This window comes from Homo sapiens, chromosome 15 (assembly GCF_000001405.40).
Source record: "Homo sapiens chromosome 15, GRCh38.p14 Primary Assembly".
NCBI lineage: Eukaryota > Metazoa > Chordata > Mammalia > Primates > Hominidae > Homo > Homo sapiens.
This window is the reverse complement of record NC_000015.10, coordinates 68,512,439-68,755,463: the sequence shown is the minus strand read 5'-3', so window position 1 is coordinate 68,755,463 and position 243,025 is coordinate 68,512,439. Positions and strand designations below refer to the sequence as shown.

The following is a 243,025-nucleotide window of genomic DNA, read 5'->3' as shown; positions in this document are numbered from 1 at the left end:
AATATAAATATTTTTCTTTTTTGAGATGGGATCTCACCATGTTGCCCAGGCTGGTCTTGAACTGGCTGAGCTCAAGCAATCTGCTGGCCTCGGTCTCCCAATGTGCTGGGATTACAGGTGTGAGCCACCCACGTGGCCGAAAACATCTATTCTTTTCAGCTGCTCTTCTCTCACAATGAAAGAGGGGCAAACATGGATCTTGGAAGAAGCCTGTATTCTGGTTTTGTGTCATCTCAAGAAGATACTTGTAGTTGGGGCGTCTCATTGGGCACTCCTCAGGGCTTGCCACCTCCCCAGCGGGTGGGACATCCTGCCCTGTCTTCTTTCTCCTTTCTCCTTTCTCCACAGCCCTGGCATACTGCTGCAAAGCTCCGCAACGCCTTTGCTCAGGAAGCTCCCCGTGCAGGTTCTCATCAAGGATGTCTGCCTCCCCTGCTACAAACAGGAACGAAAACACTACTTCCTGGATTGCGTCTTTACATAAATATGTAATTTCCCAGTAACATCACTTCCTGGAGTCCAGCTTCTCATCGGTCTCGGGAACCTACAGTTTCCCTACTCAGTTTTGTCCTTGTCACCAACAGGTTATTTGGAAGTCATCTTGTGGCTTTAGTCCCTGATTATTGCTTCCTCTGTTGTTTCACCTCTGATAGCCTCTTGATGGGGCCACGAGAATGAATCATTAAGACTACTGCAGCCGGGCGCGGTGGCTCACTCCTGTAATCCCAGCACTTTGGGAGGCTGAGGCGGGTGGATCATTTGAGGTCAGGAGTTTGAGACCAGCCTGGCCAACATGGTGAAACCCGTCTCTACTAAAAATACAAAAATTAGCCGGGCGTAGTGGTGGGCCCTTGTAATCCCAGCTACTCAGGAGGCTGAGGCAGGAGAATCTCTTGAACCTGGGAGGTGGAGGTTGCAGTGAGCCAAGATTGCACCACTGCACTCCAGCCTGGGCAACAGAGCAAGACTCCGTCTCAAAAAAAAAAAAAACAAAAAAAGAGGAAAAAACCCCAAAACTACCGCAAAGCAGCTTTTTACCCCAACAAAATGTTTTCAGCTTAGTCCTGTTGAAGGGCAATCAGCCTTCCATCCTGTTCTTTAGTGATATATCATCTCTCTCTTTCTCTCTCCTGCTTCCCCAAGCCTATATTTAGAAAATGCATAAAACACAGATTAGAGAATACCTGTGCATCTACCAGCCAGCTTAAGAAATAAAGCCTGACCAATACAATTGAAGCCTCTTTATAATTCACAATCACAATCACTCACACTTTCCTCCCAGATAACACTATTCTTATGGTTCATGCATTTTTTTCTTATTTAATTTTAATAGTGTATGTTATAGATAACTTTTATTTATTATTTTTATTTTCTTATATTTATTTATTTATTTTTTTATTTTTAATTTTTTTGAGATGGAGTCTCGCTCTGTTCCCCAGGCTGGAGTGCAGTGGCGCAATCTCTGCTCACTGCAAGCTCTGCCTCCCGGGTTCATGCCATTCTCCTGCCTCAGCTTCCCGAGTAGCTGGGACTACAGGCGCCCGCCACCACGCCTGGCTAATTTTTTGTATTTTTAGTAGAGATGGGATTTCACTGTGTTAGCCAAGATGGTCTCGATCTTATGACCTCGTGATCTGCCTGCCTCGGCCTCCCAAAGTGCTGGCATTACAGGTGTGAGCCACCATGCCCGGCCAGATAACTCATATATTATTTATAAAGAATAAGTAGCACAGTGAACTATAACCCAGGTCAACATTTAGAGCATTACCAAGAACTATTTCCCTTTGAGATCCCCTTCTGTTCCTTTCTCCTACCCCCCTCTAACTATCCTAAATATTTGAGTTTTTTCTTTGTTTTTAAAATACATAGTTCTTATATGTATGCTAAATGGTATGTTGTTTAATGTTGCTTGGTTTTGAGCTCTATAAAAATTCTATCCTGGAATTGTTTGAACCCGGGAGGCAGAGGTGGCAGTGAGCCGAGATGGCGCCACTGCACTCCAGTCTGGACGACAGAGAGAGACTCCGTCTCCAAAAAAAAAAAAAATTCTATCCTGCACTCTTTTACCCTTCAACATTATGATTCTTCCAAGAAGTTGCATGTAGCTGTACATTATTTATTTTCACTGCTGTATAATATGCTGTAATTTATCTATTCTCTGGTCGATGAACATTTAAGTTGCTTCCGTGTTTTTTAAAATTAGAAACATTGCTTCAATGAACAATCTTGTACATGCTTCCTGGTGCATATGTGCAAGAGTTTTGGCAGTTCATACAATGAGGAATGGGTCTACAATGGCAGTTCTCAAACTTTGACGCCTAGGCGCGGTGGCTCACGGCTGTAATCCCAGCACTTTGGGAGGCTGAGGCGGGTGGACCACTAGCCTGGGCGACAGAGTGAGGCTCCATCTCAAAAAAAAACAAACAAAAAAACCCCACAAAACTTTTCTGTCTATCAGAATCTCCTGGAAGGCCAATAGGGAATACAAAGAGCTCACTGAAGTGGCCCAGAACCTGGGCCTATTTCTGTTTTTAACCAATTTTCATAGGCGATTCTGAATCACACCAAAGTACAAGAACCACTGCCTAGAGTTTGGAAATGTTGGCCTTTACATGAAAACGACTAATTATTTTGTAAGTGATTGTACCAATTTATACTCCCACCAGCAGTGCATTAAAGTAACTGCTCAGTCACATTCTTTTTTTTTTTTTTTTCTTTTTTTCGAGATGCAGTTTTGCTCTTGTTGCCCAGGCTGGAGTGCAACGGCGCGATCTCAGCTCACTGCAACCTCTGCCCCAGGCTGGAGTGCAATGGCGCGATCTCGGCTCACTGCAACCTCTGCCTCTCGGGTTCAAGTGGTTCCCCTGCCTCAGCCTCCCAAGTAGCTGGGATTACAGGCGCCCACCACCACGTCTGGCTAATTTTTTGTATTTTTAGTAGAGACGGAGTTTCACCATGTTGACCATGGCTGGTCTCGAACTCCTGACCTCAGGCGATCCACCTCGGCCTCCCAAAGTGCTGGGATTACAGGCGTGAGCCAACGGGCCTGGCCAGTATTGATTCTTAATTTCTTTTTCTAATTATTTGCGGCATTTTAAAAAGTACTGGCTGGGTGTGGTGGCACACGCCTATAATCTCAGCACTTTGGGAGGCCCGAGGTGGGTGGATCACTTGAGCCCAGTGGTTCCAGACTAGCCTGGCCAACATGGTGAAACCCCATCTCTACTAAAAATACAAAAATTAGCTGGGCATGGTGGTGTGCACCTATAATCCCAGCTACTGGGGAGGCTGAGGCAGGAGAATTGCTTGAACCCGAAAGTCGGAGGTTGCAGTGAGCTGAGATCTTGGCATTGCACTCCAGCCTGGGCGACAGTGAGACTCTGTCTCAAAGAAAAAGAAAAAGATAAAGAAAAAGTGGGGAGGGGCTTCTCAAAGAAAAAGAAAAAGAAAAAGAGGGGAGGGGTGTCTCAAAGAAAAAGAAAAAGACAAAGAAAAAGAGGGGAGGAGAGGGGAGGGGAGGAGAGGAGAGGGGAGGGGAGGAGAGGAGAGGGGAGAGGAGGAGAGGGGAGGGGAGAGGAGGAGAGGGGAGAGGAGGAGAGGGGAGGGGAGGGGAGGAAGAACAAATGATATCTCTATATATTGACCTTGTATTCTGTAATTTTGCTAAACTCAGTAACTCTAGTAGCTTTTTAATACATTCACTTAGATTTTCTTCCTATGTTTACTATTATCTGCAAATAAGACAGCATTGCTTCTTTTTCTTTCCTTTTTCCTTTCTTTTTTTTTCTAACACAGAGAAGGGTAACCACAGCCATCAACAAATTGTTTCATACTTCAGAATTGCCTAAAGAGGCTGGGTGTGGTGGCTCACACCTATAATCCCAGCACTTTGGGAGGCTGAGGCAAGGGGATCCCTTGAGGCCAGGACTTTGAGACCAGCCTGGGCAACATAGTGAGGCGCTGTCTCTAGAAAAAAATTTAAAAATTAGCCAGGCGTGGTGGCATGAGCCTGTAGTCCCAGCTACTCAGAAGGTTGAGGTGGGAGGATTGCTTGTGCCCAGGAGTTTGAGTCTGTAGCGAGCTAAGATCCCACCACTGCACTCCAGCCAGGGTGACTGAATGAGACCCTGCCTCTAAAAAAAATAAAAACTCAAAACACAAAGAAATGACAAATATTTGAAGTGATGGATATCCAACCGCTGTAACTTGATTACTACATATTGTATACACCCCAAAATAAGTACAATTACCATGCATCGATTAAAAAAAAAACTCATTTCATGGTCTTAGTATAGAAAACTCCTAGAAATTCTTTTATTTTCTTTTTAAGACAGGGTCTCGCTCTGTTGCCCAGTCTAGAGTGCAGTGGTACAAACTTAGCTCACTGCAACCTCCTGGGTTTGAGTGATTCTCGGGCCTCAGCCCCCTGAGGAGCTGGGATTACAGGCACGTGGCACCACGCCCAGCTAATTTTTGTATTTTTAGTAGAGATGGGGTTTTGCCATGTTGGCCAGGCTGGTCTCGAACTCCTGGCTTCATGTGGTCTGCCTGCCTTGGCCTCCCAAGGTGCTGGGATTACAGGTGTGAACCACCATGCCCAACCCCTAAAATTTATTTAGGTGAAAAAGCACTTTCCTGTGACTGAGTGGTGGATTCAGCACATTCCACCATAACCATGAAGGGTAAACACAATCCAGATTGTATACGATTAGGAGAGTGCACAGCTTATCTTTTTTGTTCTTTTATTCATTCATTTCTTTTTTTAACTGTCCTTTTCCTGAAGAGCTTTCTGATCCCTAACAGCTTTGGGCACCAGCTTCCCATAGCAGTGTTTCTCACTAGAAGCAAACTTTGCTATATCAAAGTGGACCCATTGGAAGCATAGCTGCAACCATTGTCCACAATCTTATGGAAAAAATTCACAGTTTCTTTCTTTTTTTTTTTTTTTTGTTTGAGATGGAGTCTCGCTTTGTTGCCCAGGCTGAAGTGCAATGGTGCGATCTCAGCTCACTGTAGGCTCCGCGTCCTGGGTTCACGCCATTCTCCTGCCTCAGCCTCCCGAGTAGCTGAGACTACAGGCGCACACCACCACGCCCGGCTAATTTTTTGTATTTTTAGTAGAGACGGGGTTTCACTGTGTTAGCCAGGATGGTCTCAATCTCCTGACCTCGTGATCTGCCCGTCTCAGCCTCCCAAAGTCCTGGGATTACAGGCGTGAGCCACCGCGCCCGGCCAAAATTCACAATTTCTGGCACATACGCACTAACTCTGGTTAAAACATCCAGAGAGAGGACGTTCAGAGTGTCCATGTATTTGTGGAACTCCCCATCCCAGAACTTGGGCAGTTTGGAGAAAATGAAATTGTCAGTCACCTGACTCCAGAATGTGGAATCCAGCAACTCAGAAAGCAAATCCTTGGCCTCTTCCAACAATCCTTGCACACAGCTGTTGACTTCCTCTCCAGCAAGTCTGCACTACACAGCTTTCTCAGGCGGTTCTGTGGCAAGCTTCACTGTGTGCTGAATTCATTACAGCATCTGCTTTTTATCAGGATCTGTGGTCTCATTGAATTTTACTGAAAATGGCTTCAGGGCAGTGTGAACATTCCCTAGCAGCTGTGCCACCTGGGACTTCTTCTCCCTATACTCCTCAACAAGTAGTTCTTATCACCAATGTCCCTAATATTCATGCAATAAAGGACATCACATTTGAAGTCATCCTTCAACACTCTTCTCAAGATAATGAAAGAGATGTAGGACCTGGCGTGCCCTGTGTGACATGCACCTTAGATGGTCGGCCTGGACCATGTCACCTTTCTCCCACCTATAGGTACAAATGTGTCCTTGCTCCCAGTGAGGCTGTTGCAAAGGTGAAGCTTACATGGCTTGGCTGGGCTCAGTAGGAACGGACCACGGAGGCTGTACTCTCTGGCCTTTACCCTGCTCCCCAGAGGAAACAGCCATGGCTGGGAATCCCAGGCCCGTAGCCACGGCGACAGATACTTCCCCTTCTTCTTTTTCAATCTACTTACCTTTTATTTCTTTTTCTTGATTTATTACACAGGCTAGGACCTCCAGTACAATTCTGAATAGAAGTTGTGAGAATGGCTATCTTTACCCTTGTTCCCAATCTTAGAAGAAAGTATTCACCTTTCACCATTAGGTATGATGAGAGGTGTAATTACTTTTTAGGTGCCTTTTATCCGGGTGAGGAAGTTCCCTTCTACTCCTAGTGTGATAAGAGTTTTAAATGTGAATGAGGTTGAATTGTTAATATATATTTTTGGGGGGTTTTTTGCTTGCTTGTTTGAGACAGGGTCTTGCTCTGTCACTCGGGTTGGAGTACAGTGGTGCCTTCACAGCTCACTGCAGCCTTGATCTCTGGGGCTTATGCAATCCTCCCACCTCAGCCTCTTGAATAGGTGAGACTACAGTGCACACAACCACACCTGGCTGATTTATTTTTTCAGTAGAGATGAGGCCTCCCTTTATTGCCCAGGCTGGTCACAAACTCCTGAGCTCAGGCAATCCTCCTGCCTGAAGTGCTGGGATTACAGTTATGAGCCACCTGGCCTGGCTGAGTGTTGAGTTGTGTCACATAATATTTCTGGTTTTTTTGGTTTTTTTTTTTGAGACACAGTCTTGCTCTGTCGCCCAGGCTGGAATGCAGTGGCGTGATCTCGGCTAACTGCAACTTATACCTCCCAGGTTCAAGCAATTCTCCTGCCTCAGCCTCCCAAAATAGCTGGGATTACAGGCACCTGCCACCATGCCCAGCTAATTTTTTGTATTTTTAGTAGAGACGGGTTTCACCGTGTTGGCCAGGGTGGTCTTGAAGTCCTGACCTCGTGATTTGCCCACCTTGGCCTCTCAAAGTGGTGGGATTACAGGCGTGAGCCACGGCACCCGGCTTGTTTTTTTGTTGTTGTTGTTTGTTTGTTTTTAGACAGATCCTCATTCTGTCACCCGCCCAGGCTAGAGTACAGTGGCGCAATCTCGGTTCACTGCAGCTTCCGCCTCCCAGGTTCGTGTGATTCTCCTGCATCAGCCTCCTGAGTAGCTGGGATTACAGGCGTGCACCACCACAACCAGCTAATTTTTTTTTTTTTTTGGTACTTTTAGTAGAGATGGGGTTTCGCCATGTTGGCCAGGCTGGTCTCAAACTCCTGACCTCAAGTGATCCAACTGCCTCGGCCTTCCAAAGTGCTGGGATTACAGGCGTGAGCCACGACGCCCAGCCTTACATGATTTTTCTATATCTATTGAGATGCTTATATGGGTTTTATCATCTGTTTTATCAAATTACCCTTGAATTCCTGGAATAAAGCCCACTTGATCATGATGTATTATCCTTTTTATATATCACTGAATTCAATTTGTTAAAATTTTGTCTAGAATTTTTTTTCATCTATGTCCATGAAGTATATTAGTATGTAATTTTATTTTCTTGTAATGCCTTTGTTTAGTTTAAGTATCAGGGTATACTAGACTTAGAAAATGTCTTAAGAAGTGTTACTTTTTCCCCAACTTAAAGAAAGTTTACAGATTTTTTTTTCTTAAATGTTTTCTAGAATTCACCAGTGAAGCCAAATGTTCTGGTGTGCTCTTTGAGGAAAGATTTTAAATTAAAAATTTAATGTTTCAAGTAAATATGGGACTGTTTTTATTTCTTTTACAGTAAGACTTGTACTCTGTGTCTTTCAAGGAATTTGCCCATTTCATCTAAGTTTTAGAATATGTGGGCATAAGTTGTTTATAATAGTCCCTTATTATCCTTCTCACAGCTGAAGTATCTGTGGTAATGTCCCCTTTTTAATTTCCCTTTCATTGTTAATTTGAGTCTTTTTTTCTTGGTCAGTTGAGCTAGTTTATCAATTTTATTCATCTTTTCAAAGGTCCAATTTTAAGGCCAGGGGTGGTGGCTCATGCCTGTAATCCCAGCACTTTGGGAGGCCAAGCCGGGCGGATCACCTGAGGTCAGGAGTTTGAGACCAGCCTGGCCAACATGGGGGAACCCCATTTCTACTAAAAATACAAAAATTAGCTGGGTGTGGTGGCACATGCCTGTAACCCCAGTTACTCAGGAGACTGAGGCAGGAGAATCGCTTGAACCTAGGAGGTAGAGGTTGCAGTGAGCCGAGATCACGCCACTGCACTCCAGCCTGGGCGACAGAGCAAGACTCTGTCTCAAAAAAAAAAAAAAAAAAAAAAAAAAAAAAAAAAAATCCAGTTTTAGCTGGGCACAATGGCTCATGCCTGTAATCCTAGCACTTTGGGAGGCTGAGGTGGCAGGGTCACTTCCAGGCCAGGAGTTCAAGACCAGCCTGGGCAACATAAGTGAGACCCTGTTTCTATAACAACAAAAAACACTTAGCCAGGTGGGTGGCACATGCTTGTATTCCCAGCTACTGAGGGGATAGAGGGGCTGAGGTGGGAGAATCACTTGAACCAGGGAGTTTGAGGCTGCAGTGAGCCATGATCACGCCACTGCACTCCAGTCTGGGCAGCAAAGCAAAAAAAAAAAAAAAAAAACAAACAAGACCCTGTCTCAAAAAAAAAAAAAAAGTTGGGCTCAGTGGCTCACGCCTGTAATCCCAACACTTTGGGAGGCCGAGGCAGGTGGATCACGAGGTCAGGAGATCGAGACCATCCTGGCTAACACAGTGAAACTCCGTCTCTACTAAAAATACAAAAAAAAAAAAAAAATGTTGTTCCAGGCGTGGTGGCAGGCGCCTGTAGTCTCAGCTACTAGGGAGGCTGAGGCAGGAGAATGGCGTCAACCCAGAAGGCAGAGCTTGCAGGGAGCCGAGATCGCGCCACTGCACTCCAGTCTGGGCAACAGAGGGAGACTCCCTCTCAAAAAAAACAAAAAAACAAAAAAACATCAAAATCAAGTTTTGTACCAAATTGATTAATATTCTCCATTCTTTTTTTTTTTTTGGATACAGGGTCTGTCATTACCCAGGCTGAAAGTGCAGTAGCACCAGTCTCTCCTGGGCTCAAGCCATCCTCCCACCTCAGCCTCCCAGGTAGCTGGGATTACAGGTATGCACCACCATGACTGGCTAATTTTTGTATTCTTTGTAGAGGCAGGGGATTCGCCATGTTGCCCAGGCTGGTCTCAAACTCCTGGGCTCAAGCAATCTGCCTACCTTGGCCTCTCAAAGCGCTAGGATTACAGGCAAGAGCCACTGCACCTGCCCTCTTTGTCCATTTTCTATTTCATTAATTCTACTCTTTATGATTTCCTTCCCATTTACTTTGGGTGTATTTTGCTCTTTTTTTCTAGCTTCTTAATATAGAGGCTTAGAACGCTGCTTTTAGGCACTTCTTATCCACTGTAACCAATTAAAGCTATACATTAATCTAATTTATTAGCACCGTTTTAGATGTGTCTTATAAACTTTTGCTTATTGTGTTTTTATTTTCATTCAGTAATAAATATTTTCTATTTTTCGGTTTTTCAGTGCAATTTCTTTCTTTCTTTCTTTTCTTTCTTTCTTTCTTTCTCTCTCTTTCTTTCTTTCTTTTTTTTTTTTTTTTTGATGGAGTCTCAGTCTGTCATCCAGCCTGGAGTACAGTGACGCCATGTTGGCTCACTGCAACCTCCACCTCCCGGATTCAAGTGATTCTCCTGCCTCAGTCTCCTGAGTAGCTGGGATTACAGGCATGTACCACCACACCGGCTAATTATTGTGTTTTTAGTAGAGTCGGGGTTTCCCTATGTTGATCAGGCTGGCCTCGAACTCCTGACCTCAGGTGATCCACCTATCTCGGCCTCCCAAAGTGCTGGGATTACAGGTGTGAGCCACCGCGCCCAGCCATCAGTGCAATTTCTTTTTTAACTCTTGGGTTACATGGAAGTATACTGTTTAATTTCTCAATATTTAGGGATTATCTAGATATTTTTCTTTTTCCTCTTTAATAAATAAATAAATAAATTAATTAATTAATTATTTTTCCAAGACAGAGTTTTGCTCTGTCGCCCAGGGTGAGTGCAGTGGCATGATCTCGGCTCACTGCAACCTCTGCCTCCTGGGTTCACGTAATTCTCCTACCTCAGCCTCCCGAGTAGCTGGGATTATGGGCATGCACCACCACACCCAGATAATTTTTGTATTCTTAGTAGAGATGGGGTTTCACCATGTTGGCCAGGCTGGTCTCAAACTCTTGACCTTGTGATCCGCCCGGCTTGGCCTCCCAAAGTGCTGGGATTACAGGCATGAGCCACCACACCTGGCCCTCCTCTTTATTTCTGTCATGCTCAGAGAATATATTTTGTACAATTTCATTCCTTATAAGTTTATCGAGATTGTATATGGCTTAGAATATGGTCTACATTTGTGAATGTTCTATGTACCCTTGAACAAGATATGTATTCTGCCAGTGCTGGGTATAGTGTTTTATAACTATATATTAGGTTAAGTTATTTAATAGTATTGTTTAAATCTTTTATATACTTATTGGTTTTCTATCTCCTTGTTCTGTCAATTAATAAGAGGTAAGTGTTGAAATCTACAGCTGAAATTGTAGATTTGTCTATTTTGTCTTTCAGTCTGTCAGTTCTTTTTTCATGTACTTTGAAGCTCTATTACTTGGTGTATGCATGTTTAGTAATGTCTTCTTGATGAAATGGCCCATTTCTCATCATAAAATATCACTATTTCTGCTTATAATCCTTTCTCCTAAAGTTCACTGTGCACAAATCGATACATCCATTTCAGCTTTTTTCATGATTAGTGTTTGCTTCATATATATTTTTTCTATTCTTTTACTCTTAACCTACCTATGCAGTATATTTAGAGCTTATTCAGGTAGATTTTTATACAATCTGACATTTCTGCCTTTTAATTGGAGAGTTTGGGCCACTTTTATTTAATGTAACTATAAATATGGTTGTATTTAAATACACCATTTTGCTATTTGTTTTCTATTTGTCCCTACTATTCTTTGTCCCTTTTTCCTTTTTTTTGACTTCCTTTTTAATTCATAAAATACTTTAATGATTTCATTTTATCCCTACTTTTGGCTTATTAGCTCTATCTATATTTTACTTTTGAATGATTGCTCTAGAGTTTACCATATACATCTTTAAATTATCACAGTCTAACTCCAAATAATGGTATCAAACTTCACATAGGCCAGGTGTAGTGGCTCACACCTGTAATTCCACACTTTGGGAGGCCGAGGCAGGCGGATCACTTGAGGTCAGGATTTTGAGACTAGCCTGGTCAACATGGCGAAACCCAATCTCTACTAAAAATACAAAAACTAGCTGGGCGTGGTGGTGCACACCTGTAATCCCAGCTCCTTGGGAGGCTGAGACACGAGAATCACTTGAACCCAGGAGGTGGAAGTTGCAGTGAGCCGAGATTGTGCCACTGCGTTCCAGCCTGGGCGACAGAGTGAGACTCTGTCTCAGAAAAAAAAAAAAAAAAGAAATAAACAAACAAAAAGAAAACTTCACGTAGTTAACAAGAACCATGAAGGTTCTGAGGTAATACTGTACTTGCAAGCATACAAATTAGCCTGCCACAATTTGATGCTAGTAGAAGACTCAAGATTTTTTTGTCTGCCTCTATTGATGGTATAAAAAGTAAAGAAAAAAAAAAGAAAGACTCTGAACTTGTGCATCCTGGGTCAAAGACAAAGAACCTTATAACTCATACCACAGTAGTCAGTGGATGCTATGCATACAGTGAATTTGCATTCCAGCCAATGAACCCTGGGCTTAGGAAACCCCAATCTTTTATAAGGGCCTGCAAACATATCTGCTCAACCTTTGCCCTTGAGGGACAAATGCAAGTGGCTTTATTATTTTCCTCGGAATGTTGTTCTTCCTAGTGTTTTTACATTTCTCAACCAATTCCTCTGCTTTGAATGTTGTGTGTATGTGCAAACGCATAATCTCAGCGGACAAAACTGAAGTGTAATACCTCTGGTGGGCTAAGGTCACATTTCTCAGGCTCCTTGTGAAGAATTTAGGACACAGCTGATAGATGCCAGCCACACCAAACTGGCCTCTGTGGTAGGCCTGAGACCATTTGCTTCATTTTTCTCAGTTCAGCTGTTTGTTGCTGTAAGGCCTTGGCCACACTGTGAATATTCCCTAGACCTTGATTTTCCTGGAAGTCAGCTGGGCATAATAAATAATGCCTGTATTTTCTCAGCATCTTTTTATCACTTGAAATTTTTAAGAAGTTTTTGTACTTATTGAAGGGCTCTTTTAGACTTATTTAGACAGATTTTCTTTTATCCTATGTCTCTCTTGTGTGCACATAAAAAACAAATATAGGCAAAATAAATTGGTTATGACACTCCTAAGACTTCTCCACAATTAGATTCTGGCTCTTCTGCATCACCATGGCTCAGCATCATTGATGTCTGTGTTTTTTGATACAAGATTGTACTCAGTGTTAGCAAGAGGTTGAAGAGGCAGCATTTCATTTGTTTTTTTTTTTTTTTTAAGACTGAATCTCGCTCTGTTGCCCAGGCTGGAGCACAGTGGCGAGATTTGGCTTCCTGCAACCTCTGCCTCCCAGGTTCAAGCGATTCTCCCCCCTCAGCCTCCCGAGTAGCTGGGATTATAGGCGTGTGCCACTACACCTGGCTAATTTTTTTTTTTTGTATTTTTAGTGGAGATGGGGGTTTCACCATGTTGGCCAGGCTGGTCTTGAACTCCTGACCTCAAGTGATCTGCTCACTTCAACCTCCCAAAGTGCTGGGATTGCAGACTTGAGCCACTGTGCCCGGCCAGCATTTCTTAATAGGATGCTTCATTTTTGCTTTTGGAATTTTCTTCCTAACCAGTAACACTGATTTTGCAAGTGCAAGCAATAGAAGTATCTCAGGACTGCTGCATGGTTGAATGATTCGAAGATGTTAAAGTGGGAAAAATCAGGGCTTTTGAATTGGAAAATATAGTATGGAATGTATTTTTCCTCATGTGGTGTGATGATCAATAAATAACCTGCCTTCTGTTTCTTCACAGCCCTTTGTGATATAGGTCCTTTTTATCATCTCTTTATTTTTTGGGTTTGAAACTAAATCTCAGAAAGCTAAAGAAACCTGTGCAAGCTGCTGGAGGAAGGGTTAGTACCCAGCTGTGTCTGACTCAAAGCCATCCCCTTTCTATTTCCCTTCCTATGCCTCCATTCTGACTTTTTTTTTTTTTTTTTTTGTGCTGGAGTTTCGCTCTTGTTGCCCAGGCTGGAGTGCAATGTGCAATGGCGCAATCTCGGGCAGCTCTATGGGTCAATAAACTCTGTTGACAGGGGAACTTGGGGGTCCTGCTGTCTGACACCAGGAATTAAAGTGGAGAGTAAAAATTCTGGAGAATTTAATTTTGAAAATATTCTTTTTCTTTTTCTTTTCTTTTCTTTTTTTTTTTTTTGAGACAGAGTCTCGCTCTGTCGCCCAGGCTGGAGTGCAGTGGCATGATCTCGACTCACTGCAACCTGTACCTCCCAGGTTCAACCTGTACCTAGGGAAGCTAGGCTGGGTTTTCTGTTTAGGGGTCTCATAAGGCTGAAACCAAAGTGTCAGCAGGACTAGGCTTTTATCTGGAGGTTCTAGGGGAGAATCTACTTCCAAGCTCACTCGGGTTGGTAGAACTCAGTTTCTTGTGGTTGTAGGACTGAGGATCCTGTTTCCTCCCTGGTGGTCAGCTGGGGGTATCTTTACTCCTAGAGGCTGCCTTCATTCTTTCTCACATTTTTCATGTCCCCACCCATCCCAGCAATAGTGAGTTGAGTACCCCTCATGCTCTGAATCTCTGGTTTCCTCCTCCTCCACCTCCTTTTTCTTCTTCTTCTTTTTTTTTTTTTTTTTTGTTGAGATGGAGTCTCACTCTGTTACCCAGGCTGGAGTGCAGTGGCACTATATTAGCTCACTGCAATCTCTGCCTCCTGGGTTCAGGCGATTCTCCTGCCTCAACTCAGCCTCCTGAGTAGCTGAAACTACAGGCATGTGCCACTACGCCTGGCTAATTTTTGTATTTTTGGTAGAGACGGGGTTTTGCCATGTTGGGCAGGCTGGTCTCGAACTCCTGGCCTCAAGTGATCCACCTACCTTGGCCTCCCAAAGTGCTGGGATTGTAGGTGTAAGCCACCTCACCCACCCACTGACTTGAGTCTCTGATTCCAGCTACACAAAGTTCTCTGCTTTTAAGGGCTCATGTGATCTGATTGACCCCAGATTGACCCCACCTGAGCAAAGCAGGACATGGCTCTATTTTAAGGTTCAAAACCTCAATTATATCCACAAAGACCCTTTTTGCCGTGTAACAGATAAATTCACAGGTTTCAGGGATAAGTGCATGGGCATTGTTGGGGGCCTGCCACACCCCCCCCCCCAGCTAGTTTGTAATCTCCATGAGGAGTTGGGGTGCCAGCACAGCCCTGGCACTGTGGGTGCCTAATAAACTCTGTTGCCAGGGGAACGTGAGGGTCCTGCTGTCTGACACCAGGAATTAAAGTGGAGAGTAAAAATTCTGGAGAATTTCATTTTGAAAATTTTCTTTTTCTTTTCTTTTTTTTTTTTTTGAGACAGAGTCTCGCTCTGTCGCCCAGGCTGGAGTGCAGTGGCATGATCTCGACTCACTGCAACCTGTACCTCCCAGGTTCAAGCGATTCTCCTGCCTCAGCCTCCCAAGTAGCTGAGATTACAGGTGACCACCACCACACCTGGCTAATTTTTGTATTTTTAGTAGAGGTGGGGTTTTACCATGTTGGCCAAGCTGGTCTCAAACTCCTGACCTCAGGTGATCTGCCCACATTGGACTCCCAAAGTGCTGGGATTATAAGCGTGAACCACTGTGCCCGGCCCTGAAAATATTCTTTACTCAGAAATTGATAGAGGAAAGTATGTTACCCCCTTGTGGGAGGTAAATGCCTTCAAGTCTTCGGCTCTTGCAGGTGGTAGTCCTCAGAGCGTGGTTCTCTTGGGTGTGAGGAAGGCTTTGGGTGCTGTGTGCTGGTGTTGGGGAAGAGGGGCAAGATGGCACATCAGCCTGGGCAGAATGAGTGTGCTCAGGTCCAGGAAGCTGGGTTGACAGATGCAGGCTTTTCTCAGGTGGGCTTTCAGCCAGTGCTTTGGGAAATCTTAGAGACAGAGGCTATGTGGCTGAAAATAAATCCACACACATCTGGTCAGGTCTACTTTGTGCGGGGGTCTACTACATTCAGGACCTCACCAAACCTCAGAGAAACCCCTCTAGGTGGGCTATAGCGGCTTCATTTTACAGACGAGGAAACTCAGGCTCAGAAGTTGAATGATATGTTCAAAGTTACACACTGAGGCACAGAGGCAGGACCGGAGCTTGTTCTTCGGTCTCGTAGTTCAATGCTCTTTCTGTTTTTGTAGTTGCCTCCTGGGTTGGAGGTAGGAAGACGTGGTTTGTCCCTAATGTATTAGGTGACAGTGGAAGCTCCTCTACTTGTTATTCAAGTCCTAGCCTACCTCTTTCCTCAGTCTATATTAATCTCTTGTTTCTTCTGAATTCCTACGACATTCATTTATTCATTCATTCTGAACTCAGTACATACTTACTGAGTGCCTATGACCTACTAGGCACTGTGCCAGATGCTGGATACAATGGAGAACAGGACAGACATGGTCCATCTCTCAATGGCTTACAGAGCTGCCTTCACTGTTGGGGAATACAGATGATTATATCAGTAACAATGGTGAAGTGTGATGAATGTTGGGATGGGGAAATCGAGGATGCTATGGGATTACTGAGGTGTAGGTTCTGACCTATTCTAGTGATGTAAAGGATGTTTCTTGGGAGGTGGCACTGAACCTGAGACCTGAAAGATAAGATGAAATTTGCCAGACCAAGAGAGTAGGCAGGTGATCCATGCAGAAGGAATGTGCTATACGAAGACCAGGAGGCAAGACAGTCCCTGGACACAGCTCAGGAAATCAGAAAAGCAAACGAAAACAAAAAGTAGGTCTGTCTGGGATGTTTTTTGACATCAACCAATTCCCCGACACCAGCTGGGTACCTAGCAATTCAATTCAATTCTGACACTAACTACCCAGAGTTAGTGTGGACCCCACAGCTTAAGGGCTCAGTTGCATAAGACTGCCCCCACTTCAGACGCCAGTCCCAAATCTCAGACCACCTGTACTTCTGACCAACTGGCTGTAAATCAGGGCTTCCCATGAACCCCTCCTCAGGTTTGTTAATTTGCTAGAATGGCTTGCAGAACTCAGAAAGGCACTTTACTTATAGTTTTAAGTAAGTGTTTGTTATAAAGGATATCCTAAAGCATACAAATGAACAGCCAGATGAGAAGGTACATAGGCCAGGTCTGCAAGGGTCCTGAGTGCGGGAGCTTCTGGCCCTGGGTAGTTGGGGTGCATTCACCAACTCAGAAGCTCTCAGAAACTTTCTGTTCAAAAGTTATATAGAGGCCGGGCGAGGCGGTTCACACCTGTAATCCTAGCACTTTGGGAGGCCGAGGCAGGCAGATCACTTGAGGTCAGTAGTTCAAGACCAGCCTGGCCAACATGGCAAAACCTTGTGTCTACTAAAAATATAAAAATTAGCCAGGCATGATGGCGGACGCCCATAATCCCAGCTACTTGGGAGGCTGAGGCATCAGAAACTCTTGAGCCCAGGAGGTGGATGTTGCAGTGAGCTGAGATCGTGCCACTGTACTCCAGCCTGGGTGACACAGCGAGACTTCATCTCAAAAAAATAAAAAGGTGTATAGGGCAGTGGCTCATGCTTGTAATCCCAGCACTTTATGAGGCCAAGGTGGGAGGTTCACTTGAGGCAAGGAGTTCAAGACCAACCTGGGCATCACAGTGAGACCCTGTCTCTATAAAAAAATAAAAGTAGGCTGGGCGCAGTGGCTCATGCCTGTAATCCCAGCACTTTGGGAGGCTGAATTGGGTGGATTACCTAAGGTAGGGAGTTTGAGACCAGCCTGACCAACATGGAGAAAAATACAAAAAATTAGCCGGGCATGGTGGCGGATGCCTGTAATCCCAGCTACTTGGGAGGTGGAGGCAGGAGAATCACTTGAATCCCAGAGGTGGAGGTTGTGGTGAGCTAAGATCATGCCATTGCACTCCAGCCTGGGCAACAAGAGTGAAACTCCATCACAAAAATAAATAAATAAATAAATAAATACATAAATACATAAATAAAAGTAAAAATATTAGCCGAGTGTGGTGGCATATAACTGTAGTTCCAGGTACTCAGGAGGCTGAGGTGGGAGGATCTCTTGAGTCCCAGAGTTCAATGAGGCTAAGAGTGAGCTATGATCATGCCACTGCACTACAGCCTGGGTGACAGAGTGAGACCCTGTCTCTAAAAAAAATTAAGGCTGGGTGTGGTGGCTCACACCTGTAATCTCAGCACTTTGGGAGGCCCAGGTGTGCAGTTCACTTAAAGTTAGGCATTCAAGACTAGCCTGGCTAGCATAGTGAAACCCTGTCTCTAGTAAAAATTCAAAAATTAGCCGGGTGTGGTGGTGTGTGCCTGTAATCCCAGCTATTACAGAAGCTGATGTGGGAGAATTGCTTGAACCCAGGAGGCGGAGGTTGCAGTGAACCAAGATCACACCACTGCACTCCAGCCTGGGCAACAGAGTGAGACTCTGTCTCAAAAAAAATAGATAAATAAAATAAAAATAGTAACAAAAGTTTTATATAGCTCTATCTCCAGTCCCCCCTCCCCAACTTTGAGGTCAATGGGTGGGGCTGAAAGTTTCCACCCTCTTTTTTTTTTCTTGTATGTTATTCCAATGAAAAGTTTCCATCCTCTTTTACAGGGTCATACTCTGTTGCCAGGCTGGACGATCACAGCTCACTGCAGCCTTGACCTCCTGGGCTCAAGCGATCTTCTTATCTCTCAGCCTCCCAAATAGCTAGGACTACAGGTGTGCACCAGCACGCCCGATTAATTTTTGTATTCTTTTTTTTTTGAGACGAGTCTCCCCCCGTCACCCAGGCTGGAGTGCAGTGGCATGATCTCGGCACACTGCAAGCTCCACTTTCCGGGTTCATGCCATTCTCCTGCCTCAGCCTCCTGAGTAGCTGGGACTACAGGCGCCCGCCACCTTGCCTGGCTAATTTTTTGTATTTTTAGTAGAGACGGGGTTTTACCATGTTAGCCAGGATGGTCTCGAACTCCTGACCTCGTGATCTGCCTGCCTCGGCCTCCCAAAGTGCTGGGATTACAGGTGTGAGCCACCACACGCAGCCTAATTTTTGTATTCTTCTGCAGAGATGGGTTTTTGCCATGTTGCACAGACTTGTCTCAAACCCCTGGGCTCAAGTGATCTGTCCACCTCAGCCTCCCAAAGTGTTAGGATTACAGGTGTGAGCCACTGCACCTAGCCAAGTTTCCATCCTCTTATTACTTGGTCTTTCTGGTGCCAGTCCCATCCTGAGATGCTACCGTAACTCACCTCATTAGCATAAACTCAAGTATGATGGAAAGGGGCTCCTAATAAATTACAAAAGATATTCCTATCTTTCAGGAAATTCCCAGCATTTTAGGAGCTCTGTGCCGAGAACCAGAAACAAAGGCCAAGTATTTATTTTATTATTACCACAGTCTATAAGGAGCAGAGAGTTTCAGGCAGCAAATGGCAAGAGATGAGGTCTCAGAGATTAGAGGACCACGCCAAAAAAGAAAGAAGTTAAAAAATTTCCAAAAAAAAAAAAAATTTCTACTTTCCATTAGGGTAATGGGGAACCACCAAGGATTTAAGTAGGGGAGTGACTGTGATTTGATTTGCATATCATAATGATCACTTTTGTGTCTTTGTGATGAAAGGGGCTGGGTGCAGTGGCTCATGTCTGTAATCCCAACATTTTGGGAGGCCGAGACAGATGGATCATTTGAGGTCAGGAGTTTGAGACTAGCCTGGCCAACATGGTGAAACCCTGTCTCTACTAAAAATACAAAAATTAGCCAGGCGTGGTGGTAGGCGTCTGTAATCTCAGCTAGTTGGGAGGCTGAGGCAGGAGAATTGCTTGAACTGGGGAGACAGAGGTTGCAGTGAGCCAGGATGGCGCCACTGCACTCTAGCCTGGGTGACAAAGCGAGGTCTCAAAAAAAAAAAAAAAAAAAAGAACTAATTAAAGGGACAAAGCTGGAGCCTGAGAGGCTGGCCAGGAAGCTGTTGTGGTAATCTGGGTGGAGACAATGATGGCCTTGGAGATGGTCATGAAGATGGAAAGAAGTGGGTGGGGCTGTGAGAAGGTAGAACTGGTCTACCTTTGATTTTGGATGCCTTGTGATCTCTATCACTCTTCCAGCAATGACTTGTGCTCTACCTTAAGACATTTGTTTTTATATTTATTTCTACTTCTTTAATGCTGTTGTCTTTTCATGGATTTCTACCTTGTCTCTCCAGCATTCCTTGAGATCAGAGGTTGAATCTCATGCCCAATCCACATTTAGTTGTTTGATTCTTTGGGCCTTAGCTTCCTCATTGCTAACTTGGGGAATCCACACCTTTCCTGCTTTGTAGGGTTATTTTGAAGATCCAGTATCTGATGAGATAAGGTGGTGAAGAAGCTTTAAATAGCATGCAGTTGCAATTGATTATTATCATAAAGAAATTACCTGTTTGCATTAGGTAAGCACTACCCAGAGTGTAGTCTGGTCAGAATGCAGTCAGAAAAGAGAAGTAAGAAGCTGAGGTACCCTCTCTTGTCTGGTTGATTATTAAGTTATGACTGAAGTTCAACCAATAATAGCCAAATAATATTGACTTTAGCCAGAGAGAAGCCTGGAGAAAATGTTTACCCTCATAATAGACAAAAATTGGAAGCCAATGGTTTCAGGTATCTACTGATGTAATTCTAACACCTCAACTCTACATGAAATTGGTTTGAACCCCATCCCACAATCTAGGGGAAACCCCATGCCTTCTGCAAGATTTCTGTGAATTCCCTGGGCTTAGGTTCCTCAGTGTCATCTCTGGCTCTAAATTTCCTTCTTTGCTGTCTTGCGGCCAAACCTCTATCCCAGAATTGCCCCAAAAGTTGAACATAGCCCTTTCTTTCTTGATGCCTGCCTACCCTGCTTCCATGGGGCAGCTTGTGTCATAGACATTTATTGGAGATTTGGGGAATGGATGACATTGGAGAGAAGAGTTGGATTGCAAAATGGCAGTCCAGAAAATTTAAAATATAAACTTATATCTTTCTAAGAGCTTCCCCAGTTTCCCACCTACTAGGGCTTTAGTCTCTAACCACATTGCTTAGCTTTCTTTTTTCCTCCCTCCTTTGTTCTTCCTTATCCTCAAATTCCTGTTCATTTCTTAGGCAGAGCTATTTGGCTATCTTTGTTTTTTCCTCCCAACTCATGTCTTCAGGGCCTCACCTTTTACCCCCAAGGGGCCTATCAAGGTATTTCCCCAAACAAAGACACTTCCTTCCCTAAAAGGAACTCTGGTACCAGCTGATAAAATAATAACTTTTCTTTGCTACTGCAATGACAAGGTTGCCAAACTGTGCCTATTCTTTGGGAGCTCCAACATTAACTGGGCCTTCTGGCCAATGGGAAAGGTAACCAGTTGGCAGTCCTTGTGACTTAGGATGCACCCAAGATCTCATTGAATTTAATGCTTGCAAGTTTGGGAGGAAGGCTGCGAAGTTCTGATTAACCCATTTTATGATGGAAAAAAGTGGGGTTTAGAATTAGTTTAGCAACAACTGGATGAATGAGCTTCTGAGCAAGAACTTGAACCCAAATCTCAGCTCATTCCATTTTCTCTTTCTTGGTAGTCTTTATGAAAATGGAAAATGTCCCTTGTTTGTTAGTCAAGTCAGCTGTTTTGACAATGAACTTGGTGCCCTGGTGCAGAAGGTCAAAAGTGACATGAGCTATGTGGCAGATAGGTTGTACTAAGTGCTGGGGGAAAAGATAAGCTGTCAGTAGATGCTCTTCTGTGTTGAGACAGAACTATTATCTCTGCAAGATAATCATCTTGAGGCTGTTAGGCAGGGCTCTTGCTAAGGAGGAATCCAGCAGGACTGCTTTGGGAGCCACTTCTTAGGGCCCCTCTGCCATGCCTTTCCCTCATGCTTTTCCCTCTCCCCTCCCCTACACCCTTTCCTCCTTTAAGGCCCAGTTCCCATGGCCGACTGTCCTCTGGGAAGCCATCCCTGGCAGCCACACATGGGTTAAATCCTCTCTCCTGGAAATCCTGTAGGCAATTACTCTCTGCTTTGCACCATTATCAAGTTCTAGACCAGTGGCTTTCAAAGTTTGTTGATTGCAACCCATAGTGAGAAACATATTTTATTTTGAATCTCTGTATATATAACACACCACTTTCCTTCCCTTTCTCTTACACACACACACACACACACACACACAAAGAGAGAGAGAAATATTGTGTGTGCACTATTAAAAAATGTTTCAAATTTCACCCGGTCATTCTGATGCTTTAAAACCTTCTGAGGTTTTCCATTGCATAAAAAGTACATTCCAAGTAAATAGCCTGAGTATAAGGCCCTTTGCTGACTGTCCTCTCGCCAGCCTTCTTGTTGGCTTCGGAAACTCAAAGCCCTTTGGGATTCTCCCCACATGCCAGCTGCCTCCTTTCTCTCACTTTGCACATGCTCTTCCTCTGACTGCAGTGCCGTTCTCCCTCTTCTCGGTTAGAAAACTGCTTTCACTTTAGGAACTCAGATGACCTGCCACCACGAGTTCTGTCCTCTGTCTTCTGCATCTTGATTGCTCTGATCTAGTACTCAACACTGAATTGTAATTACTGATTTGCATGTCTGCATCTTTCCCTAAACCAAGCCCCCAAGTCCAGTGATTTGTATATCTCAGTTGGTTTTATATCACTGGCACCTACTGTAGTGTCATTGTCCAGCAGATGTTCATTGAAAATTAGCAAAAGGACACTGTTCTCCAGTTCCATATTATCATTAATTAAAATCCTTCCATTCCATATGGCCTTAATACCTCTGGCCATTTATATATACATGGTGGTGCAGGGAGTGGGAGAGGGTAGATTTTGGAAGTAGTCACAGTTGATCCTATAGTTCCTGGTGTACCTCCTCCCACTCAGCCAGTAGTTTTCATTGCTAGAGGGAGGATCAGGATTCTGATAGCTGGAATACACAAATAAATAATAGTCAGTGCCCAGCTTTTGAGTTTTTAAACAGATTTGCAAAAATTCATGGCTGAGACAGTAAAGTCTTAAAAGCCAAGGGTTTTATTTTTATCTAATTTTTTTTGAGACAGGTTCTTGGTCCTGCTGTGTCGCTTAGTCTGGAATGCAGTGGCACAATCACGGTCCACTGCAGTCTCCACCTCCTGGGCTCAAGGGATCCTCCAGCCTCAGCCTTCTGAGTAGTTGGGACAACAGGCATGCACCAGCACACTTGGCTAATTTTTTATGTTTTTGTAGATATGGGAGTCTTGCTATGTTGCCCAGCCTAGTTTCGATCTCCTGGGCTTAAGCAATCCTCCTGCCTCGGATTCCCAGTGTTGGGATTACAGTTGTGAGCCACCGTGCCTGGCCAGGGCTTTTGATTTGAAGAGAAGAAAGGGCTCAATGCCAGAGAAAGCAGGTCATAAGGTTTATGCCACAAGCGGTAGATTGGGAAGAAAACGGGTGAAGAGACAGTGTACCTCGCCCTATGCAAGTTTAGGGATTGGGGCCACCTTGAGTGGAGTGGGAGGAGATCAGTGGGTGGGACCAGACCAGGAGGGATCAGGTAGGTAGGGCAGAGTCAGCAACAAGAGGATCAGGGAAAGGCTGAGCATCTGCTGCCACAGTGGACTGTGCTGGGATCCCTGTGAGGCATGCCTCGCATTGTGGGGCTGTGTGGTGGTGGCTGGGCCTTCTGGTCAGGACTCCACCTGTCAAGTGTACAATGGAAGTGACACCTGGCCAGCCCTGTCTGCTCACCCCATCCAACTGCCCTCCAAAGGGGCAGAGGTGATGTGGGAGGAAAAGCCCTAGCACCCATACCTGGTGAACTGAACAGAATAAGCTTGAGATTTCATCCCAAGGGACACAGTCGTGGCAAATCCTAAACCTTTACATACATTTAAAATGTCTTTAAAATTAAAGAATACCTTCTTCTCTTATCCTGTTACCCTGAAGATAATCACTGCTAATTATCTCAGTCCTTCCAGACATTTCTCTCTGCATTGAATATGAATTTTAATTATAAACCAGACTGGAACCTCTCTGAGACCAAGAACTACATCTTATTCTAGCACCTAGGACAATACCCGATGCAGAAAAGGCATTTGATAAATATTTGATAAAATAATTTTGAATGAAAACTGTCTCAAAATTCCAGTAGGCAAAGAAAAATAAGCTGTTTTCATTATTTCATTATTATAAATGACTTTCAGAGAGCTATGTGAATTTCAGGCCGGTGGGGGATAAGTTAGAATGGGAGACGGCTGGTGGGTGGGGGATTTAGAATCACTTGAATCACACTGCTAAGAAGTTCTAGGGCCTGCCAGGTCTTTCAGTGATTAAAAAAGCCCAACAAGCTTTCTCTTTTCTTTCTTCCTCTCTCCTTCCTTTCTTCCAATAGAGATGAGGTCTCACTATGTTGACCGGGCTGGTCTGGAACTCCTGGCCTCAAGCAATCCTCCCACCTTGGCTTCCCAAAGTGCTGGGATTACTGGGATCATAGGCATGAGCCACCTCGCCCCGGCATCCAACATGCTTTCTAAGACCAGCCCTTCCTCTCTCAGGTAGCCAAAGGAACATTCGTTAAGAAAGGTGTGGCCAGCACTGCTGTTGTTGGTTTACAAGGGGATTAGAGAACACGATCCCTATCTTTGGGGAGTGCCCCATTAGACAGCAGGGGGTGGGTCATCCCTGTCCCAGCTCTGGTTCCATTTCTGAGTTCTCCTAACCTGCCTCTTCCTCCCTCTTCCCTGTTGCCTCCCTATCCCCTCCTCCCACCCACCCCTGGGATCAAGGTCAGTTCCTTATCTCAGCAAGCTCTCTTAATTCTGCCATAACTACTGCCCCAGGCTGGGCCACTCCTATCTCCTACCTGGACAACCCACCAGCCCCCACCGTTTCCCGGCTTGTGTTGCCCTCCAATCCCTTCCCTTGAAGTAGCCAGAGGGAGGTGTCCACTCCTGATTCAAGCCCTTCCTTAGCTCCTCATGGCCTGGGGTGGAGTCCAGCCTTCCAGGGCAAAAATTCAGGGCTTCCCGGGTCTGGCCTTGGCCTCTTCCTCTGTGTCCTGGGCTGCTCCCGTGCTTGGGAAGCAGAGACCCTGGACGACTGGTCCTGTTTGTCTCATCAGGAGCTTCCTGGAGGCTGCGTGGGCTGCAGCAGCGAGCCCCAGGCTGGGCTGGGCCGGACTTGGCCGAGTGCAGATGTCTGGCCTGGACACCTGGTCCCTCCACCCCTAGTTTTTTGCCCCCCTTCACTTTCCAGCTCTTCCTTCTACCACCCCCTCAGCCCAAGCCTCATTAAACGCAGACTCTCCAGGCAGAAAGGGCCCCATCCCTGTCACTATTCCTGTAGGGAAACTGCTCAAGATCACAGAGCAGGTCAGAGGCTGCCTGGGTGGGGTGAGAACAACCAGACCAAGCCTCTTTCCTGTGCTTCAAGGAAGACTAGGCAGGGTCTCCACAGCCCCGTAGGGAGGAAGGTGAGGTGCGTGCCCTCCTCTGGCTGTGCCTTGGAAACAGTTGGTCCCTGGGCTGCCCTCCTTCAAGCCTCCCTTCTCCACCTGGGGTGCTTTGATTCCTGGCTGTTGTGTGCGCCTGCTTTGCCATGAGGCCTCAGTGCCTATGGTTGGATCATTAATTCTGGAGTGAGTGGGAGGTGCAAAAGGGACCCAGTTTAGAAAAAATGGGCTTGATAGGAAGGCCAGAATCTGCCACCTGCTGGCTGGATTCAAGTTTCTACAAACTCCTGGTCTTTGAATCTTGCTGTCATCACTGTGACCTTGCTCAGTGTCCCTACCTCCCTCCTCTCATTCGAGGCCCACCGTCTTTCATTGTTCCCGTGTCCCCTTCGCTGGATCCATTCTCCCGATTCATACCAGCATCCCAATCCCAGGGGGATTTGCACATGGAGATGGTTCTGGCAAGGGCAATGCTTAACCCAAAGAAACTATGTGCTAATGGGGGGATTCTGGGCAGTGTGACAAGCCAGATGCAAGGGAGGGGCTCTGGGACAGGAGCTTGCTAGAACTACTCTCACCCGATCTCTAGACACTCACCTTTCTCTGAGTAAGGCTGACCCATTTGTGCTTGTTACTGAATTAAAATTCCAAGGAAAGACAGGCTGCAGGTTGTTCCCAAATAGGAAACACACATACACAGAGAATGAGGAGCCTCTGCCAACATTCCAGGCAGGCCTCTTCCCCTCCCTGCACCATAGCCCTACAGTCCCTGTGCAGGCTGACCAGGGGGAGGAGAAGGATCTGGTAATGTTTCCTGTGGCCGAGGTAAGTGCCTCTGCTCCAGGCAGCCCCCATCACGGCAGCCCTTCCAAGCAGGAAGGCTGGGGGGGCGGGGGCCGGGAGGTGGGGGTGTTTTCAACATGAAGTCATTTCCCACAGTGAAGAAGCAGCCACGTTCTGCACGGTCCACTGGCAGTCTGGGATGTTTGCCCAGCACCAGGAGAGAGTCTAAAAATGCCCAAGCCCATCTTGGGATCTCAGGAGGCTGGCTGGAAGACAACCCAGGAGTCGTCCAATCCCAGAACAAACTGCCCACTCCACACTGAACCCAGCCTAGGATAAAGCTCATCCCAGCCTCCAAGGGCTCCAGGTCCTGCTGGATGATATGATGCCTATACATAGACCACTGGCTGGAGCCCCTCAAGAGCAGGGCTTGTTCTTTCTCATGTCATGGTTCCCAGCACCTGGTCCTAAATAGATGCAGCTACTTGGTATGTGTTAAACTGAGTTGAAAATTCGATTAGGTGTCAGGGGTAGGATAAAGAGTTGTAGGCACGTGCAGGAGGATACTCTTGCTGATGGTAAAGGCATTAGGGACATCTCCGTAGAAGAGAAGGGTCTGAAGTTTAGCTTAAGGTATCCTTACTTGGAGAAAAGAAGGGAGCAGACACCTGGTAGGGAGCATGGCAGTGGGGACAGGTTCAAAGAGCCATGAATGGCACTCTCCTACATCATTATGATAATTAAAGCAATGTGTTGGGCTAGGCAGTGTAATTCGCAGTGTGTAATGGGCAGAGGGGCCAGCGTAACAGACTAGTCATGGAATATATAACATATGAAGAAATTAAGGATACACAGCCAGCCAATGGGGAATTGATGAGTTATTCAACAAATGCAGTTGGGAAAATGGGCTAGTGGGGAGACAGAAAGCAAGTTCGAGCCCGACCTTAGACAGTGTACCATAATAAGTAATGATAAACAGCCGCCCCGTTGGGCTCAGAATTGGAGATTAGGTGGGACAGAAGTACATATGAGACAGATAACCTTATCCATTCACCTGTTCCCTGAGACTCAGCAAAAGTGATTTTCTGCACCCAAGTCCTGTAGGAAGTCATTCTTTGCTTCCTTTTTCCCAATAAATTTCTTCTTTTTTTTAATCACTCGTGCTAGACAATGGGTGGTCTTGGGGATTTGTCCCATCCTCTCAACTGCTAGTGTAACGAAACCTAGGATGACACACCAGGAAGGGACCCTAGAAATTGTCCCATCCCCTCATTTTATAGATGGAGAAAATGGGGCCCAGGGAGAAAAAAAGCCTTACTCAATGTTGCACAACTAGTCGAGGGTAGGGCCAGGCCTGGACCACGCCTTCCCGGTGTCCTGCCCGCTGTTCCTCTGCAGCCCTTTATCCTTTCCTCCTCACCCCTTTTCTAAGGCCCACACTGCTTTCTTCTGGCTCTTCTGAGTTTCCTGTGGTGTACACACTGCCGGGTGCCTGTTCACTTTGCAGCCTGACAACTCTTATTTAAGACAACCTTGGACTACTGAGAGACTGAGGATATCTAGCATCCCTGGTCTCAGAATGGGCCCCGGCCACGCTCCCAGAACAGACTCTGCCCAGCTCTGAGTCTGGCTGGGGACTGGGAACACAGACCTTCTCTGGCTCTGGCTCATAAGACCCAGTCCCTGTGTATTTCCCCCACTACACTGGCTGAGTGACCTTGAACATGTCACCACTCTGGGCCTGACTGCTTTTCTTGAAAACAGGAATAATCGGACCTACCAATTAGAGCTGCTATGAAGATCAAATGAGTCAAGTGTGTGGAATCCTGCCTGATAAACTTCAAGGCACCGTTCCAATGTAGAGCGTTGGTCTCACCCAGACCCCAACACGGGGCAGCATCTATTGAATAGCGGTAGAACAGTGGTTCTTAACCGGGAGGTGATTCTGACACCCCAGGGGACATTGGGCAATATCTGGGGACATTTTTGGTTGTCCCAATTGGATGAGGGTTGCTATGGCATCTGATTGGTGGAGCCAGGGATACTGCTAAATATCTTACAATGTACAGGGCAGCCCCCACAGCAAAGAATTATTCGCCCCAAATGTCAATAGTGCTGAGATAAATGAAGGTGTGAAATTATATCTGTAGGTACAGACGTGGGTTGTCATTCCAGAAAGGCAAAGGAGCTGTGGGTGGGGAGCTGACCATCAAGGTACCATGGTGACCAAGAACAGGAACCACTGGGGTTAAATGAGATGGCTATGCCCAGGTTTGATAAGTTGAAAACATTTTATTTCAATTCTATCCTTGGGAGGCAGCATAAATAATCACAGAAGACCACAAAGGTCAATGGGGAAGGAAAAAAAAAAGCTCCAGAAATGTGGGAGGAGGAGATGAGTGCTGACACTGTCTAGCTGTGGGGTACGGGGTGAGGAGGCCCTACTGTAGCTGGCTGGGAGGATGGAGGTTCATAAAGGAAAGGCCCAGCTCACCTGGAGGGGCTTGGGTAGCCCTGGCCTCTGTGGATGGGATTTTCCGTAGGGCGGCCATGGGAAAAGCAGGTATGGAGTATAATGCATCTAGTAGATCCTAGCTAATGAAAGAAAAGAGTGGACACCCATTTCTTGATTTCCAGATCTCACCCCAAACTGTGACTCTTCTGAGAACAGTGTTTATAAACTCTTTGTGCGTAGTGGGAAATGAAAGGAGGAAAAAAGAAGGAATAAAAGAAAATGTGTACAAGATCAAATGAAATGTGGCATCTCAGAGTTGCGTGACCTTGGGCCACTTCTCTCGGTTTCCTCATCTGCAGAAGGGAGTAGACGTGAGGCTCCATGAGATCCTATGTGTCAAAGGACTGCAGAAACTTTAAAGTGCTATACGGATGCGAGTGGCTGTGGTCATTCTACGTGCATAAGGCTGAAAGTGGCTGAGATAGCGGTGCTGAGACACACGCAGAGCATCCCTAGAAGCCATCAGACCCTGGTCTGCCTTCCCCAGGGCCAAGCTCCACCCTTCTCAGCCTCAGCTTCCAGGAGGACGAGGCCTCATCTCAGATGGAGTCCCCTGGGGAGGGTGGTGGTGACAGCTGAGGGTGGGGACCTGAAGGATCTAGGGGCACAGAGCGTGAGGGGCCTCAACTGGGCAGTGTGGCACATCGGCACTACTGGTGCTGGGTAGACGGTAGCAGTGGCTTCCAGTTCTCATTCTCCATAGAGACTTGGGCACTGGTGAAGCCCACAAAGGGATTGGCATCTTGATGCAGCGGGAAAGGCCCTGGCCTTGGGGTCTGAACACCCAGGGTCTTGGTCGTGGGCCCATTGTTGACCTGCTGGGTGACTTTATAAGTCATTTCCCCATTGCAACCCTCAGTTCTGTCATTTGTCAAAGGGGGACACTAATCCCTACCCTGCCTGGCTCACAAATTGAATGGGAAAAGGGTGTGCAAGAGCTTTGTAGAGAATCATGGGGAAGGCAAGGGGTCATTATGGCCTTGGAGAGCAATCCTCTGAATTCCCTGAAGACAAGAGGGTGGGAAGGGAAGAGACAGAAAGGAGCCGGGCCGCTCGCTGTCCTCGTCGGGTGAGGCAGGCTTCCGGGGCTGCTGAGGGAAGAGGGGGTGGGACGAAAGAGGGATCACTGCAGCCTGCAGTCCAGCACTTACACTGTGGTACCTTCAGTGATGCTGAGAGCTCCAGGCGGGAGTGCTGAGATGTCCTGGCAGCCCCCTTCACAGGGGAAAAGTCCAAGTTCTAAGTCTAGCTGGGATCCCGCTTCCCCTCTTGCTTCCTGGTCCACTGAGATGGAGCCCCTGCCAACCCCAGGGAGTCTGTAGTCTTCACCCAGCTGAGGGGAAGCCTGGCTCCTGGGGTGGCAGGGAAAGGGGCTGCCGGCAGGGGGTCTCCAGAAGCTGGGGACTTTTATTAGCATGAGGTCAGGAGGTTAGAGGTTGGCTTCCAGTTCTCGAGGTGGTAGGCGGGGGTCCTCAGGCTGGCCCCCACTCCTGTCCTGGCTCTGTCTCTGGGGTCACTGGTAAGGGAGAAGTTAAGGGATGAGTAGAAACGACGGAGAGATCGGCTTAGAAAACAGCCCAGCTGGGGAGCTAACAGTTCTTGGGGCTGTTGCGCAAGTTTTTCAGTTCCAGCTGGAGCTGCCGAATGCGGATGTCCTTCTGGGCCAGCTCCTCTTTCAACCGTCGAATCTCATCCTGCTGCCGGAAGAACATTCGAAGGAGCTGGGGTGGAGGAAGAGAGGGGGCCAAGGAGGGCCCAGGAGAGAGCAGGTGAGACAAGGATTTCCCAGGTGAGTCTCCAGCTGCCTGCCGCCCGTGCCCTCACATTCCCCCAGGCCTCCCACTGCTTGATACATTTATTCTCCCCAGGTGCATTTATTGCACCTCTCCCATCTCTAGCTCAGCCCATGGCTCTTACTTTCCCTTGTGAGGTAGGAAACAAAACCTGCGTCATTAATTGATTCAGGATCACTGAAAAAGGAGTGACCAAACAGTCCAGTTTTCCAAATATCCCAAGCTTGTCCCTTTTTGGGTCCTAACTTAATGCTTTTCTTTACCATTGTATTAATAGATGTATTATTACATCTATAATAATACATAATAATAGATGTATAATAATACATAATAGATGTATTATTACATGTATTACATATATTATTACATTATTATTGCTAATTTATGTATTTATTTATTTTTGAGACAAAGTCTCGCTTTGTCGCCCAGGCTGTAGTGCGGTGGCATGATTTCGGCTCACTGCAACCTCTGTCTCCTGGGTTCAAACAATTCTCCTGCCTCAGCCTCCCGAGTAGCTGGGATTACAGGCATGTGCCACCATGCCTGGATAATTTTTGTATTTTTAGTAGAGACTGGGTTTCACCATGTTGGCCAGGCTGGTCTCGAACTCCTGACCTCAAGAGATCCACCCACCTCAGCCTCCCAAAGTGCTGGGATTACAGGTGTAAGCTACCATGCCCGGCTTGTGCTGATAATTTAGAACTTTCTAAAATGCTTTGTATCCTTCTCTTCTTAAGGAGGCTCAGGATACAGAATGGAATCTAGCTTTTTCCCTACTGATGAGGAACTATGACAAGAATACCAAAGTTTGCACTGGTCAGGGATTCATGTACAGCTATCCTGGCAGATCTTCACCCCAATGACTCTCTAGCTTAACCCGCCTCCATTTCTCCTGTAAAGCATATTGACAGATGTCCACAAAACGCCGAGCCCTGGAAGGCAGCAGGCTCCTTGAGGCTCCTGCACACCTGAGTTGAATGTTACCCACAGTCAATTGTGTTTGGTCTCAAACTTTCTGGTGTGAATTACATTTGTTATTGTAATTGCATAATTTAATGAAATATAATATAAATTGATGAAATGAGCACAAAAAGAGAGTTGTTGTTTCTATAAAAACTTAATTAAATGCTTTAGAAAATCTTGATAAAGATGATGCTAAAAAAACTGTGGCCGAATTGGGTGTGGAAGATCTAGCCCTAAAAGACTGGAGAATATTCTATATCTTGGCTGATGGTGGCTGCATGACTGTGTGTGTTTGTCAAAACTCTTAAACCGACACACTACAGAGGATGAATTTTACCATAGGCAAATTATACCTCAATGTCTCAAAAAAAGATGAGAGAAAACATTGTAAAAACTAGGACTTTGCTTTCAGATGAACTTTAAATTATTTTTCTACCTAAAAGAAATGGAAACTGGAAATGGGAGTTAAGGTGTGATTTGTGTGAAAGACATGGCAGATTCCAACCAGGGAGGGCCTCCTTGAAGAAAAGGTCCTGGTCCTGCATCAAAATATGCTAAATGAATGTATATGTTTTATTTTTATTATTTATTTATTTGTTTGTTTTTGAGACAGAGTCTTGCTCTGTCACCCAGACTGGAGTGCAGTGGCGCGATCTTGGCTCACTGCAACCTCCGCTTCCCGGGTTCAAGGTATTCTTCTGCTTCAGCCTCTGGAGTAGCTGGGATTACAGGTGTGTGCCATCACGCCCGGCTAATTTTTGTATTTTTAGTAGAGACGGGGTTTCACCATGTTGGCCAGGCTGGTCTTGAACTCCTGGCCTCAAGTGATCCACCCTCAGCCTCCCAAGGTGCTGGGATTGCAGGTGTGAGCCACCACCCCGGCCTACTTTTATTTTTTAGGGATAGAGTCTTGCCATGTTGCCCAGGCTGGACTCAAACTCCTGGGCTCAAGCGATCTTCCCACCTGAGCCTCCTGAGTAGCTGGGACTAGAGGGGTGCCACTACACCTCGCATGTTTTATGTTTAAAACAAAAATAAATGGTTTAAAGAAGGTATCGGCCGGGCACGGTGGCTCACGCCTGTAATCCAGTACTTTAGGAGGCCAAGGTGGGTGGATCACGAGGTCAGGAGTTCAAGATCAGTCTGGCCAAGATGGTGAAACCCCATCTCTACTAAAAATATAAAAATTAGCCAGGTGTGGTGGCAGGTGCCTGTAATCCCAGCTACTCGGGAGGCTGAAGCAAAGAATTGCTTGAACCCGGGAGGTGGAGGTTGCAGTGAGCCGAGATCATGCCACTGCACTCCAGCCTGGGAGACAAAGTGAGACTCCATCTCAAAACAAAACAAAACAAAACAACAACAACAAAGAAACCAAATGTATCTATTGGCTGGGCGCCGTGGCTCACACCTGTAAGCCCAACACTTTGGGAGGCTGAGGCAGGTGGATCACCTGAGGTCAGGAGTTCAAGACCAGCCTGGCCAACATGGTGAAACCCTGTCTCTACTAAAAATGCAAAAATTAACCAGGCATGGTGGTGGGTACCTGTAGTCCCAGCTACTTGGGAGGCTAAGGCAGGAGAATTGCTTGAACCCGGGAGGTGGAGGTTGCAGTGAGTCAAGATTGTGCCATTGTACCCCAGCCTGGGTGACAGAGCAAGACTCTGTCTAAAAAAAAAAAAAAAAAAAAAAAAGAATGTATGTATCATTTTTATGATTCTCTCCTTTTGTTTTTGTTTTTTTGAGACGGAGTTTCACTCTTGTTGCCCAGGCTGGAGTGCAATGGTGCAATATCCGCTCACTGCAACCTCTGCCTCCTGGGTTCAAGTGATTCTCCTGCCTCAGCCTCCCGAGTAGCTGGGATTACAGGCGTGCGCCACCACACCTGGCTAATTTTGTATTTTTAGTAGAGACAGGGTTTCACCATGTTGGTCAGGCTGGTCTTGAACTCTTAACCTCAGGCAATCCTCCCGCCTCAGCCTCCCAAAGTGCTGGGATTATAGGCGTGAGCCACCGTGCCCAGCCATGATTGCCTCCTTTAACTAACTTAAAAAAATATAACTTAAAAAAATATTTTTTGTTAACTAACAAACCACCAGTCCCAGTTACATCTGTTGAGAGGGATGACGTGCTATTTGCCTTTGCACTAAATGACTCTACACACTCTTGCGTCTTCCAAGTTCTCAAAATTTCTTTGCATTGTTTTTTGGTCCACTTTTGTCAAAAAAACCGCTTTAGTGAGGTGTAATTCACACACCATAAAAGTCACTCATTTTAAGCTTACAATTCAGCGATTTTTAGTAAAGTTCCTGAGTTGTACAATCGTAGGACTTTTCCCTCGCATCAAGCTGTCAGTTGTTTCCTCACACTTAGATCAATGCGTCCACCTTTGACAGCCCCACTTTCTAACTGGCTGCTTCCGAACTGCTACGATGATTAAAACTGTGGATAAAGGCAGAGTCAGCAGGCTTTGAGAAAGCTTCTTCCCAGCGAGGAAGATGCACAACTTTGGTGTAGATTGTGGCATCTGTTTTGTCTGCTCTGAGACCCTTTAAGCTTTTCCTCCAGGTTCTCAATTCTGATTCCATAGGCAAGTCTACAGCGAAATATTGCTTGATTTAACTACTATTCAACCCTGCCTTCTCCAGACCCAGTGCCAGAACTGAGCTCAGGCCCTTGTTATTGCCCTCCTGGGCTATCACAATGACCCCTGTGTCTCTATCTTCAAAGAGTAGAGTTCTTTTAAAAACAAGAAAATAGCTGGGCGCAGTGTCTCATGACTGTAATCCCAGCACATTGGGAGGCGAAAGTGGGAGGACTGTTTGAGCCCAGGAGTTTAAGACCAGCCTGTGCAATATAGTAAGACCCTGTCTCTACAAAAATGTTTAAAAACAAATTAGTTGGGTATGGTGGTACACGCCGCTAGTTCCAGCTACTCAGAAGTCTAAGGTGGGATTATTGCTTGAGCCTCGGAGATTGAGGTTATAGTGAGCTATGATCGTGCCACAGCACTGCAGTCTGGGAGACAGGGCAGGACTCTGTCTCTAAAACATAAATAAATAAATACAAGAAAACACTTAAAAATTTTTTAAATGAAAAATGTTATATATCTATATTAATAGAAAGTATAGCACCATGAACCCCCAAGTACCCATCACTCAGCTTTAGTCTCTGCCTCCTGGGTTCAAGTGATTCTCCTGCCTCAGCCACTTGAGCAGCTGGGATTACAGGCGCGCACCACCACGCCTGGCTAATTTTTGTATTTTTAGTAGAGACAGGGTTTCACCATGTTGACCAGGCTGGTCTCAAACTCCTGACCTCAGGTGATCCACCCGCCTTGGCCTCTCAACGTGCTGGGATTACAGGCATGAGCTACGGCGCCCAGCCCGTATGACCATTCTTACTTCGCCTCTACTGCCACCCACCTACACTGCACCACTTTCCTCAGGGGTTATTTTAAAGCAAATCCCATTTATCACATCATTTCATCTAGCCCTGAATATCCCTCTACAATGGCATACAAGCATATTTTATGGCAATTATCAAGTTACCTGCCAATCTCCCCCTTAAGACTGTGAGGTCCCAGAGGTCAAGAAGGGTCTTATTTTTATTAATAATAGTGATTAGTGGGCCAGGTGTGGTGGCTCACATCTGTAATCCCAGCACTTTGGGAGGCCGAGGCAGGTGGATCACCTAAGGTCAGGAGTTCAAGACCAGCCTGGCAAACATGGTGAAACCCTGTCTCTACCAAAAATACAAAAATTAGCTGGGTGTGGTGGTGCACACCTGTAATCCCAGCTACTTGGGAGGCTAGGGCAGGACAATCGCTTGAACCTGCATAGGTTGCAGTGAGCTGAGATTGTGCCACTGAGCTCCAGGCTGGGCAACAGAGTGAGACTCTGTCTCAAAACAAAAAATAGTGATAGCATAAGTTGGTGGTATAGACTGTCTAGTTTAAGATGGCTCCCATTTTATCCCCTCTCCTCAAGCATGGGCTGGCCCTAATAGCTTGCTTCAAATGAACAGAATAGGGCAGAAGTGGTGGGATACCATTTCCAAGATTAGGTGACAGAAAGACTGTAGCTTCCATCTTGGGTGCCCTCTCTTGCTCTTCTGCTCACATACCCTGTTGTGAGCTGCCTTATGGAGGAGTCCACGTGGCAGGGACCTGAGGGAAGCTCTGGCCAACAGCCCAAGGAGAAACTGAGGCCCTCACTCCAATAGCCCCTGAGGACATGAGTCCTAGCAGCAACCACATGAGTGAACTTGGAAGTTGAGCCTTCAGATGTGATTCCAGCCCCAGTGGACAGTGTAACTGTACCCTCATGAGAGACCTTCAGCCACGGGCATGCAAAGAAACTGTGAGCTAATAAGCATTTGTGGGTTTAGGCCATTAAGTTCTAGGGTAATTTGTTACACAGCAGTAGGTAGCTAATACAGGTGACCTTTTTCTCTGAGCACTTAATATGAGCCAGGAAGAGTGCTAGACACTTATGAATTATCTCTTTAATGCTCACAGCTTTCCATATCCCTATTTTACCACAAGGAAATGGACTTATAAAGGTCAGTAGACTTGCTCAGTCACAGCCAGGAAATGGCAGAGCCAGGATTCAAATGCAGGTGGGGTCATGCAGCCATCTCCATTTCAGTTGTATCAGGCCTTATGTCTGGCACACAGTAGGCATCCTGTGAATCCCAGCTGAGCTAAACCATGTTGGCATCAGGGAATGGGGGTGTGGGCTGGAACGAAATACCGCTGGGGGACATGGACAAGGCCCAGCCGAGCTGCCCCAAAAGAGCTTGCTCCCATTCCAAGTGGTACAGAGAGCACCTTCATAAACACCCAGTCTCTTCCACAAAGACTGGAAGTGTCAGACTCCAGCACTGCTGCAACGCCAGCGAGGGAGGCAGGGCTGTGATACACGAGGCCGGGCTTGCCCCTGTTAGTCAGGAATTTATAACTCCTGGAACTCCAAATGACAGCAACGTTCTGAAATGAGTTCATGAGGAGATGCATAACTGTGGGTTAGTGAATTTGAGGCGTGGGGGTGGTGTGGGGAACCGATATCTCCAGACATCCCAGCTTCTATTTATTGGGGTCAGAAGCATCAGAAGCCAATATCAGGCTACTTATGGCATTTGTCACAGAAAGAAAAATGTCTCAGAATGGAACTGGCTTAAAGGCCTGAAGCCCATAATTGAAATGTAAAGGTCTTGCTCTTCCAGGGCCTGTGGAGGTAATAACTTACATTCCTTACCTCATTCTCTGTCCTGGGTGGGACATTTTCTAATAAATCTATTCCGTTGACCACAACACTCTTCTTTTCTTTGATGGGAGCCTTAAATACCATTTTTGAGGACTTCTTATAGCCTTCTTTCAAAGACATCAGCACGGGATCTAAAGAAGGCAAGGGAAACGCTCTCACTGACGATCCCATGGACTGTCAGGTGATGGTCCAGCAGGCTGGGTGGGAGGGAAGTTCAAACAGGGGGACAGACAAGGAGAACTGGGGTGAGCTGCGCTGAAGGCAAAGGCTGCAGCCGCCTGTGCTCTGTGGAGCCCCCCGCTGTGGTACCTCGGTTGATGCCTCCCAGCCATTCATCCGGGGTCAGTGCTGGCTCCGTGCCTGGTGTCATTGGGTAAATGTCTTCCTGGTAGGAATCTGACTACAGTGGGAGGAGCAGAAGAGAGGACACATGGGGGGCTGCTGGGAAAGCCCCTACTCTTCAGTCAGACTCTTCTTACTGATCTCCAGTCACTCTACCTGCTCTCCTGCCTCTATGCCTTTGCACTGTGTCTCCCTCCTGGAACTACCTGACTGCACTCATGAGCAAACCCAACTGTCCCCATCTGAGAATGCCCCTCACCCCAAATTAGGTTTGAAGACCCCAGTTCACAGCACATCTCTCACCTGGGTTTCTCCAGGGTCATGGTCAGTGGTGAGCAGGCTAAGAGGCGATGCAGGCCCCCCTCCTGGAGCCCAGCCCAGCCCCACTTACCCTCCGGGGCACGATCATGGAGATGGGCTCGATCAGGCCCTTGAGAGTCACCAGCTTGTAGAAGCGGAACACCTCGCAGGCTGACACATCCAGCCCGTGCTTGGGCATGACCCCTGTAACAGGCACACATGTGGCTCCATGGGGTCCCAGAAACTGCGTCTCAGTGACATCACCCCATGATGTTCTGGGCCAGGGGAAAGGCTGAGGAATGTACTTAGGTTTGGAGGCAACGGCCCATGCAGAGGGCAGGGGGTAGACCGGGGCGCCTTCAATCAGTCTCTGTCTCTGGGTGGTCACTTCTCAAGCTCCTTGGGCCAGACCTGCCTCACCACAGTGCGTGCTTTAGAATTGGACCCTTTAGAATTGGAAGAAACTGCAGAAACATTTGAATCTAGCCCACTCCTTTTCTAGATGAGGGTCCAGAGAGGGTCAGAGGGCAAGGGGTTACCCAAGGTCACAGAGCACAGCAGGGGCAGGGCCACAGAGCCCATTACCCTCTGAAATGAACAGTCATCCCTAAGCCTCCTGTGTCTCCAGTCCTGAGAGAGAAAGGAGGGAGAGGCCATTCCCCATACACCCTAGAGGTCTGGACGCAGCCTAAGATTGCTGTTCTGTTCTATGTCTCCTAGAACCAACAATGTGTGCCCATGTTTCCTGTGTGGGTTCACTTACCACATGTCCCTAACAGCTGCCTCTGCTGAACGTCTATCATGGGGATGAGGGGCAGTGTGGTGGTGCTAGGAGCACAGCTCTATCTAGGGGTGGACCAACGGGGTTTGAGTCCTCACTCTGCCCCCTTTCCATCTAGGAGTCCTTTGGCAAGTTACAACTCTCTGAGCTTCCAGTTCCTTGGCTGGTTCGAGGAGGACAACAATGGCCCTACCTGAGGTGATCAGCAGAATATGTTCCAAGATACTCATTAACTGCCTGGCACCGTGACGAGCACAGACCACATTCATTTCTTTCCCTGTATTGTGAATATGAGTTAAGGCTCTGCCTCTCCTCCTCTGGGCTGGAAGCCTGCTCTTCCACATAAAGGAATTCCAGGAGCTGGAGGTAAGGGGTGAAATGGTTTCCCAAATGGGATTAAGAGCCAGCAGATTCGGTCTGAGTTCTTCTTCTGCTACTTAGCAGATAAGACCTGCCTCAGGTGAGTTGCTTAACTTTTCTGAGTCTACAAGAAGTGCCTACATCACAGCAAATGCTCAATAGTGGTCACAGGTGAGGAGGATGAGGATGAGGATGAAGTGAGTCATTCTGAGCCCTTCCTGCTTCTTTCCTCTCCACCCCTCCATATCCGATACCTTAGCAAGTCCTGCTGACATTACTTTCTAAACATCTGGATTCACACTGTTCTCCCCGTCTTCCTTCTCCCCACCTATTATTCTCTCTTGCCTAAAAGTCTGCAACTTCTTCCTAACTGGTTTCCCTGTCTTCCTCCTGCCCCTCCCAAATCCATTCTCTCTACTGAAGCCAGAGAAATCTTTTTTTTTTTTTTTGACAGAGTCTGGCTCTGTTGCCCAGGTTGGAGTGCAGTGGTGTGATCTTAGCTCACCGCAACCTCTGCCTCCCGGGTTCAAGCGATTCTCCTGCCTTAGCCTCCCAAGTAGCTGGGATTACAGGGGTGTATCACCACACCCAGGTACTTTTTGTATTTTTGGTGACAGGGTTTAGAGACAGGGTTTCACCATATTGGCCAGACTGGTCTCGAACTCCTGACCTCAGGTGATCCACCTGCCTCGGCCTCCCAAACTGCTAGGATTACAGGCTTGAGCCACCACACCTGGCTGCCAGAGCAATCTTAACTAACATTTCGGATCCCATCATGTTGTCTCATGTCCCACTCAAGAAAAAGAACCCTCCCCATAATGATTTCCTTATCAAATGCAAACTCCTTTCCCAGGCTAATGCATCCCATGGATTTAGCCCCTGCCCCCCTCTCCGATGGTCTCCTAACATCCTCCCCCCATCTCCTGCTACATCACAGAGTCTACACCACGCTCAGCCACACTGACCTCCCTTCTGCTCCTAGAACATGCCAGGCTCATTCTGGCCACAGAGGCTTTGCACTAACCATTCCCCCTGCTGGGACTGCTCTTTCTCCTTCCCATCTTTCAGAGCTCAACTTAAAATACCATCATCACAGAGAGGCCTTCCCTGACCACCGGGGTGAAGTAGCCCCCAGTCACTTTCTGTTCTAGCACACCATTTGACTCTCTGCCTAGAACTCATTCCCATCCAATATTTTTCTTATTTGTTTATTGCCTGTCTCCTGCTCAGTGGAATGTGATCTCCATGAGAGTAAGGCCATGTTCTGTTTTATTTGCCACTGGACTTCGCGCAGGGTCTGGTACACAGCTGGAGGTCAATAACTGTTTGTTGAACAACTATGTGAAGGAGCAGGAGGAGTCAAGTGCTCTGCCAGGTGCCTTGCACATGTGGTCTCTAAGCCTTACATTAGCCATTCAAGGAAGGTTTGATTATCCACATTTTACAGATGAGGAAACTGAGACTTAGAGGGATTAAGTGCACAGCTGAGCCAGAATGTAAACCCAGGTCTGACTCCAAAGTCCAGGCTGATTTTTATACTATTTGATGCAGGAGTGACAGTGAAGGAGGTGGGGATGACAGAGTTGGGGAAGAGTAAAGTTGATGGAATGGTGATTAGGACTTCGGACATCTTTTGGTTTCCATTTTGCTGTTGGTCACTGGAGTGGGCTCTCAGGCCCTTTCAGCCCCGATGTTCCTGAAGCTGGCCCTCAGGCCCTGTCCATAATACCAGACCCACAGGGAAAGCAAGCTAGACTCAAGCTCCAAAGAGGATCACCCGCAGAGGTGGGAACGGGAGGTCCCTGAAAATAGGTGTTTCATTGGGTGATTTGGACCCGAAATATAGAATTGCTGAATCATATGCATTACCAGGTTAGTTGAAAGGAAGGAAAATTGGTTGTAAGACTTTTAGTGGTGGGAGAATGTGGGGTCTCACTCACTACACCCTGTCAATCCCAGAGCCCTCTCTGGGTTTCTGCCTGAGAGCCTAGGGAGCTTGGGGCTGCAGTCACGGGAACACCTGGAACTTCTTCCTGCCCTATCAGGCAGACAGAGCTGCTGCTGGGATCTGGGAGTCACGGCTTCCTAGAGGCTCAGGAAGGGACTTGTGCCTAGACCCCACTCTGACCTCTAGTTACGGGACCACTTCCCACCATCATCATAGCCACTGTGGGCTTCAGGCTCCCCATCTGCGATCAGGAGTGCAGACGCAGAGCACATGCTGGCAAGCTGCCGCTGATGGTGGATGTGAGCACAGTGGGGTGACAGCGCCGGTCCAGTGGGCAGTGACAGCTGCAGCAGGGCCAGCTCTTGCAGGTTCTGTTCCAACTTGCCCATGTGCTATGGCCTTCTGAGTCTGATTTTCCACTTAAGGGAGGGGGTGACCCATGGGCCAGATGTCCTCCCGTGCCATGAGCACACCAGCTGTGGCAGCCTCGGGGCCACTTACCTAGGCCTTTCTGCGGGGCTGGGGAGCGGAACTCCATGAGGTAACTCAGGTAGGGCTTCTCAGTGCTGATCTCGTAGTACCGGATGTTTCCATCACCCTGGGGTCAGGAGAGATGGAGTTGAGGAAGGTGGCAGGTAGGGAGGGCAGAGCAGGGCCTGGTCCCAGGAGCCAGCTGAAGACAGCTCTCCCCTGTGCCTCATGGGCAGTTAAAAAAACCAAGGAAACCTGGCTTCTAGGCTCCTAGTGGGTGCACCACAGGGGACTCACTGCGGGTGGAGAGGTGGAGGTGGATGGGCTGATGTGAGTGTGTGTGTGTAGACAGCCTTTCTGACAAACAAGGCTGTATTCACCAAGGATCTCCTGGCGGGTATCTCAAATTCCATCATTCATCACTGACTACACTGCAGGCTCTGATCTTTATTCCAATGTAAAAGCCCGCTCCAGCTCACCTTTGAAGGAATTCTTGGTAGCAGACACTTGAGTAAGAATGGGTGTCAGACTTGAGGGCAGGTGTGGATGGGAAAGGTGAGGCCCAGGAACTTGGAAGGTTAGGCTGGCTACTCTCCAGGGGGTGGGGCAGGTGCAGGGGTGCATTGAGGGTAGGGCTCTCCCACAGGCTGCCCCGGGCCCTCCCCCACCTCCTACTACCTTTCCAGCCAGGTAGAGCATGTGGGTGTCAGCATCATAGAAGGGGAACAGGAGGCCAGAGAGCCCATCAATTTCCTCTTCGATCAGGGGCATGGAGAGGTCCTCCTGAGGGAGAAGAGCTGGTCTCAGCCTCTCTGCAGGCAGGATGGCATACCCCTCCCCAAATCCCAGGAAGGCCTCTTAGGATGGCAACTACTTTATGTTAAGACCTCCCCTAGATGTTAAAAAGCCCGTCCTATGGGTGGTGGCAAGACTGACTTTCTTGTCACGAAAAGCAGCCAGGGGCAGTGGAAAGGGTCTTACAAACAGGAGGCAAGGGACTTGTTCTCATTGTCCCCAAACCTGCTACTTGCTATGTGTCCCCAGGTAAGTCTCTCAATCTCTCTGGAGCTCAGCCCCCACTCTGGAAAAAGAGGGTGAACATCTTGCAGGTGTGGCCGACATTGTTCCTTGAAGCCTCTGTACCCAAGCTCGGCCTCTGGGGGTCTCTGTCTGATTTCTCCACTGGGAATGCTATGAGAAGCTGGTGTGCGGGCCCAGGCTCCTGACTTTCTGAGGAAGTGACCTCCGAGGCAACGATGCTTCCTTTAGCCCAAACCCAGCAGGCCTCCCCGTGGCTGACCTGGTCCCAGAGGGCAATCTGTCTTGTGTTCCACCTGGAGACCCCTGTCGTGAGGAGCCGCTTCATGTTCCCCAGGAACACCACCCGGTTCACTCTGTGGTTTTTGCAGTTGGCCTCCTAGTAGGAACAGAGGGAGGTGGTGAGCCAGGGTCCCCAACATGTGGGTTCTGCAGTGGCATGAATGGTGGTCCCGAAAAGATACACCCATGTCCTCAGCCCTGGCCCCTGCAATTATTTCCTTATTTGGAAAAGGGTCCTTGCAGATGTGGTTAAGCTAAGGATTTGGAGATGAGATTACCCTGGATTATCCAGGTGGATCCTGGATGCCATCATGAGTGTCCTTGTGGGAGAGAGGTAAGATTACAGAGACACACAGGGGAGAAGGTGTGTGACCCTGGAGGCAGAGACTGGAGTGATGTGGCCACCAGCCACGGGAGCCGGCAACCCCCAGAAGAGGCAAGGAATGGGTTTTCTCCTAGAGCATCTGTAGGGAGTACAGTCCTGCTGACACCTTGATGTGGGACATCTGGCCTCTGGAATGGTGAGAGAATACATTTCTGTTGTTTTCAGCCACCTAGTTTGTGGGCATTTGTTACAGCAGCCATAGGACACTGTTCTAAGCACTGTGCAGCAATGGCTCCACAGATGCCTTCTCTGCCATTTCCCAGAGAATGTGGGGAACAGGGAGCGAGAGGGGAGCCAACGTCCACCAAGTCCAGTTGGGGGCTACACCACTTCAGGAGCTCTCACCAGGGGCATTGCTTTTCATCCCCATAACAATATCTATCGGAAGAAATCATTATCCCCATTTTGAGGGTGAGGAAACTGAGGCTCAGGAGGACAAGAGACTCATGCCCATCACTGCTTCACAGCTTGCCTCATCAGGGAGTGCCTCCTTAACTGAGCTGTCTTGGGCCTCCTTTCCTGCCCACTGGCTCGTGACACTTGATTTCCTCCTAACACACAACAGTCCTCGGCATCAGGTAAGTTGGCAGCAAGTCAGAAAAGAGGCCAATGGGGCAGTGCACATATTCAGGCTGGCGTCACACACTCTGAACTCTAGTTCTAGCTCCACCAAAAAAGTGTAGCCCAAGAGAAGACCTTCACCTTCCCTGGGCTCATGGCCCCATTTGGGAATTGGAGGTGGGGGTTCTCTGTTCATAAACATTCTTTCTGCTTGGCATGGGCTCTGGGTTTGAATCCTAGCTCCTCCTGGAACTGTGAGATTCGAGTCTCCCAACTTCGCTAAGGTTAAGTGTTCTCACGTATCACATGAGAGGAGTAACAGCACCCAGCTGAGAGGGTTGTCCTGAGGATTAAATGAGATGATGTGCAGAGCCCCGGGCACAGTGCAGGCCACACAGTGAGCTCTTAGCAGATGTCAGTTAACACTAATCATGCTAAGCAACTCTCATTATTCTTATTTGTAGTGGTACAGGTTGAGTAGCCCTTATCTGAAGTGCTTGGGCCCAGAAGTGTTTCAGATTTTGGATTGTTTCCGATGTCAGAATATTCACATTATACCTACTAGTTGAGCTTCCCACATCCCCAAATCCAAAATCTGAAATGTTCCAATGAGCATTTCCTTTGGGTGTTATGTCAGTGCTCAAAAAGTTTTGGATTTGGAGTCTTTTGGATTTTGGATTTTTGGATTTGGGATGCTCAACCTATAGTACTAGAAAACTTTCTGGTCTTGTAATATTGGACTATTCCAAGGTAAACACACCCAGATCAAGCATTAATCCCTTCTTGTGTAGAAGGCAAACCTCAGATATCATCCATATTTTCCATTCCATCTCTCCCCATGACCAGCACACAGCAGGTGCTCAAAAAATGGTAATTTCTTACTTCCAAATGGCACTTAACCCCTTCCTCAAACCCAAGACCCAGGAGATTCAAAGACCAAAAGTGGAGCTAAGTTCACCATCAGCCTTGGCACCCTAGCCATTTCCCTCAGGCTCATCCTATCAAGTGGCTGGGCAGTGAGTCCAGTGTCTCCTCCTCCTGTGCCTGTGGTGGACCTGGGTAACACCTGGGGATGTATGCACTGAAGGGTGTCACCAGTTCAGCCCCCAGAGCAAGCCAGAAGAATCCTGTCTGGAGGTAGGGGGTGCAGTGGGGACAGGAAAGGGTATGAGGTCCCTCCCCACCCAGAACAAGGCAGGGTTCCTATGAGCTGAGAAGGGCCCAGGAGAGAGAAAGGTTGTTCAACAGAGGTGCAGTGAGATGCACTGGAGAAGGGGGCTGGCACAGCCTTTTTCTTCCAGGCCTGCTGAAAGCTGAGCCCCAGCCCTCAATACCTTCCCCTTCAATCTCAAAAAATGTAGGGTTCCACCTGCAGAACACGGCCAGAGCGGGGCTCAATCACACGCAGCTTCTTGTCCTTGCACGTGGTGGTGAGCAGGCTGCCGTCCGTGTTGAAGGACATGCAGAGGATCACATCCGTGTGGCAGTCAATCATCTTCACCGGCTCACCCACATCCAGGTTCCAGATGAGGACCTGCGAGGGCAGATGCATGGGAGGCAGGGTCAGTGGCTGCTAGGGTCCTGGGGTGTTTGTCCCCAGTGCACACTTGACTGCCCTGGGAGAAGCGCCCCATGCAGGGCCTGGGGTGTGCTGGGGTGCAGGAGGGGGTCATTGAGTTCTATATGGAAAGGCTGATACATCCCTGGCACACAAATCCATCAATATCCTTGGTCAGATCCCAGCACCAGCCTGGGCTCAGTTTATGGAAGAGCAAGAAGGATACATGTTCCTTGTCAGGTCCCATGTGGTCAGCCCACCTTTTTTTGAGGATATGCCTGGGGCTCGGGGCTGAGGCTCCACTTTTTGCCCTCCAGCAGCTTTGGTTACCCCTTTTGCCACCTCTTGGTTAAGAAGTGGCCAGGCAAAGGGTGTGGGCATGGAAGGGGCATTCTCCTCCAATCAACCACCAGAGAAGGCAGAAAAGATGCCTCCGGCCTCTGTGGACCCCAGGAATGACAGGGTGCACAGGAGTTGCTCAGTTGCGTGTAGCGAATGAATGAATGAATGAATAAGCAAATGAACAGATGAGGCCATATTGGTTGCTTAGGAAGCAACAGTGCTTCCTACGGGTACCCAAAAGGCCCCTTTCTCTTCCCCAATCCCTCTCCACCCAGCTGCCTGCCCACTGCATACCTTGTAGTCGTAGCCAGCGCTGAACAGGATGTTGTTGGTGGTGGGGTGCCACTCGACCAGCCCCACACGCCGGCTGTGCCCGTGCAGCTCCAGGAGCGCCTCCGTCATGTTCCGCTTCAGCCCGCCCTCGGGGATCTCCCAGATCCGCACCTGCAGAGGGAGATGAGGGTCCAGGCTGGGTGGACACGGCCAAGAAGTCCCTTGATGAGAGGTGCCCCTTTCCTCGGACACCAGGCTTTCTGAGATCTGCCTGATGAGCCACCTCCTGGCTTGAGGCGATGGGCAAAGCTCGACTGAGGCCTGCTGGGAGGTCTCAGGGTGTGGCTGGAGAGGAAGGAGACCATCTCTCTGCCTGTGGGAGGTTTTCTCTGGGAAGTCTCTGCAGACCTAAGAACTGTTATTACTGGCATGTTGCTACTGCTGTGGCCTAGCCCGGATAAGAAGAACATGCATGAGCCCCTTTTAGCAAATGTTGTGTTAAAAAGCCTATCCTTGCTTCACATGCCACATCCTTCTAGGAGACTCTGCCTTCCTGCTACTCTGCTCAGCCCCACTTTGGCTGTTTGGACTGCAGGGCCTTATCCCCCACTGTGTCCCCCACCCAGGATGGACCCCTGGGCAGGGGGAACTGCATCTGGGAGGCTGAGGGGCCCCAGGTCTCTCCTGAGAGATGGTGGACTTGAAGGCAGAGACTGATCAGATGTTGGGGCCTGAGCTGAAAGGATGGGCAGAGCCTGGATAGAGCTGCTATTTTCAGTCTTGTGGATACTGATAAAGAAGCAGAAAAAGATGATCTGCAGAGAGGAGGATGGGACATGCAGAGAGAAGCAGAGAGGAGACCACGTGGCCCCAGACAGGGAGAGACTGAGCTGTTTCTCTGCAGTCTTGGAATCACCCCCTTAATTATTTACATCAGCCCTGGTGGGCTTCTGTCACTCAAAGCAAACCTCCTCTGCATAGCTTCAACTATTTAATCAATAAGGTAGGTGGTAGGTGGGGGGAACATCCCTGCCCTGTTTCACCTACTGGTAGAATGAAAAGACACAATGGTATAACAGTTTATAAACTGCAAAGTGCTCTAAAGGCCTAAGGAATTATAATTGTTATTATTATCATTAATATTATTCATTACAGTCTAACTGGTTGGAAAGAGCACATGTGACTATAATTTAGGACACTTTAAAAAAACAAAAAAAGAAAAAGAATCTTTCAGCATGAGCAACACAGCGAGACCGTGCCTCTACCAAAGAAACAAAAATTAGCCGGGTGTAGTGGCGCACGCTTATAGTCCCAGCTACTCGGGAGGCTGAGATGGGAGGATCGCTTGAGGCCAGGCGCGGAGGTTACAGTGTGCTGAGATCCACTGCACTCCTGCCTGGGCAACACAGCAAGACTCTGTCTAAAAAAAAAAAAAAAAAAAAACACGAAAAAAAAATCTTTTCGAAAATCTGAACTCCACCCTTGCTAGTAAGGAGAAAAACAGGAAAAACAGCTTTGAGATACCATTTATAATCTGCTAAAATAGCCAACCAAAAAAAAATAAAAAGAGCCAGTGTTGGCAAGGTAATACTAGAAGTTATAGATTGAATGGATGTTGGTAGTATTATAAATCAGAGTAACTCTTTTGGAAGCAATTTGGCAATCTTTAGTAGGAGCCATAAAGACGTTTATATTATACTCTTTGACCCAGTAACTTCACTCTTAAAATACAATATAAGCAAAAAATCTCCATGCATGAAGATGTTCACTGCAACATCATTTATATGGAAAATGTAGAAGCAGTGTAAGTGATCAACATTAAAGGAACAATGTAATACATTATATCAATATGTAATACTAGTCAATTGATTATAATTCCAAAGGCTATGAATAAATGCAGAAAGCATGTTAAAGAAAGTCAAGTCCAGGTGAGGTGGCTCATGCCTGCAATCCTAGCATTTTGGGAAGCCAAGGCAGGAGGATCACGTGAGCCCAGGAGCTCAAGACCAGACTGGGTAACATAGTGAGACTCCGCCTCTACAAAAAATTGAAAAAATTAGCCAGATGTTGTGGCATGCACCTGTAGTCCCAACTATTCAGGAGGCTGAGGTGGGAGGATCCCTTAAGCCCAGGAGTTCAAGGCTGCAGTGAGCTATGAATGTACCACTGCACTCTATCCTGGGCAACAGAGCGAGACTCTGTCTCAGAAAATAAAAAAAAAAGGAAGAAAGCCAAAGGCAGGGCCAGGCACGGTGGCTCACGCCTGTAATCCCAGCACTTTGGGAGGCCGAGGTGGGCGGATCACGAGGTCAGGAGATCGAGACCATCCTGGCTAACACGGAGAAACCCATCTCTACTAAAAAAATACAAAAAAATTAGCCAGGCGTAGTGGCAGGCACCTGTAGTCCCAGCCACTTGGGCTGCTGAGGCAGGAGAATGGTGTGAGCCTGGGAGGCGGAGCTTGCAGTGAGCCGAGATCACGTCACTGCACTCCAGCCTGGGTGACAGAGCAAGACTCCATCTCAAAAAAAAAAAAAAAAAAAAAGAAGAAAAAAAGAAAGCCAAAGGCAGACCAGAAGTCCTGGGAGCAAGGCTAGGAACTGGGGTGCCCCTCAGGGAATTCCTTGGACAAATTTTCCTTCTTGGTGCCTCCTCCTCATACTATAAGAATAAGCATTTCCCTCATGTGTGTTCCCCCCACAGAGCCAGCTCCTGTGGCTGTTGACTGGGAGGTTTCAAGGTAAGAAAGGCAAGTTCTGTCAAGGGTTTGGGGTCACCCTTGGGTGCACCATTCTCAGTTTCAGTAAATCCATTTCAAAAGCCCACTTGCGAAAAACTTTATAATTTGGGGAGAGTTTGAAATATTTTCCCATCCCCATTGTCATCCCCTTTGGTGGCTCCAACCCTCTAGTAAAGTCCAAGACTCCCATACAGTCCTGTGAGATGGTGGGAGGGGGGGAATTGGGGGAGGGAGTGATGTATAGGGGGCCCAGAATACCCCAATGCTCTTTCCTCAACAACCCCTGCACCAGGGCGTTCAGGGATGAAGACTGGTCTGGAAGTGACTGAGAGGGTGCAGGGGGAACAAGCTGGCGAGTACATAACTCAGTAGTCACCACATTCCTTCTGTCCCCAAATGTACTGTAGAAAGGTGACCCTGAAGCTGGGAGACTAATGCTTGGGCTAGACACCCACCTATCGCAGACACAGACATATAGACACACACACTTCTTTCTTTTTACCCAGAAGGGATACTATTACACATGTTCTTTTTCAACTTGCTTTTCTCACATAACAGATCCTGGGCATCTTTCCACACCACTCCATGAATATCTACCTTATCTTTTTAAGTGGCCAGAGAGGCATCTGTTGTATGACCGTTCCATGATGAATATAATCGACCTCTATTAATTGACATCTAAGTTCTGTTCACTTTTTTCCATGATTACAATTTATTCTATGACAAACATGCTCGTAATCCAAGTTTGTGCAGCGGTGTGGATATTCTTGTAGGAAAATGGCTAGAAGTGTTTCATATTTTTTATAGTTACTGTAAAATTGTCCCCAAAAACTGTCCTAGTTTTTAACCCACAGAGTCTGAGACTGCTTCATTATGCCTCTAAAACTATACCTTTAAAAAACTGGATTTTTACCCATCTGATAGGTCAAAAATGCCACCTGTTGTTTGGATTTGTGTTCCTTCCATTCTTAGAAATACCGAGGACAGGCGTGGTAGCTCACGTCTGTAATCCTAGCACTTTAAGAAGCCTAGGCGGCAGCTGGGCGTGGTGGCGCGCGCTTGTAATCCCAGCTACTCAGGAGGCTGAGGCAGGACTATCGCTGGAACCTGGGAGGTGGAGCTTGCAGTGAGCCGAGATTGTGCCACTGCACTCCAGCCTGGGCGACAGAGTGAGTCTCTGTCTCAAAAAAAAGAAGCCTAGGTGGGAGGATTGCTTGAGCCCAGGAGTTCAAGACCAACCTGGGCAACACAGTGAGACCCCCATCTTTACAAAAAAGGAAAAAATTAGCTGGATGTGGTGGCATGCTCCTGTAGTCCCAGGTACTGGGAAGGCTAAGGCAGGGGAAGATCGCTTGAGCCCAGGAAGACGAGGCTGCAGTGAGCTATGATCACACCACTACACTTTAGTGTGGGTGACAGAGTGAGACCCTGTCTCTAAAAAAAAAGAAAAAAAAATACCAGGCATCTTTTCTCATGTCTACCGGCTACCCTTGTCTGCACTTGAGTAGGAAGCTCTAAAGCTTTCAGACTCAAAGGGAAGAGATATTTGGGGGCAGAGGATTCTGTCTAGGGATGTCTCATACTGTATCTTGGTGCATAAGCATTGACTGAGGTAGAATAGTTGCCCCTGGCCATCAAGAAAGATCTTTGAAGCCAAAAGTTGAGCCTCATTAACTCCACTAACACCTCCCGAGGGCCTCCTATGAGCCAGTGGGGTGTGGTGTTGAACTTGCCCATGCCTGCTCTTGAGTAGCACTAAGCGGTGCATGCAGACGGAGAGCCTGTGGGGGCACAGAGCTGTTGGAAAGCTTGAACCCAGCTGTTAGGGGGACGAGGGTGGGAGGGCCTGGGAGGAGCAGTGTTGGAAGAGAGGGTGTTGAACTAAGTTTAAAAAGACAAGTTGGGATGTTGGAAGCGGTGAGGAGGCAGAAAAATGCCCAGTGTGTGTGGGGTCGGGCGCCAGCAGGTAGGGAACCTGCACGGGGGTCAGCCTGGCTCGTGTGGAGCAGGCTGGCTGGTGGAGAGGAGGCCAGAGGTCATGTGTGTCATATCTCGTCACTGAGGCTTGAAGAAGCCCTGCTTGGGCCCAGAGTCTCAGAAGAAAACTCTTTCCCAGGACACCCTAATTCCTGAGCAACCCAGTAACTGAGGCATCTCTGGGTTACACCTATGCCAGGGTAAGGTAGAGTCACATGGGGGGCTGTGGAGTGAGCCCCAGCCCAGGTTCCAGTCTCACGTACTAGCTGAGTGACTGTGAACAAGCCAGTTAACCTGTCTTGAGGCTCAGGCTCCTCATCCAGAAAATAGAGACTGTACCTGTTAGAGGTGTGTGGGTTCAAGTAAACTGGGTGCAGAGCTCTTGGAAGTGTGAAGCCTTCTAGATACATGAGCTGACATGCTGAGGTGACAGCTCTGCCTAGGAGCCTAGGGGCTAAGCCCAGGGATGGGGGGTCAGGGTAACTGGTGTCTATGCCCAGGCACCAGCCCCTTAACTGGATTCAAGTCTCATGGAATGAAGGGCTACAGATGGAAACCAAGAGAGCTGTTTTCACCAAGAACTGTTGGATGTAGGGTCTCAGGCAGGGCTTGAGGGACTCAGATGAATAAATATCCCACAGAGAGGGAGAGAGGTGCCTTGCTTTATCCCCATTTGATACCAGCCACTTCCCTCCCTGGGTCCTGGTTTTCTCATCTGCACATTTACTTTCTTTTTTTTTTTTTTTTTTGAGATAGAGTTTCACCTTTTGCCCAGGCTAGGGTGAAGTGATGTGATCTCAGCTTACTGAAACCTCCATCCCCTGGGTTCAAGGGATTTTCTTGCCTCAGCCTCCCGAGTAACTGGGATTATAGGCGCCCACCACCACGCCCAGCTAATTTTTGTATTTTTAGTAGAGATAAGGTTTCGCCATGTTGGCCAGGCTGGTCTCGAACTCCTGACCTCAAGTGAGATCCACTGTACCTGGCCTTCATCTGCACATTTAGATAGTATTAGTTAATCTTCCAAACTTTTCTGCTTTGACATTGAATACATTACTGGGAGAAGGAGACGGGCTCTGCTTGACCCATGGCTATAGCAAACAGTTGGCACCACATGCTACAGAGCTCAGAGGAGGAGCTGGAGTTCACAGTGGGCCTGAGTAGCTGGGAAAGGAATTCCAATCCCTTAGTATTCGAGGGATTTGTTGAAAACAGAGTGGATAAGGCATGGGAGGAGCCCTGTGGATCTGCTCAGAGGTTGCTCTGGGAGGTTACTTCAATTCAACAGGAAACTCAGTAGCGTTTGCCAAACCGGATTTCTGGAAGGAAAGGGTGGGGAGAAGTGGCAAAACTACTCTCTCCAGCAAGCCTGCCTTGCTGGGGACTGTCCCCTTTACAGGTCCCTGGGTCAGAGCCTTGTTTAATTCAGTGATGTTCAACCCAACAGAACATACCCAGCTCCCCTCTGTGTGCCAAACAGATTAGATACGGGGGAACGGCTCTTAGTCTCAAGTAGCTGTCAGTCTTGTTGGGGAGGCAGCAGACACTGCAGACAAGGCAAAGGCAAGGCAGCTGATAAGGACAGTTAATAAAGCTACAAAACCAACTGTCCCTGCACGTGGGAGAGGGAGCAGCTGGCCAACAAGCAAGAAGCTTTGTGGTCTGACAGCTCTGTTAGAATGCAGGCTCTGACCTTATTGGCTGTGAGATTTTCCCCAAGTTTCTTAGCCTCTCCGAACATCTGTCTTCATACCTGTAAGGATAATTATACCCATACAGCAGAGCTGCTATAAATACTAAGTAAAGATAAAATGTATACACTACCAAGCAGATGACCAAAGAATAACACTTAAGGATGCTTACCTAATATTAATTAGGGATCATACCCAAGTTTTATAGTGGTCAAACTTTAGATGTAATTGGGTTATAGTTTTCTTTTTTTTTTTCAGACACGGTCTTGCTCTCTCACCCAGGCTGGAGTGCAGTGGTGCAATCTTGGCTCACTGCAGCCTCCACCTCCCAGGATCAAGCCATCCTCCCACCTCAGCCTCCCAAGTAGCTGAAACTACAGATGCGCACCACCATGACCAGCTAATATTTGTATTTGTGTGTGTGTGTGTGTGTGTGTGTGTGTGTGTGTGTGTGTATGTGTGTGTAGAGAAAGGGTTTTTGCCATATTGCCCAGGTTGGTCTCGAACTCCTGAGCTCAAGTGATCTGCCCACCTCTGCCTTGCAAAGTGCTGGGATTACAGGCATGAGCCACCGAGCCTGGCCAAGTTATATTTTTCATGTGCACTTTGTTGCCCGCTGTGTAGTCAATACATATGATATGAAGTTTGTTTCCATTTTATGGAATGCAGCATAAACTTCATCTTTAAAACGCGTACATGATTATGGAGGTGTCTGGTTAGATCTCTGCTTTCTGACATGTTGAGGGTCATGACTGCTAGTGACTTAGGGCTAGGGCTGTTAGCTCCTCTGATGACACTGTTCCTAAGGGGCAGAATTCTCCATTTAAGGGACCTGCTGCTTATTACACAGCTACAGCAAGCAGACAGTACCCACTGTCTGTATATATGGTATAGAAGTTCACAGGAGGAGTTGGAGTTCACCATGGGCCTAAGCAGCTAGGAGAAGATCTGATATCTAACCCCTTAGTAGCTACTTCAAAAAACAAACAAATCTGTTTTGGGGTAGCGTGGGGAAGAACAGGACAGTATAAGATATGGTTTCTGGGCTGGGCGAGGTGGCTCACACCTGTAATCCCAGCACTTTGGGAGGCCCAGGCGGGCAGTTCACTTGAGGTCAGGAGATCAAGACCAGCCTGGCCAACATGGTGAAACCCTGTCTTTACTAAAAATACAAAAATTAACTGGGCGTGGTAGCGCGTGCCTGTAATCCCAGCTACTCGGGAAGCTGAGGCAGGAGAATCATTTGAACCAGGGAGTCGGAGGTTGCAGTGAGCTGAGATCGCGCCACTGCATGACAGCCTGGTGACAGAGCAAGACTCCGTCTCAAAAAAAAAAAAAAAAAAAGAAAAAAAGAAAGATATGGTTTCTGGGCTGGGCACAATGGCTCACTCCTGTAATCCCAGCACTTTGGGATGCGAGGCGGGTGGATCACTTGAGTCCAGGAGTTCGAGACCAGCCTGGCCAACATGGTGAAACCCCGTCTCTACTAAAAATACAAAAATTAGCTGGGAGTGGTGGCATGGGCCTGTAGTCCCAGCTACTTGGGAGGCTGAGGCATGAGAATCGCTTGAACTCAGGAAGCAGAGGTTGCAGTGAGCCAAGATTGTGTCACAGCACTCCAGCCTGGGTGCCAAAGTGAGACTCTGTCTCAAAAAAAAAAAAAAAAAAAAAAAGAAAAAGAAAAAGAAAAAGATATGGTTTCTGCCCTTGAGAAGCCTCCAATTTAGCTGTATACAGTACACAATCATTGGCTCCAAGATTTCCATCTAACCAATCCACAGAGATGGTGCCTGGGTCCAAGAGCACAGTAACTGTGATGTCTCCTGCAGTGAAGAGAAAAGCTGAAGGTGTTTGCTTAGGGGCCAGGAGGCTCCTGGAGCTCTCTCCTCCCCGTTTCTTGTCAATCATTCTGTTCATTCTAAAAATTGAGTTTATCATCATTCATCTAAACAAGAGGTAGAATCTCAACATCTACCTTGATTCTGACATCTTCTGAGCACTGGACTCACTGTTTGCCAATATGGGAAACGAATCCCACCAAACCCAGGGAGGTAGGAGGGGCGAACTGAGGACCCAGAAGGAAGCATTGTTGAGCATCTACTGCTGTGAGTCCTGGGAGGGGGTTGCTAGAGGATGCATGAAGTGGTCGTTGTGGCGCTGGATGCATGAAAGAATAAGTGCTACCTATTATTATTATGACTACTAAAGACTGTCCTTGCACAGATAAGGAAATGAGGCCCACAGAGGTGAGAAAACTTGCCCAGGTGTCACAGCTAGGAAAGGAGGAGCTGGGATTCAAACTCAGAATTGGAATCAGGCAGACTACCCTCCTCCTCTCTTCCACACTCCTGCCCGTGCCCGTACCTGATTTTTCCTTCTTCCCTGGGCTGGACCCAACCCCCTGAGGAGGACATGATCTGTCCTTCCGCTTATCATGTTGGCCAGGCTGGTCTCAAGCTGCTGACCTCAGGTGATCCACCCACCTCAGCCTCCCAAAGTGTTGGGATTACAGGCGTGAGCTACCGTGCCCGGCCTGGGCAAGTTATTTAAACTCTTGGGCCCTCACTTAAGGAAAAGAAAGTAACAGTTAATGTCTATGGAGTTCTTAGGGGACACAAAACACTTTTATATTCATCTAGTTCTCAGAGCCCGAGATGATTCCTATTTTACAATAGGGCAACTGGTACTCAGAGGTAAAGAAACTAGTCCTAGGCCGGGTGCAGTGGCTCACGCCTGTAATCCCAGCACTTCGGGAGGCCGAGGCGGGCAGATCACGAGGTCAGGAGATTGAGATCGTCCTGGCTAACACGATGAAACCCCGTCTCTACTAAAAATACAAAAATTAGCCGGGCATGGTGGCGCGCACCTGTAGTCCCAGCTACACGGGAGGCTGAGGCAGGAGAATGGCGTGAACCCGGGAGGCGGAGCTTGCAGTGAGTCGAGATCGCGCCACTGCACTCCAGCCTGGGCGACAGAGCGAAACTCCGTCTCAAAAAAAAAAAAAAAAAAAAAAAAATTAGCCGGGCGTGGTTGCAGGCGCCTGTAGTCCCAGCTTCTCAGGAGGCTGAGGCAGGAGAATGGCCTGAACCCGGGAGGTGAAGCTTGCAGTGAGCGGAGATCGCGCCACTGCACTCCAGACTGGGCGACAGAGCGAGCCTCCGTCTCTCAAAAAAAAGAAAAAAAAGAAAAAAAAGAAACTAGTCCTAGATCGCAGAGCCTGGAAGTGGCAGAGCCAGGATTTGAACCTAGGCCTAAGGGACTCCTGAGCCTGGCTGCTTAGCCAGGGAGCCATACTGCTGCTTTCTCTGTGGCTGCTAAATCATTAGTGAAGACCCACTCGGCGCACTGGCCCCTCAGGGCTACCTTCCTTCTACAAAAGTGCATCACTCCCTTCCAGCTCCAAGAGGTATTGGTTCCGGAGCTCGGGAGGTGGGGGTGTGCAGGAGGCAGGGTGGTGGGTGGCTTCCAGCAGGGCTGACATCCTGTCCATCCCGCCCCCAGCTCCTCAGGGAGGGGCATCATCTACAGGGTGAGGAGAGCAGACACAGGATGGAAGAGCTTGAATAAAAGGCAAAGGAAAGATGTGGAGCTCGGCCCACCAGCAAGAGGCGCCTGCCTCTTCTCCCTCCTCCCTCTCTCCTGGGATCGCTCTCTCCCTCTCCTTAAGATGACAGAAACCTCTCTCTCTCTCCGCGGCTGCTGGCCCCAGGAGAAGGGCTGGGAGCACGAGGCTTGGAAACCGATAGCGCCCTTCCCTGCCGCCTGCCAGCCGCCCTCCCTAGCTGCGGCAGAAGCTATAAAAAGCATAGCCTTCAACAATAGGTGACATCACCCAGCAGCGGAAAGAACTGGATTCTGCCAGATGCCAGGGAGAGTTATGGCCCCCAGCCCTCCCTCGGGCCCAAAGCCCCTGGGGAAGGGCCTGGGTATGTTCTGCTGGATCCCTGGCGGGATGGAGGATAGACTCCAGAGGACCTCCTCCTGCTCAGGGAGGGGAAACGGATCCTGGGGGACGGGGATTGATTTCACTGGAGGTTGCAGGGCTGGGGGATATGGGGAAGGAGCTGGGGAAATCAGGGCTCGTGAAATCCCACCAGTGTCCTCTGAATGTTTTGAGACAAGTAGAGGGAAGTGGAGGGCTGGGGGTGAAACAGGCAGGCACTACCAGGGGAACTGGTCCAGACCTGCTGTGAAGAGCTTCCCTCTGGGCCCCTGTGGCCTGGCGCCGTCCCCAGCCCTGTATGTAGCACAGTGCCTGGCACACACAGCAGCTTTGCCGACTGACCTCCCAAGCCTGGGTCTGGATGTCGTGTCTGGTGAGCAGCAAGTTGACCATTCCAGCTGGAATGGGTGGAGGGAGGGCCTCGGTGGCCGATGCCTCAGGTGCTTTGAAGGAGGCAGGGAGGCCGTGGGAAGGGCCCTGGCAGCAGTGCTGACCTCCTGTCCACCCCCTGGAAGCTGCAAACTCCATTTCCTTTACGCCCCACCCCCTCCCAGGCTGCAGCGGGGGATGCCTCTCCTGTGCTTTCCCCCAGCACCCAGGTTGGACCCTGAGGAGAGCAGACGCTGTGATGTAAATGTTGAGCGTGATGAATCTGAACTGTCAGCCCAGCCCACCATGGCCCTGAGCCTCAGTTTCCTCCCTTGTAGAACCAGGGCCACTGGTGAGGGGCTGAGAGTGCAGACTGGGAGTCAGGGGACCTTCCTAGGACAAAGGCTCCCTGTGTGACCTTGGGCAAGGCACCTCCCTTAGGGTCCCAGAGCACGTCCTCCAGGAGAGGTTGGGATCCAGCCTCAGGAACCTGTTGGTTCCACTGCCAAGATCCCTAGCTCCAAGGCGGGGAGGGGTGGACACCCGGGTAAGATGCGGTTCAGGGCTGTACTTCTGGGGCAGCTGGCCTGGCAGCTGGAGCGAGAGCTTAGTTCCTCTCTGATCCAGACTTAATCTCCTTGTCTCTGGATCAGCAGCCCAGGCCAGCCCCTCCCTTCCTGTGCCCCAAGCCCGTGTCCCTTCCCTTCACTCCTCCAGCCACACCCCTCCGCTCTTCCCTTCTCTCCACTGATCTACCTGTATCCAGCTAGTTCAGGCCCCATGTCCTCCATAAATCTGTCTGTGACCCCCTCCATCCACACAGGTCCCCTTGGTTCCCTGGAGCGTGTAGTGTCTCCCATGCACCACACTCGGTGGGGTCCACTGATGCTCAGATGGCTTGAGAAGCACAAGTCTCGCTGCAAAGTTGGGCTGCTCACCCTGAACCCTAAGCCTTCTCTCCTTGGGTCCAACTGCCCTTCGCAGCTGCCCTTCCTGCCCGCTCCTCTCACTGACCACCACCCCAGGGCTCCAGTCACACCAGATGACTCTCCCTTTTCTAAGCGCACTGTATATGCATTCTCTCCAGGCCAAGCACACCGGATATACTGGGTCTCTTCCTGGGACTCCTTCTCTAACCCTTTTTCTGTCTGTCAATGTCCTGCTTCTCCAAAGTCCAGCTAACTACCTCTTCTCCTCTCTGCACCTTGGTCAAAACTAATCTCTCTCTCTCTTCTCTGTGTGCATAGCCCTTTGCTTGACCTTGGTGGATGCAATGACCTCATTCTGCACCACGTTTTGGTGGGTGGGGTGGGCCCTGCCCCTCTGCGCCTCTACTAGGGGTGTTTCCAGAGCAAGAGTGAGATGAGCAGGCATAGATGAAGGGACAGGCATACTACTGGGCATAGGCTAACCTTCATCCTCATCACAACAGCCAAAGGGAGGTATCTTACTGTTTCAGAGACGAGCAAAACCGAGGCTCAGAGAGGCCAAGTAACACTCCATTGGCCACCCAGATGGTAAATGGTGAAGCTGAGATTCCAGCCCAGGTCTACCAGATCCCTCTTTGGACCCCAGCAGCCAGGGTGGTGCAAGGCATACCGTGGTCTGTCAGTCAGTGTGTGCAAAACTGAACAGAGTCTCTTGGCTCATGTGGCCGGGGATGCAGCCTTATGTTTTTCTTGGACACAAACCATGGATGTCTTGTTTACAAGCTGGGGTCCTGGAGCATGAGGCACATATCAGGTTAAATAAGACGCCGAGCTAGGACTGGTCAGATCCTTCTCACCATGAGCCAGGCAGGAGAAATTGAGACCTGAGGAGGAACCTGGGTGGCCAGTGATTCCAGGAGCCCTGGTCTAATTTGTCCCCCCTACATCAAGACAGGCACTGCTCATCTGTTATCCTAGCTGGGTCCCTGGGTAAGACATGAGCCACTGGGAGACAGCATTGGCTGTCTGTGATGAGGAAGCTTGGCAGAGCATGGGCTTTGCAGCGAGCAGGCCAGGTAAAATCCCTGCTCCTCTACTTCCTGGCTTGTGACCTACCTACCAACCCTCAGTTTGGGGGTGGCAGTGCCTGTCTCATGGAGTGGCTCTAAGAGCTAAATGTATGTGAAAGGCCCATCCCAGAGTGGGTAGAGGAGCAGCCCTGAGTTCCAGGGGCTACTACCTGCTGGCTGGTGACACCAGCTGGGGTCAGCCCTTCCCGCCACTCTCCCAGCACCTCAGCAGGCAGGGACGGAGCCAGCTGTGGTCACCGCATTCCTTCTTGGGCTCCCTGAACCCAGGAGAGAAGGATGGGCAGCACCTCCACCTGCCCTCTCTCCCACTGACCCCAGGCCTCTTGTGCTGGCCACTGGGCTCTCCAGCCTCCACCAGCTCCTGTGCCTCTTTCCCAGCCCAGGAAGCAACCGGTGAACTCTCTGTGTCCCCCAGCTCCAGCACCTGTGCCCTTCCTTCTGCAGCCCTGGCCTGCCTATGTCCTGACCCCTGACCACTGTCCCTAATTTGGTTCTGGGCTGCTGAAGCCTGATGGACCATCTTCACTATAGGCTCTTGCTCTCTCTGCTCCCAAGGGCACTGCCTTCACTGCTGCCACTCTCAGGAGCCCTCTGTGATGGACTATGGGCTGGTCAAGTGCACTCCACCCTTCCAGTCACCTCCTCACCACTCTCCCATGTACTAGGTACTGTGCCAGCTGACCTCACCCCCAGCGTGTGAACTGATGGAGGCTATTTACTGTGAATCTTTCTTTCTTTGGATAACTGATTAGATGGACTATATTAATTTACTTGTTCATGTGTTTATCTTTCATTCATCCATCTACCCACCTGTCATACAGTCATCTATTTACTTATCCATTCTTTCATTCATTCATCTATCCATCATCAATTTTACTCATTCGTCTCTCTATCCATCAATGTAGTCATACACCCAACAATCCATCCATCCATCCATCCATCCATCCAACAATCCATCCATCCATCCATCCAACAATCCATCCATCCATCTATCCATCCAACAATCCATCCATCCAACAATCCATCCATCCATCCATCCACAATCCATCCATCCATCCATGCATCCATCGATCCCATCCAACACCTACTAAGCATTTATTAGGTACCAGGCCCTGTGCTGGATGCATGGGGTGCAGAACCAAATAGGCTGTGGTCTCTGCTCCCAGGAGCTCACAGTCCAGTCTGGGAAGACAGGGAGACATGAGCTCTGAAGTTCCTTCCCATTCCAACATTCCTGAAAATCTGACCGGTACCCAGGCTCTGCCAGTGAGCACCAGGTAGATGCTTGTGGCCTGACTAAAAGGCTGGGATTTTCCTTTGCCTGGGAACACCAGGGGCTTAGGCTGATCCTCCTTCATCTGGGAACACCAGGCCCTCCTCACCAGCTCAGCTGAGGCTCTGAAATCTCCTCTTTCTTCCAAGCTGGTGTACTGATGCTGCTCAGGGACAGTGTGGAACACATTATGGGACCCTCCCTCTGGAAGGCCACTGCCAGCGCCCTCTGACCCTACCTCCACTGGTGAAAGTTGGTAGAGTCTGAGGAAGGAGTGGCCAGAACACAGTTTCAAATTTCACTTTCCCTGGATTCTTTTTTTTTTTTTTTTTGAGGCAGAGTCTTGCTCTGTCACCCAGCCTGGAGTGCATGGACTGCAGTGGCACGATCTCAGCTCACTGCAACCTCCGCCTTCCAGGTTCAAGTGATTCTCCTGCCTCAGCCTTCCGAATAGCTGGGATTACAGGGGTGCGCCACCACGCCTGGCTAATTTTTATCTTTTTAGTAGAGATGGGGTTTCACCATGTTGGCCAAGCTGGTCTCGAACTCCTGACCTCAAATGATCCACCTGCCTCAGCCTCCCGAAGTGCTGGGATTACAGGCATGTGCCACCATGCTCGAACTCTTTTTTTTTTTTTTTGAGACAGTGGCTCATTCTGTCACCCAAGCTGGAGTGCAGTGGCACAATCACAGCTCACTGCAGCCTTGACCTTCCAGGCTCAAGTGATCCTCCCACCTCACCCTCCCTAGTAGCTGGGACTACAGGTGTGCACCACCACACCCACCTAGTTTTTTTTTTTTTTAATTCAATTTTTTGTAGAGACGGGGGTCTCACTGTGTTGCCCAGGCTGTCTCAAACTCCTGGCCTCAAGTGATCCTCCTGCCTTGGCCTCCCAAAGCACTGGGATTACAGGCGTGAACCCACTGTGCCCAAGCCACTTACCCTGGATTCTTTATCCCCCTCTCTAAATTGTCTCTTTCCCCCTTTCCCTCCTATCTCTATTTCTCCTATCTGTTCTCTCCCTGTTCTCTCTGTCTCCTCCCTGATCTCTCTTACTTATCTCCCTTCTCCTGTTTCTTCTCTCTTCTCATTGAATGGTGGGACACATGGAGTTCAAATTTTGGGTCACCTGTGTGGGTCCTTGGAAAAATCAGGACACTTCTCTCAGCTAAGTCTCCTTTCCTAGAAACCACGACTCAGAGAGGACAAACCAGATGGTACATTTACCCTGCCCAGCCTGCAAAGAACAGGCGCTCTTTTCCTCATGCCCATCCAGTTCCTTCCTTTTCTCCCTCCCTCCTTGTTCATATTCTTTCCCTTGCCCTTCTTTAGACAGCATAGACAAATGCTGAATCACACGCTTAATTTTTAAATTCTAATTCTCACCTACAAAAGCAACACCTCCAAGCTCAATCACACTGAAAACACAGATCTCTGGAATCCAGCAGGGATTTGCTGCCTTGGTTCTTTCCTAGCTCCCATCCCCCCCACATCGTGGGGCTTGCTGGAAAGATGACAAAGAGGAGGGAAGAAGGGCAAAGGGTGGAGGAGGGGAGGGTAGGAAGAGAGGCCTCCAAAGGAAGCAGGGAGGGGCCTGAGCCCACCCTCCTCCGGGAGCACCCCTCTGCTCACCGACGTGTCCTCCGAGCACGAGGCAATGATGTTGTCGATGAAGGGGTTCCATTTGATATCCAGCACATTGCCCTGGTGGCCGCAGACCTTGGGGTAGTTGGGTTCAATCCTGCCTGTCTGCAGAGGAGAAAGAGAGAGAGAGAGAAGGAGATTAGTTTGATGGCCCTGGGGTGGCCTTGAATGGAGCACCTTTTTTCTGGGCCTCTCAACTGGACTGGAAGGTCCTTGAGGAATCACCTGTGTTTTATTTTTGTTTTTGGGCCCTGCTGGGCCAAGTCAGTCTGGGCCACACTGCTCTGCAGCTGTGTCCTCCCCAAGACTGAATGGTTCAGGGAGGCCACACAGCCATGGTGGGACAGGCTGCTGCTCGTTCATATACACCTCTGCAAATAAGGAAAAGGTGCCCCTGCATCAAGTAAAAGTGTTTAAAGTTAAGCTGTTACTACCCACTGGAGTGACCAGCCTGATGGGCAGCAGCCCTGGTGGCACACACACAGGCCCACGATCTGCCTTGTTCACGCACGCTCAGATGCTGGGTGTACCTACTCTCCCTGGGGCCCACACTCCCTGCTTCCCCCAGGGCACAGTCAGCTTTGGATCAGGAGGAGGCTCTTTCCTGCTGCTCTGGGAGTCAGCAGAGAGGTCTGAATCTCTGGGTCCACCTATATACTCTTACACGAGCCATTCTCTCTACGATATGAATGAGCGTCCTTCTGCAGTGTACATCTTGAACACCGGTACACAGTGCCCTGTGGTTGAAAGCATAGTCTTCGGAGTCCCACAGGCCTGTGTTTGAATTACAGCTCTGCTGATTTTTAGCAGTGAAAGTTGTGGCCTTAGGAAAGTTAATGAACTTCTCTGAGCCTCGGTTTCCCCTCTCTAAAATGAGAATAGCAATGTCTACTTTTTAGCATTGTTGTGAAGATTATGTGAGCTAATATGCTTAGCAAAGCACTTAGTGAAGAGAATATCAGTAAATGCTCAATATATGACAGCACTTATTATTGTACAGCTTAGATGACACCTCCTGCAGAAAGTCTTCCCTGATCCCTTAGTGGGTGAAGATCTCTTCCTCTGTGCTCTCACAGCATTCTGTGCTTCCCTCCATTATAACACAACCAAGCCGGGTGCGGTGGCTCACACCTGTAATCCCAGCACTTTGGGAGGCCAAGGCGGGCAGATCACCTGACGTCAGGAGTTTGAGACCAGCCTGGCCAACGTGGAGAAACCCCATCTCTACTAAAAATACAAAAATTAAGCAGGCATGGTGACACACGCCTGTAATCCCAGCTACTCGGGAGGCTGAGACAGGAGAATCGCTTGAACCCAGGAGGCGGAGGTTGCGGTGAGCCAAGATTGTGCCGCTGCACTCCAGACTGGGTGACAGAGCAAGACTCTGTCTCAAAACAAACAAACAAACAAACAAACAAATCACAACCAGATCTGATTTGCAGTTTGTTTCTGTTTGTCTGTGAGCAACTGAGGACAGAGTCTGTGTCATCCTTGTCTCTGAATCTCCAGCCCCTTACAGGTCTGGTACCCAGTAGGTGCTCAGTCCATGACTTCCTGGGAGGGGGTGAGTCCACAAACGGATGGAACAAGGGGCGTGGATGGGTGTGGAAGAGCTGTTCCATGTTTAGCGGCTACAAAGGTGGCAGAGAAGGGAGGGGGAATAGGCAGAAGCTATGCTTCCATCTCTCAGGTCTTTTTCCTGCTACTTTTTTGGGGAGTTTGGAGGAAAGGAGGCAAGGAAGTTTCTCCAGTTACGGCCCATCTGCTAACAGTGGGTAGGTGGTCAGAAAAGAGGGAAGTCTAGGAGGTTATACCGCTGTCTCCTTCAGATTCCTCATCAGAATAATAAGGAGGAGGAGAACCAATTTCTGCCAAGCCCTTGCTACTGCACATGCCTGGCACTTCCCAGTGAGATGAAGAAGAGTTATTTCAGAGTATGTGTCCTGCTGTGACCTCTTCCCCACCACTTCCTGCCTGCATCTCTGTCGGCTCATTTCCAGATCGTTTGATCTTTTGCAACAGAGCCATGGCAGGATGGGTAGAGGAAAAAACAGGACTGGAGAAAATGGTAGTGGTATGGAAGATGCAGAATGAGGCAGAGAAAGAGAGGGGGAAAAAAGCCTCAGAGGCTGGACCCAGGAGAATTTCACTGATGTTGTATGTTGTGGGAAAATTAGAGGATAGAGAAAAAGGATTTGGAGAGCGTTGATATCAGTTACAAATGGGCTTCCTTTCAATATTCTATGAAAGATGCAGTTAGGTTTGGAATATATTTTAAATTACTTTTGGGCTGTTAGAATATAATTTTTTAGGCCAGGCACGGTGGATCATGCCTGTAATCCCAGTACTTTGAGAGGCTGAGACGGGTGGATCACCTGAGGTCAGGAGTCTGAGACCAGTCTAGACAACATGGAGAAAACCCGTCTCTACTAAAAATACAAAAATTAGCCAGGCATGGTGGTGGGCACCTGTAATCCCAGCTACTTGGGAGGCTGAGCCATGAGAATCACTTGAACCTAGGAGGCGAGGGTTGCAGGGAGCTGATATCACACCACTGCACTCCAGTCTGGGCGACAGAGTGAGACTCTGTCTTCAAAAAAACAAAAAAAAAAGGAAAGTTTTTAAATTTTAATGTTAATTTTTTTTATTTATTTGCTTTTGAGACAGAGTCTCACTCTGTCGCCCAGGCTGGAGTGTAGTGGTGTGATCTTGGCTCACTGCAACCTCCGCCTCCCGGGTTCAAGCGATTCTCCTGTCTCAGCCTCCTGAGTAGCTGGGACTACACGTGTCAGCCATCATGCCCAGCTAATTTTTATATTTTTAGTAGAGATGGGGTTTCCCTGTGTTGGCTGGGCTGGTTTTGAACTCCTGACCTCAGGTGATCCGCCTGCTTTGGCCTTCCAAAGCCGTGTGCCATTGCGCCCAGCTGAATATGATTTTTAAAAAATGAGACTCTAAGCAGAGGCGGGTCACATGTGACTCAGATTTATTAGGGTTACGCACGTTATCTTTAACTCTGGAAACAACCCTGTTAATTAGGTATGAGGAAATTAAGGCCCAGAGAGGTTAAGCTACTTGCCCAAGGTCAAGCAGCTGAAAGCAAAGCCGGGATTTCCACACAGGTGTGATTCTCAAAAGCGAGTGTTCTTGAACCCTACTGGTCATTGTTAGCCAGCTCCCCTCCTGCAGCTCAGACTTTTCATGGGCAGACAGGCCCTGCATCATCTGCTTCCACAGCTCACTTACTCTCTGACAGAGTCATTCCTTCCATCTGATCGCAAAAGCTGCATTGGAGTGTTCCCTGAGCAGAGCTGTGTGCATTAAGTGTTTGGCACCCAGCCCAGCCCAGGCAAATCTGAAAGGCACCGAACCAGTCAATAGGTGGCCATCAGATAACAGGAGCTTCTAGCCAGCAGCCCACGGGCGATACACTGGAGGGGCAGGTTAGGCAACATCACCGGAACCTATTCAGAACAGAGAGGAGCCTATTTAGAAGAAGGAGTGGCCAGAGCCCTGCACTCGGGAAGGAGACAAGTCTTTCTAGAGACTGATGAGCTCCATTGCTTAAAAAAAAAGCTTGAAAACCACTTTTCTTTTCTTTTTTTTTTTTTTTTTTTTTTGAGACGGAGTCTCGCTCTGTCGCCCAGGCTGGAGTGCAGTGGCGGGATCTCGGCTCACTGCAAGCTCCGCCTCCCGGGTTCACGCCATTCTCCTGCCTCAGCCTCCCAAGTAGCTGGGACTACAGGCGCCCGCCACTACGCCCGGCTAATTTTTTGTATTTTTAGTAGAGACGAGGTTTCACCGTTTTAGCCGGGATGGTCTCGATCTCCTGACCTCGTGATCCGCCCGCCTCGGCCTCCCAAAGTGCTGGGATTACAGGCGTGAGCCACCGCGCCCGGCCTTTTTTTTTTTTTTTTGAGACGGAGTCTCGCTGTCTCCCAGGCTGGAGTGCAGTGGCGCGATCTCGGCTCACTGCAAGCTCTGCCCCCCGGGGTTCACGCCATTCTCCTGCCTCAGCCTCCCGAGTAGCTGAGACCACAGGCGCCCGCCACCTTGCCCGGCTAATTTTTTGTATTTTTAGTAGAGACGGGGTTTCACCGTGTTAGCCAGGATGGTCTCGATCTCCTGACCTCGTGATCCACCCGCCTTGGCCTCCCAAAGTGCTGGGATTACAGGCGTGAGCCACCGCACCTGGCCGAAAACCAGTTTTCTATAGAGACATCAAACAAATTTAAAAATGCAATTATTAACTCCAAGAAAACATGTTGTCTGAGAAAGCTAATGTAGGCTAGGCACAGTGGCTCACACCTGTAATCCCACTTGGCACTTTGGGAGGCCAAGGCAGGTGGATCGTTTAAGCCCAGGAGTTCGAGACCAGCCTGGGAAACATGGCAAAATTCCACCTTTACAAAAAATATACCAAAAAAATTAGCTAGCCATAGTGGCACACACCTAGAGTCCCAGCTACTTGGGAGGCTGAGGTGGGAGGATTGCTTGAGCCCAGGAGGCCTAGGCTGCAATAAATCATGATCATGCCACTCTCTTCCAGCCTGGATGACCAAGTGAGACCCTGTCTCAAAAAAAAAAAAAAAAAAAAAGAAAGCTAACGTGATCACATTGCTTAATGCTTTATGTACAATATTTACATGATTGTAATAATGTAAAACCTGAATATTTATATCTTAAGCAAGAATTGTGCTATGCTGTACTGGGAAGACAGAGGCGAGGAAAGTGTGTATGTGTGCGTAGTAAGAAGGGAGACAGAGCTGGAAAAAAGCTAGAGCCTCATTTTCCATAATAGGGAGCCAGTAGGCCATGTCTAATATTTGAAAATCAAGATGCAGTGGTAAAGGCATGTAATTAAGAAATATGGGGGTAAGTGCAAAAAGAAACAGCTAAAACCAGAGTAGGAAATGCAGGGGTGTCACAAGACGGGACAGGGATTGTGGCTCTAGGCAGTGGTGGGCTGTAGATGCTTAACAACTGGGTCTCCAGAGAAAAAAAGGCCCTGATTCATAGCGTTTGCCAATTTTGGTGGTGTAAATATTCCCACGATCACTGATTTCAGGCTAATGCCACCAAATACAGAGATAGAAGAGGCTCTCAGCACACTATTATAGAATATTTCCACTATGCAAATGTAATAGTCACAGATAACCTCAAGAACACAGATAATAGTGAAATAATTGGGAAGTAATACATTTTTAATATTTAGTACTTCTGCTTTTACTATAACTTAATTGCAAGTTTACTCAATGTAATTTATAATAATGGCTCTGTTTAACAACCAGCTTGCAAAACTCCTAAATTCCTAAAAATTTTACCAGTAGGCTCTCACGAGCCAACACAAGCCAACCCCAGCACATCACTTTGCAGTGCTACAGGCTGTAGAGTATTATTAGACCTTCTGACCTCTGCACATTTATTACTTTAACAAACATAAAAATTAAAGAACAAACAAAATGCCTCTGCCAAATGTTCTAAAGGAAGCTGATTGTAAATTTTTAAAAAATGTCAGCAATCTTCTCCCCAAGTCCCACATATGCCTCTGTTGTACAAGTTACTGTTTCTGTACAGGGGGTGTGACCGGAGACCAAACTTGGTCCTGTCTGTCACTGAAGCCTGGCTCCTAACTGCTACACAATACTGTTTTCTCATGCTTCATACTAATACACTAATACACTAACACCAACACTAACACATGGCTATTGATAATATAATAGCATATTAATATAAACACATTTATATTGATTTACAAATATAATCAAATTTAATCCTCATAACAAGCCCATTTTACAACTAAGAAAACAGAGATTTAGTGAGCTTCTATGGAGTCAAGATTTTTCAATGTTCCATGACTGTACAATGACTGTTCAGATGGTCGGCTCACAGAATTGTCCCAGGGGTAGGGTTCTCGGAGGTCCAGGGCTCTAACCTGCCATCTGGTTAGAGAACCTCAGAGAACTTCAGTCTCAACAGAGCTGGGGCAGAGACCTTGCTGCCTGGGGTGGAGGGTGGAGGAAGAGACCTATTCTTTGGAGTCTATAACCCTTAGGGAGATCTTCACCCTGTTCTTGTGGGCATTATCCTGGAGGGCTCACAGAACAAGTCCAGCCCTTCTTGGTGCTGGGACAGAACTTCAATGTCAAATGTTGAATCGCAGCTGTTGTGTACCCTGAGTCTTCCCAAGGAAGAGCTCGGGGCTGGGGATCAGGTTGTATCTCAAATACACCCTGTGTGCCAATGCCAACAGACAGAGTTATTGGCAGATAGGGTGTCTTTGAGATACAACCTGATCCCCAGCCCCAGGAGGAGGGCATGGACGCCCTGCTCCAGGATGAGTGGGAGTGTGAAGTAGGGCACCTTCTCCGGAGATCCATTTGACAGAACCTCTCCAACACTTTTAAAAGGTTCATGACCTTTGACCAATAATTCTGCTTCAGGAACTTACCCCAGGGAAATCAACAGAGAAGCACACTGAAACAGTCACTGCCATGTTATTTATCATAGGGACAGCAATGGGGACATTGTCAAAATAAATTACAGTACACCCATATAATGGAATATTCTGAGGTCATTTAAGATCATATATTCAAAGAATATTTAGTGGCATGAGCATTGCTAAAGATCTACGCTTAGTAAAACAGAATCAAGTTCTATACAGTTTGAGTATTCCATATCCAAAGTGCTTGGGACCAGAAGTATTTCAGATTTTGATTTTTTTTTCAGATTTTGAAATATTTGCATTTTACTTACTGGTTGAGCATCCCAGATCTGAAAATCCAAAATCTAAAGTGCTTCAAAGAGCATTCACTTTGAGCATCATGTTGGTGATCAAGAAGTTTCAGATTTTGGAGCATTTTGGATTTTGGGTTTTTGGATTTAGAATGCTCAACCTGCATATAAAAGGATCCCTATCTAAAAAAACCAATCTACAAGAAAATACATCAGAATGCTAATAGTGACAACATCTGAATAGTTGGATATTACTAGCAGCTTCCAATTCTAACAAACATATAAAATTGTTATTAAAAAAACAGATATTATTACAAAAAACACACCTCCCATAGCCTTGATTGAAAAATATTCCTCTCTGGTTTCAAGCAAACAGTTCTTGAAGAAATAATATGCAGACTGGTGCCTACCAGATTTGCAAGTTTCAAAAGCTTTTGTGCAACATCAATGTATTTGTTCATACAGGTTTCTCTACACCCTTGTTACCAATGGATGGTCTGGAGGGTGCTATGGCTTGAACATGTTCCCCAGAGTTCATGTGTTGGAAACTTAGTCTCCAATGCTACAGTGTTGGGAAGTGGTTATAAGAGGTGATTAGGTCATGAGGGCTGTGCCCTCATGCATGGATTAATGTCTTTATCTTGGGAGTGGGTTAGTTGTCTTGTGAGTGGGTTTGTTATAAAAGTGAGTTTGGTCTTCTCTTGCTCTATCTCTCTTGCCCTCCACCTTCTGCCATGGGATGTCATAGCAGGAAGGCCGTTGCCAGATGCCTGCATCGTGCTCTTTGACTTCCCAGCTTCCAGAACCGTAAACCAAATAAATTTCTGTTTATTGTAAATGTGCCCAGCAACATAAAACAGAATAAGACCAGGGAAAATACATCTTTGAAATTAAATAAAATTATATAGTTAATTGAAAGTGCATTTCAGTGTGTGTGTGTGGCATGCACTCAGGCAGCCATGGCCGGGCCCTCCCTTGGAAAGGCTGGCGGCATGGTGAGTCCACGGGTGTGGCTCACCCAGCAGGCTGTCCAGGGGAGCAGTGGGTACTCTCAACCCCTGTCCAGGATTTATCTGAACCCAGTGAACTGACTGGGGATGAGACAGTTTCAAACCAACCTGCATTGCAGCTTCAGCTTCCTAGATTCTCCCATCACTGCAGAGCTGAATTTTGTACATGGAAGCAAAATGTTTTCTTACCTAGAGAATCAGCTTAGCGAGGCAGAAAGAACAGACTGAGCAGGAGGTAGGATTTCCACACCCGGTTCCGGCACTCACTGGCCCAGTGACCTTGAACATAACCCCTGGCCTCTCTGGGCTTCCCAGATTCCCAGACCCTGGTCTGATACCCTTGCTGCTTTTTCATGGCTCCCCTTTTTACTTTATGAAGCAAGACACACCTGCAACCACAGAGTGCCATGCTTCCAGTGTACCAGCACAGAACACAGGAATCCATATTGAGTCCACATGAGAAAGATGTGAGATGGCAATGCCAGAACAACTGTGAAGAAGACAATAGTGATAACCAAAGACTATTTGATGAGTGAGTGCAAAGTGCTAGGCCTTGTGTTAAGCAATTTTTTCATTTTTTTATTTTCTTTTTTTTTTTTTGAGACGGAGTTTCGCTCTTGTTGCGCAGGCTGGGGTGCAATGGTGCGATCTTGGCTCACGGTGACCTCCGCCGCCTGGGTTCAAGCGATTCTTCTGCCTCAGCCTCCCAAGTAGCTGGGATTATAGGCATGTGCCACTATGCCCAGCTAATTTTTGTATTTTTAGTAGAGACGGGGTTTCACCATGTCGATCAGGCTGGTCTTGAACTCCTGACCTCAGGTGATCCACCCGCCTCAACCTCCCAAAGTGCTGGGATTACAGGCGTGAGCCACTGTACCTGGCCGTGTTAAGCAATTTATATACATTTAAAAATTTAATCCTTGTAACAACCCTATAAGGTTTTATTAAATCCTTATAGTCCTCTGGTAACAGTTCATTTTATGGATGAGACACTGAGCTCTGGGAGGCGACTTGCCCAAGGTGACTTGTCTGGGAAGTGAGGAGCTATCATCTGCACTTGGCTGTCTGCCTCTAAGGCATCTCTGCTATGCTGGCTTCTGTTTCAGGATGTAGATGAGACACCAAGTAAATCAGGGAGGAAAGTCATTAGAAATCAGTGTATGAAGCCGGGCGTGGTGGCTCACTCCTGTAATCCCAGCACTTTGGGAGGCCGAGGCAGGCAGATCACCTGAGGTCAGGAGTTCGAGACCAGCCTGGCCAACGTGACAGAACCCCCTCTCTACCAAAACTACAAAATTAGCCAGGCGTGGTGGCACATGCCTATAATCCCAGCTACTCGGGAGGCTGAGGCAGGAGAATCACTTGACTCGGGAGGTGAAGGTTGCAATGAGCCAAGGTTGCGCCATTGCACTCCAGCCTGGGCAATAGGAGTAAAACTCCGTCTCAAAAAAAAAAAAAAAAGAAAAAAAAAAAAAAAAACAGAAGTAGGAGCTCAACATTTCTAGTGCGGTTCCCACAAGGGGTCGGCGGCAGCTCAGTTGCGAAGCCCCTTAGATTTGTTCTTGGAGACCCTCCCTTCCTACTCTTTTTCTCACCCTGTCTCTCTCCTCCGCCTAGAGCTTGCCAAACTTGGCTACATTTTAGAATCACCTGGGAGTTTAAGTAATCCCAATGCCCAGTGAGCAATATCAACTTATCAGTTAAATTATCAATAAAATAAAGTGTTTAATCAATCAAACAATTAAATATCAATTTAATCCCAATATCTGAGAGGCAGGAGCCAGGCATTGGTATTTTTAATGGGTTTCCCGGATTGATTTCAATGAGCAGCAAAGACTGGGAACCACTACCCTAGAGGCTCCATAGCCTGCTGGGGCCTGGGCCTCCTGCCTCCTGGAGCACCTGAAATACTTGTGCATTCTAAGAGTCAGCAGCTGAAGGTTGGTCTTGTCTCATGTTGGGGAGGGTGAGCAATTCAAAACATTATCAGCTGGGCACGGTGGCTCACGCCTGTAATCCCAGCACTTTGGGAGGCCAAGGTGGGCAGATCACCTGACCTCAGGAGTGTGAGACCAGCCTGGGCAACATGGCAAAATCCCATCTTTACTAAAAAATACAAAAATTAGCTGGATGTGGTGACACGTGCCTGTAATCCCAGCTACTTGGGAGGCTGAGGCATGAGAATGGCTTGAACCCAGGAGGAGGAGGTTGAAGTGAGCGGAGATTGCACCCCTGCACTCCAGCCTGGGCAACAAAGTAAGACTGTCTCCCGAAACAAAATTAAGAACATTATCATGCACATTTAATACAGGCTTATTTGTAGAAACCACAGGTAAAGCAAATAGGAAGACAGAAGTCACATTAGGTGATGAGCATGTAAAGGAGTACCGAGGGCAGTGGATCATGCTGAACCCAGCAGATGGGTGATTTACTGCTGGAATCCCAAGCCTCAGTATGAAAGATGTTTTTTCATGGGCCACCCCTATCATCACTTTCCCTCACTGTGTGCTGCCCCATGCATTCCAGACCATCTGATTAGGTTGCTTATAGTCTTCCTGGCTCTCTCTTCTATGACTGGAAGTTGATATTAAAAGAGAGAGAGTCATTATAAAACAGGTATTGTAGTCCTTCTCCCCCAGAGTCCTGGGCAGAGATCGGGCTCCCTGTGTCCCAGGCTCCCGGGCCTGAAGGAGGCTTTGCCCCCAACTCACATTTGCACAACCCTCAACACTTGCACAGACATTATCTTAATTAGTGTTACCCAGATAAACTAAATAAGGACACTTGCCCCTGGTCACACCACTTGGCAGTGACAGAACCAGAATGAGTTTATGCAGGCTCAGAGCCCTGCATATGCAGGGGCGGGAGGGGGTCTCATGTTCCTAAACATGGATGTCCTTCATCCAAAGTGCTGCCTGCTCCACTGCAGGGTGTTCCCTATTTTCCAGTGACTGTCCGCAACATACACATGTATATGCTTGCATGTGCAAGTGAACACACACACACATATGTACGTGCCATACAAGCTCCTCTCCTGTGGTCCTTTCTGCCCTGGCCTCTGGCTGTGTTCTTTCTCTCCCTCCATCCCAATCAAGACTTACTTGTCTCATGTCCCCTATTTCAGGACCCTGCTTGCTTTGGCCAATTAATCAAGTAAACAAAAGCCTTCCAAAGAGGACTGGGGGACATTGGGTTAGTCCATTTCTCCTTGCGGGTCATCTATGTACATATTGACAGGAGCCTTTTAGAGAAAGCTGCTTGGCCCAAAAGTGTAATCTCCTGGGGTTTTTAGACTCTCAGGCAGACTTCTAGGACATCTATTTTGAGTCAAAGGCTTTATTCACTCTAGAGCTGGCAGGATTTCTGAAGTGGGCCCACTGGTTTATCTCCTTCCCTGTAATGTCTGCTCTTTTCAGTTCTCTCTCCAATCCACCTTACACACTGTTGCCTAATTTTCCTAGGATGCAGCTCTGATGAAATAACTCCCCAGCTCCAAAATCTTCAATGGGTCCCTACTATCTAGACCTTATAAGCCAAACTCCTTATCCAGGCATCAGAGCTGTTGTCATCCCAGCACAGTCCTGCCTTGACACTCTCCCTCAGTCTACTGCCCATGCCATGCCCATGGTTATACACCTCCACCTCCAATGCTCCTTCCTCACTGAGGGACCTTTGGTTCCTGGTTCATCCCTGCCACCAGGCTGTGAGCACCATGATGACAGTGGTCTTGACCAAGGCCACACTCTCTTGCCGAGAGGTAGAACATGCTCTGCAGGGAGGGAGGTGAGGCAGGTGTGTCCTGAGATGGTGACATCCCTGCTTCCCAGCATTCGAGGCCTTAAATGTGATGGGTAGGGATACTGCAGAGGGAAGGTGAGGCTCCCAATATCCAGTCCCACCATGATGTCTCAATATCCTACAGTGGGGGGAGGGGTGGTGCACCAAAACTGTAACTGTTGGAAATGCGAGCAGTGGCAAAAAAAAGTTACATGACAGCATCTATGCAAATTGTGGAAAAAGCACATTTCTGGTTTAGGCAGAAAATCAAAAGAAAAGGACAGTGCTTGCACCATCTCGAGGCTGTCATCACTAGCATTGGCTTTCTCCTCCCCCGCCACAGAGCCATGCTCTCCAAGCAGGTGGGAGTGCTGGGGACGCGGGGTCTGGACCAACAAGAGAGTCAGCTCTGGGGTCTTCAGTATCTTCCCATGGCTGGACCCCAAACAGGCCTTCGTCCTTCAGGCTCCCCACCAGAGGCCTTCCTGAACATCAGGAACCCCTCCCTAGAGGAATCTATCCCAACTGGGGGTGGCCTAGAGAGAGATATAGGCATGGAGGACCCTGGGCGGGTGGAGCTCCGTCAAGGTCAGGAGCAGGTTCCTAAGTCTGCCCTTCGCTTTTTGGCCCAGAGGCCTGGGTTTCTGCCATACCAGGGGCCCTCTCAATAGAGGACCCACCAGAACTTCTCCTGTGTGCATGGGCCGCTGCCAAAATTATAAAAACCCCTCCTTCTGTTCGCCATTTGGCCCAAGGAACGAGGAGGGAAAAGAGGACTCTCCCACCAGGTGCCCTTCCTGTAACACCCCAATTCCACACACCTCTCCTGTAGTGTGAAAGGAAACTCATTTTGAGTTGTGATTTTTGCCCAGCCCACCTGGGATTTGGGGAGCATTACTAAAGCACTGCTACAGCAGCAGGGCAGCACTCTGGGATTCAGGGGACCTGGGTTTTCATCTCAGCTCTGCTGCACACTGGCTGAGTGGCCTGAATCTCTGTCTCTCTAGGTCTCAGTCTCTCCCTCCGAAAAGTGAGGCATTTTTGGGGGGCAGGGATAATAAACATGGTATCCTTGCCCCTCCTGGGGTTTCTCTATCTATAACAGGCATTACCAATCGCTCACTGAGTCCTGCCTGAGCCCAGCAGTCCTCAGCACAGCATCTAGGGAGTCCCTACCAGTCGATCAGAGAATGTCAATCTGCGGCCATGTGATCTCTTAGAGCCCTGACAGCTGTAAACATCCTGAGCCCCTTGCTAAGCCTCTGAGACTCCCTGTACCTCTCTGTAGTCAGAGAGGATTCCCAGAGGCCTCTGATGGGTTAATCCCCACAAACGCCTTTACATCTGCTCCTTCCTCTCCAGGTGCACCCTGCCCATAGCCTTCCTGAGGCACTCCAGTCTTCTAATTGGTCTCCACGGTGCTGGTCTCTTCTCGAACTCCAGAGCAAGATTGGCTTTCTATAATTATTACTTTCCTTGTGCAACTCTTCCAGAATCTTCCATGGCATACATAACTATCTGCAGGATTTTTTGGCAGTTGGGCATCCAAGCCCCCTTCCTGATTTGGAGGACTCTCCCTCTGTGGGCTGTCCTGGTGGGATGCAGTGCCCTACCATGAAAGCTGAAGCAGGGGTTCCTCCTACCCAGGGTCCTCTGCTATCCAGGGACGGGGCATGGGACTGGGTTTGGCCAATCAGACTCCTACCCAGGGTGGGCTGGGACTGGGCCCTCCGGAGCTGTCTTGGTGCTGATCTGGTTCCAAGTCTGGCTCTCCACTGTCCCAGCTCTAGCCCTTTAAATCTATGAAGCCCCTAAACCCTTTCTGCATAAGAGGACTGGGGTTGGGGGTGATTTCTGTTGCTAGCAACAGATAACTACATCTGTGTTATCTCTGCTCCTCAACAATGTCTCCGCTTTTCAGAGACAGAAACTGAGACCTAGAGACAGAGATTTGGGCCACTCAGCCAGTGTGCAGCAGGAATCCTGACTTAGTCAGCTCCCCTTTCTCTGTCTTATCAGATCTGACTTACCTGCCTGGCCCTCGAGGGGCACGCACACCCTGTTCCCACCCCCAACTGCCCTCTAACCTTATTCTTTGGTTTGCTCAACCCTACAGGGGTCACACTTCTCAAGTGTGACAGACCCAATTTTAAATGTGATGTCTCAGGTCCTATGAAAATGGTGATTATCTCCCCCAATCCCAATATTTGGATGACCACCTTTTCCCAGACTTCTTCTCTGACAGAAACACAGAACTTCTCTGCCAGATCATGGGTGTCCTAACCCTTGGTTTGGGAAAATATGGCCCCCAAATCAGGGGGCTCCTCACTGGCCCCCTCCCTGCATTCCTTGTGACACGGTCTTTAGAAAGGCCTGCTCCTCTGGGCTTCTGCACCCCTCAAGAGACGCCCCAACTCCTGCTCCCACTGAGACGATTTAGTGCACTTCACATCTTGTGGTCTTCCTTTTCCCTCAGCTTTTCTTTCCAAAAAAAAATTTTTTTTTGAGATGGAGGGAGATCTTGCTCTCTCGCCCAGGCTAGAGTGCAATGGCACGATCTCAGCTCACTGCAACCTCCTCCTTCTGGGTTCAAGCGATTCTCCTGCCTCAGGTTCGCGAGTAGCTGGGATTACAGGCACCTGCCATCATGCCCGGCTAATTTTTGTATTTTTGTAGAGACAGGGTTTCACCATGTTGGCCAGGCTGGTCTAGAACTCTTGACCTCAGGCGATCTGCCTACCTCAGCCTCCCAAAGTGCTGGTATTACAGGCGTGAGCCACCGCGCCCGGCCCCTTTTCCCTAAGCTTTTCTAAGCCCTTCTTCCCACAGCATTTGTGATCATGCTGGCTGTCATTTACTGAGGGCTTCCCATGGGTCAGACCTGAAGCCAAGTGTTATTTCAATTTTTTAGCACAATAACCTTACGAAGTACAGGTCATTGTGTCCATTTTGCAGATGAGGAAACTGAAGCTTAGTGAGATTAACTAACACAGCGGCAAAGCCAGGATGCAACCCTTAGTCTTTCTGACCTTCAAATTAGAATGTAAGCTCCATGCAGGGTGGTGCTCTGTCTTGTCCTCTGCTATAACCCCAGTGTCTGGAATCGTGCTGGACACAAATGGTAAGCTCTCACCAAATTGTGTTGAATTAATGATGCCATAGACGGTGGACCTAATCAGGATCCCCTGTACAGTTGCATGGACTGTACACTGCACAACTCAAGGGGGTACCATTTGCATGGTGCAGAGCCTTCTGTTGTGCTCTGGGCCTAACCATGACACTGTCCTGCTTCTCCATTTAGCATTGTCTTGCGTTGTTTGCTTTATTTCACGGGTGTTTGTTGCCCTCCCAAGAGATTATCCACACTTTCATCTTAAATGAGATAATCATGGAGGGTTTCCAGCAGAGTGTGAGACATGAATGAAACCTCAGTGGTACAGACATGCTTCTTACACCCTCTGGTCTCAAACACAATGCCAGTCTATATTCAGGATCAAATGACTCCCCCAGCCACATGCTGCCAGCTGCAAAGATACTGTTGTCATTGAAGTGGGAGTGAGTCACATGGCACCATCCACATGCTCCCAGGCTGGGCCACTCTGCCTTGCCTCTTAGGGATAGCCACCGAGAGAACCGCCATCCACCAAGAGCGTGCACACTCTGCGGGGGCCCAGTGCCCACCATCTTCCCTGCCCAGACACCATAGAGACTCAGCCCTGGGCCATCACTGTCCCCATGGAAGTCATGGAATCTGTGGGCAGGGCAGGGGACCTCTGGCTCAGAACTTCAGCCTTGCTCCATCAGGGATATGTAAGGGGCCAGAGAAGGAGATGCACCACCTCCGAGGTAATGACCCTGGGAATCTATGGCCTTGAAAATGTCCTTTACATTGTAAGTGAACAGCCCCATGCTGAGATGACCAGTCCCTCCCCATCCCAAGCTTTCTCTCTGCTGCATCTGTGGAGGTTGGTTGATCCTCAGGGGCTGGGGTAGTGGGAGAAGGAACATATTGCACTCCGAACCCCTAGAAGTCAGGGTCTACTTTGGCTCAGCTCACGCTAATGACTGACTGAGCAAGTTCCTTCCTCCCAGGGCTTCAGTTTCCACATGAGCCAATAAATACAAACTCACTGGGCACGGGGCCTGGCACCACAGAAGCACTCGATAAATGGTAGTTATTATTATCATCTGCAAAATGCAGGTTAGCTTCCTCCCTCTGCCTCTGTGCTCTGCACAGCCCCTCGGACCAGACCCTCCTTTGTACTGTGCTTAATGGCTGTCATGGCTGTCACCCTCACCAAGGGTGAGCTTTCCATGGGTGGGGTATGTGTCTAACCCATCTTTGTACAGGCCTAGCATGGCCAGCTGCCCCGGTGCATGTGCTCAGAAAGTGTCTGCACAGTGGACCTGAACCATCAGGGCCCTTCCAGCTCTGCCAGTCTGGGGTTATATGTTGAATCTCCACCCAGCTCACCAAACACAGACAAGAACCCTCCCTGGGCCTGGAGCTGGCCACCTAGAGATGAATAAGATGGGATGATTCCCTTGGATGTCACTTCCACCACATTCTGTCTGTTTTAGTCACTACTGTATCCCAACACCCAGCACGGTGCCAGGCCCATAGTAGAGTCTCAATAAATATCTACTGAACTCATCCACGAGTGAGAAGCAGGTGATATTTCTGGGAAGGCCCTCACTCTGCCTGACCAGCTCGGAGGGCCAGGTCAGGGACTGGGTCCTACTGTCAAGCCAAGTTGGGCTGCTGGAGGGGCAGGGAGGGGAACACACCCTGAGTACAGCGGTCCCCTGGCCTCTAGCCAGATCCACTATCTGTCCAGTAACCTGGGGCTACATTTTCTACTCTAGTTCTTCCCTATCTGAGCACTGGAGGACCGGCAATGAAGGCTGGAGTTTGGGTGTGTGGTGCCTGAGTTTGGGGCTCCCAGGGGACATGGTGTGGGCAGCTCTTCTGAGCCTGGTGCTGGCTATGCCACCTGCTGATCCCTGGACACGCTCAGCTGCCTTCTTTTGTTTTCTTTTTTCTTTTTTGAAGTGGAGTCTCGCTCTTTTGCCCAGGCTGGAGTACAGTGGCACAATCTCAGCTCACTGCAACCTCTGTCTCCTGGGTTCAAATGATTCTCCTGCCTCAGTCCACTGAGTAGCTGGGATAACAGGCACCCACCACCTCACCTGGCTAATTTTTGTATTTTTAGTAGAGATGGGGTTTCACCATGTTGGCCAGGCTGGTCTTGAACTCCTGACCTCAGGTGATCTGCCCAAGTCGGCCTCCCAAAGTGTTGGGATTACAGGTGTGAACCACCGCCTGCTGTCTTTTCTCTGTTATTGCCCGACAGGCCTGGGGCACCCTTCTGGGGGCTCAGTGTGAGGGAGGGGAGAAAGGGCTCACACTGACACAGAAATTGGGGAATTCCTCCTCCTCCTCCCCCTGCTCTTACTATGGAGTGCTAGGCTGTTCTGCCTGACTCCTTCTCTGACAACAGGACCTGGGTCTGCTGTCCTCCCAGACTCAGTGGGAAAGGTCCTAACCCCGCCAGTGTTGTAGGAACAGCCAGCAGCCAGTGGCACGGGTGCTGTACAAGTCATCTGGGGGGAAAGTCAAGTGCATGTTAGGCCTTTGTCAGGAAGCAACAGACCTTGCAGGGGAAAGGAGAGCTCCTGTTAATTATGGAGGGGCAAGGCAGCCTCCTGGGCCAGGGGGCTGGGCCCCACCAGGCCTCCGAGAGGCAGGAGATTTTCATGAAATAACAGGAAACCCTCAATCCAGCCAACGTTCATGTTTTTCCATGGCTGCAGAGAGCCTGTGGCTGGCTGAACCAGGGGATCAGGACCTGTTCTTGACACAGTAGAGGGGACTTGGCCACCCAGCTATGGTGAAGGAGAGGGTGAAGGCAGGAACAGACATATCAGGAGAGGGGAGGCAGGAGACACACAGAATGGGGCTGGGCAGTGGGTGAGGAACCCTCCAACCTGGTAGGGTTGTTTTATCTGCAGAATGGACAGGGGCTGGCACAGGGTGGACAATTTCCCAACACGAAGTCACCAAGGCCTATGACAAAGACAGCTATTTTCTTCCTGCCCATGGAGGTTTTGAAGGTCCGCTCCCAAGTAACCTTTGCCTCTCCAAGCAAATCCCTGAAAACCCCTGGAGCACAGCCTCAGCATCCCCCCGCCACCATCTGGCCTTTCCCAGAAAAGCTGCCTCCCAGCTGCCCAAGGAAATGCTTTCTCTGTGGCAGAGAGGGGCCCTTGTCCTTAGCCATTGCATGACAGGGAGAGGGTCTCAGCTCCACCCTCTGCTGTGTGGCCTTCAGCTAGCCCTATCCCTGTCTGGGCCTCATCTGTATCATCTGTACAATGGGGCTTTGTGCGGGGTGACCTTTGAGGTTCTGGAATTTTCTTACTTGCAGTCTCTGCTCAGGCCCAGTGGGAATGACCAGCAGTGCACCCTGCAAATATAGTGATGGGGCTTGGGGTTCAATTGGGAGCTTTGCAGGAAGGGCAGAGGAGCAAGCTTTGGAGAGGAAGAGGGAGCACTGACAGATGGCTTGGAGGAGAGGGAGGGTGTGCCTCCGGGGCTCCAGGCCTGGCGGGGAGCACAGTCCCGAAAGTGCTGCAAAAACAGGTCTTGGACTGGGCACCGTGGCTCATGCCTGTAATCCCAGCATTTTGGGAGGCTGAAATGGGAGGATCACTTGAACACAGGAGTTCAAGACCAGCCTGGGCAGCACAGTGAAACCTGTCTCTACAAAAAAAAGAAAAAAAATTAGCCAGGCATGGTGGTGCACACCTCTGGTCCCAGCTACTTGGGGAGGCTGATGTGGGAGGGTCCATTGATCCAGGAAGTAGAGACTGCAGTGAGTCGTGATGGTGCCACTGTACTCCACCCTGGGTGACAGAGCATGACTCTGTCTTAAAAAAAAAAATAATCCAGAAGAAACAAAAAACACAGATCTTGGGCCACCTCTAGACCTCCTGAGTCAGGTCAAGGCCTCTGGGAACAAGCATTTTAAACACTCTCCTCAGGTGGCTGCGGTGTGCGCATGCTAGCACAGAGGTGACAGCAGGACTTGGGAAACACGGCTGAGACCTGCACTCCAGCTTGAGAGTCTCATGGACTCTAGTTCAAGTCCTGCCTCTGCAGCTTTCTGAGAATAGCAGCCCCATGTCACAGGGGAACAGGGACAGTGTATGGAGGTGTCTGGCATTTGACGGGTTTAGGCAGCGGTGGTTATCCTTGCAGACCCCTTACCCTCTGGCACCTCAGTCCTGACAGCTGAGGAAGGTGACCTGAAGCTAGATTGGCCCCCGGAAATTAAAGGCTAAGGTGGGCCAGGAGGCAGAAGTCCTGCTTCAATTCAGAATCCTCTGGAGGGTTTGTGCAGCTCATCATGACTCCTATGTCCCTCACCCACAGATGCGGACGCTAGCAGTCATGTTAGCACCACAAGTGTGGGCCACTGCCAGCACACACACGCTAAACTGATTGGATCATAATGGGCATCTAATTCAAGCTGAGCCAATCAGATATCCTTATCTGCCCACACTGTGCCCTTGCACACACAAACACACAGCTGATTGGGCCAGGATGAGCGTCTAACTCAAGCTGAGCCTATCAGATTCCCTGACCACTGTATTTAAATTCAGCCACCCCTCCACCTGCCCACACCCCTGTCCCCTTCCCTAATCAATTTCTCCTCCTAGCATTATTCTATTCTATTCTATATTCTATTCCATTTCTGTTCTATTATTATACTATATTATACCCTATAATCCACTTTATTATCTGTCTCCTCCGCTAGCGTGTAGGCCCCATGAAGGCTGGGGTTTTTGTCTGTTTTGTTCACTGCTGGGTCCCCAGTGCTTCCCACAGTGCCGGGTACAGAGAAGGTGCTCAGTAAAAATTTGTTAAGTGAATAAATTCTCTCTTCCAGGAGGTGGAATTGCAGCTAACATTTACAGAGAACCTACAATGTGTTAATGTTTTCTAAGCACTTTAAATATGTACTAACTTGTTATGATCTCCATGACCTTGGTTTTACAAAAATAGATCTATAAACATCTTATTTGAGTCTCACTACCTCTGTGGAGGAGTTATCATTTCCCTAACTTCAGAGATGAGACAACAGAGGCTCAGAAGGGTTCATGGTCTTGCTCAAGATCACGCAGCAACTAAGTGGCAAAGCTCAAACTAGAATTTACAACTTCACCTCCTACCTCCTCAAGTCCCCATTTCTTTCCAGACACAGGATACCCCTCCTCTGCCTAGAAGATGCTATTCCTGCCCTCAGAGGCTTTACTTTCCCTGGGAAGGTGAGCTAGAGGAAGAGACAGCTCCAAAGGCCCAAGCAGAGGCTGAACTGACCGAGGAAAGGGAATTGACACAGCTTGTTTCCTGTCCTCAAAGTTACTGTGAAATCCTCATGAATGACTGACAGCAAAATGGGAGGCAGCTGCCGCAAGGGGAATTCCAGAGCATGCTGAAGCGGGGTACAAACATTCCAATTCATGCTGGACTAGAAGTATTTTCGCCATCATGGCTGCCTTCTTCAGATTACCTTCTGCTCTATTTCCCAATTTCAGTGTGGCTCACGGAGCTGAGAACAATACTGTAGTTCCAGCCTGTGGTCTGACCAGTACAAAAGGAAGGGGGAAGAGTTCCTCTTTCTTCTTGCCTAAGTCTTTTTGCCTTATAAAAGAATCTCTGACTCTCTAGCTGACTGATACCTGAAGTTCTACTATTAGGGATTCATTCCTTTCGTGCTCCACCTTGCTGCTCTCAAAATAAAATAAAAATACCCCTAAAGAGAGTGTAGTGGGAGATAATATTGGTCACTGTGGACTCATTCTGAATAAGCTTTGAGAATATTCCTGAAGGCAGGTCTGAGGGAAAAGAGCATGAGGGCACTGGTGGAAAGGCTGGAGGGAGAAAGAGGGAATAAGGTAGTTGGGATCAGGGCAAACTCTTACTCCAACCCTGCCTGGTGAGGTCATGGAGCACTGCTGAGTTTGATGTTCTTCGCGTGTGCTCCACGGAGAAGCCACTGCCCACGAGCCTTTCTCTGGCGGTCAGGGCCCCTACTCTTCCACCCCACCGCCAGTGCAAGTCCAGTTTGGGGAGGGCACTTGCTTGAGGTCACCCAGTGAGTAAGAGGGTGATGGCTGTGCCAGGCCACACCCAGGTTTGCAGACACCCAGGCCAGTGCCCCATCCCACCTGTCAGTTCTGGAGACCTTGCTCACAGGAAGGGGCAGCAGGGTCACCTGAAGACCCAGGGCACACAATCACCTGGGGCATTCGCTGGCTTCAGTCCCGAGTTACAGACACTGGCGGGCATTCTGATGGCCTCGTCTGTCTTCCGGGCACATGTGTGCAGAGAATATATACTACCCACCGTCCCGAAGCCCCCAGCAGGGAGCTCTCAGACCCCAAAGGGTTGCTTCTTCTCTGGAAAGCCTCGCCTAGCCAGAGGGCAGCATCGTGGCCAAGCAGGAAAGCTGTGCTACCAGCATTCCACCAGCAGAGGGCGGTGGCTGCGCTACTCTCAGCCACATCCAAGCTCTTAGACTCTGTGGGAGGGAACTGAGCCGACCAGGACCCGAGACACACACGCAGCCTCTCTCCCGCTCCCAGTCAACCCCAGCTCACAACTGTGCCCATCACTTAGAAAATTCTTCATAATGAGATGAAAATCCGCCTCCTTCTAACTTTTGCCATAAGCTCCTACTGCTGCTTCTGGGTCCACCGAAAAAGTCAACCCTTCTTTTATTTGTCAGCTCTTGGGAGCTGGAGTCCCTTTCCTAGTTAGTCACCCACGGTGCTGTGGGTCTTAGCGGGACACTGTCCTTTTTTTTTTTTTTTTTTTTTTTAGACGGAGTCTCGCTCTGTTGCCCAGGCTGGAGTGCAGTGGCGCCATCTCGGCTCACTGCAAACTCTGTCTCCCCCGTTCAGGTGATTCTCCTGCCTCAGCCTCCTGAGTAGCTGGGATTACAGGCGCATGCCACCACGCCTGGCTAATTTTTGTATTTTTAGTAGAAACGGGGTTTCACTATGTTGGCCAGCTGGTCTCGAACTCCTGACCTTAAGTGATTCGCCTGCCTTGGCCTCCTAAAGTGCTGGGATTACAGGCATGTGCCACGGAGCCCGGCCAAGACACTTTCCTTTTTTAAGAAAATTTTATTTTATTGAGACAGTGTCTCACTCTGTGTGCCCAGGCCAGAGTACAGTGGCATGATCATAGTTTACTGCAGCCTCGACTGTCCAGTCTCAAGCAATTCTCCTACCTCAGCCTCCCAAGTAGCCGGACTCAGGCATGCTTGGCTAATTTTTTATTTTTTTCATTTGAGAGACAGGGTTGCCCAGGCTGGTTTGGAACTCCTGGGCTCAAGCAATCCTCCCACCTCAGCCTTCCAAAATGCTGGTATCATAGACGTGAGCCATTGTGCCCGACCTCCTCTTTCTTTCTCATCTTTAAGAGATTGATGGATCCCAATCAATTCTGAGGCTCCTTCCAACTCTGACATTCCAAATGACACCCCTTTCAGTTACTGCTGAAGGGCAGAAGAGGGCAGACTCTGCACTTCCACCACCCACCTACCGGCTTAGGTTTCCAGCACTCACAGTGGCCCCCATTCACCACCCCTGTAAGCTACAACTTGTTTGTAGACCCTTTCCCTGGGGGTGTGGGTTCTCCTGCCTGCTATGTCCTCACATCCACCTGCACCTGATCTCATCTTCAACCCATACCCCACACCCTGGTACCCCCCATTAGGCGCATCTGATCCAAACTGTGATGTGAGGGGCTGCTCTAAGGTCGCCGAGCTCACATTATGTGGCTCTCACATCCCACCTGCAGTCCCTGGCCACTTGGTGGGGGTGGGGAGGGGCAGGCTCATGGGGTGGCAGGTCCCTGCCTCATAACCTAAGGGGCCTGGTTTGCTGCCTGATGTATCTCCTCCCTCTCCACCTCTCCCTAGGCCACTCCATCCCAGAACAGGATTCTTCCTGGTTCTAGAGGCACCATTTCTTCACTTCCAAAGCTGAGCCACTGTATCACTTGCAGTCTCTTTTGAGAGTCAGATGAATTCACTGTCCTCAGACATTTCTGTTTTAACTTCAAAAATGATGTGTATTATACTTGGCTCACGTCTGTAATCCCAGCACTTTGGAAGGCCGAGATAAGAGAATTGCTAGAGTCCAGGAGTTCAAGATCAGCCTGGGCAACATAGTGAGACCCCATCTGTACACACACAAAAATTAGCCAGGCATGGTGGTGCACATCTATGTCCCGGCTGTTATACAAACATTCTATGTACTTGGCTCATGCCTGTAATCCCAGCACTTTGGGAGGCTGAGGTGGGAGGATCACTTGATTCCAGGAGACTGAGGCTGCAGTGAGCTATGATTGTACCACTGCACCCCAGCCTGGGCGACAGAGTGAGATTCTGTCTCAAAAAATTTTTAAAAACCAGAAAATTATGCATACTCAAAGAAGATGACTTGAAAAACACCAAAAAAGTACACACACACACACACACACACACACCTCCCGATTACCAAGTTGCTCAGGGATAGTTGCTGTTACTTTAGATATAAATCTTCCCCATGCTGCACTCAGCGAACAAGTGGAGTGGGATCTTTTCACCCCGGTTCACTATTCCTGTGGGCCCCATCATGCTCTCAAGGGCTTCCAAAAAAGCTGGGCACAGTCAGAACTTTGGGAGCTTATGGATAGCCCCTGACTGCCCCTTAGAACACACCTTTCCCTGTTAAGCACTTTAACCCTGGGATGGTCTCCTGTAATCTCACCTCCTAGTATACATGCCTTGTGTAGTCCCCTCCCATATTGCACCAGGGTTGGTCTGTGTTACTAATAGAATGTGGCCAGGGTTACACAAGATTCCAGTTTCTGCCTGGGCTCTCTTGCTCTCACCTGGATCACCACTCAGAGGAGGCCAGCTGCCATGAGTGAGAACACTTAGCCTATGGAGAGACCAGGTGTGAGGGACTGAGGTCTCTGGCCAACAGCCTGCAAGGAAGTGAGGCCTCCTGCCAATAGCTGCAAGAATGAGCTTGGAAGTGTATATTCCCCAGTCGAGCCTTCAGATGACTGCAGCCCTGGCCGACAGCTTTAACGCAACCAAATGAGACCCTGAACCAGAACTACCCAGCCACATTTTGGGGTAATTTGTTATGCAACAACAGAACATTAACACAGCTATATTTTCTATTTGTTGTGAGGGAGGCAGAACAGGCATTATCATCTCAGATTTTGATATGGGAAACTGAGGCAGGTAAGCCATGTGGGTGAGGCTTTGGCTCATATGTGGGTCTACAGCCAACAGGGATGTTGAGCCAATTTTCCTGGGTCTCAAACTGTGGGCACAGTCCCTGACATTCCAGAAGATTCCTCTTCACTTTTTAAGAAAGTAGGAAAAAAAAACAACAACAGAAAAATTGGGAAATACAGAGGAAGAATAATTCCTATTATGTCGTGGTGAGTATCAGCTCCATTTTATGCCCAGCTGGAGAGAGTGGTTGTGGTTCCTTTTCCTGTGCCATTGAACATTCTTGAACAGCATGATTTTCACGGCTGCGTTGTATTCCTCAGTGTGGCTGTACTACAATACCTTATGCAATTCCCTACTTTTGGATCCATAAGTGCTTTATAATTTCCAATACTCTAAAAAGGCTGAGGCAAACATAGTAGCTGAATTCTTCCACACATGAATTTTTAAAAAGATAAATTATTGTAAGTGAAAATGCTAGGTAATAGATCTGCACTTTAAAAAAATGCTTTTGTTATGAATTTTAAGATGCCTTTCACAATGGTTGTACTAATTTACACTCCTGTCAGCAACTCAAGAGAATGGCCATTTCCCTATAACCCTGACAGCACCCAATATTATAATATTTTTATCTGCTTATTTTCAGATGAAAAATATCTCATTGTTTTCCTTTGCAAGTCTTTGATGCTTTGTAAGGTTGCTTATATCTTCATTTGCTTAGCAGATATTTGCATTTATTTGCTTGTGAATCTTCTGATTCTATGAGGTCCTCAATTATTTCCTAATGGTGTATTGGTGTTTATCTTTTTCTTAATAATTTATAAGAGCTCTTTGTATATCAGAGATATTAATTCTGTGTATTAGTTCCTTATCACATTCATTGCCCCTTTTCACTTCTGATCCATCTACGGAAACTAATGATTCTAAATATTTTTGCTGGCTGGGCGCGATGGCTCATGCCTGTAATCCCAGCACTTTGAGAGGCTGAGGCAGGAGGATCACTTGAGCCCAGGATTTCAAGAGATCAGCCTAGACAACACAGTGAAACCCTGTCTCTACCAAAAAAAATTAAAAAATTAACCAGGCTTAGTGGTGCACACCTGAAGTCCCAGCTACTTGGGAGGCTGAGGTGGTAGGATAGCTTAAACCCAGCGGGTGGAGGTTGCAGTGAGCTAATATCACGCCACTGCACTCCAGCCTGGGCAACAAAGCCAGATCCTGTCTCAAAACAAAACAAACCACTAAGTACTTCTGCTTTGCCATCTTGATTCTGATCCAGACCTCTACTAGTTGGTTATCTATACATAATTTTTCAAAAATTTTTAAATTTTTCTTTATTTTTCCCCCCCTTTTTTTTTTCTGAGACAGAGTCTTGCTCTGTCACCCAGGCTAGAGTGCAGTGGCATGATCTTGGCTCACTGCAACCTCTGTCTCCTAGGTTCAAGCAATTCTCTTGCCTCAGCCTCCTGAGTAGCTGGGATTACAGGCATGCGCCATCATGCCTGGCTAATTTTTGTATTTTTAGTAGAGATAGGGTTTCACCATGTTGGCCAGGCTGGTCTCGAAGTCCTGACCTCAAGTGATCCACCCACCTTGGCCTCCTGAAGTGCTGGGATTATAGGCATGAGCCACCACACCCAGCCTTATTTATTTTTTCTTATTTGGTTTATTTCTCCAAGAAAAATATATTTATTTTATTAACAGGAAACTGTCAGGGGTTTCTTTGTTGAGCCCAAAACCCACCATTGGATTGATATTTTTAGAAAGTTGAATTTTTTTTTCCTGAAACTCACAGCTAACTCAGAGCCAGCATTGCCCATTGAGCTCAACGAAAGTGAGGCCAAAAGTCAAGGTCAGTCCCGGGAATAGATTGCTCTTCTTGGCTGTCCTAGCCCTGGCCCACTCATGCATTCACGCAAAGCATACTGCAATTTCAGTCAGAGAACACATCCCACCCACCAGGCTGGAAAACTGACCACACTCTTCACAGCCACTTCCCACCTTGGCCCTGGCCAGCAAGATTCCCTGTTCCCTTTAGGGAATCTGCCCAACTGCAGAGGTGCCAAGATGCCCGTGTGGATTTCACACACCCAGTTGTGTCCTGAGAGATAAAGGCTCCAAGTCGCCTTCACCTCAGCACAGTGAACAGGCCATGGTCTGGGCGTGAACAGGGCTCCCTGCTTCTCAAGGCCGAGTCCTGTCTCCGGCTTGCTTGCTTGCTTGCTTGCTTCCTTTCTTTCTTTTCTTTTCTTTCTTTCTTTTCTTTTTCTTTCTTCTTTCCTTTCTTTCTCTTTCCTTCCTTCCCTCCTTCCTTCCTTCCTTCCTTCTTTCTCTCTCTCTCTCTCTCTTTCTCTCTTTCTTTCTGATGGAGGAGTGCAGTGGTGTGGTCTTGGCTCACCGCAACCTCTGCCTCCCAGGTTCAAGCAATTCTGCTGCTTCAGCCTCCCGAGTAGTTGGGATTACAGGCACATGCCACCACGCCCAGCTAATTTTGTATTTTTAGTAGAGATGGGGTTTCTGCACGTTGGTCAGGCTAGTCTCGAACTCCTGACCTCAGGTGATCTACCCACCTCGGCCTCCCAAAGTGCTGGGATTACAGGCGTGAGCCACCATGCTCGGCCTGTCTTTGGCTTTCTATGGGGTGTGTTGTTACCATATTTCTTTGTTTAGCTCAAGTGAGAGCTAACCTTGAGCTTGAAACCCTCCAATGGCTTCCCACATCACCTAGAAGAAAATCCAAACTGGCGTGGTCTCCAAGGTTCTGGGTAGCCCAGCCCCTGACTACCATTGGCTTCCCACCCTGGGGCTCCCCGCCCTGGGCCTCAGCACATGCTATTCTCTCTTTCTAGGGCACTACTCTTCCGCATGCTCTTTACTTGACCGGCTCCATCCCATTCAAGTTTGCAGAGAGGTCCTTCGGACTGTCTTACCTAACATATCCATCACAAGTCTCTACGGCATCACTGTGTTGGATTTCTTCACAGCACCCATCACTGTCTGATGTAATCTTAACGACTGTTTGCGCCCTTGTTCATTGTTTGTCTCCTGACTGGCTCACACAACTCCTGAGAACAGGGACCTTGTCTGTGTTGTCTGCATGATCCAGAAGGTTCTTGGATCCCCTGTAGCGCCCCCCTCCCCAGCCCTGGGCCATGCCTGCAGGTTGCAAGTGTGAACACGTTGTGGGGCAGATGACCTAGGCCCTCTCGCTGACCGAGGCTCACTGTGTGTCAGGCATGGTGCTAAACTCTTAGCCAGCATCACTCTATTTTATTCCAGTTCCAGCACTTCCCAGCTGTGCGACTTTGTATAAGCTATACCTGTTTCCTCATCTGCAAGGTTGCTGAGTATTCAGTGGCACCAGGCGTCTCAAGAGCTTAGAACAGTCCCTGGCCCGTTGTACGTGTTCAACAGGTGTGGGTGATTACTGTCATCATGACAACCCTGCCAGGTGGGATTTATTATCTCTCGTTTACAAATAAGAAATCCAAGGCTTTCGGGAGTAATAACTCATCTAGCAAATGGCTGGGTCAGGACTACAGGTCCCGAAGCCCATGGTCTTCACTGCCCCATATTCTATTTCCAGAGATGGAAGTAACTGGTCTGAAGTCTCTTTCCTTTCCAGCAACTCCCTCCACTAAAACATAGAACTAGCTCTTTCAGCATTCCTCCACATCCCCCCGCCCATCTTCAGTGCACTCTCCCATCTCACAGATGGGGAAACTGAGGCTGAGAAGGGGGAGGTAGTGAATAGAGAGGCCCAGTGCAAACCTGGCTTATCCACAGGGCCTCACCCGTCCCACTCCTCACGCAGGGTTTTAAATCCAAAGCTTTGCCATCAGGCAGATGTGGGGCTTTGGCCAAGACTCATCTGCACCCTGGGCCTCAAAAGATTTCTCTGTCCGAAAAGATCCCTGTCCAGTATTTGGGCTGAACTCTGGCTGTTGGGAATGGAAAAACGAATGGGTGTGTTTCCCAGCCTCAAGGAGCCCATCGCCTAGAAGCAGGAACAGGTGTGAAAACAGACCACGATACCCCTGCCTCAAACATGGCAAGGACATGGCAGGAAGCGGAGAGTCTGTTGGCAAAGCAGAGGAAGAAGCAGGATGGCTCCAGGTGGCTTCCTGGAGGCGGTGCCCTGAGCTGTGCAGAGAGGAGCATGAAGAAGGGCAGGCAGGTAGAAGAGACCGGGGCTGGCTCAAGGTCTGGTGAGGGCAGGTGAGTCAGGAAGGGGCAGAGTGGGCCAAGCCATGGAGCCAGGGTGGGGCAGGACTTCATCCAGAAAGGGAGGCCTTAGGGGTTTTTAGAGTAGGGGTGGGGGAGCATGAGAGTGAAGGGAGATCAGGAGCGGGGAGCCTGGGGAGAGGGAAGCCTAGGGCCTGTTTGTCGAGGGTCTTCTTTGCTCCTCACCTGTGCTGCAGCTGAGCCACAGATCCTCTCACTGCCCAGGAAGGAGCCCAGAGCCAAATCTCACCCAAGGGCATGCGGCAGGTTTCTGGCAATGCCTAGATTTGGCTGGTCTACGGCCATACCACCCTGAACACGCTGATCTCGCTGAACCCAAATCTGCCTGACTACAAAACCGTGTATTTTTATCATTTTTGGGGACTCAGTGCAGTGATTGCAATAGTGTAGATAAGAAAGGACAACATCAAGGCCCTGTCCAGCACATGGGCTTAGAGAGGCACAAAACTCCCTTGGCCCCTTCCCTGCCCATCCCCCAACACAACACCCCAACCCCCAGTGCCCACAGCCGCCCTGCTTTCTCCACCCTCGCTCTCCAGGAAGAGCTCATTCAGGGGAGGAGGGAAGCACCTGCTCAGGCCACTTCTCTTTCTTTGTCTGGGGCTCTGCCAGGAGGAGCCAGCAGGGAAGGAGTAGTAGACAGAAAGAAAGAGAAAGGAAATTCCCGCCAGCTGTCAGGAAAGAATGGTGTCCTGGAAGGCCACTCACCCACTCCCTGGGTCCTGTGGAGTTCAGAACACTGGGGACTGGGGGAGGCCTTCATCCTTTGCCTCCTCTCATCTGAGAATCACCCTACCCACCTTATGTCCTAAATCTGGGCTCTTCCCTACTTCTGACACCTCGTGACACCTTGGAAAGGGAACTAGCTGCCTGGGGCCTCACTTTCAGTATTTGCATATCTGAGCATCATCTGTTGACTTGCCATGTGCCAGGTTTTATGTCCGCTACCCAGAATGTTCCCAAAGAATTATCTGTTCGAGCCTCTTCTCTACCTCAAACAAATAGGACACTCAGCTTTGAGAAGTACAGCAAGCTGTTAATACCATTAATCTAGGTGGTGTTCACTGCTAAATGATTTAAACTTTGCAGTATGTTTGAAAGTTTAATAATAAAATGCTGGGGGGAAAATATTTCTCAACCCAAAATATGTAAAAGGTAAATACCTGATGCATTGCCATCAAAGTTAGGAACAAGAGGTTGCTATGATTTAACATTTTCCTGTAGGACCTGCCAATGCAATTAAAAAAAGAAAGATATACCAGAGGTATAAAAGCTATAAATGAAGAGGAGAATTATCACTACTTGCAAATGATAAAATAGTATCCCTAGAAACCTCAAGAGAAACCACTGAAAATTAGTATAAGCTATTTGTGAATTTAGTAACATGGCAAAATATTAACATACAGAAACTTATGGCTTTCTAGTATACAATCATCAATTAGCAAATATAATTTTAAAAGGATATATAATACAATAAAAAAGGTAAATACGTGTAACAAGAAATGAATAAGAGCTATGTGAAGAAGCTTTTAATACACCACAAAAGGACACAAAGGACTACAAAAAGTAAACTATGATCATGGATATTTAGACTCAACATCATAAGGTTGACATTCTCTTTAATTTATCAATTTAACATAATCCCAATAAAATATCAATATTTTCTATCTATATAAGCAGATCCTAAAATTATATATTAAAATATATAAGCTAGAAGAGCCAACTACGTTTGAGAAAAGACCACAATGAGTGGTGACTATCCCTGTTGATATTAAAACATATTATGAAGTCTTAGTAACACAGCATTGTGGTACTGGTACATGAATAACAAGACTATTAAGTAGAAAATAATGGACAGTCTGTAAAATAAACCCAAATACATTCAGAAATGTAGAATGCAGCAAAGCCTGAATCTCAAATCAGTAGGGGAAAGAAAGGATTACTCATTACCTGGAATTATTTCAACTGGATAGATACCTGGGGGAAAAAAAGTTAATCTATACCTCATTCTTTACACCAAGATAAGTTCAAAATGCACCAAAGATTTAAATATAAGAATGAAATTCTAAAAGTAGTGAAAGGCCTAGTAAAAAGGTTACTTCTTTATAATCTCAGAGAAAGCCTTTCTAACTATGGCCCAAGATCCAGAAGCCATAAAAGACTGGTAAACTTAAATACTTGAAATGTAAACAAATAAATCTGCACTGCAAAAAGTACCATTTGAAACGTATACTTGCAACTCATATTCCAAAAGGCTCATTTCCCTAACATATAAAGGACTTCTTCCATCAATAAGAAATTAATCAAAGACCCTATAAAAAATAGGTGAAGAATATGGACAGACAATTCACACAAAAAGGAAATGCAAATAGATTGTAAGCATACGACGATATTTTCAACCTCATTTTTAATAAAAATGTTAATTGAAACTACTCTGACAAAGTTTCCCACTCATCAGCTTGGCAAAAAATTAAAACATATGATAACACTCAGGTTTTTTTGTTTTTTGGTTTTTGGTTTTTTTTTGAGACAGAGTCTCGCTCTGTCCCTCAGGCTGGAGTACAGTGGCACAATCTTGGCTCACTGCAAGATCTGCCTCCCGGGTTCACGCCATTCTCCTGCCTCAGCCTCCCAAGTAGCTGGAACTACAGGTGCCTGCCACCATGGCCGGCTAATTTTTTGTATTTTTAGTGGAGATGGAGTTTCACTGTGTTAGCCAGGATGGGCTCGATCTCCTGACCTCGTGATCCGCCTGTCTTGGCCTCCCAAAGTGCTGGGATTACAAGCGTGAGCCACCATGCCCCGCCAATAACTCTCAGTTTTTAAGAGGTTAAATGAACAGGCACACTTACACTTTGCTGGTTCAAATATAAATTATTGCAATCTCAACGGAAAGCAATTTTGTCAACATTTCAGAAGCACACACCTTTCCCCCAACTCTGAAACTTTTAACCAAGATATACTTGTATCCAAAAAAAAAATTACAGAGATCTTAGCTGTAAGGCTCATTGAATTTTTGCACGTGTACATTCATAAACCCACCACCATGATCAAAATGTAGAATACTTCTGTCATCCAGTTTTCCAAAGTGGCTGTAACACTGTACACTCCCAGCAGTGTAGTATGAGAGTTCCAGCTGCTCCTCATCCTCATCAACACTTGATATTATCAGCTTTCTAAATTTTGGCCTTTCTGGTGGATGTACAGTAGTAACTCATGGTTTTAATTTTCATCTTCCTGGTGAGTAATGATGAACAAAGCATATAAACAATTCACACAAAAATAAATGCAAGTAGGTCTTAACACATAAAGAGATTTCAACTTCTGTCTTAATAAGAATGCTAATTGAAACTACTCTGGGAAAGTAGTACCTTTTCACAGGCCTATTGGCTATTTGGATATCCATTTTCATGCAATGCTTATTCAAGTCTTGTCCACTTTTTTTTCTCATTTTTAAATCCAGTCACATATTATGAATACTAATCCCTTGTCAGATATATGCAATGCAAATATTGCTCCTCTGTCTGTGGCTTGCCTTTTCACTTTGTTAATGAATCTTTCGATGAGCAAAAGTTTTTAATTTTGATTAAGTTCAATTTATTGATTGTTTTATAGCTATTGCTTTCTGTGTCCTGTTAAGAAAACTTCCTACTACAATGTCAGGAGGAAATTCTTCTGCGTGTGTGTGCGCGTGTATGTGTGTGTGTTTCCTGGAAGAAAGCACGTACCTCTTCAACTATCCATTTAAATTCTAGGGATTTATTCTACAGACGTACCTGCATGCACATGAAATAAAGCGTGTCCACAGTTATGCTCTGCAGCACTGTCTATGATAGTGAAACTTAAGAAACAATGGAAATACTTATCAATAGGCAAAATGTGGCTGGACAAATGATGACCATCCAAACAATGGAATACTGTGTAGCTATAAAAATGAGCAAGGAAACTCTTTCTATATTTGATGTGAAAAGATCTCCAAGATATATAATTACATGTAAAAAAGCAAGATGTAGAGAGAACAATGTAGGTAGTTGGTGATCTTCGTGTAAAAAAGATTGACCTCTGAACAACACGGGTTTGAATTGTTTGGGTCCATTTATCCACAGATTTTTTTTCAATAAATTGGAAATTTCTTTGAGTTTAGCGACAATTTGAAAAAGCTCACGATAAACCAGGTAGCCTAGAAATATTTTAAAAAATTTAAGAAAAAGTCCTGTGTTAGCCTGTTTAGGAAAAAAAAAATTAAGAAAAAGGTATGTCATAAATGCATAGAATATCTGTAGATACTAGTCTGTCTTATCATTTACTGGCATAAAATATATACAAATCTATTATAAGAAGCTGAAATTTATCAAAACATACACACACTTTCAGATCATACATGGTGTCATTTGCAGTTGAGAAAAATGTAAACAAATGTTAATGACACAGTATTAAGTCATAACTGCACCAAATTGTGGCATCTACTGTACTACTGTAATAATTTTGTAGCCTGCTCTTGTTGCTATTGCAGGAAGCTCAAGTGTTGCAAGTATCTGCTTAAAATGCATGTGAGGCTAATCATCTCCATGTATATGATTCAATTCATCTCTCCAATAAATTGCATATGGCAATACAAAGTGATCTCTTGAGGTTCTTGATGTATTTTTCATCGTGTTTAGTGCAATAGTGTAAACCTTGAATGACAACTGCAGACCTCATTTCAAGATAAATGAATCCAGCTTAAGGACTATTGTAAAAAAATAAAAGGAAATTCATGAAGTTATTCCTGAGTTATGCCAGCAGGCATGAAAACCCTGCACTTTTCAAAATACCTTATCTCATTGTGAAAATACAGCTTTTATGTGGGTGCAGGATTACTATAAGAAAGGTATAACCTATAGATTCTAATATGATTCCGGAAAAGGTGAAATCATTATATGAAAACAAAGCAAAAGGAAGTTGAACGATCTAAAGTCAGATAATTTAACATCAGCAAAGGGTGGTTTGATCATTTTGAAAGAAAATTGGCTCATAAAATGTCGTGATAACAGGAAAAGCAGCTTCTGCCAACCAGGAAGCAGCAGATGAGTTCCTAGAAGCCATTAAGAAAATCACTGAAGAGAAAGGACATCTGCCTAAACAGATTTTTATTAATTAATTAATTTATTTATTTATTTATTTATTGAGACAGGGTCTTACTCTGTCACCCAGGCTGGAGTGCAATGGCATGATCTCAGCTCACTGAAACCTCCACCACTTGGGTTCAAGTGATTCTCCTGCTTCAGCCTCCTGAGTACCTGGGATTACAGGTGCACGCCATCACACCTGGCTAATTTTTGTATTTTTAGTAGAGATGGGGTTTTGCCATGCTGGCTAGGCTGGTCTTGAACTCCTGACTTCAAGAGATCCACTTGCCTCGGCCTCCCAAAGTGCTAGGATTACAGGCGTGAGCTACCACGCCAGGCCCTGAACAGGTTTTTAATGCAGACGAAAGTGCCCTGTTCTGGAAAAATATGCCATTAAGAACACTTGTTAGTGAGGAAAAGAAACAAGCATCAGGATTTAAGGCAGAAAGGGGTAGGCTAACTCTACTGTTTTGTGCAAATGTAGTCAGGTTTATGATCAGGACTACCCTTATCTGTAAAGCTGCTAACTCCCAAGTCTTGAAGGGAAAAGATTAACACCAGCTGGTAGTCTTTGTACAAGAAGGCCTGGATAACCAGAACACTTTTTCTGGATTGGTTGAATGTTTTGTCCCTGAAAAACTGCCTTTTAAAGTTCTTTTGATATTGGACAATATCTCTGGCCACCCAGAACCCCATGAGTTCAACTTGCTCCTAAACACAATGTTTCTAATTCAGCCTCTAGATCAGGAAATCATAAGAACTCCTAAGACTTATTACACATGGTACTGACCAGATGCGGTGGCTCACGCCTATAATCCCAGCACTTTGGGAGGCCGAGGTGGGTGGATCACTTGAGGACAGGAGTTCGAGACCAGCCTGGCCAACATGGTGAAACCCCGTCTCTACTAAAAATACAAAAATTAGCTGGGCATGGTGGCGGGCACCTGTAATCCCAGCCACTGGGGAGGTTGAGGCAGGAGAATCGCTTGAACCCAGGAGATGGAGGTTGCAGTGAGCTGACATCACTCCAGTGCACTCCAGCCTGGGCGACAGCAAAAGTCTGTCTCAAAAAACAGAAAAAAAAAAAAGACTCATTACACATTACACATGGTACTGTATGGAAAAGATTGTCAACACTAAGAAAGAGAACCTCTATAGAGAGAACAACATGAAAATCTGGAAGGATTACATAGTTGAAGATACCATCATTGTTACAGAAAAAGCTGTGAAAGCCATCAAGCCTGAGGCAATAAATTCCCACTGGAGAAAACGGTGTCCAGATGTTGTGCATGACCTCACCGGATTTACCACAGAGCCATTCAAGGAAATAATGAAAGAGATTGTGGATATGTAAAAAAGGTGTGTAGGAGTGAAGGGTTCAAAATATGAATCTTGGCTGGGTGCAGTGGCTCATACCTGTAATCCCAACACTTTGGGAAGCCAAGATGGGTGGATTGCTTGAGCCTAGGAGTTCAAGACCAGCCTGGACAACATGGTGAAACCCCATCTCTACAAAAAATAAAAAAATTAGCCAGGTGTGGTGGTGCACACCTGAAGTCCCAGCTACTTGGGAGGCTGAGGTGAGAGCATCACTTGAGCCCAGGACGTTGAGGCTACAGTGAGCCATGATCATGCCACTGCACTCCAGCCACGGCAACAGAGCAAGAGCCTGCCAAAAAAAAGATATGAATCTTGAAGAAGCTTAAGAGCTAACAGACATCACACTAGAGGAATGAACAGAAGACAACTTGATGGAGATGAGTGCTTCTGAAGCAATGCCAGACAATGAGGAAGAAGACATAGAAGAAGCAGCACCAGCAAACAAATTGACATTAGACAATCTGGCAGAAGGGTCCAATTATTCAAGACTGCTCTTGACTTCTTTCATGACATGAACCCTCCCATGATACAGGCACATGGTCAAAGGAGAATTGGTACCATATAGAAACATTTTTAGAGAAATGAAAAAGCCAGACAGAAATTACGATATATTTCTGTAAAGTTACACTGAGGGTGCCTGCCTGCCTCTCTTGTCTTCCCTTCCACCTCCACCACCACTTCCACCTCTGACAGCAATGCCAACCCCTCTTCTTCCTCCTCCCCTTCAGCCTACTCAGCATGAAGATGAGGATAGACTTTTTTTGTTTTTTGAAACACAGTCTCGCTCTGTCACCCAGGCCTTGGCTCACTGCAACCTCCACCTCCCGGGTTCGAGTGATTCTCCTGCCTCAGCCTTCTGAGTAGCTGGGACTACAGGCGTGCACCACCACACCTGGCTAATTTTTGTATTTTTAGTAGAGACGGGGTTTCGCCATGTTGGCCAGGCTGGTCTTGAACACTTGACCTCAGGTGATCTGTCCGCCTCGGCCTCCCAAAGTGCTGGGATTACAGGAATGAGCCACCATGTCTGGCCGAGGATAGACTTTTATAATGATTCACTTCCACTTAATGAATAGTAAATATATTTTCTCTTCCTTATGGTTTTCTTTTTAAAAATTTAATCAAAAAAATTTTTTTAGAGAGGGGCTCTTACTGTGTTGCCTGGGCTGGTCTCGAACTCTTGGCCTCAAGTGATCTTCCTGCCTGGGCCTCCCAATGTGCTGGGATTACAGGCATGAGCCACTGTGTCCAGTCAGTTTCCTTAATAACATTTTCTCTAGCTGACTTATTGTGAGAATTTAGTATATACACATATAACATGTAAGATATGTGTTAATTGACTGTTTATGTTATTGGTAAGGCTTCTGGTCAGCAGAGTTAAGTTTTGGGGGAGTTGAAAGTTATATGTGGATTTTCAATGGTGCAGGGGTCAGCGCCCTTATCCCTCACACTCTTCCAGGTTTAAGTATGTACATATAAATAATTTTGGGAAAGACACTCCAGTAACTGCTAACAGCAATTCCCTCCTACTGGAGGAACTGAGTAACTGGAAGCTAGGATTGAAAGGCAGACCGTCCACTGCAGGTCCTTTGCTTCTGAAGTTTAAACTGTCCAACTGCATGAAGGTTTTGCCTAAATATAAGTACTTATTTATAAATAGATAAGTTATTCTAAGTGGGTAGAGTTGTATGCATGTGGATATTGGTGGGCGAGGGCAATCCAGAGGGAGAAACAGCCGGGGCAAAGGCGTGTAGGAGAGAAAGCTGGCTGCAAAGCCGCCTGTGCCTGGGGACAGCGACAGCACTTCACAAACACTGCACAGGGGCTCATCAGGCCTCCATGTTGCATTCTGATCAGCGGGAGCAGTTCACAGTCCCAGGTATAAGCTCTCTTTGGACAGGCCCATGGCACTGAGTCAGCACTGAGCTGGGGTACTTTATCTACTCTGTTTCATTTACACCTTGTTCCAATCCCAAAGAGTAGGTCTTAGGAATGATGTCTACTGGACAAAGAAGAATGAAGCTCAGGGAGGTTAAGTAACTTGCCCAAGGTCACAGAGCCATTAAGCAGCTCGGGTGGACCTAGGGCTGTGTATCACTTCCTTTCCAGAATTCTATAGATCAGGGTGGGAAAAAGTGGGGAGTGGGTGCAAAGAGTTAAGCACCCAAGAGTGAGCAACCAGACTCTTCCCTGCATTTTCTTGGCCAGCCCCTCCCGCTTCTACCCAGGTTGTTATCTGGCCTAGGCCCCAACCACAACCCCCACTGGCCCCTCACTGGCCGAAGGCAGGAAGGAGGCACAGATGGCAGGCGGGGACGAGGCCCCCAGCCAGGCTCACCCAGCTGTCGCTTTGGAGAGCACCATGCATCTCGCCCTCCTCCTCCATTGAACAATTGGGAGCTGGCCAGCCTGGCCCCAGCTGTTCCCTCTCCCTGGTCCAGGGCTCCTACCGACCCAAGCTTCTGGGGTTTTTGTCTCCAGGGGAGGAGAAGCACAGAGTTTCAGAATGTCAGAGCTGGCGAGACCTTGGAGGACAACGGGCCCAACATCTCATTTTACAGATGGGGAAACTGAGGCCTAGAAAGGCAAAGGAACTCACCCAAGGTTACAAAGAACCAGGCAGAGAAGCTAGGTTTCCTAACTGCCAGTGAAGCTTAGGAGTTTGGGGAGCCCCACAGGAGTGAAGGGTGCTCAGGTCTATTGCATTGCTCCCTCCCCACCAACTTTCAGCCACAGCAGTTCTGCCTGTCCTGATTTTATACAATAATATTTCCCTCTGATTTTATTTCCAAGGTCTTTAATCTGAGTGGGGCCACAGACCCTGTTAGGAGGTTTGTGAGTCTGGGTAGGAGACAACTTACATCTATATTTTCACTAGCCTCTAACTGAAACCTCACATTTCTTTCGTGTATAAATGTAGGCAGCAAACCCCAACAGGATTACTTGAACCTATAATGTGTTCATCAACAGGTATCACAGATATTTTCAGATAACTTCTGCTACTATTAACTCAAAATATGTATGCACATCATGACTTTGAAATTAGAGTCGTTACTGTGTCCTACACTCAATCATGGGGCGTAATGCATTGATAGAAAAGCACTTATTACAGCACAATTCTGGTATACATTTTGATAACTGTATTTCCTTTTTTTTTTTTTTTTTTTGAGACAGGATCTCATTTTGTCACCTAAGCTAGAGTGCAGTGGCATGAGCACAGCTCACTGCAGCCTCAACCTCCCCGGGTTCAAGTGATGCTCCAACCTCAGCCTCCCGAGTATCTGGGACTACTAGCATATGCCACCACACCTGGCTAATTTTTTTGTATTTCGTAGAGATGGTGTCTTGCTATGTTGCCCAGGTTGGTCCCAAGCTCCTGCACTCAAGCAATCCTTCCACCTTGGCCTCCCAAAGTGCTGGGATTACAGGTGTGAGCCACTGTACCTGGCCTGTGTTTCAAAATAATTGGCTTCTTGCGTAATCCTATTTTGTATACTTAAAAACTTTATTCTGTGAAGGGGTCTATGGGTTTTTCTAGACTGCCAAAAGGATCTATCCCTGACTCCCCCAAAAGTTCATCTGTTTTATTTGAATAAAATTATTCAGTGTTAAAAACTAAAGTTTGCAAACTTTTGTACTCCATCTGTGACCTCATAACATTAAGGCAGAATTCTCATGAGATAAATGAGCAAACTGGGGATCGGGGGGACTGGACCCTAGGTGGGGAGGGTGCATCAGAGCCCAGCAAGCCAGGATCACACCAGCAGACTTGCACTGAAAGGTTTGCCCTGAGCCAGGCACCTTCCAGGCTTTATGTAACACCTCACTGAATCCTCAGAACAGCCTCGGGGTTAGGACTAGCATGTCTCTCATTCTACAGCGAAGGAAACTGAGGCACAGATCAGTTAGGTAACTTGCCCAAAGAACATAGCTGGCAAATGGTAGAGTCAGGGTTGAAAGCCAGGCCAGCTGATGCAGACCCTGCACCCCTAATCACTGGGCACACTGCCTCCCTGTCTAGGTAGATGGAAGCCTCTCACGGGAAGTCTCTAAGGTGTTGCTGTTGTCTGGGTGCTTCTCTTGGTGGGGGAAGGAGGAGTGGGAAATGGGATGGTTCTGAAGCATTTGCTGCCAGGATCAATCATCTGACACATGGGGCACTAACTAGCTGTGCAACCTTGACCAAGTGTCTTGCCCTTTCTGGGCCTCAGTGTCTCCATCTATAAATTGCAGAGTTTTAAGCACTACCCCTCCATACCTTCCACCTCTCATGCTCACCTGACGACCCACTTGGAAACTCAGGCACAGGTTGCTTAGCAACTGAAATCAAGGTCTTGGCTGAGTGGAATGGAAAGGGGGGAGACAAGAAGTGCTATGTGATGCTGATGTCACAGATCTGTCTCTTGACACGTGAGGCTGTGAATGCTGGGACCAACCCTTCTTCCTCCCACATCCCTCCATCAAGTCAAGAGCCTTGGGATGGGAGCGGGTTGGTTGGGTCGGGGGGCGGGGGGGACGGTGCGAGGGGGAGGGGGAGGGGTGGGCAGCAGTCAGGGACATGAGGAAGGCCATCTGGAAGTGCAAACTGCCCTAAGGACTAAATCAGGCCTGAAGTTTCTCAGGCAGGGCAAACAGGCAGCCATTGTTCTGGAAGCTGCCAGGAGAAAGGCCAGTGGTAGGAGCCTTGGCCAAGGCCTCTGGGCCCCAACTGCCCCCAGGGAGATGCTCTGTTTCAAGCCAGGCAACCTTAGTTCCACTCCCCACACCCCTCCTGCACCCTAAATCATTTTTGTTCCTTGAAGTGCTGAGAGTCACTGACACATGAGGGTGCTTCCAAAGCTACAGGCTCAGATGAGACACAACAGCAAGTCTCTACCTGGCCTCCTGTTGAGGGGCTTGGGGATGGCCGCCCTTTGTGGACAGATCTCCTGCAGACTGGAATTCCACTATTACCAACACATTCCTTTGGGTCTCAAGAGTTTGGTCTCCTTAAATCTCACCCTAACCTTAACCAAATGCAAATTCCCTTAGTAAAGGAAAGCCATTGTTATCATCGACACCTTAGGAGATGTGAGTGTGGACTCTGAGAAGTGGCTGAGGGCAAGGATTCTGGGGAAGGGGGCCAGAGGGTGTCCAGGCATGTCATGCAACCTTGGATAAGACACTTCTCCTTTTTGGGATCAGGACTTGTCGTGGGCACAACAAGGCGCTTGGAATCTATGATCCCTGGGGTCCCCTCTGACTCTGGCATTGTGTCAATGTAAGACTGGGATTGGGGCACTGGGGAGGAGGGCCGGCGAGAGGCATGGACTGTGAGGACTGTGTGGCTTCAGCCTGGCTCAGAGCACAGAGCTCATGCTCATTCAATGGGGCTGTGCCTCCATCTGAGCCAGCTAGACTCCAAGGAGCCTCCGTCTCAATTCCAGCACCGTTTTCTCCCACCAACCTGGATCTTTTAATAATAGAAGAAATATAGCTCAGATTTGTTGAGCACTTGCTGTACGCCAGGCACTGTGGTAAAACCTTTACATGCCTTCCCTCATTAAACCCTGGCAGGCAGTCCAACTCCAGATAAACAGGCAGGCTGGCTTGAGAGGGGCACCACCAGGCTCCATGGCAGCCCTGGACCCTCCCTAGAATCCCCCATCTCCAGGCACCCAGCCTGGCATGGCCACCTCAGTCATGCCTCCCTGGAGACCCTGCACCACCATCCCTGTACCCCTTTAGGCACAAATGACTTGCCTATGGGTACCTTCCCCTCGAGGTAGCTCACTGCTAGGCATACTCAGGGACTGTGCCAGACAACAGTAGCAGGAAGGCCAAAGACAAGGCTCACACTTGCTGGCCACAGGCTCCAAATCCCACCAAAGCTAACAGGCTATTGCTAGGATGGGGTGGCCTGGAGATGGGTAACAGTCCTTGGCATCACCATGGCTCCCGTTTACTAGCACGTACTATGGGCCAGGCTACGTGCTAAGTGCTTTTTACAGCACCTTATTTAATCATCACAGCACCCTGAGAAACATGCACTATTATTATTTCACAAACAGGGAAACTGAGAAACAGATGTTAGATGCCTAGGGTTTCACAGCTAAGGGGTGGAGCTACAACTTCCAAAGGTATGGGAGGCTCCAGGCCCTAGAAGGAAAATGGGTAGCAGATCAAGCAGACTGCCAGATGCTTCAGAGGCCAGGGCAATGCCTCTGGGCAGAGTTAGGGCCCATGGCTTGACTTCACAGAGTCCTAGTGAACCAGCTACTATAATTTCCAGCCTCCCTGGCTCTGCAAGGAATGAGAGGAATGGAGCCAGGAAGACAGCTCAGCTGTAGACCCAGGCCCAAGGGAGAGGGATGGATTCTTTGACCTCCCATGATGCCCACTAGCCAGGCTGCATCTCTGGCCCCCTGGACTCCAAATCCAGAGAACACCCATCCCATAACCTTGTAATAAAATAAGAGAGCGACACTTCCATTTCTGCAGAAGGGCTCGCCTTCACTTTCCTCAAAAATCAGCAGCCATTCTTCCAAAAAAGGAAAAACACAAAGCAAGCTGTCAATCTCGAGCCTCAGACAAATGAAATAAAGTTGCGACTTTTCTCTTTGAGAGCACAATTCTCCTCCCTTTTCCAAAGTCACTTACTGTACATTCAGGCTGTCATGGGCTTTGAGATGCAAATTGCACCAAGCGGAAGGCAGCTTGAAGAACAAAGAACGATTGAGGAAAGATCTGAAAAATGGATTTGGAAAAGGCTCTCTGAATTCCCTTGGAGGGGCGGAGACCTCACTGCAGAGCAGTGATGAAGATTCAGGCATTTTTTTTTTTTTCCTGGGGGAGAGAAGGTTTGAGGAGCTCAGTGCTGATTGTGGGGGAGTGATGGGGTGTTACAGAAATCTGGAATGGGAACGAAGGCTTTGGGTAAGCAAACAAAATATTATTTTATTACAGTCCTCAGTACTGAGCTGGGCACCTTTCCTCCTGACCCTTCTTTTAATATTAGGCCTCAGACATGCTGTGAGCTATGGAGCTAAATGATCCACCAACTTCTAGATTCAGCTCCAGAGTTAAGACCAGCTGGGCCATGCAATATCGTTCTAAGGGCTTTCAGGGGAGGATGCAGCCCCTTTCAGTGTGGGCAGCCCCTGTATGGTGCTGCATTCTCCCTAGGATCTGGTGGGGATGGGCTGCCAGGATCAGCAAAGAAGAGACCCCATCTCAGAGTAGATGGGCACCTGCCTCTGTGATTTGGCCATAGGTCAGCCCAATGGCCCCTTGGCTGAGGATCTACTGTGAGCCACCCCTGTGCAAACCAGACAAGTTTCCCACCGTTGGGGGCTCTCGGTCCAAGAGAGGTAGCCAATTGGACTACAAACTCTAGGTGGTCAAGACTTGGTCTTGTTTACTGCTTCCTTTTCGGTCCAGGAACTCTGACTGAAACCTAGCAGGCATTCAATACCCATCTGTTAGATGAATGGGTGGGTCGGTGGGCCAATTTTGCCTCCTGACTGCTGGAGTGATGCTATCTTGTCTGGACCGCTGCTCCAGGACCCCACCCCTGCCTCTCCTTGCCAACTAGAATTGTTGCTTCATTCCTTCAGAGAGTAAGCTTCCCCAAGATCTGCTGCACTTGTATGGAGTTTGGAAACATCTACTCTCTCGGCTTCCAAAAGAGATGGACACATGGGGTGTCAGCTCATCAGAGAGGTGTAATAAAGTGTTGGTTGAATTAATGTTCAAGGAAATCCTCTAAGACATCCAAATGGCAGTAATAGTAATACAAGGCACATTTATAGAAATGCTTCCCTCTAAACCTCTGTAAGGTGGGCAGGCACATGACTGGGAGAGCCCTGGGCTAAATTCTGACTCTGCTACTTGTGGGCCGTGCAGTCTTAAAGGAGTTACTTGACTTTTCTGAGCCTCTGTTTCTTTATCTGTAAAACGAGGAGAATGAGTATACTTTCATCATAGAACTTGAGGTGAGATTCAAACAGAGCAGGTATGTTAGATCCTCAAAAGCTCCTCAGGCCACACTACTGTGGTGGGGAAGGAGAATGCACCATCCCAGCCCCAGAGACCCGGTGTACAGCTGGGACTGAGAATGGCTGGGTTATAGGGAGAACCCAGACTCTTGATATCTAGGCCGGGTTTCTTCTCTTTCTGCCAGGTGCCAGTTGGGGTAGCAGGTAGCTCTGTTTCTAGCCCTGTTCTTCCTGTGGCCTGGATCTGGAGGTGGCAGGCAGTCCGGGTGAAGTGCAGCAGGAAAGGGGTGGTGCCCCTGGGGAGGCCCCAGTGGTTAATCAGGCTGCTGGGCACAGTGCCTGCTCTCTGGAATATTCATAAGGCCCCTCCAGCTGTGCCAGGCAATCAGGGTGCTGATTGCTCCCCCATCTGCAGCTTAACATTCCACTCCAGAGAGCTGGCAGCTGAATGTTAACTAGGGGAAAAAACAGGCACTGGCCTTCACAACGGCAGCCCGAATAAGAGACCTGGGGAAGACAGAGCCACTCCTTCGAGATCTGCCAGCCAGAACTTATCTGTTTACCAGCATCATGGGTGGTGGAAAGAATCATGGATTCAGAAATAAGTGAGCTGGCTTGGGGTCCATACTGTATGCCCGGCTGTGCCGTCTCAGCTTCCCCAAGTGTGAGGTGGGGATGGCTGTACCCACCTGCTGAGAGGATCAATGAACATAGAGTTTGCTGGAACTTGAGAGTGCTGTACAAAGGCAAAGCATCTTCGCGGTTGTTGTTTGTAGTTGTTGTAGACACGGCTTCCTACTCTGCAGAAGAATTTTTAATCATAAATATGGAAATCTCAAGCAAGCTGGCTTTGAAGGAAATGGAGCAAGGAGAGAAAAGCTCTGTGGAAGGTTCTGAGCCTCCCTCAGGAGGTGTGGCCTCGGGGCAGGGATTTGGGGATCCTGGGCAGGTGCTGTTCTCTTCTGGTCCAAATCTCTTAGAAAAGCAAGCAAGGAATGAGAGGATATGCTGGATAGTGGAGGGAAAAAACTTAGAGAAGAACTGAGACAATTCTCTGCGGCCTGCTGTTTGCTCAAGACAAAAATCTGGAGCCATTCAGCGTAGGGACAAGACTGTCCCACCATGAATTAATAGCTTATAACTAACGCTCCAAGTGATGATTTGCAGTCACCAAGAAATGGTCCAAATCTTTTCTGTGTTTGTATTGAATACAGGAAACTGTTTTCAGGGAAATTTCTATCAAACTGAGGGGGTGAAAACTGGAGCTAAAATAATCTGACCCTTTTCCTTCCTAGAAAATCGGCTAGTGTGGAACAACATCTCCACCGCTGCCAGATCAACGAAGGGTTCCGCATTGGGCCTGACTGCCTCCCTCTCCCCGCACCCCCTGCACCAACCTAGAGGCTGTCCCACGCCTGCAGGCCCAGCCCTGACCACAGGGGGCGGTAGAGGGACGGCCATGGCTTGGGCGGCAGGGGAAGCCGGCGCTGGCTCCAATACCTAAGTCATCCCGCTTTGGAGGCGGGACCCTGCGTCCCATAGTCCCCAGACTCGGGGTCCTGCCTCAAACTACTTACTTGAGCCTCGCAGATCAAGGAGCTGCCTCACCCTCCCACGGAGTCAGTAACCCACCCCACCCCTCGCCATTCCTTCACTATGGGTCCTGCAGTTCTGTTTGAACTTTCTACCGCGAGCCCATATTCAGGTGTTACTCTGGGAGGAAACATTTGCAACATACATAAGGGAGGGCTGATGTTCAAGGCAGATGAAGACATTCATCTGACCAGAGGGCAGCAGGCAAACCTAGCGGATGGGGCCCCTCGTCTTTACCCAGTGCACACCCTGCACTGAGCCCCTCTCTGGCCTGTAGGGCCTCTGAAACTTCAGGGGCTCCCTCTTCACATCAGCGAATTGCCTCTATTTTTTCGAAAGTACAAAACGTTAAGTACTGATTGTAAGAAATTTAGATCATATAGCTAAGGGAAAAGAAAATTAAAGAGCACTCATGGTCCCAATACTTGGGAGGTAACAACTTTTGACATTTGATGTATATTTTTGCAGTCGCTTCCAGATAGGTAAACAGATAGTTTTTGTTTTTGAGACGGAGTCTCACTCTGTCGCCAAGCTGGAGTGCAGTTGCGCGATTTCGGCTCACTACAACTTCCGGCTCCCAGGTTTAAGCGATTCTCCGGCCTCAGCCTCCCAAGTAGCTGGGATTACAGGCACGCACCATCACGCCCAGCCAAGTTTTGTATTTTTAGTGGAGACGGGGGTTTCACCATGTTGGCCAGGAATGTCTCCATTTTTTTTTTTTTTTTTTTTTTTTTTTTTTTTTTTTTTTTTTTTTTTTTTAGACAGAGTTTCGCTCTTGTTGCCCAGGCTGGAGAGCAGTGGCGCGATCTCAGCTCACCGCAACCTCCGCCTCCAATTCTCCTGCCTCAGCTTCCTGAGTAGCTGGGATTACAGGCACCTGCCATCATGCCCCGCTAATTTTGTATTTTTAGTAGAGACGGGGTTTCTCCATGTTGGTCAGGCTGGTCTTGAACTCCTGACCTCGGGTGATCAGCCCGCCTCGGCCTCCCAAAGTGCTGGGATTACAGGGGGTAGATATTTTTAATGTGATTAATCGCATATTGCATTTCTTCACGTAACAGTGTATCATATAAATAGTTTTCTCTTGTTAAATATTACTTTGCATCGCTGGTCCTCAGTGTATGGTCTGGGGACCTCTGGAGATCCCCGAGACCATTTAATGCAGTCCATTGGGTCAAAAGTATTTTCCCAATAATAAGACATTGTCTGCCACTTCACTCTCATTCTCTCTCTTGAGTGTATAGTGGGGTTTTCCAAAGGCTGCATAATGTGTGATATGCAAAGCCAGCCAGCTGTCTTCTAATAAGCCAGACATATATTAAAGAGATTTGCAAAAGTGTAAAATGATGCCATTCTTCTCATTAACTTTTTTGTCTTAAAAAAAGTTATTTTTAATAAAAATATGTTTTTCAGGAGAACATGAAATAGACTTATCATTATGCAAGTTAATAAATACATAGTTTAAAATTCCTTCATTTTTATTTTGAATATGCTAACTATTGACAGATATAACCCATATAAACAAAAGTTCTTTGGGATCCTCAATAATCAAGAGTGGAAAGTGATCCTGAGACTGAACGCTGGAGAACGAGACTGCTCTACAGCATCATTTTAATGACTGCATAGTGTCCCTTTGTGTGGCTCTTCCCTAATTTGTTTACCCCATTTCCTTAATGATGGACCTGCAGGTTGTTTCCAACCTTTCACTATCATAAAATTGCTACACAATCACTCAGTACTCATGTAAAGTGAAAACTTCTTGAAATGAGAGAAAACAACAGAAATCAATTGGTAGTGTGAGTGGTCACAATAAGTCCATGATTAATCAAGTTAAATAAAATATATTACAGCACGTGAACAAATAAAGTTGAAAAAAGATATATATCAAATACACCTGATATGTATATATATAGCATATTTCTATATATAGACATACTCTGTAAAGAACACGTTCTTTTCTGCTGTCCATGAAGTGTTTACAAAGTGTGATCATATTCCAGACCAGTGCTACTGACAGTGTAAAACATTTTGTTACCATTACAGAAATTGAGAGGAAGCGTTTAGAAACGTTTAAGCAATTTGACAGAGAAACTTTATTTTTATTGAATATAATTTAAAAATTGAGGCTTGTAAAAATAATCGAGTACTAAAAAATGCTGCACACGTATTTTTTAAATACACTTGAGAATATTTCTGTAGGATGAATTCCTAGAGTGGAATTGCTAGGTCAGTAGACATGCATCTTTAAATATTAGTAGAAATTGCCAACTTGCCTCATTTACGTCTTACGAAGAGTGTATTTGAGCACCTGCTCTCTCACACCTTTGGCAATACTGATGATTATTACTCTTTTAAATCTTTTCCAATTAGTAGGTTAAAATATATATTTTGCCTTCTGTGAATTGCTTATTCATATCTTTTGCCTTTCTTCCTTTCTCTCTCTCTTTCTCTCTCTTTCTTTTTTTTGAGACGGAGTCTCGCTCTGTGGCCCAGGCTGGAGTGCACTGGCGCAATCTTGGCTCACTGCAAGCTCCACCTCCTGGGTTCACACCATTCTCCCACCTCAGCCTCCCAAGTAGCTGGGACTACAGGCGCCCGCCACCAGACCTGGCTAATTTTGTTTTTGTATTTTTAGTAGAGATAGGGTTTCACCATGTTAGCCAGGATGGTCTTGATCTCCTGACCTTGTGATCCACCCGCCTCTGCCTCCCAAAGTGCTGGGATTACAGGCGTGAGCCACTGCACCCGGCCTTTTGTTTCTTTCTTTCGTTTTTTTTTTTTTTTTAGCTGGAATCTTGTTCTGTCACCCAGGCTGGAGTGCAGTAGCGCAATCTCGCCCACTGCAACCTCTGCCTCCCGGGTTCAAGCAATTCTCCTGTCTCAGCCTCCCAAGTAGCTGGGACTACAGGCACATGCCATCATGCCCAGCTAATTTTTGTATTTTTAGTAGAGGCGGGGTTTCACCATATTGGTCAGGCTGGTTTCAAACTCCTAAACTCAGGTGATCCACCCACCTCGGCCTCCCAAAGTGCTGGGATTATAGGCGTGAGCCACCATGCCCAGACTCTTTTTTTTTTTTTTTTTTTGAGAGACAGGATCTTTCTCCGTTGCCCAGGGTGGAGTGCAGGGGAGTGATCATAGCTCACTGCAGCCTCCAATTCCTGGGTTCAAGCAATGCTCCCACCTCAGCCTCCCAAGTAGCTGGGACTTCAGGGCAAGCCATCATGCTCGGCTAATTTTTTTCTTTTTTTTTTTTTTAATTTGTAGAAACAGGGTCTCAGGGCCTCACTATGTTGCCCAGACTGGTCTCAAACTCCTGGGGTTAAGTGATCTTCCTGCCTTGGCCTCCCAAAGTGTTGGGATTACAGGCGTGAGCCACGGCACCTGGCCCCAGTCCCTTCTTTCTTTCTTTCTTTTTTTTTTTTTGAGATGGAGTTTCGATCTTGTTGCCCAGGCTGGAGTGCAATGGCACAATTTCAGCTCACCACAACCCCCGCCTCCCAGGTTCAAGCGATTCCCCTGCCTCAGCCTCCAGAGCAGCCGGAATTACAGGCATGTGCCACCACGCCTGGCTAATTTTGTATTTTTAGTAGAGACGGAGTTTCTCCATGTTGGTCAGGCTAGCCTCAAACTCTCGACCTCAGGTGATCTGCCTGCCTTGGCCTCCCAAAGTGCTAGGATTACAGACGTGAGCCACCGTGTCCGGTCGGGTTCTTTTTCTTGTTAATTTTTCTGGAACTCTTTATATATTCTTCACAGGAATACTTTGTCTATTATATATTGCAAATATTGTAGTCAAGTATGTGGCTTGAGTTTTCATTTTGTTTAGGTGCCTCATTGTAATACAGAAACTGTCTTTTAAAAATTTATTCTAACCTATTCATTTCCTTTATGATTTGGGGGATTCCTGGCTTTCTTAGGAAGCCTTTCTTCATTGCATGATTTTAAACATGCACTCCATTTTCCTCTAATACACATGTAGCTTTTCTTATTTTAAATGTTTAGATCTTTAATGCATCTGGAATTAATTTTTGTCATGATGTGAGGTATTGCTTGTTGACCCTTGTGAGCCTAAAGTGGAGCATGGCAGGGTGCCGGCGATAGGTTTGAGCCTCAGTAAGAACCAGCCCACATGTTCCTGGGGACCTGCAGGCCTGGATGGATGGAGCTGAGTGCGTCCCTGAGGCAACAGTGATCGGAGGCCATCTGATTCAGGAGGGAAGGGAAGCTGCATTTGAGGATCCTTCCGAATGTGTTAGAGCTGCTGTGAGCCTTTGCCAAGTTGACCAGCATAGTGGATAACTTCCCCAAAAAAGTAACCAAACATCCTTAACATGTTGTGTGGTTCACTAGGAGCTTCACATCTATTATCTCACTTAAGGCCAACATGACAGATGTAGGCAGAGGAGGATTTCTGATCCTGCTTTTACCATTACAGGAAAATAAGGGTCAGAGAGGTGAAGTGACATGCACACGGTCCCAAGTCTGGCAAGGGCAGAACCCAGACCTCCCGCCATCAAGTGCATGCTCCTTGGACCTCTCTGTGCATCAGGCTCTGTCCTCAGTGTCCCTGCAGCTGCCCCTCTGATGGAGAGGAAGATCTGGTCTAAGCCTTTTCCAAATCTGTGCTCCCCCACTGTGGGTAGGAGAGACTGGAAAAATCCATCCTCCACCACCAGCTGACAGTGAATTTTGAGAACCAAGGCTTCCTTCCACATGCACCTCTTCCTCCCCCTGAGCGATTTGGCGGAGGGTGGGAGTGGGGATGAGTCAGGCTGGGAAGGGGGAACTCAGCCATAAACAAGTGGGACTGACAGCAAGCACTTTCCCTGAAGCGCGTGACCTCCCACGGGCCTCTGGGGACTCCGCCTGAGTGGCTATGGCTTAAAAATTTCATGATCTAGGTTTTTCAGATTTAATCTGTTATATTCACGTAAGCAGCTGCAGAAAGGGGAAAATCTTTAGATAGGAGGTGGGGGATGGGGAAGAAGGTAAATTATTTCCAGTCTCTCAGTAGAGAGCAATTAAAAAAAAAATGAGTGGGCCAGGTGCAGTGGCTCATGCCTGTAATCCCAGCACTTTGGGAGGCCAAGGTGGGCAGATCACCTGAGGTCAGGATTTCGAGACCAGCCTGACCAACATGGTGAAACCCCATCTCTACTGAAAATACAAAAATTAGCTGGGCGTGGTGGCACGTGCCTGCAATCCCAGCTTCTCGGGAGGCTGAGGCAGGAGAATCGCTTGAACCTGGGAGGCAGAGGTTGCAGTGAGCCGAGATCGCGCCATTGAACTTCAGCCTGGACGACAGAGCAAGACTCCATCTCAAAAAAAAAAAATTGTATAATTTTTGCAGATGCTCAATGTATAATACCTATGGCTAGGTCTTCATCCCTTCCGGCTCCAAACCAAGAGGACACTCAGGACACAGAGTGGTAGAGCTAGACTTGGTCTTGGAGATCAGAGTGTTCCACTCCCTCAGGGAATGGAACCTTGTGTACACCAAGGGAGTGGCTTGTCCAAGTGCATACCTTTAGGCAAGCTCTGGAAAGAGATCTCAGGTCTCCTGGATCCAGGTCCTGCACTTGTTCTGTTGAATCTCAGGAAAACCCTAAAGAAGGCATAGCCACTAGATGCTTGATGAGGAAGTAAAAGGTGGGAACTCAGAGAGAAGTAGGGTCAACAGGCCTAAGAGAGACCAAGGAGGGCTCCTCTCTGCCCTGGAGCTGCAGCTGGAGTGAAGGTAGGGGCCACCTACCTGCTCCAGGGGGATGACGAGGAAGGAGCCGCCCCCTGCGCTCTCGGTGACGATGGCCAGGAAGCGGGTGTTGACGGCACAGAAGTGGTTGTCGTGCACATTCTTGGTGATGGGGATCCCATCGAAGCAGTGCTCCCGGTTGGCCACCTTCCCGTAGACATTCCGGAACTTGGAGCTACGGTATTGCGGACGCCAGGACATCTGTGAGGGGCCAGGAGAGACAAGGGTCAGGCTGGGCCCTGTGCCATGAAGGGCCTCGGCTGGGCTCTTGGGGGAGGGAAGCTGCGGCTCAGAGGTGCAGCAGGTGAGCAGGCCCTGGGTCCCCTGTCAGGAAGAGATGGAAAGGAAGAAGCATCCAAGAATTCAGGGCACACTCATATGCCCAGCCCGTTCTAGTGGGTTTCATCTTTTAATAAAGTCTTACAAAAACAAAGATTGGCATAGGAGCTTTTGGTACACATGCCCACCCCACTTTCTAGAAAGGTTGTAGGGTCCTTTTACTACCCAGGAACCTATCATGTGATAGAGCGAAGCAAGAACACATACAGACTCCCTCCTGAGTATCTGGAACTGTGCTCGGTTCAGCATGGGAGATGCGGACAGCAGAGGCCAGTGTTTACCAAGATTGAGGACAGGGCCCACAGCAGGAGTGGGGTGGGGAGATGTCTCTCCACGTGCAAGAAGGCAACCCCCCATCCACTGTCATCCCCTCGGATTCTCTAGTGTTTCTAATCCACAGGTACACCCTCAGAAATCTCTGAGTCCTGGATATTATCATCATATCATCAGGCACAGAGAGGTTAAGTGACTTGTCCAAGGCTACACAGCTAAGTAGGGCCATGAACATAGGTCTCCTGACTGGAAATCCAAGACTCCTCCTATGCCAGATTACCCTTTGGAGCAAGGTTTCTCAGCATGTGGCCCACAGATCACCTGTATCAAAGTCATCTGGGGTTGGGGAAGTCTCTGATCTTCCTATGTCATTTATAAGAAATGCTGATTACTGGGTCCCAATCTAGACCTACTGAATCCAATATTTTGAGGATGGAACCCAGGAATCAGTACTTTTCCATCACAACTGGAGAGTCTCATGTGATGACAAAGCACATGATTAAAGCAATCTGGATTGCTGAGTCACTACATGAGGCGTTGCTGTCTTGGAACACTTACAGAATCCATAGCGGACTTTGCATGAGTGACAAACTTTTGTTATAAGCCGCTAAGATTTTGGAGTTAATTTGTTATTACAGCATATCCTAGCCTGTTGTAACTGATATACTTTGTAGTTGGTTTTTTTTGTTGTTGGTTTTTCTTTTTGTTTGTTTGTTTTTGAGATGGGGCTGTCACCCAGGCTGGAGTGCAATGGTGCGATCTCGGCTCACTGGAACCTCCGTCTCCCAGGTTCAAGTGATTCTCCCACCTCAGCCTCCTGAGTAGCTGGGATTACAGGGGCCCACCACCACGCCCAGCTAATTTTTGCATTTTTAGTAGAGACAGATTTCACCATGTTGGCCAGGCTGGTCTTGAACTCCTGACCTCAGGTGATCCATCTGACTCGGCCTCCCAAAGCGCTGGGATTACAGGTGTGAGCCACGGTGCCGCCTGGCCTGCATTTGATTTAAATCAAGCCATGAGCTAATTCACAAACTCCTCTTTATTGAAGGAAGAAGTTCAGAATCCAGAAGGAGAATCCCAGGGAAGATTCCTCACCTTCAAGCAAATTCTCTTCCACCAGCTCTCTGGGCCCCAACCCCTGCCTCTCCACTGCCTCTTCTCCACTTCCCAAGGTTGCCCTCCATCCCACAGGGCCAGTCTCCCTGCTCTCCGCTCCTCCCTACTTCCCTGCCTTTGCCCATGCTGTGTCCCTGTCCCACTTGCTGTCTCTCTCTGCTGAGTTCTGCTCCAGACTGTCTGGATAAAGTCATGCTGGAGAGGCAGGAGCACTGGATGGGAGGCTGGTGGGTCACTGCCCTTTCCCCTCCCCAGGCTGACTGTGTGACCTCAGGCAAGGCCTTCCCCTCTCCTCCCCAGGCTGTGTGACCTCAGACCAGCCTCTCCCCTCCCCTCCCCAAGCTGACTATGTGACTGCAGGCAAGGCTCTCCCTTCCCCAAGCACTGGCTCCTCATCAGGACACCAACTATTCCCAAAGTGGGGTCCCAGGTGGTCCTTTACATGGTTACAGAGATGAAGTTAATTTTAGCCAGTCATGTGTTTATTTTAAATTGCTTTAGAAAAAATATAACTTGCATGCCAAATCCATGATTTCACAGATACTACTGCTAATGTGGCTAAGTTTTAAAAAGTGAATCAATTCAAAGAAAAATACAGTATGAAAAATACAGTATGGGTGGTTGGTGGACCTGGCAAAAGTTTAATCTGAAGTGAGAACACCAGGTATTTCTCTGTCTTTTCCATGCAGAACATTCTCGATGCCACAGTTTCCACAGACGAGAAAGGAGGTGTTGAGCTTGGTCACTCCAACCTCCTGTTCCTTGCTGTGCAATTCTAGCCTGGAATGTCTTCTCTGTGCAGCCAACCCTCAGCCTTTAAGGCCTGACTCACTCTGATCTACATAGTCCACAGTGACCTTCTCAGAATCCGCAGACAGCCGGCGCCTCTCCCTGGGCTCCTAGTCTAGAGCTTGTCCTAGCCTCTTCCATCCTGGGGGTGGGGCACTGCTCTGTGATGGCAGGAAGTGATACCAGGGTCTTCTGAAAGACTGAAGACTAGTTTGCACTTTTCCCAGGCAGCCTAGGTGAGTCGTGGAGGCCATGGGGAGACCTGCTGGGTAACTGGCCTCGTGGCAGGCCCAGCCTATCCATGAAGGGAGCCCAGCCTAGTGGGGAGACAGATGACACCAGAACCTGAGGCTCAGGGAGCCAAAGGGATGGCAAGTTCTGTCTCCAACCCCAGCACAGCCCGTGGCTGGGCACCGGGGATGGTCTGCACAAGGCCTGTTTCTAGACTGAGTGCCCAGTTCTCTGCTCTTCCCAGTGCAGACGTCACCGCAGGCTCTCCCTGGGGTACAAGGGGAAGGGTCACAAGAACCGGACTGGAAGCCACGCACACCTAGATTCAAATCCCAACCCTGCTGTGTGACTTGGGCAAATCACTTAACCTCTCTGTGCCACTTCCATCTACTCCCATATTAAAGAGGATAGCAGGCATGGTGGCAGGCACCTGTAATCCCAGCTGGTCGGGAGGCTGAAGCAGGAGAATTGCTTGAACCCAGACGGCAGAGGTTGCAGTGAGCCGAGATCGCGCCACTGCACTCCAGCTTGGGCAACAGAATGAGACTCTGTCTCAAAAAAAAAAAAAAAAAAAGAGGCTAGGCCGGGTTAGGTGAGTCACTCTTGTAATCCCAGCACCTCGGGAGGCTGAGGCGGACAGATCGCTTGAACCCAGGCATTGGAGACACTAGCCTGAGCAACATGGCAGAACCCTGTCTCTATACCAAAAACACACAAAGTTAGCCAGGCATAGTGGTACACACCTATAGTCTCAGCTACTTGGGAGGCTGAGGTGGGAGGATGGCTTGAGCCTGGGAGGTGGAGGTTGCAGTGGGCTGAGTCGCACCACTGCACTACCACCTGGGCGACAGTGCCGAACTCTGTCTCAAAAAAATAAATAAAAAATAAAGGTGGCTAATCATCCCCATCACCTCCAAGGGCTTGGGAGGAGCCAGTGCCAAGCTGCCTGTCATATGCCCAGCACAGGACATGCTGACCTGATAGGCTCTCCTGAGCCCACCCGGCAAAGTCCACACTTACCCCAGGTTCCCCAGGTGGAGCGCTCAGCGGCCCGCAGTTTCTGTGCCTGTTTTCCCATCTGACTTCACCTCTTCCTCGTCCACCCTCCCCCTTCTCCTTTTCCCTGCTCCTTCTGCTTCCTCCCACTCTCTGCCCTTCTTTCCTCTCTCCCCCAAATCCCCAGCTCCCCAGTCCTCAGGGTGTAGACACAGGAAGGAGGCATCTGTGGTGAAGGCTCTGGTGGGCACACTTGTGGTCTCTTGAGTGACTCCTTATCCATCTCCTGTTGCCCCCACAGCCCAGCTAGCACTTCTGAGCTGGATGCTGCATCCTGGGGGACCACAGCGCTCAGGCTCGGGGTGAGCAGGCATGTTCTCCCACTCAGCGTGTTCCCCGGGGATGGGCCTGGGCAGGCCCTAGAATGAGGCAGGCCTGCTTCCTGGAAAGAATGGAGAGTGTCTGTCTCTCAGCAAGCCTGGGCTGGCCTCTCCACAGTGGCTGGTAGGCTGGGACTGGATCTCCATGGAGATTCTCTCTGCTGGGCCTTTGAAAGGGCCAGGGGAAGGGAGGTCAGGGGCTGCTGTTGATCGATGGCTCCACAACCCTGGGCGTGGAGCTCCACTCCACGTGAACCTATGCTAAGTCTTCACACAGAACCCTGAGCTGGGAGTCTGCAGTCCTGGCTCCGCTCCCCATTCAGACTCCTACTGACCTTGGGAAAGACACTTTGCTGCTCCAAGCACCAGTTGCTCCTCCTCCTCTACCCCAGCCCTTCTCTTTCTTTCTACTTCTGTGGAATTACAGGAAAAGAACTTGCAAAAATCATGACTCCTGCCTCCTCATTACTTCAGCATGCATTTCCTACAAAGGACGGCAATTTCCTTAGCACATCACCATCATCGCATCTGAGAAAACTGACCATTCCTCAGTACCATGTAATGCCCAGCCCGTGTTTAAATTTCCCCCCAATGCCTTTTACAGCTATTTTAGTTTCTGACCTAGGATTCAGTGAAACCTAGGTTCATGTGTTGCATTTGGTTGTGATCTCTCTTTTGCCTTCTTTAACCTACAATACTCCTATCACCTTTTTTTTTTTTTTAAATAGCATTGCCTTTTGGAAGATACCAGGTCAGTTGTCAGTCATCTTATAAAACATTCCAATGATTTGTCTCATGATGCTTCAGGGCAATGCCAAAGTTGTTCCTGTATCCCTTGTAAACTTTAAGAGTTAGGTCTAAGGCCTTGATTTGATTCAGGTTACTATGTCTCCATTATCAGTTACTTGGCTTTGGTAAAGCATGCGAAAGGAGAGGAGAGGGCAGGGGGAATGTGTGAGCACACACCTGGTCTGGCTGTTGGCAGTGAGGAGGCCACCTGGCCAGTGCCAAGGGTTTGTTCTGGAAGGTGATGGACAGAGGCTGGAAGGCCAGGCCAGGCACGAGTACACACTGTGGGCCAAAGCTGGGTGTCTGCAGAAGGACCTGCATTACTAAGGAGCTGACCTCACTGTGAGGTCAGATGCATGGGTGCGCAGGCAGGGAACAGAAAAGACTCCTCCCTACTCTGCCAGAGAGAGGAGGCCTTGCCGAGGCTGTAACCGGGGGAGGTGCCCAGACCTCAAAGGGAAATCGGTGGGGGCGGCCAAGAGGTGACCTGAAAATCTGGCCCTTTGCCTTTACCCTTAAAGCCCTGCCCAGATCCTGGTAGATTCCCCCTGACTGATTCTAGTGAGAGCAGAACACACTCTCTTTGAATCTTTTAGGACCAATGAGCACAAGGCGCAAGACTGGGACATATTGGTTTTGAGATTGGTTTTCAAGATTGGTTTTGAACTCTGTAAAAGAAAGGACTTTCTTAATGGTTAGAGCTGCCTAACTTGGAAAAAGAAGCTACCTTGATAGGTAGTCAGCTTCCCATCCCTGGGGGGGTTCAAGATTTAGGTGGATGACCTCCGATTAAGGACGATGTGGAACAGTGAATGGAATTAGATTGCCTTCCAGCCCTGAGATAATAGAGTTCCTCTACTTTATTAAAGACATCATGTTGGAACAGAGAGGAGTTTTGGGGTCTACCACCTTGGTTCTGCCACCCTGGCTGGGGGCCTTCCTCTTTTATATTCCCCTACCCCAGTTGGGTTGCTGTGACCCTGAATGACAACAGCTCTTACATGGCAATAGCCACCTCCTTTTAGGGTGTCCCACAGAGCTGATTAATGCTTTTGGCACTTATTTCAAGCTTTAGATATGCATGTTTTCTTTCTCCAGTTAGTGGTTTGTAAGTTACCAGATCATCCAACTCCTTCTGGCCCCTGCACAGCCCCACCCCACTCCATGCCGGGTTCAGGGCTCCCTTATAGCTGAGCCTCATAGTGACTCTGGCTGAATCATCTCTCAGTATGGTAGGGGGGCAAGAGCCAAGGTCAAGCACAAGGAGGTGCCTCCTTCAGGAACCTCACCCCAAGGCTGTGACTTCAGCCTGCTGAGGTTTTGCATTTTATTTTCAGGCTGATGTGCTGCCCTGCCCACAGGATGAGGGTCTGGTCCTTACCCTCCCTCATGAGCCCTTCCTCTACCATGTTCTTTCTTCTGGTCACGCAGCCCTGTCTCCATTAGACTCCTCATCACCAGAATACCAACACCTCTGAACCCAGTACTGCTGTCAGGCTGAGGCCTAGTGAGTCCCTTGCTGTTGACAGCACAGAATCAGCAAGGGGCCAGTGCCTGCAGAACCACCCTGAAAAGCCCACCCGCAGTCATGATCCTCTCCAGACACCACCTCTGTCAGCCCCGCTGCTGTCCAGCGGGCAGAACTAGGCAGGTGCTACAATCCCATTTACAACATAGAGTGTCTGTGTGGCTCATGGAGGAGTTAAAAGAGACTTGTCCAAAGTCACAAGCTATCAAAATGGTGTAGCCAAGACTTCAGCCAAGAACTTCTGACTCTTAGTCTACTGCTCTTTCCAATACAACACATATCTTCTCCTCCTTCAGCCTCTCCACCTCAACTCTTACCCCTCCCCAGTAGCTCCATAAATACAGGGCCCTACACAAAAGTGTAAAGAAACTGTAGCAGGAAGAGTTTTAGGAGTCAGAAAGAATCCAGTGGTTTCTATCTTGGCTCTGCTACTTGTTAGTTGTACGACTTTGGACTACCTACTCAACCTGTCTGAATATCAGTTTCCTTAACTGTAAAATGAGAATAATGTCATCCAGCTCACTGGATACAATGAAGTGACCAAACACAAATTGCTTGGCAAAGTGTCTGGCCCAGGATGGGTGCTTGCTCAACACTAGCTCTACCCTCTCTCCTTCTCCTGTGAGGGAGTCTCTGACTTCAAATAATCAAATGTTTACTTGAGGAGGTCAGGCTTTGCCAGGAGGAGGAGGACAGGGCGGGCTGGGCTGGGCTGAGGGTCAGGAGGAGGGAGGGAGAGGTTCTGGATTCCAGATGTGCACAGCTGCTGGGCCTGCTCCCTGGCAGCCTCTCCCTGGGCCCAGGGCCATCCTGGTCTCCCTCCCAGATGGGGAGGGCCCGGAAGGAAAAAGTATTCATTTTGCAGCTGAATGGCCCTTATAGCCTCTCAAGAAATGTAGGATGGCTTTTTCTCCCCTCTGAGATAATCACTATGTACACTCCACATGGAAGCAAATTGTATCCTGTCCTCGGATCTCAAAAATGATTTATTGTGGCCAGCGGGTGCATTTTCTAGATGATGACATGAGCAAAATTTAGCTTTTAAGTGGAACACGAAAATGTAAGAGAGCAGTTTTTTTAGTTTCTGACTCAGGTGAGGGGGCAATGTGGCTACATTCACATCAAAGGGCTGGGAGGAAGCCCCCTGGGAAACAGCTGTGTAATGTGGGGGGAGCCCAGGAGAACTCTCAGATCTGCCCTGGTAGCTCCCATGGGGCAGCCCATCAGGATATGTGGCAGAGCCTCTCCTGGGTCATGTGCTGTCAGAGAAAGACTGGCACTTTCCATCTAGTTTGGTCTCTAGCTATGTGACCTGGGACAAGCCGCCTTCCTTCTCCAGGCTCAGTGTCCTCTTCTGTGATATGTGGGTATCAACTGACCTGGGTCCTGGAATCTGTATGAGGATGGAACATGAGAACACAAGAGAAAATAGTATGGCACTGTCATGAAGGAAAGACACCGTTATCAACTGCTCCATCTCATCCAAAGCATTCTGGGTCGTGAGCGAGAGCTGATCATCTGTTCCCCCTCCACCCGGGAAAGGTGGACACACAGGAGGAACACAGCACATGTTTCCATACTGGAGGAGCAGAGGGAACCAGCCTACAGTCCCGAGGGGCTCGCCAGCCTGGGCAGTAATTCCCAGTGGACTCCAGGCTTCAGTGTCCTCCTTTGTAAAATGAGAAAGCCAAACAGACAATGGGAGGTGCATGGACTGTGCCATTTCTCTCAGCATAGCGTCTCTCAGACCCCTGCCCTGACCATTTCCAAACTTGGTTATGCATCAGAATCATGTGAGGAGTGTGTCGTGAAGGCATGTATCTGTGGAACCAACATTTGGGAGTATCTGCTCTTGCCTGTGCACCTTAGAGTAGGCTAAAACTGCACTGTCCTGTATGGTAGCTACTAGCCACATGCAGCTGCTTAAATTCAGATTAATTAAAATTAAATTGAAAACTCCTCCTCAGTTAGACTAACCACATATCAAGTGCTCAATAGGCACATGTGGCTAGTGGCTACCATATGGCACAGCAGAGATTACAGAGCATTTCCATCACTGCAGTGTGTTGCATTGGACAGCACTGGGAGAAAAGACATCAATTAGCTCCTAAAAGTCATCAGTTAGCTACTAAAAGTCCTAAATCCTGGAAGAAAAGAATCAATCCAAACCTCCACACCTGGAAGTTCCTGGGTGGGGTGTACAGGGACTTAGGAAGGCCATGATCTGGAGTCACTCCACTGTCTTTCTCTGCATCTCTGACAAACATGGAATTCTTGGGTTCCAGGACAGTTCTCCTACCAACTCACAGGGCCCCTTGGGCAAGCCCCTCATTTTTCTCACCCAGGAAATTGGAATTCCTCCTCGCCACCCAGCTCTGTCCTGCCTCCCTCATGCTATCAGGGAGTGGATCTAAGCCAAGTGGGAACAGGCAGGGCTGGGATGGCGCCTTCTCAACAGTCTCTAGAGGGGAGGATACGCAGCATGCATCCACCACCCAATGCAAGCCCAGCCAGAGACACGGTCTATTCTATACCAGGCCTCTGCCCTGAATCCCTGCAGCCTTTCCTGCTCTGGTGAACAAGGCCGGACATGTAAGGAGAAGGCTGTAGCCACCTCTGCCTCATTCTCTTCAAGACAGCTTCCTACCTCCCCTAGGATGGTCACTGGGAAGTCTTCTGAGGCCCCCAGATTCCATGCTGTGCTCCCCTTGCTCCTGGCTCATCACACTAACAGCAGCCAACGTGTGTTTAGTGCTTACGATGAGCTAAGCATTCTACATTCATTATATCCTGCATCCTTAAAATAACCCTGAGAAATAGGTACAATTATTATTCCCATTTCCAGATGCGTCTGGGTTTGTCCAGGTCACTGAAGTGGAGGAGCTGGGATCTGATTCAGAGCTGTCACCGAGGTCTCTCCTTTACTTGTCTGCTCCTCAATTATCCTGGCTGCTGTTGAGGGCAGGGACTGCACCTCATTCCTCCTTATTTTTCCAGGCTTACCACTGGGCTTAACATCATCTTGATAAATATACGAGTGAGGGAAGGAATAGGAGGGCAGAGACAAGGAAGAGCAACCCAACTCTTTGCCTCAAGGCCTACAAGAGTCCCGTTGGAGCTCCAGATCACAAACCTTGTCCATCCCCCTATTTGCAGGACCAGATCCCACAATATTCACTCTGCACAGAGAGCCAGGAAAATGAAATGTCTGCCTCCTCTGGGCCCAACTTTTCCTCCATGTGGTCCTGACACAAAAAGGCTTTCAAGGAACCGTATCCTGTCAGAGCAGAAAGGGACTCACAGGTCCACTAAATCCAGCCTCTCATTTCATAGACCCAGAGAGGAGGAGTGACTTGTCTCTGGATGACCGGTCCACACTGCAAGCTTCCTGCCCTGGGGGTGGTAGAATCTGGTGCTGCCACCCCTCCCCTGCAGGCAGATCCCATGGGAGTCTGTCTGGGCAGGCGGTGGCAGAATAGCACCCACTCAGGGAAGCATCCATGCTCCACTGGGCTTCTGAGTTCTGTGTTTCTCTGGCCAGGCAGAGAGGGGCGGTGGAGCTCAAAACACAGGCCCAACAGATGGTTTCTATTTGCAGCCACTGAGGCTGGTCTGTGCCAGACTCCTGACCTATTTTGAGGAACTGAGGGCCCTGCTGGCTCAGAGATGGCCTCCAACTTGCACCCCCTTAGCCCAAAGTCTGGCAGGGGATCAAATGGGTGGTTCAAGACCAGTGGGGAGAGGAGTGAAGGTGGAAAACCTTTGAAAATGAGGCCAGGGTGGATGGTCTGCAAGCTCGAGCTCTGGGGAACAGATCCTTGGAGTGCGAGCCCCAGGTCATCTGCCTCAGAATCACCTGAAGTGTTTGTGGAAATGCAGGCTCCCGGGCCCCACTTCCAGCCTGCAGAATCACACACTGTGGGAATGAGCTAGGAAATGTGCATTTTAACCAAGCCCACCAGGTGCTTCCTGTTTGGGATCTTTGCTGTTCAATGGACTGCCTGTGGACCAATAGCACTGGCATTACCTGGGAGCTGGTTAGAAATGGAGAATCCCAGGCCCCACCCTTGACTCAAATGAGAATCTATGGTTGAACACGGTGGTGGTCCAGGTGGTTCACATAGATGATTCAGTTGGGTATCACTCTCCAGCTCAGTGCTTCTCAAACTTGCAGGTGCATCACAATTACCCGGTGGGCTTGTGAAAACATAGATTGCTGAGGCCCACAGTTTCTGATTCAGGAAGTCGAGGGTGGGGCCCGAGAATCTGCATCCCTAACACGTTGCCAGGTGATGCTGAAGCTATTGGTCCCGGAACCAGACTTTGGTCCCTGAGTGGCATTGCAAGGAGCACTGGGCCCTCTGAAACTTCAGCTCTGTGACTTTGCATCTGTCCCTTTACCTCCCAGTTCCTCCATCAGAAAAATGGATATAATTCATATTTTTCCTAGGATAGTTATGAGGATCCAGTGAAATAATACTGTGTGTGAACATGCTTTGCTAACTGTGACTGCTCAACAAAGATTATTTTATCAGTCAATCTGCACCTTCAAAAGTGCTTTGGGTTTGCCCCTGACAACCACCCTGCCGGCCAGCGAGTGAGTAAAAGAGCTGGGCCTAATGCATCCCTCGAGGGCTTTCTTCTGCATTTCTAGACTGTCATGCACAAGATCATGCAAACACCAAGTGCTCAATAAGGGCTGGTGGAGTTAAACCCAGGACTTCTGGTTTTCAGCCCTATTCTCTGTCCACAGCAGGTCCTACTCCTCACCCCCTCCTTCATGGCCTCCGGCTTCTTGGTAGGTGAGGCTGAGCAACTTTTTTAAAAGGCTGTTTCATAGTCCAGGCCAAAGGCTGAGCCGGGGAGATGCCAGGCATAGCTGCCACTGCCGAGGCTCCCTGCCTGTGACATGCCCTGACCGACTCTCAGGATAACCGGGATCCCGTGTTCAGAGTGCCTGGCCTGGCCCCTGGCCCACAGACCAAGACGTTGCTCCCTGTCACCTGGCAATGCAGAAAAAGATGGACTGATAAACTGTCCCCAGGGGAATGTGGTAACTGGTGATGGGCCTTCCCCTTCCCAAGAGATAATCTATCTACATTACAGCCAGGGGATGGCATGGAAGAGAAGGACGATCTGCCGGCTCCGTTGTAGTATCTCTGTTAGAGTAAAAGGAAGCCCATCTCTCAGTGCCCCAAATGTGAGAAAGGAGAAGTTGAAGTTCTTTATATTGCTGCTAATCATTTTGGGTATAAAAAAGGATAGTAAATCAACTTGCCCATAAAGAAATAGATACCAGGCCTCATGCACAGAGCTTACTTGGAGATAAATTCTTTGCACTGTCCACCCTGTGCTGTCCCCAAGGAGTGAGTGTGTGTGTGTGTGTGTGTGTGTGTGTGTGTATGTTGGAGTAACCATTTCCTCTTGGACTTTGGAAACAATTCAAGGGGCCTCACCAGCTGAGGGTCTAGAAACTAGAGCAGAAACTTTTTTTTTAAATTAAACTTAATGGTACTGAGGAAATCAATGGGTTTTTGTTTGAAAACATCCGTGATAACTGTCTCATGATGTTCTCCACCTCTCACTCCCTGCCTTGTAAAAAGAATCCAGTAGTTAATTTAGGACCCAGCAAGGAAAGAGGAGTCTTGCTGGGATCTGTGGCCAACAGTTCCCCTACAATGCCCTCTGTTCCCCCAGTTCACAAGGGAGGCCGCCTCATTCTAGGTGGTCATGTAGCATTCTGCATGACTGTCCAGCACACAGCTCTGCTCCATAGAAGTGACCCACACTCAATGGTGACAGCTAAACCAACCAGCTCCTCCCCTTGAAGGGTTTAAATGTGGGCTACATTGCACCACTAGTTGGTGGCAGAGGCAGAAGCCATAAGCGGAGGGAAGAGAGATGGAGAAGAGGTCAGAGAGGAATGTAAAGGGGATCACTGTAATTTTAAAAATAATGTTAGTGCACTGTTCTGCATTTACTAGGTGTAACCTTCCTGCTCTCCCCTAACTCACATCCATTTATTGGCCGGGTGTGGTGGCTCACGCCTGTAATCCCAGCACTTAGGGGGACCAAGGCGGGCAGATCACTTGAGGTCAGGAGTTTGAGACCAGCCTGACCAACGTGGCAAAACCCCATCTCTACTAAAAATACAAAAAATTAGCCAAGCGTGCTAGCGCGCACCTATAGTCCCAGCTACTCAGGAGGCTGAGGTACGAGAATCACTTAAACCAGGGAGGTGGAGGATGCAGTGAGCCAAGATAGCACCACTGCACTCCAGCCTGGATGACAGAGCAAGACTCTGTCTCCAAAAAAACACAAAAATTAAAAAATAAACAAATGACATCCATTATCCAGGGAGAGTTCGGACTGTTAAAGCAGGACTCAAAAAAATTCACATTCCAACATCCAAGATAGGATTCTGCAGCCACAAAATATCTTAAGAGCCAGAATTGTTGAGAGAGGACGTTTCTCAACTTCTGTCTCTCCGTGTTAGCAAATGAAGAGTCCTGTCTGGCTGACTCCATCACAACTCTACTGGACCGAGCTGAATGCGTTTTATCACTGCTACCTACCAGGTGGGGCTCCTGGATGACACCAGACAAGCTTCAGAGGAAACAAACTTGTATCTTCTTTGCACATCCAAGTTGTCAGGGCTGCCAGCTAAGACCATGAAGGCTGTACCCTGCACAGATGGGCCGTGTGGATGAATAGCGCCCAAGGAGTTATGCCACATGGGGGCCACGGGTGCAGGAGGCACTCACATCACCATCCCAGAGACCCCGCTGCAGCAGTCAAGATAACGGGAATCTGACTACCTTCTAGCTCCGAAATTCCAGGCATCTGAGAGGCCTGGGAGCCTGGGAGGCCTGGCTGCTAGTCACCCTCTAGCCCTGCCTCCCTCATTACTAAAGGTCAACAGAATCTGTTGCTAGCAACCAAGAGAGAGCCCACTCCAGCGATGCTGAGGGATGGCATGTGGCCCTCCCTGGTGGCCATCTGGGGCCATTCCAGCAGCCTATTTACACTGACTGCGAGGAGCACCTCCTCCTGGCAGCTCAGGAGGGGCTGTCTTTGTGCAGGTGTCAGCACCTTCTCTGGTGTAGCTACTGATGTCAAGAGGTAAACGAATTGGCCCCACGGGGTCTCTGACCATCCCATCCCCAGGGACCTACCCTCCCCTGAACACCTGCAGCATTTCCTGGCTGCCACCCTGCCCCCTGGCACCTGGTGTGTACTTCAGGGTTGGTTGGTTCTCTTTACACGTGTTGAGATTAACTTCTCCCGGAGGCTGTAAGCTGGGCCCTGGTGTCAGCTCTGAGAGCTGGAATGCACAGGAAGTCTAAAGGTTGCCGACTTCCTGGCTGAGATTCTGGAAGAAGAGAGGACACTGTTCCAAAGTGGGCCAAACAGAGGATGGCTTCACAGACAGACACAGGTTTAAATCCTAGCGCCACCACTTACTAGGTATCTACTGGACAAGTTCATTAACTTTTTGGAGCTTGTGTTCTCATCTGTAAAATGTTACAAAATGTATAACAAGCCCTAGACAAGTTCATAAACTTTTTGGAGCTCGAGTTCTCATCTATAAAAATGGGGGCAACACTGCCTCCTTCTCAGGACAGTCTCCACCCTCTTGGTCTTCCTCACAATGCCCTATACATGGAGACCATCCATAACCCACTGACGGGCAAGTGGCTGGCCTTTGGGGGACATGGGGAGTCAAGCACCACTGCAGAACCCGGCCATCCAGGTGTTCCCTGGGAGCACTGGGACAAGCTCCTGGAGAAGGGAGGCAGGCAGATCTGCTGACTGGACTCGTACCTGCCATTCCCAGCACCCCCTACCCCCAACCGCCCTGCACCACCACGGGAACACCCCTCACCCTTGGGAGAGGGTCCAAGACCCAGTTCTGGCAAGTGAGACCTAGGAGGAAGTCCACTAGGGGGCTTCTGAGAAGGATTTTTGTCTCAGTAAGAGGAGAGAGACATAAGAAAAGTTCTTTCTTGGCATACTGGCACACACACGGCTTCCCGCCTTTGCTTCCATTTGAGGATGTAAATCCTGGCGCTCTGGCACCCATTTTGTGGCCAAGAGGTAACAAGCCTACAACCAAAAGGCCAAAATGATGAGAAGACAGACCACAAGGACAGAAGAGGCCTGGGTCCTTGATGGCACTGTGGAGCCACCGACCAAACCTAGGACCTCCTTCCTCCGCAACTCTTGTTTGAAAAACCATGAAAATCCTAGAGCTTGAGTCAGTCTTGGTTGGCTTTCTTTGTTACTCGCAGCCTAAAGCATTCCAACTGATGGAAATAAAGAAGAAAAGGAACAGGGTAGTAGATCTCTGAGTCTTTGAACACTGCCTGTGACCTGTCCCCATGAGGTCTTTCTGCCCCCACAGCAAAGAACTTTGCTATTTTAAGGAGGCCCAGAGACCACAGAGCCCCACCCAAGCCTAGCAGGCCTGCCCCTGCCAGGAACAAAAAAAAAACATTTCATTTCGAGGTTTTCTCTCATCCCTCAGCACCGTTCCTTGGGGTGTGCTGATGCGGCTGCCCGTGCCTGCCATGCAGTTGCCGGAAAAGTTGCACAGCTCAGGGGATGATAACAATGACCACTTGGGTCGAGGGAGCGATAGTCAAGTTCATGCTGCCCGTTGCACACGACCACCCCACACAGCATCCCCTGGGTCCAGCAACACTGCTGAGCCTTGAAAGGAGATTTTTTCCCTCTTTTTCTTTCTTTATTCAACTGAATGCTGTCATTGCTACAGAAGCCACGAGGAAGAGGGGTGGAGAGGAAAACGAGGTAATGGATGCAGAACATCTGGCACGGTGCCTGGTGGGCACTGAGCAAACACCAGCACCCTCCCTTTTCCCTTCCAACATAATGGCAATGCTGGGTGACAGAACATGGCATCAGGCAACTCCTCCAGGGCAGGGTGCCTCTGGCAGGGGCATTACCTATCCTTTTGGATTCCTGGTTTTTAAAGGACTCTTTCTACTGGGGTGCTTTTCCTTCAAGGTGTCCACTTAGACATAGTGCGTGTGTATGCACACAACACACACACACAGACACACACACACACACACATGCTGGTTAAGAGCCCAAGCTCCTGACTCCACAGCGAGTTGGGTCCCAGTCATGAGGTCAGGGTTCTCAATTAGCTTCTGCCTCAGCCTCGTCCAAGTCCTCCTGATCTGACCCCTACTGAGGCTGCTCGTGTCACTGACCCTCCTGCTGGTCCCCTGACCATTTCATAAGGACATTCAGAAGGCCTGGGAGCTGCTCAGTGCATAGCCTTTCCCTGCACATCGTTTCATCCCCAGCACCTGGGCTCTTTGTTTGGGCCCTCCTGGTTTCTGTGAAAGTCAAAGCTTTGGTTGCCTGAGTACCAAACCACTGGCATAGTCTGGCCTCTGTAAATCTGCCTCTGGGGATAAAGTCTCTCTCCTCACCTCTTCCACTGCGTCAGGACCACTCCAGTCCACAGGGCACGTTTGTGAGAATAGAGAAAGGCGCCTCTTCCTCCAACAGAATCAGCTCCAGGCTCAGTGAGTGGAATGTGGACTGGATTTCAGCCCCCACTTACACCCTGCCAGGTGCCTTTGTGCAGGGCACAACTCTGACAACCACACACAGCAGACCTGCAATGGAGCCTTTCCAATTATTCTCCTGAACTTCTGATCTAAATGCTTTTCTCAGACATTGACTCATTCAGAACTACTGCAGAATTTCCAATGTGGAGCAGCCCCACTGAGGGGGCAACAACTTTGCAAAACTGCAAGATACATTCGGCACTCCCCAGCATGATCCCATGGCTCCCCCAGCAGACCTTGCTGGTCTCACCTTCCTGGCTCTCCTCTGCTAACTCCAAATAAAGTTACAGCATCTCTGCTGTCCAATTACAATTCATTTCTCCCTGCCCCATCTGGAGGCAAATGGCACATGTGTCCCAGGAGACCCAGTGGTCCCTCCCTCCCACATTCTCATCCTGCCCTTTCCCCAGCTTGCCTTATCTTCCACATCACATGGGAAACTGAGGGCATCCCTCTCAGCAGAAAGCCTCTTGTACCCAGCAATGCTTAGCCTCAGGGAATGAATGGAGAGGCTGGGTGAGTCCATGTAGACTCCGGAGGAGGCAGGATAAGCCCTGGGAAAAGGCCTTTCTCTATTGCTCTGTCATGAGCAAGTGGATCTACCTTTTGGGGCCCCATTTGTCCATCAACTGTGGTGATAATAATGGTGCCTCCTCATGGAGCTGATGTGGGGATTAAAAGAAAATACATGTACAGTAACTGTAACATTACTTTGCTCATACCATGGGCTTAATACATGTAGCTATTGTAAAGTCCCTTGACTCACCTGTTTCTATTCCCTTGTTACAAAATGGATAAAGAGATATGTTACATATTTTAATGTATTTCACACTTAGTGTTGTACTTGCTACGTGTCAGGTACTATTCAAAGCACTTCGCAAATACTGCCTTCCTTAGTCTTCATCGCAACCCAGTGAGGCAGGCGCTATTATCTTCCCCATATCACAGGGGATGAAACTAAGGCACAGGCATTCAGTAACTTGCTCAAGGTCACCCAGGCAAGAAGGGACAGAGAAAGGATTCAAACCCAGGCCTTCCACTCCATAGGGTGTGTGCTTAACTGGGCTATGGGGTTTCTCTGTGACCACTGTGAGAATTAAATGAGGTCATGCCTGCAAAGTGCTTGGCACGTAGAAGGCACTGGAGATCTGGTCATTATGGTAATGTACCATTATTGTTGAATATTTATCATTGTTATTACTAATATATGCAAAGCCCCACCCAAATTATGCTGGCCCTTCCCCTTTTCTTCTTCTCTCCAGCACTGATGTTGCTGGTTTGGGTGGTGGTGGGGTTGGAGGAGGTCTCTTTATGGAAGGCTGTGTTTCCAGTTTGGGGGCAGGGAGGGAAGATTTCGGGTACAGAAGTAAGAGTGAGTAAACTCCCTCAGCACAGAGCCTCATCGAACTTCTACACCAGAAGCTCAGTTAAGTTATGTTAGCTATGATACAGGGAGGCGTGGAGATGAGGATACACCAGGGTGTGCGGGGCAGGAAGGGGGCTGTACCCATAAGCCTGAGGGTCTATGGCAGGGGTAAGCAGACAGAGGGAGATGAGGCTACCCCTGCAAGATTCAGCTCAGCAAATAACTGAGTCACCTAATACAATCATAGAGGGTCAGGGCAGAAGCCATTTCCTGCTTACATCTCCCCGTCCCATCCTGCAGATGAAGACCACATTTGTCACAGTGCCTCTCACCCAACCATGATGCAGAGTCTCCTCTCCCACGAGCTCCTTATGCTATAGCCGGGCTCTCCTTATTGTCCCAGGCACGTGGTTACCTCCACCTCCCCAACCCCAAGAGAGTCCAAAGAGATGCCCGCCCTCTTCTCTCTGCATCCTGGAATTTTACTCATCTCTCTCCCAACACACACCTTCCCTGACCACCCCCCACCAACACACTCTTTCTTCCTGGGGACCCACCTGCACTTGAAGGTCCATAAACCACTCTCAGGCACTGAGGGCAAGTTGCCCTGCCCTGGTGCATTGCTTTTCCTGTGTTCGGGTCTAACTCCAAACTCCTTGATGGTTGGGATGATGTCTTAGTCATTTCTGAATCCCTCATACGAGACCAGCACAAAATCATACAATAATGAATACACAGACATAAAGTAAAACAAATAAACAAGTAAAAATGAAATTTTATAAGTAATACGTTTAGAAGCAGCTTATAGGAATTAACTAATTTAGTCCTCATTATCCTCATGAATCTGACATTATTGTGCCCATTTTGCAGGCGTAGAAACAGAGGCAGAAAAAAGGTAAGTACCTTGCTAAGGATCCCCACTTGGCAGTGGTGGGACTGGGAGCTGAACCCAGGAGTCTTGCTACACATCCTGTGCTCAGAGCTACCCTTTGCACTCTCATTGGCCATTGATGAGTGACTCAGTGATGACACCTGGCCTCTGCCTACTCTTCAAACTCATGACTTCTCCAGGGAAACTGACACAGAGAGGTGCCTGGGGGCTGGGGCCCCAGCCTCTGACCAGACCTCCTGGCCTCTCTGGAGCAGCGGTTCTCAGCCCTTGCTGCTTAACTTCACCTGTGGAGACGTTTTTTCATAAGTACTGACACCTGGGTCTCTCCCCAGCCAACGAAATGGACTTGATGATGGGGCCTGAGCCTCTGTATTCTTGAGCTCCCCACAGTGAGAATGAAAAGCCACTGCTCTAGAAGCAGTGATTCCCGGGAAGACTCTGAGTCTCTTGCTTCCTCCTCCCCTCACTCAAAGGCTGGGAGTCCCGCATCTGTGTCAGCCAAGCCCCTGGCTTCTCCCTTCTGTCCACATCACTTGTCCTCAAAGGGCCCAGGGGAGAACACCTGTCTGAATCTCTAGCACTCAGGACCACATAAGCCACAGGTCGTGAGACAGGACTCAATCTAGCCAGCAGCTAGCAGCCAGCACAGTGATTAAGCATGTTCTAAATTAGTTGCCAACATTTTTTAAAAGTCAGGATCTTTAAGAAAAACCTAGACTTCTTTGATTTTTCAAAAATCAAAAATCAGAAACTACTATGCACCCACATTCCCACTGTAGCCCCTTCAGGAGGGGAGGGGGATGCTCCAATTACACTCAAGCCCCCTCCTGCGTTATGGTTCTCATCTGAGCCCTGTAAGCACTGGAACTGTGTGCCCTCACAGCAGCACGCAGTAGGAACATTTTTAAAAAATTGCTGAAGAGTGAGTCTTTTTGACTTTTGAAGCAGCCCGTGCAGAAAGATTTACATATGAATCAAACAAATTGCATTTCTTGCTAGACAGCATTTCTGGATGAAAGCTAGAAACAATTAAATTACCCCAGGAAGAAAAGCTGTGGCACATCCACAGGATGGAACACAAACTCAGCAATAAAAGGAGCAAACTACTGATACCCACAACACCACGGATGACTCTCAAATACAGTAAAGCTGGGCTGGGTGTGGTGGCTCATGCCTGTAATCCCAGCATTTTGGGAGGCCAAGGGGGGCAGATTGCTTGAGCTCAGGAGTTTGAGACCAGCCTGGGCAACATGGTGAAACCCCGTCTCTACAAAAAATACAAAAGTTAGCTGGGTGTGGTGGTGTGCACCTGTAGTCCTAGCTACTTGGGGTGCTGAGGTGGGAGGATTGCTTGAGCCCAGGAGTTGGAAGCTGCAGTGAGCCGTGTTCATACCACTGCACTCTAGCCTGGGAGACAAAGCAAGACCCTGTCTCAAAAAAACCCAAAACAAGAAACAACAAACAAGAAAAAAACCTGTAACGGAGTGCACAAGCAGGCTCAAAGGCTGCATACCCAATGATTCCATTGATATAATATTCTGGAAAAAAACAACTTCTACAGATGGAACACGGATGAATGCTGGCAAGGCCTGGGGGTGGGAGGAGGGCCTGACCACAAAGGGACAGGAGGGAATTTCAGGAGGCAGTGGAGATGTTCTGTATCATGATAGTGATGGTGGTTACACGATTGTTTGCATTTGTGAAATGCATAGAAGTGGACACTAAAAAAGATGTTTTTTTAATGCATGTAAATTATACCTCGAAGAACCCGAGTTAAAAAAAAAAATTAGCTGAAGACACGTTTGTCTCCATTCTAGATAGAGAAAGTTGCATAAAATAAACTGTGGAAAAGCTTCAAGTTTAGAGATTCCTAAACCCTGCGTGGCACCTGAGAAGACGGGGTCCTTCCAGCATACAGCGGCATGCTCGGACCGCCCATTGCAAGGAGGCTCAGGAACAGCCGAGTGTGGTGCAGAGGAAGGGACCCTGGGCATACAGTCACTTGTCCTGCAGTGTCCTTGACTCTGGGCAGGAGTGGTCTTCGACCACTAGCACTGGAGTTAAAAACAGAGACATGGCTGGGTGCAGTGGCTCATGCCTGTAATCTCAGCACTTTGGGAGGCCAAGGTGGGTGTATCATGAGGTCAGGAGTTCGAGACCAGCCTGGCCAACATGGCAAAACCCTATCTTTACTGAAAATACAAAAATTTGCTGGGCGTGGTGGTAGGCACCCGTAATCCCAGCTACTCAGGAGGCTGAGGCAAGAGAATCAGGAGATGGAGGTTGCAGTGAGCCGAGATCATGCCATTGCACTCCAGCCTGGGTGACAGAGCGAGACTCTATCTCAAAGAAAATAAAAAGAAAAGAAAAGAAAAAAAAAAACAGAGATGCCCAGCCCCACCCCAGATCTAGTGAATTATAATCTCTGGGCATGGACCCCAGGAACTCTTGGGTCTGATGTTTAAAAAGCCCCCAAGGTGATTTGAATGCACAACTAATACATCATATATTAGTTTTAGGCCCAAGGGACGGTAGTTCCTAATATCAGTTCCAGGCTGGAGGAAACACTGTGAACAGTACCTTTCACAGACTCATGTGGTGCTGATCACGATTGTTATTTGTGTTGGTAGTCGTGCTCACTGTTGATTCTAATATCATTTTTGTTGTTGTCATTGGTTTTAGAGACATGGTCTCACTGCTGCCCAGGCTGGAGTACAGTGGTGATCATAGCTTACTGCAGCCTCAAACTCCCTGGGCACAAGGGATCCTCCTGCCTCAGCCTCCCGAGCAGCTGGGACTGCAGTCTCACACCACTGCAAGTCTTGTGCCATGGCTGATTCTAATAGCCGACATTGGTAGAGTGGTGCCTCTAGTTTACAGAGCACCCTGACATGGATTACCTGACTTAAGCTGGGCAGCTGGCTTTATTTTTTATCCTCATTTATGGGATGAGGAGACAGAATTACAGGTTAGGTCACCTGCTCAAGACAGCAGGACCCGCCACCCCAGTCCTTTAAGTCTGTCTCAAGTCTCTTTCCATCACCCAGTCTCTAGGGCTGAAAATCCTCCTTCTTGTTGGAGGTTGAGCTGAGGAGGGCTGGGCAGAGAGCAGGAGGAATTAGAAAGGGCATCTTCCCAACACAGCAGTCAAGGAGTCTGTGCGACCCACGCTCAGCTGCAGAGAGAAGCTGCTGTAATCCGTGGTGTCGACAATGGAGGGGCTGGGGCTGCTCAAACACACCCGCCTCCAACCTCATGCTTTGCAAGTGGCACAAACGGGGATTACCCAGCAGCCGTGATCCAGCATGCGGTAATCCTCACCCAGCCCTGCCTGCCCTCCCACCCGCTGCTGCTGCTCCTGGGAGCAACAGGCTCCTGGATGCTGGGATGGAGACGCCCAACAGGATTTCTGGAGCAAAGGAACCTGAAGCTGCCCTTGGCTTCTCCCACCAGGAGTCAACCGCACTGCCCTGAGATGACTCCTGGTCCTCCAGCCTCTGTTTACATGCAGGGCGGGAGAGGCTGACCTCACTCACTTCTGGCTCTTTGGGATGGGATGGGGTGGGGTGGGGGTGAGGAGGTGGTGTAAACACAGCTGTGGGTGGGCCAGACTGGCTGTCACTCACGTCAGGCTTCCACATGCATGGACACTGCCAGGGCTCCCACATGACCTTCCAATGGTGGTGCAAAGCACCCAGGGTCTGCATCCAGCAGCTTCAGTCAAGGCCCCTGCTCTATTGCTCTGGCGAGTCTCAATGACTTGATTCAAGAGGCAGCATGGGCCCGGGCTTAAAAGAGCCGGGCCGGTTCCTCGCTGTGTGACCCTAAGCAAACAATATCACTTCTCTGCTTCCTCATCTTTTTTTAATTTAAATTTTATTTTCTTTTAATTGAGACAGAGTCTCACTTTGTTGTCCAGGCTGGAGTGCAGTAGCGTGATCTCGGCTCACTGCAACCTCTGCCTCCCAGGTTCAAGTGATTCTCCTGCCTCAGTCTCCAGAGTAGCTGAGATTACAGGTGCCCACCACCACACCCAGCTATGCTTCTCATCTTTAAAAGAGGGGTGATATTAATGGGGTTTACCTCCTAGGGCTGACATGAAGATTAGATTCCCTAAAGTATACAAAGCACCAGACACGTGCTAAGTATCTATAAATATCAGCCATCACCATCACCACCACCAGCCTGTTTCCCAGTCTGTTCAATGAGAATCATTCTAATCTCTTCTGCCTGCCTCACAGGGGTGTTGTGAGTTAAGGTCAACAAAACTGTAAACTCTGAGAGGACAGAGCCTGTGTCTGCCTTGGTCCTCTGCTGCATCCCCAGGATTCAGAATAGTATCTGGTAGTAAGGGTGCTCAGCAAATATCTATGAATGAATGAATGGGGTGTGGGGGTGAATCTTGTGACTCTGAAGGTGCTCCATAGGGCTGAGCTGCTTCTGTTTCTAATGAGTAGTCGGTGAGGTCCAACGATAGGATTTGCTGTGTTGGGAGGTGGTGAGTTCCCCATTGCTGAAGGCAATTAAAGAAACTGGAGGTCACTTAGCACAGATGTCAAGGATGGGACTCATATAGCAGGTTCAGGTCGAACTGAATGACACTGGAGAATCCTTTCCAACTCAGAGTGAATTATAGGCTAGCTCACCCCATACCAAATCCCCATGGCCTTCAACAGCATCAGGCATGTCTTCCCCAGTCAGCTCACGCTCAAGGGAATGTACAACCAACCCTCACATCCTCACACTGCAGTCACACAGTCCACCCAGCTGGGCAGTCTCAAAACATGCCCATGCCCCCACACACTCCATTTTCACATGCAGTCACTCACCCAGCAGCATTGCCACAATTGTCGTGAATGTACCGAGCACCCACTACAAACCTGGCTATGGGTTAAGTCCTTCTCCAACTTCGTCTCATTTAATTCTCACTCCTAAGCAAAAGAGATTATCCCCATTTTAAAGATGGAAAACCAAGACTCAGAAGGTCAAATAGTGGCTCACATTTATAATCCCAGCACTTTGGATCGGGAGATCACTTAGGGGTGGGAGGATCACTTGAGCCCAGGAGTTTGATACCAGCCTGGGCAACATAGTGAGAACCTATCTCTACAAATAATAAGAAAATCAGAAAAATTAGCCAGGCATGGTGGCATGTGCCTATAGTCCCAGCTCCTTGGGAGGCTGAGGTGGGAGGATCACTTGAACCTGGGAGGTCAAAGCTGTAGTGACCCATGATTGCACCACTGTCCTCCAGCCTAGGAGACCCTGTCTCAAAAAAAAAAAAAAAAAGAAGTGAAACTTGCCCAATGTCACGTGACTGTCAAGGAGCTGAACTGAGCTTTGAACCCAGGTCTGTATTATCCCAAAGCTTGTCCTCTTAAGTCACATTGCTTCCCTAACACAAACCAACAACCAAACCAAAGCAAGGCCAATCTCTTCTCACAAGGCTCTGGTAACCAACCCATCTGGAAAGGCAGAGTTATGAAGACAGAGCCACAGTTCATTCCCATCCCAGGTGCACATGTGCTGGTCTCCAGTTCAGGCCAGTGTGGAACCCTGGGCAGGTCCCCTTTCAGGAATGCCTCCTCCTCATCTCCTCCTGCCAAACCCTATTCAATAGTACGAGTACAGTTCAAATGTCTCCAGCGCTGCGAAGCCTCTCTGGTCCCTGAGAAAGAACTCAGCACTCCCTGCATCGTGCTTGCTCCAGGTCTCCATGCTGGCACGCACTGCGTTGTTCTCCAGCTAACTGTTTATGTGTCTGCTTCCCCTAGCAGACTGAGTCCCATGGGGCTGGAGGCAGTGTGTGATTTGTCTGTGCCTCCATTCCAGCCATGAGCACAGGTCCTGGCACCTCCAAGATGCTCAATTGCTCATTAGACGCTGTGGCTACATTGCTTATGGCCTTGAGGGTCCCTACACCTGCACTGGCAGGGTTTATGGTGGTCACACAGTTGAGAATATTCACTGCCGATCTCATCCGTCCACTCCAAGCTGAGTAACACACCCGTTAATCAGCAGGCGAGGAGAACATCTGTGGCTCCTTCAGAAAGTAATAGCTTCCCGGAAGCGGAGCAGCATATAATAGGCCCTGTACCGCTCGCTGTGCTCCCAAGTGGAGCTCGGCCAGCAGACTGCCTTGCATTTACCCCAGCAGACTTTCTACCCTTTGTTGGGGGATTTCATCAGAGAAACTGGCTCCCCGCCCAACCCTGCCTGACACGCACAGTGGGAAGGCCTAGAAACCTTCTAGCCCTGGTCCTGCCTCAGCTGGCTGAGTGAGTGGCTGAGTGACGGCAGGCACACTCCCTCTCTGGGCCTCAGTTTATTTATCTGCAAAACAAAGAAATAATTACCCTACTATAGCTGCTTGATAAGACTCAGATTAAAAAAAGGAATGAGAGAATAAAACAGAGAAGGCACTTTGGAAATATAAAACTGATTCAAAAGCAAGATGCGGGACCAGGTGTTCCCTAAACGCAGACTTTTGAATGAGGTTGGAAGGGGAAGACCCTCTTTACTCCTGTGGCTTAAAATAACTTATCAGACTCATGGACAAGTGTTCTGTCCTTTCTGGGCCTCAGTTTAGTCATTTGTCAAACAAGAGGTTGAATGGAATCAGTGTTTTCCAAACTTCATAATTTGTGTATCACTGCCAACATGTTCTTGCCATTTCTACAAATCACCCGAACCATGTTTATTTAAAAATTTTCTTTAAATTGGCTCTTTCTAACATTTAAATATCTGTACAAACATCATTCTAAGCAATTTAAGCCATGACATCACAGTTTGATGTCCTAGCTACCTTTTTTCCTAAAACACATTAAATAAATATACGACAATTAGGCCGGGCATGGTGGCTCACACCTGTAATCCCAGCACTTTGGGAGGCCAAGGCGGGTGGATCATCTGAGGTCAAGAGTTCGAGACCAGCCTGGCCAACATGGTGAAACCCCGTCTCTACTAAAAATATAAAAATTAGCCAGGTGTTGTGGCGTGCGCCTGTAATCCCAGCTACTCAGGAGGCTGAGGCAGGAGAGTTGCTTGAACCCGGGAAGCAAAGGCTGCAGTGAGTCAAGACTGTGCCACTGTACTCCAGCCTGGGAGACAGAGTGAGACTCTGTCTCAAAATAAAAAATAAAAAAAACATGACTCCACTTTCATCTTCTATAAAATGAGAGTGACGATGCCAGCATTGTCCACCCAAAAAGGAGAGAACACAGCAAGGAAAGACCTAGAGTTTATCTGGTCCTACTATTCACACTGAGTTTGCTGAGAATGAACACGTGCACACACACACACGCATGCACGCACTCATATATATGTACATGTACATATATGTATGGGTACACATATGTATGTGTACATATATATATACACACACACACACATTTACACCCAGCATTTACAATTACACCCAACCATGTTTATTCAGGCCCTGCTGGGACTATCTTGTGTACTACTGGTAGTCTATGTCCATTTTTGAGAAGCAGAGGGAGAGAGAGCCATTTGGAACATTTCCAGCTCCAACAGTCCAAGGTTTACATCCATGTGATGCACGCACCTGGCACCAGCACCACGACAGAAGCCCCAGGGGATGATAAGACAGTCCAGCCCTCTAAGACCTTTCAATCTTGCACACACAAAAAATGCTCTCCAATTGCTTCAGTGTGTTTTATTTGTATTTTATTTACATCCTTCTCTAAGGCATCATACTAAAATGCATACATTGCAGCAGGATGAAAATCTAAGTGATAAAATTCAGGCTAAAGGAAAGTGAGGGTAGGTGATCTAAGGCAAGGCAAAATGAATATATAAAAGGCTAATAGCTCTTGAATGCTCCCTGGAAGAGTAACACAGATTGGGGCTCTGGGCTTCCTAGCAGTCAAAGTAAAAAGGAAAACATGATTCATTCTCCTTTCATTCCTATCAGTATGTGATATATGAGCAATATCCTCAACTGCATCCCAAAGATAAATATGATGTAATTGTATCTGGGGCTGCTGACCTGACTAGGGAGATGCTGTTACCATCTTCTGACAAGTATCCTTGCCTCTCCTTGAGCCCATCTTCTATGCTGATGCCACTGTGATCCTCTCCTAGATAAATTTTTGATCACGTCACTTCCCTTTCTCAAAATCGCAAAATGTTTTCCTCTTCCCTACAGAATGAAATTTTAAATTTTCAGGCTTGTATTCGAACATCCCCTTGAACTAGCTCAAAGTATTTTTAGGGGCACATGTCTAGGAACCTCATATTTAGATCACAATGTAACTGCCTGAATTCAAATCCTGGCTCTACCACTTAGTAGCCATGTGACCTTGGGCAAGTTACATAACTTCTCTGAGTCCCATTTTCCTCTTTTGCAACATGAAGAGATAAAAAGTCCCTGCCTTGTGCTCGCCTCGGCAGCAAATATGCTAAAAAGTCCCTGTCCTATAGGATTATTGAGAACCAAGTGTGATAACCCAGGAAGAGCACTGCTCATGTGCCAGGCACATCAGTGCTATCTCCTCAGCTGCGCACTCACGCCTCCCAGCCTTTGATCACACTGTTGCTTCCATCTGGCTGCCTTTCCCCTTTTCCTGTTTACTCAAATCTTTTCACACATCTGGACTCAGCTCAAGTGCCACTTGAACTGGGAGCCTTCTGTGATTTTCCCAAATTAATTCATTTTTTTGCTCCTTTTCCATAGCACATGATTTACATGTAATACAACATGTGTAATATATGCAACGCTCAACCCATGTTTCTCACACTGGAGGGTCACCTCCTACTAGTAGGTTATGAAATCAAAGTGGTAGGCTGCTACCAGTATTTAAAAAAAATGAAGCAGAGTAGAAAAGACTAGAAAATAGAGTGCATATCATGACCTTTGGTTTTGTTTTGTATATATAACATGTATTTGTGTGTGTGTGTGTGTATGCATGTGTGTGTATTGGGTCACAACAAAATGATTTTTCTCACTAGCAACTATAGCAAAAAAGTCTGAAAGCCACAGCACTAACTGGGTTCCTGGAGGGCAGGTACTGACTCTGTTCAACTCTGTCCCCAGCACTTAGTAGGAAGCTTGGGACATAGTAGATGCTCAATAAATATTTACTGAAGTGAATTGAAAAATCTAGTAATCCAGAATGGCATGTTACTAGGGCATTCCAGTAGCCTAAGATTCAAATGCAAACCCCCACATTCAGCCACAATCTCTAAGGGCCCCATTCAGGCACAGGGCTCACCCACTGGGACGACAACCACCCACTGGGGATTTCAAGTTGAGGTTGTTAGAAGTGAGTGGAAGAGCATAGTATGGCTTAGTCCCTGCTTACCCAGGACTCCCTCTTAAGACTCCACTTTCATCTTCTATAAAATGAGAGTGATGATGCCAGCATTGCCCACCCAAAAGGGAGAGAACACAGCAAGGAAAGACCTAGAGTTTATCTGGTCCTACTATTCACACTGAGTTTGCTGAGAATGAACATGTGCATACACACACACACCCAACCACACATATATAGTCACAGACACACACATACACACACGCACACTACCCTTCATTTTATAGGTGGGAATGTGGAGGTCCAGTATGGGCAAGTGACCTGCTCAAGGTCACACAGCTGGTGAGTAGCACAACTGGGACTAGAACCAAGTCCTTTGGTTCCCAGACTACCAGTGAAGGGAGGACAAAGGATACATTAAACAGAAAAGTGCTTGAAAAACACAGAAGAGTGAAAAGTGGTGTGAGCCTAGCTCCAAGATCTGCAGAGACAAGAGGCCACAGGCCACAGTGGCTGATGCACCTGTCTCCTCCTCATTGCCTCTGGCTTCCCACCCATCCCCAGCCCCCACTCCCCACAGCCACCAGTGTCAGGATATGACTCATCCCATTCCCTGGAGCCCACGAAAGCCAATGTTGTTGGAAAGCACGGGCTTGAAGGCTGACAGACCTGGCTCTGTCTCAGTCCCAACAACACCTGGACCATTTTTTTGACCCCTCAGAGCCCTGCTTCCTCATCTGGTAACCAGGGTTACTACTCTCCATATACCTGGTTCTTGGGAAAATTCAATGAGACAAGGCAAGTTAAATACCTAGTGTTTGTAAACTTTAGTTCCTTCCTTTCCCTTCTTCCTTTGAAACCCTTTGTTTTATCCTCAGGCATGTCTTCCAAATAAAACAAAACTCCAATTCTGCAAGGCTTCTCAGATCCATGCAGTTGGAATTAATCTGGCTGTGTGTGTTTGGTTCCAGAACCAAATCCAGTTTGGCACACTGTGCCATCCTCTGCACACACCTGTCTGTCTCCCCCATGAGACCACGTGCACCCAAGAGGCAAGACCCAGCTCTCGGGGCCCTTGATAACGCTAGCCCTCGCCCATGGGAGATCTCGCAGATGACATGGGATTGCCTGCTTGCGCTGGGGCCCACGCGCTGACACAGCCGTACTCACCGCTTGTCAGAATCATTCGACCGCGGCCTGGAAGACTTGCACAATGGCCCACGGCACCCAGCAGGCGGTTTGAATCTGGATCCAGGGCAGCTGCCTGCTTTTAAGGGAGTGGAGCATGGCAGTAAAGCCAGCAGGCCGGGCAGCAAGAGACCTTGGTGGGGGCTGGGTGACCTTGAGCAAGACCTTCCCCTTCTGTTGGAGTCATAGTAAAGTTCCAAAATCTATAAATAAGACTAAAAATAATGCTAAATACTTTTCTGAGAAGAAACTAGGATGACCAGAGAGCTTTTTAAAGCTATACATTTCCTGCCCAAGATTCTTAACCCTTTTTCCCCCGAATAAGTGCATCTGAGGTGATGGGGAAGAGGCAGGGGTATTATTATGAGAAGGCTCCAGTGATAATTCTGATTAGCCATATCCCCGACAGCAACCCAATTATGCCCATCATTATACTGTTTACTACAAAAGCACAGGCCGTAGAGTCAGTCCTTGGGCAATTACTTAACCAGTCTGAGCTGGGTTCTTCCATCACAGAACAGAGAAAAGGCTTCATGTTGGACAGGGTTGCTGGGAGGAGGGAGCGAGCCGCTGCATGTAAACCACCCAGCAGGTCTGGCGCACAGTAGGTGTTCTATAAACGGCAGCCTCCTCCACCCTGCTCATCTGGGCAAAGTTTATGTCTCTATCAAGCAGTAAGCATCTAGGAAGGAAGGCTATGATCTTCTTTCTTGTCTCAGTCCTTTCAGGCTTCTGTAGCAAAATACCATAAACTGAGTGGCTTATGAACAACATAAATTTATTTCTCATGGCTCTGGAGGTTGGGAAGTCCAAGACCAGGGCACTGACGGATTTGGTGTCTGGTGATGGCCCACTTTCTGATTCACTGATGGGCCTTCTAGCTGCATCCTCACATGGTGGAAGACACAAGGGCCTCTCAGGGGTCTCTTTTATAAGTGAACTAATCCCATTCATGAGGCCTTAATCTTCATGATTTATCATAAAGGTGACTGGTTAATGACCAATCACCCCAAGGGCTCCACCTCTTAATAACTTTAGGGGTTAAGATTTCAACATGGATTTTGGAAGAACACAAACATTTTTCAACCATAGCACTTCTGCTTCTCATCTAAGCCTAAGCCACAGCCAATGGCTCAGGAATGGAAACATCACAAATATTTGAAAACCCTTTTGCATCTCACAAACATCCACTGTGTGATTGCCCTACACCAGGCCCCCCGGGTTACACAGAGAGGAGCAAGACCTGGCAGCACCCCTCAAGAGTCCTGGTCCAGGGAAAATGACTGATTCTCTGTCCACTTTGATTAGAAAGGATGACATTAGTCCTGTCTCATGGGTGCCCTAGGGAATTACTAACTAACTGGGGTCACGGTTAGTCAGAGAGACCCAGTTAATGACCAAGCAGTGCATCCTGAGCCGGCCTAGGAGCCCTGGGAGGTGGAGGATCATTTCTCTGGCTGTCCTGAACCTGAACTAAGCCATTACTCCTGCTTCAGCCAGGAAAGCCTGCTGTGGCACCCACAATGCCCTCACCTCTCTCCTCTCAGAGGCAGCATTGAGAAGCCCAGCTCCTGTACACAGCATCCCCACCATCCCACCCTCTCACATCCCAGTGCCTGGTAAACAGGACTCTGTGGGGAGCAAGCCCCCACCCCACCCGACTTCCACACACAGGAGCTTTGTCCCAGCTGCTGCTGCATAATACATGGGCGCAGGCCCGGACCAGCCTCGGGACCATCTTGGACAACAGGCCCGTCACTAAGAGGCTGTGAGGGGCACAGTCAGGACACAAAGCGCTCCAGTCAGAGCTGAGAGGAGCGGATAAAGGGCCCGCTGCAGCCCTGGAACCAGCCCCTCCCCCAGCACACAAGGCAGGAACGGAAAGGAAGCCGCTTCCCCAGAGGGCTCCCGGGAGTCCTGAAATCCTCCCAGGCACTTTCCAGCACAGCCTCCAGACACATCCTTGACCGTGAGGGCTCCGGGGCTTTCCTCTCATGACCCTCTAAAGTCATTCAGGAGCTCTCCTTGTCTTAGTCCCCATGTCTTTTCTTTAAAATAGTTTCTCCAGCAAGTTACTGACTTGGCAGGGTCTGGTATGCTCCTTTGTGTCTTAATGGTGGTTTCTAATCTTGGCTGGCCCGGAGGCTCCTCATCTACCCAAACTCATGCATTAGAGGGAAAACAATAAAGAAGAATAAGAGAGGGACATTATGAATCACCTCCCAGGTACTTCGTAAAAGAAGCGATGCACAATTTTATGTGATAATACGGCACCTTCCTTTTGCAATATATTTAAATAGAACAAATCCACTTGCAACTATCTCTATAGAAGCAGAATTGGGGACTTACATGTAACTCATTTAACAATAAAGATCTGGATGATTTGTTTCTGAACCACCCTGATAACACATTAAGATGTGTTCACAGGTTCTCCCTGGCACAGAGACATATATTCTAGGGACCACTCCCAGAGATTCTGATTCGGGAGGTCTGTGTGAGAACCCAAGAATCCGCATTTTAACAAGCACCCAAGAGATTCCAATGCAGGTGGTCCACTGATGACACCTTTAAGGCACGGTGATGATTGAAAAATTATGGGCTTCAAATATACAGATAGGTACCACACACTGGTGGCTAACTGAACAACCCACAACAAACTAAATCTATAATAAGGAAGCTAAACTCACAGCAATTTATAATTGAAAAGCAAAAATAGCAGCAGTTGGACACTGGAGCTAAGTCAAGATGACAATGAGAACAAAGTGTTCTTACTAAGACTTTCAGGAGTTTCAGCCATCTATACAGGTATACACAGTAGGAGCTTTGCCAAGGACTGCAAAGATGCCAGACCTCTTAGTAGAATATTGATTTCAAGGCCCTGAAAAACTCTTAGCGATGTGCTAATTTAGGTTTACAAATGCAATGGTTTGATAACCCCTGTTTAATTCAGGAGGATATCTGTAAGCAGCTTCTGGTTGTATATTAAAATAAAAGTCCATGGCATTGTGCGTCATTGGTTCTTAACAAGCCAAGGAAGTGCTTGCAATTCCAAATCTGTTCTCAATCCTTCAGGGAGAACCTTGCCAGCCACCAGGGGACTGAAGACTGGTCCTTCAAGCTTTGCCACATAGAGAGAAAGAAGGGAAGTTCTGAGAGGGTTGAAATGGGGAAGAAGTCAGGTTCAATCTATTTTGATGAACCCTAATTTGATAAGCCATTTTAATATGCCGCTTCTACCATCACACGGATTTTTGAAGCCCTGAAGCTCTGGGTTTGAAGATTTGTTTTTTGCAGAAATTGCTCATTTCCCGTTCTTCTATTCTGGATTCTGTTCTTCTATTCTCTCTCATAGTAATAGTCTCAGTTTTTATCAGGAAAAAAACTACATTTCCCAGGTGCCTTTGCAACCTAGTATGTGGTCATGCGATAAAGTGTTGGCCAACTGGGTGTAAGCTGGATGTAAGACTAAAGGCTGCTTCCATTACATGCCTCTTCTGGACCTCTCCAGAAAGACAGAAAGCAGCAGGTTTCTCTGAAGGGCCATCAGGAGTTTTGGTGAAGTGAGAGAGGGGAGTCCCATGTCATCCTGAACCTGGCTGTACTGATTCCCTGTGCAGTCCCATAGGAGTGAATGGCTCTGATGTCCTGGACCTGGGAAAGGAACTCCAGAAAGTTGTTCCAGGCCCTAAGGAAAAATGAGCCACAAGGAGCAAGGGAGCTGGGGTCAGTTACAAACCAGATACTGTCACCTTTCTCTCCCCAACTGCTGGGAACTCCCAAGCTACAGATTTGCAGAGCTGGTGGAATCCTAAAGATCTTCCTGCCCCATTCCCTCATTTGCAGAGGAGGAGACTGCGGCGTGAGGATCATGAGTTTCTTCATGTGAAGTCACGAGCTCATGGTCAGTTAGAGAGCAAGTTATCATCAGCAGACCAAGGTGTGAACTCAGATTGCCTGGCCCCATCCAGTTCAGTGCTCTTTCTAGACTTTGTGCTCCAACTGCTGAACAGCCATCTCCCTGGAACTCAAGGGTATGAAAAATCTTACCAAACAACCTCCTGTCAACCCAACAGCTCTCAGTTTTCCTGCTCTACCCCAGACCTCAGAGCACTCACTTCCACATCACCCATTCCAGTATTCCAGGACTCCTCTGCAGTGTTGGACATTTCTCATTCTCCTTTTCTCTGTCTCTCCTTTCTCTGCCCCTTCTCACGCACACCTCCTCTCACACATAAATGCAGTCATTCACTACTGATTTGTCCTTACGATCATCATTTCAAAGCCTATACACAAAGAATGCCACAGAAAATAAGAGCTTAATAAGTATAGTGCCCATCTTTATCCTTCCATATTCACATATTTACTTTTAGACCCTTTCAATGTGTACATGCATCTGCATCCAGAGCTTCTAAGATCCTCATTTGTTTTGTCTCATTTTATCTATTCCTGGGAATCTACTCCGATAAACAATGAGCAGTGTGGACACATTTCTCGTTCAGGGATGCTTCTTGAAAGTAGAAAGTTGAGGCCGGGTGCAGTGGCTCCTGCCTATAGCCTCTGCACTTTGGGCAGTGGAGGTGGGTGGATGGCTTGAGCCCAGGAGTTTGAGACCAGTCTGGGCAACATAGCAAGACCCAGTCTCTATGAAAAATACAAAAATTAGCCAGCATGGTGGTGCACACCTCTAGTCCCAGCTACTTGGGAGGCTGAGGTGGGAGGATCACTTGAGCCTGGGAGGTTGAGGCTGCAGTGAGCTGAGATCATGCCACTGCACACCAGCCTGGGTGACAGAGTAAGATCTTGTCTCAAAAAAAAAAAAAAGAAAAAAAGTGGAAAATTGGAAAAACCTAAATGTCTAACATAAGAGGCTAATAAAATATGTTTATGTTCATAAAATAAACTATTATATAGGCATAAAAATCATACTTTGAAGCACATTCCATATCTTAATAAATCTAATTCAATCAATTGTAGAACTGACCATTATTTTACATCCATCTAGGAAAAAGATGTAGTAATTAACTATGACATGCTTTCAGTTGAAGATATATCCAAACAGAGATAAAAAAAATTTGAAATATTACAATCAGTAAAATATGGTATAAATAATACAATGGGGAAACGCTCCTGATGCCATGTTGTAATATCAAAGGCAAAAGGTAGGAAATTGTCATATACAGTCATAGGGGAAAAAAAACAAACAAACAAGTGAAAGGAAAACACCCAATGCAAAGGGTGGTACCTTGGGAGGGTAGGGCAAAGTATGATTTCAAAATTTCATCTTTACACTTTTCTGATTTTTCAAATTTTCCAGAATGAACATGTATCATTTTTACAATCTGAAATAGACACTGTTATTTTTTAAAAATAAATACAAATGGATACAATGGAACAAGAGAATCATGGAGCGTGTTACTCCAGACTCTGCATTCTTCTTTTCCATCATCTCCAACATGCGTGTACATATAGAGAACTGGTTCCCACGAGTCATGCTCAGTGGCTCAGTGGTGGGGCGCATTTTCTCATGTTGATGAACTGAGGTTGGATTAGCTTAGCTGTTGTTCAGTACGTGAAATGTTTCCCAATTGTTTTGCTAACACAAACAAAGCTTTGTACAGAGTACTTCTTTCATTTTCCCCCTGGGATTCTTTCCTTGGCTGCGTCGAGGGTGTGGAATGGAAGGTGCTACCTGCCATCAGTTCTGGGTGTTAGTTCACATCTTTGTGAGTGGGAGTCAAGGGACAGTGAAGTGTCTAAGGTTCATTTCCACGCTGATGCTCTGTTTCTCTATGTGAATATTCTGGACTGGCCTGATGCCCTATTGGCCTCCCAAACCTGCCTCACAGAAACAGAAATTATTTGACTGGGCCTCAGAGTACCCTACTCTGCAAGGTGAGAAGCCATTTTAATAAGTGAAATCAACACATCAATGCCTTGGGAGTAACATATACTCAGGTATAGAAGCAGACATAGGATCTAGTCTGGGACTAGGTTTCTACAAATTTAAACGCGCAGGATGCTGGAGGAGGGGCTTTGTGATGGAAGGATGGGAGAACAGGAGGGGAGAGAGGATGTATGAGGGAGGGGATGTGAGCGAAAGAGCAAGGGGTCTGTTGTTCCTGGAACAAGGGGGTCTGGAGATCAGGGAGGAAGACAAGCCTGGGGCCAGGCAGCAAGGGGTCTTAGATGTTAAATTGGGGGGTATACAGGAAAAGGATGCATGCAGGGCCCAAGCCAGCCCCCAGCCCTTCACTAGGCCTTGAGGCAAGTGCAGCACTTCAGGGCAGGGAGTGGTTCAACCATTTGCTTTGTAAACGAGGCGAGGCGCTAGAGAACCTGTCTCGTCCTATGAAGTCCTAGCTCCTCTTCTGGGCGCATCCATTGACATTTAGTGAGGGCTGCTGACACTGGAACCAGAGGGCTGCAGGGTCCCTGAGGATAAGGCCCATTTCCCCGAGATCTCTGCATCGTTCAATGCCTACTACCTAAGAGGAGCTCAGCGATATTCACCTAGTTAATTCTGAATAACACATGGAATTGTCACCGCATCCATTTTCTCTCTATGCCTGAGTTTCTGGCCAGGTTTTATCAAGAGAAGGAGGGTGGGTAGAGGGGAGAGGCTGGTTGCACAATTACAGGGTCCCCTGGGGATGGGCTAGCTGGCCAATGTGGATGATTCATGCGGATTCCAGGTCAAGCTAGTGTACTGAACCAGACCGCTTCGTGCTCCCCTACCCCAGCCCACCCTGCCTGCCATCACAGTCAGTGACGCGGCTCACAGGCTGCTGTACAGCCCTCCAGTCCCAGGGCATGGGCTGACCCCAGCTCACCCCTGGAGAGCCAGAGCAACGGCCTTCCATCAGTAGCTTTCATGCCTTTGGTTAAGTCACAGGATGTCCTGGAAGAAGAATGGCAGTGAGGGAGCAGTGGGGAGGGGACAGCGGGCTCAGGCCTGGCAGTGGAAGGAGCTGGGAGACCAGCAGCAAAGAGGAGATGAAAACCCCATTTACTCCCCCAACTCCAAAAGAGATGTGGATTCGGGAGGGAAGGCCCCTGCCCTGGAGCTCAGACATTTCCCTTCCTTTTCCTCTCCACCCAAGTCTGGGACAGAGGCTCAATTCCTCACACCTAGATGCTTGATGTGGACCACAAACTGATGCCCTGCCCCAAAGCCTGCACAGCCACAGCCCTCTTCTTAAATACAGGCCCTGCTGGGAGAAATAAGATGGTCACTAACAGCCTGGTGTGACTCAGTTCACCAGATCCTCTTCTCCTTTGCTAGATAACGCTCAGACAGGGAACAATGAATGGGGCAGGACAAATTCTCTTGACAGCAAATGTGTCCCTTTCAGGTGACCATCCCCCCAACCACCACCACCACAATGCCCCATGCTCATGTTGCTCTTGTCACCTGCAATCCTTTTCCCTCTCCCTGCGTATCTGCCTAACCCAAATCCCAACCATCCCTGGAGGCCCAGTTCCAATGCTGCTCCTTCCTTCCTGGAACCCAGTGCACCGTGCAGGCACCCGGGGGCCCTGGCCTCAGCATTTCTCCAGTCATGTGGCTTCTAATTCCAAGTTGATTTCCTCTCTGCTGCACCTTGAGGATAGGGTCTGAGTTTGAGTGTTCATTCTCTTTCTGTCTCCTCTCTCTCTCTCTTCCTAGTACCCAGTGGGAGTTTTGGTAAGCACTTGTTGAACGGATGGATGGAGGCTGAAATAGCAAACACAGTGGAAGGGAATGATGATGCTGAGGATGAGAGTGCGGAATTTCAACTCCCCTCCTGGAGCCCCATAACTCTTCAAAGCCAGCTGTGGGAAGCCTGAGAAAGGGCATTCGGGAGTCTGGGCAGGGGAGGGGTGGAGAACAAAGCCATGAGGCTCCAACCATTCAGGATGCAGGAATGCTTGTTCATGGGGAGTTCCCTCCCTAGGAGAGGAGGAACTGGGAAGCAGAGGGGAGTATGTTCCCTGACCCACAGGTCTCTCATCATTCTCCAACAGATCCCTTCACTGCACAGAGCCAAGTCCTTGAAAAACAGAATGTCCCCCAACACACACACACGCACGCGTGCACACTCACACAGAGCAATACCAGGAAGTGGATGGGGGCTCCCTGAGGGAGAGGGCTGGGCTCCCAGCCAGTCAGTGGGTCAGCTTGGGCTGCCTGGCCTGGCCAGGGGAGTTGTCCTTCAGGCCGAAGTCCTCCAGGGGACCACAGTGTGGGGGAGGGAGAACTTGCCTTGCTGGCTTTTCTCCCAGGAGGCCTGGAAACTGTAACCACCAATGTTCGGGTCTGGGCTGGCCATGCGCAGCCAGCCACAGGAGGCCAAGCCCTGATCATGCCACCCTGGGCCCCTGCCTAGCTCTTCACAAAGGATGCCTGTGGGCCTGCAGTGGCCGTGCTCAGGCCCCCCATGTCTGGTTTGGGTTGCCTAAGTGCAAGGGAAGGAAACCTTGCCCCAGAGGTAGGTAGCAGGAAAGGTGGGATATGTTCTTTCACGTTGGTGGCATTTCACCAGTGTCAAAGGACATACGCCTCTGCAAAGCTGTGGTCTGGCAGCTGCAGCTGAGCCCATGTAGACCCCCTCACTCCCATTCACTCCCAAGGCCCTGTTTCATGAGGTGCTATGCCCAAGGGCATGTGATTTTGACAAGAAGATGATAAAGGCCCTGGGGTCTTGTCACATGGCATCTGTTCCTGGAGTCCTGGTCTGACCTCTCTTAGAAAGGAGTGAAAAATGAGAGCTAAGAGGGCATCTTTTTTTTTTTTTTTTTTGAGATAGGGTCTCACTCTGTCACCCAGGCTGGAGTGTAGTAACACAATCTTAGCTCACTGCAACCTCAAATTTCTGGGCTCAAGCAATCCTCTCACCTCAGCGTCCCAAGTAGCTGGGACCACAAGCACGCATCACTGCACCTGGCTGATTTTTAAATTTTTTGTAGAGATGGGTTCTCGCTATGTCACCCAGGCTGGTCTCAAACTCCTGGCTTCAAGAGATCCTGCCACCTCGGTCTCCTGAAGTGTTGGGATCACAGGCATGAGCCACCGTGCCTGGCCCAAAGAAGCTCTTTACAAAAAAGACTTTGAGGCAGGTTCCATGTCCTCTCCAGTGGAATCTGGGTGTGGAAGTGACCCTATGTGACTTCTGAGGCTAGGTCATAAGGGATCTTACATTCTTCCTTGTTTGTTGGAACACTTGCTCCTGGAGCCCCAAGTCATCATGTAAAATATCTGACTACTCTGAGGCGGCCATGCCATGAGGAAGCTCAAGCCATGTGGAGACACCATGTGTAGATGCTCCAGTCAACAGTCCCAGCCCAGTCCAGCCTTCAAGTCATCCCAGTCCAGGCACCAAACATGAGTGTGAAGGCACTTCCAGATGATTCTCAGATGTCACCCTAGTCATTTAGGTCTTCCTAGCAGAGACCCCAGACATGGTGGAACAGAGACAAACTATCCCCTCTGTGCCTGGCCCACAAAATCCTTGAGGCCCCTTGCTAACCCCTCCACCTACTTCAAAAGCCCAATATCTATCTCGAGCTTGGTGAGCCAGGGAGAAAACCAGGGGAGACTCAAGATGTTTGGAGAAGGCTCCTTCTTGTAGTGCCCTCCAGCTTTGGGTGTGAAGGCTCTGATCAGCTGGCTTGCCCCTTTCCTGGTTCCGAGTCAATCCACAGTCAATGGAGGATATATTGAGCACCTACGAAGTGCCTGCCCTGTGAAACAGCTCCAGGGGTCCCGTAATGTCTTCCATGTCCACCCCTCCATGCTCAAGAAACTCATCCTCTATCTGGGGCCATCAGAAGCTGACCAAAGATATCAGAGGAAACATAACTCCGTGTTCAGTTATGCTCTGGATTTTTCTGTGCCTGTCCCAGTTTCAAATACTCTGCCCCCACTCTACCCATGAGCTAGCAAAATATCCTCATCCTTTCAATGTTTCTGTATCCAAACTGTATTTTCTACACAGCCTCTTCCACTCAGAAGCAGCTCAAAAATTCTCTCAGGCCATGTGCCAGAATTTGGGGTATGGAAAATGTTTACTTTAAGGAAAGCGCCTGACCAACAACTGTACCATTCAGTGTAGCAGGACGGTACTTACATGTGCTATAAGTCATGCTGCCCACATGTAAGGCCCTATGCTGGGGAACACAGGGACCATGAGTGCAGTCCTAGATTCACTGGAATTATCCAGGGAGCTTGGAATAAATGCTGATGCCCAACCACAGCCCAGAGGCCATGATTCACTGGCCTGGAGGGATCTCCAGGTGATTCTAATATGCTTGCTTGGCTAAGCCCCACCACCCTAACTCCCTTTGCCTGAGGTCATTCATGCTTAGGGCTTTAAACACTATCTACAGGCTGATGGCTCCAAAATTCCCACTCCTGGTCTAGGCCTCTTTTTTGACCATTGGACCCTCCTTTTGGATTCTTGCAGTCACCTTTGACCTAACATGGTAGAGCTAAACTACTGGTCTTCTCCCCACCCCAATCTGCTTCTCTGCCACCATGACTTTCAGTAAACGAGGCTTCACCCACCCAGCTGCTCACCCTCAAAACCCAAGAGCCGGCCGGGCGCTGTGGCTCACTGCTATAATCCCAGCACTTTGGGAGGTCAAGGTGGGCGAATCACAAGTTCAGGAGTTTGAGACCTGCCTGACCAACATGGTGAAACCCCCGTCTCTACTAAAAATACAAAAATTAGCTGAGTGTGGTGGCGGGTGCCTGTAATCACAGATACTCAGGAGGCCAAGGCAGGAGAATTGCTTGAACCCGGGAGGTGGAGGTTGCAGTGAGCTGAGATATTGCGCCACTGCACTCCCGCCTGGGCGACACAGCGAGACTCCATCTCAAAAAAAAAAAAAAAAAAAAAAAAAAAAACCCAAGAGCCCTCTGTGACTCCTCCCAGCCCACTTCTAGGTCCTGTCCATTCTCCCTTCACTTTCCAGTCTTGAAGCATCTGTACTTTCCAAATAATTTTTACACAGTTACAATCATGATATGCATAAAACTTTATGTCCCACCTTTTTCACTTAGCACGAATATTTTCCCACACTGCCATATCATTTTGGTATTATAATTTTTAACGGCTGCAGAATATTCCATTGAATCAATGCTTCCTAATTTATTCAGCCAGTCTCATACCATTAGGCCTTTATTTTGTTCCCAATGTTTCATTGTTATAAATAATGCCGTGATGAGCATCTTGATGCATAGAGTTTTTCCCCGCCTTTGGATTATTTCCTTTGGACAGGTTCCCAGAAGCGGGATTACTAGGTCACAGGATATGGACATTTTTATGGCTTGTGGTGTCTGTTGCCAAATTGCTCTCCAAATGGGTGATCCCACTTTACTTTATGTGTCTTTGATAATGGCTTATACAACTTTGGACGACACTGCCATAGGACCCAGGACAGTGCTAAGCAGCTGGGAGATTGAAGTTTTTCTTTTCAAAACTTCTTTTTTTTTTTTTTTCCTTGAGACGGAGTCTCGCTCTGTTGCCCAGACTGGAGTGTAGTGGCATGATCTCAGCTCACCACAACCTCTGCCTCCCAGGTTCAAGCGATTCTCCTGCCTCAGTCTCCTGAGTAGCTGGGATTACAGGTGTGTGCCACCATGCCTGGCTAATTTTTGTGTTTTTAGTAGACACAGGGTTTCACTATGTTGGCCAGATTGGTCTTGAACTCCTGACCTCGTGATCAGCCCGCCTTGGCCTCCCAAAGTGCTGGAATTACAGGCGTGAGCCACCATGCCCAGCCTCAAAACTTCTTAACAGCTTGCTTAATTTTCTCCTAATTATTAAAGTAAAAAATGCACAATCTAGAAAGGCAAACAGAAAAGTATAACCATGTAAACAAACGCACCCATAATCCCATCTTTCCATAGGTTCTCAGAAGGTGTGATTTCTGATTGTTGGAATGCTGGGATGAGGAATTGGGGCTGAATTTACACAGAAGGGAGGTTTTTTTTTTTAAATCACAACTTATACATAGAGAGGACTCCAGCCTTTCCAGAGTGGTCCTCTGGGGAGGACACACACATATTCTAGCCATGCTGCTGAGATAAAGTCGCCTTTTAAAAAAAAAACCACACCTTTTTAATTTCCTGGTATGAAATTCTGCTTAGGACTGGCAAGGCATTCTTAGGGCTATCCTCAGTGATGGCAATCTTTGCCCTTGTTAATAGGGTTCCTCTCCTCAGCCATAATCCCAAATCATTCAGGAACACACTTGTTCTGCTCGTGGTAGGAAAGGCGGTTTGGGGGTGGGGGCTGACCATGAAGAATGGAACCAATTTCCTGATGGTAGAAGCTGCTACTGAGAGCTGCTCTCAGGAAGGTCCCAAAAACTCTGAGCAATGCTGGAGCCCTGGAGTATGCGTCAAGGGAAGGGGGTGCCCAGAGTGACAATACTGACAAGCGAACGTGATAAGAACGACGAGGGGCGGCTCATGCCTGTGGAGTGCTGACTGTGTGCCGGGCTCTGTGCCAAATGCTTTCTGTGTATGAAATACACTCAGTGCTCACAACGCTTCTATGGGGTAAGAATTTGGACCCCAGCAGTCTTGACTCCACAGCCTGGGCTCTTATGCTGAACCTCCTGGTGCACATGTTCTAGTATGAGCCTCTGAAGGAGACCAGCTGCCCTTCTGAATTCTACAACATGGCACTCTTCCCCATGTTCTGCCCCTTGAGCTCCAAACTCAGATCCAGCATCCCCTATGTATTAGCCTGCTCAGGCTGCCATAACAGAATGCCACAGGCTGGGGGCTTAAACAACAGATATTTATTTCGTACAGTTCTGGAGGCTGTAAGTCCAACATCAAGGTCCAGCAGGGTTGGTTTCTGGTGAGGCCTCTCTTCCTGGTTTGCAGACGGCCGTCTTCTTGCTGTGTCCTCTGTGCAGATGCGGAGAGAGTGAGCTCTCTGGTGTCTATTTTCTTATAAGGACACCAGTCCTACTGGGCCAGGGCTCTGCCTTTATGACCTCATTTACCCTGAATTATCTCTTTAAAGGCCCTGTCTCCAAACACACTGGGGGTTAGGGCTTCAACATATGAATTAGGGGGATACAATTCAGCCCACAGCACCATGTCACCCTAACTCTGCCCTAAACACATGGACTCCTTGACATCTGCTGATGACCTCGCACTGTTGCTGCAGTTTGTCCTCCACGAAGGCTCCTCTGTCTCAGGCCTCACACTAGTATGATTAGCAAGTGTGTTTTTTTAAGATAATAATTATTTGGAGGTTACAGGCCAACTTTCGCTCATCTGTGCATACCCTCCCATCCATCCACTCGTTCATTCATTCAATTCATTTATTTGTTTGACAACACAGTCATCCAGCAACTAGTTTAGTAAGCACCTACTGCGACCACGTACTGTGTTAGCCCTGGGACTTCCATGGCGTGTAAGACACAGTGGACAATTCTGCATCCTAATTCCAGCCAACCTACCCACTTCTCTCTCCATCTGTCTTACTCTCTCACCCCAGGCAACCAATGTCTCTCACCTCCTATCCTAACAGACCGTTGACAGACCCATCCTTGAGCAGGGGGCTCTTTGACACCTTCCTGCTCAGGGGAAACAGATGGTGTTAAGCCAGTGTGGAAGCTGTTTCTAGGCAAGGGATTGCAAAGCTGTGTGTCCACCCCCTGCCCCAAGAAAACAAAATTATATATATCCCAACCAGGGAAACACGTGTGCTTGCAAGATTCGTACAGGCAGTCCCTCTTTTCCCAGGAAACAGGCTTGCTTCCACGAGACATTTTTATTAGAAAACAGAGAGGAATTGCTTCTTAGTGTTCTCAGGAAGAAAGTGGGTGTTGCACATTGCACAGAACCTCCTTCACTGATGTAGAGAACTATGAAACTGGCAGTCACACCTCACATCTATCATCCCTACCTCAAGGGGGGGCAATAAACGGAAGGGAAACCCCAGAGCAGGCAGAGCTATGGGGGCTCCCACCAGCCAGGCTGATCAGAGCCCTGGGAACCGTGGAGGTTACAGCTGGATCCTGTTTAACATAGTACACGATAGGGAGAGGCGGTTAAAGACACAGCAAGAGCGCTTTTTGCTCATCTCTCTCTTAGTGACCTAAAATTTCCATATCAAAGTGAATTACAACATGTAGGTAAAACGTGTGTGTGTGTGTGTGTGTGTGTGTGTGTGTGTGTGTGTGTGATCAGCCCCTAATTTGGGCAGGACCAAATATCTCAATCATGGCAAAACCCTTCCTGTCTCCCAATTCTTCCCTTCCACAGCACCAAGAGTGTTTAAAAAAAATTATTTCTACTAATCAAAAAAATACATGTCAGAGTGGTCTTTTAAAACATAAACCTAGTGTCATTCCCCGGAATAAAGCCAGTCAGCAGTTCCCCCCACTCCCACTTCAGGACCAAGTCCGTGGTCCTTGCGAATGGGATTATGATGGCTGCTGTGATTTGAATGTGTCTCCACCAGAACTCAGACGGTGCCAATGTGATAGTATTCGAGGCAGATCCTTTCAGAGGTGATTAGGCCATGAGGGCTCCTCCCTGGTGAATGGGATTAAGGCATTTATTTAAAAAAAAAAAAAAAAAAGCCTTCCCATCGTGTTTGGCCTTCTGCCTTCTGCCTTCCGCCATGCTGGGACACAGTGATCCTCCCCCTCTGGAGGATGCAGCTCTTGCCAAACAAAAGAACTTGCTGATGACTTGATCTTGGACTTCCCAGGCTCCACGGCTATGAGAAATCAATTTCTGTTCTTTATAAATGGCTCAGGTGTTTTATTACAGCAGCACAGAGGGACTAAGACAATAGCCCTCCCAGGCCTGGGCCCTGCCCCAGCACCACTAAGCCCCAGCTGCACTCAACTTCTTTCTGCTCCTCAAAGCCCTCATTTCTTCTCCGGCCTTCGCACACACAGCCATTCCCTTGACCTCAGCCACGCTTCCTAGCTGTTCTCTTGGCCAAATCCTCCTCTTCCTTCACATCTCTGCTTCCAGGCCACCCCTGGGGCAGGCCTTCTGATGCCCCGACACTGTGTGGCTGCTGCTCCTCCAGGCCCCCACAGGCACCCTCATCCTAGCCCTCCTCGCACTGCACGCTCATGGCCGCAATCCCCACCTCACACCACTCTTGACTGTAAGCTCCGTGCAGGCTGAGGCCTCTGCCACACTTACCGTTTTATCCTCGGTGCCTACCGAAAGGCACAGCACCTGACAACGCTCAGAGGATGCTGGCTGAATGAGGCCCAGGGACGGGTGGAACCCTCAACCTCCCAGTGCTGCCAACCCCATCCTGTCCCCGCCTGCCGCCCTGGAGCCCAGCGGCAGTATCTCAACCATCTCTACATCCCAGGGCCTGGCACAGAGCTTGGCACTCAAGCCAAGAAATGTTCAAGAAACGTTTGCTGCACTAAGGGGAGAGGGTGTGGAGGAGCGAGGAGAGAATGCGGCTTTCTGGACAGCTTTTCCAATGGCTACCTCTACCTGTCAACCATTCACACACCCACAAAACCTGCATGCCACCCCATCCCCATCGAGGGAGGCACACACACCACAGGAGTGCCCCTGCCTTAAAGGCTGGCTAGGAGGTGTCCTCTCCCTTTTAATTAAAAGTCAGACAGGCAGCCTCCTCCCTACTCATTCCTCTCTCTCCGGTCATTTCTAGAAACCGAGAATCAGCAGGACAGCCGGGAAGGTGGTGTTGTGGTTGTGGGGAAATTGCTGGGTTTGCATCTCTCCCTCCTCACCTTCCTCCCACGCTTCTTGTCTCCCCGTGGGGGACCAGACTGAGGGGCTCAAGGGCCAGGAAGCTGGAGGCTGGGCCAGGGCTGTCCCATTTACTGTTTTCATTTCCTCAAATGTCCTTTTCTTCTCCACATCTTCCCCAAAGGCCTGGTTTTAGGGCATTCCCTCTTCCTTAGATAGGGAAGGCAAAGTGTCTGCCCACTGGTCGGCACCCATGGTCATAGTGGGCACAAGGGTATCTGAAGGCCCCAAAAGCCACATCCACAGAAAAGACCCCCCAGCCTGGGTCCGGGGGTGGGACGGAGTTCAGAGAGAGGCTGTTAACAAAGACCGCTTTGTCTTTCCGACTAAGTCCTACAGGTACCCAGGTCTAGGACCCCAGAGAGGAGGGCAGCGGTGGTTATCCATGCTGGAGGAGCTTGTCTGCTGGTGGGAAGGGAGCATAGTGTGTACTCAGGGAAGTCCACTCCTTGGCAGATTGTGCTGAAAAATGTCCCTGGCTCACAAACCAAGCACAGTGGCAGAATGGGGCTGGGAAAGATGCAAACATTGAGGAAGGCTTCCTGGAGGAGGTGACACTGGAGCCAGGCCTCCACGGAGGAGTGCAATTTTCACATTTTAGAAAGATTTGCAAAACAACAGCACTTAGGCTATTGGAATTTGATGTGCTGTGTGTGTGGTTTTTAGATGGAGGCTTGTTTGTTTGTTGAAGAAATCTTCAGCCAACAATAAGGCTGTGGGATCATCCATCTGCAAGTATCTTTTATCCCTGAAGCACTGAGACAGACTGGAGGCTACACACAGAAACTGTCTCTACTCCCTCTGCCAGCCCCAGGTCCCCTCTGGAGGGGGCCTACCCCAAGCAGCAGGGACAGCAGCAGCAGTCCACACCAAGGGGTGGGAGGGGCATGCCTCCTAGCCAGTCTCCAAGGACGCAGTTCATTATGATGCATCCTCGTTGCCATGGAGACCCCAGGCCCACAGAGCCTGGCTAATAGTCCCTGAATTCACTCAGGCCTCGAGCACAATTAGACAAGATTAATTTTTGAGTCACAGCATAATGAGACCCGGATGTCCGGAAAGCATGTGGCAGCCTCCCAGGGGAGGGGAGAGCCTGGGGAGGGCACACTACTGTCATGAGGTCACCAGGGCACTGCCTCTCTTGGGTGGAAGGTCTGAGGGGCAGTGGAGAGTGCATTCCCTCCTTTAGAATTCCTCAAGGGCAACCCAGATCTGTCTGGGCAGCGTGGGGGTGGGGCAATTGAAGAAAGGAAGAATAAGCTCCCTATATCCGTCTCAGGCCCTTGTGGGGACAGAGTTGGGTGGCTTTATTCTGCTCCCTCTGATGAATTTGCCAACGAATGCATCTTATATGGCTGAAGCTATGACGCATGCACAGAATAGATTCTTATATCCATGCAAAAAATATAAATACATCATTCAAAAACCTGTAATTGAACATCTATAGGGCCAGGCACAGCAGGAGCACCCAATGGGATCTGTGGCGCGACACGCTCCCTCCCACTCAGGGCATGGGGCTTGCCCTCTGGCAGGAGAGACAAGACATGTTCAGATATAACTATCTCATCAGAGCAGTGGCATGAGAAGGATAGAGTTTGGAGCAAGGAGAGATCAGAGAAGGCTCTGTGGAGGAGGTCGCACTTTGGGCTTTGAAAGCAGGAATCAGACTTTTCAAGTAGAGAGGGAGCAGAAAAGCAGAGGTTGAGTTTGGGGGCAGCAAGCCGACCAGTGTCTGGTTTGGGCAGGGGCCAAGGAGGTAAATGGTGGCCAGAGAGTGAAGGCTTTGAATGCCCAGCCAAGTGGTTTGGGCAGGGCCGAGCCAAAGGATGGGGCGACAGGCTCTAGGAATACAGGCTGGTGGATCCCCTAACCCCTAGCCTCACTCTCCTAGTCCAGACCAGCTCCAGACCCAGCTTGGGCCTGTTCCCAGGACAGACTCACAGCATGGCTGCCCCAGCTCCCATCCCCACCAGCTTCCCGCAAGCAGAGTCACTCTTCCAGGCCTCAGGAGAGTCTGGACAGAACAGAAACTTTCTTTTGGCAGCGTTTCTGTACAAACCCCCAGATTTCTAAACAAAGTCCAGTTAGCAGATCAGCTCCTTGGTGCCCAGCAAAGAGATGGGAAGGCACAGAGGAGAGCTAGGTTTGCGGTAGAATTAAAACTCCAAAGTGAGGAGCTGGGGAGAGTACGCTGCTGCAGAGGGGCGTTCAAGGCCAAGCGGGCTCCAGGGCAGGAATGGAGTCTGGAGACAGGCATGCTGGTGCTCACCAGGGACTGGCTTCTCTAGTCTAGGGTGTGAACTCCTTCTGGCTTCTCTCAGGTTGAGTCCTTTTTTAGAAAGCAGGCCTACTCTCTAGAGAAAATTGGACTGCTGCCCTTGGATCATTTTTTCCCCAGAAGGTTACTATTAGTAAAAATCACTGACCACGCAAAATAGAGAAGCAGAGACAGCAGAACTTCCCATTTATCTCCACCCCCTACCAAAGCACACGCTTACGTGCACACACACAGCAGTTCTAGGAGGGTTTAGCAATGCTAAAATCCTAAAACCCACATGGCCTGGGCCAGGAACCAGCTCAGTTCCCTGAGAGCCGGGACACCCCAATTCCAGCCAGACTGCCCGCCCTCTTCTCCAGGGGCTGCCTACAGAGCCCAGGGCACTGAGCTTCAGCCTCTGGGATCCGATTCTCTGAAACAGTGAAAATGCTCTCAGAGCCAAGTCTATGGAACAAGGTGGATGATCCAGGTGGTGGAGGGGGTCTGGATCTGAAGAAAAGGTGGAGAAATCAGCGCCACCTCTTTCTCCTGGGTTCTCCATCACTCTTGACTGTGTGGCCATGGTTCTCCACTGACTTCTAACTCATACCCACCCCCACAGACTCATCAACTTCCAAAACGTCACCCTGCATCCTGCCCTCCTCTCAGTCCTCACTGGATCCCCCTGGTCAGCTCAGGCCTCTCGCCTGGACCACCACAGTGGCCCCCTAATGGGTCAGATGCCTCCACACCAGCCAAGAGCAATGGGTCTAACTGTGCAGGCCACTGGGAGAGGGACAAGGATGGGAACCGCAGGCTGGACTTTTGCCCGAGGTTCCTCTCTGCCCTTGTTCACCACAGTAACCCTGGTGAAGCCTCTGAGCTCCATAGCAATGGAGGATTTTGTTCGTTTGGTCTTTTTTATTTTTTATTTATTTATTTTTTTTTTTTTGATGGGGGGGAAACAGAAATTAGGGAGAAGTGATTGGCTAAATGCAATGCTTTTGAGAGGCCAAACAGCCAGGCAGTTAACAGCATGGGCCCTGGGGCACAATGGGGATGCAATAGAACCCTGGTTCCATTTCCGTTGTGTGACCTGGGGCATGCTGCTTAACCCCTTGGAGCCTCAGTTTCACAGAATGGGCATAACAGTAGAAGCCATCTCCCTGTGCTTCCTAGGTATTGAAAGGGTGATATGAGGTGCGTGTAAAACAATTAGGACTGCCCCTGGAACATGGTAAGCGCTGAATAAGCATTAGTGATTCTGTCCTACTCGTTAGTATTTTGTTGCTGGTGAATTAAAATCCCACAGCATCTCCCCTCCCTGTCACCCCAAAACCAGGCCAGCCTGGAAAAGATGTGCCAGCAGCCAGGCGAGCAAAGCCACCTCTCTCTGTCATTTCTCCTTGACCCGAGAAGGCTGTGCCTCTTAATTGCTCTTTGGTTTTACGCAATTTGAAATGAGCAGGCCACCAATTCCCTGCAGGAAAAAAAAAAAAAGATATATATGCTTCTGCTCAAAATACTAATGAGGTTGGACTCGAGGTGAGGCTGGCAGGGGAGGGCGGTCCCTGAGGACTTCTGCGGAGCCCTGCTGGCCCTGCAGGAGGACAAGACCCAGTTTGGAGCACCCTCCAGAAGGCAGGCAGGAGGAGAGCCACAGGATGGGCTCCATGGGCCCCAGGTCAGGAGGCCAGAGTGGCTGGGGTGGCCTGTGGGAAGGGGCGTGGGGAGTGCTCTGCGTGATGCGCGGCCATTTCTCCCCGTGGGTTTGTGGATCTGGATCTTCTCCCAGGAGCTCCGGGAAGACTCTGCCTGCTGTGTTGTACCCCTCTCCTCCCACACCATCCCCAAGGCCTGAAGATGCATCTTCCCTGTGCCTGCTGCCTCTGCCCTGGCTCCATCCTCATCACCTCAACATGGCTGCTGGGCTCCAGGCCTCCAGCCTTATCCTTCACCTATCTGTCCTCCCAGTCAGTCGAGAAGTATTAGTGAGCAGCTAGCACAGGCCAGCCTTATGGGAGCCAGAACCCACCTTCCCCTTCAATCTCCTTTCCCACCAGACCAGGCCTGCTCACTGTGCTTTCCGTGGCAGGCAGGCTCCTGCTGGAGCCTCAAAATTGCTTCTCTCTCAGCCAGAAAGATCCCCCTAGATCCCATGGGGCTCTATCCCCCCTTCATTCCACAGGGGATCCCCTTCTCACAACCCCCACCCCCTACCCCCCATGCCCCTGTATTTTCTTTAACAGCATTTCTACCACTGATGTCAGGATTGTGTTCTGTCCTGTCTCCCCATCCTCCTGGGCCTGTCCCTGAGGGCAGGGACTGTTCCTGTTTTATTCACCCATGTGGACTGTCCCATCACCTAGGGTCACGGGCACAGTGCATGCTTAATGAAGATTTATTGTTGTGGAATCTAATGACTTCGTCGCATCTCTTTACTACTAAAAGGCTCTTCATGGATGGACTGATACACATGGGCCCAGGAACAGCACTCCTGCACAACTCCCACCTCCCCGCAAGCCACCCCTGAGCCCTCATCACCTTCCCAGCCCCCGACCCTCCACACTCAAACCTCACTGGGCACCCTCGTGGCTCGGGAGCACCCCACGGCGTCGCTGCCCTGGCCTCTGCTCACGCTGCTCCTTCCCTCACCTAGGTTCAGAGCCACACTCCAACACCTCCTCCTCCCAGACGCCCGCTCCGTCTCACCAGGGTCCCTCGGCCTTTAGGACTCGCATTCAATGCTGAGCCAATGGCTTCATCCGTATTTGTTTGCCCGTCTGCCTCCCAGGCAGAATTCAACTTCCTTAAAGGCTGGGGAAATTGGTCCCCTCTGTGTGTCCACTGAGCCAGTACAGAGCCTGGCATGGAGCAGGTGCTTAATTGATGGTATTTTGTATTAAGATTTGGATTGGTCTAGTGATAATAACTGTTATTAACTTTACCACTCATGAAGTCCACCATGGGAAACAGGAAGACCAAGCCAGTCACAGAGCTGAGAACAGAACCCACCCCTGGGAGAAGCCCCTGAAGCCCTGCCCAAGGGGCTGAACTGAGGGAAGGGGATCCCAGTCCCCTAAAGGAGGACAGCGGATATCTGAGCCCTGCTGCATGGCTCAGGGCCTGGAGCCACAGGCTTCTATATCTGACGATAAGGCGTATCCCACTGTCATGGGGAAGTGCTGCCTTGCTTCTCTGGTGTCTGCAACTCCCAGGGATGTAAACTGGACATCCATGTCCCCCTTCCTGGGAGGAAATCCTGCCAGTGTTCTCAGGGACACAGGACAGCAGGGCTTAGCTGGAGGAGGAAAGAGGGAGGGGGCCCCTTTGTCCCAACCTGAGGCAGGGTAGGGTCCAGCTCAAGAGAGTACTCTCTCTGGCCTGACCCCACAAGTCACAGCTGAGGCTGCCACTTGGCTGGCCACTCAGCCAGTTCTCTGGCCTCGAATGCTGCAGAGTTGGGACTTTGCATGGTACAATGCTTCCTAAATCCACTTCACTGCACAACTCAACTGACTCTTAAAATACTATCAAGGGGCAGACAGAACTGGACTGATAGCTAGAACTGCACGGACAGCTAGAACTGGACTGATAGTTCACTCTTTTCAGAATTGGAAAAAAACAATCCAGAGAGGTTAACAACTTGCCTAAGGTCACACAGCATGATAGAGGCAAAGCCCAGAGTAGAACCAAGGCTGAGATTTCAATTGTTATTATTTGGATTCGCCAGGAAAGTATGTGCTGAAAAGCTTTCCTGGGACTGGAGGCAAGAGGTTGAAAGGGCTTTCTGTCCTCTCCAGGAATCCCACCCCACTTCCTTCTGCAAGCACACAGGCTCTGTCTCACTTCAAACCCAAAGAAATTCCACCTCTGCTCATTGGCTCGCAGACATGGGAAGTGGCTCTTTCCCCACGGCTTCTGCCCTGGAGGATGAGTTCAATAAACAGAGCCCCTTTCTCATATTCCTGCATAAATATTTCAGGAGACAGAAACAAACAGAACTGCTTTAGATCTGCTGCTGGTTATTCAGAAATCGGGGCTCCTCTATTCCAAGCAGGGACCACCCTGCCCAAGGAATTAGTGTTCACCAGGCCATGGGAGATACAAGATAGCACCTTCCTGCCAGGGCTGCTCACCTGGGCTGGGGAACCTGGTGAGAGCTGGAGAGCACAGCTCAGCTTGTACCAAAAGCGCCTCCACCTACCCATCCACCCACAGCTTGCTGTTCCTAGAAATGGGAGGAAATGGTCTGTTCCATGTCTGCTATTCTTGGGGATGCTTCAGTCACTGCTGCCCCTGGACCATACTGCAGGGGACACCAGGTTCCTGCACAGACAGGCACCACCTATGGGGAAGAGGGTGCAGAGCCTTCCATGCCAGGTGGACCAGAGTTCTGGCTGCAAACCTCAGCGATTTAGAGGGCCAATCCCCTTTATGTCTCCCCCAAACACCCCTTTTGTTTATTCGTTCAGACATTTATGGAGCACATTATTCTTGGATCCAGAACACTCAACAGCTCCCCATTGCTGACGGGATTCTGACTTCAGACTATCATTTCCTGTGCCACCCAACCACATCTCTCTCTGCTCAAGTCATACTCCAGTTAGCCTAGTTCCTCCCTTTCCCCCAAATGAGCCCTTCCCCTTCTTAAATGCATTTGTCCTTTTGCCTTTTCTCCTCTTCTCTTCTCTTCTCTCGCCCTTCTCAGGTCAGGATGGCTCATGTGCCACCTCCTCCATGAAGCCTTCCTTGACCTTCCCACCCCACAATGGGACCTTTGCATGGTGCAATGCGTCCTACACCCACTTCGCCACCTCAGAGCAAACTCACTTCACAGCTCATCCACTTCTGGAAATACTATCAAGGGGCAGACAAACTGGACTGATAGCTCTTTTCAGAGTTGCAAAAAAAAAAACAAACCCAGAGAGGGTCTTCTTCCCCTCCTCTCTGAGCTCCCTTGTAGCTTTCTAACACTGTTGCCCAGGAATTGCTCTTGTGACACTCTCATGTGTGAAGTCTTATTGTTCCAGCTCAGTCACAAGTGTCTAGAGAACGAGGCTCCAGATTGTGTTTCAGCAAATGTCTAGGAGTAGGGCTACATCCAGACCTGGCTGCTAGAGAATGGAAGCTCAGCTTTTAAGAAATGTGACTGCCTGGATCCCACCTCTCAGAGATTCTGATTCTATTGTTCTGGGGGAAGGAGGACAGGGAGGACCAACTATTTCATTTGCAGGTCCCCTTTTTCAAAAGTTTTTAAGAATTTCAAGACAGTGACAACAGAACATTAAACCAAATGTTGAACAGGTCATACACCCATGGCTACGGTTTGAATATCTCTGCCAAAACTCATGTTGAAATTTAATTGCCAATGTAACAGTATTAAGAGATGGGGCCTTTAAGAGGGGATTAAGTCATGAGAGCTCTGCCCTCACAAATTAATTAATGTGATTATCCTGGGAGTGGGCTCCTGATGAAAGAATGAGTTTGGCCCAATTTCCTCTCTCTGTCTCACACACTCACTATGACGTGATGCCTCTGCCATGGGATGACCCTCACCAGATGCTGGTGCAATGCTCTTGGACTTCTTAGTCTCTAGAACCATGAGCCAAATAAACTTCTGTTCTTTATAAACTACCCAGTCTGCGGTATTCTGTTACAGAAGCAGAAAATGGACTAAAACATACATGAAGCTGGAAACAGGCATTTAAACCTCACCAGGTGATTTGCAGCCGGGGTTGAGAACCACCTCCATGGTCAATATCCCCATGAGCCCTGAAGGTTCTGTGCTTCTGAGCTCCCATGACAGTACACAGACCAGAATACTGTACATTCCGTACATACTGTACAGTACACAGACCAGCCTCTCCATCTCTGTATGCCTGGGCTGGCTGGAGCACAAACAAATATTTATAGAGTGAATGAATATATGAATAGATGCAGAGAGGTGGGACTTGAACCAGAAAGCTGGGAAGAATCTTTTTTCATTTATTTATTTTTAATTGAGATGTAAAATATATATAACATGCCTACAGTGCACAAATCTTAAGTGTTTGCCTTGACAGATTTTTATACATGTATGCATTCATGTAACCGCCATCACTCCAGAAGTTTCTCTCATACCCTATCTCAGTTAATACTCTACCCCTATCCCCACCCCAGGTAACCACTAAAAACTGGATATAGAATTCCATCAGATGAGGGCTCTCCCAATGAAATAGACAGAACAAGCACAGGTGGGGTATATCCAAGAGACATGAAAGACGCTGACTCAGAAAATTCCCTTATGTGTGCTAAGGGCTGGAATTTACACCACATGTATGACAATGAACACAAAGGTTGAGACCTCCTCCAAGCAAGCAAGCTGGCAGGACTCAAACTCTGGTCCTTAACCTCCAAGTCTCATGAACTTGTCACAACTCTTGGCAGTCTGGAGTGGATGTGTGGTTGGAGGACACGGCGCAGAAGGAGACACACTGGCTGCAGAGTCTGGGGACACCGGGGAAGGGAAGAGGGTAAAACAGGGCCCAAGGCTGGGCAGCATCAGGGCATAAACTCGCATCCAGAAGCTCACTTCTGCACCCAGCCTCAAACCAGGTGAGGCAGTCCCCAACCAGAGGAGGAAGTGACCAACCCAAGATCACACAGCCAGGGAGGGTCAGGGCTAGGGTTTAGGCAGGAGCTCCTGAAATCCCATTCCAGTGCTCTTCTCGCCATGCTATAACCACGTTTTCCTAGAAGGAAACTTCTGGTCCTCTGCCCCCTCCTATGTTCTCAACCCTTAGATCGAACCATCTGGCAGCCCAGGCAGATGGGAAAGGCCCATACCATGGAGTGGTCCAGGCCAGGACTCCCATCTTAGGGTATGGGGTGGGGCATATGTGACACCCAGCTCCCAGGCACAGGGAGAGACCTTCAGGAGGTCTGGGCTAGGGGCTCAGAAACCCCTTCCCCGCCTCATTGCACATAGGCTTTGAGAATGTCCACTCACCTCTCTGCCTCTAGGGCAATGTGGGTAGGGACAGACCACCTAAAGTGTGAATGGGATCACATCACTCCTTTGCTTAAAGCCCCTCTAGGACTCCCAGCAACACCACACAATGAAGCTCAAGCTTCTTGGCTTGGCATCCAAAGCTCCCCATGGCCCCTGCCTGCCTGTCCAGCCACATACAGCCCCTCCATTTCCAGCCCAGCAGCACCCAACTGGTTCTCTCCTAGAATAAGCCAAACATGTTTCCCCTTCCATTCCTTTGTTCACGCTGCCCGCTCAACCTGGAATGCCTTTCCTGCCTCTTCATCTGCCTCTGCCTACTCATGCTGGAAGACTGAGGGAAGATCTCTCCTTCCAGAGAGCTTCCTTGGCCTGCCCAGCCACGTCTCTCATAGTTTCACAGTTCTGTGCACATGTCCCTGTCACTGCTGTTCCACGCCTCCACCCATCAGCCTCCCTTCCCCAACATCCCTGCAGCCATGTGTCCTTCTGAGTCCTGCAGCCTGTGTCCCCCCACAGACCAGGATCCCCCTGGAGACAGAGACTGCTTTGGTTCATCCCTGCACCCTCAATGCCGCTTAGGGCCTGGCACACAGGGCTCAGCAAATTTTTTTTAAATAAATCTCAGTCCTCGTTTTATTTGCACAAGGGTAGGGATGGGGAAGGCGGCCGGCCCTGCATAGGAGAACAGGGCAGCCAGGGTGGAGAGGAACACAGAATAAGCTTGGCTGTCCTCTCCTCTCCACACTCACTTCCCTGGCAAAACTGGCTCACTTACAGTAACCAGCTCTCCCTCCTGCCTCATTTGCCTCTCAGGAACCCCTCCTGCACCTACTCTAGTGTTTTCCTTCCAGCAGGCTCGGTCCAGTCAATGACAACCACTTAGGGCATTATTACCCCCTCAGGGGGACTTGTATTTTTAAGAACACCTAAAAGACCCAAAGGAAGGGAATTCTATAGTGGGTTCTAAGCGAAGTGGTAGGGGAGGACCTTCTAAACCAGCGGCCCCGCAGCACCCTCAGCCATCCACTGCCAGGCCAGCTGGCCTGCAGCTCCTGCTTGTGCATGGGGCGGTGCAGCCAGCGGGTTATGGCCCAGTTTGCCCCTTCCTGCTGTGTGAAGCAGGGCAGGCCATCCTCTCGGAGGCTGTCTCCCCCTCTGAAAAGTGGGGGTAACAGCAGAGTTATGGGGGTACCTGAGAGAACAGAAGTGCAGGGCTGGGCATGGGGGGGCAGCCTCCGAAGAGCTTTGTTGTTCCATTGTTCCCAGGGCTCTTCAAAAAGCAAAGGCCCACTGAGTTTGTGGCTCCCAGGCTGCTCCTACACTCTGGTCCTGGGAGAGGGGGGCGGTGGTGCAGAGGGGCAGCTTTGTTTGTGGCTCCTGAGTACCCTCTCCCCTTCCCTCCACCCACTCTCCCTCCCTCTGAGCCAGAGTTCCAGGGAAATCTTGGCCAGGAGACTTCTCAAGCTGGTGATATGGTCTGGCCTGAGGAAAGCTCTTAGCAACCCAGGCTCCCAACTCAGCGGCCCTTCTCATGGTTTCAGAGAAACAAAGGAGGGAAAGATTGCTGGCAGCCCAGTGTGCCAGGACGGCCAGCTTCCAGGAGGGAGAGCCGGGGGTCACGGGCCACTGTGGAGGCCAGGGGGGCAGCCAGGCATGTAGGGCATGCACTGCCAGGCCTGGGCAGCCGCAGCCTGATGGTTGAGCAGAAAGGGCTCCGAAGTTGCTCCCTCTGCCTCTGCCACTGCCAAACCAGGCCTCTGGTCAGGGCGCTCCTAGTTGGTCACTTGGGGAGCCAAGTCTCTCCAACCAGGTGCCTCCTCCCATCTAGGTTAAGTTCTCAAAGTCTCCTTTCTGGAACTTTCTCCCATTCCCCACTTTTGAATCAGTCCTTGGCCTGCCAACATCGGGCAACTACTAGAAGCCTAGAAAAAAACCCACAGAATTGGAAAACCCAACCTGAGCAGTAACTTGGGGGAGCCCCAGTTCCCACTCAGCCACATCTTTCCTATACCCCCTTGGGAAAACTTTCTAGGGCTTTAGTTTTCTCCTCTGCAAAATGGGCGTTTCTACTGTACATCTTTAAAGTCCCTTCCGGCTGTAGCAGTCCACAGATCTCTAACAGTAGAGATTTTGTCCAAGCAGCAACAGGGAATGTTTTAGGTTTGCTCCAAATCCTGCCAAATCTTATATGTCTATACCTGGTATTCGAAAAATCCACAACACACTCTAACTGGCATGCATAGCCCTTTGATGAATGCTGTGAAAGCTACTAAAAAGAATCAGACCTAATCTCTAGCTTCAGCAAGCTCACAAGTTAGGGAGCCAAAGATCATGCTCATAAGATAATCAGCAAACAAGGCACATTAGGCCTTTACCTGCTGGCTGGTATACCAGGGATCACATGCTACAGGAACTCCAAGGATTGAGAAATTAATGTGGATCCGAACCCTGAAAAGGTCAGTTTAACAGAACAGCTCAAGCCCTGAAACAGCCTCAATCCATAATAACTTGAGTTTGTTCCCAGATCTTTTAATGAGTAAGGCAGGAAGGCAGACTCAGGGTCTCTAGAAGAAAGATTTGTGATGATAAAGTTATCAGTTGGCCACTCAGGTATGCAGAAATCCCCTTTCCCAGAATTCCAAATTTCTCGGAATCCCAAATTTCCCCATGCATTTTTGCAAGCTGGTCTTTCACCTGGAGGTCAGCAGGGCAGGCATAACCAGCAATTTTTCAGGAGTTAAATAAAAATCCTCAGGAATTAAATCCCTTTGTCCCCTTCCACCAACACCTTTCTTTCCATCAGCCGTTCCACGTCCTGGATTCTACCAGATTCCAGATTATAAAACTGTTAGTTCTGAAATCAAACTCAAGGTGTTTAAATGATTTGCTGCAAATGCCTCAAGCTAGTAGAGGCTATTCCTTTCCATAAACCTAAAGGAAAAGCAGGTCTGAGCGCTGGGGGCATCGGGAGGTATCTGGAGCAAAGATCAAGGTCATTTGACAGTGGGAACCTGGTCTTTCTGCCCAGGGACCCAGGTAGGACTGTGCTCTGGGACCCACCTTCCCTCGCCTTCCACAGGGAGCTCTGATCTACAGAGAGCCGGGATAATACAGATCAAGGTTTGGATGCTTTATTTGGCTCACTTTTCAAATGAAAGCAGGACACCACATTTTTATAGCCAGATTATTTGTCCCAAGCATATTAAAACAGCCAAAATAGACAGAACAGGAAGAGAGAAAAGCAACTTTTCATCTGCACCAAACTAGCCTGACAGAGTAAAAACAGATAGAGGCTGTTTGGAAGAGATGAACTTTTCTCTTCCACCCACAGAGTATGAATCAATTCTGAAATAAGGACTACAGCAGGGGAGAAGTGGGCTAGCTATTGGAAGGAACTGCCTAAATCTGAGGGCCTTGAAATACTGGTGAGGAAGAGGAAAGGAGTGGGCACAGATTAGACATCACAATAAACCATTTCCTGCCATGACATCTACAAAGCACCTTATTTACATCTTTCCATGTTACTTAAATATTAGAGCACCCTACAGAGATAGACTACTAACTTCATTTTCACAGACGCTCAGAGACATCCAGGGACTAGCCCAAGGTCACACAGTAAGGAGCAGAGGCAAGAGCGAGGCCTGGGTCTTCTGCCTCCAGGTCCCATGCTCTGGACCACATATTTCCGGGTCATTCCCACCAGCCTGACAAAGTGGCAAGACAGAAGGCCTGCGAGGCAGGCTGAGTCCCTGACTGGCTGTGGGAACACTGTAAAAGTTACCTCCCTTCCTTCCCTGGACCTCCATTTCTGCAACCATAGAAAGGGGGATAATAATAGCACAGACTTCATAGGCTGTCATGAAGCTTAAATGAATTAATACATATAAAACATATTGTATATGCTTGGCATAAACTAAGTGCTCCGGAAGGGTTAGCCGCTTCTATTATTATTGTTATTGTTATTGTCTGTTGGTCCCTTGAAAGCAGGGGCCTAGCACCTGGTGAAAGGCTGAGAACTGACTACTATTAAATTGGTATTTCTTAAACGAATCTAAATTAAAATTAGGAATCATTGTGATATTCCTAAAAAGTGTAGAGTGCCGTACAGGCAGAGTGCTGGCCCAGATGACCTCAGACATCTCCGGAGTTAAATACTGATCATGGAGGCTTCCCAGCAATTAGCATGAGCACCTACCCAGGGTGAGCCTCCACACACCACCGCTCTGGGCAGCCAGAGCCTCCAGGGGTGTTGACACTTATCTCATACAGGGGACAGTAAGTTTAAGCCTGTGGCATGAACACCATGTAAAACATCCACCTTCTCTGAGCTCGGACAGAGCAGACACCAAACTGCAGACACTTAGGGGGTTTTTTTTGTTTGTTTGTTTTAGAGATGGGGTCTCACTACGTTGCCCAGGATGATCTCCTGCCTCAGCCTCCTGAGTAGCTGGGACTATTGGTGTGGACTTTTAACACTTTAGAAAAAAATTGTGTGTGTGTGTGTGTGTGTGTGTGTGTGTGTGTGTGTGTGTGTGTATACATATCTCCCTATAGTTTGACTTTAAAGACCAAGGCCCAATATAGATAATAAGAAAGATTTAAAGAACAAAAATGGTCATAATTGAGCCCACTAAAAATATAAGGTGGAAAATTTCCTGCCAGAGCAAAGTTTCCTTTTGGAAAAATAAATGACTTCTCCCTCCTGCCTGAGAGCCAGGAGGGCCTCTGGCCACTTTACACAGCCCAAGGAGGCTCCGTGAGGCATCGGGGTAGGCAACTGAACTTGGCACTTCCACACCCCCTTGCCTGGGTCAGTTTTAGAAGCAGCCAGGGTCAGGCCACCCTCCCTATCACCAAGCAGCAGGCAGCGGGAAGGAAAGAGGCCAGAATCCGGAGGTCCGGGTCTGGACCAGCCTCATCCTGCCTCACTGGGCCACCTTTTACAGGTGACTTAGCTTCTCTGTGCCTGTGTCCTTATCTGTAAAGCAGGGATGATAACAGTAACCTATGCCATGATGTCACTCTGAGGATTAAATGAGTGGATACTTGTACCATGCTCTCATCAATGTCCAGCATGCAGGAAGTGATCAAGGTCCGTGGCTTTTGACTCCTGACGTTTGCCCATTCATCCCCGGCCTGTTGCTCCCTCCTCAGCTCCCCTCCTTTCACCTGCTACCTCCTACTCATCCTTCATGACTCAACTTAAAGTCACTTCCTCATCCCTCTGACTAGGTCAGGCCCCCTGCTATTCCCAGAGTTCCCTGTACTGCTCATTTCATAAGCCCCAGGACACTCATTAATTTTCTGTCTTCCTGAGAATAACAGCTAACACTACATGTCAGGCATATGGTAAGTGCTTCACATGGATCGGCTCACTTTATCTTAATAACAATCCTTAATAGTAAAGGATTGTTACTATTATCAATCCCAATGAATGGATGAGGAAACAGATGTTCAGAGAGGTGAGGCAACTTGCCCAAGAATACACAGCAAGTAAATGACAGACTGCCATGTGTTTGACTTCAAAGCCAGCATTCCTAGCCAGTGGAACCCCAAATCATCAGGGGCTAACTCGAGAAAAGGCTGCTTCGTAAGGGCTGCAGGCCTGGACCAGGGACCTGCGTTCTCTGAACCAAGCTAGCCTCATGGAAATGGAGAAGGCGGCTCTGCCTCTGTCATACTTTGTTCTGCCCTCGGCTGAATGCCCTACCCAAGCAGCCCAATCTGATGTCAAACACCATGTATAGGACACCCTCCTCCCCCAGCACCCTTCCCCGAATCATTTACATGACTCCTAGCTCCAGTAAAGACCACAGGCAAATCTAAGCAGGACACAACCATGGGCATCACCCTCAAGGCAACCAGCATTTGTCCTGCACATCCTCAGTGGCAGGGCCACAAACACAACAGACAATAGCCCACTGTGTTGTAGGTGGGGGGTTGGTGGGGAGTGGAAGCAGAGTACGATCATGCCCCAGGACCAAAGGCCTGGAAGTGAGATGAAAGTGTTCTCTGGAGTCAGACAGCCCAGGTACAAATCCCTGCTCCCCACCCATTCATTCAACCTGTGACCTTGAGCCGTTCACCTACTCTCACTAAGCCTCACTCTCCTCCTCTAGAAAATGGGATGGATAATAGAATCTACCCCATGGTTGTACAGAGTAAATGCGATCATGCGTGCCCAACGCCTGCTTAATAACTGTTATTATCATGATGATGGTGATTAATCTTCATGGGTTGTGGACCATTATGTGATCGGATTGAAAAGGTTCTGGCTCAAAGCCAGAAGATCTGGGCGTGCATCCCGCCTCTGACCCACATTAGCTCTGGGACCAGGGTGTGGTCATCTCTCCACTCAGACACTCTGTTTATCCGTCCCTAAATAGAGGGGACCGTCCCCACCATGACAGAGCTGATGGGATTCAGGGAAGTAACCCATGTATGTATTCTGTACGAAAGACAGCCTGAGCAAACCTGGGAGCCTCCCATTGCTACATTAATTAATTGGAAGGAGGTTGCCAGCCAGAAACCAATTACAAAGTCCCTCCAGGGGCCTCTGCGGGGGCAAAAAGGAGGGATGAGGAAGGGCGGTGGTGGCTTCTCCCCCACTCCCCACCCCCACCCCACTTGTGCCTCCTTAGCAGCTGGTCCCGCACTCCAGGCCCACAAAGGAGAGGCTCATTCTAAACAGCTACTTTTCATGTGGAAGCCACTGGATTTGCATCTGTCCTTCCCTGGCAAGGCCTGCCCCATGCCAGCTGCCCCAAGCTCCCCAGGCTGCAGGGTGCTCCAGGACCCTGGGCCTGAGCCTGCAGGGCCTACAGGGGAAGGAATGGGAACCCAATGGGGCTGATCAGGAAAAGAGGGAAGGAGACAGGGCTGGGCGCAGAGAGAATCTGCACACGTTCTCATCTCCTGGACACCAGATAAGCTCTGTGGCCAGGCATATCCAAATCAGAGTCAGGGCTGCCCGGGTGCCAGGAGCCGAGACTCCACCAGCCCTGGCCCTGGCGGAGGCTGTGTCTGCTTCAGCTAGCTGGCCTGGGAGAGAAGTGGAAAAACTCACTCCATCCCTGAGCTGCCAGGACATTGGCCCAGCCAGCGCCCACACTCCCAACCAGCCAAACTCAAGTGTGTGCCAACCTCACAGGGCTGGCCACTGTGGGGTGATTCTGGGAGCCCTGGAGAGCCTCAAACCCTTCCCAGCTTCCTCTAAGAACTGCCATAGGTGTCAAGGTGGCAGTGCCTCGGGGGAGGGGAACACAGGGCCTCTGGGCACAGTCCAGAAGAAAGCACCTGACAGCGCTTTTCTGGAGAGTGAGCTTCATTGCCTAGAGGGAGAGACAGTAAGGAAGGAAAGAGCCTGCATTCATTAGGCACTTACAGTATGCAGGCAAGGCAAGAGGTCTCCTGGCTCATGCCCACTGGACCTCGAGACTCTGAACTCAAGGCTTTGGCCTTTCCATGTCCTTCTCCTCTAAGGTCCTGGATCCCAGGGACTGTGGCTAATGCCACTGTTTTCCTAATGCCTCACACAGGGCCTGGCCCAGAGTAGGTGCTCAGAGGGTGCTGGCTAAATGAACGAATGACTGCTAGCCGCACACCTCCCAGCATGAGAATGCTGGATATCTGGAAGAAGGCCGGGAAGGGAGAGGAGGCATAATGGGTGTGTGGGCAGAGCAGGCAGAGCCCTTGCCCACCCGCAAGTGGGCTCCCACCCGGGAGCTGGGTCTGTGCTGGTACCCCCGCTTCCTCTTCACCAAGGCTTCCTGAGGTGCTGGCTCTCTTACTTCCTCTCCCAGGGAGACCCAGACAGGAACGAGGTGCTGGGATGTAGAATGTCTGGAGGTTCAGGTATCTCCTGGGTACCTAGATTCTGCGTCAGGGAACTGGAGGCAGAGGGGCCTCATAATCCCCCTCGCCATCTGACTGTAGGTATAGCAAGGCTCCTATGGACTTTGCTCCCCTGCCCCACATCCTGTCCCTCCTCCCACTCCCGCAATGCTTCTTCCATCTAGGGCAGATGGTGTCCCACAGAGGGAAATCCAGGCACCAGCAGGACAGGAAGGGGCGATGCAGTGGGGTAAGTGGAGTGGGGCCAAAACATTTGTGCCTGCTCAGAATGCCCCAGGACCCCTTGCCAGGGCAGCCGGGTGGAAAGAGCACTGACCATGAGTCAGGACCGAGGTGCCAGCCCCTCCAGCCTCAAACTTACTGAATGACTTTGGGCAAGTTACAACTTCTGCTCCCAGCGTCTCAGTTCCCTCATTTCTCAAGGGAAAGGGTTGGGTGATTTGCCCGCTCCAAAATTTTATTCTCCTATGGGTGACTCTGTAGGGGCCCTAGAGACACATGATCTTTGGAAAATGCAGGCCTGCTATTACCTGGGCAGGATAACATCATCCTCAGTCCTTTCACATTCAGCAGGAGCCACTGGCTCTTATCAGCAGGCTGTGCCCTGCTGGAGCTGAGGCAGGAGAGGGAAGGCTGCCTGCAGAAAGAGGGGCCAGGGCACAGTTGATCGTGCTGCCCACGGACCTACAATCTATCTGCTTAGCAGGGAGGAGCATGTTGGCATGAAAGGTCTTCTCTTTTCCCACACTCCCTCTCCTAAGGCCTTCTAAGGTGCAGCAGGCAATTGTGCTGCTCAGGGTACTTTGCTCCTGGACCGCTGACCCCCCTGAGCCAGGCTCAGGAAGGTAAAAAGCATTCAGCTCACTAGCGTCTAACTTAACACAGCACACCTCAAAATAGGGGAGCCTGGTCACTATAAGCCACCTCCTCCCTTACCTGGAAGACCCACCTCTGGGTCACATCACAGCCAGCAGCCAGGAAATCACCCTAAAGGGCCTCTGAGCAGTACAAAGCGGGTTGCAAGGGCCTAGACTTTAGCTCACAGGTTTTCTTATAGCCCATTAACTTGTACTTTACACACGACTCTATTAATGTACCTTGTCCTCTGCTTTTCCAGTTGATAGCAATGTAGAAACAGATATTTAGAACTGGAGAAGCACTGCTAGTCTGGTACATGACTGAGATGGAACAGAACAAGAAAATTATACAAAGCAGTCAGAAGAACCTGAAGAATAAAATCAGCTGGAGCTACTCGTCTCAGGGAAAGCAGCCTTGGCTCCCTCGCCCCGAGCTGCCCTAGGAAGCACGTTGGACTGAGAGGAGGCAGCACCTTGACCTCCTGTGCATGCTCAGGGCCCTGCATCAGAGCCTTCCTTCCCTCCACTCTTTCTTCCCTTTTTCTGGCTTTCTTCTCTTTCTCATCCTATAAAGAAAGTAAGGTAACTTACTAAATTACATACAATCAAATAAAGTTTAAAACATAGCCAGGAGAAATGCCACAGGGCTAGAAGTTCTCCGGGGCTCTGTGTTCCTAAGGCTAGTTAGGGCAGGAGTCCTTCAGAAACCACAGGGTTTGCCGGCAGCTTTAGCAGCTGTGCCTCATGGTTAAGGGGGCAAGGGGATGTATGAAAGAGAGGCGGAAAATGGAAAACAGGCTCACCTCCTCTACAGAAGTGCTACTGAGGATCTAGCAACTTGCCATCTGCTTTCCTCTTCTCCACTTGCCAGGCCTCTCTGAGCTCAGAGCTCCTGCAGTCCATACCTAACCCTGGCCCAGAGGACTCTGCCCTGAGGGGACCTGATACAAGGACTAAGGCATTCGTCCAAGGGGCAGGAAGTTGGGACCCAGCCATGACCCTCTGCCTGGAGAAGCAGCAGCAGAGAAGGCTAGAGCCCTAGACACTGCCCTGGGAGCTCACTCTCGAACCCATTTCCTCCCCTACCTACCGCTCCCAGTGTGTCAGCAGCGATCCTACCTCTCACACCCTCTTTAGGGTTCTCCTTCATATCTGTCTTGTAAACAGACCACCCCTCAGAGAACAAAGAGTCTCCCAATCTCCATCAGAGGTGACTTTCTTGCCAGAACTGAAGCTGCACCAAGGCTCAGCAGAAGAGGCCCTAGAGATCATTGGAACCAAGTCTTACATTTGACAAATAGAAAAACAGAGGCCCAAGGATGGAAGTGACTGGTCCAAGGTCACACAGCCTGTTGGTGGCTAATTTAGGACTAGGGGCCAGGCCTTCAGACTTCCAGAGCATGGTGGCTTTCCCTATGGTACTGGAAGAGCTACTACCAGCGGGCTTGTAGACAGCAAAGCAGTCCCCAGTGCCTTTCCTGCATCCCTCTTGCTCTCTGTTCCCCACAAGAACACGCTGGTCTGTGAAGGGCCAGCAAGGGGAGAGAAGATAGGGTTAAGGTGGGGATTTTATTTAATCCCCTGAGCTTGCTTAAGCCAAAGCCACATTGGTTAGAGCAGGAGGTGAGCGACATGGAGGGTTTGTTGGGGGCTGGGTATGGGGGTGGAGGAGTGTTGAATAGTTACTGGATACCAAGAAGCTAGGCCTGCCAGTGGGCTTAACAGGTAAGCACCCACTTTCATGGACTCCCTGTCCCATCCCTGCTTCAAGGTTCAGGTCTCCAAGCAGTGCTCCTCTACCATGGAAGTCCCCCAGTAGCCAGGATGCCCAACGATGCAGAGCAGTGCAAAGATCACTGGCCATAGATTGAGACAGACTTGAGGGCAAACCCCAGCTCTGCCACATACATGCTGTGTGACCTCAGGCAAGTCATTTCACCTCTCTGAGCCTCAGTTCCTTCCACTGTTAAAGAGAACTGAACACACCTTCCTTGCAGGCCTCCAGGGAAGGAAGGCTGCATGAGCTCGCGCACAAAAAGAGACACAGGGGAGGCGCTGAGTTAATCCTCAGCGCTATTATTAAAACCTCACACCCTTTCTCTCTCTAGCCGGGCCCATCCATTACTCCTCTGTCCCAGCCTGCTTGCATCTTTGACATTAATAACCTTAATATCCCTCCCAGCTGAATAGCATTTGCATCATTTCAAAACCCTAAGCATCTTACCCCAGGTGGGCCACAACAGCCCTGCCAGAAGTAGCCAGAGCTGAGGAAGCCCCTGCACCCTCAAGTTCATCTTCTCACAATGCTCCCAAGTCCCAGAACCAGGGCCAATGGCAAAGTTTGGAGTTGGGCCCAAGAATCCGCACAAACATTCAGTCTTGGGGCAGACCTCAGGAGGGCAAGGGTAGGCCCTGGCTTACCAGAAGGAGCCAAAACCACCCCACCTCCATCACTTGCACCCCAACCCTCCATCTGGCCCCACTGCTCTGACCCTCCATCTGACCCCACTCTGGGCTGCCGGTCCCACTTTGGCCTCCAGCTCCCCAATTCTGGGACCCAGCTGGGCAGCTGGAAAGGGTGGAGTCTGGCCCTTGAATGGACGGCCAAGCCCGAGGCCACCGCCAGACTGTGAGCTCAGTACCCAGACAGATCTCTCTGAAGAGTGTGGGTTCACACCCTTGATGTTATTGGTTCTTTAACAGCCTGTCACAACCCAGGACCCATATTATCACCCTCACAGCACACAAGAAGAAACTGAGGCCCAAAGTGGACCCCTCCCCGACCAAGGTCATCCAGGGGATCTGGGATAGAGCTGGGATTGAACTCAGGTCTCCCTGGTCCCTTGACCCTGGCACTTTCCACTGCCCCATCATCTTTCCTCTTAACTCTTTCCTCCCTACAACTAGGAAGCCCCTGAAGTCTCTCCAATAAACGTGGGCCCCTATGACAAGGCCCAACAATCATCCTCCAATATGGGGGCTGCCAAGATGCCCACCTTTGCTTCCCCTGTCACATTCCCTCCCCACATCTTCAAGCCAACCACCTGGACCTGCCCTGTCTCTGGTAGCGGCTCCCGGGACTGGGCAGCGCCTTCTGCACAGAGTGGCTTTGGAGTGGAGCCAGCGCTCCCGGCATGGGCGGCAGAGGCTGGCAGGTGGGGTGGGGTTTCCCCTCCGCTGGCCTCCTCGGGGCGGCAGGCCCATCCCCACACCCACTGCTCAGCACCAGCCCCTGCCAGCGACGCTTCCCGCCGCGCACTCCCTGGAGGGACACCGCTAGCCGCCCAGCCCAGCTCTCCAGGGGTTAAAAATGCAGCATCCCAAACAAGGGTTAAAAATGCAGTCCCGGGGTTGGGCCGGGCGCGGAGGGATGTTGGCCAAACCGCCGGGGCTGCCAGAGCGGCATCCTCCCCCTGGCCTCCGCAGTCCTTGGGGGCCGGAGTGACTCGAGCGGATCCGGCAGCAAGAGAGGCGCGCGCCGCACCTTCCCGGCACCGGCGCCCCCTCCCCACACCCACACCCCCGCGCCCCCCGCAGCCTAGCCCGGGGGATGCAGGCGCCGGCGGGTCCCGGGCGCGGCGGGCGAGCGGCGCTTACCTTTGTGACAGTCATGCAGAAACTCCGCGGCGGAGCGGGGGCGCGGGCGCGGCGTGCGGGGGCGGCGGCGGCGGCCCGGGGCGGCGGCGGAAGGGGGTCCGGCAGCTCCCGGCTCGCTCCCCGCGCCCCGCCGGCGGCTCGGCCGAGCCTGGGGGCTGCGCTCCGGGCGGGCAGCGCGCAGGGACCGCTCGTCGGCGCTCGCCCGCCGCTCGTCGCTGATGTCAGCCCCGAATGTGCATTTATAATAGATGAGCCTCCTTCGCCGCAGGAAGGCGAGGCAGGAAGAAAGGGAGAGAGGGAGAGGGCCCGGGCTGGGGGGCGGGGGGAGGAAGAGGGGCCGGGAACTCGCTACAAAGGAGGAGGCGGAGGGAGGAGGAGGAGGAAGCGCAGCCCGCCAGCGGCCGTGCCCCGAGCCTCCCGCTCGATCGCCGGCCGCCGGGCACCGCTGCTCCCGGAGTCCGGACGGGCGCCCGGGTCCGCGGCCTTAACCCCTTCGGGCCTGCGGACGCCACGCGGCTGGGCGAGGCTGGCTCCCGGCACCTGCCGGCTGGGAGAACGGGCGGCGCCCCGGGCTCTCGGGTGTCCCGCTGGCCCGGGGACGCTGGTGAAGTCACAGGCTGGACGGCCGAGGCGCTGCGCGGGCAAAGAAGGCGGTCGGGTTCGCCCCCTGGAGGCTCGCAAAGTCGGCCCGTGGGCCGTGAGTGTGGCGCGGCGGGCTGGGAGGGGCGTGGCAGCCGCAAGCCCGGGAGCCCTGCCCGCACCCCCACCTCGCGCTGGCCCGGGGCACAGGGTGGCCAGACGGATTTGTGTAAGCACTCTTTCGAATCTAATTCCCGCCGCGATGACTTGCCCGAAGGCCGCCTTAGTGAGTTTTGCAGAGGAGGAAACTGACGATCAGAGTGGGACGGACGTGGGAAGTGACTTAGACCACAGCACAGGACCTGCCTGCCCGAGCCGTTCCTCCCGCTCTTTCCACTCGGCCGCTAGCTCCCTAAGGAACCTCTTGTTATAGAAGCTGCCCTGCCCTAGGACTGTCTACACTACCACTGAGTGCCGCTCTACTGGTGGAGTGATAACACAGGTGCGTCCTGTGTGTTGATCCAATCCTGACTCGGGGCACAGTGTGTCCTGGAGCTGCTGCGGAGATTTGAGGGACAGTCACCTGAAGGTGACCTCGCAAGTCTTGAGAAAGGAGTCTCCCTCCCAAGCACCTGAGCAGAACCGGTTTCCGCAGATACAGAACCGCGGAGAGGGTGGAGGGGAGGAGTTAGCAGAGGTGGAAGCAGAGGGGTTCTCCAAGCAGGACAGCCTGGCAAGCCCGGAAGTGCTGGCTTCCTGCTCCACGGTAATTACCGGTGCAATTCACCTGGACAGCGAAGGCAACGTCATATATGAGCACCTGCTCTGTGGAAAGTGCTGGGGGAACAGAGAGGAGATGGGATGCCTGCCTTCCGGGAGACCAGTGTCTAGATTGGAGCAATAATAATAGAGTAACCAGCCTCCAGGAAGTGCTTTGTGGGTCATTGTGCAATTTTTTTTTTTTTTTTTTTTTTGAGACCGGAGTAGTCTCACTCTGTCGCCCAGGCTGGAGTGCAGTGGCGCGATCTCGGCTCACTGCAACCTCCGCCTCCTGGATTCAAGCGATTCTTCTGCCTCAGCCCCCCGAGGATCTGGGACTACAGGAACGCGCTACCACGCCCGGCTAATTTTTTATTTTTATTAGAGACGGGGTTTCACCGTATTGGCCAGGCTGGTCTCGAACTCCTGACCTCGTGATCCACCCGCCTCGGCCTCCCAAAGTGCTGGGATTACAGACATGAGCAACCGCCCCCGGCCCTGCCATTTTTAACCACATTTTCTTGGGAGTCCTAAATGCAACAGTGTGAGGAAAGAATTACCGTCCCCATTTTGCTGATGAGTAAACGGATTTAGAGAAGGGAAGGGAATTGCCCAAGAGCACACAGTGACAGAGCGAGGACTTGAATGAAAGTCTTCTTAAATCAAGCTCAGCATTGTGCTTTGAATCCGTGAACTGCAGGGTCCATTCCTACTTGCTGCCTTATTTGAGTTTCACAGGTGTCTTAGGACATAGGTAGGCAGCTATTCGTTCCCCAGGGGAGTTCCAGGGACTTACTAAATCTCTTGGGTAGCAGATGTGCTGCAGACCTCAGGCGTCTCCTCTGTGCAAAACCCTTCCTAAGGCATCTTCCCACGTTGCTTGCCTGCCAGGAATGCTCTCTTATTCTTCTGCACTAACTCAAACGCATCCCACCTCTCACGGCACCACCTCCTTGCCACCTCTCCTGACAACTCCAGCCCAATGGCTCTCCCTGTTGCATTTAGTTCTGAGGGTCTGGTCTCATTTTCATGAGCCTCTGAGCACAGAGGCATGCCTTCTCTCACTGTGTACCCCTGGGCACATAGTAGGAGCTTAGCAAATATTTAATGCCACCAAGAACAAATCAAGCAAAATATACCTTTAACCTGCAGCAGAGGAAATTTAAATTAGGCCCATGAAAGCATTTCCCACCAGCGAGCTGTCCAGCATTGGAAGAGTCAGATTCCCTGTCTCAGCTGTCTTGGGCAGGTCAGCCTCTAGCCAGAAGGATGGAGCTCAAGACCTTTCCAGGGCCCTTCCAGCCCTAGGACCCCATCGGAAACCTTTAAAGGGCAACTCAAGGACACCAGTCACCCTGCACCCATGGCTGTGACTTGTCTGTCCACTTTTATATCTTACAGAGATTTCAAATCCCAGATTGTCATCCTGAGCTCCCAGCATGCCTCTTGGCACCTTTCCCGCCATCCGCCGTTGTTGTGGGCTCTGAGAATGAGACAAGTACTTAATAGCAGCTTGAGCCAAATGTAATTAGGAACATCAATCTGCTGCCCCCAACCCATGTGATGTTCTCCAAAGGCAGAAGGAAAATGTTTCTGATCCCTCCTGTGCTGCTGGCTCACCTCTTCTGTCACATCTCCCCAGGCAGAAGGGAGGTCTAGAAAAGCAAGGGCAAACTCAGACAATGCCACATCCCCTTGTGCCCAGTCACGGCCTCTGCATGTAGGAGATACTGAGAAATACATGCATTTTCTTTCTTTCTTTCTTTTTTTTTTTTTTTTTTTTTTTTGCGACGTAGTCTCACTCTGTCACCCAGGCTGAAGTGCAATGGCGTGGTCTTGGCTCACTGCAACTTCTGCCTCTCGGGTTCAAGCGATTCTCCCACCTCCACCTCCTGAGTAGCTGGGACTACAGGTGCCCGCCACCCCACCTGACTAATTTTTGTATTTTTAGTAGAGATGGGGTTTCACTATGTTGGCCAGGCTGGTCTCGAACTCCTGACCTTGTGACCTGCCCGCCTCGGCCTCCCAAAGTGTTGGGATTACAGGTGTGAGCCACCACACCCAGCCAATACATGCATTTTATATGTGCGATTGTTAACACCACAACACTACTCATCCTGGGTCTCCAGTAACATAGCCCATCTTAGTTTGGGTTTCCTCCAAAGCAAAGCCTGAGAGAGGTGTTGGATGCAGGTGATTTAATTGGAAGGTGATCACAGGAGTGGAAGATTGGGGCAGTGGAGGTGGGGAGTAGTGCGGTTGAGAAGGAGCAAAGGTGAATACACCAGTATAAAGGTGTATTCTCACTGGGCGCGTTGGCTCACACCTGTAATCCCAGCACTTTGGGAGGCCGAGGCGGGGGCAGATCACAAGGTCAGGAGTTCGAGACCAGCCTGGCCAAGAGGGTGAAACCCCCATTTCTACTAAACATACCAAAATTAGCCAGACGCGGTGGTGGGCACCTGTAATCCCAGCTACTCAGGAGGCTGAGGCAGAATTGCTTGAACTTGGGAGGCGGAGGTTGCAGTGAGCTGAGATCGCGCCACTGCACTCCAGCCTGAGTGACAGACGAAGTCTCAGAGGAAAAAAAAAAAAAAGAAAAAGGTGTATTCTCAGGGTCACTGCAGGAGGCATCCAGAGGAGTGAGGCTCAGTTCCCCAGAGACCCGTGGATCAGATACAGAATTGCCTGTCAGCCTAGCGGGTGTTTATCCACCCTCCTCTTCCCCATTGTTTGAGGGCTGACCCGAGGGCATTACCTTCTTGCACTTCAGGGCTATGCTTTTGGGAGGGCAGAGCAGGCCTCTCAGCTTCAGAGAATGTCCTGGGGCAGAAAGTAAAAAGTCCCTGGTTCTTATGGAGGTGGGATGCTGTCAGCTCAAGTCTGGGCTCTTTCAGATGCTCTAAGCTGCAGGTGAGCTCAGAGGTGGGGTAGCCTGAGGGGATACGGTACACATTGTGGGGTAAATAAGACGTTGCAGTATTAGTTCTGGTCTCTTCTAGACACTTTCATGCCTCAATGCTTTAGGCCATGCTCTTTCCTGGGCCTCTGGGGCCCTAGCCCTCTTTCTCAGCATGGCGAACTCCTATTCATCTTTCAAAGCCCAGCTCAAGTGTCAGCTCTGCATGTAGCTCTCCTGGCGCTGTATCCATGGTCGCCTGATTCACCCTGTATTATAATCATAATGAAATATATTTGCTTCTGTCTCTTTATGGGCTCTAATTATGTTGTTTCTCTTTTTTAAAATCACAAGGCTGACACTTGGGAGATGCTGGATAACTGCCTCGCTGATCAATAAGGCTGTGATGGGCACCTTTATCTTCAACCTTAATAACCTCCTGATTCAAGTCCAGGTCCCTATAGCAAGGAATGAGGACCTCTCGGTGTGAGGCTCTGCCCTGCCTAATGTGCTTCTTTGCCCAGCATCTGCCCAGGCCCTGTACCGAGTGCTACTCTACAGAGTGAGGAGGGCTTGGGCTTGCAGTCTTTTAGGATTACCTGCAGCTGTGGGCACCCATCCCAGACCATGGGTGAGTGGGTGCTGCATTGTGGCAGAGGCCACAGGGAGATTCCCAAAGCTGTAGAGCCCCTAAGAGGGAGATGCTCCTCCACCCCTTGCTGCCTGCCTCGCTTATGCCACCCCAGGCGGCATGCCCACATGCTGGCCCCCTCAGCTCATCAGGCTTCCAAGCTCCTGCAGCTCTCAAGTTCCCTCCCACCTCTCTGTCAGCACAGCGACTGCCCTAGCTCAGCATTTTCCCTTGCTGGGCCACTCGGACTTGCCCTCTTGCCTGCTCTCTTGTGCAACTCAGTCTGTTCTCCCCCAGCAGCTCTTGCACACACAGATCTGGCTGCTTGAACCCCATCAGGGGCTCCCTGGTGTCCTCAGGTTGAAGTCCAACAGGGTCCTCCAAGACCTGCCCCCATCCCCCAGGCTTCCCATCTCACCATAACCTGGCCCTTCTCTCCCCGTCAGCACCTAGCTGACCCTTCTTCAGTCTTTCCTTAGGTATCGCCTCCTCCAGAAAGCCTTCCTAGACTGTGATTGGAATGGTCTAGCTGCACAGCCTCTGTGCTGCTTTCCACAACTCCCTGAGCCTCGTTTTCTCTGCTCCTGTGGATGGTTTTAACATTTTCTGTTTGTGTATTTGACAAGCTCCTGGAGAATGAAGCATCCCCGGCTTGAGGACGGGGACTGGCTCTTTCACTTAGTAATTCCAGCACATAGTGCTGTGCTCAGTCAGCTTCGGGTCTCTCCTTCTCTGTATGTGGGTCTCCCATTTCTCCCTTTCTGTCTGTTTTGTCACCCAGCCGCTGTCCCCCACCACATGCCTCAGCTCCCACCCTGCCCTGCTTCTCTGCTGCATTCACCTTTCCATGCTTTGCACCTCCCCACACTTCCTCAGGGATGCCCGTTTCCCCTTCCTGCCCTCTACCCACCACAACCCTTCCCTGCTCTCTGGCCTGGCAGAGGCGCACCTCTCTGCTGCCATCCCCTTGACCTTCATGGTTTTGCTCTTCCTCCTGTCTCTCCTCCAGCTCTGCCCCCACCAGATCTGCTTATTTCCACCCTCCTGCCCTTCTCATCTCTCTGTGTGGTTGTCTCCATCTCCTGTCTCTGTGGACGTCTCTCTCTTCTCTTTGTCCCACTGCTAGTCTCTTTCTCTCTTTGTCTCTCTTGCCTTTTCTCCGTGGCCTCTGTACAATGCACATATGCCGACTTTGGCATGGGGGATGCTGGGGGTTGGGGGGCCCTGCCCTGGGGTGTTGTCTTTCACCTCTGAGGGGTGATCACTGAGGGAGCCACCTGAACACAGGCTGGTCTGAGGCCTCTACGGGCTGCATCCTTGGCTGGGGGGCCCTCACCTGAGCAGCTGCCTCTTGGTCCCGACCCCCTCTGCAAGTGTGTGTGGGTGTGTGTCTGAATGTGAGAATGAGTGTGTAGGACTGTATGTATCTGTGCATGTGTGTGCATGTGTGGAAATGAACCAGGGAGAAGGAGCCGCAGACCTGGGCACAGTGAGGAAACCCCAGGGCAGCCTCCTCCCAGAGGGCTGCTCCCCTAGAATCTCCTTGGGGCCATGATGGCAAAGAAGCCCAGTCCCTTGTATAGAGCCAGCTGGGACTTGGGAACCAGATTTCCAGCCTTTTCTGGAACCAGATTTTCCAGATCCTTCCAGTCGTTTAGGATCTAAATTTTGATAACACCTAATCAGCAGTTCTCAAAGTGTGGGCCCCAAACCAGCCTCAGTTTCACCTGGGAGCTTTTTTGAAATGCAAATTATGGGGCTCCATACCAGGCAGATTGATTCAGAAACCTGGAGCTGGGGGGTGGTGAGCAGCAAGGAGGTATTCTGACACCCCTTCTGCCCCAGTTTGAGAACCACGGATTTACATGATAAGGTGTGGTGAGTGCCCTGTCAGATAAATCATGCAAAACAGATATGAAGGAGTTGTTTTCACCTTCCATCTCTCAGGCAACATAGCTGAACAACATAGCCAAATTTTCAGCCTGAGCCAGAGGCTTCTTAGATCTTTCCACCGAAGACAAGGAGGTTACAAGCATGGCAGGGAGCAAAAGCAAGGCAAGCGGCAGGTAACGTGAAACAGCTCCAGCAAGGGACAGTAGCATTGACATTTCATGCTTTGATTTAAAATCCTATGCAGATTTAGTGGCTCCTGGGACCATCCTGGACTTCCTGCACTCTTCCCTCTAAGTCTGAACCTGCAGCTGCTGCCAGTGACTGGAAGGGCAAGTCCCTGATTGCCTCCTGGAAGAGCTGCTCCTCAATTTGGAGAGCAAGAGTGGGGCCTCTGGAACTGGGAGGAAGGCCTTGGAGATCCACTGACAGCCCACAGCCCCTTCCCAGATGCCCCTGGGCCAGACCAGTCCTGGGCAGTGCCCCCCAGGTCCTGCTTATCCCTGTTCTTCTGTGTCTGCCCCCCTCAGGAGTTCTCTCCTTCAGAGATCAGCAGAGAGCCTTCTCATTACAGTGGGGACCCCACCACCACCACCCCGGTTACATCATTTCATTCCCTGCACTGAGCTCCCAGCCCTTACCACCTCCTTGGGGCTAAATACCTCCAGGCATTGCCATTGCTGCATTTCAGCCCGTTATATTTGTAAAGAGCAGGCTTTGGTTGCCAGGGTCTCTTCTTGATCAAAGATGTTTCAAACTCCTGTTCCCAAGAACAAGGCTTATCTCCCAGGTTACCGGTTACAGCTGTACTCAGCTTGTGCAGTGCCTTGGGCGAATGTTTTTTGTGTGTGGGACCTGTGTCTATATAAACAATTTGATTTTAAAATGTAATTAAAAATTCTTGGCCTATATGAGGTATTATGATGTATTGATGAAGGTTTACAATAATGAGGAGAAAAGAGGTAGTAACATATTTGTTTATTTTCCAATCTGTGCATGTGAAGATTCTTTGGCAGTGTCCAAGAATTATCTTTTCTTGTTCAGGTCCAGGAACCATCTCTTTGTGTTCTTTATTGTCAAATGTCATTCCTGGCTAATTTCTTATCTCCCACCATGAGAAAAAGATGACAATGCTGCTGTTATTCACAATGCCATGGCTCTTAGGGATCTATTTGTATTAAAATAATATGAATCTCCTTGCCTCTGCAGTTCCCTATGTCCCCTACTACTGTGTATTTAATGCTGGTTGCATCTGTATTTACATGTACTGAGTACTGAATATTGAGTACTGAGTACAGAACAGGTGGCTGGGGCAGGATGGGAAAGGAAGGTTACAGGGAAATTCCTCAGAAACTAACAAAGAAACTCATTTAAATGTGCTTGGGCAGCTCTTTAAAGAGATATTTACCATCCAGATCACTATCCCAAATTCTTCCACAGCCTGGGGCATGGCTTTTAGATGTCAATCATCCATTCCCTCCTCTCTGTTTCCTTCGCACTTTCTTCCAAAAGAACAAAATCCTGATTAAGTGCTTTGTGCCATCATCAAAAATAGGAATTCAAGATTAGGAATAATAACATAGCTGGGCACAGTGGCTCATGCCTGTAATCCCAGCACTGTGGGCGGCTGAGGCTGGAGGATTGAGTCCAGGAGTTGGAGACCAACCTGGGCAATACAGTGAGACCCAGTCTCTAAAAAAAAAAAAAAAAAAAAAAAAAACTACGTGTAGTGGGCCTGGGTCCATCCTCGGCTCTTTCTGCTGCACCATGGGGGTCTTCTGACTGTTTGAACACAGACCCTTTCCTTCCCTAAGGGAAATACACTGACTATTCCCCTCAGTGTAACTGGGACAGACCACAGCTTCCAAAGCCTTCATTGTACTTCACAAGAGAACAAAAGGACAACTTGTAAGCACTTCAACTTTCGTATTTGGGGTTCCTCTGATCAGCTCACTTTGTGGGCACACTGCTTTTCTGAAAATCTTAGCCTCTGATATTGCCTCAGTGTAAGAGCACCAGCTTATGAGTCACCACCCGGAAGTTTCCTTCGATGTCTTACGACTTCATGATCAAGATCCACAGTAGCCCCTAACTCATTCTATGGGGCCAGCATTACCAAATTCAGACGAAGACATCACAAGAAAAGAAAACCACAGATCAATAGTCCTTATGCAGATAGATGGTGCAAGCTCTAAACAACTGCTGTGTTTACATGCAAGTACTCTATATGCAGAGCCTCCCTTGCTCCTTCCGAGGATCCCATGAAGTTACACTCATTTAGGCTGGAAGAGGCTATATGACTTACATGCAGTCACATAGCTAGTAAGTGGCAGACCTATGATTAAACCCCGTATCCAACTCCAAGCCTAGCTCTTCCTACCATGCCACCTAGTCATCTACATATGGCAAGAGAAATGGTGGACCCTGCAAGTTTGCACTGTTGTTCTTATCACCTCTGTAAGGCCTCTTGCCCAGCTGACCCACCAGAGTACAGTAGCCTCTCTCTGCAGGTGAGAACTTTCCCAAGGCCACAGACCCCACTGACCAATGACTCCTCAGCCAAAGATCACACATCAGCCTGTGCACTGTAGGGGTTATGTGTGTGAGAAGGAGGTGGAGTGGGAGGGCAATTCTGCCACTCCCTGGGCAAGCCTTTCACTCTCTGCACCTCGGTTTCCTCATCTGCAAATTGGGGGCAAAGCTCTAAACACTGACAACACCAAATGCTGGGGAAGATGTGGAGCCACAGGAACTCTCATTCATTGTTGGTAGGAATGCAACAGTACAGCCACTTTGGAAGACCCTGTGGCAATTTCTTACAAAACGAAACCTATTCTTACCATATGATCCAGCAATCGTTCTCCCTGGAGTTTACCCAGAGGAGTTGAAATCTTATGTCCACACGAAAACCAGCACACAGATGTTTTCAGTAGCTTTGTTCAGAATTGCCAAAACTTGGGCACAACTAAGATGTCCTTCAGTAGGTGAACAGATAAATAAACTGTGGTACATCCAGACAATGCAATATTATTCCGTGTCAAAAAGAAATGAGCTATCAAGTCATGAAAACACATAGAGGAACCTTAAATGCATATCACTAAGTGAGAGAAGCCAGTCTCCAAAGGCTACAGACTGCATGATTCCAACTAGATGACATTGTGGAAAAGGCAGAACTATGGAGACAGCGAAAAGATCAGTGGTGGCCAGGGGTTAGTGGGGAGGGATGAACAGGTGGAGCACAGAGGATTTTTAGGGCAGTGAAACTACTCTGTGTGATACTGTGATGGTGGATGCATGTTATTATACATGTGTCAAAACCCATAGAATATACAACACCAACAGTGAGCCCTAATGTAAACTCTGGACTCTGGGTGATAATGACATGCTAATGTAGATTCATCGATTGTAACAAATGTACCACTTTGGTGGGGGATGTTGACAGTGGGGGAGATTGTGTGTGTGTGGAAGCAGGGGGCATATGGGAACTTAGTGTATTTTTCTTCTTTTTTTTATGTGCTTTTTAAAATTTTTATTTTCTTTTAGGTTCTGGGATACATGTGCAGAACGTGCAGGTTTGTTACATAGGTAAACGTGTACCATGTTGGTTTGCTGCACCTATCAAGCCATCACCTAAGTATTAAGCCCCGTATGCATTAGCTAGTCTTCCTGATGCTCTCCTTCCCCTTCCTGGCTGGCAGGCCCCAGTGTGTGTTGCTCCCCTCCCTGTGTCCATGTGTTCCCATTGTTCAGCTCCCAACTTGCTGTATTTTCTGCTCAATTTTATTGTGAACTTAAAACTGCTCTAAAAAATAAAATCTATTAAAAAATGGGGGCAAAATCACTCAAGTCTCAGGCTGCGGTAAATGAGCTAATGCCTATAAAAAGAAGTTGTAAATGGTAGGATGGTTTATTGACATAAGGGATTGGTACTATTATGTTTTTAAATCCCAGATGTCCCAGAAATCTACAGTGGGAGTTCAGGTCAATCACTTTGACTTTTGGGGTCCCAGTGTCCTCAGCTACAAACCAAGATAATACTACTTGTTCTTTGTTTCCCTTCTCTACCCTCTGACAACCTCTCAGAGGGTAAAGGGCAATAGTGATGATGATGGAAATGATGATGAAAATGGTAGCCAGCACTTGTGTCTAGGCACTGTGTTAGGCACTCTATACACATTACCTCACTTAATCCTTATAACCGCTCCGACTTTACAGATGAGAAAATGAAGCATTGTTGTGGGGATGGGGGTGGGGTGGGGGGCAGTGCAGGGAAGGGAGAGAGGAGAAGTAACTTGTCCTGGGTCATACCGCTGGTCAGTGGTAAAGCAGGTTCCGGAAGACTCAGTGGCCTGTACTCAACCTCCAACTTTATCCCTGTGTCTCCCAGGTTGACCCTACAAGGAACCCCAGGGGGTGGCCCCATTGCCAGATCACTGGGGATTGGCCTCACAATAACAAATGATGATCATAGCCAATATTTCTTTTCTTTTCTTTTCTTTTTGAGATGGACTCTCACTCTGTTGCCCAGGCTGGAGTGCAGTGGAGTGATCTCAGCTCACTGCAACCTCCGCCTCCTGGGTTCAAGCAATACTCTGCCTCAGGCTCCCAAGTAGCTGGGATTACAGGCGCCTGCCACCAAACCCGACTAATTTTTATATTTTTAGTAGAGACGGGGTTTCACTATCTTGGTCAGGCTAGTCTTGAACTCCTGACCTCGTGATCCACCTGCCTTGGCCTCCCAAAGTGCTGGGATTACAGGCATGAGCCACCGTGCCCAGCCTTTCACAGCCAACATTTCTACAGGACTTTGAAGGAGTGAAGGGCATGCCTTCCGAAAATACGCCAAATTGGTGTATTAATTATTTTGAGTTGAAAACATTGGAAAAACTGTAGTTTCAGAAAGGGCGAGCTGACCTGTCTCTTCCTGCAGGCAGCAAGCCCTATACATTCCTCTGGGAGGGGGTTCCTCTCCATACCAGGGTGAGAAAATAGCTCTTATCAGCAGAGACAGAATTGGGAGTTGCAATGGACCTGCATAAAAATACTCTCCAAAGTAACCCTTATCTTCCACTAGCTCTACATCTCCATGTATCTCCTGGTGACTTCCCTAGAAATTTACTGCCCCTAGTCAGACCCCCTTTGTCCTGTCACTTCTTCTCATACTTATCCTTCTTTGTCTAAGTATAAAGGCATCTTTTGCTTTGGCCGCTTTGAACTTCACTCTCTTATGGAGATCCCCATGTACATGTAAAACTAATACAATTTATGTGCTTTTCTCTTGTTAGTCTGACTGTTGTCAGCAGGGTTTCTAGATCCAGGCAAAGAGCCCACTGAGAGCCGAAGGGGGGTTGGAGGTGATCTTTGGCTCCCTAAAGACTTGCTGTGAGACAGAACTATTTCTAAGCACATGGTATACCCTGTTTCATTTAATTCTTACAGTAACTCTGTGCTATAGGTCTTATTATGATACCCACTTCACAGATGAGAAAACTGAAGCACAGAACCCAGAGAACAGAGAACCTCAGACCCAAGTGGGAGAGTGGGGATCAGCCAGTCTGAGTCATTTATTGGACACGCTGCCTCTTCGCTGGCAAGCTCAGGTGCTTGAGCTGCTGTAAGGCAAACCCCAACGAGTTGTGTATATGTGTGTGTTGCACATGACGCTGTGTTTGGTAGCTTTGGGAGCTACTAAATCAATGCCAAGGGAGGCCATCCCTGGGCCTCCATAACCCTGTCTCATGCTGGGCTCACCCCAAGGGTGCCTGGATATACAGGCTCCCTCCCCATCCAGGATGACTTTTTGTCTCCAAATTCCAGGCCAGGGAAGGGAAGTCAGGCTCATGGAGCCTTATTTGCTCCTTAACCACAGGGGAGGCCTGTGGAGCAGGAATGGGGCAGAGTGAGGGGTGTGGGGACAGGCAACAGCCCAGGCAAGCAAAGCATCTGGGACCATGAAGAGTCCGCCGGGTATCCTGACTCCCAGCAGGCATGTCCCGAGGCTGGAGGGAAGGGGAGGAACCAGCATCCCTGCAGGCACCTCTCATTTGGTACCCACAGGCTCAGAGACCCGATTTTAAGTGGAGTTCCTTCAGAGAGGATATTTTGGGTGGTGATCGGGAAGATAAGGCTTTAGAACCAGCCAGCCTGAGTCCAAATCCTGCTTCTCCTACTCTCTAGCTGTGTGGATTTGGTTGAATTACTTAGCCTCTCTGGGCCTGTTTCCTCTCCTATCAAATGGGGATAATGACGGCAGCCACCTCACAGGGGAACTGGCACAGAGTAAGGACTCAAAACACATCAGCTGCATCTCCACTGTAAAACAGGGTTTCTAACAGGACCCTACCATGTTATGAGGGTTAAATGAGCAAAATACATGAAAAGTGCTTAGAAAGGATCCTCTTTCTCCCCAACCCCTTCTCCTCATCCAGGCAGGGCACGCAGGCATGGGGAAGGGGACTGCTTGACTTCAGTGTGCAAAATGCAAAGATGGCATTTGTCAGCTGCCTCTCCACAGAGGTGGAGGAAAGATGGGGCTGCGGGAATTCGTTAGCACCAATTAACACCCCAAGGCTCCCTTCTGCTCTCACCCTGGTCTGCTTCCCTGCTGGCTGTGGGCCTGGAACCACATGGCAGAGGAAGCAGCCAGGCCCCAGGGGAGAGGGGGAAACTGGGGAACCATCAGCAAAGGCTGAGGTGCTCCAGCAAAGCCCAAGCAGGTATTATTTCTATCCAGAACAGAAGGCTCCAGAAAGGAATGAGAGGCGTGAGCATGAGGCAGGCCTGGTTCCTTAGGGCTATAGACAAATACCTCTCCCAGCCAGTGGCCCTCCTAGAGCAACTGATACATGGAGTGAGGGTCATCCCGTCCACTATACAATGAACTAACTTTCAGTCAGAATCTGGCAATAAAAGAAAGAAAACAAATGTTGGAAAAGAAATGCAGACAGAGAAAATGTTTTGTTGAGCTTTATAAATATATATATATATATTTATTTTTATTTGAAAAAATGTTATTGGCATGCACATGAATATATATATTTGCTCCTTAACCACAGAAGAGGCCTGTGGAGCAGAAATGAGTCAGAGTTAGGGGAGGGGGCAGGCAACATACATCCACATGAATATATATATATATGCACTTGAATATATCTATATGCACATGAATATATGCATATATATATGCATGCCAATAAAAATTTTTTTAAATAAAAAGAAAAATAAGGAAAATAGTAATGGATTAGTACTTTCTAATTATATTACTGTTTTTCAAAACAGGAGAAAATATATCAATATATTAATCTGTCACAGTAGCAATTAAAAACATTACAGCTTGTGCATATCTGTGGATGACATAAAAATTAATCTTAAATTCATGTTCAGTAGACAGTAAAGCAATATTTGTCTATCTATCTTTGCTCATAATTAATTAAAGAACACTTTTTAATTAATGGTAACTTCGAAAAGTTACTTTCACATGAAGCAACAAATATGTAAATTAGGAAAATCTTAACTATAAGGATAGGTTTTATAGAGATTCTGAAAATTCCATTTCACAAAAAAAATTCCAGAAATTTCAATACTGTTTATAGCTTTGTTTCTTCAGGATCAGTCATAGTGGTTTTCACATGTTTCTGTAGCCAAAAATTTCTAATAAAATATTTTCAACAGAAAACTTGTTCATTCTATTTGGGAAGCACCTTCTGAAGTTTTTCTTCTGCAAAAATCAGATAAAATGGCTGAAAGATGGAGAACATTGATATGATTTGACCGTTTACTTTAGAAGGAGCAACCAAACTGAGTAACTCAGGTTCCATTTCTTTATCTTTACAATGACTCTATCATCAGTGATAATTTTGAATCCGCTAAGATACAAACTATACCAGAAGAAAGAAAGATTTCACTGCTTTGGGCCAGGAACTGTGGCTCATGCCTGTAATCCCGGCACTGTAGGAGGCCAAGGCAGGCCAATCGCTTGAGCCTAGGAGTTTGAGACCAGCCTGGGCAACATGGCAAAACCTACTAAAAATACAAAAAATAAAATAAAATAAATTAGCCGGTTGTAGTGGCACGCTCCTGTAGTCCCAGCTACTCGAGAGGCTGATGGGGGAGGATCGCTTGAGCCCAAGAGGCAGAGGTTGTAGTTAGCCAAGATCACTCTACCCCACTGCAGCCTGGGCAATAGAGTGAGACCCTGTTTCAAAAAAAAAAAAAAGATTTCACTGCTATGAAATTATTCTCCAAGCAATCACATTAACAGCAGAGTCTAGGTATGCCAGAGCCCACTGCATAATTGGAATGCTCACATGCTGAAAACAATATTTATTAAAGTAATAAAAAGTGCCAATTTGCAGTATTTTGCTATCCCCCTCAACACATTCGACAATAAGCACAGCAATGGTCTAAGTTTTAGAACTTAGACCATCTAATGTTTATAAAAAGATATTGGCATACAGTTTCCTTTTCTTGTGATGTCTGTTTGGATTTCGTATCAGGGTAGTGCTGGGTTTATAGAATGAGCCAGGAAGCTCCCTCATCTTCTATTTTTTTGGAAGAATCTGAGAAGAATTGGTTTTGATTCTTCTTTAAATGTTTGGTAGAATTCACCAGTGAAGCCTTCTGGTCCTGGACCTTTCTTTGTTGGGAATTCTTGATTATTTACTGAATCTCTTTATTTCTTATAGCTGTTTAGGTTTCCTGTTTCTTCGTCAGTTTTTGTAGTTCTTTCTAGGAATTTGCGGATTTCATCTAGTTTTTTGGCATACAATTGTTCTTATTCATTTATAATCTTTTTTCTTTCTGTAAGGTTGGTAGTATTGTCCCCAATTTCATTTCTGACATTAGTGATATGAGTCTTATCTCCTTTTTCTTAATCAGTCTAGCTAAAGGTGTGTCACTTTTGTTGATCTTTTCAAATAACCAGCTTTTGTTTTCATTGATTTTCTCTATTATTATTCTGTTCTCTATTTATCTCCACTTAATTTTTTTCTTTTCTCTTCTTTTTTTCTTTTTCTTTTCTTTTCTTTTTTTTTTTTAAAGACAGAATTTCACTCTGTTGCCTAGGCTAGAGTGCAGTGGCACGATCAAGGCTCACCACAGCCTCAACCTCCTAGGCTCAAGTGATCAATTCTCAGCCTCCCGAGTAGCTGGGATTACAGGCACACGCCAATACGCCCAGCTAATTTTTGTGTTTTTTTTGTAGGGATGTAGTCTCACTATATTACCCAAGCTGGTCTCAAACTCCTGGGCTCAAGGGATCCTCCTGTCTGGGCCTCCCAAAGTGCTGGGATTATAGGTGTGAGCCATGGTGCCTGGCCAGTCTCTACTCTAATCTTTATTATTTCTTTCCTCTGCTTGCTTTGGGTTTAGTTTGCTCTTCTTTTTCTAGTTCCTTAATGTGTGGAGTGAGGTAATTGATTTGAGATCTTTCTTCCTTTATAAGAATTTATAGCTTTATATTTCCTTCTAACCACTGTTTTCAATGAATCCTAGGCATTTTAGTATATTACGTTTTTGTTTTCTTTTCTTTCTTTTTTTTTTTTCTTTGAGATGGAGTCTTGCTCTGTCGCCCAGGCTGGAGTGCAGTGGCATGATCTCGGCTCACTGCAAGCTCCACCTCCCGGGTTCACGCCATTCTCCTGCCTCAGCCTCCCGAGTAGCTGGTTCTACCGGCGCCTGCCACCACGCCCGGCTAATTTTTTGTATTTTTTAGTAGAGACGGGGTTTCGCCGTGTTAGCCAGGATGGTTTCGATCTCCTGACCCCTCGTGACCCACCTGCCTTGGCCTCCCAAAGTGCTGGAATTACAGGCATGAGCCACCGTGCCTGGCCTGTTTTCATTGTCTCGAAGTATTTTATAATTTTCTCATTTCTCTTGTGATTTTTCTGTGATCCAGTTATATTTGAATTTCAAGAAACAATGAGTAATTTTTTTGTATATGTATTTCCCACTGCAATACTTGGGGTTCCTTTGTACTAAAAATTATTTGTTTTTATCTGAAATTCAAATGTAACTGAGCCACCCATATTTTATCTGAGAACCCTATTCCAATAAGAATGTAAAGACATGAGCCCTATACTCTGGGAACATCTGATGTAAGGGAGGAAAATCAGGACCATCCTAGGGAGGCTCCCAGTTCAAGGGAAAAATATAACTCTTGTGCAGGGAGCTACAGTCTCAGGAGAAGAGGAAGGGAAGGAGCAGTACAATCTTGCCTGGAAGGTGAGGGCAAGATTGCTAGGGTAGCCAGGCCTTTGCACCAGGGCCTTTACTCTTTCCTTCAAGGCTTTCCCACCTGCACCCCATAGTCAACCCAGTGCTCAGCACCCAAAGACCCCTCTGTGTAGTCCTGGGGACTCACCAGCCCACTTCTTCCAGACTGGACTGCCCTGACAGACGCCATGGAGGCATGGGAAGGGGTGGCTGGAGGACAACATCATTAAGGCCTTTCTCCTCAGTCCCTGGGCCCCAGTACCCACTGGGTAGGAGCTTGTCCCAGTTGGCCTGCCTTTAGGGTAGAGAAGGGACAAGGCCAGTGGGGGGACAGGGCACTTACAGCCCTCCCCCTACTCATCCACATTCATACGCATGTGTACACACTCACAACACACACTCACGGTCATGCTCACAGGCACCCCTTTACTACTCATTGACATTCCCATGCACAACTACGCACACAGGCTCACCAAGCACACTAGCAGGATAACCATGGCCTCATACTCTCAGACCCACGGAAACATGCTCCGCTCACACAGGCACATGGCCCTGCACATATTTGCATACTTGTCTACACTCTTTCAGTCCTGTACACGATAACAGACAGAGCACAGTCACAACAAATCCTGTACACTCTGCCCACCCTCTCTCAGGCTCTGGGTGTGTGCGTGTTTCTCTGCATGTTTTCCTACTGTTTGTATCTGCATCTCTGTCCATCTTCCACCCTCCCACCCAGCTGTCTGCCTCCCTCCCTGCAGCAAGATTGAGGGAGGAGGGGCAGGCCTGGTTTCCTTGACAACCGGGGACCCTCTACCTGTCCCGCTGGGCCCCAGTTAGCTGGAAGGGGAAGGCGCTGGGAGGCAGTGTTGGCTTGTCCAGGTGCTTGCTCTGAGTGGGGCTGGGGGTGAGGGCAGGGGAGAGTCGGGGAGGGAGGGATGGGTGACCATCTGGACCGGGGAGAGTGAGCTGCAGGCACTGCCCAAACGCTCCAAAATGGCAGATGGGCATCACCGTGCCTGGGAGGAGCTGGGAGGGGGGCCGCCCAGCGTGGCATATGCAGGAGCTCTTCCACTGTCCCAGCCCAGCCCTCTCCCAGCCCCTCCCCCTTATCTCCCGAGCACCCTCAGGCCTGACAGATTCTGGAAAAAAACCCTCTTCAAGCTCCCTTTCCTGGGACCCAACCAGTATTGAGAGGCAAAGTTGTGCTGGGAGCCTGGGGGACGCGGGGTGGAGGGAACATAAATCCCTCAACAACCACCAGAGCTCTATGCTCTCTGTGTGCCATTCCTTTGGGGGAAATATGGCCCCTCCTAAATTCCCATTTTGGATCCTATCCCTGGAGGCGCTAGGGAAAATTACCCGGGCTGTGCCATGGGAAACCCAGAAGAGTGGTGCTAATTTGCACAAGTCCCCACAAGATCGTGAGGAGAGCTGCGGTTCTGCTTCCTCTGGTCCCCTCGGGTTGTGCAGGCTTTTCCCTCGTACAGAATCCACTAGTAAGATCACTGGCTTATGCCTAGCACCCTGCCCTCAAGGTCCTGAAAGCTGGCCCTGAAAGGCAGGAGTCTAGGGAGCACAGCTGGAGAGCGGCCCTGACCAGCAAGGAGCAGAGAGGAGGAAGATGGGTTGTATGTGGAGGACAGTGCTTAGAGAGACAGGAGGCTGCACACTGCCGGCTGCTGGTGTTTCCCTTCAAGAAAGAACCTGCAGGCTGGGCGCGGTGGCTCAGGCCTGTCATCCTAACACTTTGGGAAACGGAGGCAGGAAGATCACTTGAGGCCAGGAGTTCAGGACCAGCCTGGGCAATATATTGAGACCCCGTTTCTACAAAAAAAATTGTCTTTAATTAGCTGGGCATGGTGGCATGCACCTGTAGTCCCAGCTACTCCAGACACTGGGGTGGGAGGATCGCTTGAGCCCAGGAGTTTGAGGCTGCAGTGAGCCATGATTGCACCACTGCACTCCAGCCTGGGTGACAGAGCGAGAACCTGTCTCAGAAGAAAAAAAAAAATAAAGAAAGAAAGAAAAAGAAAAAAAAGAACGAAAAAGAAAAAAGAAAGAGAAAGAAAGGAAGAAAACAATGAATGAACTTGCAGACCAGCTGTAGGGAGCACAGTTAGCAGCCTCCAGCACCTCCTGTCTTTCACATTCAATATCCGGATCTTCCCAGGCAGCCCCCAGCCAATGCCTGAGCACTGCACGGGTGCAAGTGCCCGGCCACGTCATCCCATTGCGGGACTCTTCAAATCGGCAGTCTCCACCGGGATCTCCCTGCTGGGCTGGCAGAGACTTGGTCAGATCTGCATTGCCGTCTGAGGCTCTCCCCGCCAGTCGTCCTTACACAGGTTTAAATCCCCAACAAACTTCTTGCACTCCTAACGCCATCTCAGCGTCTGCTTACCAGAGGACCCCAACCGGCACACATGCCAAGAGCCACACGCCTTGTGCTCTCCGTGCGCGCGCGTTTGCGGGAGACCTGCTGGTCCTGGAGCGCCGCAGCTCCGAGGAAGGATGCGGGCCGCGCCCCCTGGTGGGCACGCCGTGGAGCTGCACGTGGAGCGGTCTCGGGCGCCGCAGCCTCACCGACAGTCCCCCTGGGAGAACCCCAGAGAGCACTGCACCAACCGGAAAACCGGAAACGGAGGCCCAGACAGGGAAAGGGTTAGGGAAAGAAAAAGTCTGGGGGCCTCTTACCATCAGCACGCTTGTTCCGTCTGCTCCCCGTCTGGTCCCTGCAGCTCTTCCAGCGGGCCGGCTTGGCACGGTCAACTTCGCCCTCCCCGCTACCCCCTCACCACCCCGCTGACGCTCCCTTCTCCGTTCCCAGACTCAAGACTGGGGCAGGGATTCTGCTTGTATGAGTGCTCCAAACCATTCAGACGCAAGGGGTCTTCTGACCGCACTTTAAGAACGATTGACCAGAACTTCTAAAATGGATGTCTCGGAGGCTTTTAATTCTCCGGGAATGAGAGAGTCCCAAACTCTCTGAAGGCTGTCTCTCTTCCTGCCAGTGGACGGGGGAATTAACCGGCTGATTATTTTTTCTTATGCAAATGCTCTTTGCAAAACAAAGCCCAGGGTAATTTCTACATCAGATTTTTAATGAAATGCGCTGCCGCTTTGAAGTAGCACTGACGCCACTGAGTCAGGTCTGCTCCCTGCCCCCGTGGGGTGCCGGCCGCTCTCCTGGCAACGCCCAGCCACACTTCGCGCATTTCTAGGTATTTACCCCTCCCAAGCAGGAAGAACGGCGCCTAGCGCGTGGTAGGATCTCCGAACATATTTACTGACTAAAACTGAAGATGGTAAAGTAGGGAAAGACAGACACGCTCATTCCTGCGTGGCCGGCGTGGGTCACCTCTTCACCCACTATCGCATTTTATTTCTCACAACACCTCCCCGCGGTGTGTACTAAGACCTGGAGATGAAGGAACTGAGGCCAGAGAGGGGAAGTAACTTGGCCAATGTTACCCAGCCAGTCAAGGCAGGGCTTTGGCTTGCCCTGAGATCCACCTGGCTCCTTGCACCTCTCCTGCAGCCTCCACAAAGGCCTAGAAAGGAGGTGGGTGACCCCGTGTCCACACTCCCCTATTATATCGCAGACCACATCTGTCTGGAGTCAAGGGGGAGAGAGGCCAGTGCGGTGGCTCATGCTTGTAATCCCAGCACTTTGAGAGACTGGGGTGAGAGACTTGCTTGAGCCCAGGAATTTGAAACCAGCCCGAGCAACAACGTAAGATCTCATTTCTACAAAAAATAATAAGTTACCTGGGGGAATGGTGACGCATGCCTGTGGTCCCAGCTGCTCAGGAGGCTGAGGCAGGAAGGAGGATTTCTTAATCATGGGAGGTCACTGAGGCTGCAGTGAGCTGTGATTGTGCCACTGCACTCCAGCCTGGTTAACAAAGCGAGACCCTGTCTTAAAAAAAAAATGGTGAGGGGGAAGGGAGTTTTTGCTCTCCTCTCCAACCCCACCTTCCCAGCCATTCAGGGTTCCAGCAGGACCCCTGGGCCTGCCAGGCAGGGGCAGCAGCAGACAGCTTCCGGAGAAGCTGGGCTTGGATGTAGAGATGTTTGATGCCTTGGGGGCTCACCAGCCCCGCTGTGTAGTCCTGCAGCGGGTCAGAACACCAACCTCACCTGTCAACTTCTTATCTGCCCTCCGCCAGGCTGGCCCAGCTCACTGACTCAGCCCTACTGAAGCCTCTCTGCCCGCACCCACCCTCCCTGCCATTCCACTGCCAGGCTGCCCTGCCTGCCATTGGGTTAAGGGATCCCCTAACTGTGCCCCAAAGGCCTATCACAGTGCCCAGTGCCCTTCATTTACCTTAAGGTGTGTGTTGTGGCCTTCCGAAGTCTAACTGGACAGACGTAATATATTACCTGGGAGGTGTGGACTATGACCAGGACCTCATGCTGTGTAATGCTGGCAACTCTCATGCCTGTCATTTGCTGCACCCCCTCTTCCCTAACTCCTAAAGGACCATGACTAAGGCTGTGGAGTCCCAGTTAGCGTGGTGCAAACTGATGTCAGGCTGCCTGGGTTTACGTCCTGGCATTGCCACCTTGCAGCTCTGTGACCTTGGGCATTTACTTAACCTCTCTGTGCTTCAAAGGGATAATGAATGGAATGGTTACATATAAAGTGCTTAGCACAGTGTCTGGCCTGTAGTGAGGCCTCACTGCTGCTCTGGTTAGGATGCTGCCCTTCCCTTTGTGAAGCTGGGTATACCCAAGGCATACTTAGGTTTCCATCCCTGCACTGCCATTTTCCAGATGTATGACCTTGGATAGACTGGCCCCTGAACCTCAGCTCTGCCATGACCTTGGATAGACTGGCCGCTGAACCTTGACCTTGTTATGACTTTGGATAGATTGACCCCTTAACCTCAGCCTTGTTATGACCTTGAATACATTGGCCACTGAACCTCAGCTCTGCTATGACCTTGAATAGATTGGCACCAGAACCTCAGCTCTGCTATGACCTTGAATAGATTGGCACCAGAACCTCAGCTCTGCTATGACCTTGGATAGATTGGCCCCTGAACCTTAACCCTTCCAAGGTTGTGTTCAAGATTCAGCTCTATAATGTGATCCTCTATGAATCCCTTTCCTCTGTTGGGGGAAAGTGCAGGCAGGGCAGGGTCATTTGTTGAGCTGTGTATTCCCATGGCCTCCTGGCAGAGGCAAGTAGGCTTCACATTTTCTTACCCGAGGGGACATTTATGGCCAAACCAAAGCAGAAGTTGCCAGCAATAGCCATCTCTACCTTTTGACTTTCCTTTTCCCAAAGCTGGAAGCCTGTGAAAGGGAGTGGTTATGCTGAGTCCTTGAGTGAGGCTGGAAGGGAACTGATTATGACAGGAAAGAAGACAGACTGGGATGGGGGAGGAAGATTCTCGTGAGTCCCCTCCTCACTAGGAAGGGAAAAGAGGCCCAGGGATCCCACAAGGAGAACTCTAGGAGGTGGCCAGGGCTCTGCAGAGGTGGCTCCATGACAAGGTCACGTGGGCTTGGGCAGTGAGTCCCTCGGCAGCCACAGTCACGAGTCAGGTCCTGGTGAGATCTGGGAGGGGGAGAAGACCCCGAACAACAACCAAGTGGACTTTCTTACCAGTGCAGGAACTGTCTGCGGAGTAAAGAAGATTTTGTGGAAATAAAGTGGGAACTCAACCACACCTGAGTTTGTGACTGGGCTTCAGCCACTCCACACACCAAGCCCTTGTGCTCTGCGGAGCTGCCTTTGGGGGTCCTTTCGACCCTCACATCTCGGGCCTGAGTGCTGTAGGTCCTGGTGTTATCAGCCTTGCACTGAAGGACCTTGCGAGTGTGGCAGTCTTTCTATCTGGGAAGGGGGACTCCTCCATAGACTCACATTTATGTCAACGAAGGGAATGTGGGTGAGGAGTTGTAGGGACCTGTGCCTGGCTTGAGAATGGAGAGGTGTGCCTCCAGCAATGACGCCACCCAGCTGTTCTTTGGAAGCCTGGGGGAGCCCTGCCACACTCACTCCCTGCCACTGGCCGGTGCTCCAAGAGGCGTGGGCTCTGCCCTTCCAGGGTGGCCCCAGCGCTCATCACCCTGTCTTTCTTCCTGCCACGCATCCCTGTCATCCTGTGATTACGAGGCATTGTGGGAAGGTGGTGAGATGAGTGGCTCTCCCTTCTCTGCTCTTCCCTCCTTTCTTTGCCTGGCCCGCTCCCCGTCCTGTCTCTGGGCCTGTCCTCACCCCACCTTATCCTGAGCCAGGCACTGCACGAAGGGCAGAGATGAGTGGATTCTCTTCCTTCTTTCTCTGAACCCAGCTCCTCTGTGTGCCCACGATTAACCTTTCCAGTTCTGACAGTTCCAGACCATCTCCCACAGACTCACAGATCACACAGAGGGAGGGGCCAGATGGCCGTCTGTGGCCCTTGAGGCTGGCCCTGCTCATCTTGAAGTTTGGCGCTCAGCACGGACCCTCCTGTGGGACCCCTGTGCCTGTCCCCCTCCTCCCTGGCTCTGCCACCTGGAATCAAACAGCATCAGAGAGAGGGGCCACTTCCCCCAGACTTCTCCGAGTTCTCCACGGGGAATGTGACCACATCAACTGCAAAGCAAAGTCGTTTTCCCATTTTCTTCTGTGACAACTTAATATCATACATGGTTCATCAAGATGCAGAAACGGAAATCTCCTACCACCACTTCAAGTAACCTGGGCCCCTCTCCCAGCATCTGGTACCCACAGACACCTGCTGGCAGGAACATAGAGTAAGGGATGAGTCCCAGCCACAGGTTGCCACAACCCATGGAGCAGGCAGCCTTCTCTCCCCCCTGCCCAGCCCCCAGCCTCGGGGTGGGTAAGCAGTGGTTTGCAAGTCAGGGGCTGTGAGCTCTGACCATGGCTTTGACATAAGTGGTTTGGGTCCCCTTGAGTGGGGAGCTCATTCTCTCAGTCCCTCTATTTACTCATTTGCAAAAGAAGAGACCTGGACTGGAGCCCCCTCTAGCCTTGGTGGGAGGGGAACCGTGGAGGAAGGGAGTGAGGGTTTGTGTGTGGAGAACACACCTGGTTGGGGACAAGACGGCAGGGCCATGCCTCCATCAGGACTCACTTTTCCCAGTCACCTGGGCAGGAGGTTTAACCACAGCATCACACCTCCTCATTCAGTGCAGGGGAGGAAACCAAGAGTCTGACGTCACCCAGCGGGACCCTAGGAGAGGGTTGGTGCCCCTGAAGAGTGAGCTACATGTTGGCCTGCCTTGATGCTGGGCAGTGTGGGAAAGGGGCTGCCCACCCCAGCCCCAGCCATGTGGTAGGGTGGGCCTGGGAGAGCCACCACTGTGCAATCCATTCCTTTCTGCGCTCACACAGCCCTGGGGTTGGGGTCATAAGTTTTGGAGTCAGACAGGCCTGACTTCAAATCCCAGAGCTGCCTTGCACTGGCTGTCGAGTGGCCTTTTCTGACCCTGGCCCCACACCCTGGGGGCCTCTTCCTGCAGCCCTGGAGTTTGACTCTCTGGGAAGGAGCCCTGGCTCCGTCCCTTCCTAGTCATGGGACTTTGAGCAACTGACCTGACAGCTCACTTAGCCGCTCTGAGACTCAGTTTCCTCATGTATAATGAAGTGAGAACACCATCTTTTTCATAGAGTGAATGAGATTAAACCAATGATGTGGGTGAAGTGCCTGGTGCCAGCCTGGCATGTGGGGAGTGGGCAACAGATGGTGGGGCGGGGGCTGTTACTCGGCACATGAGGAGACCGAGGTTCAGCAGTCATAGGACCTCACATGGGTGCGTTTCAGGTGCCCATCTTCTGACTAGTTCTGCAAAAGGAAGGTGCCTGGGCTGGAGATCTGCCTGGGGGAGGAGGTAAAGGTCAGCTTAGACTCTGGCAGCTGGAGGTTCTCCAGGTGGGATTCCCTGCTTTCCAGGTAAACATCTCCTGGCCTCTTTGGGGTTTGCTTGGGCCCTCAGCAGAGCTTGGGTAGGAAATCTGCTCAGTATTACGTCCACCTGCTCCACGTCCCGAGGCTGGGATCCTTGGAGGGTCCTTCCACAATGGGCACCTGTGAGTCTAGTCCACTCAATTTCAGCTGCTCACCTCCCCAAATATGACCAATAGCGCCACCTACTGGCAAAGCCAAAATCTGTTATTTGGTTCCTCTCTGTCTCCCCATACTCAGGTGGTACCAGGGCCCGACAAGCCCACCTGCTGAGCCCTCCCTAAGGGGGCCCTGTCACCGCCTCTCCAACCTGTCTCTGCTGTGCTGTGCTCATCTTCCTTCTGGACTACTGCTCAGCCTCCAACATGGTCTCCCCCATCCATTCTTGCCCCTGTAATCCTTCCTCCTTTCAAAACTAGTGACCTTTCTAAGATTGCAGTTAGATTGGTTCAGCCACCCCTGCTCATAACCTTCAATGGCTCCCCATTGCTCTCAGGGACACATCCAAACTCTTCATCACGGCTTGTAAGGCCCTGCACGGTCTGGGCCCTGCCCTCGCCTCCTTCCTCTTCTCTGATAGCTTCATCTCCTCTCCCCAGCAAAATCTTCACTGTGCGGGGCACAAACGCACCAGGGGCAGTCCTGCTTATGGCCTTTGCCTAGGCTGATGCCTCTGCTCCTTTGCTGGAGTCACTCCCAGTTCTTTAAAACTCTTCTAGACATCACCTCCTCCAAGAAGCCTTCCACTTGTAACAAATGGCCACACATGTGGTGGTTTAAAATAGCACAAACTTACTCTCCTACAGTTCTGGAGGCCATAGGACTAAGATGAGTGTTATGGGGGCTAAAACCAAGGCGTTGGCATGGCTGCATTCCTCCTGGGTGGTTCGGGGGAGAATCTCATCCTTGCCTTTTTTGGCTTTGCATTCCTTGCTCTGGGCCCTTCCTTGTATCACTCCAGCCCTTCACTTCCATCATCACATCTCGCTCTCCAACCCTCCTGCCTCCCTGTTACAAAGATCTTGTGATTACTTTAGGACTACCCAGATAATCTGGGATAATCTCTCTATCTCAGGATCCTTAATTATATCTGTAGAGTTCCTTTTGCCACATCAGGTAACATGTGCAAGTTCTGGGGATTAGGACAAGGACACCTTTGCTGAGAGCATCATTCAGCCGACCACCCCTCTTTCTCCCAAACATGGATGTGGTGCCTTTCTTCTGTGCTTACATGGCCCCTGAGATTTCCTCTTTGTTGTACACATCCACATGTGTGACTGTCCTTTGACTCGTCTCACTCCCCTGCTAGTCCCAGCTGCAGGGACTGAGCTGTCCTTTGTGCCCCATGTTTCCGGGGCCTGGCGTGGTGCCTGGAATATAAGCACCATGGGCTGAATGTTTGTTGGATGAACACATGTCTGTCTCCCTGGCTTCTTCACCACCTAAAGACTGACAGCAGGAAGCGCAGCTCTGAGGCATTCTCTGCAACCACTACGTGTCCTGGTCAGGCTCCCTGCTTCCTTCCTGTCTGCTCCTGGGAGGTAGTGACCCCAGCAATCCAATAGGTTGGGAGAACTTCTTGAGGAAAGGTCTGGTGGCAGGATCAACGATGTTGAGATCAGAGGGGCTGATGCTTTGGGGTAGCTGAAGGAAGCATGCGATTCTATGATGAGGAGTGATGGAGAAGGCAGGGAAAGAGGGAGGAAAGGTCTTCATCACGGTATAGGGGCCTCCAGTGTGTGCAGGAGGCAGTCTGCAATGGGGGAGGACATGGCTCCAGCCAGCTGGTTTTAAAAAGACTGGAGACTCGTAGGCACACACTCTGCACACAGACTCCCTCTGATGGGGTTGTCACCGAGGCAACAGATAAAGCTGGTTACCCAGCAACAAGGCCCTGCCCCCCCCACCCCCCCGCGTCCTCCTATGGCCATGGCTGCCCCTTGGGAGTTTTATGCCCTTTCTAGATTGCACCAGTGTTTAGATGGAACCAGATTTCCTCTGTGTCCAAATACCAAGGATAAGCAGATGAACAGGGGTCCTTTTGTGATTCTTGTGGTCAAGGGTCATGGATGAAGCATCAGAAGAGATGGGGGCCAAGGTGTCCCAGGCTGGGAGAGCAAAACAAGAGGATGTTTTGGCCTAATTTTTCCTGGGTGCTTTAGTTTTTCCATTTGTACTAAAGTACCCCTGGAAGAATGCCAGTCTGGGATCAGGAGACCTGGTTCCAGGGCCTGAATCTGCCTCTCACTTGCTCAGCATTTTGAGCAAGCAGCTTCCCCTCCTTGGTCCTCAGTTTCCCTATCTGTGAGAGGACACTTTGGGGATGCTGATGACCAAAGCCCCTTCTGGGTTCCAGAACCTCAGGGGTAGAGAAGAAGCAGGCATCTCCGTGCTCCCTGCCAGGTCTCCCCCGGCCCCCACCCACCCATCCTTGCTGCCATGTCTGGGTCTTGATGTATGGGAGGAGAGGGGAAGGTGGGCCATCGGTTCTGGGCCTCACTTCCATGAAGAACCCCAAATAGACTTTAGATCTCATCATCAAAGAAGTTTTAAGAGTCATTGTCATGTTTTATAAGTGAAAAGTATTAATTTGTCATTATAAACATTTAAATTAAACTGCAGTTTTTGTAACTCTATTTGCCACTTTTCATTTTAAAAATAGACCTTAGTCTAAAGGATAGAAGGCGCCAGGCCTTTGTCCATCTTCAAGAGCCCTGGTTCCTGCTGCCCAGGGTCCCTCACAGGGGCTCTGGGGGTCTGGGCTGCCTTCCGTGGGAGAAGGAAATGACATAAGACCTTCAGAGGAGTAAGGTGGTTGGTTAGGGCCAGGGCTGTGGGCACAGGAGGGGCCCAAGTGTTGAGGAGATTCACTCCTCAGGAAAGAGGAGGCCGGGGAGGCCCAGCTTGGGGACAGCCTCCGGGAACAGTTGTGGTGAGCTGCGCCTCTTCACCCACAGCCCAGTGGGAACTTTGAGGCAAGGCTCTCAAAGGTGAGATGAGCTACCCTCATGCCAGGTTGGGCCTGGGCCTGCGGGGAGGACCCCTGGGGGTTGTTACCTGGACCTCCTAGTTCCCAGCCCTTTGAGAGTTAGGGGTGAGGTAGGCTGGGGGTCAGGCACTCACACAGAATGAGCCCCCGAGAGCATCCTGGCTCCGTGCCCTGTGAGCGGCCCCTCTCTCTCCATCACACCTTAGTTTCTCCCCACGGCACCCCTGTCTGCCCACTTTGGAAAGCGAGTGCTGGGAAAGGCTGAGCGAGGACCTCCATTCAGGGTCACCCAGGGGCGGTCAGCCTGGGCCCTCTTCCCCCCAGAGAGTCAGGAACCTCCTCTCCACCAAGACACACACCCAGTGTGCTGCGAAAAGCTGGTCATCCCAACCTCTCTGAGGATCCCACGCCCATCCTGGGGGTGGGTGGGGTAGCCCATAAGTGGGAGGGAGACTGGAGGTGTGGGGAGGCTCAGGTGTCCCCCTCTGGGAGGCAGGTGGGCTGCGTTCGAGTCCTGGCTCTCTCATGGCTGCAGGAACACAGTACAGCCATTTTAGTCTTGGGGTCCCCCTTTGGGAAATGAAGAGGCTGAGCCCTCCAGAGCCGCCTGCATCTCAGATGTGTTCTGGCTCCCAAGCCACCCACCTGCCTCTTGGAGAAAACCTTCCCGCAGAGCGCCTGCAGGTAGATTTGTTCTGAGACAGCACCACCTGCTGGACATTCTGGGTAGGACGCCTGTCCCTTCTAAGGTGAACCCAGAATCCCAGAACTCGGGGGCGACAGTAATAACGGTCCCTAAAAAGTACCATTGCATCTTCCATACTTTATACTTGGATCATATCATTAAATCTTTACAATCGACCATAAGAGATGGGTGCTATCGTGGTTCAATTTTATAGATGATGAAACTGAGCTTGAGAGAGGTTAAACAACTTGCCTAAATTGGTCGGGGTGTGGCTGAAATTCAGTGCAGTCATTCTGACTCCTTAGCTCCAGAGATCACTAACCAGGCCCCTGGCTTTCAGAAGGGGTCCTGAGGCCCCTGGTGAGCTACTTGCCAAAACGTCATGGCAAGTCAATGACAAAGGTGGGAAACAGACTAAATCAACTAGCTGGGGCATTACATCCCGGGGGTTCTTTTAAGCTCGTCTTTGGGGTCTGACCCACTCTGTATTTTCATGCTGGTAAGAAAGAAGCAGCTTCAAATTCGCCCCAGGCAAGCGGGTTTCTCCTTAGAGCACCCCCAGCACACCTGAGACCCCGCACGCTCCATCCACCCCTCAGCTGATTCCACCTTCCGCAGGTTTGGAAAACCTACCAAGTGTGGTTTGCAGCCCGCAGGAAGCAGGAAGCAAAGAACTTGCCAAGATTGAGAGAAGCTAAGTAACTTGCCCACGGTCACCAGCAACTTTATTTATTTATTTATTTATTTATTTATTTTATTTTATTTTTTGAGACATAGTCTTGCTCTGTTGCCCAGGCTGGAGCGCAGTGGCACAATCTCAGCTCACTGCAACCTCCATCTTCCAGGTTCAAGCAATTCTCCTGCCTCAGCCTCCCAAGTAGCCAGGATTGCAGGCACATGCCGCAATGCCCAGATAGTTGTTTTGTATTTTTAGTAGAGACAGGGTTTCACCATGTCAGCCAGGCTGCTCTCGAACTCCTGACCTCAAAGGATCTGCCCACCTCGGCCTCCCAAAGTGCTGGGATTACAGGCATGAGCCACTGTGCCCAGCCACCAGCAATTTTATGCAGCAGCTGGGAACAGAATGTAGTGACCCAGCTTCCAGCTCAGGGCTTTCCCATTCCATCCTCCCCATGGTCCCTTCACCCTGACTCACAGGGGGCCTGGGCTGGACCAGTCAGGGCTTAGCCAAGGGCCAAAGTGGGAGCAGGAGGGAAGGAGCTGGAAGTCCATGCTCAGGACAGTAGGAGGTTTTGGTACCACGAGAACAGACACATAAAAACAACCAGCCAATCCATAAAAAGACAAAAACCAACCAACCAATTAAAAAAAAACCCCAAACAATCCCAGATCATGGAAGACCCCAGTGTAAACTCCAGGAAGGAGGACTGACAAAATTGAAAAGTGCTAAAGCAAATTCTCAAAGAGCTGCACACTACATAGCAATATGGCCTGTGAGCTGCAGTTTTACTGTAAATGGCCGTTAAAACAGAAAGACCAGAGGTAATATACCAATACATGAACAGTGGTTGTTTCTGAGTAGTAGGATTGTGATTTTCTCCTCTTCTTGACAGTCTATATTTTCTAATTTTTCTGCAAAGATTCTGTATTGCTCACGTAATAAGAAAAAAATTATTTGTAGAAAGGAAGGAAGAAGAGGAGTATCTTTATGGTTTGGGAAAGAGGAGAAAGAATTTCTGAAACAAAACATAAACCAATAGGAAAAAATTTAACAAGCTAAAGATATTTGCCATATATATAATCAACAAGGGACTGTGATATGATATATAAAGAACTCCTGTCAATCGATAAGAAAAAGATATACAACTTAAGATAAAAATGGACTAAGAATATATGTATAGGTAATTTGCAGAAGAGGAAATCTAAGTCATCAATAAGCACATGAAAAGTTGTTCAACCTCACTGGTTGTACCACTTCTCATTCATCATGTTGGCAAGAATGGAAAAGTCTGAAAGTATTGAGTATCAGGAAAGATTTGGAGACATTAATACTCTCATATGCTGCTGGGAGGAGTGTAAATTAGTAAGACCGCTTTGGGGAGAAATTTGACAATAAGTAGTAAATTTGAAACTGCACATAGCAGTTTTGTTTTGAGATATATTCCTAGAGAAACTTTCATATGTACGCACAGGGAGATGTATGTGCTGTGGTGTGCTGGAACTGACTTGTACAGCTTGCAAGACTGATAGTGTTCAATTCTTCCCAACTCTGCATTTAGTGATGTCCTGTTGGCAGCTTGAAATCAGTCATGGCGGGAGTGTTTCAAGACAGCTGATGGTTAAACATTTGCCAGAACACCACTGCAAATAGGTTATTTGCAGCTTTGTTTTTAAGAGAAAAGCATTGGCTAGTCTAATGTAGACTGGCCATTAGTAGAAGAACAGGCGAACAAAATGTAGTATTCTTATTCTATAAAATAGTGTACAGAATTTAAAAGAAAAGAATTAGATGTATGTATCAACATGGATTGATTTTTTAAAACACACACACACACACATATATATATATATATTTTTAAGATGGAATCCTGCTCTGTTGCCCAGGCTGGAGTGCAGTGGCATGATCTTGGCTCACTGCAGCCTCCGCCTCCTAGGTTCCAGCAATTCTCCTGCCTCAGCCCCCCAAGTAGCTGGGATTACAGGCATGCACCACCATGCCAGGCTAATTTTTGTATTTTTAGTAGAGACAGGGTTTCACCATGTTGGCCAGGTTGGTCTCGAACTCCTGACCTCAAGTGATCCACCCGCCTCAACCTCCCAAAGTGCTAGGGCTACAGGCGTGAGCCACCACGCCCGGCCAAAAACGTACTTTTAAGCTAAGAAAGCAAGTGACTGAATGAAATAGTCCATAAGATATGACTATGTAGATTGAAAATAGTATTTAATATTTATGGAACATATGTCTGTATGTAAAGTAATTTTTAAATTGACTGGGAAGATAAATACCAAATTTGTCATGCTAATTGTCTTTGGGGAGAGGAGGGCTATAGGAAGGAGATAGAGGACTTTATCTGAGGTGTTTTATTTCTTTTATTAATTCTGTATAGGCCGGGTGCGGTGGCTCACGCCTGTAATCCCAACACTTTGGGAGACCGAGGCAGGTGGATCATGAGGTCAGGAGATTGAGACCATCCTGGCTAACACGGTAAAACCCCGTCTCTACTAAAAACACAAAAAAATTAGCATAAAAAAATTCTGCATAATGAGTAGTGCTGGCAAAATATTAACAACTATCATTGTAGATGATAGAGTTGTGCATGCCTGTGATGGTCTCTGTATTTTCTGTATTTTTAAAATAAAGGAAGCAGTGCTATAAACTTTCTTGCTCTATTTATGATTACTATAATTAGGGAGCCTATGATTATGGGTACAGGTAATTTTTACAGGGTCTTTTTATTATGAAGCATAATTCCAGAACAGTTGAGTTTCTCTATGTGATTTGCCTTTATCTTATGGACACTAAGTAAGATTATAACTAATCGGGTTGCTCTCTTTGCATTGGCTGCTAGGAAGCTCAGCTGCAGATATTTGGCCTGAAAACCTCTAGCAATTATCCTGGACCTCCTATTTGCATTTACCTCATTCTTTGTTTTACCTTCTCTTTCTTACTCTCACTTTTTATTTGCTGTGATTTCTGCATTTATTTGTTTTATAATTTACTTCATTTTGTATCATATTTAAATTTAGAAACTGCTTTGAGTCTTTTCTGGAATTAAGCTGGCCATAAATTAATTTATTTTTCAAATCCATTGGTACGTAAGATGCGATCCAACAAGAGAGGGTGAAAGTCTCCTGATTGCTCACTTAAAACATTAGCTAATATTAGAGGAGTATTCCCTCCTCTAAAGAGCCAGGAGATGGAGTGAACAGAGGGTTGCAAATACTAGCTAAGGTCAAAGTCAAGGTCAGCAGAAGAAAAGGTCATCATAAGACAAGAAGGGGGCAGGTAGAAGGCAGGATCAGGAGCATAACAAGGCCACATTCATCATTCATTTATTCATTCACTCATTCATTCATTCATTTAGTAACTATTGAGCATCTGGTCAGAGGCAGACAGACTGCAAGGGAAGAAGAAATGTACTGCACTGGGCAGAGGAGGCAGGCCAGGCAGAAAGCCAACAGCAGCTCCTGGTGGCCCATCTAGACACCTCAGGGTCTAGAATTACCAAAACCCAGCTGGGGAAAACCCACACACAGTAGCCAGGTAGTCTGGGCTGGAGGTGGCTGGTTGTTCTCACTCTGACAGGACTCCCCGCAGGTCCCTGGAAATCTTGGAATCCCTTGCGGTAGCTAAGCCAGGATTCAATTTACAGACACTCATTCCACACACATCCCAAATTGATGCATGGTATTGCAAAGGTGAGAAAACAGAAAAGATTGCAACTGGATGGTGGAATCTTAAAGCAACTACTGGGAAGCCTTGAAGCAAATTACTCAATATCCCTGAGATGAACTTCTTCGTTTGCAAAATGGACACTACAATCCCTTGTCCGGTCAACCTCGTGACAGCAGATGTGCAGGAGAGAGGACTAGAATAGAATGGACCATCAATAGGAGAGTGGTTTTATGTGCGTGAAGGAGCACCAAGTCGATTTTCTACCCAAGCAACTAAGGGTGGCAAGGACGGCTCACTGTTGGTTTTCTGCCCTCCACAATGAGTGACATGAGTTGGCAAAAGGGGGAGGGCAGAGAGAGGTGGGGTCTAGGAGTTTAGGAGACCCCGTGCTGAGCAAATGAGTCCCTTTGGGAGGAAATGCCAAGTCTCTGAGTGCCATTGGCCTTGACAGTCTTCCTGGGCCCTGGCACAGCTATCCGCTGCTTTCCCAAAGCCACACCTTTGAGGCTGAGGGCTGGGGATGCCCCACCTGATGGCAGCTCCTGCCATCCCCGGGGTACCCCCAGCCTCCCAGGCATGCCTCATTTACCCCAGCTCTTCCCCCTACAGCATTGGACTATGATAGTTTTCTTTCCAAGGAGTGATTCTGCCAGGAACTAAGGAAGGGGAGGCCCCTTTGGCTCCTTCAAATGCCACCCTGGCTGTTGCCCAGTCCCCCTCGCCCAGTATTACCCCCCCCGCCCCCCGCATTCCTGTTGCAGGCAGGGGTGTAAAGGGAGGGGCTCTGAGACTGATCCTGGAGATTGGGGCCTAGCCTCAGGGAGCTTCCAGAAGATGGGAAGGCCAATGGGGAACCCCCTTCTTTATCTCAAGAACTTTAAAATGTAGCAAGCAACCACACAACACACAACTCAATTCAAAGAATTGAATTTCCCACCAGGGTATGACAGAGGCTGGAGCTGGGGGAGGGGTAGAGTATGAAGGCCATGAACTGTGGAGTCATGCAAATTTGAGACCTGACATTTATAGCACCAAACGCCTTTCCATAGCAATACAAATTAAAAAGTGAAAATAAATGAATTAAACACCCACACTGAAAAATTAGGGGAAAAAGTCGTGAAGACTCCATGGCAAGGTTTTCTGAGGAGGGAAATCTACCATCTCCCAGTTTTTCCTCCAGCGTGTGTCACTCTCAGAGGAGTCCTGCCCTGCAGCCTTCATGTGGGGCATGGGAATCTATGGACACCGATTCCCACCCGTGCAAGAATGTGCCTTGCAGGCCGGGCGTGGTGGCTCAAGCCTGTAATCCCAGCACTTTGGGAGGCGAGGTGGGCGGATCACGAGGTCAGGAGATCGAGACCATCCTGGCTAACACGGTGAAACCCCGTCTGTACTAAAAATACAAAAATTAGCCGGGCATGATGGTGGGCGCCTGTAGTCCCAGCTACTCGGGAGGCTGAGGCAGGAGAATGGCGTGAACCCCGGAGGCGGAGCTTGCAGTGAGCCGAGATTGTGCCGTCGCACTCCAGCCTGGGCGACAGAGCGAGAGTCCATCTCAAAAAAAAAAAAAAAAAAAGAATGTGTATGACAAGCCTGTGAGCAGATTGGCTATGAAGGCAGAGACCTGGGGCTGCTATTGGCCCAATGACATGGGCTTCCACCTACCCAAGGCTGATCTAGCTCCTGCCACTTCTGAATGTCCAACTTGTCCATAATGGAGACCAAAATCAAACCCCTGAAATGGCATTGTTTCCTTGAGGAGACCAACCTGCCTCCTGGTGGTAAGTTGACTGCATCAGGATCTTCTTATCCTGGAAGGTGCAGGGGGCCATCCTCTGCATCCTCCACCTGGAACAGGATGGATACCATCACATGGTATTCAAACACTGTGTTTTCTCCCCTAGTTGAAGCAGGGCTGTTTGAGGGCATGGATGAATCTTAGTGAGTCGCTCAGACCCTGGCAAAAACGAGGGACTCAGTCCATGTGTGCAGAGTGGATGGGCCAATAGACATCAAATGATGACCAGTGTCACACACCCATGCACACACACTGCATGTTTTTACATCTTGTTACTCCTCCCAGTAGCCCTCTGGGGAAGATATCATCAGTATCTCCCTTTTACAGATGGGGAAACTGAGCCAGAGAGAGATATAGTTGCTTGCTCAGGAGATACAGGGCCAGATGTGGATCCACAGTGGACCATCAGCACCTCTGTTCTGATCACTGCACTGCATGGTTGTCTGTCTACAGAGCTTGGGGAAGGAAGGCATGAGTGGGCTGGGGTGGTCACCAAGGTGGGGTCTGAGATGCTCCTTAGATAATCAGAGGAAGGACTAGGACAGATATTCTAGGCAGAGAAACACGTGACTGGTCCAGCAGACTGCTTGGTCTGAGTAGAGGACTTGAGAGAGGTAAGGGCCAGGATCTGGAGTCATGGCGGGGCTTCCTGTCACCTGGGCAGCGTGAAAGGCTGCTGGGCAGAAGGCTGGACAGGGTGATGCCCAGTTTGGCAGTCACCGCAGTGTGCGTCAGGAGGGTGGAGGGAGGGACTAGGGCAGGAGGGACTAAGGCAGGAAGGAGAGATGGGAGACGTCTGCAGCTGTGTTGGGGGAGGACTGGAGACCCTGAGATCAGAGGCAGGCATAGGAGTCGATAGAAGTTGATTAATTCAAGAGTCATTACAAAGGAAGCCTTCTTTGGAGGCAAGCAGGAGGGTCTGTATGGGAATCATGGACTCTGCCCCTGGGAAATTGGCCTTGCTGGCCTTAGAGTTGCATTTTTTAGTTATTCTCACAAGACCCTGGGGTGGGAGGAGGAAGGAGGGGACAGGGTAGAAAGATGGGGATTGGGGATCCACCAGCCCCCATGCTCTTATCCTCTGTCTCTGCAATGCCAGGAATGGGCTCAGACACCAAGATAAACAATGTGTTGACCTGGCCCAGGCTGAGAATGATGCTGATAGTGACTATGAATCAGCCCTAGGCTTTGGTCCAGGAGAGAGAGGCATTTCCCAGTCAGGGGGAGGGAGGAAGCCAACCACTGTTCTGGAAATTTCCACTCACATTATCTCCCTCTGACAGGGGAGCAAACTGAGGGCTCCAGAGGGGACATGACTTGTTCAAGGTCACATAGCCAGTGAGAGCCAGTCTTTGAAAATGCATCCTTCTGTCTCGAAGGCCAGGGTCACTGCAATTTGTGGAGATATCTGGCCATGCAAAGCCCCTCCACCCCCCGATCCCTGTTGGAAGCCTTCCTGAGTTGTCTCCGTCAGTCTAACCTGATGCTTTTTGGACTCACATTGCCTCAGTAGTTAGGAGTCTCCTTTGTTCTGCAGTAAACCAAGGCATCCCGAGGAGCCTGGAGCAAGGCATTCCTTTTCAATACATCCGGCAGCTGATTATCACTCAGCAAGTCACACATTGATTGCTGATTGTCAGAGCTAGAGCAGAGATAACAAAGGGAAGCACACATGCCACATGGGCAGACACTAGGGCTGCTCCAGAAGGTTCCCATCTCCCTCCTTCCAGGCACATGGTAGCACTGCATACCTCTGCTCTCTTTGGAAGTTAAGTGAAGCCATATGACTTGCCCTGACCTATAAAAATGTGAGCAGAGGTGACAAATGACCCTTTTGGGCAGAAGCTTTAAGAGCCAGTGTGGAGTTGGCTATGTCTCCTTCCTGCTTGCAGGGATGAAAGCAGGTATTGCCACGGAGTCACAGGTGGCCATGAGGGTGCCCCTCCCTTCTGCTCCACATTGGAGCCAGAAATAAGCTCTTATTGATTTTAAGGGTGGTTGTTGTTAGCACAGCTTAACCTAGCCTATCCTGACTAACACAGAAATTTGTACTTAGAAGTGAAGTGCTGTTAAAGCAAAAAACAATGAAAAGATGCAGTATTCTCTTAGAGATTCAGTGGCAGCAATAAGGAACTGATGTTGGAAGCTGGAGAGATAGCTATCCATGCAGTGGAGAAACATTTGGTGAAACTCTCACCTGTAATTACTTGAAATGTAGGGAAAGAAGTTTGAAGACAGAAATTGAGTAGTGTGTTTTGCTTGCTGTTGGCTGCATTTGGCAAAGTACTGCAAACGAGATGAGTTCAGAAATTGATTAAGGATGGGTCAGCCTAATACATGAGTGCTTATGATAGGATCAAATTTGGATCCTTTGGGGTCTTTTGCTTCCAGCCAAGAAGTAGTAAGAGACTGGATTTACTAGCCCACCTGAAACAACTAAAAATATGAAACACTGATTTTCAAGACACCAGACCTCAGGCAATGAAGTCATCCCTAAGACGCAACAAACAAATGAGACAGTCCCTGTGACCGTCCCAGCTTGCTGCCTTGAGAGAGTTTCCAGGCCACGGTGCAGGGAGAAGGAACACAGGCGGGTCCCACAGACTCCCTGGGTTGAGAGGGTGGAAGGAACTGAATGTAAGGAGGCCCAGGCTGTCAGAGTTCGCAGGGCACAGGACTGGAGAGAAGAGAGCCACACAGACGGAGAACTCCAAAGAGCCACCAAGGGTCTCCCTCAGGCATTTAGCAGAGTTTGATCAGCACCTGCGTGTGAGGAAGCCCCATGAGCCAGCGAAAGAATCACCCGAAAGGGTTAGAAGGAACAGCACCAGAAGCTCATGCGGGGCCAGTAATAGTACCTGCTCTCCAGCCAGACTGAAAAAACTCATAATTCATAGGGCACTGGACAAAGCACTCAGGAGGATCTTGTTTTAGTAGCTGGGGATGATTAGCTCTAGATGTTGTTTTGCTGAAACTAACTCACCACTGGCACTGTGATTATGGTATTGACTGCAGTGATATAGATTCCTTCGAGTTCAGCTTATTATCACCTTGTGTTGTATGATGATCCAACTCCCCCATCACCTTTTCCTCCATCCAAACTACTCTAAAGCCTTTGTTCATATAGCATTTTTGATGTCACTGAGTATGAACTCATTTATGTACTATATCCTTCTGATGCTAGTCCTTAAAAATAAAATAGTACTACTTGGTGCCAATAGGACTCTTACTCAAATGAACATGATGACCCTGAAATCACATTATGGTCCTTAGTTATAAGATGTTAAATAGATCAATGATTTTCTTCCTTTTTTTATTTGAGACAGGGTCTGGCTCTGTCACCCAGGCTGGAGTGCAGTGGCACCATTTTGACTCACTGCAGCCTCCACCTTTCAGGCTCAAGCCACCCTCCCACCTCATCCTCCCGAGTAGCTGTGACTATAGGCACACACTACCACAACACCTGGCTAACTTTTTAATATTTTATGTAGAGATGGGGTTTTACAATATTTCCCAGGCTGGTCTCGAACTGCTGAGCTCAAACTATTTGCCCATCTCAGCCTCCCAAAGTGTTGGGATTACAGGTGTGAGTCACTGTGCCCTTGCAGAGGATCTGAAAAGTCACGACTATTTTCATAATAATCCTCTTTTTTTACTGTATTAAAATGTGTACTGATGGTACAGAAGCAAAGGTGGCTAAAACTGCTGGTGCTTTTAGCGTGAATTAGGGCAGACTATACTGACAGTCACTGACTCTCTGTGTGTGTGTTTGTGTGTGTGTTTTAACCACCATGCACTTGCAGTTTAAAAAAAAAGCCAACTTTACTTAAGAATGTTCTTGATGAGGCAGTTAAAATTATTCATGTTATTAAATATTGACCCTTAAGTACTTGCCATTTTAATATTCTAACTCAGTGTGACAAAATGGGAAAATGTATACAGCAGCTCTGCTGCATACAAAAGCATGGTGATTGTTTAAATGAAAGGGACTGGTGAGACTGAGTTGTGAGCTAAACTGCACATTTTTCATTGAACACTGGTTTTGCTTGAAAAACAGATAAGGTAAAGTTAATCAGACTTGTGTATTTGGCAGACATTATCTTGAAAATAAATGAAAGGAGCCCACCACTTCAAGGAAAATAATTGACAATCATTGCTGCCAATTATAAAATTCAAAATTTCAAGTGCAAATTAGAATTTTGGAAAACTTGCATCTGCTACTGTGGGATTGACAGCTTCCCAATACATTGTGATGGGTCGTGATGTTAAGTAATGTTGTTTTTTAAATATTGTATGATTAAATGTGTCAATATTTGGAAGATCTACATAATTCAGTGAACTAATATTTTCCAGGTGATCAAAGTATGATGTTTCAAAATCATGCACAGGCAAAAATCCATTTAAAGTGCAAGGTTGACAAATGGATTTTAATGTTACAGAGTATGAAAACATACTGATGTGATTTCAAATTCCACATTGCAACTAATCTTTAAGAAATTCCTACTAGTTGAGTTTTGGTGCATGGTTAAGGGAGAATATCTACAATTATCTTCAAAAACTGTTAAAATACTCCTCCCTTTTTCAACTGCACGCTTGCGTAAAGCCAGATTTTCTTTATATACTTTAACCAAAACAACATACCACGATAGATTGACTGCAAAAGCAGGAAGGAGAATCCAGCTATCTTCTATTAACCAAACAGCAAAGAGATTTCCAAACAATGTCACTCATTCTATTACTTTTGTTTGTTTGGGACAATACAAATACTTTGATTAAAATATGTGAATACATAATATGTTTATTGCTGTTATTTAAAAATGCATTAATAAGTATTTCAAAATGTTCTGTTTTTCTATTATGATAAATATTATTATTACTATTATTTATTTGAGACATGGTCTTGCTCTGTCACCCTGGCAGACTCAATCTTGGCTCACTGCAGCCTCAGCCTCCCAGGCTCAAGCGATCTTCCCACCTCAGCCCCCTGAGTAGCTGGGACTACAGGCACACGCTGCCACGACCGGCTAATTTTTTTTTATTTTTAGTGGAGATGGGGTTTTGCCATGTTGCCCGGGCTTGTCTGGAGCTCCTGAGCTAAAGTGATCTGCCTGCCTTGGCCTCCCAAAGTGCTGGGATTACAGGTGTGAGCCACTGCACCTGCCATGATAATTATTGATAGACATATCTCATATGTTCCAGTTATCAATTTACTGACTCTCAGTTCCAAATTTATCCTTCACTACCAGCTCTGCAAAAATGGAGATGGGCCCATTAAATAGTTTTCTTTTGCCAGCTGGCACAGTGGTAAGCGTTGTCAGTAGAGGGCGCTACAGAGACATAGCAGAAGGAAGGGATTTTCCCTCACTGTTCTCTCAGCAGGCTCCTGCAGCTTGTGGCTTCTCTAGAGCCCAGCTCTGCTGTCTTGTGGCTAGCCTTTATCTTTGGTTACTGGACTGTCTCCTATGCCTCTAGAAGCCTGTGGGCATTAAATAGCTTAATACACTTCAATTATAATGCAAACATTTGAATTTTGACACAAAAACTGAGATGTAAAAGTGTGATTACTGTTCTGTGGTATAAAAATGTAAAAGGATTAACGGTTTTTCAAACCATCAACACCTCAGGACTTTAGCCAACTGACCTCTTAGAAATGAAGATTCCCTGGCCATATCTCCTTCCCTGATCAAATAAAGTGAGACCCAGATCCATGAGAACCTACAGGCTACTGGAATGACACCTCTTTAGAATGTGAGAAGTCCTAATAGGTCCAGGGATCCTCTTCTCTCCCAGTAGGTCTGGGGAGGTTGGGAGATGACAGTAAAGCTGGGTTTTTTTTGTTATATTAATAAACTTGTGAGTTTCTTCTCTCTAGGTAAAAGCTTTTTCATTTAAAGTGAACTTGAAGACTGGACTTAAATCAAAATAATGAAGAGAAAGGACCAAAATGGGGCCAAATCAGCTGGGACAATGTGAGCTCTGACCATGCAGAGAAAAAAGGAGAGCAATTCATATGCTGAAGCCACCGCAGACTCCAGTAGTGGATGCCAGGGCAACGCCCAGGACCTCCTCACAGTCACCAGCCCAGGGTACACCCAGGACCAGCCCCTCCGCAGCTGAGGCCAGAGGTTCCAGAGGGCACATACTGTGTCAGTCTAAAGCCCCAACTCTCCTGTACTGCCACATCCTGTGTATTTTTACCGAATGAAGCCAAGCATAGCTTTGAAAATATACATTATTTTATGCAATTAAAAGTTACTGAGGGGCAGGTGGGCCTCCTGGAAAGCTGTGGCTATTCCCCTCTTCCTCCACACACACCAGGAATCTCAGGGGAGGCAGAGAAAAAAAGGAGAAAGGGAAAAAATTATTGGGATCAATTAAATTGTAGGGTTTCTTGCTTCTGTTACCCAATGGATAGTGATTTGAAGGAGATCCGATCAATTACTAGAGAAAAAAACAAAATTATATATTTCTCTGAATAGTTAAAGGTAACGTAAGTAAATGTGTGACTTTGCTACTTGGATATACTTAATTGTTCCACCTAGATGATACCTACTCTATGAACAAGGCTCCCCGCCACACACCAGAGAGCTGATGCTCAACACATACTTATTAAATGGAACTTACTAAGCTCCAACCATGTATTCTATAGCAGGAGTTGGCAAACTTTTTCTGTACAAGACCAGATAGTAAATATTTTAGGTTTTGCCACAGAGGATCCCTGTAGCAACTACTCAAGTCTGCTGTTGTGGCTTAAAGGCAGCCATAGACAATATGTAAACAAGGCCGTGTTCCAAGAAAATTTATTTAAACACTGCATGTTCTTACTTATAAGCGGGAGCTGAACAATGTGAACACGTGGGCACAGGGAGGGGAACAACACACACTGGGGCCTGTGGGGGAGGCGGTGGGGAGGGAGAGCATTGGGAAACATGGCTGACGCATGCTGGGCTTAATACCTAGGTGACGGGTTGACAGGTGCAGCAAATCACCATAGCACACATTTACCTACGTAACAAACCTGCACACCCTGCACATGTACCATAGAACTTAAAAAAAATTAGCAAAAAGGTCCCAAAACTTTATTTACAAAAACAAGCAGTGGGCTAGTCTGACCTACTACAGCCATGGGCTGTAGTTTGCTAACCTCTGCCCTAAGTCATAGCAGCCAGAGTGCCCATGCTATTGCCTAGTAGTCTCTGGAGAATAATGGCCTCTCCTCTTTCACCCTCCAGATCTCATGTGAGTGTCCTCACAGCCAACTCTAATCCAGAACCACCCTGAAGGGAACTCTGGGAAATGTAGTTCTTGGCTTCTCCTCTTCAAGAGGGTGGCAGTGATGCTAAATTGACAACAGGTAATCCAGCATACCAAGGTGTCTGAATCACCTAAGATTTACAGGCCAAGGTGCCAGGATGACAGAAACCAACTTTTCAGAATCACCTATTGTTCTTTGGATTAAAACACTAGATTAGGCTTGTGTGTGAGTGACACAAAATCCAAAATAAAAGTGCTTCAGTGAGGCAATTTAATTCTGCCTCACATCAGGTAGGTTTGGGGTGGTGCTCCACAGTGGCAGGAGCTCCTTCAATCTCGATACACCACCATTCGTGGTTTCCCTGCCAGCATCACTTCCTGGCTCCAGGTGGCTGCAGGAAGCAGGCCAACATTCCAGCCAATAGGAAGGAGGAAGGGCTGATGAAGGGCATAGCCCCTCCATTTACAAATATTTTCCAGAAAGTGTCTCTGCCACTTCTGTTTCCATGTCATTGGCCAGACCTTAGTCACAAGGACAAACTTAGCTGCAAGACAGAATGAGAAATTGACTTTTTATTTCAGTTTTTATTCAGAAATTTAGTTTTTAGCTGGCCATGTCACAGCTAAAAATCAGTGGTCTATGACCAAGGAAGAAAAAACAAATATTAAAACACTATCAGTGGTCTTTGACATACCAAAGTATCACAATCACACTTTGCAAAGGCTAAGATTCTGAAACCACATCACGTTATTACAGGCCAGTGTTACAGAGTTGCATCATATTCTTACAGGCCAACGTTCTGAAATGCTGTGCTATTATAGACCAGGGATTCTGAATCACTTAAGATTCTCATTGGCTAAGGTTCTAGAATTAAATAGCAGTTTTTTAGGCCAAGATTCCAAAGTCACATAAGATTCCTACAAGCCAAGATTCAAAATCACAAAACCTAATAAACCAACCTTTGCAAGTCACATGAAATTCTTGTGATCAAGCATCCAGAAATATATGAGATTTCTAAAGAACAAGTTCCAAACTCATGCAAGATTCCTACCAGCCAACGTACATGGAGATCAAGATTCCAAAATTAAACTGAACTTCTTGTAGACTAGGCTTCCAGACTCACACAATATTCTTGTAAAGCAAGTTTCTGACGCCATACAGTGTGATTATAGTGCTATTCTGACAGCTATGATCCTGGAATCAAACATATTTTCTATTTCAAGCCAAATTTTCAGAATCACATAATGTTTTAATAAACTAAGTTTTCAGAACCATATAAGTTTATTATAAATCAAGTTTCCAGAAGCACACAAGGTTATAAATGACATAACATTATTAAAAGCCAAAATTACAAATCATATATCATTTTTAAAGGTCAATGTTCCAGAATCACCTGAAGTTCTTTCAACCATTGTATCTAGAAACACACAGCATTCCTAGAGGCTAACATTCCATAAATCCATACAATTCTTACAAACCAAGTTTCCAGAATCAAACGATGTTCTTAAATAACCTGAGTTCTTGAATCCTACATACTGCTTGTAGATGACATTCCTGGTCTCTGGTTCCTAAGTCTCCCAAATGAGCTAGCGATTGAAGTTGACTGTGTCCTCCCAAATTAAGATTCACAAAATATTACCTTTTTCAATGCCAGTGGCAGGTGCTCTCTCTCTCTCAGGAACCCCAACAGATTCTAGAAATGTCCTACGAGAGACAGGAGGAGCAGAGTGGTATCAACACTGTATGAAAGCTTAATAATAATAATAATAATTAGAACAACATTTATTCAATGTCTACCATGTGCCTCATACTAAGTTCCTGACATACTTCATCTCATTTAACCACCCCAGCAACTCTGTGGTTGACTTATCTTTGTAATTAGTTATCATCAATATTCTCATTTTATAGATTAAAAAATCCAGCCTCAGAAAGATTAGGTAAATTGACTAAGGTCATACAACTATGAAGTAGCAGATTCCAAATTATAACCTTGGTTGTTGATTCCAGGGCTACAGAGAGATGCCTCCAGCGTTGAGGCAGAACATAGGATAAGGGTTTCTTTTATTAGGCCTCTACCTTTGGGATCAAAACTGCTAAATTCCAACAGAAACATGATCAAAGGAACCATCTGAAGAAATGATCCTTCCTCGGGGTGGGCAAAAGGTGAGGTGCCTAGGAGACTCAGAGAGGCATACATCTAAATAAGGTGGTGATATGGTGTGGCTGTGTCCCCACCCAAATCTCATCTTGAATTGTAGCTCCCATAACTCTCACATGCTGTGGGAGGGACCCAGTGGGAGATAACTGAATCATGGGGACAGTTTCCCCCATACTGTTCTCATGGTAGTGAATAAGTCTCACAAGATCTAATGCTTTTATAAAGGGAAACCCCTTTTGCATGGTTCTCATTCTCTCTTTTGTCTGCTGCCACATAAGATGTGTCTTTCGCCTTCCGCCACGATTGTGAGGCCTCCCCAGCCACATGGAACTGTGAGTCCTTTAAACCTCTTTTTCTTTATAAATTACCCAGTCTTGGGTATGTCTTTATCAGCAGCATGAAAATGGACTAGTACAGCTAGTCAGGATGAAGCTTCCAGTGCATTCTCATGTAACATAACCCATTGTGTTGGAACATGTAGGAAGAATGAATGCATTGGCTAAGCAGCTGTACCCTTCAGCGTGTTTTCAAAGGGTAAGTTAGCAGTCTTTAATTGGCAGTAAATAGGGAAAAGGGGATTCCTGGACTGGCTGACAGGAGTGCTCTGGTCCATTTGGCAAATAAATTCCTAAAGTGAAAGTTGAGTTCATTATCCAGTAGTTACTCATTGAGCTTCTCTTGTGTACCTGGATCTGGAGATAAAACACTATGAAGATGTTTAGGGCAAAATTTTTGTCTTTAAGAAGTGCCACTTTACCAGGAGAAATAGGTGAACAAAGATAAAACATTAGTGCAGCTAGGAGAGGACTGCATGTGTGTATGCAAGTGTGTGCATGTGTGCACACATATGTGCAGGTGTGTGTACACATATGTGCAGGTGTGTGTACACATCCATGCATGTGTGTATGTGTATGCACAAGGAGGTGGGGAAAAGAAAGCTTCATGGAAATGAAGGTGGTAAGCTGCATCTAGAAGGGCAAGAAAGAAGTCTTCTAGGTGGGGTGGTTTTGGCAGAGGTGGTGGGAGGCCTTTCTAGCCAGAGGATCCACCATTATGCAGGTTGTCCAGGGGAAAGAGTATCAGCATGCATGGAGAACTATGAGGCACATGTCCTATCTTAGAAATAGAGCTTATGTTAGGAAGCCAGGGGTCAGGGAGAGTTTAGGGCCAGACTGGGTCTTGTTTGGATCTGTCCTGGAAGCTACAGAGAGGCACTGAACATGAGGATGTAAGGAGGCTGGGCACAAGCTTGTGAGGGCTGTGATGGGAAAATGACCACAGAAAGGTCCCCACCCTTTGATTACCTTCTCTGGGATCTTGTATTTAGGGAACAGATGTTTCAGTTGAATATTCTATACTCTTGCTCTAATACATTTTCATTATGCTTGTTTTAAGAACTGTCATGTCAAAAATAATCTTTGAAAATGTTTAAGACACTGATTTTTAAAACTATGCTTGGGGAGGAATGGCTACTCAATTTCCTGACCTCATTCTCTCTAGGCCCCTGCCCAAGGAGGCCCAGCCTCAGGTTTGACTTCTCTCTTTTTACCACAAAGGAGTAGCAGTTATCACTAGTCAGCTGATACTCAGTGATCCAGCTGCACTGCATCTAGCCCCACAGTCTGTCAACAACATTGGTGAGTCTATTCCAGGTCCTTCTTGGTCAGGTTTATCTGTTTATTTGTTTATGTGTCCAGCTAACAATTTTGCACATATATTACATGTCTGTTTAAGCTGCAAACCTTTTAATCCATCTCTGCTCCCTCTAGCCTAGTTGAAAGTTTCTGAATTAAATTCAGCACACAAGATTTCCACTTCTGGTTATAATACAGCAACAGAATCCACACTTACCTTTCCATCATAGTAAACTAGCAAACAGATTGAAATATATTAAATAATTTTTCAGATATTGGTTAACAGGCACCATGGAGTATGATCTCAGGGGGAAGGGAAACAAAAAGATAAGCCAAATGATCTCTGGGGATTTGTGTCTAGAGGCACATTCTGGATTGTGGTGCAGGGAAGAATATCAAGTAGAGCATGAAGGTTTTACTGAGTTGAGAAGACAGAGATTAATGTTCAGGCACCATGAAGAAAAAGAGTTCTAAAAAGTGCAAAAGGATTTCATTGGATCTTTGCTGAATTATAAGCCATCCATGTGGAGGCTGAAACTTCATGAATTCAGGCAAAGAACAATGGTGGATTTTAAAGTTGAATAGTTCCCAGAGTTCATACAGGTAAGGAGATGTTTAGGCTCCAACTAGGCAGAGTGGAAAGTTCTTATTGATTGCCCAGGGCATTTACCAGAGCTGCCCTAATAAAGATTTAAACAAGACTTGAAAGAAGGAAGTTAATCCTTTGGCAATTTACCCTCCTTCCCAACATGCTTTACACAAAGGCAACAAAATACTGAACAGCGTAATATTCACAATTAAGCTAAAGTTTAATTAAAAATTACTAGACATGCCAAGAATCAGGATAATGTGACTCAAAACTAGTAGAAAAATCAGTCAGTAGAAGCAGAAACAGAAATGACAGAGATGACAAGATTAGCAAACAAGGTCTTTAAAATGCTATTGTAAATCTGCTCAATATGTTCAAGGACTTAAATAAAAATAGGAACACAATTAGGAAAAATAGAAGATATAAAAAAGAACCTAAAATTACTAGAGACAAAAAAATACAATATGTGAAATGAAAATTTCACTGGATGGGGTTAAGAACAGATGAGAAGAAAACATGAAGTTGGAGACACGGCAACAGAAACCACTGACACCAAAACAGAAATGCAAAAGGCTAAACAATAAATAAGCATAGCCACAATGTCTTATGGGGCAGCACCAAACAGTCTAATACATACGTAGCTAAAGTACCAGAAGAAAGAAAAAAAGATAGAAAAATATTTAAGAAATATTGGAGAAAATTTTCCAAATTTGATGAATAATGTAAACCCACAGATCCAAGAACCTGAATGAGTCCCAAACAGAACAAAACAAAAACAAAAAACCCCAAAGGTACATCATGATAAAATTGTTGAAAATTAGTAATGAAACTTTTAAAAGCAGTTGGAGAGAAAAAGACACTATGTCAGAGGAAAATAGATTAAAATACCACAGACTTTTTATCATAAACTATGCATATTAGAATACAATGAAAGACATTTTTAAGGTGCTAAAAGAAAAAAAATCCTGTCAACCTAGAATTCTATATTCAGTAAAAATATCCTTCAAAAACAAAGACAAACTAAATACTTTTTTTTTTCTTTGACAAAAACAAAGCTGCTAAAATTCAATCCTGGTAGACCTACACTCTGAGAAAAGCTAAAGAAAATCCTTTAGGCAGAAGTAAAATGATACTAGATGGAAACTTGGATTTACTTAAAACAATAGAGAGCATTAAAAGTAGTAAATATGTTGGTAAATATAAAATATTTTTTCTTATTTTGAAAGTTCTTTCTTTCTTTCCTTTTTTGAGATAGAGTTTCCCTCTTTCTTTCTTTCTTTCCTTCTTTCTTTCTCTCTCTCTCCTTCCCTTCCTTCCTTCCTTCTTTCTTTCTCTTTCTTTCTCTTTCTTTCTCTTTCTTTCCTTCCTTCCTTCCTTCCTTCCTTCCTTCCTTCCTTCCTTCCTTCCTTCCTTCCTTTTTTGAGATACAGTTTCCCTCTTGTGCCCAGGCTGGAGTGCAGCGGCATGATCTCGGCTCACTGCAACTTCCATCTCCTGGGTTCAAGTGATTCTCCTGCCTCAGCCTCCTGAGTAGCTGGGATTACAGGCACACATCACCGCACTCGGCTTGTTTTTTGTTTTTTGTATTTTTGTATTTTTAGTTGAGATGAGGTTTCACCAGGTTGGCCAGGCTGGTCTCAGACTCCTGACCTCAGGTGATCCACCCACCTCGGCCTCCCAAAGTGCTGGGATTATAGGCGTGAGCCAGCACACCAGGCCTTATTTTGAAAGTTCTTTAGAAGACAATTGAATAAGTGTATGACAATAATAGCATAAAGGATGGGTGGGGGAAATGAGAGTATAGTGTTGTAAGGGTCATGGATTGTATGTAAAAGTATGTAATTTTATTTAAAGTTGGACTATGATGAGCTAAAGATATATATTGTAAGCCACAGAGCAACCCCTGAAAATAAAACAAAAAAGAATGAGCAAAAAGTAGATGAGACAAACAAGAAACAAACAATAGAATGGCAGATTTATACCAAAAATTACATTAACTGTAAATGGTCTAAACAATAAAGAGGCAGATTCAACTATATGCTATCTATAAGAAATCCACCTCAAATGTAAAGGCATACATATTTTCTAAGTAAAAGGAGGAACTCAGATACACCATGAAAATAATAATCATAAGAAAACTGGTTTGACTACATTAGTATCAGAAGAAGTAGTGTTTAGAAAAAAGAATATCACTAGACATAAGAGAAATATTTAATTATAATAAAGCACACAATTTATCAAGAAGACACAAAAATCCTCAATATGTAAACTCATACTAATATAACTTCAAGAGAGATGAAGAAAAACTAACATAACTGCAAGGACAGACATTCATAATTATTGTTGGAGATTTCCATACCCCTCTCAATTACTGATAGTACAAGTAGTAGGTAAATCAACAAAGATGAAGAAGACTTGAGCAATATCACCAATTTGATCTAATTGCCATTTCTTGATTATCTACTCACCTCCACCAAAAGAATACATATTATTTTCAAGTATACATGGAGCATGTATTAAGAAAGGTCATTTTCTGTGCCATAAAAAAGTTTCAGCATACATATATATACATATTATTATTATTATTATTTTTGAGACAGAGTCTCACTCTGTCACCCAGGTTGGAGTGCGGTGGCGCCATCTTGGCTCACTGCAAGCTCCGCCTCCCGGTTTCACACCATTCTCCTGCCTCAGCCTCCCGCGTAGCTGGGACTACAGGCGCCTGCCACCATGCCCAACTAATTTTTTGTATTTTTCAGTAGAGACGGGGTTTCACCGTTTTAGCCAGGATGGTCTCAAACTCCTGACCTCGTGATCCACCCGCCTCGGCCTCCCAAAGTGCGGGGATTACAGGCATGAGCCACTGTGCCCGGCCGTCTCAGCATATTTTTAAGGATTGAAACAAAGCATATTTTCTGACCAAAATGGAATTAAAACACAAATCAACAACAGAAAAATATCAAAAATCCTAGAATGTATGGAAATTAAACACTTCACTTCTAAGTAACCTTTAGTTCAAAGAGTAAATCACAGGGAGATTTAAAGATATTTCAACTAAATGAAAATGAAAATTCTACATAACAAAATTTGTGACATATAGATATGGTGGTGATTAATGAGAAATATATGTCTTTAAATGCTCATATTAGAATGGAAAAAGGTTTTTATCAATATTCTAAGCTTTCATCTTTAGAAACAGAAGAGCAAATTACATACAATTGAGAAACTCAACAAAACCAAAAGCTGACTTTTAAAAAGATCAATAAATTGAAAAATTTGCGACAAGATTTATCTGAGAAAAAGAGAGAGTGAGCATGAGTGCTAACATAATGAATGAAAGAGGAGGCATAACTAGAGATGCTAGAGATAATAACAACACAGTAAGGGAATATAATGAATGACTTTATGTCAAAAAAATCAACAACTTAGATGAAATGGCCAATTGATAAAGGGTACAACTTAAAAAAGATAGAAAACCTAAATAGCCATATACATGTTATGAATACATTTCTTGAACGTTGTGATATCTCATCTTTAGAGTTGTTTGTGTTACCTATTGTGACCTGTGTTGACTGATATGACTTGAAAAGAACATAAGCAAATAAAATGCTCTGACTACTTACTCCTAAATTGATAAGGATATAGAGAGCAAAAAGCAGTAAATAGATTTATGCTTCCCAACATATTAAATATGATAAAAAATACTATCTCCTGACGAGCCACAGTAAGAATGTACCCACAGAGAGTCAGGGAATAAAACCCCAGCCTGCCAAACCACCTTCAAGCCACTTCCTATTGAACAACCCACGTACTTCGCTCCCTTTGTTTGTCCAGGAAACATTGGAGTGTCAGAGATCAGAAGATATCTAGTAGTTGTTGAGGCAAAGAGAAAGACTAATTTAGGATTAGTCTGCACCGTTTCCACCTTTTAGGTTTGCTTTAGCCATTTAGCTTTTAAAAGAAATAAATGCATGAATTTATAAACGTTTAATTAAGCCATTTTGTCTGCTTTTTCAGTTTTGTTTCTGCTAAAATTTAAGCAAAATTGGAATTGAAACTGAAACTGGAAACTTAAATGCACCACATATTCCTTGAAGAAATTGAATTCGTAATTTAAAAGCCCCTTTCCTATCCCCAAAACACAAAATAGTCCAGACCCAGATGAACTCACTAGTGAATTCCAACAAACACTTAAGAAAGAAATACCAATTCAAAAAAAAAAAAAAAACACTCAGAAAAAAGAGGAGGGAACATATTCCAACTCATTATGAGACCATCATGTCCCAATACAAATAAAACTACATACAGATATTACCAAAAAAGGGAAGAAAACTATAGATCAATATCACTCATGGTGATAAATCCTTACAAAACATAAGCAAATAGAATTAACAATATTTTAAGGGATAATATATCATGCAAAAGCAGGACTTATCCCAGGAAAACAAGATTGATTTGATATCCAAAAGTTAATCATTGTAATTCACCACATTAATAGAATGAAGGATAAAAACCATATATCCATCTCAATAGATGCAGAGAAAGTACTTGAAAAAACTCAGTGGTAATTTATCATTAAAATTACTAATAAACTAGGAATAGAAGAAAACTTCCTCAACTTGATAAAGAGAATATATAAAAAACGTATGACCTGATAAGGAGAATCAGTTTAAGGTTAAAGACTATATGGTTTCCTTCCAACATCAGAAACAAGACAAAATATCTGCTTTTATTACTTCTATTCAACATTGTCCTAAAGATCCTATCCAGTGAAATAGGCAAGAAAAAGAAATAAAAGACATCTGAATGGAAAGGAAGAAATAAACTGTCTTCATTAGCAGACAACATAATTGTGTACATAGAAAGTTCTAAAGAACATACATTTTTAAAGGTTTGAGAACTCCTAAGTGACTTGGTGACTTTAGTAAGATCACAGGATGCAAGGCTAATAAGTAAAGATCAGCTGTTTTTCTCTACCAACAACAATAGCTAGAAATAAAAATTTACAAAATACCATTTACAGTAGCATCAATTAATAGGAAACACTTTGGGATAAATTTGACAAAATATGTGTAAGATTTATACTTTGAAAACTACAAAATACTGCTGAGAGAAATTTTAAAAGAACTAAATAAAGGGAGAGCTATAATATGTTCATGGATTGGAGTATTGCTAAAATGTTAATCCACTTCATATTGACTGATAAAATTTCCGAGGCTTTTAAAAGTAATTGTCAAGCTTAGTGTAAAATTTATATGCAAAAGATTTAGAAAATCTGCAACAATTTTGAAAAAGAAAAACAAAGTTGGAGGACTTATATTACCTGATTTTCGAACTTATTACAAAGCTACAGTAATGAAGAGAGTGTGGCACTGGCATCAAATTAGTCACATAGATCAATGGAATAGAATAAAGAATCAAAAATAGACTCACAGATACATGGTCAATTGATTGTTAACATATTTCAATAAAGGAAAAGAGAGTCTTCCAACAAATTGCACTGGAATAATTAGATATTCATATGAGGAAAAAATAAACCTCACATAAAAATGAACCCAAAACAGGAAAAAGATCTAAAGGTGGAAGATAAAACTGTTAAACTGATAGGAAAAAAAAATAGAAGAAAATCTTTTCAACTTTGGGGTAAGCAAGGATTGCCTAGCTGGGAAAGAAAAATTAAAAAACCACAAAAGAAAAAATTCATAACTTGGTTTTTCTATTAATTTGTTAGGGCTGCCATAATAGAATACCACAGACTGGGTAACTTACATAACAAGTACCTGTTGGGGGCTGTTAAGTCCAAGATCAAGGGGCTGGCAGGTTTGGTTTCTACTGAGGCCTCTGTCTTTGGTTTTCAAACAGATGCCTTCTCACTGTGTCCTCCCACGGCCTTTTCTCTCTGCACACACCTCTCTGGTGTCTCTTCCTCTTTTTGTAAGGAAATCAATCCTATTGTATGAGGGCCCTACCCTATGACCTCATTTAATCTTGATCATCACCTTCAAGACCCTGTCTTCAAACACAGTCACACTGGAGGTTAGAGCTTCAACATAGGAATTTTGGGGGACCATGATTCTGTCGAAAACAGAACTTTAAGTTGGTGCCTTTTACTAGGTACACATACACAAAGACACTATATTTTAATAAAGTAAATAAAGAAATCTTTTTCAACATTTAAAACTTCTGCTCTTTGAAAAACATCTTCAGTAAAGGAAAAGACAAGCCACAGGCTGGGAGGAAATATTCATATAGCTGACAAAAGCTATATGTAAAGTGAACATTATATCCTGAATTTATAAAGAACACTTAGAACTCAATAATAACAAAAAATTTGAAAAATGCTCAATAGATTAAAAAAGATGGTTCCCAAAAGAAGATGCACCAATGGCCAATAAGCATGTGAAAAGATGCTCAGCATCATTAGTCATCCTGGAAATGAAAGCCTAAACCACAATGAGGTATGACTACACACCCATTAGAATAGTTAGTATTTAAAAGCTGACAATCCAAGAATTGGAAGGATGTGGAGCATTGCTGGTGACAGTCTAAAATGGTATAGCCCCTTCAGAAAATTTTAGAAATTTCTTATAAACTTAAATATACATTTATTATATGACCCAGCAATTGTACCCCTAGGCATTTACTCAAGAGAAATGAAAACGTGTCTATATGAAGACCCATCTGTAAGTGTTCATAACATCTTAATAAAAACCAAAAACGAAAACCAACCAAAATGTACATGCATAAACTGGTGAGTGGATAAATAAATTGTGGTACATGCATATAATGGAATCATGCTCAACCATAAAAAATGACTATTGATACATGAAACCACATGGATAAGTCTCAGAATAATTACGCTGAATGAGAGAAGCCGGGTGTGAAAGAGTACATACTTATGACTTCATTCATTTGAAACTCTAGAAACTCCAGAAATAACAAATCTGTGTTCCAGTGACAAAAAGCTGATCAGTGGTTGCCTTAAGCTGGTTGTAAGAGTGATTGATTGGGACACAACATATGCAAACTTTTTGGGCAGAAGAAGTGTTTTATATCTTGATTTTGATGTTGTACATGAATGTATACATTTGTAAAAACTCATCGCACTGTCAGCTTTAAGTTGGTGCATTTTAACACGTTATAATTTAATAAAGTAAATAAAGTTGATTAAAATTATTTTAAAAAAATCCAGCAAGCCCAGTTTGACTCTCTGCCCAGCAGCTTATTTTGTAAACAAAGTTGATAATTTTGACCCATTTTGGGGGTTTTGGTTTCTGTTCTGGGGATAGATATGAATTAGGCTGAATTTGAGACAAGAGTCTGGAGATTTTGATTGAGTGAGCAAGTAACAGAAATTACATTTCTACTTTTTAACAAATGAAAAATATTTTCACTAAACCCTGCAAAAGGCTCTGTCAAGAATCGAGTTAGCTTCAGCTGGGTAACTTACAAAGCCTTCTTGAGTCCTCCCATGACCCAGAATAAGGGGAAACTGTCCTTTTCCAAATTCTGACAGACTCACTAGTAATTTGCTTCAAAACATCTGTAGTCCTTCCTGACTTTTCCAGCAATGTTTCACAGAAAGCTCTTCTTTTCTTTTCAAAATGCTTCAGAATTTACTTTGAAAATGAAGTTTGTATCTGTCCCCCGTCCCCCCTGAATTTTGAGTGACTTATTTCAGAACTGGCTTCAATTTACATGCCTGTCATTTTAGACCATAATAAGCCCCATTAACTGTTATATGATGTCAGTTTGCTTTATTTTTGTTTTTGGGGTTTTTTAGGGGGAATGGGAGGAGGGTTAAGCTGCCTGTCTGAGAGTGGCAGATTTGGCTGATTTAGTTATACCCAGATGTGCCTAAATATAAGACAGAGAGGAATAAATACTGAGTAGGAGTTTTAGTGAATTTATGTTGTATTTCTCATAAATTCCTGTGGGTTCCTTTTGGCACCAGAATTTAATTTATTATTCTCTGTTCCTTTTTAAATAAAATCTGATGCAACAGTTAAGGGCTAGGCTCAGGCTGGGAGCCTCTGCCTCTGATCAGCTGCTGCAACATAATATAAATCAATTCGGCAAGTAATACCAGAGCATCTACTGTGTATTTAGACCTTTAGTGAGTCCCGTGGAGTGTTCAGGAAAATGTTCTGGCTTCAGGGAGCCTCCAACAGAAAAGAAGCATAAATGGTGACTAGACTTTGAGCTGGAAGAGCTAAATTTTAGTTAGGCCTCCTCTACCTAATTACCGGCCTTAGAAGAATTTATTTAACTTCTTGGTTAAAGAAATTTTTATGAGCTTCAATGTCTTCATTTGCAAAATGGAAAAAATATCCCTACTTTCTCCACAGTATCAAGGCAGGGTTCAAAGAAGGGAATGCTTAGCATGGCGCTTTTAAAAAGGTACATGCAATAAAATGGTGAAGTTCATTTATTAGAGTATGATTGGGGAGATAAGCCCATCTTATCTCAGCAAAAAGTGCATGAAAGAATTTATGATTTAGTTATTTCCTCATAGAACAGCAAAAAGGGATTAGGGAAAACAATAGATTTTTATTAATATTAATATCATTAAAACAAGATTTTAAAAGCTACAAGAGTCATACTTTTACTTCTGGTTACAATAAAGTAACTTGTGTCAGACCAAAGTTTCTAGTGAAATAAACTTAAAAAGCTGGAATTTTTTCTTTTCTTTTTTTTTGAGACAGGGTTTTGCTCTGTTGCCCAGGCTGGAGTGCAGTGGTGCAATTATGGTTCACTGCCACCTCCTGGGCTCAAGCGGTCCTCTCATCTCAGCCTCCCAAGTAGTTGGGACTGCAAGCATGCACCACCACACTCAGCTAATTTTTTAATTTTTTATAAAAATGAGGTCTCACTATGTTGCCCAGCCTGGTCTTGAACTCCTGGGCTCAAGCAATCCTCCCACCTTTGCCTCCCAAAGTGCTTGGATTGTAAGCATGAGCCACTGAGGCCAGCCTTGGAAAAAAATATTTTTAAAAATATCTTTGAAGAATTGTAGGACACCCAAGGCAACCACTATTTAAGGGGCCAAGATTTTGGAGAAAAAAAAGGAAGTTCTTTGAAAGATCTCAATATCTGGTCATCACTTTTCCCCTTGGGATATGGGAGGCTGCAGGGCCTGGTAGGGTTTACCCACAAAGAAGCAGAGAAGCCAGCAGAGCTTTAGGCTATCTGATAGAGCAGAGGAACAAAAAAGGACAGTTCTAGGCTCCCAAGGCAGCTGACTTGAGGAGCCAAGGTCCAAGAGACAATGGAGGCACAGAAAACTAAACCTGACAGTTAGCATTTTTCCACTTGAGGTATTTGTCAATTCTTGGCTGTGCAGGGTGAGAAGCTAAGAAACTAAACAAAAGGTAGTTGGGAAACCTTTCATGGTCTCTGGGAGACAAAAATTGGAATTTAGGGCTGGGTACAGTGGCTCATGCCTATAGTCCCAGCACTTTGGGAGGCTGAGGAGGGAGGATTGCTTAAGCCCAGGAGTTCAAGACCAGCCTGGGCGACATAGGGAGACCCCCATCTCTACAAAAAATTAAGAAATTAGTTAGGCATGGAGTCGTGTGCCTGTGGTCCTAGCTACTTAGGAAGCTGAGGTGGGAGGATCACATTGAGCCTGGGAGGTTGAGGCTGCAGTGAGCCATGATTATGCCATTCCACTCCATCCAGCCTGAGTGACAGAGTGAGACCCTGTCTCAAAAAGAAAAAAGAAAAAAGAAAGAAAAGAAAAAGAAAGAATTTAGGATTTTCTAAGAATGAGTGGCCGACCCAAGAAATACCCCTGGACCTGGATGGCTATACTCTTGGAGGAAAAATGACAAGAGAAAGAACAAATTTGTAAAGACTAAAACCAACTTCAAGTCAGTTCAGCCCTTGATTGAATGGAGGTAAACAAACAGCCCCTACTCTAACTGCATGCCAGAGAATAGAATGAACCCTCTATAGAAGAAGATGTTATCATCCAAAGTCTCCACATGTTTTAATATAAACTCTCCAGTATTCAATAAAAAATAGTAAGTATTCCAAGTTACAAGACCAAGAGAAAAAACAGGCAAGAAAAACACGCAGGAAAAATAAACCCATATGTGACTTACATATTAGGGTTATTGGACACTAAAACAACTGTGATTAATATGCTCATAAAAAGATATAACAAGATGAAGAATTTTGCTTGAGAACAACAATCTATTTTTAAAAATCAAGCAAATTCCAAAACTGAAAAGGAATATAATTGATGAAACCAGTCTGACCATCATGGTGAAACCCCGTCTCTACTAAAAATACAAAAATTAGCCAGGCATGGTGGCACGCACCTGTAATCCCAGCTACTCAGGAGGCTGAGGCAGGAGAATCGCTTGAACCCAGGAGGCAGAGGTTGCAGTGAGCTGAGACTGTGCCACTGCACTCCAGCCTGGATGACAGAGCGAGACTCCATCTCAAAAAAAAGAAAGAAAGAAAAAGAATTCAATAGATGGCTCAACAATAGATTGGCACAGCTGAAGAGGATTAGTTAAGTTGTGCTTAAAGAGCATATAAGAGATATATGAGACATGGTGGAGAGTTTGAATATTAACACAATTGGAGTCTCAGACGAGAAAGAGAGAAGAATGGAGAAGAAGTGGTATTTAAAGAGATATGGAAATAATGACTAAGAATTTTCCAACAATGCCAAGACATCAAGCTAGAGATTCAAGAGTACTACAAAGTCCAAGCAAGAAAGAAAATGACATCTAGAAACATCATTGTGAATCTTTGAAAATTACAGGTAAAGAGAATATTCTTTAAAGGAGTCCATGGGGCCAGGCATGGTGGGTCACGCCTGCAATCCCAGCACTTTGGGAGACTGAGGTGGGAGGATTGCTTGAGTTCAGGAGTTAAAGACCAGCCTGGGCAACATAGGGAGACCTTGTCTCTACAAAAAATTTTACAAATTAGCCGGGTGTGGTGGCACATGCCTGGTCTGTAGTCTCATCTACTTGAGAGGCTTTCGTATTTTTTTCATTGGAGACGGGGTTTTGCCATGTTGGCCAGGCTAGTCTCAAATTCCTAACCCATCTACTTGCTTGAGCCTGGGAGGTCGAGGCTGCAGTGAGCCACTGCTGCACTCCAGCCTGGGTGATAAAGTGAGAAAGAAAAAAAAAAACAAAAAAGAAAAGAAAAGAAGTATATAGTGAAAAGACACATACCTTCAAAAGCACAATAAAAAGATGAAAGCCAGAAGACAATGGAATGATATCTTCAAATTTATAAAATAAAAATAATTGACAATCTAGGATTCTATAGCCAGTGTAAAAACTTTCAAAGTGTATGCGAAATAAAGTTATTTCTAGACAGGCAAGAGTAAAATGACCCCAGATGGCAAAAAAGGAAATGTAAGAAGGAATGAAGAACAACGGAAAGGGTGAATATGTGGGTACATCTAAATAAACATTGACTTTACAAGAAAATAATGTAATGTGACATTCAAAATATATATAGAACTAAAATGTAGACAATAATAACACAAAAAGTAGGGGAATGAGTTAAAATGTACCAAGCTTGTGGCACTGTCCAGAATTTACAAAAGTACTACTTTATATTAGATTCTAAAAAGTTAAGTAATCTATGGCAATCTCTAAAATAATAGTAACAGAATGTAAAACTGACAAGCTAATGGGGGAGATGGAATAATGAAAAATAGCTTATTAATTCAAAAGAATGCAAGAAAAGGGAACATAAAACAGGTCTAGGAAAAATAGAAAACAAATAGTAAAGATGGTAGATGTAAAACCAAACTTATCAACCAAAGAACTAAATACTCCAATTAAATGTAAATGAATTAAATACTTCATTTAAAAGACAAAACTTTTTTTTTTTTGAGATGGAGCCTTGCTCTGTCACCCAGGCTAGAGTGCAGTGGCATGATCTTGGCTCACTTCAACCTCCACCTCCCAGGTTCAAGTGATTCTCCTGCTTCAGCCTCCCAAGTAGCTGGGATTACAGGTGCACGCCATCATGGCTGGCTAATTTTTGTATTTTTTTCAGTGGAGATGGGGTTTTGCCATGTTGGCCAGGCTAGTCTCAAACTCCTGACCTCAGGTGATCCACCCGCCTCGGCCTCCCAAAGTGCTGGGATTACAAGCATGAGCTACTGCACCCGGCCAAAGCTTTTAAGACTGGATTTTTAAATGCTATGCTGTTTACAAGGGTCCTTAAATATTAAGCTGAACCACATTAATGTGCCGATAGTCAACCATATTTGACTTATAAAAATAGCAGTTTCTTATAGTTCAACCTAAGATGAGGGCATAGTGAAGCTGAAAGTAAACGGATAGAAAAATATACCCTGTGAACTGTAACCAAGAGAAAGTAGAGTTTAAGGCAAGAAGCATTTCTAAGCATTTAAGAGAGACATTTCATAATGATAAAAGTGCTAGTCCATCAGGAAGATACAACTTTTCCAAATTTTTATGTATTTAACGCCATAGCTTCAAATTACACGGAGCAAAAATTAACAGGAGAAATAAACAAAAATCACTATTTTAAGGGGAGACTATAATATACCTCTTTCAGTAACTGATGGAACAAGCAACAACAAAAAAATCTGTAAGGATATAGATCTGAACAATGTAACTAGGAAAATTCACCTAATTGCATACACAGAAGCTATGCTGTCCCTAACATCCATAGAAAACGCATTCAAGTGTACATGGAACATTTATCAACATTGATCACATGCTAGCCCATAAAGCAGATTTCAACACATTTCAAATGGCAGAAATGATTCAAAGTTTGTTTTTTGACCACAGTGGACTAAATCTAGGAATCGATAATGAAAGAATAACAAGAAAATTACTAGATGATTGAAAATAAAGCATCATGCTTCATATAATACATAGATTTAAAAAATCACAACAGAAATGAGAAAATAGTTTGGATTGAATGCTATGATAAATATTATATATCAAAACTTATGGAACTAAAGCTGTGCTTAGTGGAAAATGTATGACTTTAAATACTTATATTAGAAAAAGTGAAAGGCTGAAATCAATTTATCTAATATTTATCTCAAGATACAGCTAAAGCTATGCTTGCTATGCTTAGAGAGCTATGTATAGCCTGAACTTCATGTATTAGAAAAGAAGAAACGCTGAAAGCCACTTATGTAAGTATCTATCCTAAGACATTAGAAAAAGAATGGCAAGCTATACAAATAGCAAAGAAAATAGTCAGAAGGAAATAATAGAAATAAGAGCAGATATTAATGAAATAGAGTATAAACAACAAAGGAAAATCATCAAAATCAAAAGTTGGTTGTTGGAAAGACTAATGAAATTGATAAACCTCTAGAAAAACTAAGCAACGAACAAAGAGGGAGAGCAAAAAATCATCAATATGAGTAATGAAAAGATAAATATTAATGAATTTATACAGGTTATATAGCAGAATGGTATGAGTGCACCTTCTAAAATCAGACTGCCTAGAGCTTTGGGGTTTAAAATAGAATTAATAGTATAGAATTACCTATGATAATATAGAATTAACCTATCTGACAGTTTTGGTAAATTCTTGATCATTATCTTTTCAGATATGACTTTTGCCCTATTTCCTCTTTTTCATTTTTCTGGGACTTCAGCCAACCACACATGCTTATACATGTGTGCTTGTGTGCATTTGTACGCTTTCTGAAGGTCTTCTCCTTAGCCCTTGTCTGTCCTGGCCACATTTTCTGCAGGCTACTGGGCTTGGGTTTCCCCAGAGATGCCCACAGGATGTGTTTGCCCTGGGGTGTGGAGCAGCTGCAGCTGAACAGTTTTGCCACCCGCAAGGGCTCCTGTGCACATGTGCAGGACTGAGCATCTGGGTCAGGGGCTCCTGAGTGTGAGGCAGTCCTGGGCCGTGCATACTCTGCTTTGCTCCTGTATGTACAGGTTCGGGCCTGGAACAAGGCAACTGGGGCACGTTATCTGAAATCACTGTCTAGAGAGCAGAGACCCGGTCCAGGCTCCTCCTCATAAACTAGAGGTCTTCCAGGGTGCTGAACCAGGGGTCTGGAGTCCTTGGGCCTGAGGGACCAAGAGCAGATGACTTGCTCTGGGTCTTGCTCATCAGTGTTTATGGCTGTCAAGAAAAGGACCCTCTTTCCTTCAGCAGCCCCCCACCCCCTCTCCATCAGAAAGGAGCAAGGGAGGGCATCACAGGGTTCCCAGGAAGCCCCTGGGGACCCTAGGGTAGAGATCAGCCCGAAGCCTGTTTCTCCAGTCACAGCCAAAGCTATGCCCAGAAGGCCCCAAGTCTGGCAGCAAGGGTGCAGTGCTGCTGACTGGACTCACCTTGGAAGGCAGAAACGGGATGCTGCTTCCCAGGGAGCAAGGGGGAAAAGAGCCAAAGGGAGGAGGAGAGAAGAGAGTAGGGAGAAGGTAGAAGGGCTGAAAATGGAAATGGGCAGGGAACAGAAAATGGGGTGGGAGTGGGCAAGACAGAAGGCAGGGAATGAGGACAGGGGAGGGAAGAAGAAAGGAGAGGGAAGCAGGAAAGGAAGAGCTCGGTCCTCATCGCTGCCACCCACGCCTTTCATGTGCTGCCTCAAGACGATTTGCATTTTACCAGGGATGGTGCCTGGAATCCTACAGCATAAAGCACTCATGATGGTATTTCAGGCACAGGGCTCTCAGATGCAGGAGCCTGCCCTCAATCCACATCTTGGAGGCCTTGGAAAGCTTTCCTGCCTAGGCTTAGGATTCGCTCCAGGAAGCCAGAGCCTATCCACTGGCAGCTGAGAGCTAGAAATGGGAGAAGCTTTTCTTGTGTGTTTTCAAAAGGCTTTGCTCTTTCAAAACAACTTTTCAACGAGGACCTTGAAAACCAGAATTACTCTCAAAGGATAAAACTACCTTCCCCCAGCCCTGTGTTCCAGATTGCAAAAACTTCTCTTGCCCTGGGATTTTGGGCTCAGACCCTTCCCTGGCCTTATGAGGGTACATGCAGTTTGAGGAATATCCTTTCACAGTCAGGACAACCAGATTAATAATAAATCACCATCAGGCATGTATGGTTTGGCTCGGAGGCCGTTCTGGGAATGGGGATTCAAGGCAAAAGAATCTGGCCTAATGGTTTTTCCAATGGTCCCAGTCCTGTGTTTTCACAATTCTGGCCTTCAGAGACCCCCATTTGCTCCTCACCTCTCCAGGCCTTTAGCGACCATCCTCCTCTCCCTGGGCCCTCAGACTCTAGGACTTAAGCTGGTCTGTGGCCTGAGAGACTGGATGGAGGAGGCTGTCCCTTTTGTCTGGAGGAGGAGCAGTAAGCACTGCCCAGCTGCAGAACACAGCACTCCAGCCGGGCCACCAGGCGGCAAGGCGAAGGTGGATTTCCAAGTGGAAGGCAGTGAGAACTGTTGGAATCCACCTCCAGAGTCACGGAATTTTTTTTTAAATGTCCTTTTCAAACACATACTTTGAAAAAATATTTAAAGGCAGGGGAAATTAATTAGGGCCCTTTGTGCTGGAATCGCCTTCCACAGCATTCCTTCAGCAAGAGAAGTAAAAATAGAACCTGTGAGAGTTTGAAAATGCACTGCTCACAAAGATCATATTTAAGAGGCCAGCTAGGCATGACTATTCAAATAGGAAGAATGGAGCTAATTATTTCCATCACTGCAGGGGGGAAACAGTGGCCGTCTTCTTGGGGTCGTCGGAAACAGCCTGAAAACTGGAAAAACCCGCAGGAGGCTGGGAGGAGAAGCCTTTCCAAGGGACAGACCCTGCTTGTGCCCCTTAGAATAATCATCACTTTTGTCCTAACTTTGTTACTGATAAAGAGTGAGGAAATCAGGAAAAATGAGTGGAGAAAAGGAAAGCATTTGGAGGATATCAAAAGTCCCTCCTATTTATGCAACAACTTGACTTTTTTTTTTTTTTTTTACACATTTTCCCATTCATTTGCTCCTCAACTAACCCCAGGAAGTAGGCTTGGTAGGCATTTTCATTTTCCACAAAAGAGAATGCTTGATGAGCCCAAAGTTACACAAAGATGTCACTGGCAGGCTAGGTAAGGCCCAGAAGTCAGGTGGTCTGACTCCTACCTGGCAAAGTTTCAGTGTGACATGGTGCCGTGAGTGTGGGCTTCAGAGTCAGGAAAGTCTGAGATGAGGTCTGGGATCAGCCACTTACTGGCAAGTCACTCCCGCTCTCAGCCTTGGTTTCCACATCTGTAATATTTTTCCTGGGACCTTAGGACCTAAATAGGTTCCCTTTTAAGGGCTGTCATGAAGATGAAGTGAAATGATTTGTCTAAATAACTCAGCACAGTGCATGGCCAATAAAAAGCACTCAGTCAGCTGTTGTTACCATTGTTATCATTGTGCTGTGTGATGAGAACAACAGGAGAACATTCTGGAGAAGGGAAGGATAAAGCAGCCATCAGAAACACTCCACTCAGAGGCATCCAGTGTCACAGCACAAGTCCTAAAGCAGGAGTCATGCGACCTTGGGTAAATCATACAGTCTTTAAGACTCCATATTCTCATCTGTAAAATGGGCATCGTGATATCTTCTATGACTGGGGCAAGGCCATGTGTTCCCCATACCATTTCTGCTTCCTGGGTTCACAGTAGAAATGACATTTTCCAACTCCCTTGTAAGATCAAGAGCCCTGCAATGATCACCTTTTGTAGTCATTGTCATCATCATCAACATCATCACCATCCCCCACTCTGTAATAGCACTTTACAGTTTTCACAGTAAATTTCAACATTTTATCCCATTTCATTCTTACAGAAATTCTGATTCCTATTTTATAAACAAGAAAACTAAGTTTGAAGAGAGCAAATGACTTTGCCCACTCTATGGAGGGAGAAGCAGGACTCGAACACAGAACCCTTGCCTCCACATAGCAGTGCCCCTGGGTAGCACCCTGGGGCACCTTCAGACTTGCCCTAAACAGACACATTTTCCTCCGTGGCCTCTCCTCCCTTCCTAGGTTAGCCCCCCGGCCAGCCTCTAGGGAGGTAGGTGGGAGCAGGGGATGTCTAGCTCTGGATGAGCTGGGCAGGGCTGACTCCCAGCAGGGCTACCTTGCTGTGTTGGAAGCAGAGTGATAGGCAGCCCCAGAGCTCTAAGTAGAGCCCGTATGAGAGGCAGTGCCAAGGTTTGCCATGGCCTGGGGTGCTAAGACGGATCTGTCCAGAGCACATACTGTAAAGACACCCAGAACAAAAGCCATTTGACCAAAGGGATCAGGCATGGGGCTCCTTGCACAGTGTAGTGTAGTGAGAGCTGCTCATCTTGGCTATGGAATGACCTCAACCCTGGCCACAAACAGACCCCTAAAACCAGGCACAAACCAGCTCCAAACCTCAGTCACAGGCTGACCACAAACCCAGTTATAGTTACCCCTCCTAGAGACTGACTCCAAGCATGAACCATACTTGAATATTGACCCCAATCCTCAAAGGCTACAGCTCAGTGCCGTGAACTAACCACTCCCTGACCACAGACTGACATCTAACCCTGGCCCCAGATTGGCTTATTGTACCCTGGCCAGATTGACCCTAGAACAGCAGCTCTCAAGCATGTGCCATTGGTCATATAAGACAGAGGGGACAGGTGGGTCAGCCCAGCACATCTTCTCTCAGAACACTTAGACCCCCAGAGGGTTGGGGAGGGAGACCCAGGGTCATCTCTGTATATGCATATATAACCAGAATTGTGCAATTTGGCATTTCATTTCTGTTTGATAATACTTGGTACCTTCCTTATATTACCATATTTCAATTGTAAGAAGCACAATTGAACATTTCTGTAATGAGGGTGTGTTTATAATCAATGAAGCCTTGTGAGTTGCTGTTGGCCTGGTAGTTGCTGTGATGTTGTTGTACATGTAGGAATCTGTCCATGGCTTTTCATGTCATTGGTGCTTCAGCTCTGCAGTTTTTCATGGTTGGCACCATAGGTATTCAGCTCAATTACTGTTTAAAGTATCTTTTAAAAACAACAACAACATGGCTTTTTAATTGACAGTCACTCAGCCATTTCTAAGTAGGTGTAGTACTACCTTTCAGAACTCACATTGGCAAGTATAAAAAGATGACTTAAAGCGAAGTGAGGACAAAATCACATTCTGCATACTAACCTATTTCTTTTTTTCTCCCTTTAAGGTGCTAAACTTGCACCTCATGTCCACTCAGTAACAAGTATTGGGATGTAGAGCACAGCCTCACTCAGCTCTGAAAGGTAATACAATCTGTGAGGGTGTGAGCCAGTGGCCTTTGCAATTGTGGATCTTGAGCTCTGCTCTCAGCAGATTTCAGATGTAACCATTTGTTAACTGTACTGAAGGCGTGTCCTTAAGAGGAAAGTGTTCAAATTAAAAAACTGCTGCCAGAAAAAAATATATATATTATCTGACCTTTAAACAAAAAGGTACTATGCTCAGAGAAAGACATGGTAAGAGGGCAGCAGATGGCAGTTTGATTTTAATGGAAGAAGTTGGAAGAATGATAATAATTTTCCCATTTTTCTTCACAGTAACAACTGAATGTTTTATAAGACCCAAGAAACATTATAAGGAGAGTATAAGAAAAGTATAGATGATTTCACTTATTACCCTAGTTACAACCCTTCATAAAATATGAGTAAATTATTTTTAAAATAGCAAATCATGACTAAGAAGGGTTTATTTCAGGAATTTAAGAATGGTCCAATATCAGAAAATCTATCTGTGTATTTCACCACATTAATAAACTAAGGGAGAAAAATCACATGATATCTAAACAGATACAAAAAAAATATTTTAAAAGTTCAACATCGCTTTATGATAAAAACTCTCAGATACTAAAAATAGACAAGAACTTCTTTAACTTGAGTATGGCTCTCTACTAAAATCCTACAGTAAATATACCTAAGAAAATGTTTAAAATTTTAGATACATTCTTCTTATGTTTAGGTACAAGACAGGAATGACTATTATTATTCAGTGTAGTACTAGAGGGCCTGGCCAATGCAATAAAATAAGAAAAAGAAATGAGGATTGTAATATAACTGTCGTAATGGAGGAGCTAAAACTATCAACTGTGGATAATATCATGATCTACAAATAAAAACTAACAATCCCACACAACTTATAGAGCTATGATAAATAGTTCTTCAAGAGAGCTGGTTAGAAGATCAACCTAGGTAATTCATTAGCACTTCTCTAAAATAGCAGTAAATTAGAAAAGTAGAAAATAAACTTCTAGTCAAAATAGCAGCAAATTTACAAGTCATCTAGAAAAGTGTAAAATTAACAAGACATTTGTGGATCAAATTGTAAAACTTTATAACAAAGATAAATACTAACTGGAGGCAAAAGGTAAATCTAAAAAACTTATAGAAGACATACTAAGAATAGTAAGACAATCCAAGAATATCTGCGACTGCGGGAATGCTTTTGTTTGCAAGGCCCCAAGGGTATAAACTTTAAAAGAGAAAAGTGATTATTTGTCTACATCAAAACTAGCATTTTTGTTCAATAAATAACACAATGTGCAAAGGTAAATGATAACTTGGGAGAAAACACTTTAAATGAATAAAACAGACTAGATCTGAAAAAAGACATAAGAAACTCGCAAATCAACAAGATGACACAACCCAATGTCAATCAGGAAACTTAGCTTTGAGAGAAAAATGGAAGGAAGTGTAAGAGCTAATACACAATAACATTTATGTCAGTTAAAAACATATACACATAACAGCACTGTATATTTCCCATGTCTCTAAAAACATATATTAGATATCTAAAGAAATGTATTAAATACATTGGAATTAAACATGGTTCATGCTTGGACTGAATGAGGAGAGGAATTAGACTACTTTGGGGGATAAAAGCAAAAAGTAAAACAAAACAAGACGGGGATGTATTTTCCTATTGCGGTCATAACAAATTTCCACAAAATTAATGGCTTAACACAACACAAATTTATTACCTGACAAGTGCTGGAGGTCAGAAATGCAAAATCAGTTTCACTGGGCTAAGGTCAGCTGTCAGCAGGGCTGATTCCTTCTGGAGACTCTGAGAAAAAACTGGCTTCCTTGTCTTTGCCTTTCCTTGTAGAGACTGCCTGTATTTCTTGGCAGATGACCACTTTCCTCCCCTCTCTAGCCAGCAGTACTGCTTTGTCACATCTCTCCCTCTGACTCTGCCTCGGGCCTCCCCGTTATAAGAACCCTTATGATGACCTTGGGCCCGCCCAGATAATCCAGTATCATCTCCCATCCTTCACTTAATCACATCAGCAAAGTCTGTTTTGCTGTATGAATTAATACATTCCTAGGTTCCTGGACATGGAGACATTTGGGGGGCCATTATTCTGCCTACCACAAGGACCTTGCATGGATAGATAATGATGGGATCCCAGGCATCCAAGAGAGTAATTTCCTTCATTCTCTGTAGTTCAGGGTTAATAGAACAGTGCTCTGTCGGGAGGGCAGGTGTGCTGGGACAGTGTATG

General features: G+C 47.7%; 1 protein-coding gene, 1 long non-coding RNA gene and 1 pseudogene across 6 annotated transcripts, besides 21 other annotated features; all 3 read right to left on the bottom strand.

Moving 5' to 3' along the window:
* Window positions 5,235-5,963, bottom strand: CARS1P1 (cysteinyl-tRNA synthetase 1 pseudogene 1; annotated as a pseudogene).
* Window positions 27,658-237,091, bottom strand: CORO2B (coronin 2B). Of its 5 annotated transcripts, NM_001324014.1 has the most exons (13): window positions 236,871-237,091; window positions 219,805-219,869; window positions 110,104-110,304; window positions 60,208-60,324; window positions 44,583-44,732; window positions 43,758-43,922; window positions 41,423-41,539; window positions 40,801-40,905; window positions 40,153-40,249; window positions 36,654-36,766; window positions 36,230-36,320; window positions 35,912-36,051; window positions 27,658-29,621 (listed from the first exon to the last, which is right to left on the bottom strand). In NM_001324014.1, exons 3-13 carry the CDS (start codon window positions 110,302-110,304, stop codon window positions 29,490-29,492), a joined length of 1,428 nt encoding a protein of 475 aa, NP_001310943.1. In that variant the 5' UTR covers window positions 219,805-219,869; window positions 236,871-237,091; the 3' UTR covers window positions 27,658-29,489. The 5 variants fall into 5 exon arrangements, with proteins under 5 accessions (NP_001310943.1, NP_006082.3, NP_001177385.1 ...); NM_006091.5 differs by lacking the exons at window positions 219,805-219,869; window positions 236,871-237,091 and adding an exon at window positions 176,187-176,471; NM_001190456.2 differs by lacking the exons at window positions 219,805-219,869; window positions 236,871-237,091 and adding an exon at window positions 138,850-138,925.
* Window positions 54,648-54,835: an enhancer, noted in NCBI's record as "heart enhancer 11". NCBI's record gives its function as "activates a minimal c-fos promoter by transgenic reporter assays in zebrafish embryonic heart {active_cell/tissue: heart(embryonic)}" and the evidence as "EXISTENCE:transgenic organism evidence [ECO:0001131][PMID:20075146]".
* Window positions 59,967-60,556: an enhancer, noted in NCBI's record as "H3K4me1 hESC enhancer chr15:68987247-68987836 (GRCh37/hg19 assembly coordinates)". NCBI's record gives its function as "activates a minimal SCP1, AML or CMV promoter by ChIP-STARR-seq in primed H9 embryonic stem cells {active_cell/tissue: H9 hESC(primed)}" and the evidence as "EXISTENCE:reporter gene assay evidence [ECO:0000049][PMID:30033119]".
* Window positions 81,025-81,525: an enhancer, noted in NCBI's record as "H3K4me1 hESC enhancer chr15:68966278-68966778 (GRCh37/hg19 assembly coordinates)". NCBI's record gives its function as "activates a minimal SCP1, AML or CMV promoter by ChIP-STARR-seq in primed H9 embryonic stem cells {active_cell/tissue: H9 hESC(primed)}" and the evidence as "EXISTENCE:reporter gene assay evidence [ECO:0000049][PMID:30033119]".
* Window positions 81,401-81,450: an enhancer, noted in NCBI's record as "active region_9645". NCBI's record gives its function as "activates an Ori minimal core promoter by ATAC-STARR-seq in GM12878 lymphoblastoid cells {active_cell/tissue: GM12878}" and the evidence as "EXISTENCE:reporter gene assay evidence [ECO:0000049][PMID:35858748]".
* Window positions 85,627-86,126: an enhancer, noted in NCBI's record as "H3K27ac hESC enhancer chr15:68961677-68962176 (GRCh37/hg19 assembly coordinates)". NCBI's record gives its function as "activates a minimal SCP1, AML or CMV promoter by ChIP-STARR-seq in primed H9 embryonic stem cells {active_cell/tissue: H9 hESC(primed)}" and the evidence as "EXISTENCE:reporter gene assay evidence [ECO:0000049][PMID:30033119]".
* Window positions 88,740-89,034: a silencer, noted in NCBI's record as "tiled region #8573; K562 Repressive non-DNase unmatched - State 24:Quies". NCBI's record gives its function as "represses a minimal TATA promoter and a strong SV40 promoter by Sharpr-MPRA in K562 cells {active_cell/tissue: K562}" and the evidence as "EXISTENCE:reporter gene assay evidence [ECO:0000049][PMID:27701403]".
* On the bottom strand, window positions 89,806-104,914 carry LOC124903514 (uncharacterized). Its single transcript, XR_007064691.1, has 2 exons — window positions 103,445-104,914; window positions 89,806-91,528 (listed from the first exon to the last, which is right to left on the bottom strand). It is a non-coding gene; the product is annotated as an uncharacterized LOC124903514 (long non-coding RNA).
* Window positions 103,095-103,595: an enhancer, noted in NCBI's record as "OCT4-NANOG-H3K4me1 hESC enhancer chr15:68944208-68944708 (GRCh37/hg19 assembly coordinates)". NCBI's record gives its function as "activates a minimal SCP1, AML or CMV promoter by ChIP-STARR-seq in naive H9 embryonic stem cells {active_cell/tissue: H9 hESC(naive)}" and the evidence as "EXISTENCE:reporter gene assay evidence [ECO:0000049][PMID:30033119]".
* Window positions 103,653-104,220: an enhancer, noted in NCBI's record as "H3K4me1 hESC enhancer chr15:68943583-68944150 (GRCh37/hg19 assembly coordinates)". NCBI's record gives its function as "activates a minimal SCP1, AML or CMV promoter by ChIP-STARR-seq in naive H9 embryonic stem cells {active_cell/tissue: H9 hESC(naive)}" and the evidence as "EXISTENCE:reporter gene assay evidence [ECO:0000049][PMID:30033119]".
* Window positions 113,020-113,537: an enhancer, noted in NCBI's record as "H3K27ac-H3K4me1 hESC enhancer chr15:68934266-68934783 (GRCh37/hg19 assembly coordinates)". NCBI's record gives its function as "activates a minimal SCP1, AML or CMV promoter by ChIP-STARR-seq in naive H9 embryonic stem cells {active_cell/tissue: H9 hESC(naive)}" and the evidence as "EXISTENCE:reporter gene assay evidence [ECO:0000049][PMID:30033119]".
* Window positions 113,771-114,282: an enhancer, noted in NCBI's record as "H3K27ac-H3K4me1 hESC enhancer chr15:68933521-68934032 (GRCh37/hg19 assembly coordinates)". NCBI's record gives its function as "activates a minimal SCP1, AML or CMV promoter by ChIP-STARR-seq in primed H9 embryonic stem cells {active_cell/tissue: H9 hESC(primed)}" and the evidence as "EXISTENCE:reporter gene assay evidence [ECO:0000049][PMID:30033119]".
* Window positions 114,283-114,794: an enhancer, noted in NCBI's record as "H3K27ac-H3K4me1 hESC enhancer chr15:68933009-68933520 (GRCh37/hg19 assembly coordinates)". NCBI's record gives its function as "activates a minimal SCP1, AML or CMV promoter by ChIP-STARR-seq in primed H9 embryonic stem cells {active_cell/tissue: H9 hESC(primed)}" and the evidence as "EXISTENCE:reporter gene assay evidence [ECO:0000049][PMID:30033119]".
* Window positions 140,613-141,128: an enhancer, noted in NCBI's record as "H3K27ac-H3K4me1 hESC enhancer chr15:68906675-68907190 (GRCh37/hg19 assembly coordinates)". NCBI's record gives its function as "activates a minimal SCP1, AML or CMV promoter by ChIP-STARR-seq in naive H9 embryonic stem cells {active_cell/tissue: H9 hESC(naive)}" and the evidence as "EXISTENCE:reporter gene assay evidence [ECO:0000049][PMID:30033119]".
* Window positions 146,442-147,082: an enhancer, noted in NCBI's record as "H3K27ac-H3K4me1 hESC enhancer chr15:68900721-68901361 (GRCh37/hg19 assembly coordinates)". NCBI's record gives its function as "activates a minimal SCP1, AML or CMV promoter by ChIP-STARR-seq in naive H9 embryonic stem cells {active_cell/tissue: H9 hESC(naive)}" and the evidence as "EXISTENCE:reporter gene assay evidence [ECO:0000049][PMID:30033119]".
* Window positions 153,437-153,996: an enhancer, noted in NCBI's record as "H3K4me1 hESC enhancer chr15:68893807-68894366 (GRCh37/hg19 assembly coordinates)". NCBI's record gives its function as "activates a minimal SCP1, AML or CMV promoter by ChIP-STARR-seq in naive H9 embryonic stem cells {active_cell/tissue: H9 hESC(naive)}" and the evidence as "EXISTENCE:reporter gene assay evidence [ECO:0000049][PMID:30033119]".
* Window positions 155,201-155,780: an enhancer, noted in NCBI's record as "H3K4me1 hESC enhancer chr15:68892023-68892602 (GRCh37/hg19 assembly coordinates)". NCBI's record gives its function as "activates a minimal SCP1, AML or CMV promoter by ChIP-STARR-seq in naive H9 embryonic stem cells {active_cell/tissue: H9 hESC(naive)}" and the evidence as "EXISTENCE:reporter gene assay evidence [ECO:0000049][PMID:30033119]".
* Window positions 164,464-165,255: an enhancer, noted in NCBI's record as "H3K27ac-H3K4me1 hESC enhancer chr15:68882548-68883339 (GRCh37/hg19 assembly coordinates)". NCBI's record gives its function as "activates a minimal SCP1, AML or CMV promoter by ChIP-STARR-seq in naive H9 embryonic stem cells {active_cell/tissue: H9 hESC(naive)}" and the evidence as "EXISTENCE:reporter gene assay evidence [ECO:0000049][PMID:30033119]".
* Window positions 168,880-169,174: an enhancer, noted in NCBI's record as "tiled region #3237; HepG2 Activating DNase matched - State 9:DNaseU, and K562 Activating non-DNase unmatched - State 21:Repr". NCBI's record gives its function as "activates a minimal TATA promoter and a strong SV40 promoter by Sharpr-MPRA in HepG2 and K562 cells {active_cell/tissue: HepG2 | K562}" and the evidence as "EXISTENCE:reporter gene assay evidence [ECO:0000049][PMID:27701403]".
* Window positions 175,416-176,283: an enhancer, noted in NCBI's record as "H3K27ac-H3K4me1 hESC enhancer chr15:68871520-68872387 (GRCh37/hg19 assembly coordinates)". NCBI's record gives its function as "activates a minimal SCP1, AML or CMV promoter by ChIP-STARR-seq in naive H9 embryonic stem cells {active_cell/tissue: H9 hESC(naive)}" and the evidence as "EXISTENCE:reporter gene assay evidence [ECO:0000049][PMID:30033119]".
* Window positions 204,317-204,818: an enhancer, noted in NCBI's record as "H3K4me1 hESC enhancer chr15:68842985-68843486 (GRCh37/hg19 assembly coordinates)". NCBI's record gives its function as "activates a minimal SCP1, AML or CMV promoter by ChIP-STARR-seq in primed H9 embryonic stem cells {active_cell/tissue: H9 hESC(primed)}" and the evidence as "EXISTENCE:reporter gene assay evidence [ECO:0000049][PMID:30033119]".
* Window positions 235,879-236,378: an enhancer, noted in NCBI's record as "H3K4me1 hESC enhancer chr15:68811425-68811924 (GRCh37/hg19 assembly coordinates)". NCBI's record gives its function as "activates a minimal SCP1, AML or CMV promoter by ChIP-STARR-seq in naive H9 embryonic stem cells {active_cell/tissue: H9 hESC(naive)}" and the evidence as "EXISTENCE:reporter gene assay evidence [ECO:0000049][PMID:30033119]".
* Window positions 236,379-236,880: an enhancer, noted in NCBI's record as "H3K4me1 hESC enhancer chr15:68810923-68811424 (GRCh37/hg19 assembly coordinates)". NCBI's record gives its function as "activates a minimal SCP1, AML or CMV promoter by ChIP-STARR-seq in naive H9 embryonic stem cells {active_cell/tissue: H9 hESC(naive)}" and the evidence as "EXISTENCE:reporter gene assay evidence [ECO:0000049][PMID:30033119]".
* Window positions 237,092-243,025: the final 5,934 nt, after the last annotated feature.

Excerpts from the sequence above, each read along its gene's own strand:
- CORO2B (NM_006091.5), bottom strand. Across the intron at positions 43,923-44,582 it reads GCGCTGGCTACGACTACAAG|GTCCTCATCTGGAACCTGGA; the intron begins GTATGCAGTGGG and ends CTGCCCTCGCAG. Across the intron at positions 41,540-43,757 it reads GCTCTGGCCGTGTTCTGCAG|GAGGCCAACTGCAAAAACCA; the intron begins GTGGAACCCTAC and ends TGTTCCTACTAG.